The sequence below is a fragment of the Pongo abelii genome, chromosome 4 (assembly GCF_028885655.2).
Source record: "Pongo abelii isolate AG06213 chromosome 4, NHGRI_mPonAbe1-v2.0_pri, whole genome shotgun sequence".
Classification (NCBI taxonomy): Eukaryota; Metazoa; Chordata; class Mammalia; order Primates; family Hominidae; genus Pongo; species Pongo abelii.
In genome coordinates, this window is record NC_071989.2 from 157,062,267 (window position 1) to 157,350,624 (window position 288,358).

General features: G+C 38.6%; 1 protein-coding gene across 2 annotated transcripts; it reads right to left on the reverse strand.

Annotated features, from left to right (window-relative positions):
* Window positions 1-36,736: 36,736 nt before the first annotated feature.
* Window positions 36,737-211,167, reverse strand: HTR4 (5-hydroxytryptamine receptor 4). Of its 2 annotated transcripts, none has more exons than XM_002816058.5 (7): window positions 210,714-211,167; window positions 193,626-193,698; window positions 111,298-111,423; window positions 109,830-110,030; window positions 81,748-81,901; window positions 67,797-68,365; window positions 36,737-38,471 (listed from the first exon to the last, which is right to left on the reverse strand). In XM_002816058.5, exons 2-7 carry the CDS (start codon window positions 193,649-193,651, stop codon window positions 38,381-38,383), a joined length of 1,167 nt encoding a protein of 388 aa, XP_002816104.1. In that variant the 5' UTR covers window positions 193,652-193,698; window positions 210,714-211,167; the 3' UTR covers window positions 36,737-38,380. The 2 variants fall into 2 exon arrangements, with proteins under 2 accessions (XP_002816104.1, XP_024103049.2); XM_024247281.3 differs by lacking the exon at window positions 210,714-211,167 and adding an exon at window positions 39,414-39,533.
* Between the last annotated feature and the right edge of the window lie 77,191 nt (window positions 211,168-288,358).

Consider the following 288,358-nt stretch of genomic DNA (forward strand, 5'->3'; position numbering starts at 1 on the left):
GAAAGTCGTAGATGGTATAAATGAATGGGCATGGCTGCATTACAATAAAACTTTATGGACACAAATTTCAATTTCACGTAATTTTCACATGTCACGAAATAAAACTTTTCCCCCAGCCATTTACTAAAGTAAAACACCATCCTGAAGGCTCACCAGGCCACGGTTTGGCCACACCTGCCATAGAGAACTGAGATATCCTATTCATTCATTTAATTATATCACCAGCTGTTGGTGCAGTGCAGTGCCTGGCACATTTTTTAAAGGCTTTAAAAATACTGTATGGATGATATATGACTTAATATCAGTGAGAGAATTGTGTCTCATTGCCAGGTGTGTAGGTCTAACAGTCTCCCTAAATAATAGCTAGTACCACAATTCTTACAGGGACTTCATATGTAGAATCTGAAGACCTGAGTTCAGTTTTTGACTTCCTCAAACAACTGATGGGAGAGCTGGAGATGGTTGGAACCCCTACCCTTCAGCCTCAGTTTTCTCTTCTGTCAAATGGTAACAACTAATAATATAACCACCCACCCCATAGGGCAGTGATTAGTTTCCAATAGGCGCCGCCAGTAAACTGGACAGTGTGATGCCAGTGGAGGTAGCATTGCTTCCAATATAATTTATTATGAAAAGAAGTTTGGGTGTCGCCCAGACTGGAGTGCAGTGGCACCATCTCAGCTCACTGCAACCTCTGCCTCCTGGTTCAAGCGATTCTCCTGCCTCAGCCTCTCAAGTAGCTGGGATTATAGGCACCCGCCACCATGCCAGGCTAATTTTTGTATTTTTAGTAGAGACGAGGTTTTGCCATGTTGGCCAGGCTGGTCTCAAACTCCTGACCTCGGGTGATCCACCCGCTCGGCCTCCCAAGGTGATGGGATTACAGGCGTGAGCCACTGCTCCCAGCCAAGTTTGGTTTTGTTTGTTTTTTGGGGGCTGGGGGGCGGGTGCTGTGTGGGGTTTTTTTGGACTTATCTTTCCATAACCTGTTCCTCATACCATATTCCAGGATAGTAGGAAACAGAACTGGTGAGGCTGTTGAGAAAGAGGAAATCACGACAGTATGAAAGCTAGCATTTTAAAAAGTGATTATTACTAAGTGCTTTCCATACCTCCCGCAATAACACTTTAAATGTATGATCAATATGTTCCTACTTTACTGGTGAGAAAACTAGGTTTTAGGAGGTTACATAACTTGCTCAAAAGCACACATCTAGGAATTGATGGGAGCAGGATGCTGTCAAAGGATGACGTCCTGCAGGATGAGTCCAAACAAAACCTGTGCAACTTGGGCAGTTTCTTGGTCCTTCATAGTGAGAGGAGGCCCATATAAGGGTGGGCCTGCCCTAATAGGGAAACTGCCAAGTCAACTTACTGCTGCCACTTAAATTGAAATGACTCCAGCTATGTTTAGCACAGTCCCAGAAAAACAGAGGCTGATTTTCTGATGCGGGAGATGTCCCATTTACACATGGGAGGCAGGTAAAATGCAAAAGAACACTGCAATCCATACAATGTCTATAGCATGAAATGGATACGCAGCAGCTAAAAAAATTGTATGTGTTAATGTGAAATTATGTTTAGAGTACACTGTTGAAAAGGCAAGTAACAGATTATTATATACCAACATCATTTTATTTACATATAAGAAAAAAACAAAGCCATATGTTATACATGTACATTTATACATATGTAAATGCATAGAAAATGTTCTTGAATTACATAAGCCAAGTGAAAAGAGCATTTACTTCTGGGGAGGGGAGTAGCATTGAGTTGGAGTCAAGGGGTATTTTGTTGTATGTATTAATATATATAACAAGAAATTTTTACAGTGGAAATGTATTGCATGAATACATCATTTGTGTAACCTATAATTTATATAGTCTAAAAATGTATAATTTATATATTTAGAAATAAACTTAAAGAAGAAGGAAGCACTTTGTTAGAATTGAGAAATCTGAATGTTTTCAGTCCTGACTTCTGCCTCATATCAGCTCTTGTTCTTGGACAAATCACTTTCCCTGACAAAGTCTTTCCTCTTCTATAAAATGAAGTCAACAATCCCTCTTTATATGCTGTTATGAGAGACTTAGAGATCTTATAAAAGTGCAGAGAAACTGCACAAAGCTTGCAATGGTAGGCTGATGCTTACTGAGACCAATGGGAGTATATCCAAATAGTGTTCCAGGTTCCGACCAAGAAACATGGGGAAAGCAAACTGCCTTTTTCAGGGGCCACTCCTACTATGAGCAGCCTCCCTGATGGCCTGGAATATAAAGGACCAATGCTTTCTTTGACTCACATCTTGTTCTCACAGTCTGTTGCTGGTTATTCAGTAATCCCAGGTTGCTGAATACTAGACAGACTATAAAAGATCAGTGCAGAAGGGCCTTTCCTGCTGATCAATAATTTACCAGAGTCTTCCATGGTTTAAAGATGGAAGTTGAGGCTCAGGGAGAGGAAGCAAGAGCAAAGGAAAACAAGAAAGCAAGTAAGTGGCAGAGTTCAAACTGGAATAGGCATGTCCAGAGTTCCTTTTTGGGTCCCAGGCTGATGTGGAAAGGAAAATTCTTAAGCAACATTGTTCATTGCTCTCTCCTAGCAGTGTCTAACAGGTGAAGGTGGAATACACACATCCCCATAATGAACACAGTTGCACATGCTTAGGACTGTGGGCCTCATTTAGAATAAGACTGCCTGGGTTTGCATTTCAAATCCACACTTCCCAAGTCTGCTACCTTGAGCTAGTCACCAGATGTCTCAGCTGAGGTTTGCTCAGCTGTAAAGTGGGGGTAATTTTCATACTAATCTTGTAAGGATTTCATAAGGATTAAATGAAATAATCCATATAAAGCACTGACCACAATGCCTAGCAGAAAAAAAGCTCATTAAATGTCAGTTTCTCTTATTGCTATTTTATTATTATTTTTATTAACAAAGATATAGATCTGGGGGCAAGCTGAAAGAAAAAGTAAAGAAGGAGAAACGTAATCTGAATCCACTATAACAGTAGTTAAAAATATATGCAGTTTCTTATCCCTTCTCTCCATGTTTCCGAAAGTGTAGAATGCAGCTTGTAGCTAAATCACAATAACTCCTAAAGCTTGGAAACTCCTCTTTTGTAAATTCTCTTTTGACCCTCCTAATTAACTGAAAGAGCCCCACGCAAGAGGTAGGGCATTTCTAACAACTCTCCAACATTCACTTGTCTCCCTTTTAAACACAGAAACAGAGGTTGCACTTTGATCACTGGTATCTAGTTAAAACTCAATAGCCTTTTTTTCTATTTTGAGTACTGATATAATGTTCCCTTCAAAAATAAATTTAGGTAAGTGAAAACTTGAATGGACTTAAATAAAGATATTAAGTAAGTAACAGAACAGGCAGAACACATTTGGTAACAATCCTAACAGTGGCCCCCAGATGACCCATGTTGGAGCACTCACAACAATCTTACAAACTCAGAAATTATCTCTATTTTGTAGATGAGACAGGTGAAGTTAAGTGTCAGGTAAGGCCCAAAGCAACACGTTGTTCATACTTAGGACTTCAAATCCATTCCTGAATTGTTTGAATTCAAACCAAATATTCAGCCTCAGTTTTCTAAATTAGATGAAAAAGAGATTACAAATTTTGGCCAGAAGAGGTAAATGCATTAGTCTTTTTTTCCTTCCTAGACTAGGTGTTACAAGATTTTGACCACAGCAAAGTGAAGAGACAAAAAGAGAGGAGTGACAATGTTTTCTCATCAAAGAGAGATCCAATACCAAAGAGATAAGTGGGTAGACAGCACAGCACCAAGAAGACATTATTTTTGTTCTTGCTTGAAGACAATATTAAAGGCAATGTAGTTATATCCACTCCCCAGCCCCTCCCTAGGTCCCCTCCCTCATCCACCCCATGTGCATCCCCCACTCTCCAGCTAGAGGGCAATTTGCATCAGGACAGAGCAAGTTAGCAGCATGAAGTGGAAATGTTGGCAAGACAAGAAGGTGGGGTCTCAGAAGGAAAAGGTTTTTTTACAAGCACATACTTGGGTATCAGTTGAAGAAGCTGGGTTTTATTTCTTTTGCTTTCCAGCTGTTAATGGTGAAGGCTAGAATGGTGCATTCCTCTCTAGTTTCAGAGCTGAAGAGTCTTGCAGCCTGGAGAGTCCAGTGGAGAGGAGGCACAGTGAAATTCCTTTCTCCCAGACATGGGGATAGTCTGATTGTAGCATTTATCAACCCCAGTGATTGTCAAGGCCAATCTGGCAGACATGTCTGCAGCACATCATCCTCTTCCTCAGATGCTTCTCTTCTTGACACGGCAGGCTTCCTGGAAGAGGGTGGCCTTCTTAGAGAAGAGGGCAAGTATACGTCTCCGCCTTCCTCGGACAAGCTATAAGTCTTCTCCTTCTGAGTCTTTCATACACATGCTAAATTACCTGGATTCCTAGGCAAGGCTAGCAGCTGCTCACACAGAACAAGTCTGGCCCTGTCCAGTAAATCACCAATGTTGGCATTTGATGAATCACTCACAGCATCCCAGCTCTAGTCCAAAGTGGTAACAAAGCAAGCTTGTGAGGCTCTCCTCTGCAAAGGAGACCAGTTTCTTGACAATGACAAGGAGTACTATTCTTGCAATTGCTGTCTTTTCCCTGGTCCAGGGTGCCTGTGACCTCTACAGACACCAATCATGGGCTGGCTCACAAGCACATCTAGAGAGTTAAGAAGAGTCCTGTGATATAGTGAGATCTCATTTTCTTCCCTATGTTGTAATCTTTGTGTCTCTATTGAATCCAAGTTCCCATTTAATATGGAAGACCTGCCACTGAGAAATAACATTTTACATAAGCAGATATGCTTACTAAGCTCCTGAGAAAGAAGTATTTCATAAGGGAGAAATCCTACTGTAGTTATGTATATGTGTATGCATGTATGTATTAAGTAGTAGATCCTGTCAACAATGGTGGCATTAAACGAAAGTTTACCAGCTACCTCAAAGCACTATTATCTGGTTCTTATTATACCTGTTTTAGTCCTTCCCTAAGAAATGCTTTGTTGTTGGAGGGGAAGAGAGCCATTTTCAGAAAGAACTGTGGACTTCCAAATTCACTAATCTTTGCTTTTTCCATGAAAAAGAGAAGAAAGAGAATCCACTCTGAGGAGGGATGGGTATTAATCCTCAACACAGGGAGGTCCCATCAGTGTGGTGACCAACATTCCTTAGTTTGCCTGGGACCATGGAGTTTCCTGGGATAAGGGACTTTAATGTTAAAACCAGAAGGGTGATCAGCCTAGTCTCCTCTGTGGTGTCTGACTATCCCTTCTCACCATACCTCGGCACAGAAAGAAGAGAGAGGGCTGGCTAATGGGTTCTACCTTCATGGAAGAAATAAGGGTTAAGGAGGCAATTGTGGCATCTGATATCAGTTAGGAAGAAGAAGGATCAATAGACCAAGTAGAAGGGCAAAGAGAACTTGTGAGGTTTAAACTCCTGGCACATCTTTATCTTGCTGTTAAACTCCTGGCACGTCCTCAATCAGAAGCGTGTTACATATGAACCTCAACTTCGCCCACATGCCCTGTTCCCTTTGTCTCACTAAGGGAGGACCAGTAATAAATCCTTTCAATAGGGTTTTAAAAAATCAGCTCAGCAGCCAAAAGAAAGGCAGCTTTAAAATTTTGCCCTCAGACCCTCAAGCTGAGTATATAATTTACCCCAAGATGAAGGAAGATGGTGATTGCTTTGACTGAGAAAGAGAAGCATCTCCATAGGTATTTCGAGAGGATAAGATGCTGATAAAGGTGAAGAAAAGTCAGTTTCTCTCCCAGACTCTGGGTTATAAGGTCATTCTCAATCAACATTCTCAGGAAAGAAGTAAGATCCTCTTCCCATTGCCATAGAAATGAAATGAATTCCTAATGACCTCAACAACAATATGCCAATAAGAAAATGTCAACTTTAAACACACATGTGTACATGCACGCACACACATCAGACAAGCTGCAAAGATGCCTTTTAGTAACGGCTCTGAAGCCAAAACCGAAGTGGAATCTCCAAAACCTATTCCCAAGGAGGAAAAGAAGGAAAATATTCATGGCTATAAGCTAAAAATCTTGACACTTCACTTGTCACTATGTCAATGCTTCTAGATAGACATATTGGCATTGATATCAACCTAACTTTATTAGAAGAACCATGATTAATTCACCCACCAAAGCATGTCCAGAAGAAGATGGCCATAATTGAGAGGAAACTGGAGATGTTCAGTTTATAAAAAAACTGAAAGGCATGGTGACAGATTACTCTCTTCCAGTATTTAAGAGCTCTCACGGGAAAGTGGAGGCTAACTGCATGGAAGTTGGAGCAGCAACAGGTTTGTGTTCCAAGAAAGGAATGAAATTCCTTATAATGAGAGCTTCTCCAAAATAAAAGGGCCTGAATTAGGAGGTAGAGAGCTCCTGTCCCTGGAGGTGTATAAGCAGAGATTGAACAACTTTCAGGGATGCAATAGAAGATGCTACTCCTGCTTTGCATGGGAGGCTGAATCTGACGATGCCTGAAGCTTCTTCACAACTCTGAGACCCTCGAGGCTCTGGCCTCAGCTACTCCCCAACACTGTCCTCCATGTACCTCCTCTGGGCTCTCAGCCCCTACTGCCTCGTGCCTCACTGGTGGTGATGAGGATCAGGAGTGATGCCAGGGTGACCTGTTCATGCAAACATGAATGCGAATGAATGGCTAAATTGTGAGCTATGTCCTCAATCAGAAGCATGATTCCAGGGATTCTGGGTCATTGTGTATGGGCAGTTTCTCGAGTTCCTGATGATGTCCTCTGTGCAGAACGGTGTACCTAGAAAGGAAGGAAAGAAGGCATGAGAATTCAACAGGCATGCTTCAACTGCACCAAAGTCAAGAGCACTCCTTCTACTCTTGACTTCCTTTCTTTGCATACTTTTGAGGGTATGGTGAAGTGGGAGTAGGGGTGGGGTGATACTTCATAGAGATAGAAAACCAAATGAACTGCACCCAGATTACTCATATTAAATGTGGAGAAACAGTCCTGGAGGAAACAACAGGCCTAGGAGTGCACAGGGGGTAAGTGGCAGAGCTGGGACAAGAACCCAGATTTCTTACTGCCAACAAAGCCTGGGGTTCTTGTGTCACTCATCAGAATGAACCCTATGTACCACCTCAAGCTGTACCTGAATATGCTACATCCTATCTACCAGGGATAATTTTGGGTTCTGACAGCTGATTGAGATGAATAAACCACTCAGAGCCTGAAATACAATGTAACTGTATTTGTTACTTTCATTCCTTTTGGTGCCATTTGGAACAGTAAATCAGTTAGATGAATCAAACAGCAAGTTGACTCTAAGCATTACAGTGAAATTTACTACTTGACAAGTGTTTATTATTTTTCTGCAGTGTCATACAATTGCACTCAATATCTTAATTGCCTTTAAATGCATCTCAATTGCAGGCGAGTCTCATCATCAGTTACCCAGATTCCAGCATCTGGCAGCCATTCCTATGAAATTTCTACAGATTTTAGAAGCATGTTCACCACTCATTTCTCTGAGACCGGTGTCAAGCACTTTCAGTGAGACAAACAAACAAATACCAGTCAGCTATTTGGCATCATATGTTGACAAAACAACTTGGTGGTAGTTTCTCATGACTTACATTGATGCTTTGCTTTGAATTACAATAGTTTATTGTTGATTTGTATTGACAAATTGGTTTGTACTAAGCCCTCTCCATAAATTACTTTATTTAATCCCCATAATTGCCCTATGAGATAGTACCATTTTCATTTTACATGTGAGCAAAATAACGCATAGTCAAGTTTAGTGATGCCCACGGGAATATAGGTCATACATAAAGACCCATCCAATCAAACCCACTCTAGCTCATGCAAATACCCATGTGCTTAACTGGTTCTCACATAGCCCATGGACTAGGTATAAGTCTAGAAATGTGATTCTCAGCAGAGAGCATTTTATCCCCCAGGGGCCATTTTGGAAGCATTTTTGGTTGTCACTGAAGAGGTAGTGCTACCGGCACCTAGCAGGTAGGGACCGGGGATGCTGATCAATATTGTACGATACATAGCACAGCCTCCCATAACAAAGAATTATCTGGCCCAAAATGTCAACAGTGCCAGGATTGAGAAACCCTAATCTAGAATAACTAGTCCCTTCAGCTGGCTAGAAGCAGGTGTTAATTGAAGAACAGGGCCTCAGTAAAGGGCATGAGTCCGAGCTCTCACAGAACCGTCCACCACAGCTGTTGTTGAGAGACAGCTGAGCCAAGGGGATGTGACATACAGAACATACAAAGCATCTGCTACTACTTGCCAGATAGGTCAGTGTTAAGAAGAATAAAATGGGAAAAGAGATAGAAAGGGCCAGATCAGCCACTATTAACTAGGGTGACCAGGAAAGGTCCCAGTGAGATATGCAAGACCTTAGGGAAGCTAGAATCCCAGCTAGTGAGTCGTAGATGCTCAGCCTCCAAACCACGCCTTGCATACTTGGCTTTGCCATTCTGCAAACCAAATGTCTGCTTTGTTGGCTGGCTTCTTGTCCAGTTCCATGAACACAGGGTGTCACAGGGGAGTGGAAGCTGGAGGAAGGAAAGGGGCTCGCTCCTGTGAGCTTTCTGTCTGCTGTGGTTCCTATACACGTCATTCCTGGAATGCTTGTTTACCCCAGCAGAGGCAGTGCTTTCCTGGAGCAGCAGCTGAGTCCAGGTTAGTCTTTCTAACTCTTGCAGAACCAGCCTTACAGCAGCCCCTCAGAAACATCAGGTTCATCTGGACAGTCCCTGTTTCTCAAAGGTCTAAATTTCTGCTCAGTAGGGTCCCTATTCTAAGTGTCTAAGTTTTTGTGATTATTTTATCTATTTTCTCAGCCCTAGAGCTAGTAGTTGTTCCCTGCAGTTGCTAACTCCATAATACTTCAGAGCATTCTTTCAGTAGTTAATGACTATATGCCTAGTTAGCAACATTTTATGTTAAAATGGTTTTAAATACCCAGGCCATTTCTGTCTCCTGACTGAGCCCTGTGAAATATAGTGAGAAACTGAGGCATGTGCCTATCCAGGAAAATAACATTCTAGGTAGAGGGAACAGCAGATGCAAAGGTCCTGAGGTTCAATCCTGCCTGGCATATCTGAAGAACCTCAAGGATGCAGCCGGTTGAGGCAGAAAGAGTAAGGGGAGGAATGAAAGGAGTTGACGTCAACAAGGCAGCCAGGGCCAAGTGGGCGGGGATGGGCTTGAAAATCCCTATAAGGCTCTGGCTTTTACTACATGTGAGGGGTCTGAGCAGAGCACCGACATGGTCTGAATGGCCTCTCAGCAGAATCCCTCTGGATGCTCTATTTCGAGTATATGGGATGGAGGTAGGGTGTGGACAGTGACACCAATTAGGAGTTTACAGCAATAATCCAGGTGAGAGAAGACAGTGACTTGGTCCAGGAAGTAGCTGTAAAGCTGGACTTGGTCCAGGAAGTAGCTGTAAAGGTGGTGAGGAATGGTCAGATTCTGGATATAGAAATATAACTCCCAGCAGCCATTTTCTGATGTACTTAATTGTGCAAAAGGTTTAGCCTTCACAACTTTTCTCAGGCCCTGTCATGTGTGGTTATTTCCCTTTGCCTTGTCTCATCAGCTAGAGGGCTGCGTTATGCAGAATAGTAACCATGACCCTCACTTGAGTCAAGCAAACCTAGTTCCCATTCAGGCTCTGCCACTTGCCAGCTTTGTGACATTTAACAACTTATTTAATCTCTCTATGCATCACATTCTATACCTCTGTAACTGAGGGTAATGATACCTACCACATAGCTTTGCTCTGTGGATTAAATAACATAATGTAAGAAAAACATTAACACAGAGTCTGCCACATAGTAGAAGCTCAATATGTTGAAGCTAAAATTATTTTTTTTTTACTTTTTAATCTTAATTTTACTATTTTATTGAGATTAAAAAGTACCACTTACCAACTCTGTGACATTTGGCAGTTATTTAATCTCTCTATGCCTCATTTTGCTCCTCTGCATTGAATTAAGAGTATGTAATGATGATGATGATGATGATAATGATGATGATGATGTACATATGGACTTAATGGCTTAGAAATATTTTTCTCTTTTATTTCCTTTATGGATGAAACTTAACTGGCCTCAAGATATAGAAGCCTCCCTGACTTTGCCTTTCTCTTCTCCCTTATCAGAATCACAAAGCCCTCTTTTGGCAAATATGCGTACTAAAGCAACACCAATCGATTTCCCTATCCACGGACTCCTTTTATAATCACAGTTATTCTGCAGGCCAGGTAAGGCAGGTGATAAGACTGGTATTATACAGAGGAGAGAAGTGAAGCTCATAGCAGCTGAGTGAGTCTCCTGAGTGTCATGATGGGTGAGCACAGGCCTGGGCCAGGACCAGGGCAAGGAACCCCTTCCCCATTGCTCTTGCCCCTGAGCAGCATTGCTTAGTGACTTATGTATGAGTCTTCAAACAAGGGCTCGGGACCAAACAGCCCTAGGAAATGGGGCTGCGCTTTAGTATCTGAGGTGCAGGGATATCCCTGAAGTGGATGTTTGTGCAGGAGAAACCTGGATGACAATACTAAGAAATCATACACAGCTCAATTTATTAAGACATTAGGATGTGTGCCAGGTACCATTTTTGGAAGTTACATACCTTATTTCATGTATACAATTTACTTTTTACACTCACTAAGTGGCAGGTACTCTACTTAGACTGTTCTTACAGATTAGAAAACTGAGGCTCGGAGCAGTTACGCAGTTTATCTAAGGTTACAATGTGCATGGTGCCCGTGCCCTTAATCTCAGAACACACTCCTGAACCTTTGCCCTGTTCTATGGCTAATAGATCACTTTCACTGGCAAGCAATGTCACCTTCTCCTACACCGAGTTCGCATGAAAAAGGTATCCTAGTTGAGAAGGCAACCAGACATCTGTGACCACATAAAAAGATGTACTGCTGTGGAATGCAGGCAACCTCTACAGCAGCCTGCTTTTCACACGTCTCTCCTCATAAGCATCTGTTTCTCATGTGCTAATGAGTCACTTGTCAGGAATAACTAGAAAAGAAGTGTGGGAATGGAGTGGATATTCCAAATGGAGGTTCCCTTTATCCAGAGGGCAGTTGAAAGGCAACAGCTGTCTGTGGATATGAGAGTAAGCAGATGGGCACATTTTCCAGTTGCAGTTGATCGTTGAACAATGTAGGAGTTAGCGCTGCTGATGCCCTGTGCAGTTGAAAAATCTGCATATAAGTTTTGACTCCCCCAAAACTTAAATACTGGTAGTTTACTGTTGACTGAAAGCCTTACTGATAACATAGTCAGTTAATGCATATTTTGTACTTATAATAAAGTAAGCTACAGAAAATGTTATTAAGAAAATCTTAAAGAAGAGAGCATATATTTACTATTTGTTATGTGGAAGTGGACCATCTTAAAAGTCCTCTTCCTCAGCCTCTTCACATTGAGGAGGCTGAGGAGGAGGAGGATGAAGAGGGGGGTTGGTCTTCCTGTCTCAGGGGTGGCAGAGGCAGAAGAAAATCCATGCGTAAGTGGACCCACACGGTTCAAACCCACGTTGTTCAAGGCTCAACTGTACAACATTTGAGTGGTTCCTCTCACCATGGTACGGTGGCTGATAGACACAGGAAGGAGGAACTAGTCCAAGCTTTCCTTGGCAGGAGTCTAGCAGAGGATAGTACATCCCAACTGGAGTCTGGCTCATAAAGACATACCCTGGGTTTGAGTATTCCCAAGTCTCCATGATTCAAGCATATATATTTTAAGTTGGTATTTTCACTTTGGTAATAAATAAATAATAGGAGCAGATCTGGGATCACCTGGTTGGCCATCTTATAAACTTACATTGCCTTGTGAATTCAGAGCTCAGAGTTGCGTTCATGTCCACTCCACTGTTGCTGGCTAACTTCATGCACTGTCTCTAACTGGAGTGTGCAAACCTCCAGCAGTCTGTAGGTCCATTCATGGGGATCTAAACATCCTCAATTTGGGAAATATTGAGAGAAAAGAAAGCACAGGGTACTGCAGGCAAACCGAATAGCGTTCAAATCCCAAATTACCATCTACTAGTTATGAGGCATGGTCAGATAAGTTACTCCTACCTCCTTGACACCTTTGTTGTGAAAGTGAACATCTGCAAATGCCTTAACAGAAGGGCTGGACACACAGTGGATGGCAGGAATCTTCACTGGTAAGTAAAACAACATTCAGAAAATGTGAGTTTCCTAGGGTCAAAGAAATAAATAAATGCGGAATAGTTAAGAATACAGGTTCTGGAGGCAGAATGCCTTGGTTCAAATCCTGGCTCTGCCGTTTACTAATTCTGTGAATTATCACGAATGTTGTGGCTTGTTGTAGACATTAAATGAGATAATGCACATATAATGTTTATTGGAATAGTGCCAGCCAAAAAGTATTGCTCTTATCTGATGATTGAGGTAGAACTTGAACTCAGTACAAAATTCCCAATTCAGTGCAGAAACCCTTTCCTTAGTAACTGAACAAACGTTTATTCACTTGTTAATTGATCACAGAGCTAAGGAAACCTCAACCCTGTGATCAATTAAGGTCACTTAGAGCAGCCTGGATTTGGGAACTAGTAGTATAATAATAGCCCCTCTCTGCCTGCCTAGCCTGGCATTATCTGTAAATGGCTTTACAGATAAACAGCTCCAGAAAGAGACAATCATCTGTCAGAGTGGCAAAAGTCTCCCTGTTTCATTTGGTGCAAGATCTTACTTGCCTTCTCACAGCTGCTTTGGTGGAAAGACAACTCTAGATGACTGGGTATACCTGGGCAGTATCACATCTAATAAAAAAACACTGCTGTTTCCCAAGAAACAGCAATGCAAGCGGCAACTCCCTTCAAGCTGGGTTGCTTCCCCCATTTGCATTAATTTACTCAAACATGACGGGAGCCACATTAGATTTGGTAATTACCTGAGTCTACAATTCATTCACTGAGCAATTAGCATCGCACTTAGAGCAGCCTGGGTGTGGTAATTAGTAGTGTAATAATAGCCCCCTCTGCCTGCCCAGCCTGGTATTATCAGGAAATGATTAGACTTTATTATACATCACCCCAGCCTTCTCCTGCAAGTCAGTGTTCACAAAGACTGGGTGCGGAGGGAGGTTTGCAAGATGTTTTAATCATTAAAATATATTATATATTAATATATATTTAATAGATCATTAAAATATTTTATATTTTAATTTTAAGATATATTATATAAAATATTTTATATTTTAAGATATATTAAATATATCATTAAAATCTATTAAAATATAAAGTGCCTTGGTTTAAAGAGATTCAACACTAAGGCAGTTTCACAAAAGCCAGAGTTCTGTTAGCTGGAAACAAAGATTTTACAGTTGGTATTTTTTCCATGAACACAAATCCTAGACATTTATTCATTCAGCCACTTATTTACTAAAATATTTTTTTTTGATTGCTTACAACAGTCCAGGCACAGTGCCATGCCTTGGAGATATCAGAGTGGAGACACAGTCCCTGTACTCATGGAGCTAGCAGTGTAGTGTGAGAGACCACAGCCAGCTATAACATTACAGCTACAAGTAGTGTCAGGAGTGAGAGATATTTGGTGATGCTATGAGAGCATGTCAGAGGGGGATGAGATCTTGGTTAGTGTGTCAGGGTTCTGTCACTGAGGAAGCAACAGGAGATGAGAACTGAAAATTGAGTAGGGGCTCACCAAGCCAGGATGGGGAGGATGCAGGCAAAAGGATCAGCAAGAGCAAAGGCCCACAGTCCTGGGGGCAGGCCCATGTGTTGAGAGGGGAACAAAGTAGGCATCAGCCTAAGATGAGGGCACAAAGTCAGCAAGGACCCACCACACTAAGGACTGTTGTCCTCGTCCTAAAAGCAATAGGATGGCAGCCAAAGTCACGAGCAGAGGAGGTTCCTGAAGACTTTATGTTTTTAAGGAACATTCTGGCTGTGGTGTGTTGAATGGACTAGAGTGAGGTTGGAGTTAAAACCCAGGGGTAAATTAGGAGGTGTATTAGCTTCCTGTTGCTGCTGCAACAAATTACCACAAACTTAGTGGCTTCAGGTAACACAAACTTATTATCTCGCATTTCTGAAGCTTAGAAGTCCTGTATGTTGGTAGCAGTGGAGGTATTGAGATGTAGTTGGATTCAGGATATAGCTTCAAGGTAGAGCTGACAGGATCTGCTGATGCATTGACTGTAGGGGCAGTGAAGACATTCCAGGCATGGGCATGGGGTTGGCATGACTGTAATTGATAGACTGTTAGAGCCTCTGAGTGGACAAGTATATGAGAGATAAAAACTCGAGGCGGGGGGGTGCCAGTAATAGGGGACCTCTCACTTTTGTGAGTTTCACCTTCAGGAACTCAATCAGATTTCACTGTAAATATCTGAGAAGAATCCCCTCATGCTTCTGACAGGGAGGAGGGAAGTAATTATTTTGAAATATTCCAGAGCATTCTGTTCTTAATGAGGTCTGCCTTCAGGAGAAATATGTAGCAAGCCTAACCTATTAGAATTTTATCTAGCCCAGCTGACCTTGGGGGAAGGGAAATATCCAACTCCAGCCCCCTTAAGCCACCCAAGAACCAAAGGGGGTGACAAACTAAGAAGCACGTGTGAAGTTCACAGCCCAGAAGCACAGGCTCTCTAGAAGACAGAGAACTAATCACAGGACTACAAACCATTCCCCTCCCCCCATACCTTAACACCATATCGGTAAATAGTGTGCCTGTTTACTAAAGTGCCTTTACCAAAGACATCATGTGTAGCTATCAAGAAAAAATTACAAGGCATAGTAAATGGCAGAACAAAACAAAACAAAACAAAAACCACACAGTTGGAGAGGCCAGCTTAAGCATCAGAACCAGAATCAGATATGGAAGGGACATTGGAATTATCAGACTGGGAACTTAAAACAACTGTGATTAATATGCTAAGGGTCTAATGGAAAAAGTAGATGACATGCAAGAACAGATGAGTAACATAAGCAATGAGATGGAAATTCTGAGAAAGAACCAAGTAGAAATGCTAAAGGTCAAAAACACTGCTGCAAAAATGAAGACTGCCTTTGATGGACTTATTAGTAGACTAGACATGGTTGAGAAAAGAATCTCTGAGCTTTAGGATATCTCAATAGAAACCTCCAAAATTGAAAAAAAAGACAGAAAAAAAATACAGAACACAGTATCCAAAAACTATGGGACAACTAAAAAAAAGTGCACCACAAGTATACAAGAAAAAGAAAACAGAGAGAAAGAAACAGAAGAAATATTTCATGGAGAATAAATAATCATGGAGAATTTTCCCGCAAATGAATGTCAGATGCCAAACTATAGATCCAGGAAGCTCAGAGAATACCAAGCAGGATAAATGCCAGCAAAATTACAACCAGGCATTTCATATTCCAACTAAAGAAAATCAAAGATAAAAAATTCTGACAAAAAGCCAGAGTGGAAAAATACTTATAGAGGAGCAAAGATAAAAATTACATCCAACTTCTCAGAAACCGTGCAAGAAAGAAAAGAGTGAAATGTTTAAAGTGTTGAGAGAAAAAAAAATGGCAACCTGGAATTCCAACCCTGTGAAATTATCCTTCAAAAGTAAAGGAGAAATAAGAACTTTGTGGGACAAATAGAAATTGAGGGAATTTGTTGCCAGTATACCTGCTTTGCAAAAGAAAAAAATTTTCACAGACATTATTTAGATGGAAGGAAAATAAATAGGCCAGATTCTCAGTTTTACATAGAAAAAGGAAGAGCATCAGAGAAGTAATAAGTGAAGTAAAATAATAGCTTTTATTTTTCTTAGTCTTAATTGCTCAGGTAGATAACAGATTGTTCAAAATAATCATAGCAATAATGTATTAACTAACTATGCATGCTTTTATGCTCCTCAATGGAGTTATATCCTGATAAACCCATCATAAAGTTGAAAAATTGTTAAGTTGGACCATCATAAGTTGGTGACTATCTGTACATATGTTTATGTGTAAATGAAATGAATGACAGCAATGAAATAAGGGATGAGAAGAGGAATTATGATTATTTTGTCATTATAAGGTATTTGTATTACCAAAATGTTGTATAGTGTAATTTGAAAGTGGACTTGGATTAGTTATTAAATATGTTTTCCCAACTCTAGGGCAACCACTAAAAAAAGTAAAAATAGAAGTTAAATTGATATGATAGAAAAGATAGAAAATGGAATAATATATGCTTATTTAAAACCACAAAAGGTAGAAAAAGGGTAGAAGGCAATAATAAGAACAAAGAACGAGGGCAACAAATAGAAGACAAAAAATTAATTTAGCTGTATTAAGAATCACTTTGAATGATAATGGCCTAAATACACCAATTAAAGGACAGAGATTGTCAAAATCGATCAGAAGTAAGACCAAACTATATGTTGTTTACAAGAAACCCACTTTAAATATAAAGACATATAGATTAAGAGTAAATGGATGGAGAAATATATACCAAGGTAATATTAATCAAAAGAAAATGAGAGCAGTTATATTAATTTTAAACAGAACACACTTCAGAGCAAGAAAAGTTATCAGAGATAAAGAGGTGCACTACGTAATAATAAAGGGGTCAGTTCTCCAAGAAGACATAATAATCCTTAACACTGTATACACATAAGAACAGAACACTAAAATACAGGAGGCAAAAATTAAGAAGTACAAGGAGAAATAGATAAATTTACGATTACAGCTGAAGACTTCAACACTTCTCTATCATAAATGAACAGATCCAGAAGGCAGAAAATTAGTTAAGGGCATAATTGAACTCAACAGTACTATGAATCAATAAAATTTGTATCAATAGACTGCTTTACCCAACAATGCCAGGATAGACATTCTTCTTAAGTTCATATGGAACATTTATCAATATATTCCACATTCTACATAAAACTTACCTTAACAAATGTAAAAAATAGAAATTACACAATGTCTGCTCTCAGGCCACAGTGGAATTAAAGTAGAAATTTATAACAGAAAGATAGGTGGAAAATTCTGAAATACTTGGAGATTCAGCAACACACTTCTGAATAACATATGGATCAAAAAAGAAATCTCAGAATAAGTTATAAAATATTTTGGACTAAATGAAGAAAGATCTAAAATCAGTGATTTAAGTTTCTACTTTAGGAAGTTAGAAAAAGAAGAGGAAACTAAATTCAAAGTAAGTAGAATGAAATAATCAAAATTAAGGGAGAATTCAGTGAAATTGAAAATAAGAAATTCATAGAGAAAATCAATAAAACAAAAAGCTAGTTCTTTGAAAATAACAATAAAATTGACACATCTCTAGCCAGTCTAAACAAAAATGAAGAGAGAGAGAAAGAACAAAAATTATTAATATAAGAAATGAAGGAAGCAACATCACTATAGACACCATGGGCATTAAAGGGATCTTCAAGAATAATCAAGTACTACAAAATACTCTATGCCCACAAATTTGATAACCTTGATGAAATTGACCAATTCCTTGAAAGACACATTCTGCCAATACTCACACAAGAAGAAATAGACAATATGAATAAGCTTATATATATATTAAAGAAATTGAATAAAAATTAATAACCTTTCAAAACAGAAAGTACCAGGTTGAGATGGATTCACTGGTGAATTCTGACAAACATAGAAGGAAGAAATTATACCAATTCTCTACAATCTGTTTTAAAAGATACAAGCAGAGAGAATACTTTCTGACTCATTCTATGAGCATTATCCTGTACCAAAACCAAAGACATTACAAAAAAACAAAAAACCCTATAAATCAATACCTCCTGTGAACATAGATGCAAAAATCATCAACAAGATATTAGCAAATCAAGTCTAACAATGTATACACAGAATTGCCCACCCAACTAAGTGGGATTTATCTCAGGTATGTAGGGCAAATACAACTTTTGAAAATCAATTAATGTAATCCATCATATCAATAGGCTAAAAAAGAAAAATCACATGATTATATTAATAAATGCATAAAAAACATTTGACAAAGTGTAACCTCAATTCATGATTTAAAAAGCTCTCAGTAAACTAAGACTAGAGGAGAACTTTATTAATTTGATATCGAAAATCTACACAAAACCCACAGCTAAAACCAGGCTTAATGGTGAGAAACTCAAATATTTCCCCTAAGATCAGGAATAAGTCAAGGATGTCTGCTGTCACCACTGCTTTGCTTTGCTTTGCTTTGCTTTTCCTTTCTTTCTTTTCTTTTTTTTTTTTTTTTTTTTTTTTGTGAGACGGAGTCTCACTCTGTTGTCCAGGTTGGAGTGCAGTGGTACAATCTTGGCTCACTGCAACTTCCATCTCCCGGGTTCAAGCAATTCTCTTGCCTCAGCCTCCCAAGTGGATGGGAGTACAGGCATGCACCACCATGCCCAGCTATTTTTTTTTTTTTTTTTTGTATTTTTGGTGGAGATGAGGTTTCACCACGTTGGCCAGGATGGTCTCCATCTCCTGACCTCGTGATCCACCCAGCTCGACCTCCCAAAGTGATGGGATTACAGGCATGAGCCACCACACCTGGCCTGCTTTTCAAGTTTGTACTGGAATGTTGTAAAATTGTAAAATATGTACAAGATTTATATGAAGAAAAGTACAAAACTCTGATGAAAAATATCAAATATGAACATAAATGGAAATATATTCCATGCTCATGGATAGAAAGACTGAATATTGTCAAGATGTCAAGGCTTATAATTGATTTATAGATCTAATGCATTTCCAATCAAAATCTCAGTGAAGTTTTTTTTTGTTTGTTTGTTTTTTGACAAACAATAACTGATTCTAAAGTTTATATGAAGAGACAAAGACCCAGAACAGCCAACACAATATTGAAGGAGGAGAATAAAGTCAGAGGACTGATACTATCCAACTTCAAGACTTAATATAAAACTACAGTAAATGAAGCAGTATAGTTTTGCCAAAGAATACACAAAGAGATCAATGAAACAGTATAGAGAGCCCAGAAGTAGACCAAGGTAGATATAGTCAACTTATCTTTGACAAAGAAGCACAGACAATACAAAGGAGAAAAGATAGTCTTGTCGACACATGGTGGTAGAACAACTGGACATTGACATGCAAAAAAAAAGAAAAGAATCTAGACACAGACCTTTTATCTTGCAGAAAAATCAACTCAAAATGCATCATAGACCTAAATATAAAATAAAAACCGTGACAATTCTAGAAGATAGCTTAGGAAAAAATCTAGATGACTGTTGGTTTGGTGACAACTTTTTAGATATAACACCAAATGTACAATTCATGAAAGAAATAATTGATGAGGTGGACTTTATTAAAATTAAAAATTTTGCTCTTTGAGGTTAAGAGAATGATAAAGCAAGACATAGACTGGGAGAAAATATTTGCAAAAGACATACCTGATACCAAAGGCATACTATTATCCAAAATATACAAAGAACTCTTAAATTTCAATAATGACAAAATGAACAACCTAATTTTAAAAATGGGCCAAAGACCTTAACAGACACCTCATCAAAGAAGATATTTAGATGGCAAATAAGCAAATGAAAAGATGCTGTACATATATCATCAGGGAATTGCAGATGGAGATGAGACACCACTACACACCTATAAAAATAATCAAAATTCATCATACTGATAGCATCAAATGCTAGCAAGAATGAGGAGCAACAGTAATTCACACAAAATTGGTTGGAATGCAAAATGGTTTAGCCACTTTGCAACACAGTTTGTCTGTTTTTTTTACAAAACTAAACATACTGTTATCATACAATCCAGCAATTGAGCTTCTTGGTATTTACACCAAGGAGTTGAAAATGTTGATGCAAAAACCTGCACACATGTATACAGGAGCTTTATTTGTAATTGCTAAAACTGGAAAGCAACCAAGAAATTTTTAGTAGGTGAATGGATAAATTGTAGTGCTTCTGACAACGGAATATTATACCGTGCCAAATTGAAATGAGCTATCAAACCATGAACAGACATGGAGGAATCTTAAATGCATATACTAAGTGAAAGAAGCCAATCTGAAAAGTTTATGCACCGTATTATTTCAATAATATGACATTCTGGAAAAGGTAAAACTATGGAGAAAATAAAAAGATCAATTGTTGCCAGAGGTTGGGGTGGGGGAGGAGGAGGAAGAGATAAACAGGCAGAGCACAGAGGATTTTGAGGGCAATGAAATTATTCTGTAAAATACCACAATGGTAGATACATGTCATTATGTGTTTGTCCAAGCCCACAGAATGTACAGTACTAAGAATGAACTCTAATGTAAACTATGGACTCAGAGTGATAATGATGTGTCAATATAGGTTCATCAGTTGTAACTAATTTACCACTCTGAAAGAGGATATTGACAATGGGGGAGGCTGTGCCTGGGGTAAGGAGGCATATAGGAAATCTCTGTACCTTTCCCTCAATTATGCTGTGAACCTAAAACTGCTCTAAAAAGTAATCTCTTTAGAAAACTTTTTTAAAAAGTACCTTATTTAGTCATGATCAATTGTTTAAGAAGTATGAAGGAGTCCACCACTTACAGCCAAGGAGGTAAAGAAATGAATTGGAGCACTGGGGATAATCCAGATGAGAGGACTGCTAAGAATCACAGTTATACTGGGTGATTTCAGTTCCATCGCAGTGCTCATCTCCCATAGGGCTTGTGAAGGCTGTGCTCCCAGAACAGGGAAGAAGCCAAACCCATCATTAAAACATTTAAAAATAGAAAATTAAATAAACCACTGAAACAATATGAATACGGGCTTGGCAGGTCTGTGCCAACAATTGTGCACCCTTAACTTTGTCCTGTGAGGACAGAAGTATAAACAGACACTTAAGGATATTTTGTATAAATAAATAAATAGGCAGACACAGACAGACTCACAACAGACAGTGACAGACTTACAGAGCACTTTCAGAGTTAGACAGGAACTGGTCTATTGCAGAAGAGCAGGAGGAAGCTGGAGACAGGGGAACAGCCACTTTTAGTTGAAACAGAAAACAGCCACAGATCAGGGAGAGCCAAGCAGAATTTGGGAAAGAAAAAAGAAAAAAAAAACATAGAGATTAGTAGACACATGATCTCAACCTAAATGAGCTTGCCAATATTCTTAAAGTGCTTTTAGAGGAGGATAAGGAGGGGAGCATAATTATTGCACAACATGGTTATGCCACAGTGTACGTCTAAAAAGCACACTTAAGTTAGTGTTTCATTTGAGTCTTGCAACAACTTGGGATGTTCACAGGACACATTACTATCTTAATTTACCAAGTAAGGAAACTCAGCCTCCTCTTCCCTCCTGTAGCTAATCTCCATGATACGTCTAGTTGAAGGATCTTTGAAAATATAGTTGAATATATATGGCCACTTCCTCCGTATAGTCATCTCTGACCATCTCAATGTGATACTCCCTCTCCTTCTTTTAAACAAACAGCACTTTCTGCTTCTGCAATTCATTTAAAAGTATAAGCCGCTGTGGCTTGTTAAATGCAACTGCACGTGAATTGAAATAGCACGTTTTCAGATAAATTACAGACCTTTGGGGGAAAGAAGCCATGATGTACTCATTCAGCACAGTTAGGTATTTCACTGATCATTAACTGAGAAATGGTGGCTGAGAGTTAAATGTCCAGAATTCTAATCCCAATTCCGTTACTAAGTAGCCTTGCAACCTCAGACCTCCCTACGGTTCAGTTTCCACGTCTACACATAGAGACAACACCAGTACCCTCTGTCAGAGAGTTATGGTGAATAGCAAATGAAGTAAGTGATGTTCATCATATATAAATAATTCCTGGCATAACATTTATAAATATCAGCTAGCATCATTTTAATGCAACTTTAAGTTAAATACATGATTAAGTGGTCATTTAGACCTCCAATTTTTTCTTCCTTCAACTTGATTTGTCTTGTATTTCATTAGCCTGATGATATGCCTTGGTATCCTGAACTAACAAAGCTCTCTTAGTGTTACCATCTGAAACTATGCCTATTTTATGAAAATTTCCAATTTCATAACTCATATGCCAGTGTGAAAATTTAAGAAAGAAACTCAAAAATTTTCAATGGGCTCTAAATAATCATTTGAAAATTTAAATATCTGGGTATCTGCATGTCATGCTTCTCTGAAAATTAAACTTCAAGGCAATAAGGATCCATTCACTCAAATAGCTGCAGGATTGTTGAATTTTAGTGCACAAAGGGTAGCCAAAACCATGCCTTCACTCTTGATCTCCCACAATTAAGTGGTGTTAAATGTTCCTGCGTGGAGCTAGAATTACACATGAGATAATATTATAAATTATTACAAATCACCAATATATGGTATATATATGTTGTTTTATTAGACCTTAATAATTACTTAATTATGATCCTAACAACTTTTACATGCCTATTTAATATTTCTTCCTAAATTCAGGTAACAATGGTGGGTTTTTTTGGATGCAACCCTTAAGGAGTTAAATGACTGAACTTTTGGGTGCGCACCATGTAGATAATATAGACATGTCTGAAATTACTGAGCAAATTCTGGCAAAAAAAAAAAAAAAACACCACAGCCCTTTCCTTGTGAAAATTTCAGAAGAGGATATAATGCTTATGAACACTTGTTTCCACCACAACATGCTTAAAAATGATAAATGTGATTAATGTCACACAACAATGTTAAGACGAAATCTAAGGTATTACTATAAAATAAAACTTTAGATTTTCAGAAACTGTATAATTTGTATAACATGCCTTATCCACAGTCTCCTATTCATGTCAACCTTGCTGAATTAACAGTATAGTTTTCCTGAGACCTCTGGCTGTTTGCATTTTTCACTGGCTCGAATGACCATGTAAAACCACACCAACTTGAACATATGTTTTTACATACAGAGATTGTCACTTACATTTGTATTGCAAACCATAATTGTACAAAGCCCTTGGACATCCATTATTTTGTTTTCTACTCACCACAAACCCTTGAGGTTGGTATGGTGAAAAGGAGTGTTACACATTTCCCCCAAACCCCACTTCCCAGACAATGTAGAAAACTTTAAATGACCATGGCACAGCCTATTCTAGAAGGTCAATCTTTCCATTCTTAAGTTTGGATATGTTTGGTACAGGTAGGGCCTGTCAGTCTGGGATAGAGCTGAGGTAGGTTGCAGGCCTAGGAAGCAGCGCAGGTGGCTGTTGTGTTAGCTGTTGTGTGAATGGTGATGTGACAGGCCAGGGATTGGTTGGTGGTTAGCCAACTGCCTGGCAGCAGGTGTTAGGAAAACTCAAAACCAAGAAGACAGGGCTTATGTAGCCAACAAAGAGAAGAGGTCAGTAGAGACATGGGATCCCAGAACATTGGCTCAGAGTGCTTCAAACACCTGGATAGCTCCCAGACCTGCTTTGAGTTTCTAAGAACCCCAGCTTTCCTTATTACTTCTATCTCCTTTACTCTGGCAGGAACTCTTGGCTACTTAAAATGGTCTTATCTACAAATATTGAGTTATAAGACCTTACACTTGTTTGCCTTTGCCTTAGAAGGAAGAGCTAAATCTATCCCACCATAGGGATCCATAGGGGTGTCTTTCTAGGAAGGGAGGTCTTCTGGTCCCCTTCCTCAGACTGAGAGCTCTGTGTCACAACAGTTGGGGAACAAGTCTCAGAACTGCTTCTAAGCACAGCTTACTTCCATCGTTGGAAGCAGATGCCATTTGCTTATCCTAGCATGGCAAAACCCTGTCTACAAAGTGTATTTTATTTATTCTGCCCTATACATCGAGGACAATGCTGAAAAGTCTTGATATCTCTTGGCTGTGTCCCTTCCCAAATCTCATCTTGAATTGCAGTTCCCATAATCCCCATGTGTCGTGGAAGGGAGCCAGTGGAAGGTAATTGAATCATAAGGGCAGTTACCCCCATGCTGCTTTTCTCATGATAATGTGTGAGTCCTCATGAGATCTGATAGTTTTATAAGACACCTTTTCCCCTTTTGCTAGGGACTTCTGCTTGCTGCTGCCAAGTGAAAAAGCATGTATTTACTTCCCGTTCCTCCATGATTGTAAGTTTTCTGAGGCCTCCCCAGCCCTGCGGAACTGTGAGTCAATTAAACCTGTTTCCTTTATAAATTACCCAGTCCTGGGTATATCTTTATTAGCAGTGTGAAATGGATGAATACACTTCTTAAACATAATTTTTATTATTTTTGCAGCAACAATACCAGGAAACACAAATTTACATACTGCTCAACAGTAAAGTCTATTTGAATCTCCTGACTTAAAAAAAAATCCGAGCTAAAGCTGGTTTAAATACTATAGAAACAACGGGGTGATATGAAGATATGATGACTCCTTTTATAAACTAACTTCAAAATGTTAGCTTTTTTTATAGTCATCAACTCACTCTAATGCTGTACCACTGTGATCTTAACTTTGTTTAAACATCAATCCTTGCGCACACTTTGCTTAAATGAGTCTTGCCATAGCCTTTGGCCTACACCAAATAATAAAACGGTTCTGATCTGACTACACAAGATCTGCTGTCAAAAATGTCTTTCCTCCTCACCTGAACATTTCCCCAGTCCAAAAGCTCTGCTTGTCGTAGTGGCAGTCTGAGTCCTGGCACATTCTGAAGCCAGCTCTGCAGCATAAACAATAAGTTCCTACACGGGGGTTGTGTTTGTTTGGTCAGGGCTTTATCCATTAGGCTTGGTCATCAGCAGTTGGCTGGTTACAAATGCAGTCCTGAGACCAAATGGCTGGAATCCAATTATCCCAGCTTCCTGTCTACATAACCATGCCAGGGAGGAACATAGTCATGTTTGCCTGCCTTGTCAGGCTCCTAGGATGCAAAGTATATCATTTGGAGAAAACTAACAAACAACAGATCCTCAGATATTTTGATGGAGAGGCAGTATGGTGTGGAAAGAGGACACATTGGTCCAGAATGCAAAATCTCTGGCGCTAGTCCACATTCCGCCTCTTCCTGGCTCAGTATCTAACTCTTCATTTCTCCAAGCTTCATTTTCTCATGTATCAGAGGGAAATCATAACAGCAACAACAGGATGGTTGGGAGCTTCTAGTGAGATGATGTATGTGAAAGAGCTTTGAAAATTATAATGATGATAATGGTGATGGTGATGGTGATGACAATAGCAATGATAGCTGACAGTTATTAAGAACCTATTGTGAGAAGGGCACTGTCCTATTTGTTTGATGGTCACTATCTTATTTAATATTCACAAGTATTTTTGAATAACTGATGACAGTGGTAACGATGCTATTAATAAAGATAGGTAACATTTCTTAAATATTTACTATATATAAGCCTCCTTTCTCAGCATTTTAAGCATATTAACATATGCAGCTTCCCATCATGTAAAATAAGTACTATTATCATCTCTACTTGACATATGAGGAAAATTAAATACAGAAGTTGGGCAATTTGCTCAAGATCATACTGACGGTAAGAGGCAATAAGGGTTCAAATGCAGGCATTCTGACTATAGAATAGGAGGTGCCAACTTTTTTAGAGTTGGCATACTTTTTCTGTGAAGGGCTAGATGTAAGTATTTTAGGCCTTGAAGCCACATAGAGTCTCTGTTGCATATTCTTTTTTGCTTTCCTTGTTTTCCTGTTTGATTGTTGTTGTTTGTTTTTATACCCCTTTACAAATGCAGAAAACATTTTTAGCTCAAGGATTACACAAAAAAACACACATATGGCTGAACTTGGCCCACAGAGCTGTAGTTTGCTAACTCTTGCTCTAGAAGTCATTTCTTTCTTTGAGAAGGGGTCTTGTTCTGTTGCCCAGGCTAGAGTGCAGTGGCACAATCTCAGCTCACTGCAACATCCACCTACCAGATTCAAGCGATTTTCCTGCCTCAGCCTCCCAAGTAGCTGGGATTACAGGCACCCACCACCATGACCAGCTAATTTTTGTATTTTTAGTAGAGGTGGGGTTTCACCATGTTGACCAGGCTGGTCTTGAGCTCCTGACCTCAAATGATCTGCTCGCTTCAGCATTCCAAGGTGCTGGGATTACAGGCATGAGCCACTGTGCGCCCAGCCTCTAAAAGTAATTTCTATTTTACAGATAAGAAAACTAAAGATCAAAAGCTTCAGGAATTTAACTAAGACCATTCAATAAGTGCTGAAATCAGGATCTGAATCCAGTTTTGTTTACTTTCAAAAATTGTGTCAACCCACATTATACTGTCTCCGTGTATGCTGTTAAACTGTAGGATATTATTACTGAGTTAGGGACACTGTACTTTCTCCAGTCAATTTTCAAATTGAATATAGTTTCTCCTCTTGGAACAGACTTGGGGGCCAGATAGCAGGCTGAGAGCTAGCCGACCCCATGCCTAGTACAATGCCTGACACATAGCAGGCATATAATACATAACTCCCTGTTGAGTGAAATAATTCTGATTTCTGATTGAATTCAATCATTCCCCAATATCTCAGCCATTTTCCCAGACTCTTGTGTATTTTGCATTTGAATCATGCCTTACTTGTAAAGGAAGGCAATAATATATTCCTTAATCCAGTTTCTAGGGAACCTGGAACAATTTATGAGATAATTTCCATAGAACTATGTGGAGAAAAGAAACATGTTATACGTAGAAATATTATTTTTACAATGAGTCATTGTGCTCACGAAAATGGCACTAGAAGACTGTACTTATGACTTCTAAATAAATACATCACTAACCACAGGCAGGAAAATAGGGAGAACCTAGTGACTTTATTATAAATCACTATTGTTGTATCCACCAATACAGTTTCACATTAAAGCAGGGATTTTAATTGTTATTTAACCTTGGATTTTTATTTCAGGGAATAAATGAACTTCTTAGAAATGTGGCAAAAATTGTGTGCATATGTCCAGATTTTTAGGGAAAAGATCATGGATTTCATCAGACTCTCAAAAGGATTTATTATGACCTAAATGTTAGCACTACAGTAGAATTGTTTCAGTGTAGTTTACCTTTGATGAGAAAAAGGGAAACATGAAAAGTTGCTGGTGTGTGGTGATCAGTACTAGATTTTCCAGGTGTGCTTGTCTGTGTGATGCTTTCTTATACTCTCAGGATACTCACATAGGGTCCCACTCACCAGTTTCCCGCTGGCATAGGTGTCTGGGTCTGCAAACCCGTCTGGAAGATTAATCACAGTCCAGGCTGGCCACAGTGACCAGCACTCAGGGCACCCAACAGGGTATATGCAACCACAGAAGGTGGCAGTACAGAGTCTCTTCCATTTTATCTTCAGCCCCAAGATCAGGCCCATAGAGACTGGCATAACAAGCCCTGAGTCTATTATTTTGCATTTCTAGCACTTAGCACAATGCCTGGCACACAGTGGGTGTCTCCTTAAAGTTTGTTTAAATGAAAACAAGCAAAATGGTGAAATTGATAGCATTTTTTCCTTACATTCCTGAGATGGTTAATAAGGTTGTTTCATTTCTGTTATTTCCTGAGATACTCTATCTGTATGGACCCATGTGTCTTTGCCAATTAGAGAATGACTTTTACCTTGTCCTGTTTTTTGCTGGTGGTGCTGGTGATGTTGGTGTTGGTATTGTTGTTTAGTTTTATGTGGAGATAGCTAATTTGGATGCTTCTCTTTTGTATGTAGGCCTGAGAACACCCATGGAGATTATGGTTGTTGCCCCAGAGAACTATGTCCTGTGGAAAAATGTATTAAACAGGTCAGGGTAGGCTCCATTAGGTTTCATAGACAAGGTAGTCAATGAACTTGGCCTTGGTTTTAACTGGCAGGCGATGGAAGAAAAGCATGGTTAGCAGGGAGAAGTTGCACACAGCCTGAGAGCTGAAATAGGAAGTGGGAGTTGGCCCAGTTTTACTTATTGTACTCTGAATTGGGCACTGTGTTGTAGGAGTGGATGACATATTGATGAGAAACTGGGCACTACTACATAAAGTTTTTGAGTAAAGTTGCTGAATATAGAAAATTTTAGGAGGGCATAACTTTATTTTTTCTTTTTGTATTTATTGTTGTGTGTTTATGTGTGATTTTAAAAACATCAACCTGATGGTATGTCTAAATGTAGAGGGAAAAAAGGTAGAAGAGGCCGGGTGCGGTGGCTCATGCCTGTTATCCCAGCACTTTGGGAGGCCGAGGCGGGTGGATCACAAGGCCAGGAGATCGAGACCATCCTGACTAACATGGCGAAACCCCGTCTCTACTAAAAACACAGAAAATTAGCTGGGTGTGGTGGTGGGCACCTGTAGTCCCAGCTACTCGGGAGGCTGAGGCAGGAGAATGGCGTGAACCCAGGAGGCGGAGCTTGCAGTGAGCTGAGATTGCTCCACTGCATTCCAGCCTGGGCAACAGAGCGAGACTCCATCTCAAAAAAAAAAAAAAAGAGGTAGAAGATAGCCATAGTTGTCCTCATATGAAGTGATGAGCAGTGAAAGACCAGATAAGTTGTATCAAAGTAAGAGAATTTGAAGAATAAATGTAAGAGTCTTGGAAGATTCGAAAATAAAAAATGACTTCCTACCTGGAATATTAGACAATCAGTAATAATAATAGTAATATCTTGAATTTGTTGCCCAGTCCTACATATTTTAGAATATAGTATCTTAATGAACCTTACTGGTCTTACTACTTTTTGCCTGGCTTTCTGTTTTTTGTGACTAGATATTTCTCACCTATTAACATAATCACTATCGGTGTTTGTTCAGTGGCCACTGAACAAAACTGATTTATGTATCTCTCCTCTAACAACGCAAAAACACTTGTCAAGTGAATGAATAAAATTTGGTGAGGTAGTCTAGGGCATGTTTCATGAGAAAGCTGAGGCCCAGAAGGAAAGTGGCTTGCCAGAATTTACCCAGCTAGTGAGCGGCAAAATGCAAGGTGGAATCACAATCCATGTCTTTTTTTTCCCATTATTCAGGTTATCACAGTAAAATCATCAGCTGTAATAGGAAGGTCTGAATAGCAAAGAAATGCCAGGAAATTAGGGAATAAATAGAGAATGCTCTCCACCAAGACGGCTACTATTAGATGAGACAGAATTCAAGAATTTAGTCTTACAAGTTCAGTGTTTCCAGATGGCTCTGTGCTGAGAAGAGGAGATGCAATAATAAGAGTGACCTTGATAAGAGTACCCTTTCCTAGTTCCTTCCACTGACTCATATCCCTTGACCAACTGCCCACTCTCTAGGTGGCTGGGACAAGAGGTCCCACCAGAAATGGTGCCTCTGCTCAGGGAGCCAAGGCCTTTTCACTTGAAGTTACAGAACCCTGGCTTGGGTTCTCTTTCACAAAGCCTTAGTAGCTGATGACTCATGATCTTCCCAGCGGCAAGTTCCTGAGAATGATAAAAAGCGATCTCTATAAGGCTTTGGAGAAAAAATGTGGGGTGATGTGGGGGGGCTGATCTTTATCCTGGCCAAGAATTTCATCATTAAGCAGTGGCATATGGGTCCCTATTTGTACCCTATTGACAGGAAGGCCATATACTGATGATTGCCATGCTAATTCAGGGGACCAAGGCCGGAATTAAATGATGTAACCCCCTAATGACATTCAATACGGAGAAAGACTAAATTGAAATTAAATTATCTGATCTCGACCAAGTTTTGGAAAGTACAGATAATGTCTGCCCTTTCATTCAGGACTCCAGACCAATTTAAATGACTATTCATCCAGGCTACTAGACGACCCTCATGTATTATAAAATATCTTCTAATTTCAGAGGGAGTGTCTCTTTAAAGTTTGGTGGCATTACTTCTGTCTCTCACCTTCTGGGCAGCCAGAAAATTAGAGCATGGATTCTCAGCATAGTCCTATCTGGGTTTGTAGCCTGGCTCTGCTCTTTATAACTTGCATGACCTTCGGTTAGAAACGTAGTCTAGGCGAGTAGATTACCTAAGGTCAGGAGTTCAAGACCAGCCTTGGGCAACATGGTGAAATCCCATCTCTATCAAAATACAAAAAATTAGCCGGGCGTGCAGGCGTGTGCCTGTAATCCCAGCTACTCGGGAGGCTGAGGCAGGAGAATTGCTAGAACCCGGGAGGCGGAGGTTGCAGTGAGCCAAGATGGCACCACTGCACTCCAGCCTGGATGACAGAGTGAGACTCCTCCAAAAAAAAAAAAGTAGTCTCCTTAGGCCTCATTTTACTTACCCATAAAATGGGCATTATATACAATAATAATAAAAACAATAATAGAAACTGCCAATTATCTCCCTGGCAGTGTGTTAATTGCTATCATAATTTTATTTAAATTATACAACCTCATGAGTTAGGTAGTGTTAATACCTCTATTTTTACCAATACAGAAACTGAAGTTCAGAGAAATTAATTAAGGTGTCCAAAGAAACAAATTTGCAAATTGGGAAGCAGGGATTCAATCCAGTCAAAACTGTTTATGAGAATTAAATGTTACCAAATATGTGAAGTGTTTAGGTAGTCCTGACTATCTTATATGCTCAATAAAGTTGCATCCTTTTACTGTCTTAGAAGGTGAAGTGAGACTCTTGCTTGGGAGACACATTAATTGGAGAGGATTAAGAGGCATATTAGGAGTGTCATAACAAGACACTGAATGACAAGTAGATACCATTTTCCATGCATGCAGATTATGTTTCTTCTGTGACTCCACAGCCAAATCCTTTACCATCTCCATCTTCTCCTGAATAGTCCTCTTAGCCTTTCCCTTCTCAGATTAGACAACTGGCACAGAAACAATCACTGCCTGCCACTTCCACCACTTCCCCGCTTCTGGTTTCTCAACAACCCTTTCCATATGACTCCACATACTGCTTCTGAATTTCAAATGTCATGAAATTCAGAGTAATAATAGTAACAGCTACACTTCAGTGAGAGCTTACTGTATGCCAGAGACTGTGTGCCACTATTTATATGCTTTAACCCACTGACGCCTCATCACACTGGGTGGGGAATGTGCTATCATTATCCCCTTGCAAAGAAGAAACTGAAGCTCAAAGAGTTGAGGAACTTGCTTGTGTCACACATTCAGTAACTAGTAGACTCTAGATCTCAACTTACATCCATCTAATGTCAAAGCCCAATCTCCTAACCAAAGACAGTTTCTCAATTTACAAATGGCAAAACTTTAGGCAGAAAGGTGCAGAGACATTCCCAGTCACACAGCAAATTAGAAAGGATGCTGCTGAAAAATCTGACATTTTATGACATCTTTCAAAGATGCTTTGTTACACTCTAGCCTGAATAACTCTCACTGGGTCCGTTCTACATCTATGGCTCAGTTCATGCTTCATTTGCTCTATGTTGTCTCAATAAATGCCATTATTGGTGAAATGGAGGCCAATGTCCTCTAGCATTACGCAATGTCACGTAACTCACAAAACTTCAGTCCACTTCATCACAGCATTCTACAAATACAAAACTTTAAGCTTAAGCCCTTTTTCAATAGACAGGACCAAAAGAGAAAATAAACTTGCCGTGACTCAGGGATATAACAGTATTTTAAAACTCTAATCTTTCTGCCACTTGAAAAAGGTGTGATAAACATCTTGATTTTATTCAAAACTGTCACAGAAAGAGTTTTCTCTTATCAGAAGGCTGCAGCTTTTGAAGTAGGTGGAGTACTAATGGCAGAGCAGCACTGAGATTTGGGACTGAAGGGGCAAAGTGGGCTGGTACAGTGGAGATGCTGTAACAATGAAAAGCTTCACATTCTTCCAAACAAATACATCCAATGAATTTATTTGATAACTTCAGTGCACAAAAACCTGTGTTGGGCACTAGGAAAAAAAAATGAGCAATAAGAATTGGCCACAGTCCTCAAGGAGCTCAAAATCTGGTAGGAGAAATCAAAAAGAACATAATTAATGAACCACACTGTAAAGCATGTCAAAATGTCACAGGAGAAGAACAAATAAAGTGTTTGGGGATTGGAATAGGTCAAAAACCTCATGCAGTCCTGGAGGCTGGAAAAGACTTCAGGTAGGAGGTGGTATTTGAAATAAACTATGTAAGAGGTGCCAGGGGAAGCATGCCCAGTGGAAAGAACAGCAGGAGTAGTAGCTGAATGTGCACATCCAAAGAGTTGACCACACTGTTTGCTTTGCAGGGATGAGGGGAATAACTGGAAGAAAAACTCTAACAGTGGACTTACAGAAAGTATTGGTAGGCTATGAGGAGTCCTTGAGGGATTTTGATTGGGGAAATGGCATGCTGAAACTTATGTTTTAGAGCCTAATTCCCCAATCCAGATGAAAGATAATGTCTTGTAGAAAGGATGATGTCAGTAAGGATAGAGATAAGGAAATGCATGAGAAAGTCTACTGATTACATAGCCAGATTGATTTCCACTCATTTCTGATAAAATAATTTTTATCAAGAATCACTTTCTGGCTGGCCAATAATTGGCTTTTCCTTCCAATTAGATGCTATTTGGAACTAGCTAAATTGAAATCAATGAAGACCTACTGTATAAATGCGTCTTTGTTTGCAGACAGCCAAAACTCCACAGAGAAACAAAGGGGCAAAGGGGAAAAGTGCACAAGAAGAGAATCCATCCACTTCAAGGATTGTTCTTGCTGCTAACAGGAACAGGCCTCAGGTGGATCAAGTCCCCTTAGATTTGGTGGAACCTGGGCTCCATTTCCAGCTGCAGGTAATTTCTGCATCCTTGGAAAAATTCCAGATTAACTTCTCTGACGTACAGCCTGGTTTTCTGATCCCTATGGTAGGAAAATGATACTTACCTTAACAGGGTTAAATGAGGTGTCTCATGTAAAATGCTTTCATCAAGGCTGACATGTAGAAACTGGTAAATGGCACCAAAGCTACTGAATTATGATCAGCCTTTACTTATTTCTCTGATTCCATCTCCTACCACTTTTTTTTCACATTCATTAGGCTGTACTGGCTATGTCAAGCACATTTCTGCCCCAGTGCATTTGTATTTGCCTTTCCCTTTGCCTGACGTGATATTCCCTCAGATCAAATATATGCCTGACTCCTTAGAATGCTTGTCCCCTGTCACAGAGCACATCTCCTCCATCTAACTTTCCCTAACTACTTCATCTAAAACACCCCCTTGCCCATATCTATTTTTTATTCTCTTTATAGCACATATCAGTATCTAAACTTGCCTTATTCACGTATATGTGTCTCCTTGTTTATTTTCTAGTTTCTGACAAGAGAGAGTAGAGACCTTGTCAGGTTTCTTTATTAGTAGACTTCTGGCAAGAGACCCTGCCTCATAGTCGGTGTTCAGAAAAATCTCTTTTTCTTTGAATGCCATAGTGCTGTTGAGAGAATTAAACTATAGCAAATAGAAATCACCTAGCGCACAGTAAGTGCTAAATCAATACTAGTCTCTTCCCCTTAAATGAATCTAGAGATGCTCCAACATGAAAATAGACAATTTGTAAAAAAATCAAGAAAGAGGGCATTCTCCCAAGGGTAGGTTAGTTTGGAGGTGGATTCTGCAGGAGGTTCTGGGGTCTGGTAGCGGGTACTTCACAGCCGGTGAAGGCTCAGGTCTTCATTCTAGGAAGGAAGTTTCAGGAGACAGTGTGCTTTCTGAATGGAGGAAGAGATTTTGTAAAAGGGAGGTGTGATTCTGAGGAAATGATTGTTACCTGGAAAAAATAGTTCATGGCAGTATTATGAACACCGCCTCAGAAAAGCTAAGGACAGGAGGTAAATAAGCACCGGCACAGAGGATATTCCCTGGTCCAGCGATTGGGCTTTAGGCTTCCAAGAACATTCCTTCCAGGGCATAGATTATAATAACCAGAGATGGGGGATCCAGACCTACCTATTCCCCATCCTGCGTGAATCTTTTATGTGATGGAATTCCAGGTAGATTTGTGTATGAAGAAAGGATTCTGATGTGAAAACCTAATTCTTGTCCATCCCTGGCATTTTATATGTGAGAAGATATGTCCCAAGAGGTAAACAAAAGAGCTAAGTCTGTTTTACTCTGGACATTACTGTCTCCTGACTGCTGACAGGGTTCTTTCCATTGTTCCACACCCAGAAGAGATGGGACCTAGATTTCATTGACACACAACCTGGGCCTAAGGGAGATGAACTCCAGGCTCTTGGATGGCTCGTGACACCCCCCTTCCAGTTTTTTTTTTTTTTTCTAAAGGCTTCAGCAGGGATGCACATGCTTAACTTCAATCCAAGACCTCCAGATATACATTGTCACACTGCCTTAAATGGCTCCTCGTGGTTTGTGCTCTGAGAGTAGCTGGACAGGATCCCCATCCTCTGCTCATGAGGTGACCATGTCATAGAGGTCTGTCTTATTGCTGGAGGCCTTGATGAAGGTGACAGACAGGCCGACAAGTAGAATATGGTAAAATCACATTATCTAGGGGCCCGGGGCTTCTAGCTTTCCTTTGAGGGGAACCTGGTACTGGAGTCAGAAAATTCTCTAGCTTCAAATGACATAGCTACTGGAGAATGCCCTGGGATCTTGGAGGTTACCGAGAAGCTCCACAAGACTGAGGCACGGGAGTTGACTTTGGCATTTTATTGCATATTCAAAATTCAGTTATTAGTTTTCAGACTCACTTTTCCTTGAATATATAATTTATATAAACATGTACAGAATGCACTCATATAAACATATGTATAATTTATCAATAAATATAATTTATCAATTAAAAAATCTATGTAGGCTCCAATTTTTTCCATAACACATTTCTGGGAACTGCATCAAAAAGTAGATGATCATAAAGCCAAAGATGATTTCCATGTAAACAAAGTTAGAATCAAGGATTCTAGGACCTTCAAAGCCTTAGCTTCAAATAAATCATAGCTAGAACTAACAATCTCATAAACCAAAAACACAACCATCATTACAATTTGTAATCCTTTGAAATTATAGAATTGTTTCATGTTGTATGTGGTGGGCACACATGTACTTTATATGTTGATCACACAAGGGATCTCAGCGCATTATAAACTGTATAAGTGGTCCATTTGTAATTCTACTTTATTAAAAATGTAAATAAAGTTGTTAGCTAAAATAGCATTAAACCACAATTAACAATCATATACATAGACTATCAGATCAGGAAAATTTTCAAAAGTTATCAGGTTCAATATCTTTGTTGACTCTTTATGTAGTATTCATGCTAGCTGGTCATAGTCTGGTCCACATTTGATTTTTTTCATAGGATTTGTATATATATAATTTATAGTGTGGGGACGATTTTGATGGTCCAAGTATTTTCTTCTTCAAATACATTTTTTTCATAGTGAACAGACGTTTGAATCTTATTCCATGTGACGTTGAAGTTATATGAGAAGTTTCACTCATTATTATCAAAATTAGCCTGTAGTCCCCTACTTTGTGAATAACCAAATCCCTTTAAATGAGTTTCTGTGATTCATAAATTCGTGTGTTGGGCAACCTGAAATGACCAAATTAGGATGGGTGGATTTGGAAGAATTAATATCCAAAGGGTGCTTCTACAATTCCTAGAATTTTATTTATTTATTTGTTTATTTAGTGAGATGGAGTCTCACTCTATTGCCCAGGCTGAAGTGCAGTGGTGCAATCTCAGCTCAATGCAGCCTCTGCCTCATGGATTTAAGCAATTCTCCTGCCTCAGTCTCCCAAGTAGTTGGGACTACAGGCAGATGCCACCATACTCAGCTAATTTTTGTAGCTTTAGTAGAGATCAAATTTCACCATGTTGGCCAGGCTCGAACTCCTGACCTCAAGTGATTCTCCCACCTGGGCCTCCCAAAGTGCTGGGAATACAGGAAGAATTAATACCCAAGGGGTGCTCCTAGAATATTATTTTTTTAACAAGGCTCTGGTTTGGCATTTACCTTCCTGCGAACTTTGCCCTGGGCATTTCTTTCTCTGTTTCTTTATCAACATAGAAACTTACTCTCTTAAGTTGGTTTACCTCCCGGTAAACAAATTCTTAGTCCTTGAGTGCTCAGGCACATCCACAGTAATCCAAAACGCCCAAAGTAATGATAAATATGTGGAATGGCATTTTATGATTTACAGAATGTTTTCACAAAAAAATTATCTTATTTATCTCCACAACAACTTTGTGAAGTAGGCAAGAGAGATTCTCTCTGAGGTCTGAGACATTCAGGAATTAGTTCAATTTGCTTAATAAGTCAGCAATGGACCCAGTGCACCCGCTGCCTCTGTGCTGTACTCTTCCCACCAATGTGCTCATGCAGGCAGTGGGTGGGTGTGTGGGCAGCCACAGCAGATTGGTTGGGTCTCATCATCAGGTCCAGAGCCATGGGGCCCAGAAGCTGGCTGCTCCCTTCTTCATATTAGAAAAGCACCTCAAAATGGTGCTTGCCTCCTAATGGTGGTTGCTGAGCCTAGTGATGGCAGGGGAACAATGACTTGAAAAATCAAAGGGGGTTGGTCCAGCCATAGAGTCAGGGTGCAATTTAGAACTTAAATAAACTTTCTCCATATATGACAAGAATGGTTCCCTGGTTCAATCTGCTTCATTGATCAGGGAGAATCCCAGTTTACACAAAGAGCATTTCAGCATGGAGAGATATTTCGCACGAATTCTGAATAGCATTTCTCTTTCAGAGGCTATTTCCCTTCCCTAAAACATGACTTTCTCCCCAACAGAATTAAGTCTTCATAGGACAGAGAGGCTTTTTTTTTTTCTTTCTTTTTCTTTTTAGCATTTGGATGGTTTGGTCAATCTTCTCTTCCTTATTCCAAAGTTTCTTCCTGTCGGTTTCAGTTCCAGAATTAAAGTAAACAACAATGGAAACAATAACTGACACTTCATAAGCAATAAGAAAAAAAGAGAGTATGATAAATAATCCTGAGATGCTATTAAACCACAGCCAAGATCAAAGTCAGAATCTCACATGGCTCTGGGTTTGGCATTTACCTTCCTGGGACTTCTGCTATGGGGCATTCGCAAGAGCCACTGACTCAGCTTTGAATAAAAGACATCCAGATTAATCTGAAGGACAAAGCTGGAAAGGTCAGGGGTCTAAAAGGCCCAAATGAGGAGGGTCGTTTCTTTGAAACAAAGCCAAAAGGCAGGCAGGCCATGGCTTCTCGAGGTAGCAGACGGCTATAGCAGCATACTGTTGTCTTAGAAACAGAAAGAAAACTTAAAGATCCTCTAGTCCAAGCTTGAGTGCACAGATGTGGAAAGTGGGGTCCAGAGATGAAAGAACACTATTCAAGATCTCACAGCTTGTTTGCAGCACAGCCAGGGCAGCAACTTGGGTCCTCTGGCTTCAAGTACAGCATTGCCTCCGCATCCCCAGTACTGTTGGATCCTGCCCTCCTGCACCTTGGGGCAGCTGCAGGGGAAAATGAGTTTACCCAGTGTGAACTTCAACAGTTCTCTCCTTTGGGAGCAACAAAGCCAGATTGAAGGGTTTCAAAATGATATCACAAGTTCATGGGAAATATCCTGAAGCCTAATAAACACCTACGATGTTGCTAGCCCTGCCCAAGGCTCTTTAGAAGACGTCCTGTTCTAGCCCAGCAGGAGAGCGAGCATCTCAGGGCAGACACGACAGCAGCCAGGACACCAGGAGGAAGCTATCTGTCTTCAGCTTCCCTCCAGAGTTGCTGTGGAGACCATTTTCCTCTGACAGATCTCTGACCCTGTGTCTTCCATGGAAAATAAGTGGAGCATGTCCTGAAGAGGAGGACAGACATTGGACATAAGGAAGACCAAGTGGACAACTGGGACTGACAAGGGGGCTGGCCAAGAGGATGCACGTTTGGACCCAGACACAGGGAGAAAAGTGTGTTAGCGTCTGGCACAGAACAGGGTGAAGAAGAGGCAGGGGATAGCTTGAACATGGCTGTGACGGACGTGACCAAGCAAGTAAGCAAGACAGGAGCGACGCCTCTGGCTAAGACAGGAACAGAGAGGGAGTATTTTGTTGATATCTGGGAGCTCACACAGCAAAGAAGGCGTATTTGGAGACATCAGTGACCGAGATAGGACGCAGCAAGCTATCATGCTTAGAACGTTGAGTGAGACAGATCAGACACAGTGAGTGACAGGAACATGTCAGAGACACCAGAGACCACGCAGCAAGAGCAGAGAATCTGGGAAGAGGGAGTGTTGGGAAATAAAAAGTGAACAAGGAGGCCATTATGTCCCCTGACTCCCTCCAGCGCCACCTGCTGGAATCTCAGAGGAAAAGCCCAGCGAGCACCGGGTTCCTGCACCGGCGGACGGAAGGCCTCAGGTGAAGAGAATACCGGGTACAGTCGCACACAAGCAGCAGCTTAGGACCTGGCTCTCTTTCGGAGGCATGGCTGTCTTCTGGGTCATTGTCCCAGGGGCCTAAGTGTCACTGGGCTGAGCAGCCACCAAAGGAGAAGTTGCTGGCGGGTGACACTGACTCTCCCACTGGCCACCACACTCCACTGCATCCCTAGAGAGAGGAGAAGATTACAGAACCTCAGAATTGGAATGGATGTTGCAGATCATCTCCTGAAAGAGCCCACCTGCATGGCAGGAACACTCTGTGCCATGCAGATGAGTAGCTATTTAGCTTCTACTTAGGAATTTCCATTGACAGGCCAGTCCATATTAATTTTGGGCAACAATAGCTATTAGAAATAGCCCATAAATGTTCAGCCAAAATCGGTGTCCATATGGCTTCTACCTGATGGACCTATTACGCCTATCAGGCCCCCTCAACATTGTGCCCTCTATCGATTATATCCTCCAAGTTTTCTCTACTCCAGGCTACACATTCCGATTTTCTTTAATAGTTCATTATATATTATGCTTTCCAGATTATTCCCCATAATGGGCACTGTCCTTTGAACACCTCTCTTGAATTATGGTACTAGGAAAGTGCACAAATTTTCGCAGTGAGCCTGACTTACATCATGTGCTTTTCATCATCAATTGAGTTTATTCTATGAATGTAGTCAAATTCAGTTCATTTCTAACAATGGTAATAAGTTATTGGCGTATATTGAGCTTGCTACCAACTTCGATTGTTTTTGATACAACAGCTGTCATTTCCTGAGGTTCTTTATGACCTTGCTTCATAGTTGATTTTATTTATTTATTTATTTATTTATTTGAGCCAAAATATAAAGCATCACATTTTACTCAGTTAAACTTTGTTATATTGGTTTGGTATCACTTTAGTCAGCTGAGATCGTTCTAAATCATAGCAATTTTAACATTCAAGATATGATTATTTAGCACCCACTCAAACTAGACCTTAAGTTTTTTGCAAGCACATAGTAAGATCAAATAATCTACAATGGTAGATATTTCAGTTTAATGTCATCTGCCTTTTAGTTTTTCAGGCAAGGTAAAAAATGTTGAGCAAGATAAAACAGAGAATCATAGTTACCCCAAGACAGGCTTCCTTGCAGTCAAACATCTAATGCTCAATGTGCCTGAGAATGGACCCACTCTGACAGGCTTTGTCCAATGCCGTGCTAAAATGTCTCTGCCAAACAGAAAATCTGTCCTAGCAGATAAAGAAATTATTTGGCATGATTTATTATACAACAGTGAATCTTACTTACACAAGCTATGAGTCTATGGTTTCTGGAGTTTAGCTTTAGTGTTTCTTGAAAAATTGGGGCAATGTTTACTATCTCCAGGCTTCCACCTATTCCCCAGTCCTAGACGAAGATCATTCAGACTTGTTGGCAAGTTTTTTTAAGCCCCTGAGATATGACACATCTTGGCTCAGAGAGAGTTAAATGCTTTCCATCAATCCTGGACAGCAACTTTCTCCCTAAAATGTTCTCTTCTTTCCAGTTGGAAGTCTATTCTTATTACAGCAGAATATGCAAGATTTCTTCCCTAAATAATGAAATATAACTATTTCTGGGTTAGATCTGAACATAGCTCTGAACATAGCTTTTGTTCATCCTTGATTCATCCTTGGTTACATGTTCCTTCCTCCAGATTTTCCACATGCCATTTTAAAGTGTAAACTTTCTAGATAACTCAAGATGTGCCCTCAGGCCTTTACATGCTCCCTTACATTTTTATCTGTCTTATTCATTGAATGTATCTATTGAGAGAAAAAAGAATGAATGAAAAAGAAGGAATGAAGGTTGAAAAGGAAGGAAGGAGAAAAGGAAGAAAGGGAAGGAGGAAGGAAGGAAGAAGGAAAGGAAGGAAAGAAGGAAGGGAAGGAGGGAGAGAGGGAAGAAAGAAAATAAGAATTTCTTATCTCTCATTGGCCAAATCCCCTTTGTATCATATTTGTTATTATTGTCATTATTAGCAATGATAAAAACAACCACCCATTAGTGCAACACTGGTGTGCCAGGCATTGGGCTGAATGCAGTATGTGCCTTAATTCATGTATGACACCCATTTAACAGGCAAGGAAACTGAGCTTCAGGGAGCATGAGTAATTTACCCAAGTATACACAGTTAATAAATGACAGAGTCAGACCTTACATTTAAGTCATTTTTGACACCAGCATCTGTGCTAGTAATTGTTCTACTGTATTGTCATTAATCATTTTGACAACTACCACTATGGATACAGTATTTAGGTCTTGCTGTCTCTAGCATTTCTTTGTCCCACTATGGCAGACTCCTGGGTGAAATGAATATGTACAAGGGTGCATGTTATAAATGTTCCACCTGTGAGAAACCTGCAGTGTGATGTGGCCTCTCCATTTATTGCAACACAATATGACTGTGACACTAACATGAGACTCTTTCCTGCTAACTCCATCTGACCATTAAGGAAGAGTCATTGCCAAGTGGAACCCAATGTTTTCTGTGACATAGAACTAGGGAGACTAGGTGTAAAGGGGGAAAAAATTCCTGCGAAGGTAGGAGGAAAGTCCAGAAGACAAAGAGAGGGGCTACATGAATAAACATAATAAAGAATGAGGGGTGAGGATAAAAGACAAGACGAAAAGATCAGAGCTAAAGAAAGCCATGTGGTTGGGCATGTGGAAGGCTCCAGAGCAATTGGAAAGAGGAAGAGGTTCTTTGAGAAATGTTTCTGAAGGGCTGCATTGACTCTCTCTTTCTCTCCCTCTCTATCTATCTTTGACACTGGCAAACTCAGCTTCAATATATTGGCTCTCTTGTACGATTCTTTCAGAGATTTAAATAAAGATTGAAAATACTCCAGTATTGCTATTTGATGCCTAATGCCAGGTTACATCAATATAGCTTTGGCCATGGAGAAAGGACAATGGCCCAGCATCTAACTCCATGAAGGACTCACAACCTTCTCTCTCTCAGCAGGACGAATGGGAACTTGAGAATAATGACAGAGTGATCTTATGGACAGTTGGCTCATAGCTGCAGTTCCCATTGTTGTATTTACATAATTGTTCACAGTTAGCAGTTTAGTGTCATCTGCCTTTTAGGCCTTCATGCATGACAAAAAAAAAAATGTGGTACATTATGCTGCACCACAAGAGACCTCCTTCCTGTGCAATAAGATCATCCTCAGTGCACATGGCTTTAACACTCAGGAAGCCCCTTTCACTCCCAGCTACAAGGTCACCCTACTAATTCAGAGAAGAAAGCAGCAGAGTGTAGCAACCAGAAGACAGGCACCTGGGTTCTAATGCCTTTGGAGCCTCCAGTTGAGTGACTCTAGATGACTTTGTCCCTTTCCTGTGCCTCACTTTTCCCATTTGTTAAATGAAGGGGAGGATAATCTGTAAGATCCTTTGCAGCTCTGACATTCTGATTCTATGAGTAGCAGGGATGGTGGGTGACAGAGACAGGCCTTCTGATTGGGCACCAGCTGTGTGTGGGACTGTTCTCCAAAGCTGTGGGTAATTGCTTCAAATTTGGCTTTTAATATTCTATTGTTAGTATCTGATACTTTATATTCCATGTGGAGGGAAGAGGTTTCACTGGAAACACAGGGAGGGTAATTTTGGATTTGTATTAAAGAATCTGAAAGACCTCAATTTCGGAATCTGTGAAATTACATTGCAAAGCTGTTAAACGTATTTGGGTAGGATAGGATAGGGTGGGGCTGAGATGCCACAACTTAAAATGCAGCGAGATCACAACTGTCTCTCCTCAAACATATGTTTGATCAAAAACATTGGCAGAGCCACTCAAAATCCCTGATGCAAAACATCATTTAAAAAGAATCTTTCTCCAATATTTTAACGGATGAGTTTTTAAAATGCAGTTTCTTGTTGTAATCATTTTGGTAAAATCCCTGACAATTTACAAAGCATTGTCATATCTTTTTTCACATTTAATCTTCAATGCAAATCTGTAAGGCAAGAAGGTACAGAGTCTTGTTTCCATGTTAGAGGAAGAGGAAAGTGTAATGTAGGGGCATGGATTGATAGATGGGTAATGGTGGAACTAGTGCTATAACTCAGGTATTCTGCCCTCCATATCAAGAATTCTGCTCATTTGGAAATATGGAAATCATTTATGTGGTGGGAAGTTTTGTAACGAAGTTATTAGCAGTTAATGAAACAGACTTACAATTACTTGTTCTCTGGAAGAAAGAATAGGAGGAGGAAGAAGGAGAAGAGGAGGAAGAAGAAAAGGAGGAGGAGAAGGAGAATCACTTGCTAAGTCATCTTTCTCAAAGGTCCAGAGGCTATGTGCATGAGAACTATATTGGGTACTTGTATAAAATACAGATTCCCAGGATCCAGACCAGACCTTTGACAGTGAGGGTAGGAGGGCAGGAGTGAGGCAGAGACAGCGGCAATCTGCATTTTAAAAAACTGCTCTCAGCTGATCCTTACGCACTCAGGTGTATGAGATTTCCCTCCAGCCATTCTACTCATACCAGAGAGCGAGCTTAGAGATAGAGACAGTAGAGAGAGCGAGCTTAGAGATAGGCAGTAGAGAGAAATCACAGGCAGGTCAGAGGGGCCAGAGTTAGAAGTCCCTGCTCCCAAAGGGAAAGGAATGGAAACAATAAAATAAAACATGCATTTCAGCAAAGTGGACAAGGAAGTATTTATTGGTTTTCATCACATTGAAGATAAACAGATGAGAAGAGACTTGGTGATTATGAAATGAGAAAGCAAAAAATGTAAAGAGATGCACAGAGCAATGTTTTTTTAGGTGCTTTTCATGTGATGAGAAATAGAATTCTTGGGTATTGTTAGCTGATAAAAACTGAGTTGTCTATAAACCGTGAGGCACATAGATTTGTAATAAGTTATCAGCAAGTTCGCTTATTAAAAGTCCATTTCTTAAATTGTCTTTAGATACACTGTCAACCAGAATTCTACTAAGGCTAGAAGATCAAGTGTTTCCCAAACATAGGATGTGTTCTGTGAGTGACATCTCAGACAATGGGCACAGCATTAAATAATCTGAATGACAGCAAGGGGATTCAAATTATTCATTCAGTCATTCTGACTCAGTGTGGTCCTGCTCTGGTTTAACAAGTCTCTAATACCTAACAAACGCAGTGCAGGTGTCAGGCTCAAAGCCTTTGACAAAAAAACAAGATAAAGTTAAATTTTAATAACTTTGTTTTACTTTCATTGCATTTGTATTAAAAATAATCTTCTCTATATAGTTTTGCATTTAAGGTCATGATACAGAGTTTCCTTTACAAATATGTTTATTTAGATTTAAAACATATTTAAAGAAAAATAGTAAATAAATAATAGCATGGCATGGGTAGAGCGGTGATATGATTAAAAAAATCATGAAAGTAGCATGCAAGTGACAAAAGCCGCTATCAGACAGATGAGAAAACTAAATTGCAGAAAGCATAGTGTCTTGGCAAGGACATAAAGCAATGCATCTGCAGGGCATGAGCTCTAGGATCTTTCTACTGTGTTTTGAAGCTTGCAGAAAGCTGAGCTTTCATAGTTTGGGATGTTAACATTGTGGCCTCTGGATAAAATGTATTCCCAAGGGCCCTTTAATCCCATCACCAGCCTCAGATATGTCCGTGTTTCAATACACCAAAGTGTGAGATCAAATCAGGTGTGGCTGATTCTAATCGCAATGTACTTATTTCTCTATTTCTCAATATGCGCATGGAACTAAGAGGTCAAATCAATATCCTTTCATGACTTTTTTCCATTGTTTACCACAGTTCCTAAATGGCAAAAAAAAGGATTGAAACTCCGAATCTTTGGGAGTCAGACTATCTACCTGCTTTTTCTATAGTATTCCAATATAAAAGAACCTAAAATATCTAGGAGAAAATACCTTAAAAGTACGTTTTAAACACAGCCAATATTTACTGAATGTTTATTATGTGTCAACTACTGTGCTAAGAAATTCACGGATTATTTCATATAAACTTTACAATAATCCTATCACATGGGTTTTATTATTTGCAGGCTCTGGCTGAGTGGAACGAATCCTAGTAACTTTCCCCAGGTAGAGTATCTAGAGAGTGGTGGGGTCAGGATCTGAACTCAGAGCCTGATTGAAACAACTTCACTAAATTTGCACCTTCATGGAACAGGCGTTCTCAACCCCTAAACAGTGCTCTTGAGAAGCTGCCCGTATGAGTGACAGTGAGTCAGGTACATAAAGAATACTTAAGATACTGAGGGATAAGCTGAGCTTCCAAGAGAAGGGCAAGCAGGTGGTAAGAGAGCCCAGAGACTGAGGGGAAAGTGGGGCACGAAAGTTTAGAGAACTTCTATTGGAACTGTGCCTAGAAGAATGAGTAGTCTTGTGCCAGGCTGGAAAGTGAGACAGCATTCAAGGCAGCAGAGATGATCCAGAGACAAGATAATTCACTATTTGTTTGGGAAAAGCTGACCTATCTTGTATGTTTATTGCACAAAGAGTTGGGTCAGGGGAGTTGGGCTGCAGCGGGGAGAGTTGAGGGAAATGAGCTGGAAAACCAGATTGGATCAGGCCAAGAAGGGCTTCATATGCCCTTCCCTCTCTGCCCACTGCAAGTCCCACTGTACTGCTCAAGGTTATCCTGTTACAACCCAATCCAGCTGGCATTTGCAGTTTAAAATCCCACATGTCTGAATGGCCTTTCCATCTTCCTGAGTGATAAACATGAAGCAGCTTCTCCCTTTATGGCTATATTATATACATAGTCCCAAAAGAAAACCAGAGGCAGAGAAAATAATTTATAATTTGCAACTCTGTCAAGGAAAGAGCATCCTAAAATCACCAAAATGTGTGAATAGCCTTTCAGTTCAATTCTAGAACTCACCCTTTTAGAAAGTCATGCAAAAAATGGACTGAATGTAGAAGTCTTCCAGGATGGTCTGGTTAACTTTTGAATGTATGTGTCTGTGTGTGCATTCCAAGGGCAGGAATTAGACCATCAGGAAAAAGTGAGAAGATAAAAGCTCAACTGTGAGCTCCTTAGTGGCAGGAATCTTGCCTGTCTAGGTCTTTGCTGGAGCCCCTCTGCCTAGTACAGTGTCTGTACCCTATTAGGCATGTAATAAAAAGATAATAAATGAGTGGAAGAATTAATGAGTAAGTGAGAAATTGATGTAGGAGTTCTGAGACCTGGGTTCTGATCTTTGTTCCTCTGATGATGTGGCTGCATTAGCTTAGCGAACTTCTTAAGTTCTCTGAGCCTCTATTTTCTCGTCTGTAATAGATTGAGGTCAGCAATCTACTTCAGGTTATTTTTAACAAAACTTCAACCAATAACCTCATGGAGTGGTCATAGGAGTGATGGGGCAATGGTCATGATGCTGTGTACACATGTCTCCACACCAACACCTGTTTTGTTCAAAGCAATTCTATTTTTGTTGTTTGCACTTCCAAGTGAGATACCGTTTGAAGAAAAGATAGCTACATCCTCCAAAACTGTTTGATAACCACTGGACTGTTTGAGCTCTCATATCACTTCCAGCTAGAAGATTATAAGCTTTTATGATGAAGATACAGAGAAGTAAAATTTGACCAAACTTTGCAACAACTAGGACTGTCAAACAATATAATTCCTTACCTTGGATAATAATGAGCTATCCTTCATTAGGAGAATTGATAGAAAGCTGCTTACAGGCAAGTGAGAGAAAATATCACCGCATTGGGTGGGACATTTGACCAGATCACTTCTGAAGCCCTCTCCATGTCTAAGAATCAACAATTCTGAAATTTTATAGGCGTTTTGAGTTAACTATCAAGGAGTACGGTTTAGTGGTTAACAACAAAGGGATGTGGAAATTATTAGAATCCTGGCCCTAACATCACCAGTTGAGGGACCTTAGCCAAGTTATTTAATCTCTCTGAGTTACAGTTTTCCCATGAGTAAAATGAAGACAATAATACGTGCTCCATAGAGTAAATGAGATGACTCAATGAGATGTCATATACAACGCACTTAGCTCAATGCCTGCATATAAATGGTGCTCAATAAATGACAGCTCCTAAGATAAGATGATGATGATTATAAAGATGGTGAAGTGTGAACCAAAAAGCCAAAGTATTCCTAAAGCAACTAGTTATTATATATGACAATCATTCATATCTATATATGTGTATGTGTATATATTCATACATACATGTGTGTACATGTGTGTACACATATACAGACACTCCTTTCCTTAAAGTCAGAAACTCAAAGCAGGCAATCCCAATTTACACATGGAGGAAGCAATTAAATTTTACCAGCCAGCAAAGAAAACTAAAGTCAGAAAAGGGGGAAAAAAACTTGAGCAGATGCCAAATGTATTTGTTTGTCAGGTTTATCAAAATACGAATTTCTCATTTCTTTGAGAATAAAAAACTCTCCAAAAGCAATTCTAACTGTGAAATGTTTCTAAGAATCTTGTTAAAAATAACCTGAAACAGGCGTGGAAATAAGAAAAGACAATTCAGAAACCATTTTTTGAAAAGTAGATTCTTGGTTCTTTGGTTGAATACAAGCAGAACGTACTCAGCTGTTTGTTTATATAACCAGAGATATTCAGTGGGTCTCCTTGCTCAGGGCTTGTAGATGACCTCACAGCATTTCTAGCAGGACAGCAGCTAGAACTCTGCATCATTCCTTTTCTCACAGCTCACCTATCCTTGCAGTTGAAGTGCTTTTCCTCCTCCTCCTGAATCTACTGCTCAGGAACAATCCTGTTTCTTATCAGAGGGCTTTATGGTGATTTTGACACCACACCATTTCCCTTCAAACCCTGTTCCCATAATGAACCAGAGTTCCAAAAATAAGAATCTTGTCCTAACAACCACTCTTCCTGCCCTTTTGCCTAATAAGATGGTGGTGATTATAACAAGAATGTCATTTATCAATAACTTACTGTGTTCCAGGTATAGGTACAGTATCTATCTCACACAAGTCTTGCAACAGTCTGATCAGGCAAGAACCACTTGTGCTCCCATTTTGCACAGGAAGAAACCAAGGCACCAAGAGGTTAAGTAACTAATGCAAGATCACACAGCTTCAAAGCGGCAGGACCAAAAATCAAACTGTGGCCCATCAAATACCAATTCCTATACTTTTAACTGTAACACTAAACCACTGCATCAGAAACCTGGTTCCTCCTACATTGGGATTCTGTCTTTTTCTTTCCAGAGCCTGAAGTCCTGATCCTAATTGTCTCTGTATGAAAAAGGAAGTATCATAAAAACTGAATGAGAAGATGTATCCTTCATTCCAGCCCAGAGCCCCTTCTTGGAAATCTTTAAACAGCAATTTGTTTCATATTAAAGCTTCAAAGAATATATATATACACATACGCATATATATACACATATATACATATATATACATATACATATATATACTATATATACATATATACAATATATACATATAAAAAAATATATGCATATACATATATATACAAAGAATATATACATACATATACATATATAATAGACATATACGTATATATAATATATAATATACATATACGTATATATAATATATAATATACATATATGTATATATAATATATAATATACATATATGTATATATAATATATAATATACATATACCTATATATAATATATAATATACATATACCTATATATCATATATAATATACATATACCTATATATAATATACATATACCTATATATCATATATAATATACATATACCTATATATCATATATAATATACATATACCTATATATCATATATAATATACATATACCTATATATCATATATAATATACATATACCTATATATCATATATAATATACATATACCTATATATCATATATAATATACATATACCTATATATCATATATAATATACATATACCTATATATCATATATAATATACATATACCTATATATCATATATAATATACATATACCTATATATCATATATAATATACATATACCTATATATCATATATAATATACATATACCTATATATCATATATAATATACATATACCTATATATCATATATAACATACATATACCTATATATCATATACATATATGTATGTGTGTGTGTGTGTGTGTGTGTATATATATATATCCTGATCAGTAAATATATCCAATATTTTTTCCAAATGCAATCTCAGGCATCAAATTAGTTGTTTACCACTAATCATCTATGGAGATATTTCTCCTTTGGAAATGTCTACATTTTCTACCAACCCCAGATTGCCAAAGATTCAGTAAAGGAAAGCAGAATGGCCCCCTAAAATTGACAGTATCATCTCTGACATATCTCTTCTCACTAGTAATATTTCCAGAAATTCTCCAGCTTCAAACAAACAAAATGTTACACTGGCTGAAGTAGAGTTTGCTCTCCCCTACACTTAACTGCACTGTGGGATGATGCTTATGATTTTGTAACTCACAGAATCACAAAAAAGGGGCTGAGAACATGTTATTCAATCTACTCACCTCTTCCCCAGAAATGTTGACTAATGAACATTCAGTTCTTCCAGTTACTGATATTCGGTCAATCAACACTTTTAATTGACTGATGGTCATCCAATTTTCTCCTTCAACTTTACTAGGAACCCCCTAGTAAGGCAATCCGTTCCATTTTGTGCTGAAATACATGTTCTTATAACCTCAATTCTTTGTTTCTTACCTCTCTCCCTCACATTATGCAGAAGAAGTCGAATTCCTGTTTCCTCTAACAGCCCTTTAAATATATAAAAACAATAATTATGACCTAAAACCTCTTTGCTCTAAGCTCAGCATCCCCAGTTCCTTCTACTGTTATTTATATGTTGTAAATTCTGTAGAGAAAATCATGGCATTTACCCTCTTCTGAACATACTCCAGCTTGTCAATTCCCAGTATAAGATGAAGCTTTTATCATTTCCATGGACCAGGTACCTGCACCATTGCACCATGGACTAAACACACATTTACATGGGAATATGGTTTTCCAGTGGGTATCTCAGTGTGCTTTGGAGGAGATTTCTTCCTGAACAGCTGCTCTGACTAAATTGGGAGGTCTGTGTCCTCGCCAAGTACATGCTGTAAGAGAACAAGCTCCTAGAGCCTGCCTGGTGGAAAGGGCTTATCTGCAAGGTTACTGCCGGCACTCTAACCACAGAAGTTCAGGACCCTTCCTCCTAGAAACCATATCAGTCACCTTCTACAGGGCTGATTTTTTTTTTTTTTTTTTTTGGTCTTGCCTTAAGAATATATGAGGATTAAAAAGAGCCAAATGGTGCAGGGGCTGAACCTCCTGGCACTGTTGAAAGACCTCTCCTGCTGTCCTTGGCAGTGGCAAGGAGGTTCTCTGTTGTAAAGCTCAGAGGACTGGTTTAAAGCAGGGTTTCTTAACCTCGGCACTATCTGGAGATCTGGAGCCAGGAAATTCTTTGCTCTGGGGTGTTCCATGCATTGTCGGGTGATTAGCAGCATACCTGGCCTCCACCCACTATATACCAATAGCATTCCCATGTTGTGACAACCAAAAATGCCTCCAGATATTGCCAAATGTTCTCTGGTAAACAAGATCATTCCTGATAAAGAACTACTGGTTTAAACCCACACAATCTCAGTGATCTAAGACATGCAGCTAGATCTAAACTTAAAGGATTATCTAATTCAACTTCCTCATTTTATTGGTGTTGGGAGAGGTAATGACTTCCTGATGATCACTAAGGAATTAGAAGACAGGCCTCCTGCTCTTTCCAGGACACCAGCGGTTGTTAACCCTGCTGCGCACTCAAGCTCCTAAAATAAATGGATTTCTGGTTCCCAACCAGATCCAATTAAAATGGAATCTCTACAAACAGAGCTCAGGCTCAGGTATTGCTTAAGAGGCCCCAGGTGGCTGTAATGTGCAGCAAGGGTTGAGGGCCAGGGCACCACATCACACTGCCTCTATCTTTGACCTCAAATAAACCACGTTGGGCATTTCTGGAGCTGAGTGTTGTTTGGGGGCTTGCCCTGCAGGGTGGCATGCATAATCCCTTTTTACTGTGAGCGCTGATCTCTGAGGGCTGGTACACAGAACCTCAACACCCTGGCAGTGGGTGCACCTACGGAGCAAAAGGGGGAAAACAAACACACACAGAATGTGCTCAACTTGTTTGACATGGCTAGTATATTTTATGTTGGGTCAAAGAAATGCCTACAGGTAATTTAAAATCCAGAAGGCATATTCAAAATAACAGCCCTAACTGTTCAGCACAGGGCATGATGTACCCAGGAAACAAGTCTTGTCTCATGTTGCTTAAACAATTATTTATAAACAGTGTGATTGATTTATTTCTGGCTTTTCTTCTAGTAGAGGAGCCCTGCATCCCTTGTTTCAGGAGAAGTGTTTAGAACATGGAGATTTCTGTTGACTCATTTCTTAAGAAATTCTTATCAGGAAGCTGAGAAAATAACTGGAGACCTGGAGGAAGATGTTTTACCAGGATATGAATGATGCTATGCAAATACTTATGATAACAATGTAGCAGTTTCCATTCATTGAGTGCTTTCTGTGTAACAGGAACTGGCATATCCCTGAACGGATGTAATCAATTTAACCTTAACAAAAGCCCCATGAAATGGGTTCTAATATTATGTCCATTTTACAGATGAAGAAAAAAACTTGGAGATGTTTGGTCAAACACTTAAGGTCATATTGACACTAAATGGTAGATCTCAGACAGGACTGAAACCCAGGTGGGCCAGATTCCAGCACCTGCAGCCATGGCACTGTGCTGGGTGGGATGGCCCTTTGATTACATACCAATGGTCACCTTCCACTAAGCCAGAAGCTGGAACTTTTCCTGAATAGTAAATCTCAATGGAGGGGATAATGTTTCAGCCTCAACACATTAGCCTAGAAGTGGGCATCCTGGAGAGAAGCTTAGGCCACCCGATTAACATATTTCTGAGAAGCAGGTACATTTTGCAAACAGCACTAACTTTTCTAATCCTGGGTATTTGATGAGACCATTGGTGTTCTTTTGAAGTTTTTATTTTGCTATTTTCCTGGTGTGATCTCAACAAGAACAGTGTTTTCTGAAAGATTACTTCATGTTGTGATGGGGACCAAGGCCGGCTTTATGGGTATGTGACCAGTGCATATACAGGAATCCAGACCTAGGTTTAATGCTCTGCTGTTGCCATCTTGAAATTCTTAATAACTTTATTCTTGAATTTGTGAATATTAGTAGAATGTGTATGTATCAAAAAGTGAAATAAAAGCAGTTGAGTTAGTTTTCTGCACTACTCTGGTAAAAACAAAATACTTAAGTGTGTATGAACTACCTACCATGATTTGTATAATTTTGATAATTCCACATACAAGTTAAATGCTCTTTTATTTCCATTCGAAATTGGCATTGCACAATGTAAAAGTGAATGATAAATTGATTCATGTATCAATGATAAATGAATGATAAATTGATTTATGTATCAATGATAAATGAATGATAAATTGGTGCTAATAATTTTAAAAATTTCTTAACTAGAACAAAGGTAATTAGCAAGTAAAAAAACACCAAGACAAGTTGGGAGGGAGTGAATGAAAAAAAAAAGAAAGGCTTTAAATTTTAATACCTTTAAGAACACTTTTTCCTGCCATTTGAACAAGTGGCGTGTATTTTTATTTTGCATTTGGCCAGCAAATTATGTAGTCTGCCCTGGTAGGGGTTAATGGAGACAAAGGAAGGTCATCCTCATCCATCTTTGATATACCCAGATTAAGTCTGTTTTGGCTCAAAACAATGAGGTAAACGTTGAATACAATTGTAACCTCTAAAGTTCAAGGTAAAGGCCATAAGATGGCTTTTAAATGTCAAACAACTTTCCGACATTAGCAGAAACCTCTGAGGATCCAAAGTAAATCAACTCTAAATCATTTCCTCATCCATGGGTAAAAATCTTCCAATTCACAGTGTGAAAACCTTTATTTAAAAGGGGAATTCTGATGTGTTGAAGTCAAAATTTAACAAGTGGTTTTGCAGTGAACAAACAAATATTTCAGTTACGGAATTAATACATATTTTTTAAAGTGGTGGAAACTTATTCTGGCATGCACAGTCCAGATGAAGAATGAAGTATAAGAACATCTGTTTATTTAACAAATATATTAATTGAGCAATTTCTGCACCATGGGGAAATTTTAGGGAATAAAAGTGACATGGTACCTGCCCTCATAGATGGCAGTCTGGCTGGAGAGACAGATAATAAACAAGTTAACAACAACAAAAAATATATGGTAAGTTATCATAGTTGTTATTTATAAAGGAAATAACAAGGGGCTGTAACCCAGATTTTTTTTTCTTCTACTGTGTTTTGGGGGGAAGCTCATTCTCTTTGCCTCTTACTCATTTTCACTTTTTTTCTATGTTTACATTTTCTCCTCTATTGATTTCATATAGAAATCTGAATACACTAATGTCGTACATGGAAATGTTAAAGATTTATATAGCACATCCAATAGAATTGGTTGATTAGTTTTTGAGCATTGGCTGATAACAAGAGTTAGTGAGTCTGAGAGAAAGTTGTATTGCCTCCTTCCAGAGAGAAGGCACATATAGCTCTGGAGATGCTTGGTCAAACAAACTTTTTACAATCATGAGAATTTTCTACATTTATATCTAAGCCAAGAGCCACTCACCACATGTGGCTAATGAACACTTGGAATATAACTAGTGTGACTAAAAAACTGAGTTTTTAGTTGTGTTTCATTTTGGTTAAATTAAAATGTAAATAGTCACGTGTGGCTAGTGGTTACCCTATTGGACAACACAGATCTAGAGATCTCAAGTCAATGGACAGCCTGTTTATCACAGGGATTGACAGTGGATAACGGAGGATGATAGCCAAGAACCAAGTTAGATAGGCAATAAATTCTTTGGAAAGTGCTTGCAAAAGTTCTCAGACTTCTCAGGAATTGGGTAAGTGTCCTAGGTTTGAGTAAGATCTGAACCTGGAAACTGGGGAAGAATCTAAGCCTGGTGAAAGAGCAGAGAAACCCATCTCCAAAGCTAAACTTTGCATGCAATCTCTGCTGTGTTGCCTAATTTATAAATAGTCTGTTCTTAAAATTATCACTCTCATGTGGACAGAGCTTTGCAGTTAGCAAAGCAAATTCACATCAATTATTTTGTTTTATTTTGACAATGAAGGAGTGAAATAGGATGGGGATTATCTACCAAAGAAGCCAAAACTGGAATCTTTAGCAGATTTTGTACACGGAAATTTTCTGCTCTAAGGTTACAGTCAGCACCACTAGTCCCTTTTCTGCCCTCAGTTATCTGAACTAATAATCATGGAGACAGTTAAACAGAAGAGAGGGTAAGCCAGTAGAGACAGAGCATTTTTTCATCCCCTTGTCAAGTCCTACAATGTTCCAGGCACTTTACTAGGCTCTGAGGATACAACAGGCTGCAAGACTGGCAAGGTCCTTGGTATTTATCCAATGGACAAAGAACCCCATTAGCAAGTCCCCAAAGAACCTCAAATCAAACTAATATGACTTGTTCCTACCACCTGCCACCTTGTTGTGGTCACAAGACTATGTAGTCATACCATGTCTTCCAAGTGGAGAGAGAGGCTTAAAGCATGACTGAACTGAAGCAGGCTTCCAAAAGGAATTTTCTGATAATTATATTTTACCAGTTAAGTTAGATAAAGTTATTATCTTTTAAGAGACTCTGGCCCGGGCGCGGTGGCTCAAGCCTGTAATCCCAGCACTTTGGGAGGCTGAGGAGGGTGAATCACGAGGTCAGGAGTTCGAGACCAGGCTGGCCAACATGGTGAAACCCTGTCTCTATTAAAAATACAAAAAATTAGCTAGGTGTGGTGGCCGGCACCTGTAATCCCAGCTACTTCAGAGACTGAGGCAGGAAAATTGCTTGAACTCAGGAGGCGGAGGTTGCAGTAAGCCGAGATCGCGCCACTGCACTCCAGCCTGGGTGACAGTGTGAGACTCTGCCTCAAAAAAAATTTTATAAGAACCTAAGAATTCTAATATGTGTCATAACTTGAAGCCCTGAATCACAATCAATGCTAGCACAACTTGGACCATTTTGATCCACAAAAGTCTAGGACCCCGGCTCTAAACTGTTAATATGCATAACAGTCATATTAGTAAAAATGTCATTTACAAGCCCTGCACTGATTCAATGAGTGGGACCCAGGAATCTGTGTTTTTACTAAGCTACCAGATGATTCTAATGTGAGTGATCCGCCGATCATGTTTTGATGGAAAAACGATCAAGAAAAATAAAAATAAAAGTTGCAAATAAGGGAATATATTTGCACTCCCCAAATTTCCAACAATAATATGTACACAGAGAGCACTAAAAGAAATTGGGATATTTATTAAGAAAAACAAAAGCCTCAGAAACAACCTATGGCCAAATATGCATAAAGTGCTGTCCTAACATAAGAGATAGAACCTGTTTTTCTCTTTCTCAAGGCAGAATGAGGGTTAGTGAGTAGAAGCCACAGGGCTTCTACTCAATATTAGGAAAACTTTTCAAGCTCTAGAGCTGCCCAAACTTTGAGCAGGCTGCTCAGATGGGAAGCTTCTCTCATTGCAGGAGTTCAAGCAGAGACTGGATGCCCATCACCAGTAATGACAAGGAAACTGTTGATTTGTTAGCAATTCCCTCAGCTCCTGATAAACCTTGTGTACACCTGCAGTGATGTTCACCGTACTGTAATATCTTGCCGGTGTATCCCTTGCTTCAGTGGTTCATGTTTATATCTGCTGCATGCTGCCTTCTGCATTAAATGCTCAATACATAGTTCCTGTGAATCAAACTTCAGAACCTAATAAATTGAGTTCCAGAATCTGCAAACCTGGAGTTCTGATGGGCTTCCTATAACCTCAAAAGCAAAATCTGGGTTTTACAGCCACCTCTTCTACTATCCACAATGAAACTTTAGCAATTTATCTGCTCTTCTTCAGTAAAGTTTTAAAGTTTCCTTCAATAAAGGTCTTATACTTTTTTAAAAAAACATTTTTTTAAGGAACTTTAGTTATTGCTTCTGTGGATGGTAATTTTTTTTTTTTTTTTTTGAGACAGGGTCTGGCTCTGTCACCCGAGCTGGAGTGGAGTGCAGTGGCACAGTAGTATTTTTCTTAATTCACATACTAATTGGTTTTTTCTCGTGTGTAGGAAAGTCACTGAGGATTGAGTGTTATCTCATATCGTCCATCCTTATGAAATATCTTATTACTTTTCACAGTTTACAGTGGATTTTCCTGGAAGATGATTATAATAGATCATACAGATGTTTAATAAATAATGGCAGCTTTGCTCTCTTTTTCCAGTTTTTGTATATCATATTTCTTCTTTCTGTTCTTTGGATTTTGTGTGTACAATGTTGACCACAAGAGATGATAAGACATCATTGTCTTATTCCTCACTTTAGTAGGAATGCAGCTAATGTTTTATCATTAAGTTATTTCTTTTCTTCTCTGCCACTATGTTCACTATGGGTTTCCTAGAGTGGGAAAAGTGATTTCTATAAAACTAAGACAGATATTGGTGGGTGGGGAAAACACAGCTGCAGAACAAGATGAAGGATGAGACAAGGACAAAGAGGCTGGCTCCAAATTCACTGAGAATCCGAGTTTGCACACTTGATGAACCTCTTAGAATTTCACACACTGGCATTATGCCTCTTTCTAATACATGCATGCAGACAAATTAAAATTGCCCTCAAAACATTTATATGATAATAATTCATGTTTAGAAGCTATATTTAGAAGACTATGTAACCTATATGTCTAGACAAATGGTGTCATCATTCAACCAAATGCTGTCTTGACTTCTATTTTGATCATGGGTTGCATATTTCCAAAGACACTTGTCCAACAGAAAATAGTCAAACACAATTGCAGACATCTCTGCTACTGTGTACACTAGTTAGTACAATTTTAGTAATCAAAACCCTGTAAGACTGTCTTTCAAAAGCATATTTTATTTCATTGGCTACCCATTTGCTTATTTAATAATAAAATTGCATGTAAATCAAAGGGCCATAAGGATAGGACCAAGCTTGGGAGACCTATGATTCTAAATCATTGAGGCCAGGCTTGGCTGTTTCTAATTCAACTTGGAAAAGTAAAATTCCATTTTGTCAAAAAGACTTTAAAGGAAGGAGGCCCCACAATATCAGAGTGTTGTCATGAACTGGGTCTTCTCAATGTGAATCTTGTAGACTAAGTTCTCTATACCTTTTAGGATCTCAGGGAAGATTTAACAAAGAAAACCTAATTTTCGATTTTGAGTATTTTAATCCTTCATAAATCTGAAGAGAATCAGGAAGACCTTTCATCAGCAAAAATGTATCAATCAATTGATCATCTACTGTTATGCAGATACTATGTTAGAGACTATACGGTTCCTAGAGAAGAGGAAGCCATAGTTTCTCACCTCAAGGATTACTTGATATGACAGGAATTAAGTAAGGAATTGTATACTCTGAAGCAGTATGAATGTCATGAGAAATAGTGCTGTAAACAGGTCACTGCTATCCAGCAGAAATAGAGAAGAACAAATGCCCAAGTTGAAGAAATGTGAAAAAGGTATGTTCTGAAAACCAAAGGAAGAAGAGTTTGATCCCAATCCTGAGATGAACTTCTTTTAAATTGATTCTTTATTTGAATAATCAATGGGTACCCAAAGATAGAAGTCAACAGGTGGTTAATAAGAATAGGTCCATCTGATCTAAACTTATTTCCTTTAAAAAAGAGTATGAAAATGCCTTCATTTGAACAAGTAATGTTTTCCATGGTTTGAAGGCAAACTAGAGAAATATGAACAAAATGGTAGAGTTGATAGACTAAAATATGACTCATCAACTTTATCCAAAAAGTCAAGGTGATCATGGAAAGTTGTAATCTTAACTCTGACTCTAAGTGGCTGGAGAAGGCTGAGTTTTGAAGTCAGAAACAGTTGGGTCTGAATTCCAGCTTCCTTGTTTACTACTTGTGTGACTTTGGGCATGTTACTTACCCTAACACTCAATTTTCTCATCTCTAAAATGACAATGATAATAATACCTTACTTCTTTGAGTTATAAAAATTAGATGCGAATGATGGACTTAGGGTTCTCAAATATAGTAACAAACATTCTTTTCTGGAATAATGTTAGGTTTCATAATCATAATCATTATTATTAATAAAATGGAAAGAGGTCTCTAGTGACCTGTCCAGTACTTTTTAAATGTTTGCCTTGGGTGAGGAAAATGAAGACATGCCTATAAAATTCTAAATTTTATACATGCAGCTAGGAATTTATTTATCTTACATTTTTATGACTTATATTTTGCCCCCATGGTTGAATTTTACAGTTATTTTTATTTAGCTCCATCTCTTCAATACCAGCTGATTGGTTTCTTTTTAAATCCTTAAGCCTGCCCTCTAATATGTTAGCTCTCCCTCAGAGCCACAGAAAAAGTGTCTTGATTTAGTAACATGATACAAGAGTATTCCATTTATGGAGATAGGGATGACTCAGAAAACTTGTGGTTGGAGGGTGAGATAGTTTGGATGTTCATCCCCTTCAAATCTCATGTTGAAATGTAATCCCCAGAGTTGGAGGTTGGGCCTAGTGTGAGGTGTCTGGGTCATGGGGGTGGAAGCCACATGAATGGCTTGGTGTCCTCCTTGAAGGAACACCGAATTGTCACTCTATTAGTTATTGTGAGATCTGGTTGTTAAAAAGAGTCTAGCATCTCCCTCCTCTCTTTCTCTCTCTTGCTCCCCTTCTTGTCTTGAGACATGTATGAACCCCACTTCATCTTCTGCCATGAGTAAAAGCTTCCTGAGGCCTCACCAGAAGCTGAGCCAATGCTGATGCCATGCTCGTACAGCCTGTAGAGCCATTAGACAAATAAACCTCTTTTCCTTGTAAATTACCCAGCCTCAAGTATTCATTTATAGCAACACAAAATGGGCCAATACAGGGGGTAAGAGTACAGAGCTAAGAATTCTGTTTTGGTTGCATCACATTTCATTTAAGATTTCTAAGGGATACCTATATGGGGTTGTCAAGGAAGCAAACTGGATCTTCTCTCTGGATCTCAGAGGAGTGTTATGTCCTGGAGATATTGATCAAAGAGAGAGCTGACAGCATGAAGATTGTATTTAAAGTTATAGATAGTGAATGTATAAAGTAAGAGCATAGTCTGAGAAGAGTATCAAGAGCCAAGTCCTGAAGAACTCCAACAGTTTGAGGCCAGAGAGAGGGGAAGAGCCTCTAAAAGAGACTGGGAAAAAGTTGCTGGTGAGTTAGCAGGAAAACCAGGAAAGTATGGTGTTAAGGAAAATTAAGGTAGGAAGTATTTTAAGAAGGAAGCTAGGCCAACTCTAAGAGGTCAAGTCAGAATACCTTTTCAAAATTGAAACTTCTATAAGTCAAAAGTTAACCAAAGTTAAAAAGCAAGCAGGAGATGGGGAGGTGTATTTGCCAATTCTATGACACAGGATGAATATACAGAATATAACAAAGAACACCCAGAAATTAATAAGAAAAATACAACAAAGTTGTCACAAAAAGTGCCAAACACATAAAGATGCACTTTATATAAGAATAAATATAAATAGTATATAACTAATTTAAAAGAGGTTCAATCTGACAAATCGCTGAGTAATGCAAATTAAATGATACAGCAATTACTTTTACACTAACCTAATATTTTTTAATGAAGAAAATATGAAAGATTGATAATATTCAATGTTGGTGAGGAGAACTCACACTCACAGATGAGAATGCAAATTGTTACAGTGTGTTAGGATGCCAATATTATAGTAAACATAAACATTTTAAATGAGCACACCTGTCAATACAGCAATTTCATTTTTGGTAGCTATCTGAAAGAAATACTAGCACATGCACCAAGAAATGTGTTCAAGGGCATTAAAAACAGTACAGTTTGCAATGACAAATAATTGGAAATACTTACATGCCCACTAATAGCAAATAATTAAATAAATTTTAATATGTATTTTTAGTACAGAAGATTATGGAACAGCTGAAACAAATGAGTTAAAGCTATATTTTCCCCAGTGAAAAGATCTTCAAAATGTATTGTTAAAGGATAAAAAACAAGATGTAGAAAAGTACATATAAAATGATCCCATTTACATAGAGTAAGAAAAAGTTATGATATTTCTATGGTTTTTATGAATGTCTGTAAATACATTGAAATGATCAGCAGACTAATGTTAACTATTGCCTCTGGGAACAGGGGTAAGATTAGCAGGATAAAAGCTGATACTGATTTTCATTGCTTTGGTTTTATATTTCTTCAATTCATCTGAATTCATCTGAATTTGCTGATGATCTACTTGTGGGATTTTTAAGAAAAATGCAAAAATTGTCTTAGTTGTGTTAAGTTAAAACAATTGATCGGAAGAATTAATTTTAGAATTTGTTAATTCATCAAGAGTTTAAGTTCCTATTACATATCAGACAATATGTAGAGTATTTGGTATATAGCAGTGAATAAAATAGGCAGAATTCCTGTCCTTTGTAAGATTTAACCTCTAGCAGATGCAGGTTTCAACTATTCTGTATAGGCTACCCTTACTCTTATAAGATTCTCCACTCCCACAGTAAAACATTACAGACCAATTTCCTGCACTTTTCATGAACTCATGAAGAAATTTATGGAAGACTGTAATCCCAGCACTTTGGGAGGCTGAGGTGGGTGGATCACAAAATCAGGAGATCGAGACCATCCTGGCTAACATGGTGAAACCCTGTCTCTACTAAAAATATAAAAAAAATTAGCCAGGCATGGTGGCAGGTGCCTGTAGTCCCAGCTACTGGGGAGGATGAGGCAAGAGAATGGCGTGAACATGGGAGGTGGAGCTTCCAGTGAGCCCAGATCACGCCACTGCACTCCAGCCTGGGCGACAGAGCGAAACTCCTTCTCAAAAAGAAAAAAAAAAAAGACTGAACAAAAAGCAGCAGAAAACTCTGCAGACTTAAATGTCCCTGTCTGACAGCTTTGAAGAGAGTAGTGGTTCTCCTAGCACAGAGTTTGAGATCTGAGAATGGACAGACTGCCTCCTCAAGTGGGTTCCTGACCCCCAAGTAGCCTAACTGGGAGGCACCTCCAAGTGGGGGCAGACTGATACCTCACACAGCCAGGTACCCCTCTGAGATGAAGCTTCTAGAGGAACGATCAGGCAGCAACATTTGCTGTTCAGCAATACTCGCTATTCTGCAGCCTCCGCTGCTGATACCCAGGCCAACAGGGTCTGAAGTGTTAACTCCAGCAAACTCCAACAGACCTGCAGCTGAAGGTCCTGACTGTTAGAAGGAAAACTGAAAAACAGAAAGGATGTCCACACCAAAACCCCATCTGTACGTCACCACGATCAAAGACCAAAGGTAGATAAAACCACAAAGATGGGGAAAAAACAGAGCAGAAAAGCTGACAGTTCTAAAAATCAGAGCACCTCTCCCCCTACAAAGGAGTGCAGCTCCTCACCAGCAACGGAACAAAGCTGGATGGAGAATGACTTTGACGAGTTGAGAGAAGAAGGCCTCAGACGATCAAACTTCTCTGAGCTAAAGGAGAAATTTAAACCCATGGCAAGGAAGCTAAAAACCTTGAAGAAAGATTAGACCAATGGCTAACTAGAATAAGCAGTGTGGAGAAGTCCTTAAATGACCTAATGGAGCTGAAAACCAAGGCACGAGAACTACGTGACGAATGCACAAGCCTCAGTAGCCGATTCAATCAACTGGAAGAAAGGGTATCAGTGATTGAAGATCAAATGAATGAAATGAAGTGAGAAGAGAAGTTTAGAGACAAAGAGTAAAAAGAAACAAACAAAGCCTCCAAGAAATATGGGACTATGTGAAAAGACCAAATCCACGTCTGATTGGTGTACCTGAAAGTGATGGGGAGAATGGAACCAAGTTGGAAAACACTCTGCAGGATATTATCCAGGAGAACTTCCCCAACCTAGCAAGGCAGGCCAACATTCAAATTCAGGAAATACAGAGAATGCCACAAAGATACTCCTCGAGAAGAGCAACTCCAAGACACATAATTGTCAGATTCACCAAAGTTGAAATGAAGGAAAAAATGTTAAGGGCAGCCAGAGAGAAAGGTCAGGTTACCCACAAAGGGAAGCCCATCAGACTAACAGCTGATCTCTCGGCAGAAACACTACAAGCCAGAAGAGAGTGGGGGCCAATATTCAACGTTCTTCAAGAAAAGAATTTTCAACCCAGAATTTCATATCCAGCCAAACTAAGCTTCATAAGTGAAGGAGAAATAAAATCCTTTACAGACAAGCAAATGCTGAGAGATTTTGTCACCACCAGGCCTGCCCTAAAAGAGCTCCTGAAGGAAGCACTAAACATGGAAAGGAACAACCGGTACTAGCCACTGCAAAAACATGCCAAATTGTAAAGACTTTCAAGGCTAGGAAGAAACTCCATCAACTAACGAGCAAAATAACCAGCTAACATCATAATGACAGGATCAAATACACACATAACAATACTAACCTTAAATGTAAATGGGCTAAATGATCCAATTAAAAGACACAGACTGGAAAATTGGATAAACAGTCAAGACCCATCAGTGTGCTCTATTCAGGAGACCCATCTCACGTGCAGAGACAAACATAGGCTCAAAATAAAGGGATGGAGGAAGATCTACCAAACAAATGGAAAACAGAAAAAAGGCAGGGCTTGCAATCCTAGTCTCTGATAAAACAGACTTTAAACCAACAAAGATCAAAAGAGACAAAGAAGGCCATTACATAATGGTAAAAGGATCAATTCAACAAGAAGAGCTAACTATCCTAAATAGATATGCACCCAATACAGGAGCACCCAGATTCAAAAAGCAAGTCCTTAGAGACCTACAAAGAGACTTAGATTTCCACACAATAATAATGGGAGACTTCAACACCCCACTGTCAACATTAGACAGATCAATGAGACAGAAAGTTAACAAGGATATCCAGGAATTAAACTCAGCTCTGCACCAAGCAGACCTAATAGACATCTACAGAACTCTCCACCCCAAATCAACAGAATATACATTTGTCTCAGCACCACATCGCACTTATTCCAAAATCGTCCACATAGTTGGAAGTAAAACACTCTTCAGCAAATGTAAAAGAATGAAATTATAGCAAAGTGTCTCTCAGACCACAGTGCAATCAAACTAGAACTCAGGATTAAGAAATCCACTCAAAACCGCTCAACTGCATGGAAACAGAACAACCTGCTCCTGAATGACTACTGGGTACATAACAAAATGAAGGCAGAAATAAAGATGTTCTTTGAAACCAGTGAGAACAAAGACATCACATACCAGAATATCTGGGACACATTTAAAGCAGTGTGTAGAGGGAAATTTATAGCACTAAATGCCCACAAGAGAAAGCAGGAAAGATCCAAAATTGACACCCTAACATCACAATTAAAAGAACTAGAGAAGCAAGAGCAAACACATTCAAAAGCTAGCAGAAGGCAAGAAATAACTAAGATCAGAGCAGAACTGAAGGAAATACAGACACAAAAAAACCCTTCAAAAAATCAATGAATTCAGGAGCTGTTTTTTTTGAAAAGATCAACAAAATTGATAGACCGCTAGCAAGACTAATAAAGAAGAAAATAGAGAAGAATCAAATAGACGCAATAAAAAATGACAAAGGGGATATCACCACTGATCCCACAGAAATACAAACTACCATCAGAGAATACTATAAACACCTCTATGCAAATAAACTAGGAAATCTAGAAGAAATGGATAAATTCCTGGACACATACACCCTCCCAAGACTAAATCAGGAAGAAGTTGAATCCCTGGATAGACCAATAACAGCGTCTGAAATTGAGGCAATAATTAATAGCCTACCAACCAAAAACAATCCAGGATCAGACAGATTCACAGTTGAATTCTACCAGAGGTACAAGGAGGAGCTGGTACCGTTCCTTCTGAAACTATTCCAATCAATAGAAAAAGAGGGAATCCTCCCTAACTCATTTTATGAGGCCAGCATCATCCTGATACCAAAGCCTGGCAGAGATACAACAACAAAAAAAAGAGAATTTTAGACCAATATCCTTGATGAACATCGATGTAAAAATCCTCAATAAAATACTGGCAAACCAAATCTGGCAGCACATCAAAAAGCTTATCCACCATAATCAAGTGGGCTTCATCCCTGGGATGCAAGGCTGGTTCAACATACACAAATCAATAAACGTAGTCCAGCATATAAACAGAACCAAAGACAAAAACCACATGATTATCTCAATAGATGCAGAAAAGGCCTTTAACAAAATTCAACAGCGCTTCATGGTAAAAACTCTCAATAAATTAGGTATTGATGGGACATATATCAAAATAATAAGAGCTATTTATGACAAATCCACAGCCAATATCACACTGAATGGGCAAAAACTGGAAGCATTCCCTTTGAAAACTGGCACAAGACAGGGATGCCCTCTCTCACCACTCCTATTCAACATAGTGTTGGAAGTTCTGGCCAGGGCAATTAGGCAGGAGAAAGAAATAAAGGGTATTCAATTGGGAAAAGAGGAAGTCAAATTGTCCCTGTTTGCAGATGACATGATTGTATATTTAGAAAACCCCATCGTCTCAGCCCAAAATCTCCTTAAGCTGATAGGCAACTTCAGCAAAGTCTCAGGATACAAAATCAATGTGCAAAAATCACAAGCATTCTTATACACCAATAACAGACAAAGGGCCAAATCATGAGTGAACTCCCATTCACAATTGCTTCAAAGAGAATAAAATACCTAGGAATCCAACTTACAAGGGATGTGAAGGACCTCTTCAAGGAGAACTACAAACCACTGCTCAATTAAATAAAAGAGGACACAAACAAATGGAAGGACATTCCATGCTCATGGATAGGAAGAATCAATATCGTGAAAATGGCCATACTGCCCAAGGTAATTTATAAATTCAATGCCATCCCCATCAAGCTACCAATGACTTTCTTCACAGAATTGGAAAAAACTACTTTAAAGTTCATATGAAACCAAAAAAGAGCCCACATTGCCAAGTCAATCCTAAATCAAAAGAATAAAGCTGGAGGCATCACGCTACCTGACTTCAAACTGTACTACAAGGCTACAGTAAGCAAAACAGCATGGTACTGGGACTAAAATAGCGATATAGACTAATGGAACAGAACAGAGCCCTCAGAAATAATACCACACATCTACAACTATCTGATCTTTGACAAACCTGACAAAAACAAGCAATGGGGAAAGGATTCCCTATTTAATAAATGGTGCTGGGAAAACTGGCTAGCCATTTGTAGAAAGCTGAAACTGGATCCCTTTCTTATACCTTATAAAAAATTAATTCAAGATGCATTAAAGACTTAAATGTCAGACCTAAAACCATAAAAACCCTAGAAGAAAACCTAGGCAATACCATTCAGGACATAGGCATAGGCAAGGACTTCATGTCTGAAACACCAAAAGCAATGGCAACAAAAGCCAAAATTGACAAATGGGATCTAATTAAACTAAAGAGCTTCTGTACAGCAAAAGAAACTACCATCAGAGTGAACAGGCAACCTACAGAATGGGAGAAAATTTTTGCAGTCTACTCATCTGACAAACGGCTAATATCCAGAATCTACAAAGAACTCAAACAAATTTACAAGAAAAAAACAGACTACCCCATCAGCAAGTGGGCAAAGGATATGAACAGACACTTCTCAAAAGAAGACATTTATGCAGCCAACAGACACATGAAAAAATGCTCATCATCACTGGCCGTCAGAGAAATGCAAATCAAAACCACAATGAGATACCATCTCACACCAGTTAGAATGGCGATCATTAAAAAGTCAGGAAACAACAGATGCTGGAGAGGATGTGGAGAAATGGGAACACTTTTACACTGTTGGTGGGACTGTAAACTAGTTCAACTATTGTGGAAGACAGTGTGGCGATTCCTCAAGGATCTAGAACTAGAAATACCATTTGACCCAGCCATCCCATTACTGGGTATATACCCAAAGTATTATAAATCATGCTACTATAAAGACACATGCACACGTATGTTTATTGCAGCACTATTCACAATAGCAAAGACTTGGAACCAACCCAAATGTCCATCAATGATAGACTGAATTAAGAAAATGTGGCACATATATACCATGGAATACTATGCAGCCATAAAAAAGGATGAGTTCATGTCCTTTGTAGGGACATGGATGAAACTGGAAACCATCATTCTCAGCAAACTATCGCAAGGACAAAAAACCAAACACCACATATTCTCACTCATAGGTGGGAATTGAACAATGAGAACACATGGACACAGGAAGGGGAACATCACACTCTGGGGCCTGTCATGGGGTGGGGGGAGGGGGGAGGGATAACTTTAGGAGACATACCTAATGTAAATGATGAGTTAATGGGTGCAGCACACCAACATGGCCCATGTATACATATGTAACAAACCTGCACGTTGTGCACATGTACCCTAGAACTTAAAGTATAATAAAAGAAAAAAATAAAATGGTAATTGTACTCATACCATATAAGGTTCTTCAAAAAAAAAAAGAAATTTATGGAAGAAAATATGGAGTGTACATCCATATGCCATCTCTAAATTGTCTCTTTGCTTTACAATGATCCTGCAGATTACCAATGCAGCAGGATTTTAACAATACATCTTATTTAGTAAAATAGGCTTTCTTGGGCTGCCCTAGAAACTCCCAAACTCTCTATGAAAAAAACCATCAACTGCTAAACAACTGACTTAGCAAGTGTATTACCAGAGCATACACTGTTTGTAAGTTGTCAACAGCCTGTACTTAGGCAACTGCTAGATTAAATAGCTAAAAACTATTTGGCACCCACACAGAAGTTCTTGTACACACACTTTATGGTTGAATTCTTTCTATGACACTCCTGAAGGCATAATAATTAAGAGAGAATGTCAGTTTCTAGGAGTATCCTTTGGGGCCTTTCCACCAGCTGAAACCACAACACCATGCTAGGCTTTAGCTACAAATCTGCCTACACTTGTAGCAAAAAATGGAATTCATGCTCTGAGCAGCCTCTGAGGCACAGGGTTTATATTTTATAGCAATTCTTATTTTTCTTTTCTTCTTTTCTTACACATGCAAATGAAAATATCTCCCAATTTTCAGCTGCCAGAACAGCTGAATACTAATCATCATTAGAAAAACTAAATGCTTGTCTCAAAGAAGGAACTACTCCTTAGAAATTCCTGTGCATCTCAGGGCAAAGAAAAAAATGTCATCGGCAATCCAGTTTTGCTACAGGATGAATACACTTATCACACATAGCTTTGCATAGCTGAGAACAATTCTAGCCCAGGGTGACCAGAAAAGTCTCAGGGTTTGGAAAGAGGTACCATAACTAGACACTGAACATTCAACTCCAAAGTCACTTCCACCTCCATCCACTTATGTGACCTTGAGGAAGAAAAATCACTGGACCTGTCGGTATTCTCTTATATTTCATTTCCTTCCTTGTACTGTTCTATCTGCCTGAAATGGCTTCCCTGCCTTCTCCTCCATGTCTCAAATTCGTAGGAAATACTATTCTGTGTTCTGTGAAGCCTTCCCTGAGCTTCTTAAGCCACATCAGCTTCCTTTCCTTTCTACCCCAATTCTAGATTGCCCATACGTCCATTATATCACATGGTATTACTGTTGTATATTTATTATGGTATTTATTTTAGTTTATCATGTTATTTATGGCCATATTAGGTTTTCAGGCACTACATTATTACTATTGGTCGTAATATTAATAAAACTTTTAGTACCATTGTGAGTGCTTACTATACGTCATGCCCTATATGAATATATTATCTCTACTCATCACAAAACACACATGAGATGAGAATTAACATTCTTACAATTTTTTAAAGGTGAGGAAAGTAAAACCAAGAGAGAGTATGCAGATGGCTAGTAGGAGCACTGAGAATCAAGACAAAACCTATTTTACTTTAAAATCCATGCTTTTAACCACTACTCTAAAGTACCACCTTTAAATAATAATAGATAACGTTTACTAAATACTTGTTAAGTGTCAGGCTCTGTACCGTGCTCTCCACATACACTAGCTAATTTGATTCTCATAAAAACTCTGTGATGTAGATATAGTGATTATTATCTTAAGTTTTTAAAAAATGAAATTGAGATTAATAATGTTTAAACAACCTGCCCAAGGTCACAGAACTATGGGGACTCGATTAGTATTCAAATCAGTCTCCCTCCAGAGCCTGAGCTCTTAACCACTGCTGTATTCCATGACCAGATAGTAGAATCTTTTATAATCTTTGCAAACTCTATGCAGGTTTCAGGGATAACCCCTCTGGAAACAGAAAACTGGAGCATTACCCCTTCTGAGTAATACAAATCAACCAAATCAATGAACTCCCTTAGTATACTCACCTTAGTACATGTGTGGATCCATTAATGGTTGTGGTTGAACAAGGGACAGTCTGGCCCAGAATGGAAGGTCTTCGGTAGCGCTCATCATCACAGCAGAGGATGATGAGGAAGGCACGTCTAAAAGACTTATTCAAGAAGGCGTAGAGAAAAGGGTTCAACCCGGAATTGATATAGCCGAGCCAGAGGAAAGCGGTCCACACCTGCCCAGGGACAGTGTAGTTTATGAAAGGATCCACAATATTGGTGACAAAGAATGGTGCCCAGCAGAGGCAGAAGCAACCCATGATGATGCACAGGGTCTTGGCTGCTTTGGTCTCTGTCCTCATGCGGTGAGTGCTATGCTGGTCTGCCGACTGAGGCCTGCTCTCAGAGGAGGCTCCTGCCCGTTGTAACATCTGGATCTGGTGGGCATGCTCCTTAGCTGTGACATAGATGCGGTAATAGGCCAGCACCATGAGGAGAAATGGGATGTAGAAGGCCACCACAGAGCAGGTGATGGCGTAGGGCTTGTTGACCATGAAGACACAGTACGTAGAGTTAGAGTTCTGGTTGAACTTCCTCTTTTCTATCTGAGAATTGGAGGGAGAGAGGAAATGAGGAAAGGAGGTAAAAAGGAAAGAAAAAGTGAAAAAGAAGTGGGAAAAATGGGGAAGAGTGTAAGAAAAGAAAAAGGGAAAAGGAAGAAAGTGGAGGATTGGAAGATAAAAAGAAGGGGAAGAGAACAGGGAAAGAAAATGGGAGAATAAAAGAGTAAAGGGGAAAGGAAAGAAAAGAAAGTTTATCAGCAAAGCTTTGGTTTTCTTATAAGCCTACAACACAAAGAACCTTGATGACAGAAAAGGAACATGATCATATCCCAGGGCTCAGAGAACTTATCTGTACAAGAGGAGCTGAAGGCTCCAGGACAGAAGAGAAATAAAATAGAGACAGAATCATTTATTACATTTACCCAACCAGAAGTGATATTCTGCCTCTGTTCCCCCTTCCCTGTCTGCTTGCACATAACAGATCAGTCTCTTAACAGAATGTCTGCAGATCAGTAACATTAGAGTCACCTGCAGTACATATTATAAATGCAGATTCCTGCCCACTCCCTGCTGCCACCCCTCCACTCTCATCCCTGAAAGATCTACTAATTCTAAATCTCTGGGCAATGAAGCTCAGATATATGCATTTTAAGCAAGTTTTTTCCAATAATTCGAAAGCTCATTAATATTTGAGAACCATTGCTCTATACCATGCTAAACTTAGCTCTTTGGGGGATGCCATGGGGCACTTTTCTAGAGTCATTTCTCTACTTATTGAGTTCCCTGATGAAGGTTTGTCTCATTTAGATAACACAGAGTAACAGCCTGTGTTATACTGTAACAGCTTGTGTTTTAGTGTAACAGCCAAGAGGGGCCTTAGGGCTTGGGGGAAAGAAAGGGTAGATATTTTAATGGAAGAAAAGAATATAAAGATTGGGTAGGGCAAGGTCATGAGGGACTTTGGAACCCAACCAGAGTTTGAACCTAGACAACACTCAATGCTTCAACTTACTCTCCTCTCAGTCTCTCCTGAACCCACTCCATTTAGGTGTTCACCCTAATCACTCCATTGAAAATGCTCTGGTCAAGGCTATCAATGACCTCTGTGTTGTCATTCCTCCTTTTAAATGAGCCATCTACACCTTTGACATAGCTGAACCCTCCATCCTTCTTCTTTTTTTGAATATTTTATTGAACCAAAATACATATAAAATACATAAAGTATATATACAGATGAATCACTTATTACATAGTAAATATGCCTGTGTAATTATTATTCAAATCAAACTATAGAATATTATCGACAACCCAGCAGCCTCCCAAATGCCTTCTCCTAGTCATTAATATGCCCAAACATAGCCACTCATCTACATCATCATAATGTAATTTTATTTGTTTTCCAACTAAGTATCAATATAATAATAAAATACACAATCTGTATCTTCTTTAACTTAATATTGTATCACTGACATTATTGCATGTACAGGTAATTTATTCTTTTTCATTGTAGTATAATATTGCATTATAGGAATAAACTACAATATTACATATTCCAATATTGACAGACATTTGAGTCATTTTTGGGTTTGTGCTATTTTGCATCAAATTGTTATGAATATTCTTGTAGAAGTTTGTATGTGTGTGTGTGTATTTTCATCTCTCTTAGGTATATACCCAGGACTGAAATTTCTGTATCATAGCTTGGGTATATACAGCCAAATGGTTCCCAAAGGGACTGTATCAATTTATATTTCCACCACGAGAGCAGGAGAGTTCCAGTTACTCCACGTGCTCACCAACATTTGGAATTTATTGTCAGTATGTAGTGGTATCTCATTGTGGATTTGTTGATGATGTTGGTAAAGTTTATTTGATTACATAAGTAAAATACTCCATGTGTTTTTGACTCTTTCCATTGGTTTAGATTAGGATTTGTCTTATGTTTTGTTACTGAAAAGTGTCCTGGGCATCCATATCCACATAATTATAGTACATTGACATCACTCCTTTTGGAAAGCATGTGAGACTGAGTTTCTGCATCTGTTTCCTGATTAGCACTCTGGTTCCTTCAATGGGAGGAGAGCATTGCCTTCAGAATGGTAAAATATTGTCTAGATCTTGTCAGTCCCAATTCTTGCAGCTGTATCTTCAGTTTCAATCCGAGTAAGTCACCTCAAACTCTCAGTGTGCCCTGCTTTCTGCATCTTTGTTCCCTGTTTACTATGTCCTGGCTATTTCATTGTAATTTTGAATTAAATCCAATAAACTTCAATCAAATCTAAGTTTATTACAACCCTTCAGTTTCTTAGTGCAGTTTACTGTGCATCTCCTGAGAACTAATAATGTTAATCACTGTTTTGCCCTTTTGATATCCTCTCTTTTGAATTGATTATTCAGGTATTTTCCCATTTTAAAAATTAAGTTGTGACTTTCTTATTGATTTTTAATATAATAGTTCTTTTATATTCTAGATGTCTTTTGTCAGATTTATGTGTTGCACATATATAACTGTGTGGCATGGCTTTTCACTCTACTATCTTGTGATAGAAGGAAGTTCTGAAAGAACCTATACTTTTGGTTAGTACTTGTATCTTGTTTACGAATCTTTGTTTACTCCTAAGTATAAAGATACTGGCCGGGCGCGGTGACTTACATCTGTAATCCCAGCACCTTGTGAGGCTGAGGTAGGCAAATCACTTGAGGCCAGGAGTTTAAGACCAGCCTGGCCAACATGGCAAAACACTGTCTCTATAAAAAAATACAAAAATTAGCCAGGTGTGGTGGCAGGCACCTGTAATTCTAGCTCCCAGGGTGGCTGAGGCACTAGAATCGCTTGAACCCAGGAGGCAGAGGTTGCAGTGAGCTGAGATCACGCCACTGCACTCCAGCCTGGGTGACAGAGTGAGACTCGGTCTCAAAGATATTGTCAAGAGATGTAAAGACATTCTTTTACATGATCACTTAGCATATCTGTATTGTAGTAATTTTTATGTCTTTTTTTTTTTTTTTTTTTTTTTTTACGGGGTCTTGCTCTGTCGCCCAGGCTGGAGTGCAGTTGTGCTCACTACAACCTCTGACTCCCAGGCTCTAGCAATTCTCCCACCTCAGCTTCCCTAGTAGCTGGGACTACAGGTGTGAGCCACCACCCCCAGTTAATTTTTAAATATTTTTTATTTTTTGTAAAGACAGGGTTTCATTGTGTCGCTCAGACTGGTCTCGAACTCTAGGCTCAAGCTATCAGCCCATCTCAGCTTCCCAAAGTGCTGGGATTACAGGCATGAGCCACTGTGCCTGACCAGTTTTTACATTTAATGCTTCTACCCACCTGAAATTAGTTTTTCTGTATGGTATGATGTACAAGATATGGATATTGAATTGACCCCTGCAGCATGTATTGAAAGGATTATCTTTTCCTAGTTGCACTGCAGTGTAAACTTGGTCATAAATCAGGGGACTGTATATACATATAGCTCCACGTTTGGATTTCCTATTTGTTCTCTTGAATTGTCTCTCTCTGCATGTACTGCTTTAACTTCTATAACTTCATACATCTTAGACATCTAGTTATAAAAGTCTTTGAACTGTGGTTTCTTTTCTTGAAGACTCTTGGATAATCTTTTATCTCAGTATTTCCATATAAAATTTAAATTAATATCTCAATTTCTATAAAAATCTTCTAGGATTTTGATTGGAATGAGAGTAAAATGATTAAGGGAAACTGATGTCTTTACAATGTTAAGTCTTTGAATTAATTAACATGGTAATTCCTTCTCTTTGTATTTTTAAGTATATTTCAATAATACTTTTTAATTTTATAATTTTCTTTGTGTCTTGCATATCTTTTGTTATATTTGTTTCTATGTATTTTATGTTTTTATTCTGTTGTAAATGGTACCATGTTAAAATCCTCATTCCTAATTGTTGCTAATATGTAGAACTTGGTGAGGATTTTTATTGTAAGCTGGCTATGTATTCAGCAACTTTGCTAAGTTAGATATCAACTAATACTTCATCTTTACATTCTTTTGAATTTTCTCCAGGAAATACTCATATGATCTGCAAATAATGGCAGTTACATTTTTTTCTCTTTCCAATCCTAATATCACTTTCTCTTGCTTTATTGAGCTTGATAGGGCCTCCCGTCTAATTTTGAATAAAAATGAGAGTAGTTGACACCTTGTTTCACTCTCAGTTTTAGGGGATGAGCCTTCAATAATTTACTAAGTATGATATTTGCTATAAATTGTATGTCAATGCCCTCTACTTGATTAAGGAAATTACATTCTATTCTTGGTTTGATGAGATTTTTAAAAAATCATGAATGGGTATTGAATTTTGTCAAAGCATTTTTGGCAGTAACAAAATGAACATGTGGGTTTTCTCCCCTTTCTTTTATTGATGCAATGAATTACATTGATTGCATTACAATTCCTGGAATAAGTCCTATTTGTACTGGACCCTGCGACACACTAGTATTTTTCTTAAGGATTGAAGGACTTTTCCACCAACTATAAACACTGCCTGCTGACAGGTCTTAGTCATCAACCTTCTCTAGAAATAGCTCTTGACTGAAGAGAGCTGCTTAACCCAACGTCACTTACCCTTCTTGGGATCAATCTGCATCCAGTGTGAATATACACATGCATGAAGATATGAAGAACAGACACATATATGATATACTCACAAACATGCTATTTTATTCCTGTACATATTCAGTATCTTGTTTTATAGACTATTATAAGGTTATCATGTATCATCCTCTTGAACTGATATTTTTATCATTATGAAATATTTCTACCTCAAGAAATATTACTTTCCTTAAATTTTATTCTATCACTTATAATAGTAGAGTAACACCAACTTTCCTTGAATTATCACTTGCATAGTGTATGTATTTCTATTTTTTTATTTTCAATTTTTCTGCCACTTTATATTTAATGGTCCTCTCTTACAAGCAGCATATATTTGTATTTTGTTTTGATGCAGTCTGACAACTTTGTCTTTTAGCATCTATTCTTTAAATAATTTAATATTTACTAAAATTACAAATTGATTTAGGTTTGTCTATAATCTTACTGTTATCTATTAATCTTTTCTGTTTCTTGGTTCCTTGTTTCCATATTTATTGCTTATTTTCAGAATAATACCTGTTTATATTAACACATTACCTCTCTCCCTATTAGCTTATTGGATATATATTCTTTTATTATCTTTATTTTAGGGGCTACAGCTCATTAGAGTCTATTTCATACATTTGCCATTTCCTTGGCAATGCAAATATCCCAAACAGCCCATGCCCCACGCCTGCCTTTTATGCTATTGTTTTCATGCATTTTAATCCTACATACATTTGAAAACCCACAAAACATTAATATTATTGTTATTTTAATAGTCAATGTTCTCTTACACTATCTACATATTTATCATTTCCAGTGCTCTGCACTCTGTCCTGCATTATGGTGCTTCTATCTGGGATTTTCTTTTTGACTGAAAAATTCTTATAAAAATCACAGTATAAAACCTGATGTGGAAAAATTCCCTTCTTTTTTGTTGGCCTGAAAATGTCTTAATATCATCTTAATTTTTTTTTTATATTTCTTATAATTTCACTTATTCCAATATGTTTTTTATATCATTGTACATAGATACAATAGCTGCTTTCAAGTCCTTGCCTAAAACTCCCAACATCTGGATGATGATCCATGCTAACTTTTTCCAGGGTCTGCATGTGTCAATTTATTTTATTTTATTTTTTTGGTTTGTATCCTGAACATTGTTAACATCTTAATTTTTAAAGCATATTTTCATTGGGTATAGAATACTAAGTTGTAGATTTTCAACATGTCATTCCATTGTCTTCTCACTTCTTTCCTTTTATTGCATGGTCAGCTGTAAGTCTTATTTTCCCTGTTAAGTTTAATTTGTCATTTTTCTCTAATTACTTTTGAGATTTATCAACTTGTCTTTGATTTTCAGCAATTTTTTAAAATGAATTTTCTAGATATAGTTTTCTTCTTTATTTAACCTGCTGGGGTTTTGTAGAGTTTCTTGAATCTGTGACTGATGGCTTTTATCTTTTTGGAAAATTCTTAGGCACTATTTCTACAAATATTACATCTGCCCCATTCTCTCTCTCTTCAAATAGAATACTAATTATATGGACGTTAGAACTTTACTGTATTATATATATATGTAACAAATATATATATACACATATACATATATGTATGGACACACACACATATATTCTGATATGATACATATATACATATATATCAGAATGGTCTGTAATAAAATTTTATCCATTTATCTCTATGGGCTTCAATCAATATTTTATTACAAGGTTATGGTATAACATCCTCTTGAATTGATATTGTTATCATTATGAAAAAATGATATTACCTAAATTCCAGTTTACTACAGGTGTTCTCAGATATGTCAAATTTACTATTAAATTTATCATTATACTTATTTATTTCAGTGTATTTATTAGTTGCAGTATTTCCATTCAATTCCCCCCTCTTTTTTTTTTTTTTTTTTTTTGAGACTAGGTCTTGCTCTGTCACCCAGGCTGGAGTGCAATGGCACAATCTCAGCTCACTGCAACCTCCGCCTCATGGGTTCAAGCAATTCTTCTGCCTCAGTCTCCTGAGTAGCTGGGATTAAAGGCGCATTCCCCCATGCCTGGCCAATTTTTGTATTATTAGTAGAGATGGGGTTTCACCACATTGGCCAGGCTGGTCTTGAACTCCTGACTACATGATCTGCCCGCCTTGGCCTCCCAAAGTGCTGGGATTACAGGCATGAGCCACCGTGCCCAGCCAAAAATTCCCTTTTTTTTTTGTAGATGCTCCTTATCTAATTACTCCATTATCTAGATTGCCTATGAGACTGTTTCTGTTGTCTTTCTATGTTCATGGTTTTTGGCTATTTAGTCTTGCTTCCTACAAGGTCTGGTGACTTAATTAAAGGACAGACATTATGTATAAAAAAGTACAGGTGCTCTGGATGGTAGTAGCCTATTCCAGAAATAATTTAATTTTCTTCTGGCAAGCAGATAGAATATGAAAAGAACACCTCAATCATGTTTAGGTTATGTTTAATGCATTACTTTCAATGGCAAAAACCACAATTACTTTTACACAGACCTTATATGACTCAGTAAAGGCCCCAAAGGAAATAGTAGAGGTCTTCTTTTTCTCTTTGAGGGTGTAGCTACTAAGTCTTATTTGCCTCGGTTACTTTCCAATCTTTCAAAGAATATTTTATTTAATCTTCATATTTCGTATTTAATTCAGTGTGTTTTATTTAGCTTTGATAGTCATGCTTATGACAGTTCCCACCTTATCTAGAAACCCAATTCTCTCTCCTTCTTTATAATATGTTTTAAGGCATATTTTCTTCCAAGACGATTTTCTCTTTCTTTGTTTTCTTCCTCACTGGCTGTTCTTTCCAACTGTCCTTTACTGCCCTTCATTCCTTAGACCTCTTCTATTCTGTATCTACCTGCATTCCTCAGGTGATCTCATCTAGTCATATGGATTTAAATGGCATCTAATCTTTGAGAATGGTCCACTTTTTTTTTTCTTTCTGATCGGGACCTCCTAGGAAATACAGAATTTGATATCAAGCTCCTTACTTGACATCTCCAGTTGCATATCTAATAGGCATCTCAAATAAGTAAAAAAGCCAAGTGTTTGACTCTCCACACCCTATAAACTCACACACAGTATTCTCATCTGGATTGATGGTCACTCACTCTAATCTTCTGTTTGCTCTGTCCAAAATTTTGGGTCATGTTTGACTTAGGTTTTCCTTTCACATTCCTCTTCTAATTTTTCAAAAAAAAAAAAAATCCTGTTGGTTAAATCCTCAAAATAGATCCAGATTCTAAATTACAATCTCGATTGTTATCACTGAGGTTGGAGCACCATTGTCTCTCACCTGTCAGATTACTTCAATAGACTCCCTTACAGTCTGCTTTTTAACAGAAAAACCAGAAAGATTCTTTAACAATATAATTCAGGTCATGTTACTCATTTGCTCAATACTCTGCAATGGCTTCCCATTTTCCTCATAGTAAAAGTCAATGTTCTTAAAATAACGTGAAAAGTCCTACACGATCTTTCTCCTATATATTTTTTTACTTCCTCTCCTACATTTCCCTCCCTCATTTACTCTGCAACAGCCACCCTAACCTTGATATGTTAGGAATATTCTGCCACAGCACTTTGCACTTGCTATTTTTCTGGCCTGGTATATTCGCCAAGATATCCACAAGTACGACTCCCCAACCTCCTTAAAGTTGTAACTGAAACATCACCTTCTCAATAAAGCCTAGTTTAACACCTTATTTGATATTACAATCTGCTATCCCGTTCACCTGCTTTTTCATAGTACTTACCATCTCCTAACATCCTAGATATCTGCTTATTTTTAATCTCCTCTACTTATTTTCATCTCATCACTTATTGTCTACCTCTCTTTGTTAGAATATAAACTTTACAAGGATGTGGGTCATCGTCTATACTGTTCAATAATGTACCCTAAGCACCTGAATTAGATTCTCAAATATGGTTGGGGCTCGATAAATAATTAATTATAGAGCAAAAGAGTATGTAAAATCTGACAATTTCTCACCACCTCAAATTGCTATCATCCTAATCCAAGTTAGCATCATCACTTGCCAGGAAAATTGTAATTCCTTCCCAAAAGTTTTCACTATTTTCTGCCATTCCACAGTCATTCTCTACAGAGTAGCCAGAATGATTCTTTTAAAACATAGGGCAAATAATGTCATTCCTCTCACCCAAGCCCTCGAAAGCTTCTTCTATTACTCTAAGTAGCCACAATTTGACTCCAGGCTACCTCTCTGACCTCTACTTTTCTTACCAATTTCCTCCTTGTTCACTGCTGTCTGTAATCTTCTAGACCATTCCTTGAACTACCCAAGCATGCTCCCAGGGCCTTTATGATTATTGCAATTTTGTTCCAAAACACTTTTTTTCTTAGTGCTTACATGACTTACTTTCCCTCTTCCTGCAGGACTCTGCTCCAGCAATATTTTATTAAGGAAGATGAATGTCATGTGTAAATCACTCACTTTTTACTTGTTTTTGTGTTTTTTTTAAAATAAAATGTAACGCCTGAAATATATCGTACTTTCTCCTCACTAGATTTTAAATGCCATATGAACTGAAATTCTTTTTACCATTAATTTCTCAATTGCCTGTGGAACATAGTGGGCATTCAATTATTTCTTGAATGAATGAATAAATGAATAGTGCAGCCGTTATGAGCTTAGACTTTGAAGTCGTATAATTTCCTTTATAAAATGAATATTAAACATAGTAATATTGTGTTGGTTAGATGATATTGAAACATGTGAAGAATTTAGTATATTGTCTATAAATATTTAATAAATGGTAGTGATGATGGAAAGAGAAAGCAGGGTCTAGGTTTAGGAACATAAATGAGAAAATTATTATGTGAACACTTTGAATTTTTAGGTGGTTTCTTTCCCGTTATGTTAACAACCCTGCATTGGGTTGGTGTGGTTACCAATTTGTAAAATCTGGGGATGGATTAGGACATTTCTAGCAAGCTTAGCTTTAAAAGCACAGCTGATTCCATTGAGCAAAGGAAGAAAGTCCCTGGAGTAGGTTTCTGCCTTGGGCATCTGTACTTGCACGTATGTGTAGGTTTATATGTTTGGGTATATAGCTGGTCATCATTATGCATGGATTCCATATTTGTGAATTAATCTACTCACTAAAATTTATTTGTAACCTCCTAAATCCCCCAAATCAATACTTGAGGTGCTTTCACAGTGTTTTTATGGTCATTTGTAGGCACGCATGTGCACAAAGCAGTGGAAGCATTGTTTCCTGATAGGTGTGTTTCCAGCTGAAGTCAAACAAGGCAATGCTCTATCATCTTGTTTCACTTCAACAAGTGTCCCTTTTGCTATTTGCTGGCACATATTTTGCCTTTTGTGCTTTTTGATGGTGATTTCATGGTTTAAAATGGACCCTAAGTGTACTGCTGAAGTGCTGTCTGGTGTTTGTAATTGCAAGAAGGCTGTGATGTGCTTTACAGAGAAAATACATGTTTTAGATAAGCTTCATTCAGGCATGAGTTATAGTGCCTTGTCTATGACTGCAATGCTAATGAGTCAATATATAAATTAAATAGGTGTTTTTAAGCACAAACACACATCAAACAAGGTTATGCATTGATTGGCTGATGAAAATGTTGTGACCAGAGACTCACAGGAACCTAATCCTGTATTTTCCCTGGAAGTAAAGATTCAGTATTTACCAACTCAGTGTTTGCAATGACTTTATAAAATTTAATTGCCGCCAACAACATGACCATGTGGATTGTGCTAGCTTCTCTCTAGGCAGGTTCAGTGTGCAAATGAGTGGACAGATATGAATATTAGCCGTGTTAACAGTAAACAGATGCTCCATTTCCCATTTAGCTGAATTAGGGTCCATTTTAAACCATGATTAAAATTAAACAGGCAATCCCTTTGGCTCATTCTAAGTGAACTAAAACTTTCTGGGTTGTTTTCTATAGAAATTCTACTCAGGAGGTAGACGTGCTGATCCCTCAACAGAAGTTCCCAATGCACAGAAGCATATGCTTCCAAAGATCTTCTCCATTAGGGAATAAGTCTAGCATATAAATTAAGAGCACAGACTCTGGAATCCAAAGCCCGGGCTCAGATACAGTCCCCACTACTTCCTACCAATGACTTTAGTGAATAATCTCCCTGATCCTCTGTTCGCTGATCTATAAAATGAGGATAATGATAGGATCTACTTCATAATGTTGTTGTGAAGCCTAAGTGAGGTTCCCAGGAATAATGATTAACAGGTGGCTTCATACATACATAGTAAGTGTTCAACATTTACTGGCCATTATTATTCTTGGAGTAATAATAATTGTTGAAAATTTGGATTTCATTTCCTCCAGGAATGGTAAAATTGACAGTTTAAAATAAATTGGATAGGATTCAAAAAATGTCCATGCAGTTACCCTCCTAATTCACTCTCCTGCCTCTGGCATTTCTTTCAGAATCCCAAGGAATACTTGTTCTGACATACCACATGAAAATCCTGGCCCAGGCCTTGGTTTAGACTCCTTTCCTTGAAAAAGAACAAGGCAGGACTAAGGGCTAAGAATGGGGTGAAAATAAGAAAGGGCAGCTCCTTCTCTTGAGGGTCCTGTTGCTCTTAATCTCTCCTCTCCAATCCCCTTCCCACATCTCGATGTATCCTGGGACCACTTTTAAAGTGAGTGCCTGACAACTTCCTTATGGAATATATATCCCTGCTAAAGAATCCAGATCATAGATTTTGATCTTCATTGTAAGTTTAGTATGTCAAAGCTGGAGGACTCTTAAAAGTTAGTATCTAGACATAATGAGATGGTTAATTTTATGTGTTAACTTGACCAGGCATGGGGTACCTACACATTTAGTCAAGCATTATTCTGGGTGTGTCTCTGAGGAAATTTTTGAATGAGATTAACATTTGAATCAATAGACTGCCTTTCCCAATGCAGATGAACCTCATGCAATCCTTTGAAGGCTTGAATAGCAGGGAACTCATGCTGCCTTACTGCCTTCAAGCAGTGATATCAGTTTTTTCCTGCCTTTGGACTCAAACTAAAACATTGACTCTCCTGGGCTCTAGTGTGCCTGCATTTGGACAGGAACTACACTATTGGCTCTCCTGGGAGTCTAGCTTGCTGACTGTAGATCTTGCTACTGGTAAACTTCCATAATCACATGAACCAATTCCTTACAGTATCTCTTTCTCTCTCTCTCTCTACACACACACATACACACACACACACACACACACACACACAAACACCCATTAGTTATGTTTATCTGGAGAACCAATACACAGGGATTGGCATAATGCCTGGCATATGTTGCATGCCCTCCTAGATCCCTGGTAGACCTTCTTCTCCATTAAGAACCAATGGATCTTCTCATCACAGTGCTTCAGGAAGTGAGACAGTTCAGAGCTGGGCTCAGGGCTTAGTTCTCTCAACTTCTAGCCTGGAGCTGTCTTCATTCCCTCATTCCCCGGCAGCCTCTACCCACATGACATATTTTCTTCAGCTCCATGTCAGCTGATATGGTTTGGCTGTGTCCCCACCCAAATCTTATCTTGAACTGTAGCTCCTCCCATAATTCTCGCTTGTTGTAGGAGGGACCTGGTGGGAGATAACTGAATTATGGGGGTGGTTTCCCTCATACTTTTCTCGTGGTAGTGAATACGTCTCATGAGATCTGATGGTTTTATAAAGGGGGACCTCCCTTCGCTTGGCTCCCATTCTTTCTTGCCTGCAGCCATGTAAGATGTGCCTTTTGCCTTCCGCCATGATTGTGAGGCCTCCCCAGGCATGTGGAACTGTGAGTCCATTAAGCCTCCTTTTATTTATAAATTACCCAATCTGGGGTTTTTCTTTATCAGCAGTGTAAAAATGGACTAGTACATCAGCCTTATAGACTCTCCACGTAAAATGGAATAAAGACCTTTTCGGGCAAATGACATGCCTCAGGCATGTCTAAGCAAATTCTAAGCTTTGAATACTTGTTCAGTTATCTACAAGCTGTGTGACATTGGGCATGTTACTTAACCTTAACCTACATAAGCTTGTGAGCCTGAGTTTTCTCATCTGAGAAATGGGGGAAATAACTATACTTTCCCCACAAGGAGGTTTTCAGGATTATATATAAAGTATTTAGCATACTCTCTGGCATACAGTCATGTTAAAGAAAAAAATTATTCATGACGTTTGTTAAAGCAGTAAAGCAGACTTTATTCAGGACTATCAACATAGGTTATAGGGACTACTGTGATGGGGTTTTGTAGTAGAAGAGAGAGATTGAAATGCAACAAGGGAAAGTGGAAATTTATAGGCAAACAGCATGGTGAGTGGGGGTTAGTGGATGGAAAATTACCAATAGAAAACATCAGGAGTAAGAGAGGATTCTGGCTAAACAAACCTAGCAGGGCTCTTGCTGAAGACAGGCCAAGGTGATCATACATCACCTGGGAGATGGTGGAGGATGAAGAACCCAATCAAATATCAAGGGTGGGGGATTCTGGCTAAACCAACTTAGCAAGATTCTTGCTAAAATTGGATGATGCAAAAACAGACATAGTAAGTCCAAAAGTCAAGACCTAGATGGGACAAGGATTCAGAAAAGTCTAACTAAAGTTAGGTTAAGGAGAGGATTTTTGTCAGTAAGCATTCAAAAGTGTTAGCTTTAAAAAAAAACGATCACCCAGACCACTATCAGATTCTTAGAATACTCAATCTAATATTATTTATTCATTTAGGAACCCCATGCAAAGTTGATTAGAGAGTAAACCAGTGGGGTCTGTGTAGATACTCACCAAATCAATTATGCCAATGTTATTCCAGCCTTGCATTATAGGGAGAAAAGAAATAAACGTGGGGATGACCCAGCAGCCTCCCAGCATTAATGCGATGCGCAGAGGGGTCATCTTGTTCCTATAGACCAAAGGCTGGCAGCAGATGGCGTAATACCTGGAGAGAGAATAGAGGGCAGAGCATAGGCATGGGCAAGGAGGAATGGGAGGAGAGAAAAGAGAATATACGAGAGAGAAAAGGGGAGGAAGAGGGGATGGAGCAAGGGATAGAGAAGAGCAAACATTGAGGAGAAGAGTTGGAGGGGAAGCAGAGAATAAAAATACGGAAATAAAAGAAAGAATAAAGGGTAAAAAGAGGAGAGCAAGAGGTAGAGGAAGGGAAAAAGAAGGAAGACAGAGAAAATAACAGAGGAAAGGAAAAGTGATTATATAATACAACATGATATACTGGCCTGTGAGTTTCTGTTAATATAAATATTAATATATGCTTTGGATCACATCTGAGAATCATTGCCTGCAGTTGGCCCCACAGTCCTCTCTATCTCCCAATATCTGGAGGAGCTCCGCACACACCAGAAGGTCTTTTCTATTTCTGGCACTATTCCAACAGTATCCCGATGCCTGTGCATTGAGGAGCCTCTGCCCAGCCCTGTGGGCCTCAGTATCCAGGCAACTGTAATCTATTTGATTACAACTTGAGGTGACCCAGGCACAGCTCTACATCGGGCTGTAACCACTGTGTCTCAGATTTGTCCCTTTACCCTTGATCACTTGCCTACGTGGAAGTGGAGCTCTAAGCCCGTGTTTTTTTTCTTTTTATTGTGGTTCAAGGATTCCCCTCCATCCCCCTATCCCTGCCATGCTGAATCAAACTCACCTGAGGAAGCCTTTTTAAAATGCAGATCCCAAGGATCTCCTGAATCAGAGCCTGTTGGTGAACAACCTGGAGCTTGCATGTTGACAAGTGTGAGTTATTACTAAGTGTGAGTTATCGTTAAGGATACTCAGTTTCCTTCTTCCAAACACGTACACTTCTTGGCATCCTTATGGCTGGATAGGACCAAGGGACTAGTCCTGACCAATGAATCATGAACAGAATTGACATGCATCACTTCTGGGACAAATCATTTAACTGTTTCTGGGATACTAAGAATGTAAAACTTTAAATATTTCCTGCTCCATCATTTCCTGTCTACTGGATGAGACCACCCCACTTCCATTTATTAGGGTCTGACCTCTCTCATGGGACACAGTGCGCACTCTCTTTTGATTCCATGTTCTGCCTATGATACTAGCTTTCTTCCTGCCTCCAGACAGAGGTACAATCTGCCCATTCAACAGTCTGGCCTCTAACTTCTAGACCGTTCCTGCATGTTATTCTGGCCTTGGAGATCACCTCTTCCATGCCCAGGCATGGCATGGAATTTCACAACAGGCAGAATGCTACAGTAGATCTATCATTTATTTCTCTTTGGGAGAGTACAAAATATAAATGCAAAAAGAGCCTGGAGGCTAAGTCTATTCTTTAAGGTTTTATACCATTTAATGATGAACCACCCTCACACACCCCTCATTTTATGCAGTTCACTTTGTTAATTTTTCCCACGTCTTCTTTTCTTTCCTTAATTCAAAGCATAACTAACATAACAATGGCTATATTCTTTGAAGAGGTGGTAGTAGGATGGGTTGAGAGAGAGGGTGGGATGAGGAGAACCCCGTGTTGGAGCATGAGGAGCAGGTGCCTCAGGAGCAGGGAGAGGAGAAATACCCCCTTTCCTACAAGGCACTGAGGAGCAGCTGACGACATTGTGCCAAAAGCTCCTTGTAGCTGGCAGGCTCGGTGGGGCATCCTGATCTGGGCCAGAGTGCAAGAAACAACAAATCAAAGAACGGGAGAGTGTCTTGCTCAGAAAAACCATTGTCTCCATTATAATTCTGACATGGCTGCAAAATCAAACTAAAGATAACTCACTCATTGAAAGAATCATGATTAGCTGAATTCCCTCCATACTGTTGGCTTATAAGAAAGACAAATTATATCTGAGTAGCAAATTTTTCTGAATGGTGATATTCATAATCATCAGAGGTTTATTATTAACATAGAATTAATGATGAATTTGAAGTGGATGAAATATACTCTTTTATTTTTTTTCAAATTTTGTTTCCTTCTTGATTTCCTGTTAGGGGGCAAGTTTCTTTCCATTTAACATCCTTCCTCCTTTCTCTTGTTAATAGCACTTCAAATCCTTCGGGAGTTATCTCTTTGCTGTTGCTATAGTGTTGTTGGGAAAACAAATGATGGGGCTTTGACTTTTCTAGCCTAGGGGTGACCTGATCAGACTTTCTCCTAGGACTCAACGTCCTGCAGAGGGATGCAAGGTGGGCAAGTCAGCAGAGGGCTTTTTATCTCAGCAGCAGCCCCCTGGCAAGGCTGGGGATTCATTCCTGCTCCTTGGATCTTTCGCAGCATGCTCTTACCCATCAAGTCCTCACTCCTTAGCTCTCTCTTTGAATAAACCACCTCATATATTTCCAATAAATTCTCTTTTTGCTTAAGCTGGTGTCATGGGTTGAATTGTGCCCCTCCTCTTCCAAAATATATGTTGAAGTCCCAACTCTCAGTAACCTTGGAATGTGACCTTATTTAGACATAGGGTTTTAAAAGAGGCAACCAAATTAAAATGAGGTCTTCAGGGTGATCCTGAATCCAATGTGACTGATGTCCTTATGAAAAGAAAAGTTTTGACACAGAAACTGATATGCACAGTAGGAAGGTGGCCATGAGAAGATGGAAGATTGGAGTGATGCGTCCATAAGCCAAGCAACACTTAAAGTTGCCAGCAACCAGCAGAAGCCAGGAAGAGGCAAGAAAGAATCCTTCCCCTACAAGTTCCAGAGGGATAATCACCCTATTGATACCTTTATTTCAGACTTCTAGCCTTTAGAGCAGTGAGACAATAAGTGTGTATTGTTCTAAGCCATCCAGTTTGTGGTACCTGTTATGACAGCTTTAGCAAACTAATACAGTTGGCTAATAACAATCTCTTGCTTGCAAGAAAAGTATCCTGCCTCACACAGAGCAGTAAAACTGGCTTGAATGCCAGATATATCTTTCATAGTATACTTAAGTAAGAATATCTTTTGTTTCATTCAATATACTTTCAGATTATAGCACAAGTTTTGGCATCCTTTCTTTTATTATCCCAAAAAGGCAATAGAGGGATAAATGAAGAATGAATCTGCCCTATCTTTGTTGTGTAATCAATATAATTTTCGAGGTTTAGAACGAGGTGCCGAGATGTTGCCAAGTAAAGAGCAGATTTCAGAAATTTTGGTTGGATCTCCAACATCACAAAAATCCAAAAGTTCAAAAACACAAGGCCAAATTAAGTATCCTATAGGGCACTATTCACCACAACCAAGGTATGGAACCAACCTAAGCATTTATTAGTGGATAAATGAATATAGAAAATGTGGTATATATATACATGATGGGATATTATTCCACCATAAAAAAAAATAAAATCCTGTCATTTCCAGCAGCATGGATGGAACTGGAGGACATTATGTTAAGTGAATGAGCCAGGCACAGAAGGACAAATATTGCATGTTGTCACTCATGTGAGGGCACTAAGAAAATTGATCTCATAGAAGTAAAGCATAAAATGATGGTTACCACAGGCTGGGAGGGGTAGTATGTAGGGGGAGTATGAAGAGGGGTCAGTGAATGCATACAAAAATACAATTAGATAGTGGGAATAAGATCCAGTGTTTGGGCAGCACAATTGGGTAACTGTTGTTAACAATCATTTATTGTATCTTTCAAAATAGCTAGAGGAGTAGATTTGGAATGCTCTCAACACAAAGAAATGATAAATGTTTGAGGTGATGGATATCCCAACTACCCTGATTTGATCACTGCACATTGTATGCTTGTATCAAAATATCACATGTACCCCATAAGTATGTACAACTATTATGTACCCAACAAATTTAAAATATTTTACATAAATAAATAATATCTTGCAGGACAAAAAGTACGTTTCAGAAAGCAGGATGTCTTACCTGAGAAGATTCTTTGATTTCCATAAATGGATGTGGATGTTTAGAGGGTTATGTTGGGAAAATAATAGAATTTACAAAAGAGGGCTTCAGAATATATGGTTATATTGGTGCTCATAACATTTTTATGAAAGCCTTTCTTTCTAAATCTAGCTTGCCCAGGGCTATTGCCAGTTTCCCTTGACATAATGATCATCCCATGAACAATAATATTGCCCTACATTCTGTTGTCCAAATATTCTATGCTTTAATTTGCTTTACCCTAGATTTCTAGGAGCTGCTGCTATATAGAATTAAATAGCGGTAACAGGTTTCCTTTTAAAATTCAACTTAAAGGAGGATACTGTGAATGTAGTACACATTTTACCAATCCCTTACACATTTTTTTATTTGAAACAGAATCTTGTTCTGTTGCCCGGGCTGAGGTGCTTATGTGATCTTGGCTCACTGCAACCTCCGCCTCCCAGGCTCAATTGATTCTCCTGCCTAGCTTCCTGAGTAGCTGGGAATACAGGTGTGCACCACCACACCAAGCTAATTTTTGTATTTTTAGCAGGGACAGGGTTTCACTACGTTGGCTAAGCTTGTCTCAAATTCCTGGCCTCAAGTGATCCACCTGCCTCAGCCTCCCAAAGTGCTGTGATTACAAACATAAGCCACCACACCCGGCCCCCTTACACATTTTACATATACAGTCAGTTCCCTGGAAAATGCTTGCCAGAAGTAAAGTGCTTGGACAATGAGCCCGTCTCGAAGGGGGCTCAGGTGGAATACATCAAAACATGCCCAAACACAGGTGTAGAAAGTTGCTCTTGCAGGATCTGGGGTGGTTAGGCAAGGGTGGGAAGAATCCTTTATCTCCTTTTTTTAAATTATCAATAAGTAAAGGGGGAAAAAGGATTTTATTTTACTTAAATTTAAATTAGGTTAGGTAAATTGTTAGTGACAGGTAAGGATATGAATAAGAAAAATACTGAATTATGCCTAGGTATATGTTTTACTTGCATTTTGACCTCTACAGCTTCTTCAATCTGGTCCTCTGTCTTACAGTAAACATAATTTGATTTTTGAGTGGGATTGAGTATAGAACATAAGGTTCTTATCTGGAGCTCAAATTCTAGCATCTACTTAACTTTATGTGCTCAAGATTCACACCAAGACCTGGCACCCTTGAGGCAGCAGCCCTAAATAAGTCACCTCATATCCTTCCAATGTCTTTCTGATCTTTGCTTTCAAGCAAAAAATCTAGAAAACTAAACATCCTCTGAAGTCTGGACTCAAGAATGCGAATTAAGTAGGTGAAAACAAACATCACTGAATAAAGAGATTAATAAAAATTGAGTTCTAGTGTTAACTAATGGTGCTTCCTTAAAATTTTAATATTTGTAGATAAGACTAGACAGAAATCTGATAACTTGACTTTTATATATTGCAGTTGATTTTCAATTCCTATATTTGGATTATAATGTCCCTGTTAATAACAAAAAGGAAACTGACCTATCATGAACTATTCCTGCAACACATAAACACCACCACTAGACAGAATTAGCTAATTAAATTTGCAAGTTCTTTGGAGGGAGGTAAGGCAAAATGCACTGGCTGATTTGATAATAATAGCTAGTATTTATTTACTGACCAAGGGCTCTGCCCATTTGATCTCATTTAATCCACACAACTATTAGATTGGTGCAAAATAATCGTGGTTTTTGCCATCAAGAATAATGGCAAAAACTATGATTATTTTGCACCAACCTAACACTTTTGAGACAGGAACTATAAATATATCCATTTCACAGATGAGGAAAGGGAAGCACAGGAGTGTTCGAAATTTGCCCGGTCTCACAGGTGGTAAGAACTGAGCTGGCATCGAGCCCAGGCAGCCTGACTCAAGAGCCAGGACATAAACCTCCTATCATTTCACTCAGCTGCCTCTCCCATTGAAAAGCCACTTTGGAAACAATCAAAACATGAACATACTGAATCTCAGAACTTGAAGGATGCTGAGAATCATGAAACCCTCAAGTCTTCTGATATGGTTTGGCTGTTTACCCACCCAAATCTCATCTTGGATTGTGGCTCCCACAATTCCCATGTGTTGTGGGAGGGACCCAGTGGGAGGTGGTTGAATCATGGGGGTGAGTCTTTCCCGTGTTGTTCTCATGATGGTGACTGGGTCTCACAAGATCTGATGGTTTTATAAAGGGGAATTTCCCTGCACAATCTCTCTTCTCTAGTCTGCTGCCATGTGAGACATGGCTTTCACCTTCTGCCATGATTGTGAGGCTTCCCCATCTACATTGAACTGTTAGTCCGTTGAACCTCTTTCTTTTGTAAATTTCTCAGTCTTGGGTATGTCTTTATCAGCAGCATGAAAATGGACTAATACAGTAAATTGGCACCAGGAGTGGGGTGCTGATGAAAAGATAACCGAAAATGTGGAAGTGACTTTGGAACTGAGTAACAGGCAGAGGTTGGAACAGTATGGAGGACTCAGAGAAGACAGGAAGATGTGAGAAAATTTGGAACTTTCTTAAGACTTGTTCAATGGTTTTGGCCAAAATGCTGATAATGATATAGATAGTAAAATCCAGGCTGAGGTGGTCTCAGATAGAGATGAGAAACTTGCTGACAACTGGAGCAAAGGTGGCTCTTGTTATGATTTAGCAAAGAGATTGGTGGCATTTTACCCCTGCCTTAGAGATTTGTGGAACTTTCAACTGGAGAGAGATGATTTTGGGTATCTGATGGAAGAAATTTCCACCATCAGGAAGAAATGCTAAGCAGCAAAGCATTCAAGAGGTGACTTGGGTGCTGTTAAAAGCATTTAGTTTTATAAGGAAAGCAGAGCATAAAAGTTTGGAAAATTTGCAGCCTGACAATAAAATAGAAAAGAAAATCCCATTTTCTGAGGACAAATTCAAGCTGGCTGCAGAAATTTGCATAAGTAACAAGAAGCTGAATGTTAATCCCCAAGACAATGGGGAAAATGTCTCCAGGCCATGTTAGAGGTCTATATGGCAGCTCCTCCTACCACAGGCCTGGAAGCCTAGGAGAAAAAATGGTTTTGTGAGCCAGGCCCAGGGTCCCTGTACTGTGTGCAGCCTAGGGAATTGGTGCCATGTGTCCCAGCTACTCCAGGCATGGCTGAAAGTGGCCAACATAGAGCTCAGGCCATGGCTTCAGAGGGTGTTTCCATGTGCTGTTAAGCCTGCGAGCACACAGAAGTCAAGAATTAAGGTTTGGGAACCTCCACCTAGATTACAGAGGATGTATGGAAATGCCTGGATGCCCAGGCAGAAGCTTGCTGCAAAGGCAGAGCCCTCATGGAGAACCTCTGCTAGAGCACTGCAGATGGGAAAAGTGGGGTTGGAGCACCTGTGCAGAGTCCCTACTGGGGCACCAACTAGTAGAGCTGTGAGAAGAGGGCCAGCATCCCCAGACCCCAGAACTGGAGATCCACCAACAGCTTGCACTGTGCACCTTGAAAAGCTGCAGACACTCAATGCCAGCCTGTGAAAGCAGATGGGAGGGAATCTGTACTTAGCAAAGCCACAGCAGTGGATCTGCCCAAGACCATGGGAACCTACCTCTTGCACCAGCATGACCTGGATGTGAGACATGGATTCAAAGGAGATCATTTTGGAGCTTTAAGAGTTTACTGCCCCACTGTATTTCAGACTTGCATGGGACCTGTAGCCCCTTTGTTTTGCTCAATTTCTTCCATTTGGAATGGCCATATTTACCCAATGCCTGTACCCTCATTTTATCTAGAAAGCAATTAACTTGCTTTTGATTTTACAGGCTCATAGGCAGAAAGGACTTGCCTTGTCTCAGATGAGATGTTGGACTGTGGACTTTTGATTTAATATGAAATGAGTTAAGACTTTTGAGGAACTGTTGGGAAGGCATTATTGGTTTTAAAATGTGAGGACATGAGATTTGGGAGAAGCCAGAGGTGGAAGGATGTGGTTTGGCTGTGTCCCCACCCAAACCTTGTCTTGTATTGTGGCTCCCACAATTCCCATGTGTTGTGGGAGGAACCCAGTTGGAGGTGGTTTAATCATGGGGTGGGTGTTCCCCATGCTGTTCCCATGATGGTGAATAGGTCTCAAAAGATATGATGGTTTTATAAAGGGGAGTTTCCCTGTACAAGCTCTCTTCTCTTGTCTGCCACCATGTGAGATGTGCCTTTCCCCTTCTGCCATGATTGTGAGTCCTCCCTAGTCACGCAGAATTGTGAGTCCATTAAACCTCTTTCCTTTGCAAATTGCCCAGTCTTCAGTATGTGTTTACCAGCAGTGTGAAAATGGGCTAATGCATCCCCTCTAAAATGAAGTGTGTATCCAAACCCGCTTAATTTTTCTAGGGATTTGGAAAATCACCAGGTCCTACTGCAGTACATTCTAAACTTAAGGGCATCCTAAAGTTAAGAAAGTTTCCTCTAAAAATCAATTTTCGGTAACTAGCAGTTTTTCCCTCTGGCTTAATTTAAATTTCTATCTAATTCTTTTTCTGCATAGTGGTTCTAGAGACATCTGAAGAGAGCTTTTACATCCCTCTGAAGTCTTATTTTCTGCAGGTAAAAAATTCCCTGTTGCTCTCAACCAGGGGTGAGTTTGCTCACCAGGGGACATTTGACAATGTCTGGAGACTTTGTTGTTGTTGCTGTCACAATTGGGAAGGAAATGCTGCTGGCATCCAGTAGGTAGAGGTCAAGAATGCTGCTCAACATCCTACAGTGCCCCAATAAAAATACTGGTCTATGTCAGTAGTGTTGAGATTGAGGACCCCTGGTTTAGATGAGGGGATTTTCACCAATAGCAGGAGTGGAGTTCCTTGTCCTCTATATGTGCTGTAACATGTCTTTATCTCTTAAGAGTGGGGTGCCACAAGGACAGCACTATGTTCTGGTGCATCCTATATGGACCAAAAACCACTACATTGCCTTCCGCTTTGCTCACCATAACTTAATATAGCCTAGGGGATACCCAGAAGCACAGGACACCTGTGCCCCTAAAAAAGAAAATGATCTAGGACAGGAGGTGGGAAAACTGTCCCCCAACTGATGTATAAGTTCCATGAGGGCAGCAATGTTTGCCTTGTTCTGCTTTGTGTTCATGATGGCTAGTACAATGCCAGATATATTGTGGATACTGACAAACTGGATTTTTAAAATGTAATAAACTCTCAATCACTACCAAGCACAATAAATTCCATTAAAATATGTTACCAGGTTTTGGAGATGTGAACAGGCATATCTAGTAGAGGGATGGGGAAAGGCTTTCTTCAATAGTGGTTTTTTAAGTCAAATGTTAGAGACTGGATCAGGATGGTGGAGGAGGAAGTGTAATCTAGGTGCTGTAGACAGCATGGCCAAGGCCTGAAGAGAGAAATTATATATATGAAATACATACCCATAAATGTATATTCCTATATCTATATAGCCCTATAAACATAAGAGTAAAGTTAATGAAATTGTAGGGTGTTCACAAGGAAGTAGACAAAAATAAGCCTAAAAAGGCTGACTGGGGCACGTCTCAGAGCAGTGGTTCTCAAATTTTATCATCTGTCAGAATCACTTAGAGGATTTGTTGAAACACGGATTGCTGGTAGGTCTGGAGTGAGGCCCAATAATTTGCGTTTTTGATATGTTCCCAGGTGATGCTGTTGCTAGTAGATTGGAGACCACACTTTGAGAACCATTGTCTTAGAGGTTTTGAATGTTAGGCTAGGAGGAGTTACCAAAAGATTTTTAAGCTGGAAAATGTCCATCATAATCAATATTGCTGTGTGCTTTTCTAAAGAAGCTGAATTAAAACGAAGTCAAGAGAAGGAGTTGTTGATTCATATGCTAGGTGGACAGTGTTTAACAGGAAAAGTAATTGTCTCATCTCAGGAATACATGAATCAGCAAGATTTGTTCTCCAGCCTTCCATTGGGTATCTCCCATTCTCCCTTAACCAGAAAACTTTTACAAAGTAGTTAAATGAATGTTCAAATGATGAGTGAGGTTCCAGATGGCCAGGATTAACTAAAATGAAGCAAGGATATTTACAAAGTAATTTCTTATGCAAAACATTTCAAAAGTATTGCTCATAAAACTCCATTAAAATCCGCTTTTGTAGACCCAGCCACCAGCTTCTCCCACTGCAGCCATGTGCAAATGTGTGATCAAATTGCTTTTAAATGTCTCTGGGGACACAATTTACTTTGACAACTCTTAGTAGGCAGCCATGTATTTTAAGCTCTGTGCTAATCCCTTCCGTGCTCCTTCTGCAATTAAGGAAAATTCTACTTCCTCACTTCCTGCCCTCCCAACCACAGAAAAGGCACAAGAAGCAATGATAATAAGCTGGAATTCTAGACTCTCAGAATTGGAGGAGATAGTAGCAGTCAACTTTATGTCTTCACAATTGGGTACCAGCTTTCCCTGCCTTAACTACTTAGTAGCTCTGTGGTCTTAGAATCAGTTACTAACCTCAAGAAGATCCAGTTTCCTCATCTTTAAAGTTAGAATAATTATGTCTACCTCCAATTATGCCTCTCCTTCACTGTGAGAATTGATGAAATAATATGTTTAAAACATGGGGAGTTCTTGGCACATAAATATCTGTTTAATACATATTATTATAAACAGACTCAAACATATTTTGGAATTATGGGCTCTACATTATTTAACAAATAATAAAAAGCCACTTGGTTCAACATCTTTCCCTAACAGTTGATTCTAAGAAATATAAAGGTGAATGAATTGGTCTCTAAAGGCAAATGAAAGCATTAAGACCATATTTGCTATGTGCAATGGAGTTGGTTACATGTAAGATCTAGTAATCATACATTGTCGCTTAAGCTGCTGAGTTTTGATGTAGATGTTACATGCCAATAGATAACAACAGGGTAAACAGGTCATGTATAGCTTGGGGTAGCTGTGGGGTTCACTGGTTGAATAGCAGTCCTCCTAGCAAAATGTGGTTCAATACATTTTTGTAGCAGAGCTCTGGATGAAGAAACTTGTGTTTCTGTTCTTAGTAATTCTTTTTGTTATATTTTAGTTCCCCTTGTTCTCCCTTTGAGGAGGTGGAGAAGAGAGAAGAGCAGTAGTAGTTTTAAGAAAAAACTAAAGGCCTCTTCCCTGTGGTCTCCAGTCTTGGCAAGCTTTGTCACTGATCCTCACTGATCCTGGAGGATCAATGAGGAAGACCCAGCAGAGATATTCACCAGGGGCTGGAGACAGGAAGAGGGGCTGAGGAAGTAGCCAAGAGCAGAGGCAGAACTGTGGGTTCCAGGAAGGAAAAACTAGGGGTAAGGGGACAGAGAGAGACTCCTTTTTGTCAGCGATCTGGAGGACATCAAGTTGGGCCCTTGCAGGAATTATAATCCCATGAGCAATCTTCAGATTTAATGTTTATTATGTTCCTCTCTTAAATATTCTTCTGTGGGTGAGCACAGTGGCTCATGCCTATAATCCCAGCACTTTGGGAGGCCAAGATGGGTGGATCACTTGATGCCAGGAGTTTCAGACCAGCCTGGCCAACATGGTGAAACTCCATCTCTATTAAGAATGCAAAAATTAGCCAGGTGTGGTGGCGATCACCTGTAATCCCAGCTACTCGGGAGGCTGAGGCAGGAGAATTGCTTAAACCCAGTAGATGGAGGTTGCAGTGAGATGAGATCCTGCCACTGCACTCCAGCTTGGGCGACAGAGTGAGATTCCATCTAAAAAAAAATTATTCTGTACCTTCATGATAAAATTTGTAAGAAAGGGAGTGTCAGCCATCTAGAAAGGCATTTTATAACAGACTACAGGAAAAAGAATAGTCTGCCAAAAATGTCATCTAAAAACATCTTGGCAGAGGCTTACTGGACACACATAGAGGTTACCAAAGTATTATTTCATAGCATATATTAATTAATAAATCTGCCAGCAGATACTGACTGATTGTTCAACTGACTCATTGAGACTCAGCTCAGGGGTCAATTTCCCTGTAAAGTCCTCTCTGGCCCTCAAAATCAGTGAATGGTTTTCCACCTCTACTCTTGTTTTTTACAGTACTTTGTGTGTATCTGTAACACAGTATTTTCCTAGCTATATTGTAATTGTCCACATTCTTTTCTCCTGCTACAACTACTACTATTCCTGCTACATACACCATTCATTTATTGAAGGCACACTATATAGCAGGAAGTGTATTTTATGTTATATCTAATTTCTAAAGGAACTCTGCAAGGCAGCACTCATCCTCATTTCAAATATGAGAAAACTGGGGCTTGGAGAGTTGAATCCACTTACCCAAGATCATACAACTAGGTTATGGTAGAACTGGGTCTTAAACCCACATCTGCTGAAGTCTATGCCTTGGTGACACTGGTAAGTGAGACAAGGCTAGACAAAAGTGACTCTATCTAGTAAGAGGAGAAGACCATGCAGGGGCCTAGAAGCTTTATGAGCTGAGAACACACAAGAAGAAGACATATTTAATGATGAACCTGACAGATAAGGTAATATACAGGAAGAATAACTCGGGAGCTATTGCAGGAATCCAGAAATGGGATCGGAAGAAGGAATAAAGAAGAAGAAGATACATTTCAAAGATATTTATAGGAAGTGGCCAAGATGGCAGACTAGAAGCAGCTAGTGTGCACAGCTCTCATGGAGAGGAATGAAAGAAGCGAGTAAATACAACACCTTCAACTGGCACATCCACATACACGTATTGGGACTACTCAAGGAAGCAACTCAACCCACAGAGAATGAAGATAAGCAAGGCAGGAGGTGACATGGATCCAGGGGAACCTCCCTTGCCCAGGAAAGTAGTGAATGAACGTGTGACCACTGGAACCCATGATTCTGCCATAGATCTTTTCAACCCTTGGGTCAGGAGATTCCCCTGTGAACCCACTCGACAAGAGCTTTCAGTTTGACACATAGAGCTACATGGAGTCTTGTCAGAGCAGCTGCACAGGCATGTGCAGAGACCTGGGAGCCCTAGATACCTGGGCTTCCTGTGCTTCCTGGCAAAAGTAGCTGCAACTCTGGCAAAGCAGAAAGTTAGATCCCTGTACATACCCCTAGAAAGGGGCATGAATCCAGGGGGCTGAGCAGCGACAGTCTGCAGGCCCCACTTCCACAGTACCTCACAGGATAAGCCCCACTGGCTTGGAATTCCAGCCAGCCACTGGTAGCAGCATTGCACCTCCCTGAGACAGAGTCCCCAGTGGGAGGGGTGGGCTGCCATCTTTTCTGTTGGGTGACTTACCCATTCTAGCCTTTGGGCTTTGGAGAGTCCAAGTTGACCGGGGGCAGAAGTTGTTTCTTAGCACAGCATAGCTGCTCTGTGAAAACATGACCAGACTGCTTTTGTAAGTGGGCCTTGATCCTGTTCCTCTTCACTGGGCATGACCTTCTAACTGGGGCCTCCAGCCACCCCTGCTGGGGCTCTCTGGCCAACAGAAGCTCCCTGGGATGGAGCTCCCAGAGGGAGGGGTGCGATGCCATCTTTGCTATTTGGGTGGCTTAGCTGTTCTACCCTTTGGGCTTTAGAGAGTCTGAGTTGACTGGGGCCTATAGCAAATCCCCAGCATAGCACAGCTACTCTACAAAAATGTGGCCAGACTGCTTTTTAAAGTGAATTTCCAACCCCATTCCTCCTCACTAGGCAAAACCTTCCAACTGGGTTCCCTGGCGACCTCTTAACAGGTGCATTTGGGCTGGTAACAGGTATGTACCTTCCTGGGATGGAGCTCCCGGAGTGAGGGGCAGGCTGCCATCTTTGCTGTTTTGCACTCTTCACTCTTGATACCTCCAGGTAGTGGGAAATCCAAGGTGACTAGCGACTGGAGCAGGCCCCCAGCATACTGCAGTAGCCCTATGTTAAAGTAGCCAGACTTAAGTGGGTGCCTGTTCCCATATCTCCTCATCAGGCAGGTCCTCCAGGCCTGGGCCTCCAGCCATCCCCTGCCAGAGGTATTGAGCCAGTAGCAACTCAGGACCTCCCGGGACAGAGACTCCAGGGGCAACTGAAAGCCTCTCTGCCACTGCCTTTGCTACTCTTGGATTAATGAAGGAGCAAAGACCCTAAGTGCCTTCTCTACACCTCCAACAAGCTGCGCTTGACCCAAGGAGAGGAGGCCAGACCATCTCTCATGGGTCCCACCTACTCCTTCTGCTTGCACCAGACAGGTAACCCCTAACTTGGGCCCCAGCACATACCCTTCAGTCTGGGCTGACTGCACTGAGCAATTCCTGACCTCAATCTCTCTGGGGTGGAGCCTCCAAGAGACAAGCAAAAGACCCTTGTCCACAACCACTACTAAGGTCCCTTTCTCTGCTGCCTCCAAGTGGAGGAAGGAACATGAATACTGAGATTGCCCTAGAGCTACAGTGGGCAGCCCAGGAGTTCCAAGCCATGATCTACAGCCAGCATGCAAGGGGGAGAGGAACCCACTCCTTCAGAGCATTTAGAGGGAACACAGCTGCAACTGTGAGGAAACAGGGGAGCCACACAACTGAGCAAGAGTCTACCAATTGACCATATGTCTAAGTGCCACCCACAAGACCATACCTTGAAGCTTAAACATCAAAAATACCTCATTTACATACCCACCTCTGAAACCAAAGACAAGAAGTCAGCTTCAAATAAAGACTGTGCACAATGCCTTGGCCCTGTGAAAATAGGCAGGAAAGGAGTCTATTGACTGTACTCAATCTACACTGCAGTTAAAGGAATACCCGCATACAGAGATGAGAAACAACCAATGCAAAAACTCTGGTAACTCAAATGACCAGAGCATTGTTATGTTTCCAAATGACTGCACCGGTTCTCCAACGAGAGTTCTTAACCAGGCTGAGCTAGCTGAAATGACAGAAATATAATTCAGAATATGAATAGGAATGAAGATTATCAAGATTCAGCAAAATGGCAAAACCCAATCCAAGGAAACCAAGACACACAATAAAATAATACAGAAGCTGAAGGATGAAATAGCCAGTATAAAAAAAGAACGTAATGGATCTGACAGAGCTGACTAACACAATACAAGAATTTCTCAATGCAGTCACAAATATTAACAGCAGAATAAATCAAGCTGAGGAAACTTTCTCAGAACTTGAAGATTGTCTCTCTAAAATAAGACAGTTAGACAAAAATAAAGACAAAATAATTAAAAGGAATAAGGAAAACCTCTGAGAAGTATAGGATTATGAAAAGAGGCCAAATCTACAAATCACTGGCATCCCTGAAAGGGATGGGGAGAAAGCAAACAACTTGGAAAACATATTTCAGAAAATGATTTATGGAAACTCCCCCAACCTTGCTAGAGGCCAACAGTCAAATTCAGGAAATACAGAGAACTCCTGCAAGATTCTGCACAAGAAGACCATCCCCAAGACACATAATCATCAGATATTTTAAGATAAAAATGAAAGAAAGAATGTTAAACACAGCTAGAGAGAGAGAGAGAGAGGAGGTCACCTACAAAGGGAGCACCATTAGTCTGAAAGCAGAACTCTCAACTGAAACCCTACAGACCAGAAAGAATTGTAGTCCTATAATCAACATTCTTAAAGAAATATCTTCAACCAAGAATTTCATATCCTGTCAAACTAAGCTTCCTAAGTGAAGGAGAAATAAGATTCTTTTCAGATAAGCAAATATTGAGGGAGTTTGTTACCACCAGACCTGCTTTACAAGAGATCTTGAAAGGAGCACTAAATATAGAAAGGAAAGACTGCTACCAGATTATACAAAAACACACTTAAATACACAGACCAATGATATATAAAGCAACCACACAAACAAGCCAGCATAATAACCAGCTAACAACACAATGACAGAATCAAATCCACACATATCAACATTAACCATGAATGTAAATGGATTAAATGCCTCATATAAAAGTCTCAGAGTGGCAAGCTGGATTAAAAAAAAAAGCATGACCCAATGGTATGCTGTCTTAAAGAGACCCATCTCACACATAATGACACGCATAGACTTAAAATAAAGGAATGGAGGAAAATCTACCAAGCAAATGGAAAACAGAAAAAAACAGGGATTGCAATCCTAATTTCAGGCAAAACAGACTTCAAACTAACAAAGATCAAAAAGCACAAAGAAGGGCATTACATAATTGCAAAGAGTTCAATTCAACAAGACCTAGCTATCCTAAATATATATGCACTCAACACGGGAGCACCCAGATTCATAAAGCAAGTTCTTAGAGACCTACAAAGAGACAAAAATGCCCACACAATAATAGTGGAAGGCTTCAGCACTTCATTGACAGCACTAGACAGATCATTGAGGCAGAAAATTAACAAAGATATTCAGGACCTGAACTCAACATTGACCAAATGGACCTGATAGACTTCTACAGAACTCTCCATCCCAAAACAACAGAATATACATTCTTCTCATCACCACATGGCACATACTCTTAAATCAATCACATAATTGGACATAAAACAATCCTCAACAAATGCAAAAGAACTAAAATCATATCAAACACACTTTCAGACCACGATGCAATAAAAATAGAAGTCAAGGCTAAGAAAATCACTCAAAGCCATGCAATTACATGGAAATTAAACAATATGCTCCTGAATGATGTGTGGGTAAGTAATAAGATTAAGGCAGAAATCAATAAGTTCTTTGAAACTAATGAGAAGAAAGATATAACATACCAGGATCTATGGGACACAGCAAAGGCAGTATTGAGAGGAAATTCATAGTGCTAAATGCTCACATCAAAAAGTTATAAAGATCTCAAATGAACAACCTGACATCACAACTGAAAGAATTAGAGATGCAAGAACAAATCAACCCCCAAAATAGCAGAGGACAAGAAATAACCAAAATCAGAACTGAATTGAAGGAAATCAAGACACAAAAAAAAACATTCAAAAGATCAATGAATCCAGAAGTTAGGTTTTTGAAAACATGAATAAGATAGATAGGATACTAGCTAAAGTAATAAAGAAGAAAAGAGAGAAGATCTGAATAAACACAATTAGAAATGACAAAGAGGATGCTACCACTGATCCCACAGAAATAAAAGTAATCAGAAACTACTACAAACACCTCTATGCACACAAACTAGAAAACCTAGAAGAGATGGATAAATTCCTGGACACATACACCCTCCCAACACTGAACCAGGAAGAAACTGATTCCCTGAACAGACCAATAATTAGCTCTGAAATTAAATCAGTAATAGACAGCCTACCAACCAAGAAAAGCCCACACCTGATGGATTCACAGCCTAATTCCACCAGATGTACAAAGAATACCTGGTACCATTCCTACTGAAACTATTCCAAAAAATTGAGGAGGAGAGACTCCTCCCCAACCCATTTTATGAGACCAGCATCATCTTGATAGCAAAACCTGGCAGAGAAACAACAACAAGAAGTCAGGCCTGTATCCTTACATGAATATCAATGCAAAAATCCCTAACAAATTACTTGCAAACTGAATCCAGCAGCACATCATACAGCTAATCCACCACAATCAAGTAGGCTTCAGCCTCAGGATTCAAGGTTGGTTCAACATACACAAACCAATAAATGTGATTCATCACATAAACAGAACTAAAGACAAAAACCACATGATAATCTCAATAGAAGCAGAAAAAGGCTTTCAATAAAATTCAGTAGCTCTTTATGTTAAAAACTCTCAAAAAAAAAAACTAGGTATTGAGGGAACATACCTCAAAATAATAAGAGCCATCTATGACAAACTCGTAGCCAACGTCATAATGAAACGGCAAAAGCTGGAAGCATTCACCTTTAAAAATAGCACAAGACAAGAATGCCCTGTCTCTTCCAATAGTATTGGAAGTCCTAGCCAGAGCAATCAGGCAAGAGAAAGAAGTAAGGAGCATCCAAATAGGAATAAAGGAAGTGCAACTACCCTTTTTTTTCACAGATAACATGACTCTATATCTAGAAAACCCCACAGTATTGCCCCAAAAGCTCCTTCAGCTGATAAACAACTTCAGCAAAGTTTCAGGATACAAAATCAACATACAAAAATCACTAGCATTCCTATATACCTACCACAGCCAAGCTAAGAGCCAAATCAGGAAGGCAATCCCATTCACAACTGCCACAAAAAGAATAAAATACCAGGAATCCACCTAACCAGGGAGGTGAAAGATCTCTACAATGAGAATTACAAAACACTGATCAAAGAAATCAGAGATGACACAAAGAAATGGAAAAACATTGCATGCTCATAGCTGGGAAGAATGAATATTGTTAAAATGGATGTACTGTCCAAAGCAATTTACAGATTCAATGCTATTTCTATCAAACTACCAAAAACATTCTTTACAGAAGTAGAAGAAAAACTATTTTAAAATTAATATGGAAACAAAAAAAAGCCCAAATAGTGAAGTCAATCCTAAGCAAAAAGAACAAAGCTGTAGGCGTCACCTCACCTGACTTCAAGCTATACTACAGGGCTACAGTAACCAAAACAGCATAGTACTGGTATGAAAACAGAAACATAGACCAGTGGAGCAAAATAGAGGGTCAGAAATAAGACCACACACCTACAACTATCTAATCTTTGACAAAGCTGACAAAAACAGGCTATTGGGAAAAGATTCCCTATTCAATAAATGGTGCTGGGTAACTGGCTAGCCATATGCAGAAGATTGAAGCTGGACCCCTTTCTTACACCATATACAAAAGCCAGCTGAAGATAGATTAAAGACTTAAATGTAAAACCCAAAACTATAAAAACTCTGGAAGAGAAACTAGGTAATACCATCCTGGACATAGGAACAGGCAAAGATTTCATGATGAAGACACCAAAAGCAATCACAACAAAAGCAAAAATTGATAAGTGGGATCTAAACTTAAGAATCTCTACACAGCAAAAGAAACTATCCACAGAGCAAACAGACCCTACAGAATGGGAGAAAATATCTTCAAACTATGCATCTGACAAAGGTCTAATATCCAGCATTTATAAGAAACTTAAACAAATTTACAATAAAAAAGTCAAACAACCCCATTAAAAAATGGTCAAAGGACATGAACAGACACTTTTCAAAAGAGGACATATATGCAGCCAACAAGCATATAAAAAAGAGCTCAATGTCACTGATCGTTAAAGAAATGCAAATCAAAACCACAATGGGATACCATCTCACACCAGTCAAAACGGCTATTATTAAAAAGTCAAAAAATGACCACATGCTGGTGAAGTTGAGGAAAAAAGGGAACATTTATACACTGTTGGAGGAAGTGTAAATTAGTTCAACCATTGTGGAAGCTCTATGGCGATTCCTCAAAGAGCTAAAAGCAGAACTATCATTTGACCCAGCAATCCCATTACTCGGTATATACTCAGAGGAATATAAATCATTCTACCATAAAGACACATGCACCCAAATGTTTATTGCAGCACCCTTCACAATGGTAAAGACATAGAATCAACCTAAATGCCCATCAATGACAGATTAGATAACAAAAATGTGGTACATATACACCATGGAATACTATGCAGCCATGAAAAATAACAAAATCATGTCTTTTGCAGGAACATGGATGGAGCTATAGGCCATTATCCTTAGGAAACTAATGCAGAAGGAGGAAACCAAATACTGCATGTTCTCACTTATAAATGGGAGCTAAATGACGAGAATTCATGAACACAAAAAAGGGAACAAAAGACATTGCGTCTACTTGAGAGTGGAGGCTGGGAGGAAGGAGAGGAGTAGAAAATCATATTATGTACTGGGCTTATTAATACCTGGGTGATGAAATAATGTATACAACGAACCCCTGTGATACAGTTCAACTATGTAACAAATCTTCAAATATACACCCAAACCTAAAATAAAATTTTAGGTTTTATTATATATATATAATATTATATATAATTTTTATAAAATAAAAATTTTTAAAAAGATATTTATACAAAATAGGTGTGATTTGGCATCCAGCTGATCATGGGAGATAAGTAAAAGATGACTTCAAAAAATTGTGTTTCAATGTCTGAAAGATAACTAATAGATTCACCTTCAATATACAACGCGGAAGAGGATATAGTATTAGTTTACAATAAAAATGTCTACTTGGAGCACACTGAGGTTTGAGAAAACAGAAAGATGTTTAAGGCAAGATGCTGAGCAGACAGAGATAGAACCCCAGAGCCCAGTGCGTGAAAGGGGTGAGGGAGAGACAAGAGCAGAGGTGCAAGTGAAGCCATGGGATAAATGAGGCTTCCAAAGGAAAGAGGGGACATACTCAGGGCTGGAAGGCTAAGGATCTAACCTTCAAGGGCACTCAGCTATGAGTCAGAAAGAATAAGATGACTATCAGTGTCTGGGAAGGCCCTCGCTACAGCCACTAGGAATTTGCATTTAGAGAGGCAAACAATAATGGAATAGTCCCTGTGGCTAACATTAATTGAACACTTACCGAGTACCATGCACTGGTCTATGCATTATTCAGTTTATTAATTGAATAATAAACACTCAGTTATCTATTCCTCACAAGTCCTAAAAGAGAAGGGAAGGGATTTTCTATTAATAACACAATTTTTACAGATAAGACCAAGTCCAGAAAACCTTTGTCACTTCTCCAAGATCACACACTTGACAACCAGTCAAGCTGTGACTGAATCTAAGCAGCCTAGCACCTCAGGTCTCATTCTTAACCACTTTATATATTAAGAGTTCTATGAGGACAGAGAAACCAACCCCAGAGTCATACAAACAACCACAAGTCACATCTCAGCATTCTATGCTCAGCCAAACATGCATGGAACAGCTATTATGTTCCAGAAAGAAAAACACATGAATAGATAAGATAAGGCCTACTCTCAAGAATTTTATATTCTAGAGCAAGGCAGACAAATCAAACAATTATTGAGACGCACATACTAAGAACCTTCTATTAACCACGATGCTTTGATTCAATACTCCATAGGAGCTCAGAGGAAGAAATGACAAATTTTTATGAATGAAGCCCATCAGTCATTGGAGAAGGTGACACGTGTTATCTGAGTATTGAAGAAAGGTGGATGTTTGCCAGAAAAATAAAAGAAACCCAAGGCACAGGTAGCAACATGCAGTTATGAGGAAACATCATATTCAGGGAATGATAACAAATCATTCATGGGTAGGAGTTGAGTTAGGAAAATCAGACTGAGAACACATTGGAAAAGCAGTGAAAGCTGAGCTAAGAATTTAGCTTTTAGTTAACAAGGGCTTTCCTGGGGGTTTTCACCTGTGTTTTCAGGAGCAGCCACTCCCCAGGCCTCACCAACTTCCCTATACCCTACTGATACCCACAGCACCTGCAGATACCGGCATTAGCATCACTTACTCAGGAGCCTACCCTGCTTTGGAGATTGCAACTTAGCAGACTCCAATAGCTTTTTTTTTCTTCTCCTTATAGTATTCAATGGTCACCAATTTTACTGTAATTATCTGTTTACTCTCTGTATTCCCAACTAGAAAAAAAGTTCCATGATTCAGAGATTTTATGATCATTTACCACTGAATTTACAATGTCCGGAACAACTCATAGTAATTAGTAAGCACTCCATAAATGTTTGATGAAATGAATATAAAAATAACAGTTCAAACCCTCTGGCATGAAATTCGACTCAACAGATACTATGTACAAAGCCTGAACCTGCCCTAAAAGAGTATGTGAGAGGAGAAACTTTTAATACACTTTCCTTGTGAAATGCATTTCAATCCTATTGGGAAAACAAATGTAATTGTGTGACACAGTTCACAATGACAGACACTTTTCATTTATACATTACAAAATTGAATTGTACTCCAGGGAGATCATTAAGAAATGCAGATACATTTATCTCCAGCACAAGATTAAACATGCAACCTTGAAGTAAGAATTGTATGTTTTACAAGTAAACCTGTTTGAAAGAGGGTCGGAGACTAAGAAACTGTTGGAGAATTTTGCCGATAAAACACATCAAATTTTCGAGCCATGCAGAGGAAGGGTGACAATTCAGCTGGATGTATCCAAAAAAGAATCTTGCAATACTATAGAGAATGCTATCTTCAATGAAGTGAAATTGACTTTTTTTAAAAAAGGGAATTACATTTGATGCCAAGTAAAGGACAAAGTACAGCATGTTGAGAGAAAGAGGATAAAAATGGTTAAAAGTCTGAAATGTACGGCTTATGAGGCCAGCAGAAGGATCTAGAAATATTTGGCCTAATATAGGGAGGACTTGGGGATGATATACCTCTGTTTAGTTGTGGAGGCTCCATAAAGATACCTGTAGGGTCTGGCCAGCCTAAGGGGAATTGGTATCTCCTCTTCTTGTCTGCCTAACACCCATCTTTCCAGTGAGAACTGCCATTTCTTCACACCATATGTTTTTGGTAAAGCTGGGAGTCATGGTGCCTGACCTCTGCCCAGCAACCAGGATGTGTCATCTCCACACCACAGTGACTGGTTAAGTGAAGAGTGTTTGACTCAAGCAAAGCCAACGGAAATTCTTCCATGAGAAACAGCACTTAGGTTTCTCTTCCTATGGACTCATGTGTTAAGGATGGTTTAAGATTTGTTGGCTGTGACTATTTTGCTTTCCTGGTGGAAGAACCCAGCCTAAGAAAAAAATCTAACAAGAAACAAGAGCTGATGGACAGCATAGGGACAAAGAAGGACAGATAGAAAGAGAGGAATAGAGATAGGGAAACAGAGAGGGAAGTAAACAGGGAGAACAAGAAGGCAAGATGGAGACAAAGAGGAGAGGGAAACAGAGTTAGAGAGGGGCAAAGTTAGACTAAATGACATTTTTCAAATCCTTGTAGAGAGCCATGTCTGAAGCCAGACTTTTCAGTTATTTGAACGATCAATTTATTATCTGCTGCACGCTGCTGAAAGAAACCTTGCTAATAGATCATCCAATAAGCAAGTTGGTAAAAACATTACATTCAGGCAACTCACTGGCATATATCATAAACTCAAAATACATTCAAATAGGTCTGCTTATTACATATGAAATCACTGGCATTTATAGGCAGTTGCTATTTACAGTGGTTACCTCAGGTTATGCAGCTGTGGAAGTGGATATTGAAAGAATTGGGGACATTATGTTCTACTTGTGAGCTGATGGCATTTTTTACAATGCTCAGGTATTATTAATATTGTGACTTAAAAAATCTGTGAGGATTAGAAAAGGGACTGTTAGAGAAAAATCAAATACAAGCTTGTGAACAGGGAGGAGGTTAACCAAGACCAATGTGGGAGTGATGCACCCCGTAAGAGATGGTGAGGGCTCCCTTAGAGGGAGAAGCGAGGGTGTTTGATAAGAAAGCAGAGAGAACACACTGGTCAGGAAGATTTCCATGCTCCCTGGCTTGTTCTGACCTCAGAGGGAACTCCCAGCACTGAAGCAGAATGTTCTCAGAGAACTGAGGAATGTGCCATTCTAGCAACATTTTCAGCTAAAAGGCTATTGTGGATGGACTTGCATTTGAGAAGGTTACCTTCTAGCAAGGGGAAAATTGAAGTTTAAAATGTGTATTACAGAAATTAGTAAAAGTGAAGGCCCCCAACCCCAATTTAACTGACCATCCACTCTGGCCAGCACTACACCATATGCCCTATCCCTCAAATAACCACCTATTAATGGTTTGGTGAAAATTCATTCATGTTCTTTCTTTTTCATTCTCAATCTCTCTCTTTCTTTCTCTCTCTCTCTCTTTCTCTCTCTCTCCACACACACTCATGTAAACCCAGATACATGCATCTCTATATTTATTTTACAAAAGTGGAATTATGCTAAACATTACAGTCTGCCAGTTGCTTTTCTTCCCCCAACATAATACACCAGTGATATCTTTCTAGGATAACACACGTCATTATTTCTCATGGTTTTCAATGGCTGCCTTATATTTCACTTTTAAAACTAGTACTCTATCATGACTACTTGGTTAGTTTTTATTCACCACAGAACTTTAGATCTCAAAAAAATCAACTGTACTCTAAAGCTTTTAAAGCAGTTTTTGATCTCCTATGACCCATACTATATGGTGCATTTATTTTAATTATGCTTTGGAAATTATTTTTAAGGAGGCAATAAATTCTTATTAACAGAATTCAATTCTGAAAGCACCAGGAAGCACAGTGAGCTGAGAATGGGAGTTGGGAAAATGCATTTGGTAGTACTAAAGGAGTCCTACATTTTGCTTTGATCCAGGAGTCTGCCATCTGAGAGAAGTTACAAATCAAAGTGAGCCCTCTTGCTCAAAGGAACTACCCCTTATGATTGATCCCAGAAGACTTGTAGCAGCTCTAGAGAGAAGGACATAGCATACTGCCAGGAATAACATGGCTAACAAGGACATCACACCTCATTGAGACATTCACTCTGTGCTTTGGCCCAGCCCAGCTGCACCAAACTGTTAGGACGGGAAGGACACAGCAAAAACAGAGCTAGATGATAAATAAAACCATACTCTTCCAGGCTAAAACATTGCCCTGTAATGTTCAGGATGGACCCTTCAGCACTATGAGAGAACACTCTTGGGACAGGGAAAGCTGGAGACAAGCTGGAGGCAAGATCCCCAAGCTCCCCAAGGAAAATAAAACAAAAGAAACCCCATCTGATATCTTACTTACGGTATTGGAGTTTTTGACATACACTGTCAGAGAATGAAATGGAATTATTGGCATGACTCTCACAAAGAGAACATGCTGACCACTCCATTTGTTCAATCATGTTTGCCAAATACCTAAATAAGTATTTATGCAATGACTGTTCAATTGTCAACCTCCCCATAACAATGCAAGTTCTTTGAGGGCAGGGACCTTGCCCTTGTTCGTAGCCTTGAGCTTCCTCCCATTGGCATAGAAAGACATTTAAGAAGAAAGTATAGACTTGATTTTAACTATAATTACACTGAGTTCTACAAAGGAGAAAAATAGTTTTGATGGAGTCAGCGAAGACTTCTGCAAAGAAGAGAAGATTTAGCTAAAATCTGAACGACATGCAGGAGAGGAGGGGCAGAGGAGGTTTTCAGGCAGAGGGAAAAGCCAAGGCCTCAGGTGGCTGAGCAGAGAGCCCTGGAGAAGTAGAAAGAAGGCCAAAGTGACTCGGGCCTGGAGGTGAGGTTAGGAAGGGGGTGAAGGGAAGCTGGGGACATGGACAGGAAACAGAGGGTGGAAAACCCTGTACGAGTCTGGTCTTGATCTTCAACACAATGAATAGCCACTGAAGGGTTTTAAGCAAAGGAGCAACAGTATCAGAGCAGCATTTTAAAAAATGGCTATTTGATCTTGTGAGTGACAAGTGGATGGGGAGGGAATAAAACATATTTGGAGGGAATAATTAGGAAAGCGTTGAGTGATTTCTTCAAGAAATGATATTACTTTGGATGAATGATAGAGAGAAATAGACTAGGATCTCTTTAGGAAAGAAAATGAGCAGGACTTGTCATTATTTAAATGTAGGAGACAAGGAAAGACTGCTATTAGAATAACTACCTGGTTTCTAGATGATGCAGCTGTTGGAGCAGCTATTCACTGAAGAGGTGCAAGTTTGATGAGAAAGACCATGAGTTGTATGGCTAGTTACAAGAAACTGACATGAACAACAACATCCACTAACATGGAATACTGTGACAAGCTGGGCCAAAGTGATGCCTTAAATGGATTATCCAATTTATACCTAACTGTAGTCATATAAAATAGGTGCTATCTCCCCAAGTTTTAGAGACAAGAAAGGCTTAGACTCAGAAAGGCTTAATCTCTTATTGCCATTCCCAGAACTAAACATTTTAAAAGCTGGGATTTGAACCCAAATCTCTTCAATTCTAAAGCAGATGGTTCTTAATGACCAATTCATCCTGTTTCGTGACAACTCATACCTACTCAGGAAAGTTTCCTGATTTGAAAAGTATGTAGGCATAAATCTGAAGCCAAACCTTTCAAGGAAACCTCTAGACCTTCCCTCAGGGCTGCCCATAGCAAACTCTCCACAACGGACAGTTGATTCTACACTTTCTCCCATTTTTTTCTGGCTGATTGGCTCTTTTTCTTACTCTTGTTTTTACCCAGGCCTTGAGGTTACCTCAGCTACCCCCATCTCCCCTGCCTGGCCTTCTCCAAATTCCTGTAGTTCTTTCAGTCTCACTACTCATTTTAACAATGATCATATGCAGGTTACCCAGCAGGATTTCCATAGATTTTCTACTTCCTTACATTGTATTTTCTATAATACGAACTTTCATGCAGTGTATCCTGACTGTCTTTAAAAGTCTTTCACATACTAAAGTCAGATTGTTGTAAACAAGCTAATAAACACAAATTTCCAACTATGCCATGCCATGCCATGGGTCTGGTTGCTTGCCACGAGTTCAATTTTACCAGAGTCATTATCTCTAGCTATAGAGTGGAGTCTTATTATACATGCATTTAACTTAAGCATATTCAACTATACGTTCTTGGCAGAGCAAAAGAGAAAGCAATTTAAATACAGCAGGCCATTGTGACTACCATTCCAATCAATGCACATATGTCCCATGAAATAGGAGATGAACCTGCTGTCCCCTCAGCTGGTTTCAGTTTCTAAGTACCTCCCCCAGTGTGATTAATTCTCTGGGAAGACTATGATGTTAGTGTTTAAAAGTGTGTATGTTAGATATACCACAATCTCTAGTTTCAGTCAACTACTTTTCCTAGTCCTCAATTTAAAAAAAACAGTGATTGTCGGTGAAACCCCGTCTCTACTAAAAATACAAAAAATTAGCTGGGCCTGGTGGCGGGCGCTTGTAGTCCCAGCTACTCAGGAGGCTGAGGCAGGAGAATGGCGAGAACCCGGGAGGTGGAGCTTGCAGTGAGCTGAGATTGCGCCACTGCACTCCAGCCTGGGCGACAGAGCAAGACTTGGTCTCAAAAAATAAAAATAAAATAAAATAAAAATAAAAATAAATAAATAAATGAAAATAAAAATAAAAAACAGTGATTGTCTGAGCACGATGGCTCACATCTGTAGTCCCAGCACTTTGGGAGGCTGAAGGCTGAGGATAACTTGAGCACAGTAGTTCGAGACCAGCCTGGGTAACACAGTGAGACTTGTCCCTATAAAAAATAAATAAGAATAAATAAAACTAAATTTTAAAAAAGTGATCTATCCCAAGACTGGAGGAAAACTTGGGTTTGTTGGGCTGCTCAAGACACAGTAAGAAATCATTGTCCCTGGTAATTCTGATTACATGTGATTTGCACCCCACATTTTTCTGAGAGCTAACCCCTAAGATACTACTGCATTGATAGCAGCATATGTTTGTGTAATCATCTGACTTTAGATTGCATTCTACCTTTATGATGAAATGCAAATTAGCAGGAATTGGAAAATGAATAGTGATGATACAAGTGATAAATACATAAATCTGCAACAAATGAGGCAAAGATGAAAATCATTAGGTCTCTTGAAGTCAAATATGAAGAAAGAAAATAAAATTATGCATCAAGAATGAAATGCTAGACCTGGGTCCAAAAATCATAAAATTATTGGGAAGTTTACTGTAACTTTCTGGAAAAGAGTCTCCACAATTACATGCACATACATAAATATGTATATCAAATTATTACAGAAACATATTTTCAAGGAAAGGTTATGTTCAAACATAGGGCATTTTCATTCTGAACCACCCCTGCTGCCCTCTGGGAAGATGTACTCATTCTTGATGCTCAGCTTCTTCAGAATTTTGTTCATGCCATCAGTATAAAATTTAGAGCTCTGCAGTACACTTGATTGCTGACATCTATTGCTATTTAGATTGCAAACTCCTTGCAGACAGGTTATAGGTCTTACTAATCTGTGCATCTACAGTGCCTCAGGAAGGGCCTGACTAAAAAGGTGGCCTCTGCAAAGGCTGGAGAGTGACTGTATAACTGAATTATCAAATTTACCTCGCTGAGATTCATTTCTTCTAATGAATAAGAAAAGGCAGACACTGCCCAGTATCCATCAAGTCATTGTCTCCAGCACGGAGCCCCGCTATGCACATTGTTCTGTCCTTACCTATCCAGAGAAATGCAGCACAGGTGAAAAATCGATGCTGTTGTGAGCAGGACGTCCAGAGATGTCCGAACAAGACAAAACATCTCCCCATAAATCCAGATGTCTTGAACCAGCTCAATGGCACCAAAGGGCATCACCAGCACCGAAACCAGCAGATCCGCAAAAGCAAGAGATACAATGAAATAATTTGTTTTTATTTTCCTGTGAGTGAAAAAGTGTAAGAGAGGAGGCAGCATGAGGGATGAAGGGAAAAAGGGGAGGGAGAAGAGATCAAGAGAAAAAACAGGGAAAAGGGAAACAAAGAAAGAAGAAAAGAAGGGAGGGGGAAAGAGGAAAGAAAAAGTCACATGCTTAGTGTATTCCGTGAGATTCAATTTCCCCTTCTGTAACATGGCTGAGAAGACCCAGCGTGGTCCAGCCTCTCCTGACTTCTCCAGACCTACCTTATACCAAAACCTCTTTTTTCCTCCCCCTTCTGGCCACCCTGCCCTAATCTGAGTTCCCCTGCACATACAGGTCCCTTTAGAGGGCCAATGCAGATGTTCTTTCTTCCAACGGTTGCCTGGTTAATCCCACCCACCCATCAGTCCTTGGTCGGAGTTTCTCAGGAAACTCTCCCAAGGTATGCCCTGTGACTGTAGTCACAGTCCACTATTTTACACTAGTAGACTGGCTACTGTGTACTCACATTTATAACACTGGTCAGAATTGCGCTTTTACACTTTATTTGCATCATCATTAGATGTGTGCATGTCTTACTTAGAGAGGAACTGCTTCGTTATACCCTCTTATGGCCCAGAGGCTTTCATCCCAGGCTGTACACTAGAATCACCTGATGCATTTTGATAAGTATTGATGCTGAGGTCTCACCCCAGATCCGTTAGTTGAGGCACCCTGGGGAGTTAACACCTCTCCCCTCAAAGATTACCAGATAAAATATAGGATGCCTGATTAGATTTGAACTTTAGCAATAAATAACTTTTTAAATATAACTATGTCCAAAATACTACATGAGACTTACTAATACCACATGATGATAGTTTTTAAAAGTGCTTCAGGTGGTTCTAATTGCAGCCGGGGTTGAGACTCATGAAGTTGAAGTGCAAAAAACAGAGGTTTAATTTCTAGATCCGTCCCTTGTCAGCCACATCTTCCCTAAACTATTAATAAAATGGGGAGGTTAGATTATACGTGCTCTCAACAATTGTATATATAGTGATCACAACTATAAACACATTTGACAAAGAAAAAATGACAGGATGGAAATACACTGAAATGTTTACACTGGCTGTATTAGAGTTGTAGGATTAATTGCAATCCCTTTTTCTCCCCTTTTATTTTTAAAATGTTGTTCCCATGAATGTTTTCTTTCTTAATTACAAATTATAATGAAAATGTTCACACCCAACTCTCTAGGGACAGCTCAGAACTCCCATGTTTCCTCAAAAGGTTCCCTCCTGCTGCTCACCTGAGCTGCCTGTCCCAGCACACAGCCACCATCACCAGCAGGTTCCCCAAGATGGCCATCAGGATAACCGTCGAGAGAAACGTGAGCAGCACGACCTTCTCCACTGACCCGAAACCCTCCTCGGAACTGAAAGACACACACGAGCACAAAGAATTGAATGAAACTCTGGGACACAAGAAAGAAAATTCATCTTTTCATCATTGACCTTCAGAAAGGTAACTTCACCATCAGCTGATGACACATATATTTATCATGCATTTAATGTACACCAAAATCTGAACCTGTCGCTAGATATTTTATCCTGGTTAGCTCCTACATAAGAGGAGTATGAGGCTTAGAGAGCTGAATTAACAGGTTATTTTCCATCCAAGCACTTGTGGCTTTCCTTCAGGGCATTTAGTTCAACTAGCATTCAGACATATGTAGTTGATTCCTGTTTTGTGCACCTACTCAACTAGATTGCAAAAGCTGAGTGAATGAATGATAGTAACTTTGCAACTGCAGGAGCAGCCCAATCTGGTCCAACTTTGTGTATAAAATGGTGAGTTGTGTTTTAGTTGCCATGGACCCCCAGGTTGCAAGTTAAACTGACCAGGCCCAGATGAACCAAGCATGCAACCACAGGGTGGAACCTAAGTGCTTGGACCAAGGCATGGGGACCAAATAAAGAAGTGGACATCTCATGGCATGATCCACGATCCAATCATATAGAGCCCTAGCATCACCTTGTGGCATAATCCAGTCAGATCATACCTCCTGGCATTAACTTATCACAAGATCCAATCAGATCATACCTTATTACCCTCTGCCTATGAAACCTGCCACAGCCCCCAGCTCAGGGAGACAGATTTGGGCTTTGCCTCCCGCTTCCTTGCCGATCAACTTACAATGAAGCCTTTTTTTTTCCTCAAAAGCCAGGGCCATAGTATTGGCTTCTATAAACATCAGCAAGGAGCCCACTGCTTGCTCAGTAGCAACTTGAACCAGTTGTTACTGAGCAAGTTAGTTTGCATTCATACAGTTACTTGGCTTGAATGCAAAGCCATCTTGTTACAGTGTCCCATTCCAGCCCATGCAGAAGCTTCTGCTTACAGATAGGTTCTCTCAGAGAAAAACGATTGTGGTTTGATGGTTGTTCTTACATCAGTTCACCTGCACAAATTGAATTCAGATTCTGTGAAGTCCGTGGGAAAGATAGTAGCCAATAAATAAGCTCAGTGGCTCCTTTCACCACCCTGATCATTTCTTTTAGTGCCCACAATATGTCATTGTTTTCCCAGTTCAAATTTGTGTTCTTGTCAAGTTCAGCATCTGATTTAGTCTACAAATGTTGCCTTCCCCATGTAAACTCAGCATTTTGTTTTATTAACTTGAAAATGAAGATCCCTTTTCAATGAAAGCATGATATCTGCAGATTAATATTCAGAAGCTATAGGGATTTTAAAAACTTTTATAGTATAATAAAATGTTCTTTTTAATGAAGTTTCAAAGAATCTTAAAACTCTTAGACCAGCGGTGTCCAATCTTTTGGCTTCCCTGGTCCACACTGGAAGAAGAATTGTCCTGGGTCACACATAACATACACTAACACTAACAATGGCTGATGAGCTAAAAAACAAATTGCAAAAAAATCTCATAATGTGTTAAGAAAGTTTATAAATTGGGTTGGGCTGCGTTAAAAGCTGTCCTGGGCTGCCTGTGCCCCGACAGGCCACGGGTTGGACAAGTTTGTCCTAGACCCAAACCCCACATTTGAATATGGGAAAACCAGGGCCCAGAAAGAAGAGCTGACTTGTCAGAGCATGTTAGTGGCTGGTCTGGGAGAGGCTGCTTGTCCTGTGAGCCCACCACGGAGAACACACAGTGCCAAAAATCAAGAATTCTCTGTCTTTCCTGAGCTCTTTTGACTGAAAATTAAGATGCATGCCCTCTCCAAATGGAAGCAGCCTGCAAAGTCCTGGCTTTGGCCTTGTCCAGAACTTCTGTTAAGCTGGCCCAGAAGACAAGGTGCCAAAGGGAATGAGGAACCAGTCTGGCAGTGGTTGGAGAATGAGAAAGTCCCTCCATTCAGCTGAGAAGTGTTTTTATAGGCAGATTGATAGATTGTTTATGACTGAGGTTCAGATGAAAAGAAATTCCGGATATGCTTATTTAAATCACCCTTCTACACTTAAGTTCTAACTATCAACAGTACAAATATCAGATAGGGAAGATTTAATTCAATGAGGAAAACTGTACACTTAGGAAAAAGACCTTAATAGGCTGATGTGGCCACCAAAAACTCGTTTGATCTTAGGTCATGTTAGTTGAGTTAAAGCACTAACAAAGGAGGTGATGGTGGTTCTCTTCCCTGTCCTTCTTAGAGACTAACGGCCCCTTTGAAACTCATCTCTTCCACCCCCAGGGCCTCTGTATTTGAGGTGCCTTCTTCCTGGAATGATTCTTCAGTGACAGACTTCTTGTCATTCAGGCCTGAGATTAAATTTAGCCCCCACTTAATGTACCACAGCCAACAAACATTTTTAATTTTCTTTACAGCATTTACTGTTATCTGAAATGACTTCCGTTATTGATTGTTGTCTGTGCCCCAATTCCACAGATTGACTTTGGTTATCTTTTTCACTACAATCTCCAGTGTCTGGCACAATGTCTAGTCTAGAGTATGTATTAATGTACATGTAATGCTATGTATTAATGTTACATATGTAGATGATGCATTACATAGTAAGTGCTCAATTACTTGCTGATTCAGTGAAAGAGAGATATATTGTGCTCATAATGGTTACATTTATTATTCAATGTCTTTGAAGCCTGGTTGAAAGTATAGAGATTTCACCTAGAGAAAAGAAGGCCCAGAGATGAAATGCAAAAGCTACTTTCAGCTATCTGAGCGCTGTCATTGGAAATAAGAGTAGATTTACATATTCATTCATTTAACAATTTCTGAGCACCTACTCTGTGTTAGGCATTGTAGTATGTCCTAGGGAAACAGCAATAAGCAAAACAGAGAGCAAAACAGACCATAAACAGATGTATGAGAAAGTATGTAAGGTGTCAGCTGGTAGTACATACAGTCCATGGCAAAAAACATATCTAGGACAGTAAGGAGGACTGGATGGCCTGTGGGGGATTGCAGACTGGCTATTTAATAAAGGATGTCAGAGAAGTTTCAATGATAAGGTTATCACAGGTTGTGAGGCTAACTAAGACCAGTGGGTGAACTTTAAGCAGTGGTTCCCAGACTTACCTGCATATTTAAGTTACCTGAGGAGCCTTAAAAAAATGCTGATTCTGGGAATCCACCCTCAGAGGTGCTGATTTAATTGGTCTGAGTTGCAGCTTAGATAGAGAAATTTTTAAAAGCTCCCAAGTGACTCTGATGTGTGACGAATTAGAGTCACTGACAGGGAGGCAAGATTTAGTACTAGATAATAAGAGCCTTCTAACAATTAAAGATGATCTGCAATAGCTTCCTGGTGTTGTTTTGTGTTCCCTGGCACAGAAAGTGTTTAAGAATACCTGAATGGCAATGAGATACTAATTTGCACTCATTAGGATGGCAATTATAAAAAATAAAACAACGAATAAAAAATAACAAGTGTTGGTGTGAATGTGGGGAAATGGAAACACTTGTGCATTGCTGGCAGGAATGTAAAATGCTACAGCCACTGTGAAAAACAAATTGATGGTTTCTCTAAAGGTTAAATATAGAATGCCTATGTGATCCCTCAATTCAATCCCAGGGGTACACCCAAAAGAATTGAAAGCAGGGATACAAACAGACACTTGTATACCAACAGTCTATAGCAGCATTATTCACAAGAGCCCAAAGGTGAACACAGCCCAAGTTTCCATTAACAGGTAAGTGAATAAATAGAATGTGGTATACACATACTACAAAATTTTATTTCTCTGTAAAAAGGAATAAAGTTTGTTGTTGTTTTTGTTGTTGTCGTTGTTGTTGTTTTTGAGACGGAGTTTTGCTCTTGTTGCCCAGGCTGGAGTGCAATGGCGTGATCTTGGCTCACCGCAACTTCTGCCTCCCGGGTTCAAGTGATTCTTCTGCCTCGGGCTTCCAAGTAGCTGGGATTACAGGAATATGCCATCATGCCTGGCTAATTTTGTATTTTTAGTAGAGACGGGGTTTCTCCATGTTGGTCAGGCTGGTCTCGAACTTCTGACCTCAGGTGATCCGCCCGCCTCGGCCTCCCAAAGTGCTGGGATTACAGGCATGAGCCACTGTGCCCGGCCAGGAATGAAGTTTTGATACATGCTACCACATGGATGAACCTTAAAAATAAATGAAACAAATAAATAAGTGAAATAAACCACACACAAAAGGAGAAGTATTGTGATTCCACTACATGAGGATTCTAGACTCAGCAAATTCATAGGGAAATAAAATAGAAAAGTAGTTATCAGGGACTGGGAGCACAGGTGAATGCGGAGTTATTATTTAAGAATTATAGAGTGTTTGGAATGATGAAAAAATTCTGGAAGTGGATAGTTGTAATGGTTGCACACCACTGTGAATGTTCTTTTTTTAGCTTTTTATTTTAGGTCCAGAGGTACATGTGCAGGTTTGTTATATGGGGGGCTTGGTGTACAGATTATTTCATCACCCATGTAATAAGCATTGTTTGATAGGTAGTTTCTTGATCCTCACCCTCCTCCCATCTTCCATCCTCATGCTTCCTTCTTTGTGTCTGTAATGTACTCAGTGTTCAGCTCCCACTTGTAAGTAAGAACATGCTGAATTTGATTTTCTGTTCCTCTGTTAGTTTTCTTAGGATAATGGCTTTCAGTTCCATCGATGTTGCTGCAAAGGACATGATCTCATTCTCTTTTGGGGATTAATATCACTAAATTATATGCTTAAAATGCTTATTTTATATATTAATGATACATTTTATTATTGATATTTTAGCATTATATAAAAAAAGAATTCCTGGATGACCACATATCAAGATACTGTACAGGGCTCCTATATTGGGGGCGGGCTGGCCTGGCTGTTTTAGGTCGCTTTTTTGTCTATGGACTATGATTTAAACATATGCTTATAACATGAATTCTCCATCAACAACACCACCACCATTAGAATAATCTCTCTTGTGCTGTCTTTCCTCTTGTAAAAGAAGAAAACAGATTCAGAACTTCTGTGATGAACATCTCCGGCTCCAGAGAAGGTACATTTTGAACAAAGCGGGAATGTCAGGGTTAGAGAGCACCAAGTTCAATGTAATGGTTCATTTGTGGCATGCTAATTAGGAGTTAGAAATAGCTTAACTTTAAACTAGGAGTGACGAACAAAATTTAAGCATAGAAGAAGTTTTTTTAATTAGGCAGAACTGTCCATTGAACTAAAAGTAAGTCCAGTAATGACAATTAAAATAAATTCCAAACCACTTCTGCAAAATTCATGTTAGGTCCTTGGGTTGCCTCTGACACCCTCAAGCAATCCTGTCAACCACAACTGGATAGCTTTCATCTGGCTGAAGAGCTGTCCACTCCACTAAATTGGTTCATTGACAGCTATTCTTATGAGAAATTTTACTTTCTCTTCTTTTTTGCTTTCTCTGTGATCTTTTGATCCATTAATAAACTCCACAAACTTGTGGGCTGGGTTTGCCAATTTCTCTGCTCTTCATGAAAGAAAATATAAAGACACAAATTCTGGGTAAATTTCCACATAGGTTAGTATATGTGAAAACGGACTGTGAATGATAAAGTATGATAAATAAGTGATTATTGTTATTAATAATGATAGAGACAATAGCAAAGGAAATCTTAGGTTATACTTTGTCACACACACACACACACTCTCTCTCTCTCATACTTTCTGGAGAGTCAAGAACATTTTTTGTTGTTATTTATTTATTTATTTTTGAGACAGAGTCTTGCCCTGTCCCCCAAGCTGGAGTGCAGTGGCACAATCTCAGCTCACTGCAACCTCTGCCTCCTGGGTTCAAGTGATTCTCCTGCCTCAGCCTCCCGAGTAGCTGGGATTACAGGCAACTGCCACCACACTCAGCTAATTTTTGTAATTTTATTTGAGACAGGGTTTCGCCATGTGGGTCAGGCTGGTCCTGAACTCCTGACCTCAGGTGATCTGCTCGCCTCAGCCTCCCAAAGAGCTGGGATTACAGGCATAAGCCACCACACCCAGCCTTTGTTGTTATTTTTTGTGGGCTTTTTGCACTGGTTTTGTTCATAAACAGCTGTATGACTTCAAAAAATTCACTTGACTTTTCTGAGCCTCAGTTTCTTCATGGATCAATTGAGAAAGTTAGATTAAATTTCTCATTCATCAAATATGTATTGAGTGCCAACTATATACCAAGCACTGTGCTGAGTACTAGATTCAATAGTAAAGAAAATGGACAAATTTCCTGACCTAATGGGATTCACAGTATGGATGGAAACAGACATAAGCAAATGCAAAATTGAAGAAATAAATACAGTTTGTGATCATTTCTTCCGAGTTCCATTTCCCAAATGTTAATGTTTATATTAATCCACCAAGGATCTTGATAAAACGCAGATGCTAATTTTTTTTTAGGCCGAGGCAGGGTCTGGGATTCTGCAATTCTCACAGACCCCTAGGCATTGCTGATGCTGCTGGTTCCTGAGTCACAGGTGGAGTAGCAAAGTATAAAAGGCGTAAACATGACATTATGATAGAAAACACACTGGCTTAGAAAGAAATGTTAGGTGGTTGGGAAACACTGGAGGTGACATTCAACTGAGTTCTGATGTATGCAGAGAATTTGGAAGTCAGAGGAACCAGGATAAGTGCATTGCATTCAAAGGGAAGAGCAACTGCAAAAGCCCTGAGACAGAAAAGATTTTTCATGTTCACTATCACAGGGGAAATGAGCAAGGGACTAAGCATCTGAGATGAGCTCAGAAAAGTAGTCCAAAGCCAGACCCTGAGGGATTTTTTGTGCTCTAGGGAGAAGTTTATGTTCTATTGGGAGATCAATGAGAAGACACAGAAGTGATGTAAGCAGAGTAATGACATGGGGGCGGGGGTGATAATACGCCAGGGGTTCCTGCAGGAGTCCAGGTAAAAGAAGATGGTAGTTAAAAGTAGCATGGCGGCTGGGGAGATGGAGAGAAGTGGGTGGAATAAAGGTTTATTTGGGGAGTAAAGAGATAGATAAGAAAAATAGATTCCATGAGTGAGCGGGAAGTAGCACAAATAAACGCCATATTTTAGAATTGCACATCCGAATAAATGTTGGTACAATTTAATAAGATGGGTGAAACACATTAAGTGTGAGATACCTATAAGACATTCAAGTAAAGACGTCAAGTAGGCAATTGGATGTGTGTGTGTCTGGAGCTCAGAGGGATGACTGGGCAGGAGATACACTCTTGGAATTGCCAGCACTTCTATGGGATTTAGAGAACTGAGGAAGGATGTGATCACCCAAGAAGAGGGTCAGGGTCTTGATGAACGGCAGTACTGAGATGTGCAGTAGAGAAGGCAGAACCAGCAGAGGAGACTGCGGAAGACTATCCAGGATGTTCTGGGGACATCAGATGAAAGTGGTATTTTGGAAGCCAAGAGGAACATTTCAAGTGAATATATGTATGTATATAATATGTATATATAATACATTATATAATATACATATTAGGAATATATAAATATATATATTCTTGATACTTCCCTGGAACTACTTCAACATTACTCCTAAGAATGACAGGAAGCAAGGAGGCAGGGAAACTAGAGTACTTTTTCTCTTTATCTTTTTATGTATCGAACTTTGCAATAAAATTATGTTAGAACAGAGGGCTCCACCATTGCACCAATGATCTTCGCACTAAGTGCCTCCTCTCCCACCTGTTAGGAGTGTCATGTACACAAGAAACATTCTTGAAAATATACACAGCACATCCACAAAAGATCCCATTACTCCCTATCCAAGTATTTTTTTCACCCTTCCTGCCCAGCCCTGCACAGTCTTTTGCAAAGGAATTACATTTAAATTAAAGAAAATAATGTTTCATTTTCTTACCAATCAACAGTTAGGAGAAGAGTACAAGGGCATTCTGACTTACAAGAGAGCCTGTCTAAAATTGAATTATTTTTTTCTAGTGAGAATTTTATTAACCTTAAATGTAAGGTCCCTGTTGGTTTCTACACTGATAAAAGATTGAATATTAACAAGAGGGCCTTAACGTTCCACTCAGCTTGACTAAACTTTAGACAGCCTTCTTCCTGACTCTAGGCTCTGAACTCCCTTTTCTTAGAGCATTTACTTTAGAAAATTTGTAATTGCAAATTCTTTCTCTAACACTTTGACATGTAAATGAAAGATACTCACCAGTTTTACAAGCTAGGACTGTCATTCTCAAGAACCTTTCCTTTCCTTTTGAAAGGAAATCATCAAGAAATGTAGTGCTCCTATCTCTCAGCCTGTGTGGGAGCGAACAGCCTAACTTAGGTGGACACCTGTTCCAAGTTGTAAAACCATCTCTTGTTATGAAGATATGAGAAAGTTCACTTATCTTTTGGGTAAGGCTAATTAGGTAGCACATTAGGTAATCCCTTCCCCCCACTCCATTTCTTAAAAACTCTCCTGTCCTTTGTTGTAGTGAAGTTGAAGTCAGATTGCATTCTGGTCTCTCTCCCTATTGCCATAGCCTTGGAAAAGAAAAAAGTCATCTTTACCTGTTTAATTTCATCCAGTGCAATTTTTGTTTTGACTGTATACATCATTTATTACAAGTACAGATGTTCCTAGACTTATGATGGGGTTACCTCCCCGTAAACCCATTGTAAGTTGAACACATTGTAAATGGAAAATGCATTTAATGCACCTAACCTACAGAACATTGTAACAGCCTAGCCTACCTTAAATGTGCTCAGAAAGCTTACATGGGCCTAGAGTTGGGCAAAGTCATCTAGAAGCAGACTACTCTGTAGAGTATAGGTTGTTTACCTTAGTGATCACCTGACTGATTGAGAGTTGTAGCTCACTGCTGCTGCCAGGCAAGGTAAGATGGTATCATACAGCATATTGCTATCCTCGGAAAAGATCAAAATTCAATATTGGAAATACAGTTTCCGCTGAATGCATATTGCTTTTATACCATGGTAAAGTAAAAAATTCTTAAGTTAATCATGTCGGGGACCATCTGTAATTATATGTATGTGGCTTCTTCATTACCTTTATTACTGGCCATGAACAAAATCTGAGTTTAACATATGGGAGAGATAAACTCAGATAATAATCGCATTGCTAATATGACTTATGTAAATTAATTTTTCAAATACTTATTTGTTTAAAATAGAAATAACAGAATCCATGAATATGTTGTTTTTCCTTATAACAAATAACCTGAGCAATACTATGTAACTGTTTTAAAGTATATATCATTTCCTTTAAATATATGCACTCTTTCCCCCTAGGTTTCTTGAGAGACTAAACATACAAATGGACAATGGCCAGACCATGTGTAACAATAAAACTCTGATGGACAATCTCTGGCAGCCAGCCCAGAACGATCAGGACTTGTTCAATGACTGCGAGCTAGCTTCCCCCTTTTTTAACCCTCTTACCTGCTTCCAACTCAAGACTAACAACAGAACGCCAAAGACGCTGCTCCCCAAAGCAATTACGTAAGATGCCTCACTGCTTGTTAGTGCACCTCCTGCTTCAATGTGCGAACAACCTCCAATCAGAAGATAGCAGAAGCCTTCTTTTCCCCGCTTATAAAGCTTTTTTTTTTTTTTTTTTTAACCTTTATTTATTTATTTTTTTTTTTTCTTTTATTATTATTATTATTATTATCATTATTATACTTTAGGTTTTATGGTACATGTGCGCAATGTGCAGGTAAGTTACATATGTATACATGTGCCATGCTGGTGCGCTGCACCCACCAACTTGTCATCTAGCATTAGGTATATCTCCCAATGCTATCCCTCCCCCCTCCCCCCACCCCACAACAGTCCCCAGAGTGTGATGTTCCCCTTCCTGTGTCCATGTGTTCTCATTGTTCAATTCCCACCTATGAGTGAGAATATGCGGTGTTTGGTTTTTTGTTCTTGCGATAGTTTACTGAGAATGATGATTTCCAGTTTCATCCATGTCCCTACAAAGGACGTGAACTCATCATTTTTTATGGCTGCATAGTATTCCATGGTGTATATGTGCCACATTTTCTTAATCCAGTCTATCATTGTTGGACATTTGGGTTGGTTCCAAGTCTTTGCTATTGTGAATAATGCCGCAATGGACCAATAACAGGAGCTGAAATTGTGGCAATAATCAATAGCTTACCAACCAAAAAAAGTCCAGGACCAGATGGGTTCACAGCCGAATTCTACCAGAGGTATAAGGAGGAGCTGGTACCATTCCTTCTGAAACTATTCCAATCAATAGAAAAAGAGGGAATCCTCCCTAACTCATTTTATGAGGCCAGCATCATCCTGATACCAAAGCCTGGCAGAGACACAACAAAAAAAGAGAATTTTAGACCAATATCCTTGATGAACATTGATGCAAAAATCCTCCATAAGATACTGGCAAACAGAATCCAGCAGCACATCAAAAAGCTTATCCACCATGATCAAGTGGGCTTCATCCCTGGGATGCAAGGCTGGTTCAATATACGCAAATCAATAAATGTAATCCAGCATATAAACAGAACCAAAGTCAAAAACCACATGATTATCTCAATAGATGCAGAAAAGGCCTTTGACAAAATTCAACAACCCTTCATGCTAAAAACTCTCAATAAATTAGGAATTGATGGGACGTATCTCAAAATAATAAGAGCTATTTATGACAAACCCACAGCCAATATCATACTGAATGGGCAAAAACTGGAAGCATTCCCTTTGAAAACTGGCACAAGACAAGGATGCCCTCTCTCGCCACTTCTATTCAACATAGTGTTGGAAGTTCTGGCCAAGGCAATTAGGCAGGAGAAGGAAATAAAGGGTATTCAATTAGGAAAAGAGGAAGTCAAATTGTCCTTGTTTGCAGATGACATGATAGTATATCTAGAAAACCCCATTGTCTCAGCCCAAAATCTCCTTAAGCTGATAAGCAACTTCAGCAAAGTCTCAGGATACAAAATCAATGTGCAAAAATCACAAGCATTCTTATACATCAATAACAGACAAACAGAGAGCCAAATCATGAGTGAACTCCCATTCACAATTGCTTCAAAGAGAATAAAATACCTAGGAATCCAACTTACAAGGGATGTGAAAGACCTCTTCAAGGAGAACTACAAACCACTGCTCAAGGAAATAAAAGAGGATACAAACAAATGGAAGAACATTCCATGCTCATGGGTAGGAAGAATCAATATCATGAAAATGGCCATCCTTCCCAAGGTAATTTACAGATTCAATGCCATCCCCATCAAGCTACCAATGACTTTCTTCACAGAATTGGAAAAAACTACTTTAAAGTTCATATGGAACCAAAAAAGAGCCCGCATCGCCAAGTCAATCCTAAGCCAAAAGAACAAAGCTGGAGGCATCACACTACCTGACTTCAAACTATACTACAAGGCTACAGTAACCAAAACAGCATGGTACTGGTACCAAAACAGAGATATAGATCAATGGAACAGAACAGAGCCGTCAGAAATAATGCCTCATATCTACAAGTATCTGATCTTTGACAAACCTGAGAAAAACAAGAAATGGGGAAAGGATTCCCTATTTAATAAATGGTGCTGGGAAAACTGGCTAGCCATATGTAGAAAGCTGAAACTGGATCCCTTCCTTACACCTTATACAAAAATCAATTCAAGATGGATTAAAGACTTAAATGTTAGACCTAAAACCATAAAAACCCTAGAAGAAAACCTTGGCATTACCATTCAGGACATAGGCATGGGCAAGGACTTCATGTCTAAAACACCAAAAGCAATGGCAACAAAAGCCAAAATTGACAAATGGGATCTAATTAAACTAAAGAGCTTCTGCACAGCAAAGGAAACTACCATCAGAGTGAACAGGCAACCTACAAAATGGGAGAACATTTTCGCAACCAACTCATCTGACAAAGGGCTAATATCCAGAATCTACAATGAACTCCAACAAATTTACAAGAAAAAAACAAACAACCCCATCAAAAAGTGGGCGAAGGACATGAACAGACACTTCTCAAAAGAAGACATTTATGCAGCCAAAAAACACAAGAAAAAATGCTCACCATCACTGGCCATCAGAGAAATGCAAATCAAAACCACAATGAGATACCATCTCACACCAGTTAGAATGGTGATCATTAAAAAGTCAGGAAACAACAGGTGCTGGAGAGGATGTGGAGAAATAGGAACACTTTTACACTGTTGGTGGGACTGTAAACTAGTTCAACCCTTGTGGAAGTCAGTGTGGCGATTCCTCAGGGATCTAGAACTAGAAATTCCATTCGACCCAGCCATCCCATTACTGGGTATATACCCAAAGGACTATGAATCATGCTGCTATAAAGACACATGCACACGTATGTTTATTGCAGCATTATAAAGCTTTTTTACTCCCCTGCCTGTCTTTGAGACTTTGCTAAATTCCAAGGATGGTGGCTGATCCTCTTGCTTTATCATGCTCTGAATAAATTGCTTGTTTGTTCTCATCTGTGTGGTCTTCATTTGTTTCCACATTCTAGATGTGTTCTAGATGTTACACTTATTTGAAATCCTATATTTTGAATTAAGTAGAAATCCTTTCTGAGGGAGAAAATATTTCTTATGATTTGGCTTATATTACTTTGGGTTCTCATACTAAGTTCTCAGGTCTCCCAGTTAACGTTTTTTCTTTTCTTTTTTCTTTTTTACAGAAAGCTTTAAAAAAAAAGAGGAAGATTAAATAAGATAGTTTGCATAGCCTTATTCCATAATATGAAGCATCGGAGCAGTGGTGCTTCAAAATCACCAGCAAACACTAGGATCATCTGGAGGGCTTGGTTAAAACACAGACTGCTGAACCCACCTACACTTTCTAATTTAGTGCATCTTGGGTGAAGACCAAAATTTTGCATTTTTAGCAAGTTCCCAGGTAATGCTGATGTCGATGCTGGTCTTGGGACCACACTTTGAGGACCACTGACCTAGAACCTTACAAGGGATGCCCTTAATCTTAACCTCCATTCTGCCTTTGCAAATTATTTTCTTCTGCTTCTCACTTTGAAATGTCTTCCTTGGAAGTGGGTTGATTTTGACATTGATGTACTGAGCACCTACCATATGGCAAACAACTCACCTGGAAGATTTTTCATGTTGGCTAATTCAATCTTCATAATTATTATTATCATGTGATGTAATATCATAATGCCCCCTTTTCAGAAGAGGCTGGAGCTCAGCATGGTTAAGAGACGTAATATTTTGTAACTATTAAGTGGTGAAGCTGGGATTTAAACCCACATATTTTTATTGCAAGTCCAGTATTTCTCCTAGTAAATTTTAAACATGCTTACTTAGAAGTGAATATATTTCCTTTAAAAAAACACACGCTAAAGTTTTGCTTTTTGTCTAGAAACTTAAGACTCAAAATACTGATGATGACAGCTTAATATGTGTTGTAAAATGTGCTGGCTATAGAAAATGGTAGGAGAAAAAAGGAATAAACCTTATAGGATGGAAATTATGTATAATGGAGTTTTTATGTAATTCTAAAATAGTTCTGTTTGTTTTTTTCGAAAACCCTATAGACAAGGACAGGAGGTCAGGGAAGTGGTTGGTGCACAGCTGGTGAAGCTTAGGTAGTTTTGAACTGCAAACATGCAGAGTAAAATTCTTGAGGCAAAATCTTAACAGACTTTTCAAGAACCTCAAATATCACACATACTGGGCATGAAACAAACTTCAAAGCCCAAAGAGGATCTGTCTGTATAGAGTATAATGGAGTTAAAAGCTGTAAGGAATACAAAGGATTTCAGGATGAAAGACTGTTTTCTGAGGCCGTGCCTGAATGTAAAGCCAAGGCAGGATAGATAGGCAAGGTGAGATCTACATCTGGGGAGATACCCACTGCTGCACAGCATGTTAACCACTAAGGATTCAATTCTTCTTGGAAATGAAATGCCAAATAACAGTGCTAGTAAATTAGACCTCAGAGGTGGTCTCTCTTTAAGAAAACCCATTTTCCAAAAATGGAACTGAGCCGACAGCTACAGAGATAGATTTCTTTTCTTTACAAGATCATTTTTTCTTTATATGTGCACAGTCCAGGGTCTCTGGTTTGTGTTGAAAACATTTTTTTTTTACACACACTTGTTAAGGAATACACTCACCAGGCACAGAAATGTCTTCCTTTGGGGTAAAACACATGACATATTTTCAATATTCGGCTGATCATTTCCTGGAAATTATTCCTGTGATTATGAGAAATTCAGCACAGGGAAAAAATGTGGACCACATATGCCCTCTCCACTTTGGTGAATCATTTACCCTAAGCATAAGCACTCAAGGAAAAGTGGACTTTCCCATACTCTGATAGTAACCTGCTCTCCATTCCTTTGCAACAGCTGGACTCTGTCACTAGGCCCAATTGCCAGTGGATACAGCTCTCCATATTTTGCCAGGATCTTGGTTTGCTGTTGCCAAGTACTATGGTTTCTCTTCTTACTTCTGCCTCTGATAATGCAAAAAATCTTTTGCCCAAAGTAGAGATGAAACAGCTCAATTTTATGCTGTTGCAGGAGTAGTCAAACAACGGCCAGTGGGCCAAATCCAGCCTGCTGTCTGTTTTTATAAATAAAGCCCTAGTGGAACACAGCCACACTCAATCATTTATGTAGTTCTTCTAGCTGAGTTTACACTACAAAAGTAGAGCTGAGTAATTACGAGAGAGATTTCGTGGCCCAAAGAGAAACTTTACTCCCTTTATGACCCTTTATGAAAAAGTCTCATGACCCCTGCTCTTTTGTAACCAGGGATGTTTGGTCTAAAGAAGAACGTGGCATAAAGACACAAAGACCTATAAGAGCCTAAAAGGAGCCGATTTACTGGGAGTCATTCATTCCTCTGGATTCTCTCACTAAGTGGAAAGCAATACCCTTCCAGTAGACCATGCCAGAAACTGAGCATCTTGCTCATTTTTTTCTTCTCCTTGACCTAGGTCATTATCTACTTTGAGGATCTCTTAAATCCCTTCACTTCTCTCCAATCTGCTGTCAATACCCTAGGAGAGGGCTTCCTTTCATCTTCGCCTAGCCTATCACAACCACTTTTATCCCACTAACTACTTTGTCTTTGTCTTCAAATTTTTAGTATATGAGACAGCTTAAATTTAACACGTCCAAAATTGAACTCTTGATTTTCCTAACCTCAAACCTGCTTCCCATCTGAATACATAGCAAATCTATTTCTCCAGTTGCTCAGGTTAAAAATTTGGAAGCCATTCTTACCAGGTCTCTGCCTCTTCTACCTCCAATACATCAGCAAATCCTGTTAGCTCTAACTTAATAATGTTTCCTGATCCCAACCCTTTACCAGCCATTCAATGTTATACCATTCTAGTTCCTACTACATCATGCTTCACTTGGTGACTGCAAAGGCCTCTCAACTGGCATCCCTGCTTCCATCATTTCTTACATACAATCCACTCTTCACCCACTAGACAGAACGAGATTTGAAAAATATTGAGATTGGAACATATCACTTCCATACTCACTGCCCTTAAGATGGCTTGTCATCTCACTAGGAGTAAACCCAGAGCCCTCACCATGACCTATGTAAATTTACAAAGCTGGCCGCTGGCTGCTTCCATCATCTCAACTCTCACTACTCTCTCTTTCCCAGGCTGCTCCCGCTAAGGAGACTTCCTGACTTCCACAGTGTTCCCAGATGGTGCCAATCGTGCATCCACCTCCACCATCCACCTCTTACCTGATGCTACCACCATCTGGATCTCTCCATCCAAGTGACCAGAGAAGCTCACCCTTCACTTCATTCAGGTGTCTGCTCAGATTCATCTCTGCAGAGAGGACTTATTTAAAAAAGAACCTCCCCTCACTCTCTATTCTCTTGACTTGCATTATTGATTTTCACAGCTGTTACCTTTTATGCTCCCACACACACTAGAATAACTCGAATGTAAAATCACAGAAAGCAAGAACTTGTGCTGTTATATTCACTGAAGTATTTTCCAGCACCTTTTTGATACTGTTTTACAGTACCTAGCACATAGTAGTGCTGTGAAAGTACAGTTGGTTCTCTGTATCTGTGGGTTCCACATCTGTAGATTCAACCAACTGTGAATCATAAATATTCTTTAAAAAATAGTGCCTGTATTGAGCATGTACAGACTTTTTCTTGTCATTATTACATAAACAATACATATAACAACTATTTACATAGTATTTACCATTGCATTAGGTATTGCTAAGTAACCTTGTTGAAGTATATGAGAGGATATGCTTAAGTTAAATGCAAATACTACACCATTCTATATCAGGTACTTGAACATCCTTGGACTTTGGTACCCCAGAGAGGTCCTGGGACCAATCCCCTATGGATACCAAGGGACAAATGTATCTGTGGAATGAATGACTGACTGAATGAATGAATGAATGAGCTACTTCTTAATTAGTTGTTCTGCCTTGGCAATTACTCTTTCCCAACACTCTCAACACTGAAGTCAAGATATGTTTTTTCCCCCAAAAGAAATTAGCTAATTTCTCCCTCTTGTTCAAAATCTTGTAATGTCTTCCCACTGCAATTTTGATACAATAGCACATCTTGACCTGATTTAAACTGGTCCCTACTTACCTCTAGCTTTATTTCTGACACTGTTCCATAACCAACACTAAATGCCCAAATTCCCACTCAGTGAGATGAGACACGCTTGTTAAACTCCTTCCTCTCCTTCCCATTCTTTACCTGGCAAGCTCTCGCATGTCCTTCAGCACTCAGCTTAAACATCTTATTGTCTGGGAAGCCATCCTGACCTCAATATTGTCCCTGTCATATGCTTCCATTGTGCCCTACAATTATATATCATAGCTTTTATCACCCTATATTTAATTGTTATTTAAAGATCTGTGCCTCCCAACCACACTAACTTACTGATTTTGGTATCAACAGTGCCTAGTACAACAAATATATGTTAGACAAGTAAAAAGATATACAAGGTAGCCCTTGCTTGAAAGAAGTTTAAAGTAGTGATCAACACAAAGGGATTTCCCCCTTTATTCAGCTCAATAGTTCTGTTAATCCTGTCTCTAAACCACTCCCCCAGACAAGTGCATTTGGGCCACCAATCCTCGCTTTGCATTACAAGTTATAGCTGTTAACATCACATACAAACCACTAAAGAGTTAACAAGTTTCTCCAGAGAATATCAGGAGCCTTTCCCACATTGTACTCTGTAGGCTAATAATACTTTTAAGTCTATTTTCTAGTCATGTCCTGGGCACCGAAGTTGTTACAAAGATTAATAAATTTGGCCCGACGCAGTGGCTCACACCTGTAATCCCAGCACTTTGGCAGGCCGAGGTGGGTGGATCATAAGGTCAGGAGTTCGAGACCAGCCTGGCCAATATGGTGAAACCGTGTCTCTGCTAAAAATACAAAAATTAGCCAGGCATGGTGGCGAGCACCTATAATACCAGCTACTCGGGAGGTTGAGGCAGGAGAATCACTTGAACCCAGGAGGCAGAGGTTGCAATAAGCCAATATCACGCCACTGCACTCCAGCCTGGGCAACAGAGTGAGACTCCATCTAAAAAAAAAAAAAAAAAGATTAACAAATCTAAATCTAAAACACTTACAATGTTGTTTGGCATGTAGTGTCTGTTCTCTTAATCCTAGCTATTAATGTTCATCTTCTCTGTTCATTTCAAATAGACACAAATGACATTAACATTGGTCCTGGTCTTCTAGCTCACAATGTAGCAAGAAACTCAGCCTGATCAATGACTGATCATTATGAGAGCATGTTGTAATTTCAACAGCTGGGGGCTGTTGAAACAACAGGTATAAATAGCGGCCAGAGAAAAGAGGTAATGAGTAAGAATACACTGGAGTTTTTCCAGACATAACTGGTAGAAAACAAAATTTAATATAGCAGAGAAGAAATAAAGGTGCTGAAAGCTCATAGGAGTGGAGATGGGGTTTAGAAGGTGGTAAACGAATGTGAGGGGTAAGAATTTGGGAGGATTTGAGGCCGGCATAATCATAAGAGAAGCAGGGAGTATCCAGTATCTTGATGGGGCATAAGGATTTTGAAGAGAAAGGCTCTGCACTCTATTCCACAACCAACATGTATACACTCACACCTACACGCCCTGCCATGCACCCAACATATAAGAGAAGATGGGGGAGTGAAGGTGATGGGAGAGGCAGGTGGAGAATAATGGTGGGGTTGCCCAAAGTTAGACAGATTGAAGTTCAGATTCTCTACCTGGATTAGGCCCTCTACCCACTACTTCTCCTCCTGCACCTGGTTACTAGTCATCCCTAGAGCCAAAGACAGAATCATGTAAAGTAGGCTCATTTAGAAATGCTGGCTGTGGCATTCCAACCTGGCAAATCTAAGAACTGTATTGCAGTACCATGTCAATGCATATCCACATGATGCTTGTGACAAATGTTTAAAAAGCCTTAAAAGCATTCATGCTCCAAAAATTCCATAAGAAATAAATCATTATAGCCGTTTATAAAGATTTCTGTATATTATTACTCACAACCATGTTGTTCATAACTGGAAAACATGAAACATCTAAATGTCTATATTTGGGTATTGGTTACATAAACAATTTATTAATACACAGGCATTGAAATTCAGGTTTAAAATATTTAATGACAGGGTACATTTCTCCTAAATACCATCCAAAGTTAAAAGCAGGTATAAAACAGTAAAGCACAAGTTCAACCTTTATAAAAAATATATATTTATATATGGGCCCAGATACTATAGTGAAAGATTAATTTGTGACATTTTTTAAAAAATTACAAAAATACTAGAAGAAATGAGTGGTTACCTTCTTCCTCCATCTCAAGAAAATAACTAAGATTTCTACAACGACAAGCTTTGAAGACTCCAGTGTCAAGCTTGACAGGGAAGCAACAGAGCCTCCTGCCTTCAAGGGATCTGTGGACGTTGTGGTGACCAGGACAAAGTGAAAAGCAAAAGGTCCAGCTTACCCCAGAAAGAGGAAGAGGTCCACAAAATGTCGGAGATTGAATTTACCATTGAGACCCAGCTTGAGGAGCTCACAAAAAAGTTAACTAATTTAGAGATTAAAAGAAATTTGGCATTTCGTACATCTGAATGTTGTAGAGTAACACTGAAATGCAAATCTGGTATATGTATGTGATATACATACACATACATCCTTACATATACAAACATATATATGTACAGGTAAATGATACATACATGGTACCTAATATTTATACAAATGACATACCTGTATTTATTACATATGACTCCATATATTAATATTATCTACATCCAAAATGGTTACCTCTAGGTGATATTAATCTAAAAAATTTTGAATTATTTCTTCATACTTTTTTTTTACCTTTTCCCAGTATTTCCCATCAAATGTGTATTACATTGCTAATCCACAAAAAATTGTGTTTTTTTCAAAATGCATTGCCTATGTCTGGTTTTGCTCATAAAATTGCCTTGATAATTATATGAAATCTGCACGTGTTGTTCCTCTCACTAGTTATTAAACTTACTAATTGGCGTACTTCATTTTAAGAAGTTTTTAATTGCAAATGTAGCTATAAACTGTGGTGTGGTGCTTAATAGAAGAAATTTTCTTAGTTTTTGCCCATCCACCTAAACCTGCTACAAAGAAAGAATAACTTTAATAATTTTTTTAAACAAAGTTTTCTCCCCTTCTGTGGATGTTTTGGAGCTTACAACTTTGTCCTGAATCTAACCACTTCTCATCAGTGGTGCCACTAATATTAGTGCAAGCCACTATTATCTCTAACTTACTTCTTACAAGTTTATTTCTTGCAATAAAATCTTGTCTTCAATTTCCCGCCCTTACGGCCTACGCGCCACACAAAATCTAGAGTTATATCTCTGAAATCAAAGGCAGACAATGTATGTTTCTCACTCAAAATTATTCAATGGCTTCCCAGCTCATGCAGAATATCCCAAGTTTCTACCAAGACTTGGTAGAATATACCAGGATATAAGGAACCTGGTATCAGCTGCCCCTTTGATCTCAATTTCCACCAGTTCTTCTCCTCCCTCTGCTCCAGGCACAAACATCTCCTCTGTATTTCTCCAATATGTCAAGTGCACTCTGACCTGTGCACCTGTTGTGTTTTCTTCCTAGAATATTCACTTCCAAATATCCACTAGGTTCCCTTTTTGTCTTCACTTAGGTCTCTGCTTAAAGGTGTCCCCATCAAAGAGCATTTTCCTGACTATTCTAATGAATGTAGCATACTTTGTCATTCTGAGATTCACTATGCTGTTGTATTTTTCCTGATGGCATGTGTCTAACATATTGTATATTTCTTTGTTTTCTAGTGTCTATTAACTGTCTCCCACCAATAGATAAGTGCCATGAAAGCAGAGGCTTTGTCAGTTTTCTTGGCCCATAATAGGTACTTAACAGATACAAGTTAAGCACTGAATGGTGCTATTGTAGACTATCTTGGAAATACGGTTGTATCACCTACTACTATAACATGTGGTATTTATCCACTTTATCCAAAGTCCTGCCTTCAGATACTTCAATCTTCTACTTGCAAATGAAATACTCTATCTTTTCGTCAAGACGTTATATATGTTACGTCCAATAGAGACCATAAGTCTGTCCTCTCCAGTTCCATTATTTGTTTCTTTTGTTTTCAGAACTCAGTTGAATTGTTTCTATCTTAAAGTTTAGGGTTTTTGGCCACACTAATCCCCATTTTTTGTTCTTACATAAGAATTACAATTTTCATTTTTTACACTGATTATTTCTTGTTTAGATTATCTTATCCCTTTAGAGAATTTTTTAAAAGTATACATAGGGTCTGATAATTAATTAACCTATAAATCAATCAACTAACCAACCAATCAATATTTATTACTTATTTACCATGCTTGGCCATGGAGCTATAGTTGACAGTGAGACAGATAAGGCCCCTGTCCTCATAGAGCAAGTGGTAATGAATTATATATTGTAGAATCACTCTTCTTTTTACAAATTGTCCATGAGCTTAACTAAAGAGGCACACATTTATAAGTAGCCAGCAAATTGTAACTTCAAACAATGAGATACAATTTCCACCAGTCAGACTCAAAAAACACCAAACTGCTAATCTTTTGAATTGACGAGGGTGTGCTGAAAGCATACTCTCAGGACTGGTTGCGGGAGGACACATTAGTAAAGCTTTTTGGATGCTAATTTGGCAGTATGTTCGAAATTTTTGAATGCACATTTTTGACATATCTATTCTAGGGAAATGCCCCAACACTTGCTTAGGTGTCCAAAGATGCATGTAGAAGGTTGTGCGTTGCTATTGTTGCTTGTAAAACTGAACACTTGGAAACAGTACAAATCTTCACAAATCTATTAGTGATTAGTTACATCATGGCACATTGATACCCTTAAAAAATACTATGCAGGTGTTAAAAAGAATGAGAAGGGAGCCATATACATATAATAAAAAGTATACAGCTATGCATAAACAATGAAACCAAGGAAGTAGTTGTAGGGTCAAGACAGACAGAAGAGTTTTTGTTTTTGTTTTTGTTTTTGTTTTTGTTTTTATCAGAAGGAGATTTGATTTTCATCAGGAATATATCTGATCAGCAGAAAGTTCAGTCATATTTGTAATATTTTAGATCTTAAGCTGGGTCATGGACACACAGGTGTTCTTTTATGTTTTTTCTCAGTACCTTTTGTTATATCTAAAATAGAGCTGTTATATCTAAAATAGAGCCATTAACACAGGAACAGAAAACCAAATACTGCATCTTCTCACTTATGAGTGGGAACTGAACAATGAGAACACATGGACACAGGGAGAGGAGCAACACAGACTGGGGCGTGTTTGGGGGATGGGGAGAAGGGGAGTATCAGGATAAATAGCTAATGCATGCGAGGCTTAATGCCTATGTGATGAGTTGATAGGTGCAGCAAACCACCATGGCACACATTTACCTATGTAACAAACCTGCATGTCCTGTGCATGTATCCTGGAACTTAAAATAATTTTTTAAATGACTTTTTAAATTTAAAAAATCTTATTTTAAATACATTTTATTATTTTATTGTATGTATGTGTATTATATTTATTTTATTTATTATTTTATTGTACAGAAGTGCTATACTTACAATAAAATAATATAATGTATCCAAGACACATGAGTAGATTAAAAAATCATACATCAATATACATTACATGATATCATAGGAGTTTGAATAAAATAGAAACTGAGAAGAAGAGGGAGACAGATATGCATATGTATGCATACATATACACACATTTAATATAAGTAGATCCAGAGGTCATGGCCATAAGAATGCACACCCGATTGTTAATCATAAATATTTTGGTCAGGGGATCGAAGATGATGGGAGACTTCTTCATTCGGAATATTACTAGAACTTTAAACTACATGAATTTGTATGCTTATGGGTTACTTGTTTAACTGAAGAATAAGGAAAGACTTCTCCCTCACCTGTGAATCCCATCTTTTGCACTCTGGCCAACACCTAAGTCTTCTCACTTTGCACTAGAAGGATAATGTACTGCTCTTGCCAAATAGGTCATACACAAGAGTATTAATTTCTCCAAGCAGCTGGGTGTGACCCCTGCTCCAAGCAGAAAACAAACAAACTCACTGACTCAAAAAGAGGCTTGGCCAAGGAATGTCAGGTTAGATATAGGCATATGTTTGTCCATTTGTTCATTCAACCATTCCTTCACCAACTTAATCATATCTAGATGCACTCAACAGAGTATTTGATAGTCCACTCTATTTCAGGCACTGAGAAGAGGAAGCAGGCATAGTTCCTTCCCTCAGGGAGCTCAGAGGCTACTGAAGGAGACAGACATGAATTCAATAACTGCATATACACAAAATTACAGCTATGGTGGATATTATAAGGGGAGGTACACAAGGTAGCATTGACCCTGATGGGAGAACAGAAAACACTTTCTTGAGGAGATGATAATTGAGCTGCAACTTAAAGAGGTATAGAAGCTGACAGAAAAAAGGCAGAAGACATTGGAGACTGAGGCTGGAAGTGCAGCCGTGAGAGCTACATAACTTAGTCCAGCAACTGAAAGGAGACAAAGATCACTGGAGCGCAGAGAATGAGGGGATGCCTCATGTCAGATGCGGCCAGCAAGGGTCACATCAGGAGGGGGTTGGAAGTTGTACTAAGTATTTAGGTATTATCATTAATTCAGTGATTGTTTTAAGAAGGTTGGCACTGGGGGTGACGTGATTAGGTTTGCATCTTGACCTGTCTGGTGTATAAAAGAGAAGGGACAAGAGTATTTTTTGTGTTGTTTATGTGTGTGTGGGGGGGGTTTGTTTTTGTTTTAGTTTGTTTAGGGTGGTCTTAGTAATTTAAAAATATTTTCCTTGTATCGATACCAGTCAACCTACCTAGAACCTGGTTATTGGTGGAAGTGGCGCCATCTCCTAGGGGATGTTTGAGATATCTTTGGGATACTGGGTTGTAGTTATGATTGGGGAGAACAACACAAATCTAGAGGAAGGACAGGTTTCACATTACAACATGAGGGACAATCCCTATAAGAAAATTATCATTCCACAGGCCACATTCTCCATGATTCTAGAACATCCTACCAGCCACTTGTGTAAGTGAAAAATTTGTTTGTAATTATCTAATCTAGAACATAACTCATTTTACTTATAAATAAAAAGAATTCTGCACGGTAATTTCCATACACTGAATAAAGGGAAGGGTATGCTTTCATTTGGTTCAGAACAAATATTCACCCTGTCACCTACATACAAAATGTCTGTGTTAGACTTTGTTGGTAGTTGTCACATCCATGGTGGTGACTTAATGTACAAATGCGCGTATCTGACTGCTTTATTATGTTTCTGTTGTAGATGAGCCTGAGCATTTATACAACAAAATGTATGTTATTTTACCAAAATTACTCTCCTTTTATTGCTTCTTTGTATTTCAGTTAAAGCATTATATTGATAATTGTTCATTGTGTATAGATACGTTAGATTACTCGTGGATTACATTTCAGTATTGTAAAGGGGTATTACAAGATATTTGTTTTTAAAAAGAGAGTAGCAGTTGATCTGGGGTGATTGAGAATTACTGGCCTAGAAAAATATGACCTTCAAGAGCTAAGCTGTTTTGATAGACAAGACACACTTCAGGTGTCTTGTCTAAATGAATGCACTGGAGTGTTCCTGATTTATCAGTACTGGATGCGTGCAGTTAAAGAAGCTCAGTGAATGTCAAAGGTTGGAGACAGCAGCAAAGGGGCAGAGGTGGCACACTACTTCCCTATCAAGAAAATTAGAAAGATCTGCTCCAGCTTCAAGCTTTTCTCAAAGTCCTGAAGGATTTTGAACACATCTTCCATAAAAAGCTGTAATTTATTATCTCATGAATACCTAATTTGACAATATTTGCAAATCAAGTTTGTGGAATTTTGGTGTGTTCATGTGAGTGTGTGTTTTGTTCTTTCTCAGAATAATTCTTAAGGTAGAAATGTTTCTATGTGCTAGAAACTGCTGAGATAAAAAAATTAATTTTGTGGTTAGCTTGAAAATAAATGGTGGGCTCTAATATGCAATGTAATGTAATATAATATAATAAGTGTATCCCCTTAGGGTTGACTGTGCCAGCTTTCCAAGACTTCAGGCTTTGTCAGTTTCTCTGTTTTAATAATAATGGAATAAAGAACAGTTATTCTCATTATCTGAGTGCTACTATATGCCAGAAAGAGTGATATCTGTTTTTTATGCATTGACTGATTTTTATAGTCACAACAGCCTATGGCTACAGATATTATGACTATATCCAATTTACAGATGAAGGAACTGAGGCTCAGAGACTTGAACTGATGTGCCCAAGGTCACATGGTTGGTAGATAGTCCAGAACAGGATATCTTAATCCCTATGATAGACAAGTGTAATAATATTTTAATTTAATCACCACTGGCATAATTATGAAGATAATCTAACAGTAAAATACATAATCTGGAATACAGATGAGTAGAAATGTTTGCCTCTTATAAAAACATCTGATAACTCCTTTGAGAACCAAGCCTGCTCTCTTTCAATGAGCTTGTGCTCCATACTTCCTCAGTTACTCACTCCAATGTTCAGTCGGTGAGTTCGTCATTACCGATAGTTGTAACTTCCAACAATTTCAATTTAAAATATCTCATTCTTAAACCATCATTTCCTGTCTGTAGAACCCTTTTCTTTAGTACTCTTGACTCCAGTAATTCTTTGACCGTCTCAGGATATTCAACCTATTGATTCTAACATGTTTTCACTGTCCCTCACCCTCCTCATCTCAGAACATGACATGCCACAGGCAGGCTATGGATTCTAAAAGATATCGTGAATGCTGAAAGTGCTGGAAGATTAAGGATACCCTGAGAATTGTCATGGATAATGATAATCCAGTGATACTAAAACATACCTAGACAATTAACCAGAACAATGAAGGGTTTAGAATTATTCCCTGTAGCACAGGTAGAGCAGCTGAGGAAATGGAGATCTCATTCGAGAAACCAAACAACTCAGAGGTGCTGGAGTAGCTAACTCCAATCTCTGAACACTGTCATGCAGTTCTAAAGAGTGTGGCTGGATCCTAGTCAGGGAAGATACTGGAAGGTAGGGTTCAGCTCAAACTAAGAGAAAATGAAAAGTACTTTTCTTCTCACACTACAACTGCAATCCAATTGTATAGCTGAAATGCTGTATTGAGAAGGTTTCTGAGAATGGGTTCTCAGTCACCATTGTCTCAGTCAGATTGGGCTAGATTATACTCTGGGAACAAAGAACTCTTAATCCTCAGTAGTGTAAAACAGCAAAGGTTTATTTTTCACTCACTGTACATGTCTGTGTGTGTTGTCAGGGAGGCTCTGCTCATCTCATTCCCTCTGTGATCCAGAAAGATGGAGTGGTCACCATCTCAAATGTTCCCATTTTACATGCTAGAGGGAAATAGAACTTGGAGGGTTAAAGTGTGTGTGTCACAAACTGGTAATAAAATGTTCCAGCCTGGAAGTGACTTATATTACATCTACTCAAAAACTCATTGGCCAGAGCTAGTCAGAAAGACTCACCCAACCGTGGGGAGGATGGGGAGTGCAAATCTACAGTGTATCCAGAAGGCGAGAACAATGAACAACATAATGAGCACCAGAAGCAGTGGCATGAGCAGTGGTTGACCTCCTGGGTCTAGACAAGGCATTCTAGCTTTTGTCCTGCTACTCCTCATCCCTGCCCTAATCACCAGAGCTGCCCTGCAAAGCCTTACAATGTAGTGAGCTCCCTGACACCAGAGTGTTGCAAGCAAAAGTCAAAGGAGTGCAGGTTAATGACACCATAGAAGCTATTCCTTTATCTAGTAGACGAATGGTCTACCTGGATCTACATGGGTCTCTTACCACTCTGAAATAAACAGAACTAGGAATTATGGAATACTTTGCTAAGTGTACCGGATATTTAGAGAAAAATTACCAGTTCTCAGGCCAGCTAAACAACCAAGCAATGGGGTGAATTTTGCTCACATAAAATGGAGAGAAACATAGGCTGACCATTATAGTTCCATCATTGCTCCTCTTCCCGCAGGAGGGCAAAGCACATTAACTCTCTCCCCAGCATGAGACAATGATCAGAAGAATCAACATAAAGTGAGGGAAAGGATTTTTATTTAAAAAGCTGCTATAGCAAAGTTTGTGGTGCTAAATGTTTCTTTATAAAAATCAGCACTTGACTATCAGCCTCCCTATTCAGCTACAGACAGGACAGCAAATGGTTGGGTGAGAAAATGCACTGCTATTCACCCAAGACTGTTAGGCTAATCAGGCAATGGAAAAAACATCTGAAAACACCTGATAAAAGGGCAAATATGCTGTAAAGGCTCTCGCTCTCTCCCTCTCTCTCTCTCACTCACACACACACACACACACACACACGTGACAGATTTTAAAAATCAACATCTGAATGCAGCTTTCAGTTATCAAAATCTTTCTTTATGATTCCTATTTAATCCACAAAATTCAGGGAGGTTAGAATTACTATTATAAGTGATGTTTTCAGATAAAGAAATTCAGATTCAAAAAGATTAATTTGATTCACTTTGTGTCCAAGTGGGTCTACATCTATAGTACACAGGAAAGCACCTTGAATGGATATGTGACAAAAACTGACTTCTTAATCTTTCAAAGCTGACCTCATCACACCACCACTACTTGCTGGGGCTGGTGATGGAATGTCGGGCTTGAGGGACCACAGTTCCTGTAATATACGGTACTTCTTACATGCTCAGGGAAATCATTTATCATTGACATTCTACAGTAAGTGAAATTTCCATCTACCACAGAATTCATTTTATTTTTCATATTGTCAAATGACATAAAATAATTTTCTCTGGTTTCTGCTGCTAAAATGTCCTTATAGTGGAGCTTATAATATCCCAAGAGGAAGCAAGCATGATAGGATAACTAATGAGTATGTCCACATGAGAGTCAACCTCTAAACACACTAGAAAATCAGCCAAACCAGCTGGAGATAAAATGGCTGACTGGCTGATTGAATCACATATTCTTCACTGGTCCAGTTGAGAAGGGCTTCTGGGTACATATCCTCTTTACTTTCTGCCTGCCTTTACCTCTTTTCTCCCCAAGTTAAAATCATTAGAGGCTCTTCTCAACCTCCAGTTTTGAGGCTAGTGTAATCCTTAATAGAAGGAGAGGTAAGCATCCCTGATCAATTACAAGAGGTCTGTACCTCAACATGGCCTTCCTGTGACTCCAGTTACTCTGTCCAAACACTGAAGTTGCACATTGGCTCAGAAACTGGATTCCTTTCTTTTCCTGTTCCTTATTTCTTTCTCCTCACCTCCTCCCTTCTACCTTTCTTTCTTTTTAGTTAAATGAGTAAAACATGAACACATTCTTATTGTTAACAAAATTGGATTAGGAATAATTACTGTCTGGCATAGTCATGTGTTGACAGAGATCTGGAACCATTATGAACTGCTGTGGGAGCATCGCCACATTGACAGAATTTTGGTACTACCTAGTAAAGTAGAGATGTATACACCTGCTACCCACTCCTAGGCACAGAACCTAAAGAAACTCACACATGTACCCAAGGTGACATTATTATTTATGGACTCATTTTCTATAATTGCAAAACACTGGAAATTATCTAAATATTCATTAATAGAATAATCAAAAAATAAACTATAGTCATAAAGTTGACTACTACATAGGAGTAAAAAAGTTTAAATAAACTAAACATATCAATATTGATACATTTCACACATAGAATGAGTTTCTGAAAAGCAAGCATTCCCCTTGAAAACTGGCCCAAGACAAGGATGCCCTGTCTCACCACTCCCATGCAACATAGTATTGGAAGTCCTAGCCAGAGCAATCAGGCAAGACAAAGAAATAAAGAACATCCAAATAGGAAGAGAGAAAGTCAAACTATCTCTATTTGCAGACAACATGATTCTATATCTAGAAAACCCCACAGTCTCAGCCCAACAGCTCCTTCAGCTGATCAACAACTTCAGCAAAGTTTCAGGATACAAAATCAATGTAAAAAATCATTAGCATTCCTATACACCAACAACAGCCAAGCCAAGAGCCAAATCAGAAAGGCAATTTCATTCACAATTGCCACAAAAAGAATAAAATACTAGGAATATTACTTACCATGGTAGTGAAACATCTCTACAATGAGAATTACAAAACACTTCTCAAAGAAATCAGAGAAGGCATAACAAATGGAAAAACATCCCATGTGCATGGATAGAAAAAAATCAATATAAAAATGGCTATACTGCCCAAAGCAATTTACAGATTCAATGCTCTTTCTATCAAACTCCCAATGATATTCTTCACAGAACTAGAAAAAAACTATTTTAAAATTTATGCGGAACCAAAAAAGAGCCCTAATAGCCAAGGCAATCCTAAGCAAAAACAACAAAGCTGAAGGCATCATGTTACCTGACTTCAAACTCCACTACAGGGCTACAGTAACCGAAACAGCATGGTACTGGTACAAAAACAGGCACCTAGACCAATAGAACAGAATAGAGAGCCCTGAAATAAGGCTGCACATCTATGATCATCTGATCTTTGACAAAGCTGACAAAAACAAACAATGGGGAAAATAATCCCTATTCAATAAAGGGTGCTGGGATCACTAGCTAGCCATATGCAGAAGATTGAAGTTGGACTGCTATCTTGTACCACATACAAAAATCAGCTCAAGATGGATTAGAGGCTTAAATGTAAAACCCAAAACTATAACAAACATGGAAGACAAGCTAGGCAATACCATCCTGGACATAGGAATGGGCAAAGATTTCATGACAAAGACCAAAAGCAAACACAACAAAAGCAAAAATTGACAAGTGGGATCTAATTAAACTTAAGAGCTTCTGCGCAACAACGACAAAAAACTATCAACAGAGTAAACAGACAACCTACAGAATGGGAGAAAATAATTTGCAAACTATGTATCTGACAGAGATCCAATACGCAGCATTTAAAAGGAACTTAAATTTACAAGAGAAAAACAACCCTATTAAAAAGTGGGCAAAGGACAGGAACATCCATTTTCCAAAAAAAGACATACATGCGGCCAACATGCATATGAAAAAGAAGCTCAATATCACTGACCATTAGGGAAATGCAAATTAAAACCACAGTGATATACTATCTCACATCAGTCACAATGGCTATTAGTAAAAAATCAAAAAATAACAGAGGCTGGAGAGGTTGCAGAGAAAAGGGAACAATTGTACACTGTTGGTGGGAGTGTAAATTAGTTCAACCATTGTGGAAAGCAGTATAGTGATTCCACAAAGAGCTAAAAGCAGAACTACCATTCGACCCAGCAATCCCATTACTGAGTATATGCCCAGGAAAATATAAATCATTCTACCATAAAGACACATGCACACGAATGTTCATTGCAGCACCATTCATAATAGCAAAGACATGGAATCAACCTAAATGCCCATCAATGACAGACTGGATAAAGAAAAGGTGGTACATATACACCATGGAATACTATGCAGCCTATATAAATAATGAGATGACATCTTTTGCAGAAACATGGATGGAGCTGGAGGCTATTATACTCAGCAAACTAACACAGCAACAGAAAACCAAATACTGCCTGTTCTCACTTATAAGTGGGAGCTAAATGATGAGAACTTATGAACACAAAGAAGGAAACAAAAGACACTGGGGTCTACTTGAGGGCGGAGGGTGAGAGGAGGGAGGAGAGCAGAAAAGATAACTATTGGGCACTGGGTTTAATTTCTGGGTGATGAAATAATCTGTACAACAAACTCCCATGACATGAGTTTAGCTATGTAGCAAAACTTTACATGTACCCCTGAACCTAAAATAAATGTTAGAAAAAAGTAAATACGTAAAATAAAAAGGCAAGTTGTCAAATGATATATGAAGTATGTTATTTATATAAAATATGAAATATAAAATATATTAAATATCATTTTGTAATACATGCTTAATGTACTAAAAAGTATTAAGCAAATGCAACAGAATGATAAGACTACAAATTCTGGGAGACAATTACCTCTGTGAGGCAAAGTGAGGGGATGCACACAAGGAGGGGTAAACTGTAGTGGTCATGCTTTGTTTCCTAAATTGGATGATGCAGATTTGTTCTGTTGTGCGGTGTTATTTTGTTAGTCTGAACTATTTTTCAATAAATTATAAACACTCTAGGAAAAAAAATTCAAACATTTCAATAAACTTAAACCTCATTTTGACCACCACCCAGCACCTAGTCCTAGGCACCCTAAAGAGTTATCTACTGTTAGTTATTAGTTCTTTTCCACTCAATATAAATAGCATTGTTTGAACAAAGGTATCTCTTTCCTTTTTATATAAACGATAATCTAACATGCATACTTTCAATGAACATCGTGTCTTAACCATATAAATGCACTTCCCTCTTCAATAATAATGAACTTTCCTGGAACTTAAGCATTTTCTTTTTGAGGCAGAGGGTATAGTCGCTAAAAGCACAGTCTTTAGAGACAAACTGCCTGAATTCTTCCAATCCTGGAGTCAATACAATATTTACCCAGGGCAAGTTATTTTCTGTGCTTCAGGTGTCTTATCTATAAAACTGATAATCACAATACCTACCTCTTAGGATTGTTTGAGGATTCCATGAGTAAAATCATGTAAAACACTCAGAGAAGTGGCTGGAACATAGTAAGGCCTTGATAAATATTATTTGTAGCTACAGTCTTTGCTATAATATATTGGAAAGGGCCCTTACAATGGCATCCTTACACCAAGCCCAACTTATGGCTACTCTAGAAAAATCAGGATGTTCTTTTGCCCACTTCTCCTAATTATGCTAAGCTTTGGAAATCAGTCTTCCTTCAGAAACTCTATAGAACCTGTAGCAAAGTCCAGTCTTTTGATTTCTGCACAATAAGTTCTATTTGTCCAAATTCCAGGCATTGTTTTCTTACAGGAGAATTTCTTCAAGTCACTCATAGCTGTCAGTTTCTGCCAATTTAATTTGGCAATTAAAGAACTGTACGTAAGTGTTTATATGTCACCGTTCTTTCTTTAAGTTGAGGCTGGGGGCACAGCCAATGTTTCTTTTTTCACATTCGTGCTAATAATACTTTGGTTGAGTTGCACATAGCATATGTAACTTTTTGGCAATTTATTTTTCTTGAGTTTGCTTCAAATTTATCACATCATCTATGTTATACTTGCAGTTAGTCTATTTCTCACCTAATATCAAATTTTGGATTTGTATAATTCCCTACGTTAAGAGAGATTAAAAACAAAAACTTTAGAGTCAACCAGACCTGAGTTCAAATCCTAGCTCTACCATGGGTTAGACATGTGGCCCAAGTAAATATATTAGTTTTCTATAGATAGATAACAATTTACTGCAAAGTTAGCAGTTTAACATAACATCCATTCATTATCTCACAGTCTGGGCATGGTGACTGGGTTCTCTGCCCAAGTCTAAAATTAAGATGTAGGTAGGGATCACTGCTGATCCCATCTGGAGCTCAGGGTTCCCTTTTCAGCTCACATGATTGTGGGCATAATTCACTGTCTTGCAGTTGTAGGACTAAAGACCTCATTCTCTTGCTGCTGTCAGCTGAGGTAACTTGCAGCTCCAGAGGCAGCCCACATTCCTTGACACATGGTCTCCTCCATCTTCAAAGCCAGCAAGAGATTTTTCCCACATATCAAATCACTATCAAATTCACATTGCTGTATACATATGTAACTTACCTGCACATTGCGCACATGTACCATAAAACCTAAAGTATAATAATAATAATAATAATAATAATAATAATAAAGAAAAAAACTAAATAAATAAATAAATAAATAAATAAAAATAAAAAATAATGCTACACTCTTCAAAAAAAAAAAAAAAATTCACATTGCTGGTTTCTGCATCTCTTTCCTCTGGACTCAGATTTAAAGGGCTCATCTGATTGGGTCTGGCCTACCTGGATAATTTTCCTATTTTAAGGTCAGCTGATTTTGGAACCTTAATATTACATGCCAAATTCCTTTACATCAGTACCTAGATGAGTGTTTTATTGAATACCAAGGAGAAGGAGTATGTATGTACTCCAGGGAGCAGGATATCTTGGGGGACAGCTTACATTTTTGCCACTCACAACAAGACATATTGGCTTTGCAAGCCTCAGCTATAAAATGGGAGCAATGGTGCTCGCTGCAGAGAAAAAGTCAATTAGATACAGTGAAACAAAAAAAGCTTCCAAGTACTGATTATGCTCAGGATTAGGCTGTTTTCATTATTTCATCTTCCCAGTAATCTTTTTGCCCCAGTTTTACTGAGATACAACTGATACGCAAAATCTCTACATAATTAATGTATACAACTTGGTGAGTTTGAACATGTTTACACTCATGTTGCCATCACTATAATCCAGGCAATAAATGTACCCATCATGCCAAAAGTCCCCCTTTTTACTCTAAAGAGAGCTATCCTATTAACCAATGAGTAAGTGCACTGTGTCTTATTGTTAACTGCAGGCACTATTTTGTACAGACCTCTAGAACTTACTCATCTTGTATAACTAACATTATATCCATTGAATAACAACTCCCTTGGTAACCATCATTTTATTGTCTACTTCTATACCTCTGAGTGTTTTAGATGCCTCAATTAAAAGAAATCATACAATATTTGTCTTTCCATGACTGATTTATGTTGCTTGACATAATGTCTTCCAGGTTTATACATGTTGTCATAAATGTTAGGATTTTCTTCTTTTTCAAGGCTAAATAATACTCAACTTTATGTGTTTAACACATTTTCTTTGCCTATTCATTCGTCTGTTGATAGACATTTGGGTTATTTTGGCTACTGTGAAAATTGTTGCCATGAACATGGGAGTGCAGATATCTCTTTGGGATACTGATTTCAATTCTTTGGGATATATAGCCAGAATTGAGATTGCTAGATCATGTGGTAATTCTATTTTTGATTTTTTGAGGAACCTCCATACTGTTTTTTCCATGGCAGCAGTACTGTTTTACATTTTAAATGGTTCCTATTTCTCCACAACTTCACCAACATTTGCTATCTTTTTTTTTTTAATAATAGCCATCCTATCAGGTGTGAGGTGATATCTCAATGTTTTTGATTTGCATTGCCCTGATGATTAGTGACAGTAAGCATTTCTTTTGTTTGTCATGTGTATGTTTTCTTTGGAGAAGTGTCTATTCAGATCTTTTCTCCATTTTTAAATCAGGTTATTTGATTTTTTGCTATTGAGTTGTAGGAGTTCTTTATATGTTTTAAAAATTAATGCATTATCAGATATATGGCTACCAACTATTTTCCCTCATTTCATAGGTTGCCTTTTCACTCTGATGTTTCCTTTGCTGTTCAGAAGTGTTTTCATTTAATGTAGCTCTACTTATAATTTTTGCTTCTGTTGCCAGTTTTTGGGTGCCATATCCAAGAAATCATTACTGAGATCAATGACAAGAAGCTTTTCCCCTCTGTTTTCTTCCAGGCATTTTATGGCTTTAGATCTTATGTTCAAATCTGTAATTCATTTTCAGTTAATTTTTGTGTATGATGAATGATACAATTTTATTATTTTGGATGTGGAGATACAGTTTTCCCTAAAAAAAAATTATTGAAGAAACTGTCCTTCCCTTATTATGTATTATCAGCATCCTTATTGAAGATTAATTGACCGTATATGTGTGGGTTTACTTATGAGCTTACTATTCTGTTCCATTGATCTATATGTCTATTTTTATGCCAGTCTCAAACTGTGTAAATTACTATAGCTTTGTACTATATTCTCAAATCAGAAATTTTGGTACCTCCAGCTTTGTTCTTACTATTCAAAATTGTCTTGACTATTTAAGGTCTTTTGTAGTTGCATGAAAATTTAAGAATTATTATATTTATAATTATAAAAATGTTTTTAAGATTTAGATAGGGATTACATTGAATCTGTAAATTACTGTGGGTAGTGTAGACATTTTGACATAGAATGTATTTTTGGGAAAAGCACACAAAATCCACATTTTTATCTAATTTCTTTCATCAGTATTTTATAATTTTCAGCATTCAAATGAGTCTTTCACCTCCTCAGTTAGGTTTATTCCTAGGTATTTTATTCTTTTTAATCCTATTGTAAATGAGATTCTTTTCTTGATTTTTTTTTGGATAGTACATTGTTAATGAATAGATATGCAACTCACTTTTGTGTGTTGATTTTGTATTCTTCAGCTATACTTTGTAGCCTCAATTAGTTTATTAATTCTAACCTTTTTTTATTATTTTTAGAGTCTTTAGAGTTTTATACATATAAGATCGTGTCATTCCAGTGTCTTTTTTTATAATTTCAAATTTGATTTTAGATTCAAGTGGTACATGTGTGGGTTTGTTACCTGGGTATATTGTGTGACACTGAGGTTTGGGGTAGGATTGATCTCATTACCCTGATATTGAGCATATTACCCAATAATTAGTTTTTCAACCCTTGTCCTCCTTCATCCCTCCCTCCTCTAGTGGTCCCCAGTATCTATTGCCATCTTCATGTCCACAAGTACCCAATGTTTAACTGCCACTTAGATGTGAGAACATGCAGTTTTCTGTTCCTGTGTTAATTTGCTTTGGATTATGGCCTCTAGCCCAGCAGCCCTTTTAAAATGAGCCCAGTACAGAGTCTCCTTTGGCGACTGATGCTGATTAGGTCCCCAATAATTATTCTTTATATAAAAGAATGATGCAAAGGCTAATAATACTCGTATTTTACAGATGAAGAAACCGGGACTTAAAGATAATATCTAAAAGCAGTTATCATAGTTATAGCCTCTGGCAAATAGAAAACACTCATTAATACCAATTGCCATCATCATCATCATCATTATCATCATCATTTTATATTAAAAAGAAGAAACGCAAAAGTCTCCAGCAGCACCTACCACACACCCACTCCTAATCTGGGCCATGTAAAAACTGTGGAGATGATGAGTCCTTTGCAAGGCATTTCTGGGGAGCTCCTGTTCCCTGGGAAGCTGCCTGGTCATTTTTTGGCTGCTTTTTTAATACCTCAAGAAGGGCTGTTGTTGAAGCTCTAGTCCTGGAACTGACAACACCAGAATCCAGAATCTCCCAGTTTCTTAACAGCAACTTGATGGTGGAATTTGCATTGTCTAGTGCAAAATGCAGCCCTTTTAACATTTACATTTGATCTTTATCTTCTGGTTATACAGATTACTTCATCTAATTTTACCTGTTATTTGTTTTCACCCCATCTTACCCAACTTTTAGTGGAGAAAGGTAATACTCAAAAACTCTCTCAATTCTTATAACAGCATATAAAACATTTCATGCTCATTAAACTAACACCCTTCATTCTCTCATTCTTTTCAAATGTCAATCCTTAAGTGACATAAACAAGGTTAGCAAAATCTTCTAAGAGATTTTAGACTTTATCTAGTACAAACACCTATTTTACCATGGAAAAACTGGAGTTTTCCCCCAAAAAGGGATTTTCTTAAGGTCATCAGCTGGTGGCAGAGCCAGGACTAGACAGATGGACATCAGGAGTCCAGTCACCCAGTGCCACACACTTTCCAATTACATGACTCCACTTGGTGCCTAGTTTATGACCTCCAAAGCTCTGCTTAGTGACTACTTTCATTCTCTCTGTGTATTTCTATATAAAAAACTCAAAGGAGAAATTACAAAGTAAAAATAGCTCATTATAACTTAACAGTACCCCTAAGCAATCAGACATTCTGTAACAATTCAATGGCCAGGCTGTCCTATTAGGTACTGCAGACACTGATAACTACCTTCCCAATAGCCATTCTCTCCCACTTCCTAGGTGACAGACCCCAGTTTTGTTTGGGGGCACCAATATGCCCAATTCCATCAAGCTACTCTCTTTTTCAACCTCCCCTGCTGCCAGGAGCAACAATATATAGTTTTGGCCAAGGAGTTACAGGCAGAAGCTGAGTAAGCATTTGGGGAAGACTTGTTTTTCTGAGTAAATGAATAAAGATTGCTGGCATCACATCTTCCCTTTTCTTCTCTTTGAACCTAAATTGATATCTAGAGCAACAGCAGCCACCTGGAAGCCACACACAGAGACAACAAAATGGAAAGCTAGAGGTATGGGTCATTGATATCACTGGTTGGCTGCACCAGCCCTGAACTATTAATAACTGAGTATCTTTTCAGTAAAAGAAACAATAACTCAGAAAGCAACATGGTATAGAACCTAAAAGCACTGCCTGGGAGTGACAGACTTGGGTGTGAGTCCTGGCTAGCTGCCTGACATTGAAAAAGTTACCTAACTTCACTGAATGCCGGTTTTCCCAATTCACAGGATTGATTTAAACATTAAATAAAAGAATGCATATAAAGTGCTTAAAATGGCATGTTGCAAGCCCTCAGTATATGGTAGCCTGGTTAAATGTAGGAATCTCTCTCTGAAATTATCTTATTATTATCCATTGTTTATCCAGGGAATGTATGCAGAATTGATCCCATTGGTCAGCAAACAACATGTATTACACTCACAACTTGATACGTAGATTGGTCATGGAAGGCACAAATTACCAAAATAAAACTAATGAATATTCATCAAAGATTGCCTTAGAATCCTAGAATGCTAAAGCTAGAAAGATAGCTTAACCTTCATCCAACAAATATTTGCTGAGTGCCAAATATATGTTCAGAACCATGCTAGTCACTGTTGATATATGAATATATCACTGAAGTAAGATTCCTGTTCTCACGGGATTTATCTTGTAGTGGGGGCATTTCCTAATGTATATATAATATGACCATCTCAATCACAGCTGAGGAAACTGAAGCCCAGAGATGTTAAATGACTTGCAGGCATACCTAGATCACACAGCAGTTAATGGCAGATGTTGGAGTAAAATTCAAGCCTCTTGACTCCTGTTGGGTTGGTCTTTTGTCTGTATCCTGAAATTCCTGATTTACATTTTTGTATACCATCAGAAAGTATTCCTTACTGTCCACCAGGATGACTGAGATAGAAAATCTGACCCCTGAGTTTCCTTCATTTCCTACCACTCTCTCATTTCCCTATGCTCTAGGAAGTATAGTCTTGGTTTGATTTCCTCAAACATGTCAAACTTGCTCCTTTTACAAACTCTTACACTATTTTCCCCTCCTTCTGGTTGGCCTTCATCCCTAGTTTTATTTGTATGGCATTCATTCACCATTTCAGCCTCAGCTTGAAGGCCATTTGTTTTGACTACCCCTTAAAATGTATCATTATAATTCTCCACCTCACTCACCATTTCTTTCAGCTCATATATATAACCAGCTGAAATTAACTTACTCATTTTTCTTCACATGTTTGTTGTTGGGCTGCATGAGGGCAGACACCTTGTCTGCCTTGCTCACTGCTGCATTCCAGAGGCCAGAACAATGCCTGCAACCAGAGCTGGTACCCAATAACTATTTGTCAAAAGAACATTGGGTGATGCTGTTAGCTCTAGAATTCTAGGCTCCTGAGATAATCTTTGTCTGATAAATATTTGTGAGCTATACTTGGCAATCTATGTTGAACAAATGAATGAATAAATCCTGGAGCCATTTTGTATTTAGCTTTATAAGATACTAGATCCTGAAAAGATCCTGAAGCAAAGTTACTCGAACCCTTTAATGTGAAACAGGAGTATATTAGTCCCTTTTCACACAAGGCACTTCTTACATGGCGGCAGGAGAGAGAGGGAGAGCGAAGGGGAAACTGCCGCTTTTAAACCATCAGACCTTGTGAGAATTCCCTCACTATCACAAGAACAGCATGGGGGAAACCACTTCCAGGATCGCATCACCTCCTATCAGGTCCCTCCCTTGACATGTGGGGGTTACAATTAGAGATGAGATTTGGGTGGGGACACAGAGCCAAACCATATCAAGGAGGAAAGTGAAGTTGAGTACTTGCCTCGAGATCTAATTGACTGAATTAACTGATGTGTAGACAGGGCGAAGTTGGGGGTAAAATCTATCCATGGCTACCTCTCTAAAAATCTAGAATAATAGTGAATGAGATAGCAACTGATGATTTGACTATGAGATGGTCCAACTTCTCTCACCCACTCCTTTACTCTCTGCTGCCCTAATCCTCTTAAACCTCATAGGATGCATGCCTGAAATTCCATCACAGATGTTCTTTTTCTTTTATCTGGGGCTGCACTCTGATGGCCCTGGGCAGCATAGTGTTTCTGAAACATTTGCATGTGGATACCTTTAGGTGAGGCAGACACTCTCCAGCTCCCCTGAACCCCCACTGCTCCCTATCGTCTCACCTCTGGCTGCTTTAGAAACTTATCTTACCTGCTGGGCCCCTGGAACCTTTGTTTTAGGGCTAAAGTGCAATTTCTTCAGCTGCTATCAATAGATTACATTTGACCATGAGTAAATGACCCAGAGCTAATTTTGTTGCATGGAGGACAATATCTTAAAGATATTTATAGTCGCATAGGATATCAGAGGTAAAAGAAATTTAGACATAGTCTTTTCTCACCTTTTTCATTTGAGAATGAAGAAACAGGCTTAGGAAAGGTAGATGACTTGCTTAAGGTCACAGAGCAAGTTAGTGGCAGATCTGGTACTGAAATTTAGACTTGGTGACCAAAGTGGTCTGGCACAGAGCAAGGATGCTTTGAAGTACCGGGGGGGGGGGGGGCGGGGGCGGTGACAGAAAGCTGGGATGGCTGGTGGTGGAATTTAGAACATCTTCAAGATTCTGCCTGGGCTGAGCCCACCTTTCTCAGGCTTTTCCTCCCAGCAGAACTCTGGAAGTTAGGATACTTGCTCCTCCCATGTAATGATACACTTGTGCCTTCATCTTCCTTCACTAATTGGTATCTGTATTTCTGTCACTTTATATAACTAATTACTGTTTACTCTTTCCAAGCAGGGTGTGTGGGGATCCAAACTGTGGGAGAGAATGGTGTTACTTTGGGGAAGCCTTTGCAGAAACAAGACAGTCTGGAAGAAAGGGAAACTCCAGCTGCAGAATTTTCTTCTCTTTTCTTGCTGTGGCCCCATCCTCCCACCTTACTCTAGGTGACTAGGTCACCTAGACTCTAGGTCCTATTTAAAAGTGAGAGTTAGTAACTTAGCATCTTCCAGCAGATATCACAGTTGCCTCTGGCACAGCCTCTTGCACCCTCATACTTCCTCTCCTGGCTGTGCCTGCCTCAGCATGGGGATAACTGACTGCCCTCAGTTTTCCTCACCGTGCTACTAGATTTGTAGCTGGATTTGGGGACCTCTGAAGGAATTTTAACCACATAGGGAAGCGGTATGATCAAGTGGAAGAAATGAAAACACCAAGACTCGTAAGATTGAGATCTAGTCCTGCTCTGCCACCAGCTAGCTGAGTCTCCCCTGCTGAACCGTCTGTCAGCTCTGTGATTGCAGGACCAATAGACTTTTCTCAGCATTGGTCTCATTTAATCTCTGCAACACTTGCATTGTTGACCAACCTCTTTAACAATTTTTAAAACAATTTCTAATTCTGAAATGTTCCAAAAAGTACAGAAAATATTACATAATGTTGAGCAAACAAACCGTACAATCAGACCTGAGCAATGATTATGAGAAAAAGCTCAGGTGGCCAAAGGTTAAATTCTGGGAGGGTCTTAGACTTGGGGAATGGAGAAGAACCAGGGGGAAGAAAAAGCCTTTACTGCTTTGCTCCCTCTCCCCAGAAGTTATCACTACACTAAAAGTCAGTGTATATCATTCACAGTAGGTTTTAGTTCTTTTATTATAAATGTATAATAAATACACAAATATATTTAATATATATAAATAATACATAAATATTATGGTCAAAATATACTATTTTAATTTTTTTTATGTTTTCTGTATGTTTACGTTTATGTGAATAATGGTATCCTGCTGATGGTATCCTTTTGAAAGCTGCTTTTTTATTCAATGCCATTCTTTTGAGATTGTCTATAGTATACGTATAGACTGAGTCCATCTTAATTGATACTCCACTATATGAATAACCCACAATCTATTTTTTTCTCCTATAAGAGATAGATAATTTGCTATTTTGCTACCACAAGCAATCTGCAATAAACATACCTGTGCACAAGTTCAAGTTTTTCTAGGTCAAAAATCTAGAAGGGGGCTTGCTAAGTTATTGGGTATGTATTCATTTTAAGGTTCTTCAAAATAGTTATACCAAAATTTTGCTAAATACTTAGGTGAAAATTTTGCCGAATTGCTCCTCAAAATAATTATACCATTGAACTCTCCCTTGAATAAGAGTTTCTGTTTCCTGACATTCTGCCAGCCCTTGTTGTCTTTGATTTATTAAGTTTTGCCAATATGATGAGTATCAAATGGTATCTCATTGTGCTAGCATTTCCCTATTTTCTTGTGAGATCACATAGCTTTTCATTTATTGTATTGACCACTCAGTTTTCTTCCTCTAGGAATTGCCTTGTTTCTCATTTTCTGGTTGGGTTGTTTGGTATTTTCTCTTAGTGTTTTGTAAGAAATTTTATATCTTGGCTTGTAATACTTTATTTGTTACATGGTTTACAAATAATTGCTGTAGTTGGCTTTTTTCACTTTGTTTTGGGCATATTTTGCCATACAGAAGCTTTAATTTTATTTTCCCCCAGCTTTATGAAGATATACTTAACAAAAATATATAATATATCTATGTATTTATGGTATACAATATGTGATATTTTAATATACATATACATTTTTAAAAAATTAAATCAATCTAATTAATATGTCTGTCACCTCACAAACATCATCTTTTTGGTGTTGGGAACATATGAGATCTACTCTTTTAGCAATTTTTAAGTATACAATCCAGTAGTATTAATTGTAGTCACCATGCTGTCTAGTAGAACTCTAGAAGTATTTATTTATCCTGTCTAACAAATTTGTACCCTTTGACCAACATCTCTCCTTTCCCCAGCACTCCCTAATCCTTGGCAACCACCATTTCACTCTCTGCTTTTATGAATTTAACATTCAGAAGCTTTAATTTTAATATAGTCAAAGATAACAATATTTTATTGTTGGATTACAATTTTTGTGTTTTGTTGAAGATGTTTTGCCTACCATAATACCATACTAGAAACTTCTAACACCCCTGTAATTGAAAATGGTATTCTTCCTCCCCCAACTCAGGATTTTAGTTCTACCTTGTTTTTATTATTCTAAATGATTGGTATTATTATTATTTTCTTTTTTCTTTTCTTTTTTTTTGAGACAGAGTTTTGCTCTTGTTGCCCAGGCTGGAGTGCAATGGTGTGATCTTGGCTCACCGCAACCTCCACCTCCCGGGTTCAAGTGATTACCTGCCTCAGCCTCCCAAGTAGCTGGGATTACAGGCATGCGCCACCATGCTCAGCTAATTTTGGATTTTTAATAGAGATGGGGTTGGTATTATCTTTATTTTATTTTTACAGAATAGCAGAGCAAATACTTTCTCAGCGCTACCCACATGTTCATTAAATTTTGGGGGTATATCACTTCTTCAATTATATTTCTACTTTCTGGTTTAATTTCCTTTTTCCTAAACTCCACCCTTCATACTTAAGTGAGATACTCTATGTAAATGCTCTCAGTCTTGTTTGAAACTGTATTTGTTTCAACATTGATGTTGAAATATTTTTCTTTATAGATGATACACAGTGTGCAAATATTTTCTCCCATTCTCCCAAAAGGTTATCTGTTTATTCTGTGTATAGTTTTTTTTGTTTTGTTTTGTTTTGTTTGCTGTGAAGAAACTCAAGTTTAATTACGTACCACTTGTCAATTTTTGCTTTTGTTGCATTTGCTTTTGGGGTCTTTGTCATGAAATCTTTGCCTGTTCCTACGTCCAGGATGGTATTGCCTGGCTTGGCTTCCAGGGTTTTTACAGTTTTGGGTTTTACATTTAAGTCTTTCATCCATATTGAGTTGATTTTTTTATATGGTGTAAGGAAGGGGTCCAGCTTCAATCTTCTGCATATGGCTAGCCAGTTATTCCAGCACCATTTATTGAATGGGGAATCTTTTACCCATTGCTTGTTTTTGTCAGCTTTGTCAAATATCAGATGGTCATAGATGTGCAGCCTTATTTCTGGGCTCTCTATTCTGTTCCATTGGTCCATGTGCATGTTTTTGTATCAGTACTATCTTGTTTTGGTTACTGTAGCCTTGTAGCATAGTTTGAAGTGGGTAACATGATGCCTCCATCTTTGTTCTTTTTGCTAAGAATTTCCTTGGCTATTAGGGGTCTTTTTTGGTTCCATATGAATTTCAAAATAGGTTTTTTTTCTACTTCTATAAAGAATTGCCATTAGTAATTTGACAGAAATAACATTGAATCTGTAAATTGCTTTGGGCAGTATAGCCATTTTAATGATACTGATTCTTCCTATCCATGAGCATGAGATGTTTTTCCATTTGTTTGTGTCATCTCTGATTTCTTTGAGAATCAAAGAAATGTTTTGTAATTCTTATTGTAGAGATCTTTCACCTCCATGGTTATGTGTATTTCTAGGTATTTTATTCTTTTTGTGGCAATTGTAAATGGGATTGCCTTCATAGCCTCATTAAAAAGTAGGCAAAGAATGTGAACAGACACTTTTCAAAAGGAGACAAACATGCTGCCAACAAGCATATGAACAATACTCAGTATCACTGATCATTGGAGAAATGCAAATCAAAACCACAATAAGATGCCATCTCACACCAGTCACAATAGCTATTACTAAAAAGTAAAAAATAACAGATGCTGCAAGGTTGCAGAGAAAAGGGAACACTTACACACTGCTGGAGGGAGTGTGAATTAGTTTTACCATTGTGGAGAGCACTACGGTGATTCTTCAAAGAGCTAAAAGCAGAACTACCATTTGACCCAGCAATCCCATTACTGGGTATATACTCAGATGAATATAAATCATTGTACCATAAAGATATATGCAGGTGAATGTTCATTGCAGCACTATTCACAATAGCAGAAGACATGGAAACAACCGAAATGTCATCAATGGCAGATTAGATAAAGAAAATGTGGTACAGATACTCCATGGAATATTGTGCAGCCACATAAAAGAATGAGATCATGTCTTTTGTGGGAACATGGATAAAGCTGGAGGTCATTATCCTTAGTAAACTAACATAGGAACAAAAAATCAAATAACATGTTCTCACTGACAAGTGGGAGCTAAATGATAACTACTTATGAACACAAAGAAGAAAACAACAGACACTGGAGTCTACTTGAGGGTGGAGGGTGAGAGGAGGGAGGAGAGCAGAAAAGATTACTATTGGGTACTGGGCTTAATTACCGGGTGATGAAATAATCTGTACAACAAACTCCCATGTCATATGTTTACCTATGTAACAAACCTTCACATGTACCCCTGAACCTAAAATAAGAGTTAAAAAAAGAATTTTTTTTTTTTTACTGAGAATAGATGCCTAAACTAATAATTATATACTCTCAGCTCTCTAAGGATAATAGCCCCATGTCTTCTAGTCTGTACCGTTGCTGAAAATTTGCTGTTGCTCTGCAAATAAGCAGACTCTTCTCTCTAATAACATTTTGTCTTCTATGTCTTTGATATCATGCGGCTTCACCAATATTTTTATATATGAATTTACTTTCATTTTTTCTACTTAGGACTCATTGTTACTATTATATATTAATATTCATATACTTCATTTATTCTGAAAAAATTCCAGCCATAGTTTTTTGAACATTGCCTTTCCCCCATTCATCCTATTTGATTTTTGTGTCTCATACGAAATGTAAACTAATTTATTTTCCTCTGTCCCCTATGTCCTTTAAAATTTCAGATATTATTTATCTCTGTACTACCACTTTGCTAATTTCCTCACTTCAGTCTTTTAGTTCATTAATTCTGCCTTCAACTATTGTTTATGTAATGTTTTATTTTCCTTTGACAATTTTAAATTTTGATTACTGTTTTTCTCTTTAGAAGTTATATTTGGCTACATTGGTTTATTCTTCATCATAATGTCTCATGGCTGTCTGATGGTTTCAATTTCTTCTATTGTTTATTAATTTTAAACAATTATGTTGTAATCTCTCAAACTGGTATGCAATCTGAAGTACTTATAGTTAAAATTTTTCTACTTTTGGGTCCTCTGATTCTGACTCAAAGCAGCTTTTACTCTCATATATTTTTCCATTTTTGGTTGTGAGTTCCTCTTTCATGGGACTTTTCCTGTGAGAATTCTGGACAACTTTGGTTCAGTGTGTGTCCCTTCAGAGGAGTATCAAGTTTTCTTCCAGCAGGAGACCTGCCAGGGCAAATTTCATGATATTTTCTTGGCTTGTGAGTTCTCAGATCAATGACAGTAGTATAAATTTGAACCACACATATTCATTACAAAACGGAACTTTTCATCATTTGTTCTCAAAGCTACTCTTTCTCTGATTTTGTTCCAGTCATCTAACCAAGAAAGAAACACAGCATCATCATTAATGTCTCATATTTTCTTACTCCCTCATTCAAATATGTGACTCCTGTGGCTTCTATCTCATTACTTTTTCTGAAATGCCTCAATTTGTCTCCACCTTTAACATAATTAACTTAATTCTTTGATCTCATACCTGAAATAAACCTTCTAATTACTGCTTCTGCCACAAGACTTAACCTTCCCTGATTCATTACACCGCAGCTGAATTGATATTTTTAAAATTCAAATCTAATCCTGTCATTCTATGGCTTAAAAATTATTACTGCACCTCCATCACTTTCAAAATCAAAATAAAGCCTTGAATTCTAAGATGAAATTCAAGTTTATTGGCAATCTGAGCTCTGTTTTTGGCTTTTATCTCTTGTGAGTTTCTCCTGAATGCCTTTATACAAATGACCAATGCTTCAACCATACTAAATTTTCAATGTGTTCAAATTCCCAGAATATTTTTATATGCTAGAGAAATCAATGTGTTGATCCACAAAATCCAGATGAAGCTTCTCAGCATGAATTATTGTCACATCTTTTCTGATGATAAAAATTGTTATTCTTTATTACACGTCATTATACTAAGCCTATTTACTATGCTTCGTAGTGAAAGTATATTAAATTGTAGTCAGCAACAATATTCTTCTTTTTAGGAATTGCATTCATTTGTTTACATTTCAGTAGCAGTATAACATATATTCCTAATAATATGAGAGTGTATGTGTTTAAACATATTGTCAATGACAAATATAATAATAGAATTCTCATAGACAGGTAAATGCTTGTCTTAAGTGAGTTCGTAAAGGGGAACTGAGTTGTTAGATAATATGGTTAGAAATTATAAGAATAAAAAGTTGAGATCAATAAGTTCTTTTCTGGCTCATAATTTTACAATTCTGGGTTTCGTGTGTGTGTGTGTGTGTGTGTGTGTTTGTGTTGTGTGTCTGTAAAGCTACCTACTTGACATTACGGTAAGTGTAATTCATTGGGAAAAGCAATAAAATAATAAAATATTATAGCTGAAAGTGACCTTAAAGATAATTTAGTTCAATAGTTTCTGAAATGTGTTACTAGCCAGAACATTGTTTCCAAAGAAAAATGTTGAAATCCAACATGTGAGACAGGTGCATGTGGGCCTCCCCTGACTTCATTTAGAGACTATAATACTGCAGCCCTATGCACAGGTAATCCTTCCTTCTCCTATCTACCCACAACACAGAGGTTACACAGAACTAAGTTTAAAAATCACTGATCTACTCCAACTCAGTCACTGTTCAAATGAAAAACTGGAAGCCCAGAGACCCAATGATGCATTCAAGGCCAATTAGCCATGGACATGGCTGGCTTTAACCCTAATCTTGTAAGTCTCCATGAAGTTCTATGGCTATGACTCTTACTATTTACAATAAGTTCAACCCAATCTCAGAAAGCCAATAGAATTTCTCATTTCTCATATCCCATAAATAGATTAATGTTATAATGTAGCAAGTTTTCCCATGTATTTACTCCCTAGAAGCTTTGACACAAGAAATAGTTGCTCATTGCAGAAAATTTCAAAAATAAAGAAAAGAAAACACATAAAAGATAGAAATCTTCAGAAATCTCTGCTGGAAGAAATAACCATTGTTATACTTTTTTCTCTGAAAACAGTTTTTTTTTTAACCAAATGGGATTATACAAGGTGTATCAGTGAGCATTTCTAACTGCAAATAGCAAAATCCTCTTTAGCTAATACATACAGAAAAGACATGTATTAAAGGATATTAGGCAGTTCTAGAATCTCTAGCAAGATCAGAGAGTCAGTGTTGAAGTCAATCCAACCAGAAAATAATACTCAAACATTACAGGACTTCTCCAGAAAAAATTCTAGCACCACCACGACCAATGGGCACAGATGCCACAGCTCACACTCTAGACTGTGGTGTAGGCCCAAGATCCGACACCAGCCCAAAGTGAGATTCTCCACTGCCTCCCAAAAATTACAAAAGAAATTTTCCCATGGCATCTGCTTCATCCCATTTTCCTCTCTTCTTGACAAGACTGATAGCACCCAGGACACAGGACACATCTACCCACCAGGAGCAAATCATGCCCCAAACATGAGAAGGATATGCAAAGATCCCACAATGCAATGACATAACATTTGTAACAGGAAAAGTCTTCATATATTTGTGTTCTTTTAATTTATATATTATATTAATTATTGGCCTGACAAGACTGATACATTGACAATTATATGCAAATCATCTTGCCATAAGCAATTTGTATTGATTCCAAATATAACGAATAATTCAATTTATCCTTTCCTTTTTCTTGTCCTCCAAAAAAGTATTTTAAACATCTTTTCCAATTTAAATGATATAAATTATAAAAATGATGCAACCCATTTATAAGGACAAAAATCCATAAAATTTTGGGTTGCATGAGGAGTTAGTGTAGTGACACACTTATTTACTCCAATGACTAATAATTATTGCAACATCATGTTTTTATCTCTCCAACTTAGTTAAAAGTATCGTACAGATGATCAGTTGCTTCAGACACCAATCAGCATCCCACGGACTTCCGATCAAAGACTGGCTGCAAATCAATTGCAGCATATGGCATTTGTGCTTCTATTACCCAGAGCAGTAGCTGAGGACATAGTAACTAAGCAAACGCTAATGAGAAGTCTAAAATATTCATAAATGTATGAATGTATGGATTATAGTTATTTGGCACCAATTTTAAGTGACAAGCACAACCTGTGTGAAAATGCACTTGTGAAAGTCTTAGTATGTGCTGATAATGTCTTACTACTAGTCTCTGAATGTGTCCAGGAAATCTATTTTTACAAATTTAAATGGTGCAATTATCACTACCTCACTAATAAGTAATCCTGATTCATCTTCCAGAAGCAAACCTCAAATTTGGTTACTCTCCAACTTCAACTCTGGATAGGCTCTCATTGTTTATTCTTTAAAGTTCACAGTTCTTACCCAGGCATTCAAAGCTCTCTATTAACTCACCTCAAGCAACTTTTTCATTTATTATCCCCCCATTCCCCTTGCCTCTAGCTCAGCGTTTCCCAATGCTGGCATTTTGGGGGCTGGGTCTGGGTTTTTTTGGAGAGCTGATCTGTGCATTGTAGAATGTTTCACAGCATCCTGACCTCTAACCATTAAATGTCAGAAGCATCACCACCCCCTTCTGTTGCAACAACCAAAAACATCTCTAGACATTGTCAAATATCCCCTGGTGGTGGAGGCAGGTGGGGGGAGGTGCCCCAGTTGAGAAGTACTGATCTAGCAAAACTGAATTACTCGTTCTTCCTACACAAACTCTGATTTTTCCTGCCTCCATGTCCATCTTTCATTCATTCTGCATATATTTTATTGAACATTGACTCTATGAAAAGCACTCTACCAGGTGCTAAAAGTTCAGTAGTGAACAAGATGGCTATGGCCCTGACTTTGTGTAGCTAATAGCCTTATGAAATAAGCCAGATCAAGTGTAACAAGCCAAGAAGGCGGAGAGTTGAGTAAGCAGCCCCTGAAGAGGTAGAGTGAAAAGTGCTGAGAGCAGAAGCCTCCACTCACCTGAGTAGGACATCCTTTCCAGAACTCAGTGTATACAAATTCTACCCACCCCCAGAAGCCCAGCTCAGATGCTGGCTTTATTTAGCCTTCTCTGATAGTTTCATACAGAAGTCATCTCCTATCCTCTGCATAGCCAGAGCAGACATTCTCTGTGGTACTTGGCACCCTGCTTTGTATTGGTTATTATTCATGGCCCCATTATGGCATACATCTCTGACTACATGAATCTCTTATGTATAGGATGCATGTCATATTCATTTCTGATTTATCCACAAGAAGTTCAGTTCTTTACACAAAAAGAAAAGCTAAATTAACATCTACTGCAGGCTCCAACCACAGTCTTTTCCAAAGGGCAGTGAGGGTAATGTGTTTAAAATGCCGTACATCACCTTAAAACCTAAGTTGAAACAGTTTCTCATCACTCTTAGGATTAAGAACAAAGCTTTGAATGTAGCTACTAAAGTCCCTAATGCCTGTCTCATTCTTCTTCTTACTCCTACCTCTTACCACTGTGCCCTTTACTGTCTGTGTTCCAGCCATATTCACTCCTTTTCAATTTCTTCAAGGTGCCACATTCTCTCCTAAAGCAGGGCCTTTGCACTGCTCTTTTCACTGCCTAGAATGCTCCCCAACCACTGTCTAGCCTCTGCATCACACCTTTCAACTGTCACTTTCCTACATAGCCTTATCTGACCCTCCAGCCAACATGTAGTTTTTTGGAAACATGTTAAAGAATCAATTTCTTTTCCTGCATAAGTTATTTAGCCTATATTATATCCTTGCCTTTATGATTGATAAAGGCTCATCGCCTTCACTATATCACAAGATCAGTGAGAACAAGTACCTCCTACACTCATAACAGTGACTGACACATAGAAAGCATTCCATAAAAGATTTTGTTAAGTTGATGAGCAAATGGATTTTTAAAAGTAGTTAAAGTTTTGATGAAGATGTCCATAATTGAACTATCAACATTCTGAGCACGTTTATGAAAAGGGAGGCAAAATACCTTCATTCCAGAATGTTGGAGAAAGAAAAGGTTTATCTGGGATTACTGAAGTAGCCATCAGTGAACTCTGAGGGAAGATTCTGGGATTAAGAGGAAAGAGTAGAACCATAAAAAGGGTATGTGCATAGGACAGTCAGAAGAAATGAGGAGGAGCTGAAGGAAGGACAGACTGATTTGGGGGAGGTTGGTGGTAAAGAAATGAGACAGAAAAGTGATGCTCAGAAAGCCAGTAGTTGAGGCCAGGCTCGGTGGCTCATGCCTGTAATCACAGCACTTCGGGAGGCTGAGGCAGGCAGATCACCTGAGGTCAGGAGTTTGAGACCAGCCTTGCCAACATGGTCAAGCTCCATCTCTACTAAAAATACAAAAATTAGCCAGGTGTGGTGGCACACGCCTGAGTCCCAGGTACTAAGGAGTCTAAGGTAATAAGGCAGGAGAATCACTTGAACTCAGGAGGTGGAGGTTGCAGTGAGCCAAGATCTTACCACTGCACTCCAGCCTGGGTGACAGAGCAAGACTCTGTCTTAAAAAAAAAAAAAAAAAAAAAAGAAGGCCAGTAGTTGAGATCAGAAAAAGTAAAATCAGTGAAGGTTAGTGGTCAGTAAGAAAGACCTTCAAGCCATGAAGTTTAGCACTTTAAAAAGTGTCTTGGAACACAGTAGGTACTAAATAAATATTTATTGAGTAAATTCTGACCAAATAATCATCTACTTAAAGTAAATCTACTTTTTAGTATTGTGTCAGATTTATTTGTAACTGCCTGACTACTAGCCTTCCTTCTGCTAACAAAATTCATGTTGAAAGAATGGCTGGTGAGCTAACTGGAGTTGTAAGACACAGACTTTAAAATAACTAGTTAACATGTTCAAGAAAATAGATGATAAGATGGACAGAATTTCACAAGTAGATTTTAAAATATTTTAAAATCAATGTAAATTCTAGAATTTTAAAATACAATTATTGAAATTAAGTTAATTGATGAATGTAAGAGCAGGATATGAATTACAGGACATAGATAAAGAGAACATTAAAAAACAGGAAGATAGGCAAGTGGAAAAAAACACTGACTAGATATTAGAGATAAAAAAGGATGGAATACAACAAAAGGAAAGTATAGCTGATAGATGAGATACATTGAAATGGTGTAAGGTATATGCAATTGGTAGTCCACAAGATGGAGAGAAGGAAAGGGCAAAAGCTGAGTTTGAAGAAATTTCTGAGATTGCTGAAACACATCAAATCACAAATCAGGAAATATTATGACCCCAACCAAGATCAATACAAAGCAAAAGAAAGCCTAGGCACAAAATAAAAAGAAAAATCTGCTTAAAACTCCAATGTAAATACAAAATTTTAAAAGCAGCTTGGGAGTTGGGGAGGAAATAGACACATTGCTTCAAAGAAAAGATAAGACATCTGACTTCTCAGCAGTAAGTATGGAAGTCAAACACAATGGAATGAAAACTTTACAATACTGAAAGAAAACAATACTGTCAACCTGGACATTTTATATCCATTGAAATTATCCTTCAAAAGTGAAAAAGAAATGAAAACACTTTAAGGCAAATAAAAACAGAATTTGTCATCATATCTAGTACTGGTAAATTTTAAGAGTTCTGTTTATGAACAAAAATGATCCCAGAGAAAAACATGGGAATGCAAACAGAAATGAAAAACAATGGAAAGGGAAAATATATAAGTAAATTTAAATTATTTCTTACTATACAAACAATATATTATGTTTTTTGCAGTTTACAACATATCTAGATTTAATACACAAAACATCTAAGAAAGGAAGGAGATAAATGGAGTCAGAGTGTTTCCTTAGCATTGTCTGAGAAATGGTAAAAGTAAAAATTTATATTAAGCTAATAGCACACACATGTTTTAATCTCTATAATAACCATTAAGGAATACACTTCTAACAAATCAATAAAGGAGAAAAAGCAATAATAAAAGACAAATTTTTAGTCCAAAATATGATGGGAAAGCTTATAAAATAATTATAAAAAAAGGACAACTAGAAAATAAAAATTACTATACTAGACATACATTCAAATATATTTGAATGTAAATATTTTAAATAAACTCATAAAAAAGAAAGCATTGTTAACTGGGTTCCAAAAGTATGTGCTGCTTTAATAAAGCTAGTTTAAATATAAGGACAAATAAAATATTAATGTATCTTCATATACACATAAACATATGTATATAATTATATACATATGTAACATATATACACATATAAACACATATATATTATATTATATATTTTTAAATATATGTATATTATTTTTATATATATATATTTTTTTCACACATGACTGGGGGCCTTATTAGCACCAGTCACTAAAGGAAGCTCTTAAATAGGCTTATTTCAACAGGACAGATAGGGATGACTTATTCCTATATGTAGAAAACCCTAAAGACTCTGGGGAAAAAATGTTGGAGCTAAGAAAGGAATTCAGGATACAAAGTAAAGTTTCAGAATACAAGATCAACACACAAAAAGCAGTTGCAGTTTTATACACTAGTAAGAAACTATCCAAAAAACAAATTAAGAAAACAATCCCATTTACAATAATTTCAAAAGAATAAAATATTTAGAAATAAATTTAACCAGTGAGGCAAAAGATCTGTATGCTGACAACAAAAACCAGTAATGGAAGAAATTCGAGAAGGAGAAATGGAAAAGACCTTTGACTTTAGTTCTGGCAATAATTTTTTTTAGGTATGACACCAAAAGCAGAGGCGACAAAAGCAAAAATGAACAAGTGGCATTGCATGAAACTAAAAAGCTTCTTCATAGCAAAATAAATAGCCAAATAAATGAAAATGCAACCCACAGAATAAGAGAAAATACATGCAAACCACATATTTGATAAAGGGTTAATATTAAAAATATATGAGGAACTCCCACAACTCAATAGCAAAAAAAAAAAAAACAAAAACACAAAAACAAATAATGCAATTAAACATTGGCTAAAGGATTTAAATAGACATTTTTCCAAAGAAGACATATGAATGGCCAAGAAGCATATGAAAAGGTGTTCAGCATCAGTAATCATCAGGAACATGTAAATCAAAACCACAATGAGATAACACCTCACATCACAGAATGGCTATTATTAAAAAAAAAAAAAGATAAGTATTAGCAAGAATATGGAGAAAAGGAATCCCTACTACACTGGTGATGGAACTGTAAATTGGCACAAACATTATGGAAGACAGTGTAGAGGTTCCTCGAAATAGTAAAAATATCACTACCATATGAGCCAGCAATCCTACTTCTGTGTATTTATCCAAGGAATTGAAATCAGAGTCTGAAAGAAATACCTGCACTGTCATTTTCACCGCACCATTTTTCACAATAGCCAAGATGGAAAAAAACTGCCTAAATGTCTATTAATGGATGGATAAATAAAGAAAATGTGATAAATACATGCAATGGAATAATATTTAGCCTTTAAAAAGAGGGCCAGGTGTGGTGGCTCACTCCTGTAATCCCAGCACTTTGGGAGGCTGAGAGGGGTGGATATCTTGAGCTCAGGAGTTAGAGACCAGCCTGGGCAACATAGTGAAACCCTCTCTTTGCTAAAAACACAAAAATTAGCTGGGCACAATGGCATGCACCTGTAGTCCCAGCTACCTGGGAGGCTGAGGTGGGAGGATCACTGGAGCTTGGAAGGCGGGGGTTGCAGTGAACTAAGATGGTGCGACCGCACTCCGGCCTGGGAGACAGAGCAAGACCCTATCTCAATAAATAAATAAATAAGAATTCTACCATTTGTGAAAAGATAGGTGGACTCACAGGACGTTATGCCAAGTGAAATAAGCCAGACACAGAAATACAAACACTGTGTGATCTCACTTCTATATGGGATCTAAATTAATCAAACTCAGATGTAGAATGATAATTTTTCAGAAGCTGGGGGGTTGGAAAGATGAGGAGATAATAGTCAAATGGTACAAAGTTTCAATTATACAAGGTAAGTAAGTTCAATTATACAACGTAAGTAAGTTCAATCTACACACAGCATAGTGCCTACAGCTAGAAATACTCCATTATATACTTAAAATTTGCTAAGAGAGTAGCTCTTATGTTAAGTGTTCTTACCACAAAATAATAATAATGATAAATCGGGTTGGGGGAAAGTTTGGGAGGTAACGGTCGTGTCTACGGCCTTGAGTGTGGTGATGGTTTCACGGATGTATACTTATTCCCACACTCATCAAGTTATGGACCATAAACATATACAGCTTTTTACATGTCAATGATACCTCAATAAAGTAGTTTAAAAAATAGCTAGGGAATTTTTTAATGTTTGGAAATTATGCAATATCCTTCTAAATAAACCATGGGTCACAGAAGACATCAAAATGGGAATTTTAAAATGTTTCAAACTAGGTGATAATTAAATTATGATGTGTTAATATTTATGGGATGCAGATAAGGCAAGGCTTAGTGGGAAATTTATAACCTTAAATGTATATATTATAAGAAAAATTGTTAAGAATACAATTTTTTTCAAAACGGCTTAAATTACATAAATAATCAACTAAGAAGCTAGAAAATGAAAAGCAAATTAATCCCAAAAAATAGAATGAAGGAAATAGAAAAGGCTAAGCAGATGTTAATTCAATTAAAACCAACAACACAGAAAATAAGCAATACCAATACTTGATTCCTTGAAAAGACTAATACAATTGACCCTAGACAGGCTTATTAAAAAATTTTTAAAGAGAGAAATAAGGCACAAGTTATCAGTATCTGGAATGACAAATGGCACATACCAGAGATTCTACAAACATCACAAAAGTAATAAACATGTAAACAACTGAATGTCAATAAATTTAAAATTTAGATGAAATGGAGAAATTCCCAGAAAATCATAATTTACCAAATGTACTCAATAAGAAAAACAAAATCTGTAAATAAAAGCCTTTCTACAAAATCTTCAGGCCCAGATAACTTACTGGTGAATTCTTCCAAACACTTAAGAAATAAACAACACCAACTTACACAAAAACTTTTAAAGAAAAAAGGCCAGAATGACCTTGATACCAAAATCCAAAAGGGCATTACAAGAACAATAAATATATGCATATTTATCCCATAAATATTGATCTAAAAATTGTAAGCAAAACATGAACAAATTGAATAAAACCACATCTAAAGCAACAAATAATAGTTATTTCATCATTGTGAGTTTAGTTTAACAAATATAAATCAATGCAATTCTCCATGTTAATAAAATAAAGGAGAATATTCATATTACCACCTCAAAAAAAGCATTTGAAAAAATGTTATAATTACAATTTACAAAGAAAAAATTCAGCAAACTAAGGATAGAGAGAAATTTTCGTAATCCAAAAGAACATCTTACAAAGATATTTTACACAAAATACTATACTTAATAGGGAAATGCTAAAAGCTTTTTCATAATGTCAAAAACTGGCAAAGATGTTCACTTTCATTACTCCTATTCAACAGTGTGCTGGAGGTCCTAGCCAGTATGATAAGGTAAGAAAAAGTACAAAGTTTGAAATGAAAGAAGCAAAACTGCCATTATTTACAAAAAGCATGGCTCTATACATGAAAAATTTCAAATAATCTGAAAACAAAGTGTTAGCATTAATAAACTAATTTAGAAAATATACTGGATACAAGGTTAATTTCCAAATTAATTTTATTTTGACATAACATCAACAAATAATTAGTAAGTTAAATTGAAAGTGATGTCATTTATAGACATACAGTAACACATGAAATGTCCTAAACTACAGGAAATAAGATAGGGTGGTATTGGTATAAGAGTTGACTCACAAACCAAAGGGACAAATAGGATTTGGAAATAGCCCCACCCATAATCATCATGGACTTAAGATACAGAGTGCAGTGGAGAAAAAAGACTTTTTCAATGAATGGCCCTAGGTCAATCTGATATCTATATATATATTTAAAAACTCATCATAACCCTTACCATATACCATATAAAAACTCAAATTCAAATGAATCATAAATCTAAATGTGAAAGATAAAGTAATATAGTTTCTAGAGAAAAACTGGTGTTTTCTCTTCACGACCTTGAGGTAACCAAAGATTTCTTAAATAAGATGTAAAAAGGCACTAACCATAATAGAAGCCATTGATAAATTAGAATACATTTTGAAGAGCTTCTATTAATCAAAAGTCACCTTCAAAAGAGTGGGAGAATATATTTGCAACATGCATATCTGGAAAAAAATGGCTTTATTCAGAATACAGAAAGAGGTCATAACAAGATGAAGAAAAGCAATCAATTCAACAGTAAAATGAACAAAAGACTTGAACAAAATCTTCATAAAAAAAAAGGTATCAATACCAGCATTTGCCAGGATGGGGAGCATTTAGATCTCTTATACTGTTGCTGGAAAACTGAGAGTATCTTGCAAAGCTGAATATACACATAGCCTGTGATCTAAGCAAACCTGCTACTAACTCAATGTACTGTAGAAATGGGTACACATATGCAAGAAAAAAGCTTGTATAGCACTCATTGTAAGAGTGTAAAAATCAAAACAACTCAAAGGTCCACTATTAAAATGAACTTTAAAACTGTGTTGCATTCATCCAATGGAATAGTTAGACATGAAAATGGATTAACCACCTTTGCAAGCAATGAAATGGTTAAATCTCAAAGATATAATGATGAACGAAAGAGGCCAGACACTAAACAATATAGAATGTATGATTCTGTTTATATGAAATTCAGAATTGATATATGGTAATTACCTTTGCAGGGTAGAGGTAGGGTCTAGGCACTTCAGGCATTGGAAATGTTATTATTTCTTGACACAGTTGTTCCAATAAAAACATTTTTTTCACCACCTACCTGGACCAGTGGGGTAGGAACACAGTGGAGAAGATGGCTGGCTACCTACTATACTAAAAATGAGAAGATAAAGGGAAAACATTTTGTAAACTGTAAGCCACTATGTAAAATAAGGTATCTCTGTATACCTATTGCATTTGATGGCTCAGACAGTATAGGAACTGACTGCTATATGTCACATAAGCACAATACAGCTCAGGTTGGCTCAGCTGGTACCAGGGTCAACTGGAACCAGGGATGCTACTGTGGCCGGGACATTCTCCTGCTTGGTCTCTTGGTCTCTGCTTTTTTCAGTATGTTCAATTCTTTCTATGTTACTACAGATTGCACAGATTGCATTTTCTTTTCTTTTGTTTTCTTTTTTTTTGAGATGGAGTCTCACTCTTGTCGCCCAGGCTAGAGTGGAATGGCGTGATCTTGGCTCACTGCAACATCCGCCTACCAGGTTCAAGCGATTCTCCTGCCTCAGCCTCCCGAGTAGCTGGGATTACAGGTGTCTGCCACCACGCCCGGCTAATTTTTGTATTTTTGTAGAGATGGGGTTTCACCATTTTGGCCAGGCTGGTCTCGAACTCCTGACCTCAGGTGATCTGCCCGCCTCCGCCTCTGAAACTGCTGGGATTACAGGCCTGAGCCACCATGCCCAGCCTCACAGCTTGCATTTTCATGAGGAAAGCATGCTCTGGATCTTCACATTCCACAGTTACTACCTATATTGAAGGACAGAGTGGGCCAGGGATCCCCTTCAGGACAAATTATCTATGGCCCTGAAGTCAGGATCATGTAACAGATTTTTATCACCATTGCATAGATGAAGAAACTAAATGTTTCTGTGATTTAAAAAAAAAAAAAAAATCGGAGAACAAATCAACCCAGACTGTTACAGCTGAGATCTTTAACCCTACAGAGTGTAGCAGTCTCTTCTTTCTGAATGGCCTGTACAACTCTTGGTGTATTGACTGCTACCAAGAAGCATGCAAAATCTTTGATGCGGATGAATTAACACAACTCAATTCTACAGATCCTACTATATGTCAGGATCTGTGCTATGTTTAGTGGGGGATAATCTGATAAATAAGACATGGCGATCGCCCTCTGGGTCTCACAATCTGGTAGAAGAGAAGTTCAACAGATAAATGATTTTAATATATATGGAATTTTTAAAAATATTGAAAATACAAACTGAAAGACACTAACAGATTAATTTGGAATTGCAGAGACTGGAAGGAAAAAGGAGTGTAGAGCAGGTGTCCTTTCAAATGAATTTGAAATATGAGAAGTACTTTGAAAGGCAGTGATGGGGAATGAGGACATTATTGGGAAAGGGTAGAAAATGAGCAAAATTAGAGCTGAGAGAATGCAGGAAGGATTTGAGGAACTTCAGTTTACATGATACAGCTAGGACACCTGGCATACAGGCAGGTATAAATATGAGGTATAACAAGACTGCAGATAGGCTGACACACTTGGAATGCCAATGTGAGAAATCTGAATTTTCATGTGAACACAGTTGAAGGTGTTAATGCAACATCACATTGGTTTTAAAAAAAAATGGAGCCATGTACATATTTAAATTGTATTTACTAGCTCTCTGACCTTAGGCAAGTGGCTTAACTCCACCAAAACTGACTCCTTAGATGAGGTAATAGTGCATGTAGAACATTTAGCACTATTATATATTCAGTATATAATATGTGCTTTGTAAATGTTAGCTGCCATTATTATTGTTTCTATGAAGGAAAGAGACATATTCAAGTCTGCATGATGGTTAAAAACCAGCTTCTGAGTTATTTTAAATTTTATTTAGATTTACGTTTGTGATGCTGTGGCTTAAATCCATACAAAATATTTGGTGATAGGTCCCATCGTTCTTTGATATATAAAATAGGTCTATAACTGATTTGTCACTTCTATGAATTAGCCTCCTGTCAAAAATAACACTTTATTGGCAGTTGTCTGCAACATTTAAAAGATTTGGATTCTTTACGTTGAAACAGCAATGTTTCAAATCACTATAGGTACAAGGTTTAATTGGTAATTGTTTTATGTCCCTCTAACTTAAGCAATATTACCGTAGATTATTTCTGGAGATAAAGGCAATCCTTTTTTCAGTTAAAACTTAATCATAATGGTGGAAGTAAAAAGGTATTGTGGGGAAGCACTGGCTTTGGCATTGGCTTGATCTAGATAAGAGTCTCAATTCTATCCCTTCCTCTTTGTCTTCAGAGAAATTGTTTAACTTCCCAGGAATCCAATTCCTCACTTGTAAAATGAGATAAAGATATTTATGTTCTTAACACAGTGCTTAGACACATGATAATTCCTTCTTTTCCATGCTCTCAGATCACAGCACAAATACTGCTTGGGGGGAAAAATGTAGTGGGCACAGACTGGACCAGAGTTCAGATACTTTGGTCAAAAAAGTTGAGATACTTTTCAAGCTTCAATGTTGGCCTAGCCTGCCCATGCCGTGATTCAGGCAGCAGAGATGCATGCTGTACAGGGCTCATGAATTGACTGAAGATAGTTGAAGGAAATAAAATTAGTCATTTCTTATGGGTCTTTGTTGTTTTTATACCCATCCTCCCAACATCATTTCCCCATTCTTTTCCTAAGAAGGCCCTAACTCACCTTTGATGAGCCTCTCCATTCCCACTTGCAGTTCAAGTGCCCTGGGTGGGCACCACGTGCCTCCAGACATGGAGCATGTGACCCAGTCCCAGCCAATTGGAGCACTAAGTTTCTCTGACCACAGTAATTAGTTCATCACAGGAAACATGATCCAAGTTTGTCCAATCATAAGAATAAAGAGATATGTGTAGGAGCTATCAGAATATTCTATTTTTCTGTCTGTCCCACTGGATTTCAATAGTTGGAGCCTAAAACATAAATGTCCCATGGACTAAGCCCCACAATACTCACTGGCTAGAGTTTTTAGGAAAGTCAGTGTGAAAAATGGAGAAACCATGAAAGTTATTTATTTATACTTTCAAATTTAATTTGGCAATGTCGTATACTGCCAAATCATTGATCCCTAGAGAATCCCAATCAGAATACTGGAGGGCGACAGCTAAGATAAGGAATGGTTCAGGAGTTTAGAACCTCGCTCTGGACTGTCTAACTGCAACTGTAAACTTAGGTGGAATGAACTATACCCCAAATCTATCCAAAAATACATTCTTGTCTGGATGAAGAGCTGGTTTATCAAGCGATAACTAAGGCTATTTTGGAGCCAACAGTGTAAACCAAGCTTACTTTCACATTCACTCAACAAATATCTATTGAGTGTATACTGTTCTAAGAAACTGGATAAAATAAGCAGTGCCTGCCATCATGTATCTTAAAGTCTCGCAGGGGAAACAAACAGGCAATTGTCATATAATATCATAAATATTATAATGAGAGGAGTATATAAAATATTATGGGGACATTTTAGAGAAGCAGCTAATCTAGGCTTTGGTGGTCCACAAAAGCTTCCGAGAGATTGTGCCATAACTAGCCAAGTGAAGTGGTGAAGAATGCTCTCAGTAGCAAGAGAATGCCATTTATGGAAAAATGGAAGTAATGCAATAGAACTGGAATATGGGCCGTAAAGTAGAAAGTGGTATGATACAATATAGACAGAACAGGGGCCAAATCACAAAAGCCTTTAACAGCCATGTTAAAAAGTCTGGATTTTAATCAATTGAAAGCAATGGGGAACTACTGGAGGCTTTTAAGCAGAAAAGCAGCATAACAAGATTGACATTTTAGAAGCATCACTCCAAATGCAGCATGCAGAATGGATTGGAGGGAGACAAGAGAACATTTCTATCAGCCCCTTAGTGTGACCAACAAGGGGGATATTGCAGTAACACAGGTGAGAGATGATACTGTTCTAAATCAAGCCATTGTCAGAGAGATGTAAAAGAATTTCAGAGGGATTAAGGAGGTAGAAGCAGTAGGGTTTACTATTTTATCGGTTCTGAAGCTTGCCTGATCTTCGGCCATCAACTCCCAGATGGCCAGTCAGGATGCTACATATTCTATCAGGAGTGTTAATAGAAGAGATTCTTACATCAGACAAGGGACTGGTTCATGTCACTTAGGATCCTTTTCAAGTTTGCAGTACTTTGATTCTGTGCTGAAGATAGGGAATAAGAATGAATAATTATTTAATTAATGACTTATTGAATGATAGGAGTAGGGACCCCCTCGTTGCCTAAAAATTGGTAAGATATTAGAAATAAAAAGAAAGCACTACTTATAATGGCATTGCATTGCACACACAGCTAACCTATTCTGAGAGAGAAAGAGAGGACCCAACTGAATATTACAGGCAATTTTGTTCAGTGTTCCACTGATTGATCACATGCCCCCAAATAAACACGAGACAAGAGCTGGGTATCTTCTCTTCCTTCAGTCAACTCAGTTCCCACTGTCCTTCACTGGGGACAAACTCTGGCATTCTGCTTATAATTCTGGTGATCAAGGATATGAATTTTTGAATTTTCAAACATCATGGCTCCCCAAAATATAAGGCAAATACTTATTACAGTTGTCAAGATAATGTGTTCCAACACTAGAAAAATGGTGATGTGGATTTATTGAGAAAGGGCATATTAGGCTCCACTTTTCTATAATGTACTTGTGTATAAGGAATTTTTAAGGGTTTTTTTTTTGTTTTTTTTTTTTTGAGACTCCACCCAGGCTGGAGTGCAGTGGTGCGATCTCGGCTCACTGCAAGCTCTGCCTCCTGGGTTCATGCCATTCTCCTGCCTCAGCCTCCTGAGTAGCTGGGACTACAGGCGCCCATCACCACACCTGGCTAATTTTTTTGTATTTTTAGTAGAGACGGGGTTTCACCGTGTTAGCCAGGATGGTCTCGATCTCCTGACCTTGTGATCCGCCCTCCTAGGCCTCCCAAAGTGCTGGGATTACAGGCGTGAGCCACCACGCCCGGCCCATGAGCCACTGCGCCCGGCTGGTATTTTTTTTTACTGTGAAAATTCACCTTAAATATTAATCTTAGAAACTTTTGAGTGAGATTTGACTCCAGAGAAGAATAAATTAATGGAAATTACACTATCCCAGAAGTTGTAGAACTTGAAAATACAAATTTTATAAGTTCCAGAAGGATCATTGGAAGGCAGGGCATTTCAGAACAATTCTAATATGATGTTGTCCTTCCAATAAAACATTGCTCATCACAACTATCTGAGAAAAAGAGTGAGTGGAGGCCTTCTTCAGCCCTCATAGTCTTGTGGATAGAAAGCTCCTAAAGGTATGTTAAGTGGTTAAGTTTCTGGATCCTCTTCTTGCAGACTGCTCAGGTAAAATGCTGATTCAGGACTTTCACTTGTCAATCAATTTCTCCAGTGGGACCCAAAATAGTTTTTTGAAAAATGTTGTCCTGGCTAAATTGACCCAGTTGCTGTGATTTAATTTGCAACTGGAAGATACAGTTCGGGCAGTCTCTTTTTCCTTTTGTTTTCCATAAGCTTTCTCTCCTTTTCTATTTTTCAATATAAAATAAAGGACAAGACTTTACAGTGATTAAGAAGCACACATAGCAATTCCACAAATGTTGCTAGGCAACAAGAGCCACGTATTAGCTCAATGAATGGATTCTGGGCATCTGCACGAAGGAGAAATATGAGGAGCTTGTGAGTGAACTGTCTTGATAACCACAGGGGTTAGTGCTTTTTGACACACATGCTGTTGGATATGCCTGAGAAAGGGAAAAGGCACACTTATTTTAAACCTTTCTGATGGTTTATTTTTCCAAAATGTGTTTAGAATTCTCCTTGATGGAAATTTGACACAGTGTGTTATAATGATCATTATCTCAAGGGGGAAAGTAGGTAAAAATGGCCTGTTTCTATTTCTCTAGTTCAGGGCTGCACCTATAGCCTGAGTTATTTTAACACCTTCCCTCCTTATCCTAATAGGCATGCTTTCTCCCCCTCCCATACCAGTCCATTCACTCAGTTGATAAATTACAAGGACATGTTCTATCTGCTAGTGAGCAACTCCTCTCCCTTGTGATCAGCATTTACCCTCTTCAGTTGCTGTGATAATATAATATTGTTGACTCTAAGAAGTCTGCTTTATTTTGTTCCTATTACAAAGCAATACATGGTCATTAACAAAAAAGCAGAAAAATATAGACACATGAATGAACATTAGTATCTGTGTTCACCTTCACCAGAAAGAATAATGTAATGTAAATTATGGCAATGTAAATACCTTGGTGCATATCATTCTAGATTTTTTTCTGTACATACACAGACAGATTTTTTTCTTCTATCACCCATATAAAAAAGTTATAACTTACCTTATAAACTCCACAATAGCCAACATAGTTTTTAATGACTTCTGTACTACACCAGGATCATTTAAGTATTTTAATGAAACTTGGAAGAGTAATTAACAGGATAAATGATCAGCTATAAGATAACTCTACTAATCTTATTGCATTTTCCTGTTAATCACCTAAACCCAACCACAGTTAGCTTTATTAATTATAGAATCTTATATCATTATTTCTTTTCCATTTTGATATGGTTTGGATATTTGTCCCCTCTAAATCTTACATTGAATTGTAATCCTCATTGTTGGAGGTGGGACCTGGTAGGAGGTGGCTGGATCATGGGGATAGATTTCTCATAAATGGCTTAATGCCATATTTGTGCTGTTCTCACAATAGTGAGTGATTTCTCATGAGATCTGGTTGTTTACAAGTGTGTGGTCCCTCCCACTTCCCTCTCTCTTTCTCCTGCTTTGGTGCCTGCTTCTGCTTCACCTTCTGCCATGAGTAAAGGCACCCTGGGGTGCCAGGCAGATGCTAGTGCCTTGCTTGTACAGACTACCCAACCATGAGCCAATTAAACCTCTTTTGTTTATAAATTACCCAATCTCATGTATTTACAGCAATGCAAGCACAGACTAACACACACTTCTTGTAATATTACCCTAGTCAAGTCTCTCTCTCTTTTTTTTTTTTTTTTTTTTTTTGAGACAGAGTCTTGCCTTGTCACCCAGGCTAGAATGCAGAGGAGCGATCTTGGCTCACTGCAACCTCCACCTCCCAGGTTCAAGTGATTCTCCTGCCTCAACCTCCTGAGTAGCTGGGATTACAGGCACACGCCACCACACCCAGCTAATTTTTGTATTTTTAGTAAAGAGAGGGTTTCACCATGTTGGTCAGGCTGGTCTCGAACTCCTGACTTTGTAATCTGCCTGTCTCGGCCTCTCAAAGTGCTGGGATTACAGGCATGAGCCATGGCTCCTGGCCTACCCTAGTCAAGTCTCTTACCTGGTTCTTACAGTAATGAATTAATCAGGGCTCTGGTTTCAAATTTCAGAAACTTCAACTCAAAGGGACTCAAGCAAAAGGCAAAGTGTGGCTGCGATGCTAAAAGTTGCAGTAGGAGAGGCTAGCTGAATGCATAGTGGAAGTCACAGACTCAAGTAAGTCAGCAAGGCTTAGCTTCACTCCCACTGTCTCTCAGCAATTCCCTCTTCGGCAACAGCTTCATTCCTGGGCCAGCTCTCTCCAAAATGTGAGGAGATGGCCATCAGCATCTCTAGGCTTCTATGTTCTCAAGAACTCTAGGGGAAAAAGCAGTCCCAGGAGTCACTCTGATTGTACCCTTCTGAACCAATCACTGCAGCCAGGGGTCAGGTGCTCTGAGTGGGGCCAGACCTGGAGAACATGCCCACTCTAAAGCCTGATGACACAGTTCACCCCACCCAAAACTCAAGAACCCAAAAGTCAAGGAGCAGTCATTCCCCAAAAGCAAAATCAGGGTGTTATCAGCAAGGATACTGTGCAGTCAAAAGCAGCAACCTTTCCTGTGTGTTCCATCTACTCTTTCTGATCCGTTCTATACTCTTCTCCAGCCAGGCTCAGCATGTGGACCATATTAACCAGCTTCTTTCCCTCTGGCTTCCAATTGGGCTTACTGAACAGGATGAATTAGCAGGAGAGTGAAGTCACCGTATTTCTTCATCTCCTGCCTTGGTGGGTTACAGGTTGGCAGCAGCTGTGTTCCTGATCTCTTTGTGGGGTCTGATAATAACTCTCTCCCCTCGGCCCTTCAGGCACAAGGATGATAACAGCTCACTGCTGTGCTAAGCTCCAGGGTATTCCACCATCCTTTGTTGATTTTAACCTTGCACACACCTTTAACTCATTTGTGCCTGCTTTCCCTTTCCTATGGGACCTCCTATCAGGCTGCTCAACCTATCACTGTTCCTTCCTGTCAACCACAAATTTGGTTAGCCATTAAAGTCTTCATTCAAGAAATGGATATGAATATTAAAAGGTCAAAGCTAAGGGCCACTGTCAATTTAATCCAAATTGCCTGTTATTATGACCTAGGCTTTGGTGACGATAGAAGTATACTGAGGATTGTGACACATACAGCCGATTCCAATCGCTTTCATTTTGGGTTGATTTAGTAGGGTATGTCTGGAATATACTCTGTGAATGTTATATTTTAGTGGAAATGATCTTGATTCTCTAGTAGGATTGAAAAGAAAGTGAATGAAGAAAGGAAAGAAGAAAGTAAGAAAAGAATTGAGGGAGGAAAGAAGGAAGATAGAGAAAAAAGAAAAAGGACCTAGGAATAAGGAGTTTTGATCTTGGAGTAAGGAAACCTTAGAATTCAGTCCAGCTTTGTTTTTGACCATTGTAGGTGGCCTTGGGACATCTTCCCTTTTCACCGGACCTCATTGTCCTGGCTTGTAAACACTAGAATTGGGCCAGACCATTTTTAAGGTCCCTTCCAGTTTTAATAATCTATGAAGTTCTAATGAACTACAATTAATGATGCTTGCAAGAAAACAATGCCCTTACAAACACTGCCTGTTCAAAGAAAATTAAGATACTTTACTAAATTAGATAAATATATTTTTTTCTGACCAAGAAAGCAAAATCTTTTTGAAAACTAGGCAATCACTTAAGTTAATTATGGAATGAAAACCCAAGGTACCGCCTGCCCTCAATTCAAAACAAACTTGTTTTTGTTCAGATTCTTGCTATAGACCAAATTTTATGTACAGACAACGTGGGGCTATCAATAGGGATCTGCAGTGAAGCCCAAGGAAAACACTAATGAAGCCAGCAGGAGCCCACACAGCCTAGCCATCGACACAATGCAAAATTGAAAACACGACTGAAAATCCACAGAGGAGGATGTCCCCACACTTCTTTGTGTGTGATTTGCCTGGTCCAGCCAAGATTGTAGAAGCTGTAGGAGGAAGATAAAAAAAATTTTTAAAAAGAAAGGGCCAAAGCAGGAAATGAGCTGTAACTTGACAGAGTCACAAAAGAAAACAGAAAAGCATGAACCATATCAGGTCCAAAGAAGGAATTTGGAAAATATAGCCTGTTTATTCTGAAATGAGGCAATTGATAATATAAAAAAGGATACCAAAATAAATTAAAAGCTCTGAGGTATTTTATGCTAAAAATACTCATTATAAATAGCCAGGGTACAAGAACAGGCAATAGACAAGCCGAGTTTGAGAAACTAAATGTGTTGATATATTAGGGGAAAAGAGGTAATGTAAGCAAAAGAGAGACTCCATCCTTGAGGGCTGGATGTTCACCTGGGGCAAAGTCAGACAAGGGGAGAGCACCTGCACCAGACCCAGTGACAGCTTCACAGCCTCAACAAAGGAGGTAGAAGAAAAGGGAAGAAAAGTCAGAGGTTGAACCATCTGTGCTGACAAAATGGTCTTAAGTTGCTTGCCAAGAAACTGATCAGTTTGTAATGGCAGCCTTAAACATTGTGTTGAAAAGGAAGGTGAAGTCATAGCAGAACCAGGCACAGGAATAAAGAATGATAGATTGGCAGTGTTGCCAGTGGGGATGGCAGTAGGAAGGGAAGGTGGTGACCCACTTGAGTAATTTGCTGACCTTGGAATGTATGTTCTAGAACTATACTGTCCGATATGGTAGCCACTAGCCATGTTTAGTTATTTAACACCTGTAATGTGGCTGGACAGAATTCAGCTGGGCTGTAAGTGGAAAATGCGCAATGCATTTTGAAAACTACGTACAAAAATACATACTATTTTAATAATTTGCATATTGATTATAGGCAGAAATAATACTTTAAATATGTTAAGTTAAATTGAATAAATTATTAAAATTGGCTTCACCCATCTCTTTTTGCTTATTTTTAACATAGTTGTTACAAAATTTAAAATCACATATGTGGCTAGCATCTGTGGCCTGCATTATATTTCTATTGGACAACTTGCTCTGTAAAGTCCCTTTTCTCTCTCTCCAGGCTTCTGTGATATGATGATATTCAGGAAGCCTTGACTTAGCCCTCACTATCTTCTCCATCTCAAGCAGAGCCTTTCTCAGACTAACCAAAAGGAAACCACATTGAGACTCAACAGATGCTGTAACCACACAACTCACACCCACATGAGAATATACACTTACTTAGAAGAACAGTCACTGCCACCTCCTCACATGTACACCCCATTCATCACATATGTACACAAGCATATTTGTATGTGTCAGAAAAATATCCATAAATAGGAAAGGAATATTAACAGAATCATTGTCACAGTGAAAATTACATTTCAACTGTAATTATTTGTTTGAGTTAGGGAGACTCATTAGTGCTTGTTAATAAGAAAAGGTTCTTTGAAATTCAAGAGTATTTAACTTCATGTCTTTCAATTCCTAACCAGAAACGAATTTACTGAGAGGGTATTCCAGAATAATGCTTCTATCCATAATCAAGACGTCAGGGCTGCCCACGCATGACAGAGAGTCAAAAGTAAGCTTTGGCCTTGACATAAAAACCTCCAGTGTGATCGCCAACCAGCACAATTGGATTCTACTCTCTTAGCTGTCTTCTCTGGACTTCCGCTCTTTTCCAACCCTATGAGCCACCTGGTCTTCCAGTCCTGTCTTCCACTAAAATCTAACACCTAGCACACCTAGCAGTACCTGCCAGTTGCATCAAACTCCTGGTCCAGACTCTGCTAGTCAGTCCATGGTAGCATAGAGAGACCAATTCTAATGACTGGTTTGAGACTCTGGTCCAGCAAGTTGTGTTGTTGAATTTTTCAATTAGGTGAGCTAGTAAATTCTCACTGTTGCTGAAGCCACTTTGAATTTAGTTTATCTTGCTTAAAACTGTAAAAATCCTAACAGCACTCTTCAAATATTTGAAGAGCAATTCCATGGATAATCTGTTTTGTCTATACTTCAAGGGGTAGCTTCTAGTGAAGTCTCTCCTGATGATGTACGTTCACCCTGAAATTTCCTTTTCATTTGTCCTTTTCAAAAAATGGTCTACAGGTCATGATTATCATTTTTAGAACTTGCCTTGGAGATCTGGTCCATCCATAATAAAGGGAATTCAAAGGTCATTTCAATACTTCATTCTGAGTTACTGACAATACTCAACATCAAGTCATTCTTGCTGCTTATTTGGATCGCAGCTCTGGGCTCTTGGCTTCTGTATGGATCCTGAGACCCAGATGCCACTTTGCATTCCAGCTTTGACCGGTATCCAAATGCATCCTGATGTTTCTGACTGCCTCTTGTAATAATTACTCCAAACCCCAGTGGCTTCAGGATCAGGAGTCTGTCTACCTGATCATTCCTCCCAATCTAGGAACTGCAAATGGGTCCCTAGTACATTTTGAGAAACTTCTCTAAGTAAACTAAGCATCTTCTTTGTGGTTTAAAATTGTCAACTTCCAGATTACTCATTGCTGTGGTCTGAATATTACCATTTACTGGATTTGCCTGATGCTAACTGCGTATTATAAAACTGCTTTGTGGACTAATCTTTCCTCATGTACCTATTACGTTTCTCTGTAACCAGCCCTATCCTGATGGGTAACTTTGTCTTCAAATCCCAGCCACATCTCACCAAACTTTACTTAACCTTTCCACATGTCCCAACCTACAAGAAACACCATAAAACCACCATGCCTCTCTACCAATAGTTTATCATATTATGATGCCATTCTTGTCAGGCTGATATCCTTCTGATACTCCTGTGTTTACTTACTGACACATGTATAGTAAGAAAACATTGAACTCAAGCAAAACTTTCAGATTCAAAACTTGGTTCTGTTATTTACTAGCAGTGTGTCTTTAAGTGCAAAAGAAAATATCTTTTATACCTCTCAAATTTTCATTTTCCTTATCTATACGTTGGGTTAATGATACTTGCCCTTATTTTGCTAGATATTGTGAGACTTAGATAACAATGTATGTGAAAGCACATTGTAAATTTTGAAGGACTATATAAATAAATCATTAATATAAGGTTTTATCACTAGCCAGAATTGTTATCTCATACTCCCTTTTAACCACAAACAGCCATACATATTATTAATACTTGGTGAATATTTGTCATTTCATAAATATGTATGCAAGTACTCCCAAAAATCTATTTGTAAAGCAAAATGGAAATGTATGTCCAATGAACTAAGTGAGGGAGGGACTAGGGGGATAAAGCTGTTGAGGAAAAAGAAGAGGTAGAAAAATATGAGTTGTGAATGTAAATGAGAGAAAGAGTGTTGGGCAGAGTGGAAATGCAAGACAGAAAGAGAAACAGGGAAGACAAGGCAAGTAGAATGCAATACAGGAGAGGAAGAGGAGGAAAAGACAGCAGGGAATGAGAAAAGACAACAGAACAGAAAAGGCACCAGACATTGCTAAACCAGAATTACCTTCTTGGAAAATGTTCAGAGACTGCAACGGAAGCAAGCTCCTTGCCCCCAGGTCCTTCAGGAAAAATGGGCCTTTGAACTTATCTTAAGGAAATCTTAGGCAGCCCAGTGAGTAAAATCAGTAGCCAAGGCCTCTCCACAGAGACAGACAATGCCTGCTCTGTGGGAAGAGACAAGAGATGGGGACAAAAATTGGACAAATGAAATACTCGGATGTTTAACAACAGCACAGAAAATGACAGGAATAAAGGGGCAGAGGATGAGCTTAGCATCCTGTAAAACAAAACCTGTTGTCAGACCTATTAAAATATTGCATAATTTGACACAATCTCACTGTTGTTGCTTTTCTTCACTGATATACGTAATAATCTGGGTTTAGTTGACTGCTAAGTCAAATTTAACCAATTATCTGGACATACTTAAAAACAGGACTGGAATTTTCAAGCCCAAGCAGAGTTGTTGCTTTCTAGGATCCTGAAGTGGGAATGGAATTCTGATACATAGGAGGGACTTCAGCCCTCTTTTGGAGTGTTCCTGTGCTAACGTTCTAGGTCCTCAGCTGATGTCAGTCACCTCTGAAGATGGCAAAAATAAATAAATAAATAAATAAAGAGGTAACAGCAACTGAAGATTTCTGATTAGAGATGAGAAAGAATTCCTAGAAAATGAGTCAGTCAAAGAGAAACAGAAAGGTTATTAAAAGGGCATTTCCCCTCCCGGATTTTCCTGGAGGGGGTCCTGAATCACAGAGCACATGACCTCACCTATCTGGGATGATATAGACGTTCCTTCTTAAGAGTGGGCTATTTGTATTGCTGACTCAGTGACCTAAGGTATGGTCAGCTTTAGCACAGCACCTGGAACAAAGAAAGTCTTAGGGGTTTATGGTTATCATAGTAGGGACAGTAGAAATAAAATGAACAGTAACAGCTGTAGTAGTAGCAGCACTTGTAGAATAGGAGTAATGCTGATCTAAGGAATTGGTGTAATAATACCAGTATCTGTAAATTCTACAAATAGCTGTAATGTGGTAGTCAGGGATCTGAGCTCTGCAATAAGACCTCCTAGGTTTGGCTGGTTGGTTCCATCCCTTATTATTAGTTGTATAAATTTGGGCAAGCTAATTAACTTTTCTGCACCTCAATACGAAATGCAGATAATAAGAGCACCCCTTCATAGAGTGGTCATATGGAGTGCATGAGAAAATACTTGTGAAGAGTTGAGCTCAGCACTTACACTCATTGAGCATTCAGTGCCTGTTAGCTAGTAGTAGCAGGGATGGTGGTGAGGGTGGCAGCCTGAGCAAAGGGATAGATCCCACTTAAGGGATACAAAATAAAAGGCATGTTGACCCTGTCATTAGCAATCCCATGCCATGAAATCTGCAAACAGCATCACAGGAGAAGCCTTTTCAACCTCAAATAGAGAACTTGTGTTCTTTTCACTCTTCCATCTCCTCTTCAAATCCCACAGCCTCAGATTCCAGGCTGCAAGTGAAATTCAGTGTGTTGTGGGGAAGTTTCAGGGGCATAGAGTGGAGATGGGTAATGGTTATTAATATCCACCGGGCACAAAACTTTCTATGATGGGCCTTCAATGATGTGGAGATATTGCCTAGAGTTAAAAAATAAAATAAAGGCTTTATCAATGTTAGTTAAATTTTTCCAACATTATAAGATGTCAGACTAAATACCAGGCATATGAAGTCCAGCAGAGGACGTAGGCATGTTAAACCAATAATTACAAACAACAATGACAATTATAAATAATTGATAACAGCAATTTGTATAGAGAGGTCTGGGAGCATAGAGGGGAGGTCAGGAGGCTTGGGGGTCAGGAGATGATAAATGACTTCATACTTTGAGGTGCGAGTAGGAAACTGGTGAAAGAAAGAGGGGACGTGAAGGCTGGGATTAGGCAGTAGAAAGATGGTCAGTCGTCTGGCTGAAAAATGAATTGGAGTTAGGGACTTCATACTTTGAGGTGCGAGTAGGAAACTGGTGAAAGAAAGAGGGGACGTGAAGGCTGGGATTAGGCAGTAGAAAGATGGCCAGTCGTCTGGCTGAAAAATGAATTGGAGTTAGGGAGTCAAAAAGGTGTTTGGAGATGATGCCAATCATGCAGAAAAGAGGTGAAGCCTTAAGACAGCAATGACAGGAAGGGTAGAGAGAGGGTGGCAGAGTCAAGGTTACATAATTCTAAATAAAACTCTGCTAAAATTAAGCTGGTATAAAAAGGGTACTAGTTATTATTTTCAGAGTAAAACCTCATCAGTTCAACATAATTGGATAGAAGCATGTCAAAATTAATCAAATATGATTTGTAGCTTTAAAAAATACATGACTAACAGCTTAGGAATTTTTGACTAGATGAGATATTTTAAATACTTTTCAACTTCCCCACTCTTAATTAGAAGCATCAATGTTCCTGCAAACAAAATGAGGTTCTTAGAAGTAAAGTTTTTTTTTATTTGTTTGTTTGGGTTTTTTTGTTTGTTTGTTTTTTGAGACAGAGTCTTGCTCTGTTGCCAGGCTGGAGTGCAGTGGCACGATCTCTGCCCACTGCAACCTCTGCCTCCCGGGTTCAAGCAATTTTCCTGCCCCAGCCTCCCGAGTAGCTGGGACCACAGGTGCACGCCACCACACCCAGCTAATTTTTGTATTTTTAGTAGAGATGGGGTTTCACCATGTTGGCCAGGATGGTCTTGATCTCTTGACCTTGTGATCCACCCACCTTGGTCTCCCAAAGTGCTGGGATTACAGGCGTGAGACACCGTGCCCGGCTGTAAAGGTTTTTTTTTTTTTTTTTTTTTTTTTTTTTGAAGTGGATTGAACCCTTTTGTTTTTTTATTTTGTTCACACAAATGCGCTTCGTGAATTCCAAGGCTGGTCTCTACTCATAGCCTATTCCCCTCTCACTAGTGTAGAAAGTCACAACCCTCAGGCTTGACTGTCCAGAGAACTGGTCTGAGTCTCTCAGTCATAGAAGACTGGTTGGCTGATACACCTCACCCTCAGTTAGGGGTGTCATCTGGGTGATTCTAGGCCATCAGCAATGCAACCACAGAAAATAACATTTGAAGTTACAAATAGAAATTGGACACAATTTTTCTGATTCTCAGGACTCTGTGGCATGACTCAATTTGTTTTGCAAAACTTCTGTCAGTGGTGCGATGATAAAATTCAGTTCAATTCAAGGACAAGCAATCAAAACATTCCCTTTCAGGGAGGGGATTTTATCTTATCCTCTACTAAAGTACTAAATTAGTTGAAACTCTTAATTATCATAGCTTGTCTAAAAGTCACACTAACTCAATGCACTATTTATTTTCCAAATACTTGCACATTTCTTACATCGTAACCCTCATGAGTCATAAAGAATGTATTTACTATGAAAAATATTAGACTCGATTCTCACAATCATATTGACTAGAAATGAAAATACAAAGAAAATAAGTCAGTATGTCCCACTTTACCAATGAATACACAACAGGTGATTTGCTCTCATAGCTTCCTGAGTTCAGATCAGAAAAGTGACAGTTTTAACCTTTGGATACTTCCTAATTATGCAAAATGCTTGTAGTCCTTGCAAATGAGAGAATAAAATGATCCCTTTGGTCAGAAGAAGGCAGAGCTTCCACATAAAGGTAGTTTTCTGGATGTTAATATTTGGAGAGAGGTTTACCTTTTGCTGGTCTAGATCATTAGCCCTTTTTGGAGTCAATTTCTTTTATATTTAATTGACCATACAGCAGATGTGATTAGAATCCTCCCCGAAATATTTCCCAACTGAGAGCCACACTAAGTTAGCCAGCTTTCTATAGACATTTTTTACCTGAATGTCCCACAGTTTTCTCCATCTCAATCAACATCAAACTAAGTCCTTGTTCCCTATGCACTACACTTCTTCTCCAAGGTCACTTTAAAAACATCTTCCTCTTCCTCCTCATGCAATTCATCATGATCTACTGAAAATGCTACTTCATAAATTTCTCTAGGATCTGTGTTTTTTCCTTTACTCTCACTCCCGTCTTCTTCCTCCTGGTCGTTATCCTGCCTCCCCTGGACTTCTGTCACCATTTCCTCGGGCCCCTCCTCCTGTCAACCCTGTAACACTATTTGCATTCAGTGTCAGTCATGCTTCCTACATGCCTGACAGAACTTTTCTGTCTTCCGTGCAGACTGATAGATCATATTTCTGAACTTCCATATTTAGTTTTCTACAATGCCTCTGTATTTTCTATTACCAACATTTTTTGAATGCTAAGAAGTTTGTCAATTTTTTTAACATTTAAAAAATGACTCTAATTATCTATTTACACATACACTTTTTCTGGAATTCCATCTTTTGAGGATTTGAACTGCAGTAATTACATACAATGAACAATGGTGGCATTTGAGATAAGGTGAGGCTAGAAACATCAGTTACACTGTTGATAGAGAAAGCTGAGAATAAATACGCATCTATATTTGATATGCACAAAGGTATGATTAGTATTGAACGTTCAAAGATGAGTATGTTGTATAAAACCTTTTGAAATTAAATGAAGTCATTACAAGCTAAGGAGTAAGTGAGTGGGCAGAGAAGGGGGAAAAAAGATTCTTCTTACATTCTTTAAAAATGCCAATAAGAACATTGCCTGAACATTATTACCTGACTGATAAAATGGTAATCACTTAGCAGATATTTATTTAGAAATCTGTTCCAATTGAAAAAAGGTCTGAAATTCAACACAACCCTATTTGCTAAAATGGTAATAAAACAGAATTCCAGGGAGAAAATAGCGGGTACTAAATGTCATAATATGGTTCTACAAAGTTGAGGATAATTCTTACCACTGTTTTCAAAATGTAAGTAATAAGGTGAAAAGCCCTCCAGGGCTAGGCAGGCAGATTGCACACTGAACAACTGTACGCTGTGGCTATGAAAGGTAATGTGATAGTTCAAGATGGCTTCCTTTCAGACAATAGGGACTCACAGTTATGACTCTGGTAAATTGGAGAGTGCCCAGCTTCCCTAAAAGGATTTTAATCCATTTTTAAAACCCTGGACAGGCTAAATGAACATATCTGCTAGGCCTTCAGTTTGAGAACCCAAGTCTAAAATGTCAAATGATAGACCCTCTGCCACATAGAAATCTTTAGAAAAGCAAACCATTGAAGTTCAAAGGATAGGCTCTGATATCACAAAAATTTGGGTGAAAATACTAGCTTCGCCTCTTTCTAGAAATATGACCTTGGGCAAAATAATGATTCTTCTCTGCCTCGGTTACTTCATATGTAATGCTGGGGCCACTATCAGTGAGATCAGATGGGTCACATGTTTGGAGAAATGTCTGAACCATACCAAGTCCTTCTTATCAAATGTTCAAGGCATCAAACAACAGTGATTTGATATTTTCCTTTTATTGTCCAAATCCATTTTCATAGATTTAGTCATGGTTGAGTGACATTTTAATCTAAATTATATATACCTTAGGAGATAGTTTGTCTTTGGAGAGTTGGGAGATAATTTGAAAAAATCAGTGATTTCAGAAGCAAAGACTTGGATTTTAGTCTCAGGTTAATCACTTATTAGCTGTGTAGGGTGAGGAAAAATCACTTAACCCTCTGAAACTCTTTTTATTTCTTTTGTAAATAAAGGTATTTATTTCTTTATTTACAAAAATTGTGCTTTGTAGGACTGCAAGAAGGTACAAGTCATAGGCAAGGCTCCAAATTATAGAAAGAAGCTTCTAAGAAATTGTAAATATTTCACAGCTTCAATTACGTTTCTTGAATCTCGTCACAGCCTGTGCTTGTAAAGTGAGACAAAAAGACATAATCTTACAGGAATCCAAGTGACCCTTCCATCTAGACCATGCTGTAATCCTATTAGGTACAGAGGTAATTCTGACTGGGCTTGAGCTGAGAGTCATAAAGATCTTGTAATTTTTTTTTAATTAGGCAATATCTCTACCCTTGTCAAGCTATTTGCATCCACTGATTTGCACAGGTCCTAATAAACTATCTAAAAAATCTCATTAAAATATGACATTTAAATAAAGATTGGTAATAAAAGAAGCAAACTGCAGGGAGGAATAACAAGGTGTCATAAGAAAAGAAGCCAGATACACCAGGGTTGACTGAGCAACAGACCCAGAACGATGCAGGTCAATAATAATTCTGAGAACATGTAACTGTTGATACTTAAATTCATCATAACACTACCCTCTGTGTGTTCCAGGGAAGAAGATTAGGTCTGAAAATTTGAAATGCTACAATGCTTGCTTCTGAAATACTTCTATCTCAAGCAATTTTAGTATGGGACCCACTTTGATCAAGTATGACATGGAAGGCATACTCTTCTCACTTCACAGGTGAAATGATGTGGATTTTCATTATCAAGGAACTTCTGCTTTACTAAAGTCCAGGGGGAAGCTTTGAGGCCTACAGACTGCTCATTTAGCAGGCTGTAATTCAAAGTATGCCTCAGTGGAACTGATAGAGCTGGAGGCTGCAGAGGTTCAGTTTGGCAACAAAACAAAGTCAGGACACTTCAGAGCACCCCTTTCAGTAATAACCAAATTCTCCAAAACAGGTGGACAAGGTAAACTGCACAAAAGACTGAGCTTCCTGCAGTCAAGCAGATTGAGATTCAGATGCTTATGTTAATGGAGTCACATCTGCACCCTCAGGTTTCTGAAGCCGGGTGAAGCAGCCTCCACAGCAGTAAGTTCCAGAAGAAACCAAGCTTATATAGTGGGGAAGCTGTATCTGTTATTTGCCACAGTTTTTATGCACTTATATCAATCAATGAGAGCCAGAAGCCTGAAAACTATATTTTTCAGACTTTCTTGCCCACAGGCTTCTGGTTATGTTTTCCAAATGAGAGACTCAACATGGAAATTTGGGCGATGAGGTGAGAAAGAGGAGTATTTTTCTTCTCTATTTGGAGGTGCTTTAAGCAGTAAGAGCAACAGCAAATGGTTCCAGAAATGTGGCAATGGCTGTGCCTCCAGCAGACCCATAACAGCAAGGAGGATCATGAGGCTTCTTGACCTCTGGTTAACATCTCCTTCTCCCTGCTCTGCCACGGAGCTCTGTGACCTGCACTAAATCTCCGTTTGCTTAAAATATATACAACAGTTTCCATTTTCCTGCCTGGACACTGACAAATACAAGAGCAGAAAGAAATAAGTCAGGGGTATTTTCTTGTAAACAGGGGTCACCAATCAAGGGATTGATTGCATATGAAGGAGAGCTGGCTGTATGGAATCCAGCACAATACCAGGAGTCAAAGAGACACAGGATCTTAACCCGGATGCTCCAATTCCCAAACAGAACTGTGCCCAAGTCCATGGAAGCTGCAGAGTAAAGACAAAATGGTGCTAAATAGGTATAGAAGACCAGTGGTTTCATTCCACTAAGCCACTTATTAGCTCCAATATTGAAGGTTTTCTATCATCTTTGGGAGCCTTCGTTTCCTCACCAGAGAATGGGTACAGTCAGGGATAAATATTCAAACAATTTAATAACTGATCATTAAGGTCAACCAGGTAAATAAATGGATACTAAATTGAAACAATCGAGAAACTTAGAGCGTATAGTAATTAAGTATCAGTTTTTGGGTAATAAATACCTACCTCTCGTGATACTTGTCATGACTAAAGACACATTTATCATTTACTCTATACATACTATCTGCAAAATACTATGTTAAGAATTTTACCTATGTTTTTCTGAAGATTACCTGTAATCTTAAGAAAAATCCCATTTTCAGATGCCAAAACTGAAGGCTCAGAGAGATTACATAAATTCTTCAAGGTCATACAGCCAGTAAATGGGAAAGTCAAGACTTGAACTTATATTATTCTGTTTCCATAAACCCTACTTTTCCAGCATCCCATGGTGCTGGTAGTTGAAGTTCTGTTAGGAGCACTTCAGAAGATGTATAAGATCACATATATGTAGAAGATTACTAGTTTAATTCCACAACCAGAAAATTTCACACATTGCGAGAGACCATTGCTTTCAAATATAAATGTGTCTTCCTTCTGGTAGTTTGTGATGTCTCTAGCTTGAGGTGCCCCATAACCCCAGGTGGCACATGGGTTTTCAACACAGGATGAGTCCCAGCTCATATTCACTGTGCTCCTGATCTAATCAAAGTACTAACTGAATAATCACCATTTTGTCAGTCAAGCAGTGAAGTTGAGTATTATTCTCATTTACATTTCTAAAGCAACATAAAAATAACCCCTTTTAAATGGTACCCACTCACTTTCTCCTTATATGCTAATGAATGTCACAATTTCAGAGCCTGAAGAGAGATTTCCTGCAAAACACCTAAATGCCTTAAAGTTGCACATGTTCACAATTGTGACTGCCAGGTTACAAACATGAATTAACTCCAGTTCCAAATCAATTCCACATCGATAAGTCTTTAGGGCAAACGACTAACACACATTGATTTTTAAAATTCTATAAATTATTTCAAGGCTTTAGAATATTCGGCATTAAAAAATTACCATTTCATTTCAGGCTTTAGTGAAGCATAATGTGTATTTTTACCAGTATTAATCAACCCCAAAATCAACTTTCCCATTTAAAAAATTTCTATCTTTTTCTGTTTGCTAAGATTGGAAAATTTCAATTCATTCTTGTAGTTGCATTGATATCCAATACATTTAATTTCTTGATCTAAAGTAATGAATTGTGACTTGGTGTCATGGCAGAATTAAGGCAACTAGGTAATTAATTTGAAGCCAACTACTCACTTTTGTTATGGTTTTTAATTAATGTTGTTGCATGTGTATAGCAGGAGACTGCTTTTATATAAAGATTATGTATTTTATATTTAAATTATTCAACTTTTGGTATTTATTTAGATTTTCTGTGTTGTGTATAAAAGCTTGCCAGTTTGATCTTCAGTTAAAAAATATTTAGTGGCTCCCTAGTACCGACACCAAGCCTACCAAAGGAATCAAAAAGAAAGATTCTTTCCCTGGAAAATTCTTCTTTCTTGGATTTCTTTCTCACTTTCCTCCTTTTTCCTTTACATCCTTAAAGTGGCTTACAAAAATGATCAATACATTATTTAAAAAGCAAAGGAAACAAGATGAAGAGATCAAAAGGGTTGAAAATATAGTAAAGGCTTGTTAGAGCCATTGTACATACCTAGAGATCTTCTACACTTATTAGTGGTGATTATAAATTTGTCTCTCAGTTTCCCAGAAACCCTAGCAAAGGGCGGAAAATGCTACCATTTATATGATTCATAATCCTATAAGATGCTTTTCTGGTTGCTAATGAGAAACATTAATAAAAAACACAACAGTTATTTTGTAGAGAAGAAGACGATCCTTAAATGAGGTTGTTCTTATTAAAGAAGGAAGAAGCCCCAGGGACTGCAGGGGCAGTGAAGCAAGGGGGGTAGAGAGCTCATGGGGCAAGGAGGTGAGTCAAGGGTAGGCGGAAGCTACCGTTAAAAAGAACCAAGATATAAATTAAACTTTTTCTCTGCTCAAAGCCTGGAGGCATTATCTCGAGAAACCTCAAAGTGCAAGTTTATATACATATGGACTTTCCTTCACCTGTTTATCTCCTGTCTGAACATTGTACTCTCTGGAACCTAAAAAGAAATTGATTGAAAAAATTTCTTAGAAAGCAGAAACTTTCAAATTGTAATAAACAGCAAGAAAAAAGAGACAGAAACCTGAACTGCATTTAGGGATCACACTTGAACTGAGGAAAACCACATGTCAGCCAGGAGAATCTGGTAGTTAAACAACATCAAAAGCATGGCTGTCTCTGAAGTCAGGCATTAAGTGTTTTAGGGCTGAATTAAGTAGGGTGAGGCACCAGCAAGGCTCATTCCCCAAATACAAGCCAAAGATGTTCTACAGGGTATCTGCTGCAAAATCATCAAAGTCAGTGTTTCCATTTTTCTTTCTTCAACCCTTCAAAAAAAAATGCAGCTGCCTCCTCCGGAGCCTTGAGGAGGAAAAAACAGACCAATAAAACAGATCAGGTGTGTGTCAGATTGTCTGGAAAGAGCCGCCTGTTGACTGCTAAGTTGGCTGACACTATTTACCAAGGGACAGGACTCATCAGGAACTTGCCTCCCCAACCAGGGCCTGATTCACTGCCAGCTTTTCATCATGATTCAATCCATCCTGCATCAACTGCTTTCTCTGCCATGGAGACTTTTAAGAGGAAAATGCTTATAATGCTCCTCATATTGCTAAAATCAAGACCTAGTATGACTTTTCTTTAGTCTTACCTTATAGTTCACAGAGAACATAGCTCATTGTATGTGTCTTACTATTAGAATTCTTTTATCATCGTATTAAATACTTTAGTTCACTGATTGTCATCTAGCTACACAGTGAGATCCTTAAGCCTAGGAAATTGTCTCCCTCTTTCTGACACAAAGTGTAGATGCTTAATTATTTTATAGCAAAGAAATAAAGGCAATCTACTGACAATTTCTTCCTGTGGTTGGCCATGATTCCATTTTCTAACTTTCCTGGAACTCCCAAAGTTCTTTTTTATGTCTAATCCTGGTCCTTCAGCATTTTTCATAGTAATTCTTTGAGCTTGTACACTGTAACTACTCCCAAATTACCTTTGATTATGTTAGCCAGAGTTAGTTTCTGATGTTTTTAGTCAAGGATGCTGACAGACACATTGTAGCAAGGACCAAGCTGAATTAGAAAACTCAATTAAATGACGCCAAACAAACAAAAATGAAGTGAGCAGTATGGCGGGACAAAATACTTAACTGTAAGACATTTTATTTAATAGAAAATGTCAACTAGGACCACTCTGTCTCTTGACATCTGGGGAAACATTTGGCTAGAAACCCAGGCTTTTCAGTTCTCACCTTACGTAGGCACTTTTCCAAGTGGGGACATCCCTTATCAAAGAAGAATTTCTGGTTCATGCTTTTAAAATAATAAAATTTCTTCTTGCTAATTACACCTAGAAAAGGGGTGTCTAGACTTTAGTCATTTGCATAATACCCTTGTGATTTTTTTAACATTCCTTTATTAATTAATATAAAAATGCATAATTTTTTAAAAATAAACCTACATTTACATTTTAAATAAATTAATCATATAAGGAAATATTTTTCACTATTATAAGTGGCAAAATATTATTACTCATCCTAAGGAGGTAACCTCAAAATAAACATGTTATTTTAAAATAAAAATATTGTTGGCATACCACTTAAATTCATTATGTATTCCTAACAATTCATGCATCACAATTTGGTAAATGTGAGCCTAAAAACATCTTTTATTATGGACATTCAAAGGCTGTACTGAGAGGACATGAGGGAAAGTCTGTGGCATTTGCCTATTATTAATATTGTGGATAGAGAGGGGGAGTGGGTGAGGAGAAACATGTGTTGATGGGATCTGGTTAGAAAACTGACAGAAAGAATGGTCCAGAGACAAGATTCTGGGGCATGATATCATCTTGTATCCTGCACTATTGTTCCACAGCACCCAGGAGAATGGCTAATGTCCGTTTAATCAAATTGTATTCTGCTGTTAGAATCTAATGCTGCTATAAATAAATGTTTAAAAGCTAGAAATGTTACAGCTCATAATATCTGAATTATTCCCCCAAAAGTACATTTTAACCAACTGATCCAGTTTGATACAGTGTCTGAAATTTAAAACAATTTTATAACATGTCACCATTGATATTGCTCACTCTGGCCTTTTAATTAACAAAAATAAAATTGAGATTCTCTGCATTTCACTCTGCTTTCTCTGGGCAAATAATTTCACAAACTTTAAAGGAAAATTAAAGACTTGGCACCAGGTCTGGCACCAGCCTAAATAATCTATGTTAAAGTCCTAAGACTCTGAACCAAGTCAGTACATCTGGGAAATAACAAAGTCCACACACTTTTATTGAGAGTGTAAAATGTTTTATTGCTAAAAATACAGTCTTTTTGTATATCTATATGTATTAGAACACAACCTTATTTGAAATATATATATTACAACAATGACAAACTGATCAACATCTCTTTATTAAATACCCGCCATGTACCAGGGATTTTGCCAGGGATCATGAAACACATTCTACCCTCAAGAAATTCCCTGGTTGGGGTGACAGTACATCTTGGCAACTCAAGTCATATTACACTAGAGTTTCTGTCAAGATATTTGACAGCTCCTTTTGTGATAGTTTTCTACTATGTCAAACACAGAGGCACAAGGCCCCAGATCTATACCTGAAATATACTTTTCTAGAGGTCTCAAGTGAATGAAAAACAGTTCTTGTGATTACAGCAAGAATGTATTTTTTAGGATGTATTCCAGCTACTGATATCTATGGATAATTCTCAGCCTCAAATGCCAATTCATAACATTTAGGCCTTATTGAATACACTTTTCTTTGTACTATTTGATTGTGCCAAATAAAGCAATCTTTTCGAAAAGAAAATCTTCCCTAGGAGTCAGACTATTATTTCATCTCCAAAGCTTGCAGAAAATTACAGGAAAACAAATCGAAACCAAACAAAAACCATTTAGCTTTATGTAACTATACCATGCAACCATTACGTCACATAATATAATAACCTAGTTGAGAAAAGAAGTGGACAAACTAGAACCTGCTATAAAAAGCAACGTGAATTTGTCTCAAGTTTAGATGTACAGATAGATATTCTTAAGCTATTTTTACCCCTACTTGAATACATCTTTCTTCCTATTACAGAGATGAATATCTATTTTCAAACATCATCTCCATAATGCAGACTTTTAGTATAGGAAGCTGGAAATGTTTACAGCCATATTATGTTTTTCATTTAAACAGAAATGACAAAACACTAATAATCAAAAAGTACCATGAACATGATTATATATGAAACATCAAAGAAAATCCACATCCATTAACTTTATAACTCTACAACAACAGATTTTTAGAGTCTTCATAGCAGAAATGTTCACAGTTTACAACACAATACGTACAGAAAGGTAACATACCTCACATTAGCATCAAGTTTGTCCATTACAGGAAATAAGCATGAGTGAGTTGGATTTCAATGCCCACGGGGTCCTAAAATGGGGGAAGTAAAAAGATGTTATAAAAGAAAGTAGCACTGAAAAATACAAGTCCTTGTTTTAAACAACTCAAATAATTATTGCTTCCTATTATGACTTGTTTTGTAGAAATATTTAATAAAAAATACTAAAGCAAAAAGCTTTTGGCATATTGAGGTATGGTACAGCCGAGTGTCACAAAAGGTTTATTTACATCCTACTGATCGCTTTGTGATTAAAACATATGGGTGCTTCTTTTTGCTCCATTTATTGTTATTTTTGTTCTTCCCAAAAACATGGCTTATTTTTATGATCTGCATTAGGACACTAACTAGTGAAGATAGGTGGCTACATTCTTATGCTTAAAATAGTATATTGCCCAAAATGGCCATTTTGTTCCTATGAGGATTTTTTAAAAAAAGTTTAAATCATTTTAAGGGTAGGAAATCACGGATTCTTTTGAGAATCTAGTAAACTCTTGAGAACTGACTACCCAGAAAAAAATAGATACAGATGCACACACATGCACAATTTCTAGAGAGTCCATGATTCCTTGAACTCAGGAATCCAGGAATCCCAGGCCCATCCAGGAACCCCAGGCTAAGAATTCCCAATCGAAGGAGAGTTAACTTCAAATTACCAAAGTTCCTCTATCACAGACCCTCAGAAGACCTCACACTCTAATTGATGGGAATTCACTGATCTCCACAAAATCAACCCTCTTCACTAATTGTTCAGTTCCACTTTTGCAAAGAATTTTTATGTCTTTATCACATCTGTTCCACAGCATGATGAATCAGTGAGTGTAGGGGCAGGGTCTGGCTGTCTCTTCCAGGGTCACCATGAGCAAGTCCCTTTTCCTTCTGAGCATCATCATTCACTTCTCAGTAAAGAGAAGAGATTGGAAAAAAATAATCTCTGAGTTCGCTCCTAGCTCTGATATTCTATAGTTCTCTTTGCTAGTTTTCTAGTTGAATCTTACCAAGAAGAACCTGGAAATCTGTTTATCTGCATAACAGAACCATGAAACTCAGCCTGGGCCCTTGGACACCTTGGCCAGGGTGAGCTAAACAGATGTGGCTGGCAGCCAGGAAGAGAATGGCAGATCACTAGATATGGAAAGGACCTCGACTCTTTATGTTTTTCACTGTTTGTTTCTTAGATCCTCTAAACTTAACAGGAGCTCCCATGGGCATTTCTGGGCCTGGGGCAGGCATGGGGAAGGCTCCACCTGCAGGACTCTGAGCCCCCTCCCCTAATCTGAAGCAAAGTAGCTCTGTCCACATCTATCTGTTTTATATTTTGAATGTAGAATAACATTTTGCTGGAAATATACAAGTACAAAGCCCTAACTATTGAAGTGACAGGGCTCAATCCTCTTTCCTTGTCTATCTAAAATTTTTCCTGAGAGGATCACATCCATCTGGTGGCTGAAAATACAGTACAATTACAATACTATTCACTGTAGACTCCCAAAATTGTATCCCTATGTTGAGACTTTCCCAGGTGTAGACAGTGCCCATCCAGCATCTCAAGATGGATGATTAAAAAGCATTTCAAACTAAACTCTTCCTTTCTCATCTCCAACACAAAAACCCGCTCTTCCCCAGTGTTCTCCATCTCAGTAAATGGCCCACCATTTATCCAGTGATTCAGACCAAAAAACCTCTTCTCATACCCTAAGACCAAACCATCAGCAAACTCATTCTCTCTACTTTGAAAATGGTTCCTGGCTGGGGGCGGTGGCTCATGCCTATAATCCCAACACATTGGGAGGCCTAGGTGAGCGGATCGCTTGAGCCCAGGAGTTTGAGACCAGCCTAGGCAACATGGCAAAACCCTGTCTCTACAAAAAATTAGATGGGCGTGGTGACATATGCCTGTAGTTCCAGCTACCTGGGGGGCTGAGGTGGGAGGAATGCCTGAGCCCAGGAGGTTGAGGCTGCTGTGAGCCAAGATCACGCTACTATACTCCAGCCTGGGTGACAAAGTGAGACCCTGTCTCAAGAAAAAGAAAGAAAGAAAAAAAGTAAAAGAAAGAAAGAAAATTATTCTTACTCCTGACCCTTCTCATCACCTCTGGACCCAGCACGTGGGTCCAAGCCATCAATTTCTTTCTCTGAATTACTCACCCACACCCCCAATCTGTCTCCTGCCAGAATGATATTTTTAAAATGTAAGTCAGGTCATTTCTTGCTTGCATAAAATTCTAGGGGCTTCCTATCACACTTAGAATACAATCCAAATTTCTTATCATAGCTAACCAGACCTTACATGATCTGGCCCCCGCTCTTCTCCAAACTCAGCTGTAGCCATGCCCCTCCCCTTCCCCACCCACCAGCTCACTGGTTTTGCTGCTTTCCTGGGCCATAACTGTAGGTTCCCATCTCAGGGCCTTTTCACTTTGTCTCTTTTCCCTGGAATGTGACCATATAGATTACTCTCTCACTTCCTTAGGGGTGCCACTCAAATATCACTTCCTCAGACAGGTCTTCTCTCAACACCTAACTACAATTTCACACCCCATTTTCTAAAAATGTCTATCCTCTTTCTCTGTTCTATTTTTTTTCTTCCCAGTATATATATATATAGTCAATTGCTTCTTTATTTGTGATCTGTCTTGCTCACTAGAATATAAATTTCAAGAGGGCATAGGACACTGTCTTGATCATTGTGACATCCTCAGTGCCCTAGAGAAATGCCTGGTATATTGTGTCCTCATCATAGATATTTATTGGGTCAACTAAGTAGTTCATTAGTTTTGCAAATGAGAAAACTGAGGCTTAGGAGTTTTTGACTTTCACACCGGGAGGAAGGGGACCATCCCAGAATAGAATATTGTAATTTAAAGAACAGCAAAAGTATTATATCTTAATTAGTCACCCTTTACTACGTGTTAATAAGTACCAGACATTGCCTTTTTTCTCCGCCTCCAACCTTTGAGTCCAACCTCCAAGTCCAACCTCCATCCTATAGATGAAGAGACTGAGGGTCAGAGAGGTTAATTGAATTGCCAAAGTCATACACAGCAGCACTTGACCACTCTGGGAATAGAATTCAGGGCTATGAATTCCAAAACTCGAGCTTTAGCTTACATCATTCTTGTCATCTTATTATACGTCCTCCCACTGGAGCAGCAGAGTATCTTGATGAAAGTGAACATTTACTATAATTTTCTGCTGTCCCTCCGTCTATTTCATCTTTCTATGAGAATAATGTCTTGATTTTCCTTACTGGAACCACCCCTTCCCTTCTCCAATCCCTAGCTCCAGTGTTGAACACATAAGCAGGGCTGGTCAATCAGAATAGTCCATTCCTGGCAACAAGAATCCCTTAGCTTACTGGCTGGACCAGGGAAAGCCAGGCCTAGAATTTTTGCTAGAAAGACTCTATCTTTCCTCTGGTGTTGTCAGACAGTTTGAAGCTGCTGGTGGCCATCATTGCCACCCCGTGGGAGGAGCCTGTCTGAGAAGAAAACTAACTCAAAGGAAGGCAGAGCCACAACACAGGGAATGCCAGTGTCCTGACTGCATAATTTGAGGCTTAAGATCCAGCAGTGTCTTAAGATAATTTTACACTTGAATGTCCTAATTACTAGAGCCAACAAATTCTTTTTTCCTCCTTAAGCCAGTTTGAGTTGTGTTCCAGTCAGCAAGCCAAATGAATTCTGAGTAATATACAATGAAATCAATATTGTATTGTTTTACAGATTAAAAGGAAGAAAAGCTGGGTAGTTTCAGCTTTAAAAGCCATTAAAACTTAAAGTTTGTATCATTAAAACTGCATATGAAAATGTTACAACACAAGGAAAATCTCATATATTCATAGCATATACATTGTTACATTTTTTGCACTGAAACCCAATGAGCAAATTTAAAATGATTGCCTTTCAACAAACCAGTGAGATAGCATGCATTTTATCAGAGAGAAAGGAACAGAGGAAGGAGGAGTTGATGATTAGTACCTATCCTAATTTGATTAATTGATTATGCCCGACTATTTTCTGCAGGACTCACCAGGGAGAACTAATCAGAGCCATGATTATAGGACCCTTTCTTGCTGGGAAGATTGCATAGGGTGAGGGGGATGTGGAAGGAACCAGTGCTTTTATCTTGAATACTTATATTTCTGGCTTCTTCACAAAACACTGCCTAGCTAATTAAAAACACAATCAACTCAAAGCATCTCCTATGCTCAGGTACAAGTTGTGTCACTTCTAAAAATTCTGCCAATTCAAATCCATTAAGACCCGGTGTGTACGCATGTGGGGGTATGAGTGTGTTTTAATGACAGTCACGCTGTACCCTACCATCTGGACTAAGGTACAAGAAATGATACCCTCCATACTAATCCCCTTCAGAGAAACAGTCCCAGATCATCGGAAAAAGATCATGGCAAGTTCTAGAAAAGGGATGGGCAAGGAGTCAAGCAAACTCTTCTGCCAATGTGAGGTACAAATGCATGTCTCAATAGTGTCTCATGACCATGCGTGACAAGCTCAAACCACTGGAATTACCCAAAACATTTTATCCATCATAAAAGTAAAATTGCAGCAACATATAACTCTATCAGATTCCCTTGAGCTTCTTTTTCTTGATGGATATATTCAGAATCTGATTTTTCCTTATAAGACTAGGAGGAGGAGGAAGAGCTTATCTTATTTATGCCACTCAATACCATTCCAACCCTTAGTTTTCTGGCTTTACAAGTTTTAAGGGCAAACCCCAAAGGTAAGTGCATCCCACCTTTACCCTTGTTTTTGATTCAGAATTCTCTGAAATATTGCTGTGGAACAGTCATTAATGGTTAACAGAAGGTGTGTAGTTGCATCTCTATTATAAGAAGTGTGAGCACAGGGTTCACATGTGAATAGTCCCCACCTATTGGAATGAAATATCGATGTAGTTTGGTACAGTGCCAACATCTGCAAACCTGGAGCTATGTCATAACCTCAGCTTGCTTTGCTCCGCTTGTTTTGTTTTCTCTGGTTTTGGTTGCATGGATGGATATTCATGCATAACTATGCTTGGATTGACCACGTTTCTTTATAGAGTATGCCTACATGGGTTAAATTTCTACATCAAAAGACATATCCCAATACCCTTCTTTTGGGACAAGTGTCAGGAGTAAGTAAAACATTATTATGTTAATAGCCAAATCAAGGGTGGGAGCCGGATATAATGGAATAATTGATTATGGCCCAGTGGAGGGGGAGTCACTGGACCTAGGCCCTCCACCTGATCCTGCTACTGTCTTATTCTTAAGCAAGTCTATTCACTATTCATGATCTCAATTTTCCCAATTGCAGAATGGAATGGGGCAGAGGATGAACCCAAGGGAGAAATGTCAAGTAATTAGAACTTCACTAAAGTTACAGGAAACTTGTAGAATATCTCAAATAGGTTCCATAGGTAGAATAAAAGTAAGAGAAATCTGTAAGGCCAGATATTGGATGAGAATTACCTATCCAAAGGCTTGTTGTTGACTTGTCACCTCACTGCTATAACCTACTCCTGCCATATGCACTAAAACACACAATCCCATCAGGATCACACAAGCAAGCAACTCGCAAGCAGTCTTACAAATTCCATAATGATCGTGATTTCCTAGTACTCCAAACTCTCTTGACCTTCAGTTTGAAAGAAATTATCGAATCATCTGAAAACTTGCAACAAAGAAAATACTCTCTCTAAATGGAAGAAAAGAATCCTCTCCTTGGCTATTTACTTGGATTTTGTTTTCTGGGAAACATTCAGAATTTATAGGATGCTGTCCTGGCAATTTTTTTTTAACCTTAATCAGCTGATACATTCTCTTTAAAAGAATTTCTGCCTGTAAATTAGTCCCTCACCAAAAAAACCATATTGTTTACCTAGAGCTCTAAATTGCAGTGTACAGGTGAAAAAGTTTACAAAAGATTAAAAAAAAAAGAAGCCTGTGTTTCACATGCTGGATCTTATTAGCGCTGGTAGTAAAAATGTCATTTGAACTAAGTCATTTAGAAAGATTTAGTCCTAAATAAAAAGTTTCTAGCCATTTCATTTGCATAACTGAACATCCAATACGGATGCCAATTCTGTTATAATTGAAATACACCTATACTGATATGTACAATTAGCATGCAAAATGTTCTTAACTTTTTTAAAAGTAAATACACGTTTCTCAGCTGGGTAAATAAACATATCACAGCTGGTAAGTTTAGCATATTTGTCAAAAAAACTATTATATAAAACAGCCCTTAACCAACAAAAGGGTATTTAAAAGGCATACCCAACCTACCTTTTGTTAAAAGGAATGGATTACAGGAAAAATAAAGGGGTAACATACACTTCCATTTCATGTTGTGCTGAATGGGATATATCTGGTGTTTCTAGAAATCAGATTTTTTTTCCCCAAAGGCAGAGATTTTTTTTCCCCAAAGAATACAATGAGATCCCAAGAAAACAGGACCAAGTAAGTGTGAATCTGGGAATTTTGTGGGAAAAAAAAGAGAAGATTCAGTCATTAATTTATGTGCTTTTGGAATCACTTGATTAACATTTCACTTGCTATTTGACTACAAATTCTATGAGAAAAGAGATCTAGTACGTGATCAGCAAGCACCTGAGAATAAATGGCATGGCATAATCTGAAAGTTCTACTTGATAATTAGAGAAGGAATAATTAGCCTTGTCTTTGTGGCTCCAGAGGAGAAATGGGTACAAAGCTCACGAGGAGTTTGAGACTCACTCTGAGGTAGATCATTTCAATCATCAGTGCTGTCCAATTATTGATCTGTGTGCCTTGGCAAGCGAAAGGATCCACCTCAGTAGGAGGCTTAGAGGCCAGAAAGCCATCAGAGAGTCACGTTTGAGGGAAAGAAACAAATCTTGGATGATTCTGAATTCTGAGGAAATCCAGGAATGCAATGAGAACAGAACAAACTAAGGGGCTGTTTATTGTAGAGCAATGGTTCTCAAGTTTAGGCATGCATAAGAATCACCTGGAGGCTTGTAAAAACGAAAAGCCTGGACCCTACCCCAAGTTTCTGATGTAGTAGATTTAGAATGGAGAATCTACATTTTAACAAATTCACAGATATTACTGTTGCTGGTGGTTCAGGGACCACTCTTTGAGAACCACCATGGCAAAACAGCAATTCTCCAAGTGTGGTTCACATCCCCCTGGGGAAAGAATATGTTCTTATGCAGTAGGTTTCTAGAGCATTATGTACTCATCAGATCATATGGTAAAAAATGTGCTCCCTTTTCATTTTCTGTTTTAGTTATTGTTGTTTATGTTGACTAAAAGGATTCAAATAGGTGCTAGTTTTTCTATGAAAACCCTCCTGTTATTTCCTAATCTCTCTTTTTAAAGGAAGAATAGGTCTCAAGCTCACAATTTTTTTTTTTTTTTTTTTTTTTTTTTGCTGGAAACCCTATTGTCTTAGTTGGGACACCAAGAAGCAGATCTCATGATAAGGACTAAATGCACATTGTTAATTTGGCAGGTGCCAGTACACTGATAGGGGAATAATAATACAAAAAATGGAATAAGACACAGTCAATAAGATGTGTGTTATTAAGTCACTGAAGTTTAATCTCACAGGGAAGCTTTGGGAAATGGTGTAAAACATACGCCTCAGAATTATTCCAGACAAGGGGGTAGGACGGTGGGATGTGGATACTCCCGCACCCACAATTTGTTGGTTAGAGCTATCCACAGTGGAACTTGGATTTTCAGGCACCTCCAATTTATTGTGCTTGTGTGCAAAGGGGATTCCAGTAGACTGAGAGCAGCCCTCCAAAAATGTTTCAGGTCCATCATTAGAAGTCTGATGGCTTACAGAGAAATGCTCAGGGGATCTGCAGGGAAATGAGGCAACACCAACATTGTCTATTCCAGCTATTTAGCTGAAATCTAATATGAATACATTGTTCTTGGTATATTGTATTTGTTTTTACAGTTATCTTCTATTTCTTGCAATTGGTACTGGTTTTCACTGTCATTTTTGTCTCTTTATAAAATAAATTTATTTAAGGAAAATTAATTGATCTAAAGAAAAATGTCACACAGTTAATGTTCCAGATGGTATGAAAAGGTGGCAAGAATCACGAAGGAGTAGAATTCAAATGGCTGAAGTTTGAGAAATGCAGGCATAATGGTTTAAAGTGGGAGGTGGCACTTTTTTCTGTAAATGGCTATGTTTACCAAATATTTTAGGCTTTCAAGAGCATAAGGTCACTGTCAAAACTACTCAACTCTGCTGTGTAGTATGAAACAGCCATTAACAATACATAAATGATGGACATGGCTGTGTTCCAATAAAACTAAATATATGGACATAGAAATTTGAATTTTATATAATTTATACTTGTCACAAAATATTATTCTCCTTTTGATTTTCTTGAACAATGGAAAGATGTAAACATCTTTTTTTTTTTTGCTTGCAAGCCACACAAAAACAGGCAGTGGGCCAGATAGTTTGCCAACCCCTGATTCAAACCACAACCCTGGAATCTGTCCTAGTTCTATTAATTACCAACATGACCTTGGGCAAATTACTTGACTTTTCTTAGCCTCAGCAGCCTCATCTGTATAATGGAGACAAACATACCAACAACCTCACAAGGTTGATGCAAAATTTAAAAATAGAAAATGAATACTCACAAAGCAGGTGCTCAATGAGTTAATAGTATGATATTAACCAGCGTTGTAATAAGGTGGATTCCAGCTTTCCTGTGTCCCAATCATTGGAGGGTAGATATTTCCTACTCTGCTTCTTCACAAAGGTAGCTGTGCACCTCATGGCCCATCTCCCCTACTTTGGGATGTGGCTACTGAAATTATTCCTCTTCTCTATAGGATAAGCCTCTGAAGGCTGAGCCTGAAAATGCCCAAAGGTTCTTGTCATTACTGATTTCAGAGGTCTGGAATTGGGAGCAGTTCAAATCAAAATTTGCATTTCATCTAAATTAACTCTTTACAACTAGTATTTTGGATCTTACAGAATTATGCTGTTGACAGCAGTGGTTCTCAAACATTAGTATATCTAAAAATCACGTGGAAAACTGCAGATTCAGGCACTGCCACATTCAAAGCATTTTTGAATCATAAATGCCCCAGTGATTCTGATGAAGATGATTCCTGGAGAGCAGTTCAGGAGACACTGCAAGGATGGAGTGCAATCTGTCCAGGTGAGCACACCCTTCTGAAATCCTCTTTAAGGATTTTTCTGTATCTGTTGATATGCCTCATTGGCTAAGAAATCTGGATTATAGTATTTGCTCTGCATGCCAAGAGAAAGGTTTCTGCAGGCATGTTTACCTCTGCTGTCCTCACTCTGTGCTGTTTCTTCCGAACCTCCTGGATTAGGAAACCATTTATACAGAATTCTCCATTTCAGATATCATGTACTAATGATCATATCTAATTAAACATGCCAGTGCAATCTCAAAAGACATAGGCTATTTACAGCCTCTTAGATGAAAATTCTTAAGCAAAATCTACATTTTTCCTAGACTAATAAAATGTCACCTCCCCAAAGGCTGCTGTCTACAATCTCCTACCAAGAGTTTCTAAACCAACCCCTGGAGCAAAAAATAAAGTTATACCTATAGATTTTAGAGGGGCCCATTTAACACAGAAGAAAAGTCTCCTGGGGAAGAAGCAGAAGGAGAGCAATGGCACATTTTTATAACAGACCAAGAACCTAACCCTTCACGTGCATTACTTCATTCACCTTCACATCACGCTATCAGGAGGTTCTGCAATTATTCTCATTTCACAGATGGAGAAACTGAGGCATAGGAAAGGGGAGCTTCCCAAAGCAATTCCAGACAGTGACTCCAGAGCCCAGAGTTTTAACTACTAAGTTATCCCACAAACAACAACAACAAAAAACCCAGATCTCAGTGATCCCCTATCTCAGCTCTCCCAGCTTAATTTGCCATTACTTATTTAGCTTCTCAAAGCTTCCAGAATGTCTACCAGCACTTGAAAGACAATACGTTTTTAACTAAGGCTCAATTTTGCTCTTGGCAGCATGTGACTTTGAGCTGCTCACTTTGCCCCAGGTTTATCGCTGTTCAGTGTGGTTAAGACATCCAGCCCACCTGTCTTATAGACCTGCTACTACTCATGAAGTTCAAATAAGATAACTTATGTGAAAGTCCTCTGAACATTGCAAAAAGTTATCCAAAATGGTAATTTCTCAGTCTGTCATTTTCATAAATTATTTTGAAATGTTGAGAAGGAAGAAAGAGTGCACTCATTTTATGAAATCATCTGTGTCAAAAATCAGATTTTCCAGAGATCAAAGGTAGATTGTGAAATACCAAAACTGCTGATCTTTGGGGGAGCAAAGAAACACCACTACTTGGAATGTGGACTATTTTTTGTGGCTCAATGTAATGGAAATTACCGGAGCTTGAGAATCAGATGACCTGGGCGCTGGACATTGCCCTGCCACTACCTGAACTTTAATGAGTCTTTCCCTCTCCCCTTACAGGGGAGACAAAGCTGCTTGGTGGTTAATAAGGTGGTTAGGGCCGGGCGTGGTGGCTCACACCTGTAATCCCAGCACTTTGGGAGGCCAAGGCTGGCAGATCACCTGAGGTCGGGAGTTCGAGACCAGCCTGGCCAACATGGTGAAACCCTGTCTCTACTAAAAGTACAAAAATTAGCCAGGCGTGGTGTTGCACACCTGTAGTCCCAGCTACTCGGGAGGCTGAAGCAGAAGAATCGCTTGAACCCCGGAGGCAAAGGTTTCAGTGAGCTGAGATTGCACCACTGCACTCCAGCCTCGTTGACACAGCGAGACTCTATCTCAAAAACAAAACAAAACAAAGGAAGAAGGTGGTTTGGGGATTCAGACTGCCAGTGTTAAGTCCCAGCCCAATTAGCCACCTCATGAGTGACCTTGGACAGGTCAGGTCACCTGTCTTGGTTTGTTTCCTCAGAATAAAAATAAGAATAAGAAACAACAACTTTGCAATTGTCCAAAGAATGGATTGGTGAATAGATAGAAATATGACAAAACAACTATGGTAAAATGATAATTATAGAATCTTTTTGGGACTATATGAGTATTCACTATATAGTTATTTCAACTTTTCCCTTAAGTATCTATTTTCATAATAAAATACTGGAAAATAAGCCTCAAAAAGGGCAACAACAGAGTTTTTAGAAAAGTTAGATGAGACACAGAGCTCTCAGCAATGCTCATGGAAGGTGCTTGGCATTAGCAATGATGATCTACTGTGCAGGTAGAAGATGGGATACAATCTGTGAGTTAGAGTCGTGCTAGGTGAACAGATGTGACAAACATGACCAGAATGAGAAGCCGGGCCACATGACACAGAAACCAGGTGGACAGAGAGGAGCCAGGATGTGCCCTCTGAAGCATCAGAGTCCAAGAGGGGTGCACGAATGGAAGGTTCAGGATGTTGTGTCTGGGTTGCCTAATGTGGGGGAACCTCAAAAAGAAAGGCAGATTGTCTCTATTACAAGCCACAGTATGTGATTCTCCATCCAACATCCCTTTCAGAGAAGAAAAATACTGGTCTTGAAGTCAAATCTGAGTTTAAATCCTGTCTTTGCCATACTAGTTGTGTGATAGGAGGGGACATTTATTCAGGCATCCACTACACCACTTGTCATTGGAAAAGTTTACCACCACCACAAGGATGAGCCTGTGGCAACCATGCTTCTGCTACAACTTCTTGGTCATAAACAATTGAGCCAATCAGATTCTATTTCTTGAGAATCTGAACTAAGAGAACAGACTCCTGGGAATGTGTCAAACTAATGGCAGAGCAATGTGGAAAGGGTCATGAACTCCAGGAGCTGAGTTTTCTAGAATTGACTGTTTTCCCATCCTTCCTGGAGCCAAGTTCCTTAACTCCACTATAAAAGCACTATTCTTTTTTCAATAAATCCTAATTTTTTGTTTAAGTAGCCAGTGTTGGCTTTTATTATGTATAACCAATAAATATATTTACTAATACACCTAGCCTTCTAACTAATACAGGAGTTTTCTTAAAGTGTCTAGGCCTTAGTTTTCTCATCTGTAGATGAGAAAGACAATACTTCTCTCAGGAGTTGATAGAAAAATCAAAGCCTAGGTGTGCAAAACATACGTATGATAAATATTCAGTAAACATTATTTAAATTAACTCTGAGTTTCAGACCAGATCTTTCTGAGTAAGTGCTTAGAGACACCTTGCTTGGATGAGGAATGTGTGATCACGAAAAAAATGAACCTAATATTCAAGAAGAAGGAAGGAGTTCATTGAATTTGAAATTTGGTTTTAAAAGAAACTTTCTGATTGAGATATCAAAAATTAAATTAATTCTACATAAATATGCAGACTTAAATTTCTGTTGGGTTTCTCCATAGTGCTAATGTGGATTTGAAAGGGGAAGAAATACAAACTCGATAGACAGATAATATATTTTTCTTAACTTAGACTCTTCAGAATTTATCTGGCAGTAGACAAGATATTAAAGGACTTTTGATTTGGATTACTCTGTAAGTAATGAGGAACTTTATCATCCAAATTAAGGCAGCAGTGGGGGTAGGTGGAGACAAGGAACATGACAAGATCTAAGACCAGAATTAATTCAACCTAGAAGTACAATTGCTGAGAAAAAGCAAACGTTTTTCTGAAACTCAAAATAAGAGGCAAAGCTTAGATGCTTAGTAAGAAATGTCAATTCATCCCTAGTAATTATTGACCTTTCAGTCTTGTTCCATTCATTGATTCTCATTAATCCAAATGTTTAATCAGATATATTAAAATCAGATATATTTTCATTCTAAAAATCCAGGTGGCTGGATTGTGAGTTTCATTTTTGTTCTTTAGGTCTTAACCCAATAGTTCTCAAATAGTGGTCTCAAGACCAGGAGCAACATCATCACCTGCGAACCTATTAGAAATGTAAATTCTCAGATCTCAGCCTAGGTGAATCAGAAACTTTGGGAGTGAGGACCAGCAATCTGTGGTTTTGTTTTTTTTTTAATTTTAATTTGTAATTTTTGTGGGTACATAGTAGGGTACATTAGATGTTTTGATACAGGTATGCAATGTGTAATAATCACATCATGATCATGTAAAATGGGGTATTCATCCCCTCAGCCATTTTTCCTTTGTGTTACAAACAATCCAATTATTCTGTCGCTCATGAAAGTTTGAGAAGCACTCTCTTAACCAACCATGAGGCTGGTAAAGCCAGTGCTCTATCATTTATTCACTGGCAGTTACCAAACCTGTGAACTTGTTGATATAGGGTCTTAAAAAAATAGTCAACCTTCTCAGACGTGCCTTAGATTTGCAAGCATATTAGTAATCGGTAAATGGTAAGGCAGTCATTCTTACTCAGACTATACTTAAGGCTAGCCCTGTGAATAAGTCTATTTGGTCGCCATTTACATTGTATTTCCCTCTGTTCAAATCTGTACTACTTTCTACTGTCTCAATAGTATAAAAAAGTCAACAGCATGCAGAATGGAGGAATCAAAGTGCAAACCAAGAAGAACAAAGACAGAGCTTTTTTTAAAAAAAAATGGCCACTTTAATTTTGACAAGAGAAGAAATTTTAGATTGACGGTAAGGAGAAGTTAATGGAAAAATAAAGGTATAATTCATTGTTCCTTCCTCCATCCTTCCTCTCCCCTGCACCTCCCCACTTTTCCATTACCCAACCCTGCCACCACCCCTTTCACTCTGCATATGCCTTTGAGCTATTTCTGAATAACAGAGAGGGGGCAAAGTTATAAAAATGAGAGAAATCACATTTCAGCTGAACACAACTCACAACCTCATAGTCTCTAGCCTGTTTTCTAGAGGCAGACTTGGATATACAACTGGGCTTGAGGATATCTAAGTTCTTTTCTACCCTGTAACACCAAGATCCCATTCATGCAAGGCACTATAATATGGAGGTTCAGAGCATGGACTCTGGAATCAGAAAATACACAATTTCATCCCAGCTTCACTACTCCACAGCTGAGAGAACTTGGGCACATTATTTTACCTCTCTGAGTTTGAGTTACCGCATTGCTAAAATGAGAGTAACAGAAGTATCTCTTTCATAGGATTCTTAATGAAGATTAAATAAGATCATTCTCATTAAGCATTTAGAACAGTGTCTGGCACATATCAAGGTCTAGATTAATGTGAGCTATTAAGATTATTATTATATTGCCTTCCAAATGCTTCTCAGCCTTCAGCAACATGTTGAGCATTTCCAGGCATAGCAACAAGGCAGTGAAAAGCAAGAGGGATAAAGGTAAATGTGTGAGGATGGCAAAGTTGGAAGGGGGTGGGAAGGCAGCTAGCAACACAGCAATTCATCTATTTATTTAAAAACTTTGTTGTAAGATGTTGCTGTACAAGGTTACAAGACTCGTGCTTGAATTACAGCAGTGGTTTTCAACTGGAGTGGTGGGAGGAGGGGTACTTTGCCCACCCACCGCCCGGGACACTTAGCAATGCCTAGAGAAATTTCTGGTTGTCCCAAGTAAGGGCTGCTGCTGGCATCTAATGAATGCCAGAGATGCTGCTGAACATTCTGTGATGCAGAGCACAGTCTTCACAACAACAAACTATCTAGTTCAAAATTCCAATAGTGCCAAGAAATCCTGAATTACTACATGCTGTGAAGTTACCTTAATAATATTATTGAATAATATTATTGAATAAAAATATTCAATAATAATAGTGAATATTTTTCAATATTCAAAAAGGCAATGATATGGAAGATTGAATTCTCATATCAACAAATTGATCAGCTAAATATCAGAAGGTAATCATAAGAAATTAGGTGAAATGTTTCTTGCTACAACCAAGAACATCAGTGGCAATCAGAGAATTCTAGCATTGAAAGAATCCGTGGAAATGATCTAGTGACTAGATTCTAGTTGAAATCATTCATCACACTTCACAGATGAAGCAACCAAGACTTAGAAAGGCAAAGAAACTTGATCTATGTCACACAATGATGCTACAGCCATTATCCAGATTCTTCCAAAAAACTAATTTAACTTGTCAGACAGTGATAATATCAAAGGCGTTCAATTCATGTATTTGCTTTGCATTTTTTCAGTGATCATAGTCTATATCTATTCCTATCTCCAGAAATTCCCAAATAAGGGTCTTACCTGATAAGGTGGTAGCAGTGGGAATAAAAAGAAAAACAAAATAGATTTAAGAGGTATTGAGGGAAAAACAGATAAAATCTGCCTATTGACGAAAACTGTGGCAGATACTGATGAAGGAAGAGGAGGAATAAAAAGGTGACTTGAGTTCCCAGCCTGGGTGATGTAGAGGATGGTGGTGTTCAATAACAGGTGGAAAAATCAGGAGGCATCTTGGGGTAGCAGGATGCTTATGTTGGGTTTCAGGTGCTGTCCTTTAGTCTGTGAAGTTGGGGAAGAAGATGAGGAGATGAACAGAATCAGGGAGGTCCAGAAGAGCAGGGTGAAAGAATATACATTTGATTTGTCGGCTTCAAGGATGCTTTTGCCCCTAGAAGGAACAGCATCAGAACTGAAATCCAGATAACTCAGAGGAACCAGAGACACTACTGTCCTCTGGGCCCTGGGGCCTCCTTCTGCTCTATATGAACTGAACTAAATGCTCCCTGAAGCTCCTGCTAGCTTCAGTGAGCTACAGTTCTCCTGGCATTTAAATGATGACTGTGGCTCTACTCTATAATAATAATTATAATAAGGATATTTCCCACAGGAGGGAATGATGCAAACATAACACAGATTTTAAGATGAGAATGCATGAGGAAAATAAACATGATTAAGAAATGACTTGCTAACACTGCAAAACCTCTTTACTTTTTACTAATTTTTTTCCTGACACTTGTATATTTCCTAGGTGAGAGCTGCTCTTCAGAACTCTGCAGGTCTCTCATCCCTTCTCTGACTTTTTCCTTGTTTTCAGGGCACCGCATCCACCACCCACGTCCTTTTCCTTCAAAACCTGTGCTCACCAGGAGCACGCAGCAACATCTCCCTTGGTCACTGATGCTCAAGTTCCATTCCGGGGACAGGGTAAATATCCACTACTGCTCACCACAGTCACCCACAGCTTTAAGGGCCAGAGAATCCATCCCAGCGACAGAAGACAGGGAGGGCAAACTTGAACCAGTGTGTCCTTCCATCAAAAGCCTCCTTTGGTTCATGCCAAACCTATACCCTAAGAAACATTCTGTTTCTTCATTTGATTGGACCGAATGGAAATCAAGTCAAGATTTTCTCTTAACATTGAACTCTAGGAAGACAAGCTCATGCCTACCACTTTTTGACCTCTGCCAGCTGCCACTTCCTTGTATCAACAGCCACTTCTTTCAAAGACAACTAACAGCACAGTGCCGCACAGGGTAGCAAGCTGTGAGGAAATGCATCTGAAATTGGGATTGGGATTCTGTGAAAGGCAACTGCAGGATGGTTGCGAGTACCGGCAGTGGCCGCCAAGGCTTTATGCAGCACATCGTACCCACACACTCATGGCCACGTATACACACACATCAAAGTGGACGCTCAAGACACACTATCTTGTCTCTCTCTCTCTCTCACACACACACACACACACACACACACAGAGCACACCCTTTGGGCTGCACATCAAGGACCAGCCATACAGTCCACACACACATCCAGTTACACACCTGGCTATGGATGCACAGCCTGTGCGCGCTCTCTCTCTTACACACACGCACACACACCAATCTTTACATACACAACCTCTCTTGTATAGTCAGTGAGCACACATGCAGTTTCACAAGTACTTACATACACAAGTGCAAAGCACCAGCCCCAAGCCTACAGTGATCCCACGCTGGAAACACGTCGTATACAACCAGCCAGCCCACCTACACCCTGAGCCGCCCCGCAGCCCACCCTGCCGCAAAGCCGCGTCTCCTGAGTCCAGAACCCCCAAGCCCCCGATCCCGTCGTGCTGCCCCGCCCCCGCCGCGTCCCCACCGGCACCCGTGGGCTCCTGGGGTCCCGACCCCTGGCGCACTTGCCGCACATACCGGCTGCCGGAGGCGAGGGAGTGAGGTGCCCTGGCAGATTCGAGCGGCCACCCCCAGCCGTGGAGCCGAGCTTCTGCCGCCGCCGCTGCCGCTGCGCTCCCAGCCGCTGCCTGCGCCCTCCCCGCCGCCCCCTCGGGTGCGGGCTCCAGCCCCCGCGCTGGGGAGCCGGCGGGCGCGAGGCGCGGGCCAGGGGCTGCGGGCGCAGGACCCCAGCCCCCGATCACCTGGGCTCGCCGCGCATCGTCCTTCTCCCCAACCGAGCCGGACTCCACGGGCTCAACAGCCCCCAGCCCCGGTGGTCCCCGCTGCCGCCCCCACTGGGCGCCAGGGACAGCGGGGGTGCCGCTCTGCCGGCAGGGCGCACAGGGGAGTGGGCGCAGAGGCGGGCTGGAGCGATCTCACCCGCTCCGGGCTGGCCAGCACACGCCCTCCCTGGCCGGAGCGCTGCTCATCTATCTGATGGAGGGCAGGAGGGAGCCCTGGGCTGACTGCAGGCTCCTGGGTGACCTTGGACAAGTTGGTTAGCCTCTCTGAATGCCCACTTCCTCTATTCAAAGATAATAAATATGAAAGCGTTTGTGGTGTCTGTGCCAGGGAAATCCTATCCCTGTATAGTTTACTTCCTTCTTATGCCTCTGCCTCTGACAGAGCAGGGAGAGTTTGGGAGCAGGGTTCAGAGTGAGCTTCGTAGGACCTTGGATATAAGACTCAAGTTTTCCAGAGACAATGATTCCATTTGCCTGAAGTCTTCCTAAATGATCCTGTCCATATTGATAGTCCACTATTTGCTGTCTTAGCCTGTCCTCCCAGCTTTGACCACCTGTGACCTTGAGCATGTAATTAAACAAGAGTCAAGCCTCAATGCTCCCATCTGTAACACGGGCATAAACTCACAGTTGTGTGGTGCTGGTGTGCCACTTAGTGACTTGCAGTATCTGTGAGGGATGGTGACAGAGTGAAAAATATTTTTCCTCAACACATGTGACAAAAGCCTCAAATTCCAGGGATAAAATAATTCAAGAGTTAGACTAAGCATGTTGGGAAGGGCAGGAGCTAGCAGAGCCTTCCTTCACGGAGGCAGGCAGGGAGCAAAGGGGTAATGGGTGAGTAATACACCCCCTCAAGGGCCACTGAGGCCTCCTGGAATCTAAACAAAACAGAGAAGCTGTGGACAGTGATTAACTTCTGAAAGTAAATAAATCTGCCAAGACAATCTTAAAAATTATTAACTTAACGATTGTGAGCACATCTCAAGTGAACTGGAGATTTAAATTGACCAACTTATCCATGTAGAAACCTTTGAGTTGGTCCCTTTTTTAGTTTCTCTCTGTTGATATGTCTTGTCTCTCATTTTCCCTCTATTTTGTTAGGTCCTTTCTTCTTCCTCATGGTCTATATTTCTTCCCCATCTTACTCTTACACTTTTTTCTCTCTTCTTTCCTTCTCCTCCCATCTGAGTCCCCATTCTGTGTATCTCTTCTTCACTATCTTTGTGCCAAGATGTCTCAGCATCCCTCAGCCATTTCCACCTATTAGTTCTTTCCCTGGTGTGTATGTCTTGAATATGTATTTATCTCATATCCCCTATGAAAAATTTAAAAGCAGAGGAGCTGTAGATTATTTCTCTAATGACAATAAGATCTAAACTTGAATTTACCACTACTCCCCTTCCCTAAACCAAACACCTCACTTAAATGACGCCATTCTCCTCACTCATGGATGCTCAAAGCCTGAATCATCTTTGACACCTCCACCTCTGTTCCCCTTCTCCCCACTTTCTACTCAAACATTTGCCAGTTCCTGGGGAGTCTATTCCCACTCTGTCATTTGCGTCTGTCCCTTCCTTCTTATTTCCACTGGGCCTAATTTTATATATATATATAGAGAGAGAGAGGTAATCATCAAAGATGTTCTAACTGGTCTTCTCTCCCTCCAGTCCATCCTCTTCATTGAGGTCAGCATGGTCTTTCTCAGGCAGATAGATCCCCAACAGCATCGCTCTTTGCTCTAAAACCCTAATACCCGTGAAAGGTAGAAAGCAGCTCCCCAAAGATATCCGTGTCCTAATCTCAAGGACTTGTGGTTATGTTGCCTTGCATGGCAAAAGGGACTTTGCAGATGTGATTAAGGGTTCTGAGATGGGAAGATTATTGTGGATTATACAAATGGGTCCTTAAAATATTATTAAAAGTAAAAGAGAGAGGTAAAAGAGGAGGTCAGAGTGAGAGGACATAAGGACTCAACCAGCTGTCACTGGCTTTGAAGACAGAAGAAGGGGCCATAAGTCAAAGAATGCTGATGGTCTCTGGGAGCTGGGGAAGACAAAGAAAGAGATTCTCCCCTAAAGCCTCCAGAAAGGAGGGCAGCTCCACAGACACCATGATATTAGCACAGTGAGGTCTATGTCAGATTTCCGATCTAGAGAATTGTAAGATAATGAATTTGTGTTGTTTTAAGCCACCAAGTGGTAATTCGTTGCAGCAGTGACAGGTAACTAATGCAATGCTTCTCTTTTACATATGGAGTTACACACAAATGCTTTATCTTGTTATTAACATCAATTTAGGTAGCCCAGACTTTCAGCCATCTTACTATACCCAAACATTCTATTTCAAGCAGTCTGTTCTTCAAACACTTTCTTTTCTTTCCTGCTCTGTACCAGTGCTCACGATGCCCTCTCTTCCGGAATGCCCCTCTACATGATGCCAGTCCTACCACTTGCCAATGCCCATGGGGTCCCTGGAGTTGTTCCTGATCTCTGCCTTCTTTACTTCTGCAGAACCCTCTGTTTGTATTTATTAAGGTGTATCTCATATTCTCATTTTAAATAGTGCTTTCTAGTGAGAGAGAAGGGAACAAGAAGACTTTACACACAGGTTGAAACTGCTTCTGGCTTGCTGCTCTCAGAATGCTGTGTTTATGCCTCTCCTGTGGCAGTGGCCACCACACTCTGTTGTTTGTGAGTTATTTATGGGTCTGCATGGCTCATTGGATTGTGAATGCCTCAAAGCTGGAAACTAGATCTTGCCTCCTTTCATATGCCCCCAGCCCCTAGAACCATGCCAGGCACACAGTAGGGACTCTATATATGAGCTTTAAATATGTGAATGAAGAGAGCAGGTGCAAAATCTTGTTGTATTGAACAGACAAGGATATTAATACATTTTTCTTGCACCATCTGTTTCTATTTAGTTGGGCTGACCAATTGAAGCACCTCGGTTAATGCAATGTCGTTTTAAATGGGGCCGCCTTGATGCTTACCTTGAAATGTAGACCATTTTTTTGTTTTTGTTTGTTTGTCTTGTTTTTGCTGAAGAAGAACTACAATAAAAGGGCTCTTCATTTCTTAATCAACTTTTTAAAGGGCTACTATTGTGAGTAAAATCATTATAAACGTGCAAAGTCTTTGGCCCAGCAATTCTATTTCTTGAAATGTATCCTAAGGGTAATAAGCTTATGCATACAAGGATTTGCCTAAAAGAATGTTCACTGCAGGGCCTTTTATAAGAGTGAGTACTTGGAGAGAACTCAAATGTTTAATAATGAGAAATTCACCACTTAAACTATATTATCCCTCCCATGAGATATGCTCAGGTATTGAGCATGATTTTGTCAATTGATATTCATTGTATAAAAAGATGTTTGTGGATATCCTTATATTCTTTTTATGCTTGTCTGAACTTTCTAACTACCATACAATAGCCATATATTTAAAAGTTTCAATTTTTTTTACAAAATTGTTTTGCCTCCAAAATATAAAACTTTCATATTTATCCAACTTTCAAGAAAACTCATCTACAGATGGGGTTCAATTCTCTGATTATGATGAAAGAAGGGAAAAGTCACAAAAGACTTGAAATTTAATCTGGGCCTACTTAATTATGTTAATTTATTCACTCTAGGAACATTTATTATACCATCTTAATTAAGGCGTTTGAGAGCAAACAACAGAAACAGATTCTAGCTACCTTAAACAAAAGAAAATGATTGAAATAATATGAGAAACTCACAGAACCACTGAGATACCAAGAAGCAAGCTTGGAGAAGCAGGCACCAGGAGAGCTCTGGAGAACCATAAAGCAGAAAGCACAGCAACCGGTTCACAGACAAACTCAACCAAGATGCCACAGCATCACTCCTGACATGGTCAATGGCTTCCACAAGTTTTCTATCCTTGGGTGGGTCACTCTCCCAAATTCAGAGTCCCTGGAGAATACACTGGATGGCCAAGGTTAGCTATGTGTCTTTTTTCTCCTTATTCTGAGTCAGAGGATTGGAGGGAGAGGCCCTGGTCCCACCACTATGACTACACACAATGGGCAATATATTTTCCCAGTAAATTGATGATGCTGTTTGGAAGGTAACATGGAAGCTGGCAGCCTAAATGCGCCCTACATGTCCCTGTCCCTGCGATGTGCCAGAAACCTGTGCTGTTCAGGCCATAGGCTCAGCTTCCCTGCCAGGGACCCTGTACAACCAGCTCAGTGGAGCTACCAGGCCAGAAACACCACTCAAAGAGATGGTGTTCTTTGATTCTATTATTTCACTTATAAACTTGAATGGTTGTCCACACCATACTTTGCTCAACTGATACAAATATCCTGCTATGTACTTATTACGTTGCAGTCTGTCAAATGGCCTGGAGTGTGTCATCGGCACCACACCATGGAGATTATCTTAAAAGTCTCAAAGCTTGTTTTAAAACTATTGTATTTAGGGTGCCTTAGCTACAGAAAAGCGCTGTGTGTGGGGGGTGTGTGTGTGTGTGTGTGTGAGAGAGAGAGAGAGAGTGAGTGAGAGAGAGAGAGAGAGAAAACAGAGAACAAAGAGAAAGGAACAAGGAAGATGGAAATTAAATTCCAAATTTAAATTGCTAAAATAAATCAATGCTTCTCTTGAATTCACAAACTTGAAGCCTGCATACCTTCCATCCACTTAAGAGCTGCTAAAAATTTAAACAGTTATACAAAGAGTTTTAATGCAGCTGCAAAGGCATGGAAACCAAACTGTGAATACCTTTCCCATAATAAAGCCAGGGTGACTGGCTTTATTTTAATAAACACCACAGAGTAAATAAGATCCTAGAGCAAGACACTGTGTCATATATGGGCACATGGGTCATTCACAGGCATCTCAGTTTACCTTATAGACAATCATTCTATGTCAAGAAGGAACTTCTAATAAAACCTCCTCCAAATAAAGTTAGAAATGGAGAAACATTTGCAATGTGTTGTTTGTAAGAGTCAAATCTACAGCAGAGGGCCATGTTTATCCTTATTTTGATATATGTTCTGAAGTGTATGATTATCTCCCAGTCTCCTAAACCCATATCAGTTTAATGAGTGGGTCTTGCGCCTCAGACCTTTCTACTCGGCCTCCGGGGTGCTCAGGTTCTGGAACTTGCTTCCTCTCCCATCCCATCTCACAGCACTCTCCTCACTTGCTGTGCTGAAGCTATGCTGGGCTTTAGGTTTCTAGTCTTACACACAGCTCTTTCTTGTCTCAGGACCTTTGCATTTACAGTTTCCCAGACCTGAAATGCTTTCTCTTCTGTTTTAGCACAAATATCTCTTTTTTACAGGTCCAGGTTTCCCTGCACCATTTATCCCTCACTCTGTTATTTTCTGTCTCAAGCCTCTGTTGATGTCACTCATAGCCCTTATCTCACTCTGTAAATAACTTATTGATGTGTTTTTCATTCACCCTGCCTCCCTCACTAAAATGTAAGCTGCTAGAAGTAAGAGATAATGCACTTCATAAGAACTTGGCTTAGGGTGGACTCTCACTTGGTAAGAGGTGAATGGGTGGAAACATGAACACAGGGACAGTTGGATTTTCCCTTGAGCATCTGTCCTCTCCAGAGGGGTCACAGTTGCCCAGGAACCAAGGGTCCTTGGAGGTCAAAGGAAACCGCTTCCATGTGGACTAAACGATGATCACTCATTTTTATGAGAGGAGATGGCTTGGGAAGAAGTAGATTCACATGCAGGAGGGGTTGTAAAGCAGAACAGGTGTTCAGACACAGTGACATCATATGTCTGTAACTAAAAAATGAATGTGGAGCCAGAGAAGGAGGAGAGAGGCTTCAGACTGTATCTAACTGGAAAACAGCTGCCCAGAAGTCAGCCTAGTTCAAAAGGAATTAACAGAATTGAGCAAGAGAACATAAGACCACATCAATTCAAGATAGGGCGTTCTTAATCACTTACTATCTGGCAAAGTCCGTATTAACCTGCTGTTTGAACACTGAAAAGCCGACCGCATGAAGCAGCAGAGAATAGAGGCAGATAAAGGGTGGCAAAGCAGAGTTATCACAGTCCAGATAAGAGCCTCCTGGCCCCTTTCTGTGTTAGCTGGTCTTTGTCCTCCAGTCTTCCCGGTATTGTTTGGTTTAATCTATTTATGTTTGAGACTGCAGTTAACTAATTCATGTTTTATTATCAATAAAAATCAAATAGATGAACATTCAGGGTACTGGAAAGGAAATCTAGAAAACAGTGTCCCGAGTCAGCTCTTTCGGGCACGGGCAGCCAAAACAATGAAACAGACATCAAGAGTATGAAGTACTGGGAAAATCCTGCCAACACTAAAATTTTATAATTTCTTTTAGATTTATATGTAGTAAAATTTGCTGGTTTGGGTGTACAGTTCTGTGAGTTTTGACCAAGCTATAGAGTTGTGAAACCACTGCCATGTTCAGGATACAGCAACAGTGAAATTTAACATGGAGAACTATACTTAGAGACACATTTTAAATAATATATTAATGGGGCATCCTTGAATGAGTTCCTACTCCATACTGTCCATCGCCCCTTCCCCATACAGGCTGGTCCCATTCATACACCTAGAGGCTCTTGTCATGTAAGTAGGAAAGGAAGCCCTGAGGAGGAAGGGGCTACAGTGGGAAGAAAAGTAGGAGACAAGGAATGGCCTCTGGCCCCTGAAGATCCCTTAAACTGGTTTGTGCTCTAAAGAGAAGGAGTTAGAAGCAAAAATCAATAGGAGTGTTCAAGAGGGGTTTAAGCACAAGACAAGATGCTATGTTCTGGGCCCAATTAATAAAGCAGGGCTAGACTCAGGGAGGAGGACCTTTCCTTGGCCCTGGAGAGGCAGGTCTTCATATCATTCCCAGCTAGCCTCCTTGTCACAGACACTGGTGCTTTCATGATTGGCAGGGGCAACAGGATTCATCTCCAGGCAGCACTGCAGGCAGTGGAGATGGTCAGAGAAAAGAGGGACAAGGTGAGTGTGGCTGACATATTTGCATTTGTGGTGCATGTGGATCCCTTTGGGGTCTCCAACAGATAATAAGATGGTTAGTGGATGATTAGAGCTATCACTTAATGTTTAAAAAAGGGAACCAGGCTGTCTAGGAGGTTGGCAAGTATTTGTTCCACAAACATTTTATTCATTTTCTATGTGGTGACCCCTGTACTTAACCCTGCAGGATATAATGAATAAAAAGATAGGACTCCACTTTTCAAAGCACTCCAAGCCAAGTAAAGGAGATGGAGTTGGACCCAGATAATTTCAACTCACTGAGATCATTAATAAGGTAAGCATAGGCAGCAAGTGGAGTTCATTATTATTATTATTACTGTCATTATTTTATTATTACGTAAACATTTATGGAGCACATACTATTTGCTAGTCACTGTGATAAGCATTTTATATGCATTATCTCAGTTGAGTCTCACAGCAAGTCTATGAAGGAGATTCTATTACTATTGCAATTTTACAAAGGAAAAAGAAACAAAGCACAGAAAGACTAAGAAACTTGATATTGAGAAAATATGGCTAGAAAGGAGCAGAGCCAAGGTTGGAATTCAAGCTGTCCAACATTAAAGCTTTTGCCATGAGCAACTATGAAATAAAATGTCGTTAATAATAACAACAATGTAAAAACAACATTAATGGTTGATTGCATTACACATATTGAGCGCTTAACTATCTCAGATTATTTGGACCACTATTATGCAGACAGAAACAATACAATCAGGCTGGATTTCTGATGCATAAGAAGGTGGAATAGGGGCCAGGATATTACAGAGAAATAATTCAGTTTAGTATAAGACTGTTTCAACATTTGGGGCTGTCTAGCACTGCAGGTACCAAAGCACAGGCTAGATGCCATCTGCCAGGAATGCTGAAGCAAAAACCCCTGTTCCAGGTGTGAGATTCAACATCACTTTCTGCTGCTCCCCCAGCTTGTTGATTATCTGATGCTAAGATTTGAAAAGCTCAGTCTCTTTTGCCAACTCCTTCTCTGGCTAGCACTTAAATGTCAAAGCCCTCCCTCTTCTCCTCTCACTCCTTTCACTACAGTCCCCCTACCCATATACTATTTCATCCACAAGCCTTGCTTAATTACCAACTGTATCCTAATAAGTCTCAAATTTTGCACTCCAGCCCAGAATTCTTTTCTAAGCCCCAGATCTACCTTTTGGATATACAATATCCACGCTGCTGGTCTCAGGAGGACCTGGTCTAATTCACCCTGGATGATCATGGAAGAGAGGTCTCTAGAGGAAAGAAATAAATAAAAGGGGTAAATCAGTTTAACTGAGATCCTGAAAAACTTACAGAAATGGTAAAGGTATTTTGTGCTGGTTAGAAACAGAGAAACCATTTAAACTTCAGTGGCACAAGCTTGTGTCTTTGATGACCTAGAAGAAAAGTGTAACCACCTGGACCACCAAGGAACAGTATTTATAATGTCATAAAAATTTAAATGTTGTTTTCTAATTTTAAACTTTTAGAATGAACCTGGATATTAGAAAAGACTAAACGAATGTAGCAGGACAGAATATATATTTCTCAATCTCAACATTATAAAAACAATGATACAACTGACATAATAATTGGGAAGTAGAGGTGAGAAAGTGTGATGAGTGGATAAAGAAACTTTGATGTCCTCATCATACAAAATAGGAGTCAAGAGATGTCCATCTCCTGTGGTTAATGGAATGAACATTAAAATCAAAGTATAATTGTGCTATTTAAAGTTGCAGAGGTGACTAGAAGAGGAAATAATATGGGGAGTTCACTAAATAACAAATGAAGAAATATCTATGTAAGCATACTACATAGAAAGAGGGAGGTAATTTCCAGAAAAGTTGTAGTGAACACTGGTTTGTTTAGGTACCTATGCTCATGTTCATGTGCAGTAATCACATCTCCCCATCCAGACAATCTGTGTTGTAGGGAAGCTATACTCATTGCCAGTGCTAGGGTTAATCTTAATTGGCCTAAACCAATCAGTATATCCCATCCACCTGGTCATAATGACTGAATCAGGCACAAGCAAGTGATCCAGCTGGGCTAATGATGCACAAAGAGCCTTTGCTTAGGATTCTGGGAAGAAAACATTTTTGCCTTCCTGTGATAGGTCTCAGAAATAATGTTTCTCTCTTTCTTTGGACAGTGAGGTAGAAGGATTATGTATCATGAAATGTTACAGCCATCTCTGCCATCCAAGAGACAGCCAGTAAAAACAACATGAGGAGAATGAGCCAGAGACTGTCTGAGAAAATGAAATCAAAGTCCTGATTATGTTGTCATAAATCAGATCAAACTGTACCTGAAGCTATAAACAACCCTTGAACTATTCAGTTATGTGAGGCAATATATTGTCTAATTGCCTACCCAATATTCTTCATGTCTTTCAATGAATAGTAAAACCTCGATTTTATTCAGTGGTAAATGACTACATTCGTAACTTCTCAGCCCTTGGCTAAGATCTGGCCAGTGAAATTTAAGCAGATGTGCGGTATGGAACTTCCAGGAAGACTCCTTCAAAGTTCCTGATAATGGCCAGAGCATGCCATATTTATTTTGATTCCTTACTCATTCCTTTTCTGTAGAATGATGAGCTCCAACAGCAGGCATATTGAAAATTTGAAAATGGAAGTCATAAGGAAGAAGAAAACTATCAGCGCCTTTGTCCCTGATAGAGCTTAAATAGTAAAGATCGACTACATATCTTCAGGCTTCTGCTACCTGAGAAAACTAATGATGAAGTGTTTAAGCTACTATTAATTTGTATTTTCCATTATACACAATAAACCTACTTCTAACCAATACAGCTTTTTTCTTTTCTTTTTTTTTTTTTTGAGATGGAGTCTCACTCCCTCACCCAGGCTGAAGTGCAGTGGCGCGATCTTGGCTCACTGCAAGCTATGCCTCCCAAGTTCACACCATTCTCCTGCCTCAGCCTCCCCAGCAGCTGGGACTACAGGTGCCCACCACCACGCCCGGCTAATTTTTGTATTTTTAGTAGAGACGGGGTTTAACCGTGTTAGCCAGGATGGTCTGGATTTCCTGACCTTGTGATCCGCCCGCCTCGGCCTCTCAAAGTGCTGGAATTACAGGTATGAGCCACAGCACACGGCCAGCTAATTTTTTATACTTTTCAAAATTAAACAGTCCTGATAGAAAAACTCAAACAAAAAGATCTCTCTTCTAGAGATGGCTGATTCTTAGGTGGTAAACAGACAGATGGCTTTTTGTCTTTTCTTATAAGCACTGTATTACTAGATTTTTTTAAAAAATTAATGAAAGAATAAAAAATGAAGAAAATGCAATTAGGCGTGGAGTAAGGAGTAAAGCATCAAAATACATGGTTTGTGGTAGCTGTACCACAAATGGGAGAGTAATGCTATGTAGGAATACTGGATGGGTCCTTGCCTAATGGCAATGCTAAATTATGAAAGACATCACTGGAAAGCATTCTGTATAGTATACACACACACAAGCATATCTAAATGTGGTTGCATAGACTACGTAAATAAAATGAGGAAACTTTCACAAAATGTTACTAAGAGAAAAAGTGGAATGCCTAACAGCACATTTAATAGCATCCTATAGTAGAAATTTCTGTGGTTCTAGATTAAAAATGTATGAGAAATTTCACAAAACGTTAACAGTGGTTGTCTCTGAGGGGCAGAATTAGAGTTCATGCTTGCTTTTTAAAATTTATATTTTTCAGTATTTGCCAGATCCTCTACATTGAATATGTCTTACTTTATAATAAGAAAAAGTACAATATGGGTTCTTTAAAATGTTTGCAAAAATATTTTCTAATTGAAAAAAGAATCCTAGGCCTTGACAACACAGCTACTTGGGAATAGCAGTTGGCATCAGCTGTGTTGAGGAGAGACCAAAGTAGAGGATGTGACCACATCAGGGCTCAAAGCAAAGGAAAATGGAGCAGGCTGTTTCCAAGAGCAAATTGGGCTGGCCTCACAGTCCTTCCACGGCCACACTCTCAGAGCTCAGAGGAGTAGGTGTGGCCCAAGACCAAATCTTTTAAAGCAGAGAGTGTGTCCCACATACTCTAAACTTACGTGTCCATAGGTTCAGAACAACTCACCTCCAGGCATGACAGCTGGACTGCAGGCACACAAGTTTAGCTCTGGTTTCTTCCATTCTCTGTCTTGGAATGAACGCAGGAAAATGAAGTAGGGAAAACGGAGAAGCATGTGAGAGGCGTACGAGGTGGCACATACTCAGGGCTAGTGCCCTTCTGCACACTCAGGTGATAACAAAGCCTGGCTTTGTGTGAACTTTACAGCTTTGAGTATCTTTCTGATCCAGAAGGCAGCCTGGGTCATAAAGTACCTTGAAGAGAGAAAATGGAAGAAGGTACAAGTTGATGTAGATAGTGTCATTTTGGTAACAGTAAATATAATAAATTCCAGATTAAGAATATAAGGTCCAGGAGATGCCTTTGAAAGGAGTTAGCCAATCAGCTTTTAAAAACAGAGGAAAACAAGGTCGTGAATTTAGGGGGAAAGACAAAGCAAAAATCAATCAGAAAGGTAAATATTTACATTGCAAATTAATGGGAAATTTGATGCTCCTGAGCTTTTAGTCTTAAAAAAATGAGGTTTAAGATTAATGATTTTAAACCTTTGGAGAGATATACACTGAAATTTCCAAAAGGGCAGAATTGCAGTAACAGATTCACGCTAGTTCATTAACAGACTAGATCTTTTTGTCTGCATTTGTTCCATGCAGTTTAAAATAGAGATGCTCTATGAGACAAAAAGTAATAATTGCCATTCTAGCCTCCAACTCTTTTTCCACTTAAGTACCTAAAGTATCTATTTCACACCGTCTCCAAAGCTCAGACTTATTTCCACTCTGCCATATTGTCTACTGCAGTAGGACCCACCAGATCAAAAGGTTCTGAAATCTTTTTTCAACATTCTGTTTCCTGCAAGCCTATTTCTCCTTCTTTTTCTAATAATAGTAGGAATAATTATAACAATAAGATAAAATGTAAAATATTTATCTGACTTATTGGGACAATACTCACATGCTCCTGGGCATTTATTTATTTATTTTTTAATAAGTAAACCATATAGCATTTCTGAGTAGCTTAAAGACAGCGTTGATCTCTTAATTTCTCTCAAATTGCTCAGCACCTGGGACAGCGTCTGACACATAGATGATACCCCTGTTACTATTCTAAGAGTAAGTGAATGAATTCATAAATTCTTCAAGCTCATTAAAGACAAATACACCCTGCTATCACTAATACGCCTTTCTCAAGAACCCTCATAAATGATAGATCTATATGAACCTAATATTGTTTATCAGAGGGACTGGAAGGTTGAGTATATAGAGGAGTAACATGCATTTTCACTTAACTTGCACAAGTTCAATTTCACATGTTTGTCAAAATATAGAGAAAATAATTCAAATACTAGGAGAAAGTCTATCATCCATTTCATTCAGTAACCATATACCCTAGAGTTAGCATATGGGAGGCATAAATTTTATTTCCCAGTTTTCATGTACTCCTCCCAAAGAAAGCCTCTCACTGTGCTAAGTGTGATTTTAGTGTCTCAGGTAATACACTTTTTATATGGCATTCTTCATAAATACAAACAAGAAATATCATGTGACAATCCACTAAAGAAGCAACAATCCATTCTAATCTGAAAAAGAAATTGGCTGGGTTGGATTTATTCTGAAATGGCATAACGGTTTCCAATGTTGTCCTTATAAGGAAATGTGTTAATGCTATCATTTTTGCCATATGTTATTTTAACCTTTCAACTAATTTTTAAAATCAAGTCTAAGATGTAGCTACACTGTAAATATCTGAAGAGTTTGGGAGGAGGGATTTGTTCTGTATGGGGTGTGTCTGTGTGTGTCTGTGTGTGTGTGTGTGTGTGTGTGTGTGTATGTACTGCATGTATTGCCATGACAGGAATACAGCTCTAGGCAGAGTGAAAACTTACCTTCAATCATAAAGCTTCACATTTGGCCACTTTCCTCTGCCTCTGTAGCTGAAAAAAAATATAGATTTTGCTACAATTTTAGAGGCCCCTGCTCCAGGGAAATCACTTTTCCGTTAAAGTGTACGCACATTTATTTCAAAGAGAAAATGAAATCTGAATTGAGGGCAAGGATAATTGAGGAGTAGGTCCATGATACTGTGGCTACCAGAGACAGGTGGATTCAGTGAGAGACAACCAGGGAGCCGTACACAGGCATCTAAGTCTCAGGAAGTACTTGTGTATTCCATTATTCACAGGAATTGATGCTGTGCCATGCATCTGAGTTACAAGTTATGTAACACTGGACAAACTACTTCCCCTCTACAGACTTCATCTCTAAAGTGGGCAGAACCATGATACCTACCTCATAGAATTGTAGTAAAGATTAAATGAGATAGTAGAGATAAGGTGCTAGGGCACATGATTAGACATGAACCCTCACTTAATAAACACTACTTATTAACACTTATTCACTCATAAAATAAGGTGTGGAATTAGACAGTTCCTCCCAGTTTTGATATTCTAGCTCTGCACTATTCAATAGAAATATGCATGCCATATATGCAATTGTAATTTTCTAATAAACACATCTTATAAAGTAAAAAGAAAAAAAGTGAGATTCATTTGAATAATGTACGTTATTTAATTCTATACAGAGGAAATATCATTTTAGCACATAATCAATAAAAATCATCAATGAGGTACTTTGTGCTCTTTTTCTTGCACTAAGTCTTTGCAGTTGAGTGTGGCCGCACATACAGTACATTTCAAATTCAGACTAGCTGCTTTTCTTTTTTTTATTTTTATTATACTTTAAGTTTTAGGGTACATATGCACAATGTGCAGGTTTGTTACATATATATACATGTGCCATGTTGGTGTGCTGCACCCATTAACTCTTCATTTAGCATTAGGTATATCTCCTAATGCTATCCCTCCCCACTCCCCACACCCCACAACCGCCCCCAGTGTGTGAGGTTCCCCTTCCTGTGTCCATGTGTTCTCATTGTTCAATTCCCACCTATGAGTGAGAACACGCAGTGTTTGGTTTTCTGTCCTTGCAATAGTTTGCTGAGAATGATGGTTTCCAGTTTCATCCATGTCCCTACAAAGGACATTAACTCATCATTTTTTATGGCTGCATAGTATTCCATGGTGTATATGTGCCACATTTTCTTAATCCAGTCTATCATTGTTGGACATTTGGGTTGGTTCCAAGTCTTTGCTATTGTGAATAGTGCCACAATAAACATACGTGTGCATGTGTCTTTATAGCAGCATGATTTATAATCCTTTGGGTATATACCCAGTAATGGGATGGCTGGGTCAAATGGTATTTCTATTTCTAGATCCCTGAGGAATCAAAACACCGACTTCCATAATGGTTGAACTAGTTTACACTCCTACCAACAGTGTAAAAGTGTTCCTAATCCTCCACATCCTCTCCAGCACCTCTTGTTTCCTGACTTTTTAATGATTGCTATTCTAACTGGTGTGAGATGGCATCTCATTGTGGTTTTGATTTGCATTTCTCTGATGGCCAGTGATGATGAGCATTTTTTCATGTGTATTTGCTATAATTATGCATATTTGCTATAATTATGTTGGCTGCATAAATGCCTTCTTTTGAGAAGTGTCCGTTCATATCCTTTGCCCATTTGTTGATGGGGTTGTTTTTTTCTTGTAAATTTGTTTGAGTTCATTGTAGATTCTGGATATTAGCCCTTTGTCAGATGAGTAGGTTGCAAAAATTTTCACCCATTCTGTAGGTTGCCTGTTCACTCTGATGGTAGTTTCTTTTTCTGTGCAGAAGCTCTTTAGTTTAATTAGATCCTATTTGTCAATTTTGGCTTTTGTTGCCATTGCTTTTGGTGTTTTAGACATGAAGTCCTTGCCCATGCCTATGTCTTGAATGGTATTGCCTAGGTTTTCTTCCAGGGTTTTTATGGTTTTAGGTCTAACATGTAAGTCTTTAATCCATCTTGAATTAATTTTTGTATAAGGTATAAGGAAGGGATCCAGTTTCAGCTTTCTACATATGGCTAGCCAGTTTTCCCAGCACCATTTATTAAATAGGGAATCCTTTCCCCATTGCTTGTTTTTGTCAGGTTTGTCAAAGATCAGATAGTTGTAGATATGCAGCATTATTTCTGAGGGCTCTGTTCTGTTCCATTGGTCTATATCTCTGTTTTGGTACCAGTACCATGCTGTTTTGGTTACTGTAGCCTTGTAGTATAGTTTGAAGTCAGGTAGTGTGATGCCTCCCGCTTTGTTCTTTTGGCTTAGGATTGACTTGGAAATGTGGGCTCTTTTTTGGTTCCAGATGAACTTTAAAGTAGTTTTTAACAATTCTGTGAAGAAAGTCATTTGTAGCTTGATGGGGATGGCATTGAATTTATAAATTACCTTGGGCAGTATGGCCATTTTCACGATATCGATTCTCCCTACCCATGAGCATGGAATGTTCTTCCATTTGTTTGTATCCTCTTTTATTTCATTGAGCAGTGGTTTGTAGTTCTCCTTGAAGAGGTCCTTCACATCCCTTGTAAGTTGGATTCCTAGGTATTTTATTCTCTTTGAAGCAATAGTGAATGGGAGTTCACTCATGATTTGGCTCTCTGTTATTGGTGTATAAGAATGCTTGTGATTTTTGCACATTGATTTTGTATCCTGAGACTTTGCTGAAGTTGCTTATCAGCTTAAGGAGATTTTGGGCTGAGATGATGGGGTTTTCTGGATATACAATCATGTCATCTGCAAACAGGGACAATTTGACTTCCTCTTTTCCCAATTGAATGCCCTTTATTTCCTTCTCCTGCCTGGTTGCCCTGGCCAGAACTTCCAACACTATGTTGAATAGGAGTGGTGAGAGAGGGCATCCCTGTCTTGTGCCAGTTTCCAAAGGGAATGCTTCCAGTTTTTGTCCATTCAGTATGATATTGGCTGTGGGTTTGTCATAGATAGCTCTTATTGTTTTGAGATACGTCCCATCAATACCTAATTTATTGAGAGTTTTTAGCATGAATGGTTGTTGAATTTTGTCAAAGGCCTTTTCTGCATCTATTGAGATAATCATGTGCTTTTTGTCTTTGGTTCTGTTTATATGCTGGATTACATTTATTGATTTTTGTATGTTGAACCAGCCTTGCATCCCAGGGATGAAGCCCACTTGATCATGGTGGATAAGCTTTTTGATGTATTGCTGGATTCGGTTTGCCAGTATTTTATTGAGGATTTTTGCATCAATGTTCATCAAGGATATTGGTCTAAAATTCTCTTTTTTTGTTGTATCTCTGCCAGGCTTTGGTATCAGGATGATGCAGACCTCATAAAATGAGTTAGAGAGGATTCCCTCTTTTTCTATTGATTGGAATAGTTTCAGAACGAATGGTACCAGCTCCTCCTTGGACCTCTGGTAGAATTCAACTGTGAATCTGTCTGATCCTGGATTGTTTTTGGTTGGTAAGCTATTAATTATTGCCTCAATTTCAGAGCCTGTTATTGGTCTATTCAAAGATTCAATTTCTTCCTGCTTTAGTCTTGGGAGGGTGTATGTGTCGAGGAATTTATCCATTTCTTCTAGATTTTCTAGTTTATTTGCATAGAGGTGTTTATAGTATTCTCTGATGGTGGTTTGTATTTCTGTGGGATTGGTGGTGATATCCCCTTTGTCATTTTTTATTGTGTCTATTTGATTCTTCTCTATTTTCTTCTTTATTAGTCTTGCTAGTGGTCTATCAATTTTGTTGATCTTTTCAAAAAACAAGCTCCTGGATTCATTGATTTTTTTGAAGGGTTTTTTTGTGTCTGTATTTCCTTCAGTTCTGCTCTGATCTTAGTTATTTCTTGCCTTCTGCTAACTTTTGAATGTGTTTGCTCTTTCTTCTCTAGTTCTTTTAATTGTGATGTTAGGGTGTCAATTTTAGATCTTTCCTGCTTTCTCTTGTGGGCATTTAGTGCTATAAATTTCCCTCTACACACTGCTTTGAATGTGTCCCAGAGATTCTGGTATGTTGTGTCTTTGTTCTCGTTGGTTTCAAAGAACATCTTTATTTCTGCCTTCATGTCGTTATGTACCTAGTAGTCATTCAGGAGCAGGTTGTTCAGTTTCCATGTAGTTGAGCGGTTTTGAGTGAGTTTCTTAATCCTGAGTTCTAGTTTGATTGCACTGTGGTCTGAGAGACAGTTTGTTATAATTTCTGTTCTTTTACATTTGCTGAGGAGTGCTTTACTTCCAAGTATGTGGTCAATTTTGGAATAGGTGTGGTGTGGTGCTGAAAAGAATGTATATTCTGTTGATTTAGGGTGGAGAGTTCCATAGATGTCTATTAGGTCTGCTTGGTGCAGAGCTGAGTTCAATTCCTGGATATCCTTGTTAACTTTCTGTCTCGTTGATCTGTCTAATGTTGACAGTGGGGTGTTAAAGACTCCCATTATTATTATGTGGGAGTCTAAGTCTCTTTGCAGGTCACTAAGGACTTGCTTTATGAATCTTGGTGCTCCTGTATTGGGTGCATATATGTTTAGGATAGTTAGTTCTTCTTGTTGAATTGATCCCTTTACCATTATTTAATGGTCTTCTTTGTCTCTTTTGATCTTTGTTGGTTTAAAGTCTGTTTTATCTGAGACTAGGATTGCAACCCCTGCCTTTTTTTGTTTTCCATTTGCTTGGTAGATCTTCCTCCATCCCTTTATTTTGAGCCTATGTGTGTCTCTGCATGTGAGATGGGTTTCCTGAATACAGCACACTGATGGGTCTTGACTCTTTATCCAATTTGCCAGTCTGTGCCTTTTAATTGGAGCATTTAGCCCATTTACATTTAAGGTTAGTATTGTTATGTGTGAATTTGATCCTGTCATTATGGTGTTAGCTGGTTATTTTGCTCGTTAGTTGAAGGAGTTTCTTCCTAGCCTTGATAGTCTTTACAATTTGGCATGTTTTTGCAGTGGCTGGTACTGGTTTTTCCTTTCCATGTTTAGTGTTTCCTTCAGGAGCTCTTTTAGGGCAGGCCTGGTAGTGACAAAATCTCTCAGCATTTGCTTGTCTGTAAAGGATTTTATTTCTCCTTCACTTATGAAGCTTAGTTTGGCTGGATATGAAATTCTGGGTTGAAAACTCTTTTCTTTAAGAATGTTGAATATTGGCCCCCACTCTCTTCTGGCTTGTAGAGTTTCTGCTGAGAGATCAGCTGTTAGTCTGATGGGCTTCCCTTTGATGGTAACCCGACCTTTCTCTCTGGCTGCCCTTAACATTTTTGCCTTCATTTCAACTTTGGTGAATCTGACAATTATGTGTCTTGGAGTTGCTCTTCTCAAGGAGTATCTTTGTGGCGTTCTCTGTATTTCCTGAATTTGAATGTTGACCTGCCTTGCTAGATTGGGGATGTTCTCCTGGATAATATCTTGCAGAGTGTTTTCCAACTCGTTTCCATGCTCCCTGTCACTTTTAGGTACACCAATCAGGCATAGATTTGGTCTTTTCACATAGTCCCATATTTCTTGGAGGATTTGTTCATTTCTTTTTGTTCTTTTTTAGCTAAACTTCTCTTCATGCTTCATTTCATTCATTTCATCTTCCATCGCTGATACCCTTTCTTCCAGTTGATCACATTGATTATTGAGGCCTGTGCATTCATCACGTAGTTCTCATGCCGTGGTTTTCAGCTCCATCAGGACCTTTAAGGACTTCTCTGCATTGGTTATTCTAGTTAGCCATTTGTCTAATTTTTTTTCAAAGTTTTAACTTCTTTGCCATTGGTTCAAACTTCTTCCTTTAGCTTGGAGTAGTTTGATCTTCTGAAGCCTTCTTCTCTCAATTTGTCAAAGTCATTCTCTGTCCAGCTTTGTTCCGTTGCTGTTGAGGAGCTGTGCTCCTTTGGAGGAGGAGAGGCACTCTGATTTTTAGAGTTTCCGGTTTTTCTGCTCTGTTTTTTCCCCATCTTTGTGGTTTTATCTACCTTTGGTCTTTGATGATGGTGACGTACAGATGGGTTTTTGGTGTGGATGTCCTTTATGTTTCTTAGTTTTCCTTCTAACAGTCAGGACCCTCAGCTGCAGGTCTGTTGGAGTTTGCTGGAGGTCCACTCCAGACCCTGTTTGCCTGGGTATCAGCAGTGGTGGCTGCAGAACAGCGGATATTGGTGAACTGCAGATGCTGCTGCCTGATCGTTCCTCTGGAAATTTTGTCTCAGAGGAGTACCCGGCCATGTGTGGTGTCAGTCTGCTCCTACTGGGGGTGCCTCCTAGTTAGGCTACTCGGGGGTCAGGGACCCACTTGAGGAGGCTGTTCGCTCTCAGATCTCAAGCTGCATGCTGGGAGAACCACTATTCTCTTCAAAGCTGTCAGACAGGGACGTTTAAGTCTGCAGAGGTTATTGCTGTCTTTTGTTTGTCTGTGCCCTGCCCCCAGAGGTGGAGCCTACAGAGGCAGGCAGGCCTCCTTGATCTGTGGTGGGCTCCACCCAGTTTGAGCTTCCTAGCTGCTTTGTTTACCTACTCAAGCCTGGGCAATGGCGGACACCCCTCCCCCAGCCTCGCTGCTGCCTTGCAGCTTGATCTCAGACTGCTGTGCTAGCAATGAGCGAGCCTCCGTGGGCGTAGGACCCTCTGAGTCAAGTGCAGGATATAATCTCCTGGTGTGCTCTTTGTTAAGCCTATTGGAAAAGTGCAGTATTAGGGTAGGAGTGACCCGATTTTCCAGGTGCTGTCTGTCACCCCTTTCTTTGACTAGGAAAGGGAATTCCCTGACCCCTTGCACTTCCCAGGTGAGGCGATGCCTCGCCCTGCTTCGGCTCATGCACGGTGCGCTGCACCCACTGTCCTGCACCCACTGTCCAGCACTCCCCAGTGAGATGAACCCAGTACCTCAGCTGAAAATGCAGAAATCACCCATCTTCTGCGTCACTCACGCTGGGAGCTGTAGACTGGAGCTGTTCCTATTCGGCCATCTTGGCTCCACCCCCAGACTAGCTGCTTTTCTTGTGTTCAATAGCAGCCACACATGGTTGTTGGATATCACATTGAACAGCACAGTTCTAGAATAATCAGTTTAGTTTTAAAGATTCAATTTGCTTTAGCTGAAGAACATTTAAAAAATAATGCCAAAAGGCACTTGAAAGTTCAGCACTGAGACCTTGGGTGAGAGATCTGGGCTAGAAAATGGAGATAATAGAGCTATTTTTATTGTTAAGAACATGAGAATGGGTGGCCACCACCAAGCCTGATATCTTCCCTAGGGAGCCATCTTTGGGTTAAGCCATTATTGTCCACCAAGGAGTTATAGAAATATATTACCTTGAATGGCTGGTTGCTATCACCACTTGGGTCTCTCTATGGACCTATGAGACAGCAAGAGAAATTACATTATGCTTGTGTTCCTGACTACATCCCAGTTAATTAATAGTGACTCTAGTCTTATTTATAACAGTAACTTAAAGTTAATAGGCAATCAGAGTTGTAACAATCATTAAAATAATAAGGAATGTAAAGACAGTTTTATGCTAGTAGTTAAACCTGAAAGACACTAGAAATGAAATGTGAAGCAAAGGAGGTGAATTGCGTGTGTGTGTCTGTGTGTGTCTGTGTGTAACCAGTGAAGCCTATAACCTGATAAGGAAGGAGTAGTTTAACTGTTGTTCCAAGAACCCAAAAAGATTCTGAGCATACACACCCTGTAGGAAAGGGAAATAAGAAGATAGAATTGCAGGGCAAGAACCTATAAGATATTAAAACTGTCACAGGTGGTACTTTAGGTTGATCTACCCCAGACATGCTTTCCAAAAAACTTCCTCACAGCCTTGCAATAGTTCACCAAAATTAAATCCTTTTCGAGGCTGAACACAACAGTGAAAACTGTTCCTTCTCATTGTGTTCATCTATGACACCTAGTCTGTGGAAATGAGGATGACTGCACCTTTGAATCAATGTATTTCGTGAGTGTAATGCAGAGATTAAGAGCTCAGACTTTAATTCTGCCATACCTGGGCTTGGACACCGTCTCCCCAATTTACCGTGTGACCTGGAGCCCAACCTCTCCCAATCTCCACTTTCCTGTGAAGTGGAAACAGTTACCTCATTCATCGGAATGTTGCAAGGCTTAAGTGAGATGATGCATACAAACCGCCAGGCTCAGTGGCAGGCACCTCATTATTATGAGCATTTGTTGTAAACTCTCCCCCTGCAGATTTAGTTTTTAATGCAGTAGATCATAATCAAGAGCAAGCATTTGGATGATTCCATACATTTTTGCTCCTTATTATGCATTTAATTATTTTGGGTAGTTGGTGGAAAGAATCAATAAAAACGCCAACAAGAAAGGCAATTTTTAAAAATGTTAATATGTTTCAAACATAAAAATAGAAGGTGAAAATTCTATTCCAGTTTCACGAGGAAAATCTTTAAGGTAGCATTGTGATCCCACTGTGACACACTAGAATCTTCTGAGATGGGAACTACATCATCGGAAATGAAGTTCTCAGCCTCATTTAAGGGACTGTAGCTATTAAAATAAGAACATACTGCCTTAATTATCAGATGGTCCTGGCACTGAGAAGCTTCTCCTGGGCTCCTTTCTCTAGACCATAGACCTCTAATTTGTAAAGGGAGAACATTGTACTAAGATATCCGATTTCCTTCTGCTTCTCACACTGTCAGATTCTATGTCTGTAGCAGAATTGGGTCCCAGTGATTCTATTAATGAGAATGTGACTAAATTAAAATAATTAGCTGTTGAGGCTCCTCCCCCATCCAAATGGGGAGGTCCTCCTTATAATTCTTGAGATAGCAGGATTCGAGGTCAAGAGGAAATGATGGGGTAATAAAAAGGACATGAGGATTTGAGGAGAGAGTTAAAGAGCAGAGAAACTGAAGGCAGCACCTGAAGATGGAGAGGCAGGTGGGAAAAAAGCAGGAAAAGAGGGAATTTGAATGTTCCTGGAAATTATGTTGCACCTTCCTGTTGCTGAGACATACTTACAAAAGATTTGGGTTATTTTGAAATGGCTGTAGATTGCCAGACTGTGTTCTTTTGATGAAAACACCATTTCTGGACCAACCAGGTGGACTACAGCATTATCATTATCCCTATTGGTTTCAGAGATGCCACTCAGCCACGTGGTCAAGCTTACTCCCTTTCAGATTGGTACATCTCTTCCCCCATAATCCTCACCCTGCACCATAAGAAAATCTCTTACATGGGACTATTGGATGCATCCCAAAGGTGGCTATTTGACCCCTTTTAATTGGGAAAACCCAGGATGACAAATGTGTGGGAATTTTTTCTTCCACAGTTCACAGTTTTCTTTAGCTGGGCCCATATCCATCCTTCCCACATGGACATAAACAGTGGACAACTGTGTATTTTACTTTTCTGAAGTTTAATTCCTCTCGTTTTTTTTCTTTTGTGTTTTAAATCTCCTTTATGCTTTTGAATTGAAATAGGAAGATAATTGACCTAGATTGCTTTCCACTCTTCCCTCCCCTCTCTCATCTGCTGACTCGGGACAAACTTCAAACACAATTTAGGCACTGTCTCTACAGTTCCTAAAAGCTTTCCTGACCTCTTTCCTTAATTCCATAAAATCTGCACAAAGCTCATCACCTCACTTATTGCACTATATTAAAATGATGCATTCATGCAGCCACCTCTCCTTCATGGTAAGCACCGTATCTCCTTCACCTCCTTCTCCATAACACTCAGCACAGCCTCTGACGTGAAGCCAGTCTTCAGCAAGTGCTTTGATGAACAGTAAATTTTGAAGCAGCTCTTGAAGACTCACTTGAGGTCCATTTTCTTTTGCTGAAGCCCAAAGAGGTGGGGAATATAGGGAAAGTCCTTCTCTAGGTTCCCATGGGAACTGAAATAAATGCAGCAACAATTAGAGGAGAAATGAATGCACTAAAAATATCATTTTACAAAGTAAAGGAATGTCACTATTTCAAGTATTCAATTATACCTGCTGCCCTTTCTTTCCCGTAGGAGACTGTTTATAACAGCTTACAAAATTATGGTTCTTTGTTAATTAAAAAGCTTATTCATCAATCCTAATAATACTATATATATATAGATGTATGTGTATGTATATATACAGATATAAAATATCTAAGATGTCTAGATCTATGATTTTCTTTCTTCCTTTTATTTATTCATTCAGCCAATCTTTACTGCATGCCAACAATAATGTGCTAGACACCATGCTAAGCTTCAGGGACACAACAGTGACTAAAAGAGCCAAGATAGTCTTTCTTCATGGAGTACACAGTCTAACAGGAGAAATAGACAACTTGAAAAGCAAGCAAACAAATAAATATAGTCTTACAAATTGTGCAAGTGACATGCAGGAACTAGCAAGGTGCTATTATGGAGACTAACGGAGGGGTCGCTGGGTTGGGCATCACTCAGGAAGAGGTACCTAATGTTAGACCCAGAGGAAGAGAAGGGACTGGTCTACAAAGAGCTGGAGGTAAACTGTTCCAGCCCAAAGGAAGTGCAGGTGCAAAGACTTCAAGAAAAAGGGAATCAGGAGCTTGAAGAATGGAAAGAAGGCTGGTGTGGCTGCAGCAGAGCTGAACAGGAGGAGATTGACTATGTATGACAGAGAAAATTTAGATTTTGCTCAAAGGGCAATGGGAAGTCACCGAAGCATTTTAATAAGGAGGGATGTGCTATAATCCCATTTCAAAAGATCACTGCAGTTACTCCAAGATAACAGTTTTGGAAGGTGAATAAAAAACGTGAAAGCTAACTATGAGATTTTCAAGCAGTTAAGCAAGAGATGATAATGGTTTAAATAAGGATGGTGGTAGGAGAGACTGGACAACATGAATGTGGCTGAGAAATATTTTGAAAGTAGACACACCAAAATTTATTTGACAATTTGAATTCTAGAATTCTATGACAGAATAAACACAAGCTCAACTCTATTTTATTCTGTGATAAAGTCAGTGTTTCAAATAAAATGAAGTTGAACTTGCTTTTTCAAGAAGGTAAAAAATATTGATTTTGAGGAAACTGTGAGAGACCTAAGTAGAACAACTAAAGAGATAGCTGGATGTTCGCTTGCTCTCTCCCCTCTCCTTTCCTTTCTCCTTCTTTCTTCCCTCCATCACTTGCTTTCTCTTCTGCACACATCCTTGGGCCTTCCTCATTCTCAGGCAACCTCCACCTTGCTCTGTGGTGAGCTCTGTCTTCATCCTGTCTCTTTCCCATGTTGCCTACCCTTTGCTTATAGCTGTCACTATATATCTGGCTTCTGCCTCTCCTGCAAACAAAAACAATGACTTTATCATTAAATAATGTCCTTCTATGGATTTCCTTCAACCCACCCTTCCAAACTACTCATGTGTTTATAACTACATGAACCATCCCCTGGGCTAATAAGTTGGGGTCAAACACATACCCCTCTCCACATACTTGCTAAGTCCTTACCCACCTTAGTTGGCCTTTTCCATCTCATTTTTCTCCACTATCTTTTATAATTAAACATAGGATTTAAGCTGCAGTGACATGGAACAATGAGTGGCTTATTTTTGGACTAGGAAGGCTGCTGCAAAGTCTTTGGTGAATAAAATAAACAACAGCATTTCATTGCATAGTCATGAACTAATAAGAATGCATTTTTTTCTTCTTTTGAGACCTAGTCTCACTCTGTCACCCAGGCTGGAGTTCAGTGTTGTGATCTTGGCTCACTGCAACCTCCACATCCAAAGTTGAAGCGATTCTTCTACCTCAGCCTCCAAAGTAGCTGAAACTACAGGCACGAGCCACCAGGCCCAGCTAATTTTTGTATTTTTAGTAGAGATGGGGTTTTGCTATATTGGCCAGCGTGGTCTCAAACTCCTGACTTCAAGTGATCTGCCTGCCTCGGCCTCCCAAAGTGCTGAGATTACAGGCATGAGCCACCATGCCAGGCCAAGAATGCATTCTTAATTACTCCTTTCACACTTTCATCCTGATGCTAAGCATCATCCTGCTCTGTGTTGGCCTATTAGAAGCAAACTCTTAGTTTTTTGTTTGAATAAGATACTGTTGTAGAGAGGATTAAATGGGGTGATACATATGAAGCAATTAGGACAGTGCCTAGCATCTAACAGATGCTCAATAAACAGTAGCTGTCCTGAATTAAAAAGTCCTCTCCCTCTATCTGTTATCTGATTGGAGCTAACTCAAAGAAAAATATCCCCAAAAAGGATTCTTCCCCTTTAAAAGAATATCATTGACATTTCACACCTTAGAACCTCTTAATCTTCAGCTGTTTTCAGTCAGAGACTCTTTAAAGGAGGCCGATCTTGTTTAAATATTGAAAAGCTAAGTTTCACAAAACAGAATGATCATTAAACTAAGAATTATGAATTGTAGTGTTCATTACGGTTTCCCAACTACAGGCATACAGTGATAAGTTGAATGTGAGAATGTGAGCCCTCAGAAAAATCTTAGAGATAATTTTTCTAGTTTTTTTTTTTATTTTTTTAAATAGGAAATTAAGATCCAGAGAGAGAAAAGCAACTTGCCTAGGGCTACGTAGAGAGTTTGTGGCTGAGCTGGGAAGGAACCAGGGTTTCCAACTCCCAGCACAGTGCTCTTCGGATTTCTTTCCCTTACTAGCAGGAGATTCCTTGTACAGACTTGGAGCCAAATCTTCTTGCTTAGGTCTCTTTCCACATAAGACAGAGAACGGAGATCCTCAGGCTGTAGAAAAACGCAAGGCACAGACAATACCTCCGTGATGGTTAATGTTGAGTGCCAACTTGACTGGATTGAAGTATGCGAAGTATTGTTCCTGCGTGTATCTGTGAGGGTGTTGCCAAAGGAGATTAACATTTGAGTCAGTGGACTGGGAGAGGCAAACCCACCCTGAATCTGGGTGGGAACCCTCTAATCTTAATTTTAGTCAGCTTTAATCAGCTGCCACTGTGGCTAGAACAAAGCAGGCAGAAGTTGCAAAGAGCAGACTTGCTGAGTCTTCCAGCCTTCATCTTTCTCCTTTGCAGGATGCTTCCTGCCCTCAAATATCAGACTCCAAGTTCTTTAGCTTTTGTACTCTTGGACTTACACCAGTGGTTGGCCAGGAGCTCTCAGGCCTTTGACCACAGACTGAAGGCTGCACAGTTGGCTTCCGTACTTTTGAGGCTTTGGGACTCGGACCGGCTTTCTTGCTCCTCAGCTTGTAGACAGCCTATTGTGAGACTTCATCTTGTGTTTGTGTGAGTCAATACTCCTTAATAAACTCCCCTTTATATACACATCTATCCTATTAGTTCTGTCCTTCTAGAGAACCCTGACGAATACAACCCCTCACTTATGCTAACTTCTCAGGTCTCAGAGAGAGGGCTAGAAACCAGTGCAAATGTGCTCATTGGTTACTGGCTTCCTGAATTAGTCCAGATCCGACATAAACCGAATGCCAATTTGCAGAATCAAGAGCAAGCAAAGGATGAGATAGGAATGGAGAAGGGAAGTTATATGAGTTTCCCATATTTGGCTTCTTTCAGGCAAGGATTGTATTTTTGTAATCTTGCATTTCCTAATACATATTTGTTGAATAAATGAATACATTCTCAGCCTTTCTCTGGCATTGCCCTTAAACAATATGTTAAATATATAGAGAGATTCTAAAGCCTGTCAAAGCATCAGATACAGTTAGATTAATCTGAATAATGCAAGACTAAAATTAAGAACTGAAAAATTAACCTGACCAAAAACTGTGCTTCAAATAAGTGAACCTAATGGACTTATTTTCCAGTTTAGATTACCTTATCTAATGTAGTTTTCAAGTTCTGTATCTGTCTTAAAAGTCTTCTTATTTTGACAATTTTTAAACAAAATATACATAACCACTCCAGTCATGAAGAGAAGACAGAGAGTAATCAAATGATTACAAAAACAAATCTATACTTATAACTGTGGTGAGTAGAATGAAATACGTGAGTTGTGAGCAAAAATGACATAATTAATAGAGGTCTAGCTTTCAGAACATGGGAGGTGATGGTCTGTCACAACTCACACTCTTCTCCAGTTTTGAGTTTGGAGTTCAGTTCTAGCGCTTCCATTTTAAGACCCTAGCAAGAAATTCTCCTACTGCCTCCAGAGTTAGTCTGATTTTTTAAATGCCATTTTCTCACATGCTCTGCTTCTCTTCAGCACAAGAACAAAAACAAACAAGAGAAAACTAGATTTCTTTCATTCATTAAAGATTTTTGAGGTCCCTGCTATGTGTCAGGGATTTCGCTACAGCTAGGGATACAGTCGACGAGAAATCAACCCATTTTCTGCTCTCCTGGGGTTAACAGTCTTGCAGGAGAGACAGACAGTAATCCCATGATTGAACAAATTAAAGGCATAAACACAAATAATAAGTACCAAAACGTACAGAAAACTATGAAGAAATATAATGTAATTCCAATTAAAGCTCTTAAAGGGCTTTTCTAAGGATTGAAATTCACAATGATATTTAAAGAACATGTAATAATTAACAAAGCAGAGATGGGTGATGTCCCAGTACAAATACTAGAAAACCACTACCACTGGCCAGGTTGTTCCTGGCAAATTGTGTGACCTTTAAACTGTGAATTGGAGGGAATTGAGTATTCCAGAGTAATGAATTAAATTGCTAGGGCCAACGAGCCAAATCCAACCCTGCTGCCTGTTTTTGTACAGCTCATGAGATAAGATTGGTTTTTACTTTTTAAATGGCTGAAAAAAAAGATCAAAAGCAGAATAATATTTCGTGACATATGAAAATTATGTGAAATATGAGAAAATTTCAGTGCCCATAAATAAAGTTTCATTGCAACACAGACGCAGCCACTTTCTTTATGTACTATAGCTCCCTTTGTGCTACAGCTGCAGAATTGAATTGCTGCAACACAGCTCTGCAAAGCCTAAAATATTTGCTATCTGCCCCTTTGCAGAAAAAGTTTACCAACCTCTGGATTACAAGAAAGTGTTTCTTTTCAGAAGATAAAATTGTCAGTGTTGAGGTTGCTGCTTGAGGGAAGGGTTTAAATGTTTACAGTAGTGGAATTATATCGGTTCCAGGAAACATGCTTTCAGTGTCTGTAAAAATGATTGGCCTGCTCTTTGGCCCCAGGTGTCCCTAAGAGATAAATGAGACTTGAGTGCATGGCTTCTTTTCCATAGAATACAGCCATTTCCACCCCCCACCCCCAAGATGAGGCAGTCCCTTTCAAGGGTGGGAGGATTTGAGTTTCAGTTGCAGTGGCCCATTTATTTAAAAAAAGAGAGAGAAAACAAAAAAACAAAAACAGCCTATGGGACCTGTCGTCTCCTGAGTTAGCAGCAGACACCTAGCATCTGATGACACCAAGGCTGCCAAGGCTCGTGATCCTCATTTCTCTTCTCCAGCTGCACAGACATACGAAGGTTAAAAAAAGAGGTTGTATGGTTTGGTCTGCTAAAATTCTCTATACACCTCTTAGGGTCAGTGACTCAGAGAGACAGGGTGTAAGCAAATAAAAGTGTTTGTGCTTGGTTGCCTGCTTTCTCCATGCTAACATGACAGCTTGTGGAAACAAGGTCAAGGAATTTAAAACAAAAGATACACCTACTGTATTCGTCTGTTTTACACTGCTATAAGGAGCTACCTGAGACTGGGTAATTTATAAAGGAAAGAGGTTGAATTGACTCACTGTTCCACATGGCTGGGGAGGCCTTAGAAAACTTACAATCATGGCGGAAGGCAAAGGGGAAGCAAGGCACTTCTTACAGGGCAGCAGGAGAGAGGGGGAGAATGAGGGCGGATCTGCCAAACACTTTTAAACTATCAGATCTCATGAGAACTCACTTACTATCATGAGAACAGCAAGGAGGAAATCTGCCCCCATGATCCAATTACCTTCCACCAGGTCCCTCCCTTGACATGTGGGGATTACAATCTGTGATGAGATTTGGTGGGGACACAGAGCCAAACCATACAGCCTGCTCTGATCTTCCTTTTGGGAGGAACAATACAAAGAGGGGAACAGTATTCCAGGCAGAGAAAGCAATATGCTTGAACGTTCCAAAGAGAGAAAAATGTTGATGTGTTCAAGAGCAGAATGAAGACTGGTGTGGCTGAAGCTCAGAGAGCAAAGGAGAGTGGTGGGGTCAGAGAGAGGCTGGAGTCAGATCATGCTGGGCCATGGTAGGGTATTGAACGTGTTAGGATGTTACCATCAGAAATTGCAGAAAAGTTTTAAGCTCTGGATTGATGCTGTGGGGAGGTGTGGCCCGTCATGTTTTCCAAAACTAGCCACACCAAATATCCCATGCCATGTGCTCTTCTTTCAATGTCAACTAGATACTCCTTTGGGATATGGGGTCTTTTTCCCTCCCCTTGAATCTGGAAGGAGCGTGATGACAAGTGACACTCATGACTTCCTAAGCTAGGTCATAAGAAGAGATGCAGCTTCTACCCTGTCCTTTTAAGATGCTTATTCTTGGAACTCAATCATCATACTGGGAAGAAGCAGAGAGATTATGCGGAAAGGCCACATGAAAGGTTCCAGCCAACAGCCCTCACTGAGGCCCCACCTGACAGAAGGCATTAACCCCCAGATGTATAAATGAGCAACTGTTGAGATAATTCTAGCCTCCAGCTGTTGAGTCGCCCCAAGATTTCCAGTGTTCCCAGCTAAAGCACAAAGCACTGAAGCAGAGGCAAGCTTCCACTGGTTTCCCAACCCACAGAGTCCATGAGTATAATAAAATTATTGGTAGTGTTTTATGCCACTAGTTTGCAAAGGCCAGAGAATTAGGGTGCACAGAAACAGATAACCAGAACAAGAGGCTCACAGCTCCAAAATTTAGGTTTACTGAAACCCATTCTTGTCTATTCACTTCCTTTAAAAAATTTTTTTTTTAGAATACCTACTGGTAATAGTTCCCTTTGTTATTTAACCTAACTCCACATAGGACTCTTTCAAGACCTTACCAATGCCCCACTCTGGCGCCCAACTCCTCAACCAATTCTGCTGCAATGGCTTCAGCTCACATGTTCAATTCTTTTACAGAACCTGTAAACTCAGAATGTTATCTGAGAAGGCATTTGAATAAGGCATTTTAACAGAATTTATAATTTTATCTTCCTTCTCTTCAGAGGTATAGGTCCTTTAAGGGAAGGGGCAAAACCCTGGCAAGCCAAACTCACTGTTAGCATCTACAGAAGATTAAAAAAGAAAGGAATATCACATGCAAATCTAGTTTTACTTGGTTGCAGAAAAACTTGGGAGAAATGAAAACCTGTTCACAAATTGTCACCTTTCTCACAAACTCCAGCATGATTCACAATTCAATCTGCATGCAAATTTGATCAGAACACTGCTTTCTTACTCATCATAACCTGTTTTCTTGGAAACAGATCCCTCCTGGGAGAGCAGGAAGTTTGACGTCAATTTTAAGGTTTCCCCAAGTACTGGCAGGGAATTGCTCTGTGGGTGCCTCCTACGAGTCACAGATTTCCTTGCCCACCACCTTATCAATACTTCTTGCCCTCAGACCATAAGGAGGAGGTTAAGAGAAGGCAAGAGGAAGGCAACAAATTGTCTCCATGCTCTGATTCTTGGCCTCCAGCTTTGAAGATTCTTCATTTGCAAAGAGGAACAAGTAGAGAGTGTGAGCCCTGGTGACTATCTTTTCCCACTGGAAGGGAATGATTACCCTCAAAGGGGAAAGCACATTACTCTGCTTTCAACAGGGTCCTCTGCTGCTCTTTGAAGCACTGTTTGATTTAAATATAACAGCAAGCCTTCCAGATTGAATACTTTTCATTTCTAAGAGCACATCAATTCCAGTTTACTTCTGAAATTCTGCTTTCATGAAATAACTTATTTTGTGTCTTATGGGATTGTAGCAGACCTTATTGAACTGTTGTCGATTGGTGAGGGATACATGTGAAAGGGTTTTGGAAAGCCTAAAAACCACGTTAAGGGAAGAAGAACCTAGCTGACTCTGTACCACTACTAACATTTTCAAGTACTCATCAGGGCCAGGCTACTATGCTACACTGTTCACAAAGGACAGTTGCTTGTTTAATTCTACCAATTTTATAAGTTTGAAAATAAACTTGTTCCACTTTTAAAGATGAAGAAACTGAGGCTTGGAGACCTTCAGCAATCTTCAGACAGTCATACAGCTGGGCAGTGGCAAAGCTGGGATCCAATCCATGTTAAACAGCTCCAGAGCCAGCACTTAATAGAACCCACACTTGACTCTGATGTGAAGCCAAGCTTGACAACTGATGGGTAAAGCCTTCCAGGCTTCATTCAGTTCTAAACAGGCAGCAGATCAGCCACACACAATACAGTTTTAAAGGATATCTTATCTTTGTTGATGAATGATAAGCACTGCCCACAATGTTTGCAATTTCTCTTTTTGACTGTCTGGATATTGTTGTTTTAAAAAACCCTTGAAAAGTGCTTAGCAGCTAAAAATACCCCAGGGAGCTATGTGATGTAGTTTCTAATTTGAATTTGCTTAGAATGGAATGCACAGTGATCATGCTATCAAAAGTATGGGCTGCCCAGGACTAAAGCTGGAAGGACGAGGTCATGATTGTTACTCTGCCCGGATCTGTTGGGCAGCTTTGGGCAAAGCTCCTTTCCACTCTGGACGCTGCTTTCCCCATTTGTGAAATGAGTGAATGGTAGCAGGATAACAGCTTTTAAGCTTTATACCTCATAGATGGTTTTAGGGCCACCTCTAGGAGGTAGACAGAGAAGGAATAAGCCAAATTCAGGTTTACCTGTTCCCACAGAAAACAGAACACATCCACAGTTATTTTATATACTTGGGCTCTAATTACATTGCCAATTAAAAAAAATAGCCAAATGTTGCTTTTGCCTAGCCACCATCCATTCACTCCTCTGCATAGTCTTCTTTCTTCTTATAATGTTCCTCAATTTTTCTTTAAGAAACTACCTTCATTCCCACTTTCCATGGACCAGTGGGGATGTCAGTGAAGGGGCCCTAAATACTCTGGACCTAATGGTGGTTCCATGACTCAAGTCAGAGCAAACAGATCCTCTGAGAACACAAGTTCAAAGTGTGGAAACCAAAAACAGAACAAAATTGGAGCAGATTCATCCCCCCAGAGGCACTTGAGAAGATTGGTGTGAAAGACTGAATTGTATCCCTGCCCAACCCTAATTCATATGTTGAAGTCCTAACTCCTAATGTAACTATATTTGGTGATAGGGCCTTTAAGTGGGTAATTAATGCCCAACAAGGCCATAAATGGGAGCCCTAATCCAATAGGACTAGTGTCCTTATAGGAAGAGAAAGGGACACTAGAAGTGAGCACACAGAGAAAAGGCCATGTGAGGATACAATGAGAAAGTGGCTGTCTACAATGCAAGAAAAGAGGCCTCACCACAAATCAACCCTGCCAGCTCCATGATCTTAGACTTCCATTCTCCAGACTCTGAGAAAATACATTTCTGTTGTTTCAGACTCCCAGTGTGTGATATTCTGCTATGTCAGCCCAAGATGACTCAAAAATTGCCTAGTTTTGCTCCCCAGATGTCCAGGCCAGCCTTCTCTAAGGCCTGGTATGTCAATTTTCTTTGGGATCTGTGAGTTACCCCAGATCTTCTCAAAAAATTCCTCATTGGCATACATTATGAAGAGTGGGTTTTTGTTGCTTAAAACCAAATAGCCCAGCACAGTGCTTTTCAGGAGAAAAAAAACAAAAACAAAAAACTGCAAAGTAGACAGATGCTAAAATCTCCTCCAATCCTAGAACTTCATGGTTTTTGTATTATAGTTATCCAAGGATTTAAAGATGTTTGTCTACCATAGCAAACCTTCATATTTAGGCTGAAAGGAAAGAAAAAAATTCAAGCAATTTGGCATTTATTCTCAAGTTTTCAAATACTAAGTAGCTGAAAATCTGGGGAAGTTTGACTGAATTTTTCAGTCTTTATAGTTACTATAACAATGTGATTGTAAGGGGCCCTCCTGCCACTCTAGGTTGAATTCTGTGTCCCTGAAGCTCTAATATGTAGGGTGTACAGAGCAGGAGAATCTCGGGCTGAGTCATGCCAGTATTCTCGAGACTCCACTCCATTCACCTTCTCTCTCAGCTGTGCTTCCAGGGTCCTCTATATGTTTCCAAATGCAACAAAATAAATGAATAAATCACACCGCCTACTGGCTGGGAGGTCAACCTGCATGGCCCATTATAACTTCTGCTGACACCAATGCATAGTGCTTAAACAGCTCTTACCCACAAGCACCACATACTGGACTGTAGGGTGAACTGCACAACCCAACATAATTTCTGCTGACAGAAGTACACAGTACTAGAGCTAGGGAATAAGGTAAGCTTTCCAAGACCACCTCCAATCTCTGCAGGAGACAGTAAGCCTGCTCATACAAACAGTACACCACTATAATCCAGAAACAATTAGCATTTGAGAAAACCACTACACTAAGGCTGTCTATACCAAGGAGTTCATACAGAGCCTTGGCTCCTAAAAGCATATAGAAGTAAATCCAAAGGACCCTAACCAATACACACAACAGTCACACCCTCAAGGAGGAAAAAAATGCCATTCCAATGAAATCAAATTCAAAAATAAGAAGTGGCAGCTTCTCCAGATGAGAAATAATCAGCACAAGGACCCTGACACTATAAAAAACAGTGTTGCAATACCCCTCAAACGATCACACTAGCCCTCTAGCAATGGATCCTAACCAAATTGAAAACTCTGAAATTACAGATAAAGAATTCAAAATATAGATTGTAAATAAGCTCAGTGAGATCCAAGAAAAAGTTGAAAACCAACACAAAGAAATCAGAAAAACATTTCAGTATAGGAAAGAGATAGACATCTAAAACAAACAAACAAACAGAACTTCTGGAAATGAAAATTTCACTGAAGGAGTTACAACATACAGTTGAAAGCTTTAAAGATAGAGTAGAACAGACAGAAAAAAATAATTTCAGAGGCTGAAGATAGGTCTTTTAAATTAACCCAGTCAGACAAAAGTAAAGAAAAAAAACAATAAAAAAAAGAACCAAGCCTCTGAGGAAAAAATGGAATTGCGTAAAGTGACCAAATCTATGAGATGTAGACATTCCTGAAGGAGAAGAAGACAAAATAAAGAGCTTGGAAAACCTATCTGAGAAAATAATTCAGGAAAATTTCACTGATCTTGCTAGAAATGTGGACATCCAGCTACAAGATCAGAGACCACCTGAGGAACAGTTTGCTAGATAAACACCACCAAGGCATACAGTCTTCAGACTATCCAAAGTCAATACCAAGGAAAAAATCCTAAAAGCAGCAAAAGATAGGCATCTAATTACCTATAAAGGAAATTCCATCAGACTAACAGTGGCCTTCTCAGCAGAAACCTTATAAGCCAGGAGAGATTTGGGGTCTATTTTTAGCATTCTTAAAAAAAAGTGCCAGCCAAGAATCTTATATCCTGCCAAACTAAGCTTTATATATGAAGAAGAAATAAAACCCTTCTCATACAAGCATGTACTACAGGAATTTCTCACCACTAGACCAGTTCTACAAGAAATGCTCAAAAGAGTTCTAAAACGAAAGCAAAAGAAAAATGTTCATGATCCTAAAAGCACATGAAAGTACAAAGCTCATAAATCCTACAAAGCAATTACACAACTGAAACTACAAAGAAACTAGGTAACAACATTATGACAGGAACAAAAACATCACATATCAATATAACTTTGAATGTAAATGGCCTAAATGCCCCATTTAAAGTATATAGACTGGCAAATTAAATTTAAAAACAAGACCCAACCATTTTCTGAGTACAAGAAATCCACCTAACCAGTAAAGATATTCACAGACTCAAAGTAAAAGGGTAGAAATAGATATGCCACACAAACAGAAAACACAAACAAGCAGGAGTAACTATACGTATATCAAATAAAATAGACTTTAAATCCATAGCAATATAAAAAAACACAAAAAGGTCATTGTATAATAATAAAGGTTTCAACTGAACAAGAAGACGTAACTATTCTAAATATGTATGCACCCATCTCTGGAGCACACAGATTCATTTTAAAAAATATTACTAAACCTAAGAAAAGAGATCAGCAGTAACACAATAATAGTGAGGGTCTTCAACACCCCACTGACAGAACTAGACAGATCACTGAGAAAGAAAATCGACAAAGAAACTCTGAACTTAAACTGGACTCCAGACCAAATGGACCTAGTAGACGTTTACAGAATATTCTACCCACCAACTGCAGAATATACATTTGTCTCATCTGAGTATGGAACCTTCCCCAAAATACACCATTTGCTTGGCCACAAAGCAAATCTCAATAAATTTTAAAAAATCAAAATTATATCAAGTATCTTCTCGAACCACAGTGAAATAAAATTAGAAATCCATACCAGACGGAATTCTCAAAACCATACAAATACATGGAAATTAAACAACTTGCTCCTGAATGATCTTTTGGTAAACAATGAAATTAAGGTAGAAATAAAAATATTTTCTGAAGTAAATTAATATAGAGATACAATATACCAAAACCTCTCTAATGCAACAAAAGCAGTGCTAAGAAGGAAGTTTATAGTGTTAAATGCCTACATCAAAAAGATAGGTCTCAAATTAACATCCTATTGTCACACTTCAAAAAACTAGAAAATCAAGAATAAACCAAACCCAAAGCTAGCGGAAGAAAAGAAATAACAAAGACCAGAAAAGCAACAAATGATATTGAGACCCAAACAATAATACAAAGGATTAACAAAACAAAAAAATACTTACTTCAAAAGATAAAATAAAATTTATACACACTACATAGATTAATCAAGGAATAAAGAGGAGACTCGAATAAGTACAATCAGAAATGATAAAGGTAAAATTACAACTGATACCACAGAAATGCAAAATATCATCAGAGTCTACTTTGGGTATCTCTACACACACAAACTAGAAAACCTAGAGGAAATGGATGAAAACACACAATTTCCCAAGGTTAAATCACGAAGAAGTAGAAATCTTGAACAAACCAATAATGAGTAGTGAAATTGAATAAGTAATATAAACCTCCTTTAAAAAAGCCCAGGACCAGATGGATTCACAGTGAAATTTTACTAGCATACAAAAAGAGCTGGTACCAATCTTATGGAAATTATTCTCAAAAAATTGAGGAGGAGAGATTCCTCCTTAACTCATTCTGTGAAACCAGTATCACCCTGATACCAGAATCAGGTGAGGATACAGGCCAATATCCCTGATGAATATAGATGCAAAAATCTTCAACAAAATACAGCAAATTGAATCCAACAGCACCTAAAAATGCGACCCATGATCAAATGGGTTTTATTCCAGGGATGCAAGGATGATTCAACACACATAAATCAATAAATGTGATTCACCACAAAACAAAATTAAAAACAAAAGCTGTACAATTGTCACAATAGAAATGCAGAAAAAGCATTCAATAAAATCCAATGTCCCTTCATGATAAAACTCCTCAGCAAACTAGACACTGAAGGAACATACCTCAAAATAATAAAAGCCATATACAACAAACCCATAGCCAACATTATACTCAATGAAGAAACACTGAATGCATTTCCTTTAAGAACCAGAACAAGATAAAGATTCCCACTCCCATCACTCCTATTCAACATAATATTGGAAGTCCTAGCCAGAGCAATCAGGCAAGAAAAAGAAATAAAAGGCTATCAAATTGGAAAAACAGGAAGTCAAATTACCTCTGTTCACTAATGACATAAACTTATACTTAGAAAACCCTAAAGACTCCTCCAAGACTCTGAGATTTGATAAATGACTTCAGTAAGGTTTTAGAATAAAAAGTCAACAGACAAAAATCAGTAGCATTTCTATGCACCAATAATGTTTAATCTGAAAACCAAATCAAGAACCACTTACAAAAGCCACACAAAAAATAAATTACCTAGGAAGACATTTAACCAAAGAGGTACAAGATCTCTACAAGAAGAACTACAAAACACTGATTAAATAAATCAGAGATGACACAAACAAATGGAAAAACATCACGCTTATGGAATTAAAAGAATCAAACTCATTAAAATGACCATATTGCCTAAAGTCATTTACAGATTCAATGCAATTCCTATCAAATTACTAATGTTATTTTTCACAGAATTTAAAAAAAATCCTAAAATGTGTATAGAACCAAGGAAACATGCTGAATAGCCAAAGCATTTCTGAACAAAACAAACAAAGCTAGAGGAATTATATTGCCTGACTTCAAATTATACTTCAAGGCTATAGCAAGAAAAGAATATGGTACTTGCACAAAAAATAGACACATAGAGCAATAGAACAGGATAGAGATCCCAGAAATAAAGCCATACACCTACCAGCAACTATCTTCAACAAAGTTGACAGAAACACGAAATTGGGAAAGGACCCTCTATTCAATAAATGGCTCTGGAAAAATTGGATAGCCATATGCTAAAGAATGAAACTGGACCCCTATCTCTCATCACATACAAAAATTAACTCAACATAGATTAAAGCCTTAAATATAAGACCCGAAACAATAAATATCCTAGAAGACAACCTAGGAAAACTCTTCTGGATGTTAGCCTAGGCAAGGAATTTATGACAAAGGCCTCAAAAGCTAATGCAACGAAAAAATAGACAAATGGTACTTAATTAAACTAAAAAGCTTTTGCACAGCAAAATAAATAATCAACAAAGTAAAAAGACAACCTACAGAATGGGAGAAAATATTTGCAAACTATGCATCCAACAAAGGACTAATATCCTGAATCTGCAAGGAACTCAACTCAAGAAGAAAATAAACAATAACCCCATTAAAAAGTGGGCAAGGACATGAACAGAAATTTTTCAAAAGAAGACATAGAAATGACCAAGAAACATAAATTTCTCAACATTATTAATCAGAGAAATGCAAGGTAAAAATCACAGTGAGATACCATCTTACACCAGTCAGAATGGGTATTATTAAAAAGTAAAAAAAAAAAAAAACCAACAGATGTTGGTAAGGATGTGAAGAAAAGAGAATGCTTATAAACTCTTGGTAGGAAAGTAAATTAGTACAACCTTTATGCAAAATACAATGGAGATTTCTCAATGAACTAAAAATAAAACTACCATTTTGCTGGGTACAGTGGCTCATGCCTGTAATCACAACACTTTGGGAGGCCAAGGCGGTAGAATTGTTTAAGCTCAAGAGTTCAAGACCAGCCTGGGCAACATAGTGAGACCTCATCTCTATTAAAATTGTTTTAAAAATAACCAAGCGTGGTGGCACATGCTTGTAGTCCTAGTTTCTCGGGGGGATGAAGGGGAAGGATCACTTGAGCTCAAGAGGTTGAGGCTGCAGTGAGCCCTGACCATGCTACTGCACTCCAGCCTGGGTGACAGAGCAAGACACTGTCTCAATAAATAAATAAATAAATAAATAAATAAAACAAACTACCATTCAACCCAGCAGTCCCACTACTGGGTATCTACCCAACGGAAAAGAAATAATCATATCAAAAAGATACTAGAACTTGTATGTTCATCACAGCACTACTCACAATAGCAGTCATGGCCTAAAGCTAAGTGTCCATCAACAGATGATTGGATAAAGAAAACGTGCTACAGGCCTGGCGTGGTGGCTCATGCCTGTAATCCCATTGCTTTGGGAGGGCAAGGTAGGGGGATCACTTGAGGTCAGGAGTTTGAGACCAGCCTGGCCAACATGGTCTTTTCTAAAAATGCAAAAATTAGCCAGGCGTGGTGGTGCACACCTGTAGTCCCAGCTACTCAGGAGGCTGAGGCAGGAGAATTGTTTGAACCTGGGAGGCAGAGGTTGCAGTGAGCCAAGATCACACCACTGCACTTTAGCCTGAGTAACAGAGGGAGACTCTATCTCAAAAAAAAAAAAAAAAAAAAAGAAAATGTGGTACATATACATAAAGGAATACTATGCAGACATAAAAATAATAAAATCTTGTCTTTTGAAGCAATATGGATAAAGCTGGAGGCCATTATCCTATGTGAAATAACTCAGAAACAGAAAATAAAATACCACATGTTATTTATCAGATCTAGGAGCCTTGGAGCAGAGACTATGGTGTTTACTAGGTATAGAATCATGTCATCTGCAAACGGAAATAGTTGGACTTCCCTCTTCCTATTTGGATCCCTTTTATGTCTTTCTTTTGCCTGACTGTTTTGGTTAGGACTTCCAGTACTATGTGGAACAGGAGTGGTGACAGTGGGCATCTTTGTCTTGTTGCCCATTCAGTATAATGTTGACTATGGGTTTGTCATAGATGGTTCTTATTATTTTCAGATATGTTCCTTCAATTCCTAGTTTGTTGAGGGTTTTTAACACAAAGGGATTTTGAATTTTATTGAAAGCCTTTTCTGCATCTATTGAGATGATTCTGTGGTTTTTCTTTTCAGTTCTGTTTATGCACACACAGATTTTGAAAACATAGCCAGGCCTTTTTGCCTCTTTAACTTAGGGCCAAAAGGAGATGCCCTGAAGATGAAACCTTGTTTTCTCACACTCTGAGCTCCTGGAGTCATTTGTGCTGGGGAGGGTGATACTAAAAGGAGAGTTCTCAATATGGGAAAGAGAGAATGGGTCTGTGGGTTCCACAAATAGTATAATAGGAACGTGGGCTCTAATTCCCAGAGCCACCCCTAAGGAAGAGCCAGGACCTTGGAGGGATGTCTTGGAGGGAAAGTTTAGTCTCGATAAAGATTCTCCCTTTAGGCTTAACATGTTAGGTACCTTGCTGCCCAACTAAGGAACCAGGCAAGTGTGGACAGAATGAGTATCAGTGGCCACTATGGAAGACTGAGGTAAGAGAATTTGTTATGTAGAGAAGGGAAAAGCTCCCCCAAAATGATGATTTGTTCTAGAGAAGGAAAAAGCTCCCCCAAAATGATGAGAATTAAATTTGCTGTCCTCCTGTCAAGATGACGACTTGGAGCCAGATTTCATTTCATTCACAGAAATAAACTGACATTTCTTTTACACTCAGGTGTGTGGAATGAGATTCATAAGGACTAGCTACATGAGACAGATAATTCATATTTCTCGTATTTTGCAAGTTTCAAGTGAAATTATTTCAGGCTAAAAACATACTACTTCCATATAAGTGGAAAATGTTAGTGAGCTGGGAAAGTGTAGATTGATATCATATTTGCTGGTTATTTCCCAAGGTGGAGCCTTGGCCATTTTTCCTGTGGAAAATGTTGGGAAAAGAACAAGCTTTGCCTTCAGGATGCATTTTGGATCCTCCCTGCAGTACTGCCCTATGCAAAGATCCTTTAGGGCCATTTTACTATCCTCATTACCATCATTGTTGTCATTGTCTCTGTTATCAACATGGTCATTATCATCATTGTTGTTATCATCATAACAGCTAGTGATTTATTGCAGACACTATTCTAAGCACTTAAATGTATTATCTTATTTATTCCACACAATAACTCTCTGAACAAGCCCCTTTTATTATCCCCATTCTACAGATGGAAAAACCAAATGCACTGAGATTAAGTAATTTGCAAAGTTAAGTGGCAAAGCGGCTTTCACTGATGTGGTAGGATCACTGGACCTCATAAAAATGCCATCATCATATATTTAAATATATTCTTATGAAAAATATGTTTAACTCCTAACAAAATGTAACACACCAATTTACATGTAATAAGACCTTAAAACTAATGTGAAAAACAAACAATTAAGTTCTAAATGGTAGAATTATAGCACATATGTCACTAACCAGTGATTACCTAATCCATAGGGTCAACATAGGCTATGGCCAAGTTTTTGATAAGTCCCTATTTTTGTATGTCATCTTATGGAATTAAACCTTTCCATGGTACTTTTCTGCCTTCTTTTTAACAGTATTTTTTAAAAATTTTATTATAATAGACCGTATCAAATGTGGGGTGTTACTTGGAAGTTGATAAGAAATATACTTTATTATTTTTTCTGATTATATAAGTAAGATTAGCTCATTATTTAAAATTAAAACATAATAGGCCTACATTTCCCAAAAAGTTAATGTGTCTGACATCTCTCACGCTGGAAAGACTAGTATAACTAACAATTTAGTGCACCTACTCCTCAGTATACTTTTTTCTCCATACATATACTCCTGCTAACAAATTTATAATAGCAATATATGTACCTGAATATATGTAAACATTTACTTACAAGGTGAAATTATGCAATAACATTTATCACTTTTCTTCAATTAACAATATAGTTAGGATTCTTTCCATGGCAGTACTTATAAACCTATCTGATTACTTTTTAATAAAAATAGTATATCCTTATGGTTAAACAAATTTCATATATAAAGATATATGATTAAAAGTAAAAATGTCTCATACTGTTGCAGAAGTACATTTCCAGAACTAACTACTGTATCCCTTTGAATGTTTGAAGCATATGAGAGCCTAACTTATTTCTACTTTTTATTAGTCTTAACCAAGATTAGTTATTGTGGTCTCAATTTCTTCTCTTTCCTCTCCCCACGTGGTTATCTCAACTATCAACCACAGATCATCTAGTTTGATTTCTAAGGCATTCCCTGTGTAAAAGAGTGGCTAGAAATAGAGAGTCCGGCAAAAGATTTCTATTTCTTAAAGAGCCAAACTTTTTGTCTTTTAAATATTTTTTAAAGCTACAAATAACAGACAGTGCTTAAAACAAGAATATACAGGCTACTAAGCAAAACACAAATATTTTTTAGTGTGATATAGTTTTAAAAATAGGCCATAAACAGCTTTCTTCAACAAACCCCACCTACTTATTCTCAATGATGATCCCAAGTCCAATTTTCATGCTTACAAACCAGCAAGGGAACAGACTTTCTAAGCCTGTTTATTTAACACATCCCTCATTTATCACATGGCATCGCTGCTAGTCCCAGTCATCCAAGCCAAAAGTAATTCAGAAACCTAAATAGCTGCTAATGACCAATGGAATTATGAGACAAATATTTTAAACACAACTTTGATTACGTATCTAGTCTTCTCTGTATTCTCTACAACCATTCCTTGTCTGTTGAGGAATCTTGATCATGTCAAGAGCTTAGCTCAAAACCAAACTGCAATAAGCCCCATTTAACACTACAGTTATTTGTTTGGTCATGCAGTATTTCCCCTGAAAGGAACTCACTCAAATGCCACAGAGGAGTATGCAATTCTGTAGGTAACGGGGAGTTAGAAACTTTCAAGCAAGGAAATGGCACACATTGGTCTGCCCTTAGGAAAGATGTTTTTAGCTGGTTTAGGAAGAGGTAATAAAGTGACTGAAAGCTAGAGGTGATGCCCAAACCCATGGTCCAAGCAATACATATTAAAAGTTCAAACCAGGGAAGTCCCAGTGGGACGAAGAGGGCTGGGTAGATCCAGGGAGATAAAATCAGTAGGATTTATTGACATTATGCTAGGTAAGAGAAAGAGAAGGGTCAAAAACAACCTCCATGTTTGTGGCTTTTTGTAATAGCATAGAGATAATATAAATACAGACACCTGGGAATGAAGTTCTAATGCAAGGGGAGGAGTACTCTTGAGGGTGAGAATGGTCAATAAGGAGTTCCATTCAGAAAAGTTGAGACCGGCATGTTTACTTGGTATCCACCATTTCAAGTATAAAGGGAACAAAAAGAATAACCCCTCACAGCAGTCAGGACTATGGTAGGAAAAGCATTAATGGCAAAGCATGAGCTTATATGAGAGATGTTGCTGAGTTATAAAGAAACATAGAGAGCTCTCCACAATTTTAGTCCCCAGGGTCACAAAACTCATCTTTACCCCAACTTGTTTCTTATACTCAGCAAAGAAGCTGACAGTGAAATCCATTAGCTTAGCCCAGAGGGACTCCCAGGGCTACTAAACTTCATCTCCTTACAGATATTCCAATGATGCCAGGGACAAAGGCTTCCCCTTCTGAAAGGAAACCTAAGAGCCAGCTTTCTCCCTCTGCCTTCCAGATGGCATTACACATGTCGATTAGAAATGTTCAGGAAGTGCTTTCTCTTTGCAACCAAGAGAAACATTTTCCTTCTTTGGAGCTTGCTCCCACTTTCTTTCCTTCCTTAAATGGAATCTGATGTGTTTTTTCCCAAATTATCCGTGACTGATCCCTTGCACTGTTTGTGCTCTTGGTAGATACTCTGCAGTAGGAAGATAAGGATGGGGCTGAGTGACGTATATTTCTCTACTGGTTTCCTTAGCAATGCCTCAGCAAGCCTCCAGTTCCCCTACAAACCTCCTTCTGAGTCAGCCTGTTTCGGCTATAGTCCAGGCTCTGCCAGCACATCACTGTTAAAACAGTAATAACTTTTTTTCCTCCACGGCACTTTACAATGTATGACGATCTTTCGCAGTCTTTATTTCATTTTATTTTTATAGCATGATCTCACAGAGAAGATATTATCAATATCAGCATTTTATAGGTAAATAAATTGAAACTCACAAAAGTTTAATAACTTGCCTAAATTTCATAGCAATAAGTCAATGGTCAGAAAAAGGAGCTCATGGAGTTTGTTCCTCTGGCAATAGTGGCCACTAAGTCACAACGAGACTTTCCCATACAGTCTGAAGACGTCAGTTAGGGGTTATTCCATCCAATGATGAAATAGGGGGAAGATCTTCCTGGTAAATTAAGATATGCTTAAGATTTATTGACATAAAGTTCAGTTCATGAACCGTGACAATAAAAATATTCTTAATTCAGCCACTAGCTTCTCCCAGGGAGCATTAGTGGTTAAAATACAATAGTTTTCATAGTGTCTATCATATAACAGTTGTACTATGGATTCATCACAGGTGTGCCCTACAATTGACCAATGTATAAAATTCATTTTGTCTTAACTGTTGATACATACAACTGTTCCATGGTGTTCACTATAAAACACTGTTATGGCAAAGTTTGTTAGCTATAGCATTGAGTTGAGTGGATCATCAAAATGCTGTAGAGTTGGTATAACTTATTTTGAATAATTGGTATAGATTAATATCAAGCTGGCATCTAAGAAAGAGTACACATCTCCTTCACATGGCCATATGTATGTATGTATAGCAGGGGTTGCACAGGGCAGTCAGGGCTTTCCTCAAGGAGCCCCACAGTGCTGATGCGTGATACCTTTTTATAGCATACAACTATAGATGTGTCTATAGAATCTTCAAGACACCTGTGTATGAGATTAGTATTTGCATTGTAATTATCTTTTCCTGTTCTTGAATCTCTTACTGTCTTGAGGGGAACTCTAAATTTCTAGTGTATGAATGTGAACTACGCACGGAAAAAACCAGAGATCTCTTGTTCTAATTTCTATTTCTGACAAAATAAAAATTAATATTTAAGATATTTGATTTCAAAAATTTTTTTAAAGGCTACTGAAAAAGAATTAAAAGGGCATAGAGTTAGACTGTCCATCGAAATTTAAGAATCTATCTGTAAGAAGATATTTCATCAACCCCAATTGACCCATTGACACAAGGCAGTCTGACTTTTCTATCGCACACTACTCTATTTCTAAAAATATTATTCTAGAGTCTTATTCAGGATTAGTATGAGTGGACTTCAGTTCACAGAGTCCCTCTTTCTTCTGTGGGCAGAAGATCACAAGCTTCTACGTGGATCAGTCCATCCAATACCTCCTGAAGCTCCACATTCTTAGTATTTTCCTTTATATTGATTAATATTCTGCCTTATTATAGCTTTTAGAAGACACAATTAAGCAAAAATGATTGACAGAATCTTGGGTTTTGAAGCCAGATAGCTTAATTTAAATACCAGCTGTGCCACTTTCTGTTTCGGCAACTTTAGATGAATTACTTAACACTTTGGGGTGTCAGCATCCCAATCGATAAACAAGGGAGAAAAATAATAATAATATCCACCTCGTCTGACTGTGATAAGGATTCTTAGAAATAACATGTATAATGTTCTTATGGAACAGTGTTTGTCACATAGCAGTTATATCATTAATTGTAACTACTATTGATATTCTATACACTGGTCTTATCAGACATGGTCTTATGGAGAAATGTGAAATAGATGAGTGAGCTCTTTCACATGTGAGCCTTTTCCTGTATTGGAAAACTGCTCTCAATGACATCCATGTGTTCTCTTAAGTTAACTAAGCACAAGTAATATTTTAAAGACAAGTGTATTAGTCTGTTTTCATGCTGCTGATAAAGACATACCTGAGACTGCGAAGAAAGAGGTTTAACTGGACTTACAGTTCCACATGGCTGGAGAGGCCTCAGAAAGGCATTTCTTACATCGTGGCAGCAAGAGAAAAATCAGGAGGAAGCAAAAGCGGAAACCCCTGATAAACCCAACAGATCTCATGAGACTTATTCACTATCATGAAAATATCATGGGAAAGATCAGCCCCCATGACTCAATTACCTCCCCCTGGGTCCCTCCCACAATACATGGGAATTCTGGGAGATACAATTCAAGTTGAGATTGGGTGGGGACACAACCAAACCATATCAACAAGACAATCCACTCCTGTCCCCACAAAGTTAATTAAAAGGTAACAATGCCCACCGCTGATACTTCAGGTGATAAGATTTGGGCTCTAAATAAGTCTGTAAGAGACTTACAAAAGGTGGCATAGCATAGCAGTGGAGCAAATAGCCAGCTAGGATTCCTAAGAAATAGATTTTACTTGTTCTGTGCTCTTGGGTAAGTCATTTGACTACTTCAATATCTTCAATTGCAGAAAGGAGGAAATGGGACAAATGTCACAACACTATCGTGACAATTAAGGAGATGCGCAAAAAATACTATGAGGAGGACAGTGTTCAGCACATATAGGCATTCAATTAGTATTGGTTGATTTTATTTCTAGGTCCCAGACATTCTGACACCCAGTTAGTATTTTCAGTTAAGATAGTTAGCTATAGCCTTTCAGATGATGCTTATGATGGCTTCTTCAACTAGTCCCTCTGCTTCCAGTCCATCCCTGAAGATCACATGATCCGAAGTTAAGAGAAGAATATTAAAAGAATAATAATTATATGTCAAAATCTATAGGAAATGGTCAAAACAATATTTGGAAAAAAATTTAGAGCTTTACTTGTCTTTATTCTTAATAAAATAAAAGAACATTCACTATGTTCCCACATCATATAAGAAAATTAGTTTTTGAAAAACTACAGAAGAATTGGAAACTATAAACATGATAAAATAAACAAGGTGATTACATAACAAAGAAAACTAAAACAAGTAATTAATATAACCAAAGATTACTACTTGAAAAAGACTAAGAAATGTCCAAAAAACAGCAAAATCTAATTTAAAAAACTAATAAAAACGTAAATAAGACAGAAAATAGAGCAACAGGATAACAGAAAAAATTGTATGAAGAAACATTTGGCACAGTTAAATGCTAATATATTTTAAATTCTGTGTGAAATAAATTATTTTCTCAAAGCAAGGGAATTAACACTTACTAGGTACTGACTTTGTCGCAGTGCTGAGTGTTTTATACACATCCTTTTTTTGTTGGTATAATAAGCCATTTTATAAATATTTTTCCTCCTTTTATAGCAGAAAGTGAAGCTTACAGAGATGAAGGTGTATGTCCAAGGTCACCCAGCTACTAAGAGATGCAGCTGGAATTTAAATTCAGATCTACAAGGCCTATGCTATTTTTATTTTTCCAAGTTTTCACCCTAAAAATATAAAACATCAAAATGGTCATAAAAGGAAGAGGAAATTTGAATATACAGCATTAAAAACAGTTTATACACCATTATTAAAATAAGACTTGAACATGCTTGTTTAGATCAAAATTTCTCTAAACTTTCAAATAGCAAAAAGTAACCTAACTACCCATTTCATTTCTTGAAAGAGAAAATAATAGCAAATTTCCTACTATAAAAGAAAAAAGTGGTCTTAATCCTAATTGTTATTAAAGTATGAACACACACACAACTATAGTGAGCTTTCCTCTTATAGATACAAGCTTTTAATAAAAATAAAAAATTGAATAAAGCAATCAAATAAAAGTTATTCCATGCTACAAGAATACGGCATGCTATAAGAATACAACATATTCTATGTCTTTCTAAAAGGAAAACATATTCTGCTTAATCTTTCTATTTCGAAAACTTACTCATGACAAAATCACATCAACAAAAGCAATAAGTCACTTGAAAGAATCTGGGACCCATTTCTAATGTTTAGAAGGTTTAAAAATAGGAAGGCAACATGACAGCATGAGGAGCTTCACAGATCTGCAACATCAGAAGCTAAGCACTGTGGGGAAGAGAAATAGACTTCACTAAAATAATCCAGCTAGTCACTAAGCAAATAGTAATAAAAAAGCTACAAGGGAGGAAGATTAGATTCTATAGTTTCTACAATATATTATCTAAAATATTTAGTTTCCAACCCAACTGCAAAAACATTCAAAGAAACAGGAAAATAAAACATACTGGAGGAAGAAAGAGAGCAGAAGAAACTGCCTGTGATAGCAACCAGATATCAGATTTAACAAAGTATTCAAAGTAGCCATTAGAAATATGTTCAAAAAAACTAAAGAAAATCATAATTATAGAAATAAAGAAGGATATAATGACAACTGTTCATCAAATAGAAAAATATCAGTATTGATAAGGTCATAGAAATTTTCAAAAAAGAAACCAGTGGAAATTCTGAAGCTGAAGGTACAACAACGGAAATAAAAAATTCACTAGAGGAGCTCAACAGTAGATTTGAACTGGCAGAATAAAGACTTAGCCTACATGAAGATAAACCTATAGAGATGATACAATCCAAAGACAGAAAGCAAAAAGAATAAAGAAAGAACAGAGCCTCAGAGAAATTTAGGCATTATTAAGTACGCAAACCTACATGTAGGATGAGTAGGATAAATGTGAGATCTACAGATACAGCACTGTCAAAATAGTGAAAGTCATAGACAAGGAGAAAATCTTGAGAGCATTAAGAAAAGAATGACTCATCACTTAAAAGGAACCCAAATACAATTTGCAGATGACTTCTCACCAGAAACAAAGGAGACTAGAAGACAGTAGAATAACATATTCAAAGTGCTCAAAAAAAGGCTGCTGACCAACCAAGAATCCTATTTCATAAAAGCTATATTTCAAAATTTTAAGTACAATGAAGAATTTTCCAAATAATCAAAAACAGAAAAATTGCTGCTTGCAGTCATTTTACAAGCAATAATAAAAGAAGTTCTCAGGCTGAAAACAAGCAACCCTGGACAGTAATTCAAATCCACACAAAAAGAGATCATCAATAAAGGTAATTATATAAGAGATAGTATAAATTCATATTTCTTCTTCTTCTCTTAACTGATTTAAAAGCAATTGATTGTGTTGTCTATGATTTCTTTCAGCAGTGTTTTATAGATTTCCTTGTAGAGATCTTTCACATCCTTGGTTAGGTGTATTCCTAAGTATTTTATTTTATTTTTATTTTTTGGCAGCTATAGTGAAAGAGGTTGTTTTTTATTTGATTCTCAGCTTGGTTGCTGTTGGTGTATAGCAGAGCTACTGATTTGTGTGCATTAATTTTGTATCCTGAAATTTTGCTGAATTCATTTATCAGTTCTAGTAGCTTTTTGGGTGAGCTTTTAGGATTTTCTAGGTATACAATCATATCATCAGCAAACAGTGACAGTTTGACTTCTCTTTACCAATTTGGATGCCCTTTATTTCTTTCTCTTTTCTGATTGTCCTGACTAGGACTTCCAGTACTATGTTGAATAGCAGTGGTAATAGTGGGCATCTTTGTCTCGTTCCAGTTCTCAGGGGGAATGGTTTCCGCTTTTCCCCATTCAGTATAGTGTTGGCTGTGGGTTTGTTGTAGACAGCTTTTATTACCTTGAAGTTTGTCCCTTCTATGCCAATTTTGCTGAGGGTTTTAATCATAAAGGGATGCTGGATTTCATCAAATGCTTTTTCTGCATCTGTTGAGATGATCATGTGATTTTTTGTTTTTAATTCTGCTTATGTGGTGTATTACATTTACTGAGCTACATATGTTAAACCATCCCTGCCTTCCTGGTATGCAACACACTTGATCATGGTGTATTATTTTTTGACATGCTGTTGGATTCAGTTTACTAGTATTTTGTTGAGGATTTTTGCATCTATGTTCGTCAGGGACATTGGTCTGTAGTTTTCTTTTTTTGTTATGTCCTTCCCTGATTTTGGTATTAAGGTGATACTGGTTTCATTGACTGATTTAGGGAGGATTCCCTCTATATCTCTTGGAATAGTGTCAATAAGATTAGTACCAATTATTTGAATGTCTGATAGAATTCAGCAGTGAATCCAAGTAATCTTGGAGTTTTTTGTTGTTGTTGTTGGCAATTTTTTTTATTACCATTTCAATCTTGCTGCTTGTTATTGGTCTGTTTGAAGATTCTATATCTTCCTGGTTTAAGCCAGGAAGGTTGCATATTGTCAGGAATGTATCTATCTCCTCTAGGTTTTCTAGTTTATGCACATAAAGGTGTTCATAGTAGCCTTGAATAATCTTCTGTATTTCTGGGGTATCAGTTGTAATATCTCCCATTTCATTTCCAATTGAGCCAATTTGGATCTTCTCTCTTATTTTATTGATTAATCTATCAATTTTATTTATCTTTTCAAAGAACCAGCTTTTTGTTTCATTTATCCTTGTATTTTTTTGTTTCCATTTAATTTAGTTCTGCTCTGATATTTGTTATTTCTTTCCTTCTGCTGGGTTTGGTTTGGATTGTTCTTGTTTCTCCAGTTCTGTGAGGTGTGACTTTAGTTTGTCTATTTGTGCCCTTTCAGACTTTTTGATGTAGGCATTTAATGCTATGAATTTTCCTCTTGAATGGGTAGAATCAATATTGTGAAAATGGCCATACAGCCAAAAGCAATCTGCAAATTCAACACAATTTTCATCAAAATACCACCATCATTCTTCACAGATCTAGAAAAAGCAATCCTAAAATTCATATGGAACCAAAAAAAAAAAAAAAAGGCCCACGTAGCCAAAGGGAGACTAAGTAAAAAGAATAAATCTGGAGGCATCACATTACTCGACTTCAAACAATACTATAAGGCCATTGTCACCGAAATAGCATGGTACTGGCACGAAAATAGGCACATAGACCAATGGAACAGAATGTAGAAACCAGAAATAAACCCAAATACTTAAAGTCAACTGATCTCCAACAAAGCAAGCAAAAACATACGATGTGGAAAGGACACCCTATTTAACACATGGTGCTGGGATAATTGGCAAGCCACATGTAGAAGAATAAAACTGGATCCTCATCTGTCACCTTATACAAAAATCAACTCAAGATGAATAAAAGACTTAAATCTGAGACCTGAAACCATAAAGATTGTAGAAGATAACATCAAAAAAAAAAACCCTTCTAGACATTGGATTAGGCTAAGACTTCATGACCAACACCCCAAAAGCAAATACAACAAAAACAAAGGTAAATAGATAGGACTTAATTAAACTAAAAAGCTATTACATAGCAAAAGAAACAGCAGAGTTAACAGAAAATCCACAGAGTGGGAGAAAATCTTCACAATCTACACATCTGACAAATGACTAATATCCAGAAAGGACTCAAACAAATCAGCAAGAAAAAAAACAAACAATCCCATAAAAAAGTGGGCTAAGGACATGAATAGGCAATCCTCAAAAGAAGATATACAAATGACCAACAAGCATGTGGAAAAATTCTCAGCATCACTAATTATCAGGGAATTGCAAATCAAAACCACAATGCAATACTCCTCACTCCTGCAAGAATGGCAATAATAATAATAATAATAATAATAATAATAATAAAAGATGTTAGCATGGATGTGGTGAAAAGGGAACACTTTTACACTGTTGGTGGGACTGTAAACTAGTACAACCACTATGGAATACAGTGTGGAGATACCTTAAAAAACTAAAAATAGATCTACCACTTGATCCAGCAATCCCACTAAGTTATCTACCCAGAAAAGAAAGAAGTCATTATAAAAAAAGATACTTGCACATGCACGTTCACAGCCATGCAATTTGCAAATCCAAAAATATGGAATGCCCATCAATCAATGAATGGATAAATAAAATTGGTTATATATATATAACAATTTATATATATACACACACACACATCATGGACTACTACGCAGCCATAAAAAGGAATGAAATAATGGTGGTTGCAGCAACCTGGATGGAATTGGAAACTATTATTCTAAATGAAGTAACTCAGGAATGGAAAACCAAACATTATATGTTCTCGCTCATAAGTGGGAGCTAAGCTATGAGGATGCAAAGGCATAAGAATGACACATTGGACTTTGGGGACCCAGGGGAAAGGGTGGGGTGCAGCAAGGGATAAAAGACTGCACATTGGCTACAGTGTACACTGCTTGGGTGATGGGTGCACCAAAATCTCAGAAATCACCACTAACAAACTTATTCATGTAACCAAACACCACCTGTTCCCCAAAAACTTATTGAAATAAAAAAATTAAAAATTTGAAAAAAAGCAATTGTATAAAACAATGTGGGTAGCATGTATTGTTTGGCCTATAACTTATAGAAATATGATACATTTGCCTATAAAGACCACAAAGGAAGTAGATGGAATCAAAGTTGTATTGAGTTAAGGGAATGACTGCACATGTTAACTTGAATCCATAAGAACAATTGAAGAGAAGCAGAAATGATAAATAAGAAGGTTAATATAAGAAAAGCTATAAATCAGGGGTGTCCAATCTTTTTACTTCCCTGGGCCACACTGGAATAAGAAGAATTGTCTTGGGCCACACATACAATACACTAACACTAATGATAACTGATGAGCTTAAAAAAATTGCAAAAAAAAAAATCTCATAATGTTTAAAGAAAGTTTACTAATTTGTATTGGGCGTAATTCAAAGCCATCCTAGGCCAGATGTGTCTTGCGAGCTGCAGGTTGGACAAACTTGCTATAAATATACACCTGTCTCTTTTTGGCTTCTTTAAAACACACAAAGTTATATAAATTAATAATTATAAAAATATACTGTTGGGCTTGTTACATTTATATATGTAATATCTATAACAATAATACTGCAAGAAGAAGGAAAGGTAAATAGAACTATATAGAAGTAATGTTTCTATATCTCTCTGGAATTAAACTGCTTGTAAATCTGAAGTTGTTTCTGATAAGATGTATATGATAAGCTCTAAAGCAACCACCAACGAAATAATAAAATGCGTGAAGAGTCATTAAAGCTATTTAAATGGTACATTAGAAAATATTCACTCAATGTAAAATAAACCTGTGAAGAAAATATAGAAGAACAAAAACAACATGGGTCATACAGAGGACAAAATTTTAAATGGCAGACATAATCCAAGTATATTAATGATAGCATTAAATGTGGATGCATTAAACAATCCAAGCAAATCAAAAGGAAGATGTTGTCAGACTGGGTTTTAAAAACAAGACCTATAATACACTGTCTACAGAAGACACACTTTAGATTTAATGATATAAATAGATTGAAAGTAAAAGGATGAAAAAAAGATATATCATGCAAACAGAAATCACGAGAAAGCTGAAGTGGCTATATTGATATCAGACTAAATAAACTCGAAAACAAAAAAAATGTGGTTTTTTTTGTAATTGGAAGTAATGGGAGATGTTTTATAAAGATAAAAGAATCAACCCATCAGGAAGAATTGTAAATCTATACATTTACAAGTATAAATGAATGCAACTAATAATAGCACCAAAATACATGAAGAAAAACTGACAAGAATGAAGAGAGAAATACACAATTCAACTATAATAGTTGTAGACTTTAATATCCCATTTTAAAAATGGACTATAACAATTAGGCTGAAGATCAACAAAGAAACAGACTTGAAATACACTATTAACTAGCTAGACCTAATAGCTATTTATAGGACACCCAACAAATTAGGAGTATATATTCTTCTTGAGTGCACATGCAACATTCTCCAGGATAGATTATATGCCAGGACATAAAATAGACCTCAATAAATTTAAAGAATATAAATAATACAGAATATGTTCTCTGACTATAATTGGGAAAAATGTAGAAATTAATAGCACGATCCTAAATCAGTAATGGACCAATGAATAACCAAAAGGGAAATCATAAAATACTTTAAGATGAATGACAATTAAGATACAATATACCAAAGCTTACAAGATGTAGCTAAAGTAGTTTTAAAAGAGAAGTATAACTGTTAATCCTTACATTAAAGCAAAAGAATAATCTCAATTCAGTAACCCAACCTTCCATCTTATGGCACTGGAAAAAGAAGAGCAAACTGAACCTATAGCCAGCAGAAGTAAGGAAATAATAAACATTAGAGTAGAAATTAATGAAATTGAGAATATATAAACAATAGAGAAAATCGATGAAACCAAAAGCTGGTTCTGTGAAGTAACTGACAAAATTGATAAACTGTTAGCATTTATTGGCCAAGAAAAAGAAGAGAGAAGGCTCAAAGTACTAGAATCAGAAATGAAAGAAGGGACATTACTACCTTCCTTACAGAAATAAAAAGGGCTATAGAGAAATACTATGATTACTTACATGCCAATAAAATAATTTAGATGAAATAGACAAATTTCTGGAAAGACACAAACTACCAAAACTGGCTCACAAATAAATAGGCAATAAACCTCGCCAAAATCTCACCTAATTTCTTTGTAGAAATTAAGCTGATTCCAAAATTCATATAAAATTTTCATGAATCCACGATATTAAAACAATATTGAAACATAACAAAGTAAGAAGATCTATACTACCTTATTTAAACACTTAGTAGAAAACAGTAATAATCAAGGCAGTATGATACTGGCATAAGGATAGACATGTAGATCAGTAGAATAGAATTGAACACAGGAAATGAGCTCTTGTCTGTGATTTTAGACATGGGTGCCAAAGCCATTCAGTGCAGGAAAGAATAGTCTTTCAACAAATAGTGTTGGGACTACTGGATAGCCAAATGCAAAGAAATAAAGCTGGACTCCTATCTCCTACCATATACAAAAATTAACTCAAAATGGATTAAAGGCCTACATTTAAGAACTTCAATTATCATAAAACTCTTAGAAGAAAAAATAAGGGTAAATCTTTATGACCTCATATTTGCTAATAGATTTTTAAAGATGACACTAAAATTACAAGCAGCAGAAGAAAACATAGATAATTTGGACTTCATCAAAATTCAAACTTTTGTGGTGCAGTGTACACTATCAAGAAAGCGAAAAGGCAACCCACAAAATTGGAGACAATATTTGCAAGTCAGTATCTGATTAGAAACTTGTATTCAAAATATATAAAGAAGTCTTACAACTCAATAAAGAAGACAAATAGAGCAATTTAAAAATGAACAAAGGACCTGAACAGACACTTCTTAAAGGAAGATTTACAAATGTTTCATAAGCACACAAAAAGATAGCTGACATTAGTCATCAAGGAAATGTGAATCAAAACCACAGTGAAATCACACTTCACACTCACTAAGATGGCTACAATTAAAATGTCAGATCATAACAAGTGTGGGAGAAGATGTGGAGAAATGGAACCCTCGTACACTGTCAGTGGTGCAGCCACTGTGAAAAATAGTGTGGGAGTTGCTAAGACAATTTATCGTAGAGTTACCTTGTGACCCAGTAATTCCACTCTTAGGTGTACAGTCATATGCCACATAATAATGCTTTGGTCAGTGATGGACCACTTATACAGGGGTTCCCCCATAAGATTATAATGCCATATTTTTACTATACCATTTCTATGTTTGGATACATTTATTATTAAGATACAAACATGCTTACCATGGTGTTAAATTGCCTACAGTACTCAGTATTATAACATGCTGCACAGCTTTGTAGCCTAGGAGCAATAGGCTATACCACAGAGCCTAGGGGTGTAGTCGGCTATACCATCTAGGTTTCTATAAGTGTCCTCTATGATGTTTCCACAATAACAAAATTGCCCAAAGATGCATTTCTCAGAACATATCCCCATCATTAAGAGATGCATGACTGAATAGGAAAATGCAAACATATGTCCACACAAAAGTTTGTACAGTTGGTAGCTGAATGATTCATAATAGCAAAAAGGTGGAAACAGTTCAAATATCCATCAACTGATGAATGGATAAACAAAATGTGTTATCTTCATACACAGGATATTATTACGCCATGAAAAAAGAATGAAGTACTACACATGCTACAACATGAATGAATCTTGAAAACATGCGAAGGAAAAAGAAGTCAGTCAAAAAATACCACATTCTATATGTACATGAAATGTCCAGAATAGGCAAATTCATGGAGACAGAAAGTAGAGTAGTGGAGGTTCAGGGTTGAAGTAGACAGGGAGGATGGGAGGTGGTGATAGCTTAAGGGTTGGGGCTTCTTTTTGAGGTAATAAAATTGTTCTAAAATCAACTTTAATGATGGTAACATGTATCTATAAACACACTAAAAAACATCTGTATTACTGTGTTAAGCCTGCTGTAACAAAATACCACAGACTGGGTGGCTTAATCAACAGAAATTTATCTTTCACAGTTCTGAAGGCTGGAAGTCCAAAATCAAGGTGCTGGCAAGGTTGGACTCCTCTGAGGCCTCTCTTCTGGACTTGCAGCTGGCCACCTTCTTGACACTTTGTTTTCATATAGTCATCCCTTTGTGCACATGGGTAACTGGTGTCACTTTCTCTTATTAGAAGGACAACAGTCATATTGGATCAGGGCCCCACCCTACTGACCTTACTTTAACCTAATCACCTCTTGATAGACTTTATCTCCAAATATGGTTACATTCTGAGGTACTAGGGGTTGGAACTTCAACACAAGAATTTGGGAGGGGGTGGTCATGATTCAACTCATAACACCATTGAATTGTATACTTTAAATGGGAGAATTGTATGATCTATGAGTTATATCTCAATAAAGCTGTTTAAGAATAGTTTAAGAATATTCTCTTAACACAATAACAAACTTTTACTAAAAACCAAAATTAAACTTAGAGATGCATCAGTCATTCTCCTTAAAAACAAAACCCTGATATTATAAAACATTTGTAATGAAGAATATATGGATAGCAGACAGATACAGGAGAAGAAAGAGATAATTACAAACTCTTTGGCAAAAAGTAAACTGCAAGAAAGGAGATGAAATTGAATAATATTACAGTTGGCCCTACAGACTGTCACATTAAATCATCACATAGATCCATTCATGTATCCAGTTTTTTGAGCAGCTACTATATGCTAGGCTGATGTGTGGCATACTTAGGTAAACAAAATGAAGATCCTGCTTTCATACAGCTTGTATTCCACTAAGAGTAGGGATACAGACAATAAACTGAAGATGTATTTAAGTATATTCAGTATGTTAGAAGGTGGTATAGTTTCGCTCTGTGTCTCCACCCAAATCTCATCTCAAATTGTAATCCTCAAGTGTCAAGGGAGGAAGATGATTGGATCATGGTGGTGGTTTCCCCCATGCTGTTTTCATGATAGTGAATGAGTTCTCCTGAGATTTGATGGTTTTATAAGTGTTTGGAAGTTCTTCCTTCCTTTTTTTGAAGGTGCCTGCTTCACTTTCCTCCATGATTGTAGGCCTTCCCAGCCATGAGGAACTCTGAGTCAAATAAACCTCCTTTGCTCATAAATTACCCAGTCTTGGATAGTATAGTATCTTTGTAGCAGTGTGAAAATAAACTAATATAAAAGGCGGCAAGTGCTATTGAAAAAAAAAAAAAGGCTTAACAGACTGAGAGACAGGAGGACTGTCTGAGAGTCCACCTGAGAGAGACTAAGGGTGTTGGCCTTATAGATATCTGGGAGAAGAGTATTTCGTTCTGATGCTACAGCTTCTGTAGAGGACCTAAGGGAACAGTATGACTGAACTGCTTAACAAATAGCAAGAAAACAAACAGGACTGAAAGGATGTGGGCAAAGGAGAGAGTAGGAGGAGAGACTATATTAGATTGCAATGAGAGCCAGAGCATGCAGGCCCTGAAAGACGTTGTAAGGACTTGGCCTTTTCCTCTGAGTGAGATGAAGAGCCATTGCAAGGTTATGATTAGAGAAGTACAAGGTCTTCCTTGCATTTTAGAAAAAGCCCTGTGGCTACTGTGTTGAGACTAGAATGTTGAGAGACAAGGGTAGAAGCAGGGAGACTTTTAGGGGCTATTGTATGCAAAAGTGAAAAAGACTGGACTCAAATTTTATTTTAAAAATAGTGAAAAGTACTGTAAATATTGAGAAGGTGAGGGAAGGAAGGGAAGTAAGGATGGTATAAGAGAGTTGAACCAACATTTACCATAATAATGAGTCAAGTAGGTAATATTTAAAATTAATAAGTAAAGAAAAAGCAGTAAAAACCTAGCATTTAGAAATATTTTTAATTAAAAGAACAGATAGCTAAAATGGTTTGAAACAATTGCAATAAGAGGGAGAAACTGGGGAAGAGGGACAGGAGACAGCTGTTTTCTATTACAAGCCTTTCACTTCATTTTATTAATGATATGAATTAATTGCTTTCATAATTATTTTATAAAGGACATGACAAAAAAGGGCAGCATTTAACTTGATAATCAATTTTGAGTTGGTGAATTGTGCAATTGTAAGAAGTTAAAAAGGAAGAAAAATGTCTAACTGTTGTGAAAGTGTATGTAACATATCATTATTTGCAGATGGCAGAATGCCTAGTTAAAACAAGAGTCACTGAAAATATTTTAGATAAAGAGACATTTTTTAACTTACTGGTTAGTGTAATGTCTTGTTTAATAAATGTTTCTCCTCAGTGCAATAAAATTGTCGTCACTACTAGAAGTTCAGTGCTAAATTTGGCACTCAACTGCACTTAGTGATTAATATCCTAGAGCTTGCTCTTTTTAATTCTGAAAAACTAAATGACCATTCAGCTGTATCTGTTTTTTAATATCATTTTAATATTAAATTATCATAATATTATTGCTTTGAGATCCTTTGGTAAGGAAAAAAAATGTTGTATCCTTTCATCCTGGATATTTTTGGTTTAGAAACATTTGCTGAGTAGACCAACAACAGCTCAGGCATATGCTATGCTCTGGTCAAAAGTCAAGGGCAGGTCACTAAAAATAGCTTTTAATATTCACTTCCTTCTATTCTGGAAAGGGAGAGTAGAAAGTGGTTTCCACCTGAGTTCAAGTCAACAAATCATACATTTGCCCATTCGTCCATCCATACATTTATTCATCCATTCATTCGAATTCTTACTGAGCTACAGTAAGCTGAGCAATGGAGATCCTATCAGTAGGCTGTGTAAATAATAAATTTAGGGGACAGTTAGAGTACACTGCAGGAAGGACTAAGAGAGAGGTTTGCTAGAGGTTTGCTAGTAGAGGTAGACCCAGAGTTAGCAGGGGTGGAAAGTGTTGGAGAGAGGGAATGATAGTGATACAGAGGCAGGAAACGAGATGGATTGTATTGGTTGAATATAAATAATAGAATGGACAGTTGAGCGACTGAGAAGGGGGCAAATGGCAAAGTATAGTGCTTTGGAGGAACTACAGAGAGAGAGAGAGAGAGAAACAGACAGAGAGTTATGCAGCCGTCTTAACTTCAAATGGCCACAGGAGCCAGGCAGGTTATATGAATGAGTGAAGTAGGCTGAATCCTGGGAAAGACAAGAGAGAGTAACTTAGACTATGGTTAACCGAGTAGAACATGCCCCACTGGAAAGGGCAACCTCTCCATAGCTTCTGTGATCGATGGTAGGCAAGACCTTGTGTCCCATATTTTCTGATTTTTCAAAGGAAATCCAGATTTGTATTGCGGTTTATACGTATGAAATTATTGGTTAATTCAAATATTTTAAAATTATAAAAATTAAATCTACTGCATTCTTCCCCCAAACAACAACAACAATAAATCCATGACTAGTTTCAAAGCCAAAGCAGTCAGTTTTGTATTCCTGATATAGTGGTTGAGTTCCTTGACCATATATTACCTTAAATAAATCACTTAAGTAATCTTAAGCCTCACTTTCCTTATGTACAATAGTAACATTATTTAATTTCATTTATTTAAATCACAAGATTTTTGTGAGAACTAAATGAGAAAATATATGTACAGCTATACCCTATTTAAAGTTGCTGCTTTGCTATAAGGTTTGTGAGATATTTTTATTAAAATATACTGCATATACATATAAATCATTATGGTATGCTAGATATAATGAATTCATTGCAGCATTCTTTATACACATGTGTATTTGTTCTTAGCCAATGAAAGCTCAAAAACAGACTGCATAGAGGTTATCCATCCAGATGTGCAATTTAGTGAGCTATTAGTTTCCCTTCTGTCATTTATTTTTGCATTCTAGCAAGCAGCATTGACCCATAAGATTGGGTAGGTGACAGTGATGGACCTCCCTAATGATGACTAGGGAAAAGTGTCAATCTGCAAGTGTCAATCTGAAATGCAAGTGTCACTGCAGCTCCAGAGACTCCAAGGAAATGACTGCAGCTCAGAGGGTACAAATGGGAGCTTCAACCACAGGTTGATTGCAGACCTGGGACAGGATGAAGGACATTGCTGCAACACAGGAGGATCAACCAGAAATTGAATTAAGAAAAATTGGTAGAAACTGTGATTAAAGACACATGATAGGCTCAAGGAATTTGAAAAGAATGGAACCACACTCAAAAATGAACAATGTTTAGAAGTATCTATGCCCCACAGATCTTTCTTTATAAATTACTCAGTCAGCAATTCCATTTCCAGGAATTCTCACTTTGAGCTAAATGGGGTTTATGGTGAAGTGTTTGTATAGCAGCTGGCTGAAAATGTGACTTTTATTATGATTGGCTTGGTCTGACTAGATTATAAGGTACATGGTGGTAAAACATGAGGCTGAAAAGGTGAGTGACCAGAGGCCAGGTCACAAAAGGTCTTGGAGGGTATGCTAGAGAATTTGGAATTTCTCCAAAGAGTTGGAGATGCACTGAAGGATTTTAAGCAAATATTAATCCCTCATGTTAAATACAGTATAGAACAAATAGTTTACTACTTACCCTCACATATGCAATGATTGACATAAAGCTGGAATATTTTTAGTGGATTTTTCCGTTTTCTCCAGTGTGACAATGCATACACTGAGTACAATCTTTAGACTCTGCCTTTAATTAACAGCATATGTCTCTGGGAAGAGATAAAGTTTCAATTCTATATGCTCTCCCCAGACAATGACACTATTTCTGAACTTTGTACACTGACGACTGCTCTAAGATAGCATAAGCAGAAGACAGGAATGGTAATATGGTTTGGATTTGTGTCCCTGCCCAAATTTCATGTTGAATTGGAGGAGGAGGTTGAATTGGTGGGAGGTGATTGGATCATGGGGGCATTTTCGCCCTTGGTGTTCTTATGGGAGTGAGTGAGTTCTCTTGATATCTGATGGTTTAAAAGTGTGTGGCACTTGCCCCTTCACCCCCTCTCTCCTGCTCTGCCATGTGAAGAAGGTGCTTGCTCCCCCTTTGCCTTCTGCCATGACAGTAAGTTTCCTGAGGCCCCCCCCACCAGTCATGTTTCCTGTTAAGCCTGTGAAACTGTGAGTCAATTAAACGTCTTTTATTCATAAATTACCCAGTCTCAGGTAGTTCCTTATAGCAGTGTGAGAACAGAATAATACAGAAAATTGGTATCAGGAGTGGGATATTGCTATAAAGATACCTACAAGTGTGGAAGTGACTTTAGAACTGGATAATGGGCAGAGGTTGGAACAATTTGGAAGGCTCAGAAGAAAATAGGAAGGTGTGGGAAAGTTTGGAACTTCCTAGGGACTAGTTAAATGATTTAGACCAAAATGCTAATAGTGAGTGATATGGACAATGAAGTCCAGGTTGAGGTGGTCTCAGATGGAAATGAGGAACTTGTAGGGAACTGAAGTAAAAGTAATAGTTGCTATACTTTAAGAAATAGACTGGCAGCAATGTGCCCCTGCCCTAGAGATTTGTGGAACTTTGAACTTGAGACAGATGATTTAGGGTATCTGGCGGGAGAAATTTCTAAGCAGCAAAGCCTTCAAGGTGTGACCTGGCTGTTTGTAAAAGTGTACACTCAAATGCATGAGCAAAGAGATTATCTGAAACTGGAACTTACATTTAAAAGGGAAGCAGAGGGCCAGGCATGGTAGCTCATGCCTGCAGTCCCAGCACTTTAGGAGGCCAAAGTGGGCAGATCACTTGAGGCCAGGAGTTTGAGACCAGCCTGGGCAAAATGGTGAAACTCTGTCTCTACTAAAAATTCAAAAATTAGCCAGGTATGGTGGTGTGTGCCTGTAGTCCCAGCTACTACGGAGTGTGAGGCGTGAGAATCACTTGAACCTGGGAGGCGGAGGTTGCAGTGAGCCAAGATTGTGCCACTGCCCTCCAACCTGTGTGACAGAGCAAGACTCCATCTCAAAAAGAAAAAAAGTGTGTGTGGTGGGGGCATGGTGGGAGCACATCATAAAAGTTTGAAAAATTGGCAGCCCAGGCCGGTTGCAGTGGCTTAAACCTATAATCCCAGCACTTCAGGAGGCCGAGGCGGTCGGATCATGAGGTCGGGAGTTTGAGACCAGCCTGGCCAACATGGTGAAACCCTGTCTCTACTAAAGATACAAAAAATTAGCTGAGCATGGTGGCACACACCTGTAATCCCAGTTCCTCAGGAGGCTGGGGCAGGAGAATCCCTTGAATCCGGGAGGTGGAGGTTGCAGTGAGCCAAGATTGTGCTACTGCACTCCGGCCTGGGTGACAAGGCAAGTCTCAAAAAAAAAAAAAAAAAAAAAAAATAGAAGAAGAAAAGAAAAAGAAAAAAGAATTTGCAGCCTGGCCATGCTGTAGAAAGGAAAAACCCATTAGAGCCCATTTTGGGGGGAGAAATTCAAGCCTGTTGCAGAAATTTGTATAAGTAAAGAGGAGCCAAATATTAATAGCCAAGACAATGGGAAAAATGTCTCCAGGGCCTTTCAAAAGCCTTCAAGGCAACCCCTCCCATCACAGGCCCAGAGGCATAGGAAGATGTGAGAAAGTTGGGAACTTCCTAGAGACTTGTTAAATGGTTTTGACTGAAACACTGATAGTTATATGGACAATGAAATCCAGGCTGAGGTGGTATCAGATAGAGATAAAGAACTTATTGGGAACTGGAGTAAAGGTCACTCTTGCAAAGAGACTGGCAGGTGGGAGTCCCCACTGGGTCACTGCCTAGTGGAGCTGTGAGAAGAGGGCCATCACCTTCCAGACCCCAGAATGGTAGATCCACTGACAACTTGCACCATGTACCTGGAAAAGCCACAAGCACTCAATACTAACCTGCGAAAACAGCCACCCTGGGCTGTACCCTGCAGAGCCACAGGGGTGGAGCTGTCCAAGGCCTTGGGAGCCCATCCCTTGCATCTGCGTGCCCTGGGTATGAGACATGGAGTCAAAGGGGATTTTTATGGAGCTTTAAAATTTATTGACTTGCCTGCTGGATTTCAGACTTGCATGGGGCCTGTAGCTCCTTTGTTTTGGCCCATTTCTTTCATTTGAAATGGGAGCATTTACCTAATGCCTGTACCCCTATTGTATTTTGGAAGTAACTAACTTACTTTTGATTTTACAGGCTCATAGGTAGGAGGGACTTACTTTGTCTCAGATGAGACTTTGGACTGTGGACTTCTGAGTTAATGCTGAAATGAGTTAAGACTGGCAACCGTTGAAAAGGGATAATTGTATTTTGCAACGTGAGAAGGACATGAGATTTGGGAGAAGCAAGGAGTAGAATTATATGGTTTGGATTTGTGTCGCTGCACAAATCTCATGTCAAACTGAAGGAAGGACCTGGTAAGAGGTAACTGGATCATGAGGGCGATTTCCCCCTTGCTGTTCTTGTGATAGTGAGTTATCAGGAGATCTGATGGTTTAAAAGTATGTGACACTTCCTCCTTCACTCTCTGCCTCTCCTGCTCTGCCATGTGAAGCAGGTGCTTGCTTCCCCTTCACCTTCTGCCATGATTGTAAATTTCCCAAGGCCTCCCAGTCATGCTTCCTGTTAAGCCTGCAGAACTGAGTCAATTAAACCTCTTTTTTTCATAAATTACCCAATCTCAGGTAGTTCTTTATAGCAGTGTGAGAACAGACTAAAACAAATGAAGAGACCTTACTGGAAAAATGGCATCTCCGCAAACTTGAACCGCAATTCTTAAGTGAATCAAAGGATACATTGGTTCTGTTTCTGGCTCCCTGAAAACAACATCTGTTAGAGCCAAGAGAAGGCAAAAAGTAGGTGACAGGATCGCAGGATGCTGTATTTTGCTGATGGAAGTAGTTTCTGGGTAATATCTAAGCCACAAATGCTACATAGTAAGCCACTAAAGGATGGCAGAGAAAAGGTTTTCTAATCCTTGGTGTGAAAAGGATCTCGGCAATTTTGCTTCATTATTTCTGGATGATGGTACAAAATTTAGTGGAGATGAAATGCTTTCATGAACTTAACTCCCTGGTAGTTTCTAAACTTCTTAGCTCCAGAATCACAAAGGGTACAGGAAACAAGCATTGACTGAATACCTGCTAAGCTTCTATCTACTGGGCATTTTTCTTACACTAAACTCAGAAAATTGCCTAGTCTTTTCCTACCCGTCTCTTCTCTACACTGCCTCCAACCCCAAATAATCTGTCATTATCTCCCTAAGGCAGAAAGATTTTGAAAATGGCCAATGGCCAGATAGTTGCACAACAAGTATCATTTGTTTTGTTATTGTTGTAGTTGTTGACACAAATTTAGAATCCCACTGTGGTCTTCTGCTTCCCCTGTTGGGATGCTGTCCGATTTATATTTAACTCATGAAGCAACCCACCTTTAAAAATATGGTACAGAACATATTGTAGATAACAAAAATCCAACTAGAAGAAAAATAGATTAGACAGGGCTCTTGGACAAGGAACACCAGTCCCTTTTGCTTCAGAGTAATTGCAGGTGAACCTGTACAAGAAGCCTAGGAAAGTTAGTATTTCCGCTATGCTAATAAAGATTTTAAAAAGTTTTCTCCCTTTGCATCTACTTTTTGTCATTGCTGGGTACCATGTGGCAAATAAAGATCTATTAATATTCTTCCAGACAAAATGATCTCTGTACTCTATTAAGTCATCCAGCACCCCAAAAGGCCCATGATCACTGGGGTAGATGGGTATTTCATTTATTTTTGTAACTTATTATTGACTTAAGGATTATTAAGACATACTGTCAAAAAGTGCTGTGTGGCAAAAGCTGATAATTACCTATTTCATGCCCATTGTCCCTTCCTCCTTCAGAATAGAAACCTAGTTTTGTCAGGGATATCGGTGTGCACTGATACAAAATTACTTTTTTCAGCCTCACTTTAAGATAGCAGTGGCCAGGTAACTAAGTTCTGGATAAGGCTCTCAGGAAGGGTAAGAGGCTCTTTTTTGTTTTTCCATATTTCCTGCCTCTTCCTGCCCGGAATAAAGACTTCATATCTTGAGCTATTTTGGCTCTCTTGCTCCTTGAAGTTGGAAGTCACATGTTAATGATGACAGAATAAAAAGATAGCAGTCTAGGACATAGGCAGTATCCTAGAACCACTTCTACGACTATAGAAAGTTAACCTACAGACTACCTGTATATGAGAAAAAACAAACCTTTATCTTGTTAAACCGTGTTGGTTCAAGCTTTCCTTATTAGCCCCCAAATGTATTTCCTAATTGCATCATTCTCTGTGTGGCTAAATAAGAACAGAACAAAAAATATTCAATCAAGGTATGAAAAAAAGAACAAAACATTTAAATTCTATGACTGTCAAGGAAGTGTTCATTAAGTGTGAGGAAGGGATTACTAGGTGGCGGTCATGGGAGAGCTATGATGTCCAAGTTGGCTACAGGAGAAGTGTTTTTATAAAAGAAAACTTTAAGAATCCAAGATATTTTATCTGTGGTTTCAAACACTTCGCCCTTTGTGCAATTATAAAACTGCATTATTCACTAACATTGAATTTGTTTAGTCTGTAGGAGAAATGACTGATCCTTGTAAAGTGTTTCTGGGATACTTTGGAATCTATTTAATGAAAAATCAAATGAGACAGGATAACAAGTTTAAGTTCATTTGAGTCAACATCAATGCCAGTTACTCCAGAAGCAGGGAAAGAGACCAGCAGAGAGGAAGGTAATAGAAAGCTCTTGGCGCTGCTTTCCTAATTACCTCTAATCCACTAACAAGCTGGAGACATCTTACAAATGCTAATTAATTAAGCCCCCTACCAGTCAAATGATGACTGTAGGAAGAGGCCTCTGTGATACAGGTCTGGACTTTAAGAGAACACAGGGGGCTAGTAATGGACATGTAGTTAAGCAGGCAGTTGTTGAAGTCCTGTAAGGTCAGTTAAGGCAGTGAGAAGCACTAACCAAAGAAGAGTACAGAATTGAGAACTTGGAGCAACGTGTGTAATCAGCAATGACCTCTTTGTCCTCTTCTCCACGCAGTTTTCAACTTCTACTTCAAGCTAAAATAAGCACATTTCACCCTAATCTGAGAATTCTTTGTCTTCAGAAACTCTTCCAAGTTTCACCTTTGTGTTCTTTCAATTGCTCATTAACAACACACACATTTGCTAGAAATTATCATCTCATGGTATTGTCCTGTTTTCATGCTTCCTAAATTGTGTTCTGCTGAATCATGTTACAGAGGACATTTGAATCAGCCACAATACTTTTGGCTGCAAATAAAAGAAAGTTCAACTCAAAGTGGCTTAAACTATAAAGGGAATTTATTTTTTCTGGTTCACTTAACTGATGAGTTCAAAGGTATGTCAGCTTCAGGCACTGATTTAAGATTAGGGTACTCTGTTTCCCTGCATTTCTCTTGATGCTATTCTCATCTGTTTGCTCTTTCCTCTGGCTGATTTCTATCCGTAACAAAATGCTACTTCATTTGGTGAGGTGTCTGGTGACACTACTATATATCAGAGCATTCAAAGAAAGAGTTTCTTTGCTCAGATACCAAACAAATGCTTTGAGCTTCATCACTAATAGACAAAATTAGGTTATGCACCCACTCTGGAAAAAACATTTACCGCCCCAAAGAATGGTGAATGAGTCAGTTTAGGCTAAGCGGTACTGGGATAGCAAATGACCCCAAACTGTCAGTGGCTTGCAAAGCAACAGAGGTTTATTCTCATTCAACTTGCATGTTGGCAGCTGCAGATCAGCTGAGACTTGAGCCATGTCCTCTTCATTTTGAAACGAAATTGAAGATGAAGTCACTGTCTAGGACATATTAATCTTGTAGCAGAAGTAAACGAGTAATAGCAGAATTATATGGTGACTCTTAAAACTTCTGCTTGAAACTGGCACAGATAACTTCCACTCACATTTTGTAGGGCAAAGAAAATCATTGCCTAAGCTTTTGTCAATGGGATGAAAAGTAAAATCTTTCTGGAAGAAAATCCAGATAGGATGAGTTTGAAATATTTTGAATATAATGCAATCCACTGCAAATGCTATATGTTGATGGCTTAAACTGGGTTTCTCATCCCTAAATCAACCAGGTGAGGGAGATGGGATTATTCCTTTGGGTTTATATCAATCAAGGTCTATTCCTCTAAGTGAGAATGAGATGAATCATACCTAAACCACCTGGTCTAATTTACCTACCAATAGATAGGGCATATTGGATACACCTTTTAAACATAAGAAACCTGGAACTTATAGGATTGAGACTTCAATCCTTGAGACATCAATGCTTGAGACTTCAGAGCCAGAATTTAAAGCCAGGTCACTTAAATTTATAGCTAATTATTTCCATTGTACTAAAGACTTTGAAATTGGTACTACTATATCTAAAAACAATCTCCTTACCTGACTCATTTGATCAACAAATTTAACTTAGGTAAAGATCATATTGGAAATTTACTATTATTTTTGGACAATCACCATCTTTAAAATAATTAATAGGTCTCAAATTTGAAAAGCCACATCAATTGGAGAATAAAAATCAGAAAATGGCATATTTCATCTAGGAAAACAGGCATTCTCATACAATGCAGTATGGAATATATATTGTACAAACTTCCTTAAGGTCAGTTTGGCAGTACTGTATCACTCAAAGCAAAAGCCTTTAAATGTGCTCATAGATTCACCCAGTAATTCCACATCTAGGAATTTATCTCATGCAAATAACCATGGATGAGTGGGAAAAAATAATAAAAATAAAAATAAACCACAAGGGTGTTCAATGAAACAAAAATTTAAACAATCTAAATATTCAAAACCATGGGATTTGTCAAGTAAACCAAGAAATATGCATTCAACAAAGGACTATATGCTATTAAAAAAGAACTTCATGCCTGGATAGTTAATTACATAGAAAGATTTTAAAAAATTGTTCTGGCAAATGTGAGTTATTAAATGGTATATGCAATATGTTTCCTTTTATATATATGCAATAATAGAAGATTTGGGTTTTTAAAATTTTGTTTATGCTTATACTCAAATTTTCTACATCAAATGTATATGACTTTAGATGTGTATGAATTTTATACTAAGAAAATAAACAATAAAATTTTCTTTTTTAATGAGTCACCCTCCTAAAGCCAAGTGAAACAGATGAGATTACCAACTGCAGAAGTAATTAGCTCCAAGAATATGTTGCTGATTAGACTAGGATGCCTCTCACACATGATAGAAGGGATTAAAATACAACCTAAGGGGGAGGAGCCAAGATGGCCGAATAGGAACAGCTCCGGTCTACAGCTCCCAGCGCGAGCGACGCAGAAGACGGGTGATTTCTGCATTTCCATCTGAGGTACCGTGTTCATCTCACTAGGGAGTGCCAGACAGTGGGCGCAGGTCAGTGGGTGAGCGCACCGTGCGCCAGCCGAAGCAGGGGCGAGGCATTGCCTCACTCGGGAAGCGCAAGGGGTCAGGGAGTTCCCCTTCCAGGGGTGACAGACGGCACCTGGAAAATCGGGCCACTCCCACCCGAATACTCTGCTTTTCCGACCGGCTTAGGAAACGGTGCCCCAGGAGAGTATAGCCCGCACCTGGCTCAGAGGGTCCTACACCCACGGAGTCTCGCTGATTGCTAGCACAGCAGTCTGAGATCAAACAGCAAGTCGGCAGCGAGGCTGGGGGAGGGGCGCCCACCATTGCCCAGGCTCGCTTAGGTAAACAAAGCAGCCTGGAAGCTTGAACTGGGTGGAGCCCACCACAGCTCAAGGAGGCCTGCCTGCCTCTGTAGGCTCCACCTCTGGGGGCAGGGCACAGACAAACAAAAAGACAGCAGTAACCTCTGCAGACTTAAATGTCCCTGTCTGACAGCTGTGAGGAGAGCAGTGGTTCTCCCAGAACACAGCTGGAGATCTGAGAACGGGCTGACTGCCTCCTCAAGTGGGTCCCTGACCCCTGACCCCCGAGCAGCCTAACTGGGAGGCACCCCCCAGCAGGGGCAGACTGACACCTCACACAGCCGGCCAGGTACTCCAACAGACCTGCAGCCGAGGGTTCTGTCTGTTAGAAGGAAAACTAACAGAAAGGACATCCACACCAAAAACCCATCTGTACATCACCATCATCAAAGACCAAAAGTAGATAAAACCACAAAGATGGGGAAAAAACAGAGCAGAAAAACTGGAAACTCTAAAAACCAGAGTACCTCTCCTCCTCCAAAGGAACGCAGTTCCTCACCAGCAACGGAACAAAGCTGGACAGAGAATGACTTTGACGAGCTGAGAGAAGAAGGCTTCACACGATCAAATTACTCTGAGCTATGGGAGGATATTCAAACCAAAGGCAAAGAAGTTGAAAACTTTGAAAAAAATTTAGAAGAATGCATAACTAGAATAACCAATACAGAGAAGTGCTTAAAGGAGCTGATGCAGCTGAAAACCAAGGCTCGAGAACTACGTGAAGAATGCAGAAGCCTCAGGAGCCGATGCGATCAAATGGAAGAAAGGGTATCAGCCCTGGAAGATGAAATGAATGAAATGAAGCGAGAAGGGAAGTTTAGAGAAAAAAGAATAAAAAGAAACGAGCAAAGCCTCCAAGAAATGTGGGACTATGTGAAAAGACCAAATCTACGTCTGATTGGTGTACCTGAAAGTGACGGGGAGAATGGAAACAAGTTGGAAAACACTCTGCAGGATATTATCCAGGAGAACTTCCCCAATCTAGCAAGGCAGGCCAACATTCAGATTCAGGAAATACAGAGAACGCCACAAAGATACTCCTCGAGAAGAGCAACTCCAAGACACATAATTGTCAGATTCACCAAAGTTGAAATGAAGGAAAAAATGTTAAGGGCAGCCAGAGAGAAAGGTTGGGTTACCATCAAAGGGAAGCCCATCAGACTAACAGCGGATCTCTCGGCAGAAACCCTACAAGCCAGAAGAGAGTGGGGGCCAATATTCAACATTCTTAAAGAAAAGAATTTTCAACCCAGAATTTCATATCCTGCCAAACTAAGCTTCATAAGTGAAGGAGAAATAAAATACTTTACAGACAAGCAAATGCTGAGAGATTTTGTCACCACCAGGCCTGCCCTAAAAGAGCTCCTGAAGGAAGCACTAAACATGGAAAGGCACAACCGGTACCAGCCACTGCAAAATCATACCGAAATGTAAAGACCATCGAGACTAGGAAGAGACTGCATCAACTAACGAGCAAAATATCCAGCTAACATCATAATGACAGGATCAAATTCACACATAACAATATTAACTTTAAATGTAAATGGACTAAATGCTCCAATTAAAAGACACAGACTGGCAAATTGGATAAAGACTCAAGACCCATCAGTGTGCTATATTCAGGAAACCGATCTCACGTGCAGAGACACACATAGGCTCAAAATAAAAGGATGGAGGAAGATCTACCAAGCAAATGGAAAACAAAAAAAGGCAGGGGTTGCAATCCTAGTCTCTGATAAAACAGACTTTAAACCAACAAAGATCAAAAGAGACAAAGAAGGCCATTACATAATGGTAAATGGATTAATTCAACAAGAAGAGCTAACTATCCTAAATATATATGCACCCAATACAGGAGCACCCAGATTCATAAAGCAAGTCCTGAGTGACCTACAAAGAGACTTAGACTCCCACACATTAATAATGGGAGACTTTAACACCCCACTGTCAACATTAGACAGATCAACGAGACAGAAAGTCAACAAGGATACCCAGGAATTGAATTCAGCTCTGCACCAAGCGGACCTAATAGACATCTACAGAACTCTCCACCCCAAATCAACAGAATATACATTTTTTTCAGCACCACACCACACCTATTCCAAAATTGACCATATACTTGGAAGTAAAGCTCTCCTCAATAAATGTAAAAGAACAGAAATTGTAACAAACTGTCTCTCAGATCACAGTGCAATCAAGCTAGAACTCAGGATTAAGAATCTCACTCAAAACCGCTCAACTACGTGGAAACTGAACAACCTGCTCCTGAATGACTACTGGGTACATAACGAAATGAAGGCAGAAATAAAGATGTTCTTTGAAACAAACGAGAACCAAGACACAACATACCAGAATCTCTGGGATGCATTCAAAGCAGTGTGTAGAGGGAAATTTATAGCACTAAATGCCCACAAGAGAAAACAGGAAAGATCCAAAATTGACACCCTAACATCACAATTAAAAGAACTAGAAAAGCAAGAGCAAACACATTCGAAAGCTAGCAGAAGGCAAGAAATAACTAAAATCAGAGCAGAACTGAAGGAAATAGAGACACAAAAAACCCTTCAAAAAATAAATGAATCCAGGAGCTGGTTTTTTGAAAGGATCAACAAAATTGATAGACCGCTAGCAAGGTTAATAAAGAAAAAAAGAGAGAAGAATCAAATAGATGCAACAAAAAATGACAAAGGGGATATCACCACTGATCCCACAGAAATACAAACTACCATCAGAGAATATTACAAACAACTCTATGCAAATAAACTAGAAAATCTAAAAGAAATGGATAAATTCCTCAACACATACACCCTCCCAAGACTAAACCAGGAAGAAGTTGAATCTCTGAATAGACCAATAACAGGAGCTGAAATTATGGCAATAATCAATAGCTTACTAACCAAAAAAAGTCCAGGACCAGATGGGTTCACAGCCGAATTCTACCAGAGGTACAAGGAGGAGCTGGTACCATTCCTTCTGAAACTATTCCAATCAATAGAAAAAGAGAGAATCCTCCCTAACTCATTTTATGAGGCCAGCATCATCCTGATACCAAAGCCTGGCAGAGACACAACAAAAAAAGAGAATTTTAGACCAATATCCTTGATGAACATTGATGCAAAAATCCTCAATAAAATACTGGCAAACAGAATCCAGCAGCACATCAAAAAGCTTATCCACCATGATCAAGTGGGCTTCATCCCTGGGATGCAAGGCTGGTTCAATATACACAAATCAATAAATGTAATCTAGCATATAAACAGAACCAAAGACAAAAACCACATGATTATCTCAATAGATGCAGAAAAGGCCTTTGACAAAATTCAACAACCCTTCATGCTAAAAACTCTCAATAAATTAGGAATTGATGCGACGTATCTCAAAATAATAAGAGCTATTTATGACAAACCCACAGCCAATATCATACTGAATGGGCAAAAACTGGAAGCATTCCCTTTGAAAACTGGCACAAGACAGGGATGCCCTCTCTCACCACTCCTATTCAACATAGTGTTGGAAGTTCTGGCCAGGGCAATTAGGCAGGAGAAGGAAATCAAGGGTATTCAATCAGGAAAAGAGGAAGTCAAATTGTCCCTGTTTGCAGATGACATGATAGTATATCTAGAAAACCCCATTGTCTCAGCCCAAAATCTCCTTAAGCTGATAAGCAACTTCAGCAAAGTCTCAGGATACAAAATCAATGTGCAAAAATCACAAGCATTCTTATACATCAATAACAGACAAACAGAGAGCCAAATCATGAGTGAACTCCCATTCACAATTGCTTCAAAGAGAATAAAATACCTAGGAATCCAACTTACAAGGGATGTGAAAGACCTCTTCAAGGAGAACTACAAACCACTGCTCAAGGAAATAAAAGAGAATACAAACAAATGGAAGAACATTCCATGCTCATGGGTAGGAAGAATCAATATCATGAAAATGGCCATCCTTCCCAAGGTAATTTACAGATTCAATGCCATCCCCATCAAGCTACCGATGACTTTCTTCACAGAATTGGAAAGAACTACTTTAAAGTTCATATGGAACCAAAAAAGAGCCCACATCGCCAAGTCAATCCTAAGCCAAAAGAACAAAGCTGGAGGCATCACACTACCTGACTTCAAACTATACTACAAGGCTACAGTAACCAAAACAGCATGGTACTGGTACCAAAACAGAGATATAGATCAATGGAACAGAACAGAGCCATCAGAAATAATGCCACATATCTACAAGTATCTGATCTTTGACAAACCTGACAAAAACAAGAAATGGGGAAAGGATTCCCTATTTAATAAATGGTGCTGGGAAAACTGGCTAGCCATATGTAGAAAGCTGAAACTGGATCCCTTCCTTACACCTTATACAAAAATCAATTCAAGATGGATTAAAGACTTAAATGTTAGACGTAAGACCATAAAAACTCTGGAAGAAAACCTAGGCATTACCATTCAGGACATAGGCATGGGCAAGGACTTCATGTCTAAAACACCAAAAGCAATGGCAACAAAAGCCAAAATTGACAAATGGGATCTAATTAAACTCAAGAGCTTCTGCACAGCAAAAGAAACTACCATCAGAGTGAACAGGCAACCTACAAAATGGGAGAAAATTTTTGCAACCTACTCATCTGACAAAGGGCTAATATCCAGAATCTACAATGAACTCCAACAAATTTACAAGAAAAAAACAAACAACCCCATCAAAAAGTGGGCGAAGGACATGAACAGACACTTCTCAAAAGAAGACATTTATGCAGCCAAAAAACACATGAAAAAATGCTCACCATCACTGGCCATCAGAGAAATGCAAATCAAAACCACAATGAGATACCATCTCACACCAGTTAGAATGGCAATCATTAAAAAGTCAGGAAACAACAGGTGCTGGAGAGGATGTGGAGAAACAGGAACACTTTTACACTGTTGGTGGGACTGTAAACTAGTTCAACCCTTGTGGAAGTCAGTGTGGCGATTCCTCAGGGATCTAGAACTAGAAATTCCATTCGACCCAGCCATCCCATTACTGGGTATATACCCAAAGGACTATAAATCATGCTGCTATAAAGACACATGCACACGTATGTTTATTGCGGCATTATTCACAATAGCAAAGACTTGGAACCAACCCAAATGTCCAACAATGATAGACTGGATTAAGAAAATGTGGCACATATACACCATGGAATACTATGCAGCTATAAAAAATGATGAGTTCACGTCCTTTGTAGGGACATGGATGAAATTGGAAATCATCATTCTCAGTAAACTATCACAAGAACAAAAAACCAAACACCGCATATTCTCACTCATAGGTGGGAATTGAACAATGAGAACACATGGGCACAGGAAGGGGAACATCACACTTCAGGGACTGTTGTGGGGTGGGGGGAGGGGGGAGGGATAGCATTGGGAGATATACCTAATGCTAGATGACGAGTTGGTGGGTGCAGCGCACCAGCATGGCACATCTATACATATGTGACTTACCTGCACATTGCGCACATGTACCATAAAACCTAAAGTATAATAATAATAATAATAATAATAATAATAAAAGAAAAAAATAAAATAAAATAAAAATAAAATACAACCTAAGCAATCTATGATATGTAGTTTTGTGATAGCCCAACAAAACTGGTCTAGAAAAGTGGAAAATTCTGATTTAAAATGATCAATACGACTTTCACCCTTGTCAGAGAATGAGGCAGAATTTTACTCAGGCAAAAGACGGCCAAACATCCAAATGTTCCAGTTGGGTGCTTAACAATACCAGGTTCCTTTTATTTTAATCCTGTACTGACCAAGCTATCTTCTGTCTGCATTCTTCTCTTTCATCAATAAGCAAAACCTCACGTCATGACACATGTTATTTGTTCTGACTGGTAGAATTCCTACTGAACCTGTCAAGGAAAGAATTCTGGTCTACAAGCCAGTTTTTGGGGAAATGCAATCAGTGTCATTGTGTTTGCCAAGCTCATTTTCAATTAAGAATGAGGTAATCTCATCAAGTAGGGGACAGCCAACTGGCTTCTTTCTCTTTATTAACATTTCCACTTTCTTCTATACTTATAAAATTTCCAGGGAAACTAGATATGTTGGCCAATGGTTGTAAAATTTAATTCTTGAGATCTTTAAAACCCATGGGTAGGAATTGCCTCTACTCAGTAATTTCATTAAAATATTTGATTTAGTACTACAGAAAGGAAAATTAGACATGTGCCTTTTCCATATTCTAACCATACTTCTACCTAGTATTTCAGTGATAAATCTCCTTTACTAATGCCACAGTGCCTGGGCGCATATTGCACAGCCGCCTTATTGTGCCTTTATTCAGACTCTTCCTTAAGTCTTGAACCCTTCTCCTACCACACGTTAAAATCCTTCTCAACTACCAACTCCCAGATGGAAAAATAAGTTCTCTGGCCCATACCACTAAACCCTAGAACTCTGGATCATATTAAGTAAGACTGTAAATTCAATACAAGCCTGTAGTTTATTTTGTTCCTTTCTGTACTTATATTACTTATTTAAAAGTGTTTTTGTGTTAGTAGGAAATGCAAATTGCAAGAATTAGTGTAATTGTCTTATTTCTAGCTTCTCTCCTCACTAGACTGAATGCCTATTGGAAACAGACAAGAAGAGTGTTCATCAGAATCTCTGATGGTATTACACAACATGCATGTTTAGCTTTTTATGCTGATAGTTTTCAAACATATAACTAGTAGAGATAATGGCTGCAGCTCAAATAACCCAGTTTCTATTTTAACTGGCTTTTTCATATTCAACAACAAAAATTTTGAGCAATGCAAAAATGCATTTATGCATGAACCAAAGATAGAGTGATCTCATGATATAAAATCAAATTTCTATCCTGAGTGTTACATCCCTCACTTAAAAGCTAAAAACTTTCAATGTTTTCAAGTTCAGGTCCTAATTTAATAGATAGAGTCAATTAAACCTCTCAAAATGTCACTTGGAGAATGGAATTAGCAAGATAACACTTCTTGCTGAAGCATAATACTTCAGTATCAGAAATATAACTTGCACTACTATTCAACATTTGTTTCAAAAATGCTATATTCTAAGGCTTTTCATTATGATAGCTGAGCTCGCTGCATTTTTCCCCCAAGAAAAGTAAAAAACGTGACAGAGAGAAGCACCCAGACCGTGCCAGGACATACTTAAGAATGTCTTCTAAAAGAAAAGTGAAATGAATAGAAAAGTAAGTCCATGCCTCCAGATACCCCTACATCATGGAGCCACAAAGCAATTCTGGCTCAAGATCACTCCTGAAGTATTTTGACATTTGCTCCTCTGGAAAACAGGAAAGTATTTTTGAAGTTATAATACACTTCTGCAGTTCAACAAGGAATAACAGAATCTCATAGTTGAAAATATCATGAACAATTTGACTTGGGGCCAGGCAGATAGGAAATGTAAGGCAAGAATGGCCAATAAAGAGGAGCATCCTAGGCCAGGTGAGGAGTTGGTCCCCCAGAATTGGGCAGAAGGCTTGCAGCTAATTCAATCCAGCCTCGGCAGGCTCAGATATCCAAGGACAGCAGGAGTGTGTGCACAGCAGCTATTCTGTGTCACGAGAATGGTAGCGTCACAGTCTCAAGTTGATCTATTAAGTTTGAAGCACGACTCCAGTAGGATCAAATGAGCCAAATGTATGAGGAATCAGGGTCACAAACAGATTGGAACTCACTTCCAGGCTCCGTATCTGGTAGAGTTGCAGTAAAAAGCTCAGAAAAGCAAGGCACAAATGCAGTTCTGGTGACTTGAAATTCATGACCCACGTGAACAGGAAATGCCCATTGACATTATTCACTTTGGCACAAGGTAGCAAAGCCATTTACAGCCCACACAGCTGGTGAGGATGGAGTTCCTGTTACACTGAGAGGCTAGAACTGAGGCAAGTATTGGGGATAGATGTAGTTGTGAGCAAGTCCTAAAATCAGGGAAACCCAGAGTAATAATAGCTAATATCTACTGAGGGTCTACTATGTGGCAGACTTTGCACTGGATCCTTATATGAATTATCTTTTACTATTAACATTACCACCACTAACTATGAAACATTTACTGAACATATGTTATATGCCAAGTATTTTTCTATGTATTTTATGTGCATTATCTAATTTAGTCCTTACAACAACTGTATGTGCTAAATATTTCGTATTTCAATTCTTATATAAAGAAATTCCGATAAATAACTGACTAACTTGTGCCTGATTCAATATCTTGCTCCCAGGTCACACAGATGAACAAGTGACAGAGCTGGGATTTTAATCCAGGCATCCTGAATCTAGAGTCCCAATCACTGTCTCATGATCTCATTGAACCCCTAGGAGTAGCTCTTGCTATATGCAATTTACAGTTGATGAAATAGACTCATTGAGGCTGCATGATTTGCCAAGGACATCCAGGACCTTCTGGTGTCCTCATTTAATCAACCCAGAAAGATCTTGCCTTGGGTCACCCATTAAGAAACTGCCAAGGGCACAGTGAATTTCTGTGTTCCCATCTCAAAGGTAAGGATGGGCTACTTACACTAAACGGTTTTCTCATCTGCTGCACGAGTCTCTCAGTTTTTGCCTCTGGTTACCTCTTTCATTTTCTGGCCATCTCATAAAATCTAGAATACAACTTTTTTCTGTCATTCTTCCTTTCTTCTCTCTCTTCATTACTAGCAAGTGAATCTCATCACATATAAATCTTAATCCAGAGAGATACTCCCTGAAACTCAGTGAAGTCAGCCTGGGAGGTTTCAGGAAGACAGTAAAGGCAAATGAATCTCTAAATTACTTGTATTAATCAAATTCCTCCTAAATTTCCTCACTTCATTGTTTTCCCACATGACCACATCGGCTTAGAGCCAGCTCCTTTCCTTAGCACAATTCGTGACACCTGATAGTCTTAAGAGTTGCTTGATCTAAGACAATAAGTTACTGCTCTGCTGTAGAAAAAGAGGTAGCATTTAACTGGTGGAAAGAAAAAGGGGTGGGCAGTAGTGAGCCAGCACTATTTATGAAGCTCCAAATTGGACTTGACATGGCTGGAGGAAGGCAGGAAGAAAAGAGGGCAGAAAGCACAGGAAGAAGAGTCACCATAGTTTTCATGTGAATAAATATTAGAGCGGCTCG

Excerpts from the sequence above, each read along its gene's own strand:
- HTR4 (XM_024247281.3), bottom strand. The coding sequence starts at position 193,651 with ATGGACAAACTTGATGCTAATGTGAG. Across the intron at positions 111,424-193,625 it reads AAACTTGATGCTAATGTGAG|TTCCGAGGAGGGTTTCGGGT; the intron begins GTATGTTACCTT and ends TGTGTCTTTCAG. Across the intron at positions 39,534-67,796 it reads GGATCCACACATGTACTAAG|GACAGATTTTCTGTTTGGCA; the intron begins GTGAGTATACTA and ends TTTATCTGCTAG.